The sequence below is a fragment of the Tetrao urogallus genome, assembly GCF_951394365.1.
Source record: "Tetrao urogallus genome assembly, chromosome: 4".
In the NCBI taxonomy this organism is placed as follows: Eukaryota; Metazoa; Chordata; class Aves; order Galliformes; family Phasianidae; genus Tetrao; species Tetrao urogallus.
The window spans coordinates 56,236,576-56,517,677 of NC_136817.1; the positions used below are offsets into that span (position 1 = coordinate 56,236,576).

General features: G+C 39.7%; 1 protein-coding gene across 3 annotated transcripts; it reads left to right on the forward strand.

Moving 5' to 3' along the window:
- Positions 1-28,181: 28,181 nt before the first annotated feature.
- Positions 28,182-235,652, forward strand: LDB2 (LIM domain binding 2; the record flags this gene model as incomplete). Of its 3 annotated transcripts, none has more annotated exons than XM_079534665.1 (8): positions 28,182-28,313; positions 100,316-100,418; positions 184,430-184,602; positions 189,179-189,301; positions 190,940-191,023; positions 224,928-225,051; positions 226,133-226,284; positions 235,422-235,652. In XM_079534665.1, 8 exons carry the CDS (start codon positions 28,182-28,184, stop codon positions 235,650-235,652), a joined length of 1,122 nt encoding a protein of 373 aa, XP_079390791.1. The 3 variants fall into 3 exon arrangements, with proteins under 3 accessions (XP_079390791.1, XP_079390792.1, XP_079390793.1); XM_079534666.1 differs by having other exon boundaries at positions 226,133-226,278; XM_079534667.1 differs by lacking the exon at positions 235,422-235,652 and adding an exon at positions 232,570-232,674.
- Positions 235,653-281,102: the final 45,450 nt, after the last annotated feature.

Sequence of the window (281,102 nt, forward strand, 5' to 3'; positions counted from 1 at the left end):
AAACAGACACTACACACCCTTTAATATGGAGGGAAGGGGAGAAAAATAATAAAAGGGATTAGGCTGCCTTACCTGTGAGCACCCAGAAGCAGATCATAGGATGACCAGAGGGCAGTTCCAGCATCACCTGCAATAGCCTGGCATGTCTTCAGCACGTGCTGTTCCTGAGCAGCCTCCTGTCACATGGCTCCCACACCCACTCACTGTCACAGCTTCTCTTTTAAATAAAAAGAAAGTGACAGCAAAAAGGAATTAAAATGTCTCTTCTGGAAGAAAGAAATGCAGGCTACTGTCTTGGATTGGAGGGCTTTTCTGTCCCTTCTTATGTTCATCAGCTTGGGGTAGGGAGAGAAGGAAAGTACCGTGTGTTTGTGTGTTGGATTTCTCAAAGCTTGAACTTCTGTTTCTTTTTCCGTAAACATAGAACAGTAGAGCTGCTTGGCTTAAAGTGCATGTTTTTTGTTCCTAGCTGTGTTTCCTTTCATCACAGATGCTCCAGCATCTCTTGCAGCCTTGCCTGCAGATTCCTGAAGAGGAGGTTTGCAGTGAGCTCCTTTCTAGGCTTTGCTCTTCATTTGGGAATACTGAAACTGCCCATTACCAGAGAAATCCGCATATGGATCCCTGCTATCTTTCTTTATGGGACTCTGTTAGAAGGTGTTCTGGACAATCTACCGCACTGGCAGTCCTACTTCAGTACTAAGTGTTCAAGTTCCTATTACCACATTTTGCAGTGTCTTGTAGAAGCTTGTTTAGCAATATTGTGGTTCTGATTACTTTCTAGAAGCATGTTATTTAGGGGAAAGTGGGATAGACTATGCCCAACTAACTATGGCCTCATTCATTTTAAAGTAGGAAGGCAGGTCCTGCATCATTGTGCAGCCTTTTTTTTTTTTTTTTTTTCCATTACTGATCTATTTGGAAGGAAAAAAAATGAAATAATAAATACTTAATTCCATCCAATGGAATTTGCTCTGAATTTCAGGCACATAACCCACTGGCAATTGTACTTGCATTACCTGAAGGCATTTAGATTGCTTCATCAGATTCCTTTTCCTTTAGCCAAATACATAATACTTCTCCTCTGAGATAGAACTGTTTTATTTAGTAATTAAGGTACTTTGTACAACATCTTAAAGATGCAAAGGGCAAATACATCAGTTCAAAATCCAAAGACTAACTCAACGGCTCTTAAACTTTTAGTATTAGTGAATTTGCTGAAGACAGAGAATTCTCTTGAAGGCATACAGCTCTACATTTGTATTTGGCCCATTTTAAACCAGTATCAGAGATGTAAGGAAAATGAACACTCCTAAATCTAATGGACATTTAATAACATCCTTTCATTGTGTAGTTTTATTACTTTCTTTTTCATTTCCTTCACATATTTTAGAGCTGACTCTCTCATGTTACTCATAGCTCTTTGGTCACTGCAGTTTTGATTTTGCCCTACAGAAGATGTGTAGCAACATGTGTACAAATTTGAAAAGTAGTTAACTCTGTGTCAGGGCTTGAAAAAGAGAATCCAAAGAGAAGCACAGCATAACTTTTGACAAATTCAGAGATTTTGGAAATCTTACAAGAATTCTGAGCTGTCATGTCTTGAAGATGATATTTTCATCAAAATGGCAAACGTGAATTTCCCCAAACACAATTGGACAGGTGAGCTAGAGCAGGAGAAGTAGAAATTCAAGTTCATACTTCTTGCATTTAATATGATTTTTGCCGTAGGTTCTACGATATCAGTGAAAATAGCCTGATCTATCTGCACAGATAGAGTAGAGCTAGACAGCAAATTAAGAATGACATGTTGGCAATTTGCTAGTGGATGAGTGTCACTTGTTTTACAACATGATATATTCCTCATTTTGCTGTCTTTCTTCAAATCTCCCTATTCATATCTCTGAATGTTCAGTTTTGGCTGGGCTTGTGCTCCCAAAATGAATGTGGTGTGTGTTTCTTTGCAAAGACACTGTGATCCATGCTCTTGGCTCTTTCTGCTCTTTGTTTTCTCATTTTGTGTTTGATGACGCAGTCTGATGGCAATACAGAGCACTGGGAGACCATGTATTTATTTATCCACATCCTCTGGTGGAGACTAGTTATAGATTTTCCCTGAACTCTTAGTTGTGTTTCTGGGTTTCTTCTCCCTGGAAATGTCTGTAAGAGTAACTGGGTGAGACAGCTAACTGATTTCTGAGGTCTGTTATGGAATTCAAACAAAAAATTGTATGCTTTTAGTAAAACAAATAATTACAGCTGATACACAAACCTGAGATAAAACATTTCATTTCATTTTTGAATTATCTCCCTTTAAATGATAAGATGCATCTCAAAGTATAAAAGCTATTTTGAAAATGAAAAAGAACAGTATTTTTAGATGCACAACTTTCTTTCTGATCTTTGTAGTCAAACTTGTTTCCCCACTGAAGTGAGTCTTGCAGAGAGGTTTCCATTCACTAAAAGCATATTTTTTTTCCAACACTTTACCTGGCCAACAGCAATCTCAGCAGAGACAAGATCTAGCTAAGATGTGGAGATCCAAGTAAAAGTTTGCTTTGTAATGAATTTTCTCATAATTTAGATAAAGTAAGAGCACTAAAGGAGAAAAGCAAGGCGTAATGTCTTGTCACAGTCATTCTTTTTCTGGGTCTGTCAAATGCAAACCAGAAGCAACAGCTTTGCTGTTGTGCCCGGGGCAAACTGACTACTCTTCTGATATTTGGGTTCTTGGTCTAAGTTTCCAAGAGTTTACACTGATTATGCACACGCACAGTATTTTTATTCATCTTTGTAGGAGACAGAACACTGAGAATGGCAAAATTTTTGTGTGATGACCAAAAAAGTCTGTATTCCAGAGGCTTAAACCAATTCCAGTTCTGGTGTTAACTCTCACAGGTTGCCTGCTCTTATCTAGTTGTGGGACAGAATCTTGCTTTAAAGTCTCCAAATGTGGTTCAGTTTTAAAATTTTGCCTGTAAACCACAGCAGCTTGGTAATTCTGTGTTCCCAAGGTTTGGGACAGCAGCTTCTGAGCCAGGTGGGACACTAGCAGGGCAGCAATCCTCTTCACCTTTCCAATCCAGACCACTTCCACATATGAGGCTGCACCCATAAGTTTTTGTTGTTCTGGAGAAGTGGGCCCCTAAGTGCTTTAAGGTACACTTATGGCACTGGCAGTGATATACATATACATGTTGCTCAGCAGCCAGTGTTTGTAGCAGTGTGTTTGTGGCTTGTGGAAGAGGCCACTTCCTGCCTCCCAGTCTATGTTCCCTCTTCCACAGCCTCTGAACCTATGAAAAAAAAGGATATTTGGATTGTTTCTAATTAGTTTAAACTTTCTTGCAACTTTTTGTTAAAAAGTAACATTGCATTGGCTCTATTTCCTAGGATAGAAGAGTTTTCTGATTATTTATGGGAGTGCCTTAACAGTGGGTATTTAATTGGAGCTTGCAGAGTAGACAAATAAAAGAAGTCTGCCTCTTTCCAGCTGTCACAGTTGTTTAAACCTATTTGGTACCATCTCAAAAGCACTTAAATTTTAACTGTACTGAACAATAGTGGAACTGTTAAGTAAACCCTGTCTGCAAGATTGTTAGGAAATACCTCTTCCCTAATTAGCCAATGATACATTATTCGAATCTGCTAAAATAAATAGGCAGTGGCTGTTACTGTCGTAAAATTTATTTCTGAAACTCATAGAAAAAGAGGGCAGCTGCTCAGAGCTCATTTGTTTGGGCTCCTCATGGTGGTAGTTTGAGCTGAAACACTCTCCAGCAGCAGCAATGTGTGCCATTTCTGTACACAGAGTACATGTGAAACCTATATCAACTCTGCTTAAAACAATTTATGCTCCGTCCCTCCTGACCGAAATATAACTGAGTATATTTGCCCTAATAAGGAGATAAGAACTCAATAGCTTATGTGTAACTGTTTTGTAGCACAATTCTGTGCATCACAAATGAACTATTTTTTTGTTTAACTGTCAGCTAAAACTCTACTGAAGAAACGTTCTGGAAAGTCTTAAAATTCTCTGGGCACTGTGCAAAAGAGAATGAAATGTTTTATCTGTAAATTCTAAGATATATGGATATACTGTAAAACGTATTATGTGGAATTTGTTTTTTAGACTTACAGCACTACAAAAAGTGGCTCATATTGTGTGGTGTGAGTATAAAAATCAGATGTGTATTTTAAAATGGATGAAATTTAAAAGGAACAAACTTTGGTCTTTTTTTCTTCAAGAAATAACCATGGATTATTAATGAATTAATTTCTTCTTGCAAGTTTTGAACAGATAATAACACAACTACAGATAACAATCTATGAGATATTAAGTCTTTGAGCTAAAATGAACCAGGCTTGGAATGTGAACTTGAAGGAAATCTGAAAACTGAAGCATGAAAAAAATATTTGATCGGTTTCAGAAAATGCTGTATTTATTTTCATAGAATTTGAGCGCCCTTGCCCGGACTTTATTTACTTGATGAGAAACTAGTCTGGGGGATAATTACACGGGAAAGGATAAAAGCAGAGCATTGAAAGTGTTTCATTTGTAAGAAGAGAAGGGGCCTGCTGGACTGTGCTGAGTTATCAGGAATAACGTTGTCTTGAAGGCGTCTATTCCACAACATCAAACCCATAATTTTGAAAGAAAATGCAGTGCATTCAGGTCTGAATTTGGGATGTGATACGGTCCCAAGGCACTCCATTGTAATGCCTTCCCGAAGTGTCAAAAACAACCAGATCCACCAATGCACCAGGTAGGATCCCATATCCAGTATGCCAGGTGGTCACACATCATCCAGTGCTGCCCCTTCTCTGACTTGTGTGCATCACAGTGCACACAGAGGAACCCGTCAGTTCAGGCTGCAGGTGGACACTGCTGCTGAATCCCTTGCTGATGCTGAATCTTTCAAGACGCGACCTCTGAATGCAGTACTTGCTGTCATCTCCAGCAGAGCATCTGAGCTCAGATACTTGTACATTTGTTATTATTATATGATCTCTGAACATATATTGTACCTGTTGTGATATCTTCAGCATGTAAAAGCCTCCAAGAACAGAGGCTTTTTAAAACGTGCATTCTCAGCAATGCAACCTACTGTGAGAGCATCAGATCTGTCCTCTGATGTTTTCGCTGACTTCCTCATAGATTTTAAATCAGATTCAGGGAGACACTGCTTATCTCCAGCATGCTTCATTGCCTTGTCTGGGATATGTAAAAGATACAGAAGGCATTTGTTGATCACTACATTTCTCTGAAAAATGGAACACTTTGTGCTAGGAGGAAAACTTATCCCTGTGGAGAGTATAGCTTTCTCCAGGGCTGATCTCACACTGGAATGAACTCTGGAAATTAAAAATAATCCCCACAGACTCACTGCCTTATGCTCCCATTTCAAGGAAAGATTCCCTGACCCTGTCCTGTCTAACAAATATTTAACAATACGCATATGTCAAAAGCAGCAGAGACCATAACCCTGAATCTCCACCAAGCAAAGCAGGTTTTTCCTATGGGGAAAGGGTGAAAAGGACAGGCAATGGTAGTGATGGTGCTTCCAATGTGACTGCAGGTGTTTCTCCAGACAGAAATGAGCAGAAATGAGCATTAAAAAGTTCTGCAGAATAAGACAGAGACAGCCTAAGCCCTTTGCAGTATCTTGGATCTCTTACAAGATTACCATGTGTATATCAGCTCTTTCCTTGAGGTAGTAAGACTTGTGCTCTAGCTTGTGCACCATGCCACTTCATGCTAGCTGTAGAATTTCAGGTATCAGTGCAGTATTTGGGGGATATGACTTTTTTTTCTGTTGCTGTGTCATCAGAGGATCAATCAGTCCCATTGATAGCCTGATCCAGGCTTTATGAGCTGTATTTCAAGACTGAGATGAAAAAGTGTAAGTATTTGCCCAAATAAATAAGTGAAAGTATTAAATCTTGGTAATAAGAATTTGACAACAAAGGCTTTTTATTTCTGCCTTGGAATACACCATTACTTCTCTCTCCCCTTCCCACTCCTTCAATTTTCCAGGTACCACTCAAATTGCCCATAAATCTTGGACTCTTAATTTAGAAAACAATCTCTCAATCTCTGCCACCTCCTAAAAATTACTCCTGAAAAATGGTAACTATTTTAAACATCACATTATGGGTTTGCTCAGCTTTCAGTGCATGTGCTACTGAAAAAACATTGAGAAAGGGAAAAATTAAGGTAATAAAAATAAAAATCCTGTGTTTAGATTTCTCATAATGGCATTACATAGAAAACAGGCATCGTGTTACACCAGTGGACGAACTGCAGTCCTCTAGTTCCACTAAAGTGTTACCACCTACATTTTGTCCAGTGTTTGTGAAAGGTTCTACCTAGCAATAAAAATGTAAGGTATTTTTGGAATAGCACACAGACGTACACACATCTGAGGTGTGTGTCCTAACTCAGTGACCATGCTTTCAGTTGTAATACAGGAACATAAGGACATTTTCATAGAATCATAGAATCACAAGGTTGGAAATGACCTCTAAGATCATTCAGTCCAACCATCTTCTCATTACCATTGCTACCACAAGCACTAAACCATATCTTGCAGCTCCTCATCCAGGCGCCTCTTGAACACTGCCAGGGACGGCGACTCCACCACCTCCCTGGGCAGGACATTTCAGTGCCTGACCACTCTCTAAGAGAAAAAATTTTTCCTCATGTCTAACCTAAACCTCCTCTGGGACAACTTGCAGCCATTTCCCCGGGTTCTGTTCGTTGCCTGGGAGAAGAGGCCAAACCCCTCTTCACCACAACCTCCCTTCAGGAGGTTGTAGAGTGCAATGAGGTTTCCCCTGAGCCTCCTCTTCTCCAGACGGAACAATCCCAGCTCCCTCAGCTGCTCTTCGTAAGACTTGTGCTCCAGACCCCTCACCAGTTTCGTTGCCCTTCTCTGGACACGCTCCAGGGCCTCAATTGTAGTGAGGAGCCCAAAACTGAACACAGTACTCGAGGTGCAGCCCCTCCAGTGCTGAGTAGAGGGGGACAATTACCTCCCTGCTCCTGCTGGCCACACTATTTCTAATGCAGGCCAGGATGCCATTGGCCCACTTGGCCACCTGGGCACACTGTCGGCTCATGTTCAGCTGAGCATCAACCAACACCCCCAGGTCCCTTTCCTTTTCACAGTCATCCAGCCACTCGTCCCCAGTCCTATAACGCTGCATGGGATTATTGTGCCCAAAGTGCAGGACCCAACACTTGGCTTTGTTGAACCTCTTCCCATTCACCTCAGCCCAGTGATACAGCTTATCTAAATGCCTCTGAAGGGCCTCCCCGCCCTCAGGCAGATCAACACCACCTCCCAACTTGGTGTCATCTGCAGATTTACTGAGGGTGCACTCAATCCCTTCATCTAGGTCATCAATAAAGATATTAAACAACATGGGCCCCAGTACAGACCCCTGGGGGACACCACTTGTAACGAGTCACCAACTGGACTTAACTCCATTGACTACAACCTGTTGGGCACAGCCCTGTAGCCAGTTCCTTACCCAAAGAAGGGTAGACCTGTCCAGGTCATGGGCAGTCAGTTTCCCCAGGAGAATACTGTGAGAGATTGTGTCAAAGGCTTTTCTGAAATCTAAATAGACTACATCAACAGCCCTTCCATTGTCTACCAGTCTGGCCACCCAGTCGTAGGAGAAGAGATTGGTCAAGCGCGACCTGCCTTTCATGAACCCATGCTGGCTGAGCCTGATCTCCTGGACACCATGCATGTGCCATGTGATCTCACCCAAGATGATCTGCTCCATGACTTTCCCCGGTTCAAGGTCAGGCTGACAGGTCTGTAGTCCCCCGGATCCTCCTTAGGGCCCTTCTTGTAGATGGGAGTCACATCAGCAAGTAAGTAGTGATGCAGCTTCTAACAGCACCCCTTGTATTCAAAAGTTTACATACTCATAACCAAGACAGCCATAATGCCTAAGAGGTTATTAAAGCAATGTGTAGCTTGTGTCCCATGTTTGTGGTAGATACTTCTAAAAAACTTGTCCTGTCTCTTCTATCTTTCACTTCCAAACTGTCTCCCTATCATTATGGGCAGTTTTTGGAGGCAGATCACTCTGTTTCCATCTGTGAATCGTCTCCCTAATCGCAAGGCAATGCGTTCATGCCTGGATCCCAACAGGCTGATGAGGAGTTGCCTGGGAAAGCTGCAGCCCACCCAGAGGCTGCTTTGTGCAGCACCTCCCAGCCCCAGTGGTCACACAGAGAGGAGCTCACCTCTGCTGCACTGCAAGTGGAGCACAGAACTCTGCTTTTCTTGTGCTAGTTACGTTCCTCTCAAGGTGCAATTCTTTCAAGTGTGATGTTTTATTTTTGTGTTGTTTTTCTTTTCCTTTTTGTAAGAATTTGAGACAGAAATTGGGTGAACTAAGCCACTGACAACTTGATGGGCATAGTTTTAAGAATGACCAGGCTACCTGTGCTCAGTGTGCCTGATGGGAACAGCTGGCACTATGGTTGTATTGTTAAGCTTTAAAAAGTCAAAGGAAGACTCCACTAGAAACACTACTCTTTATTCACTTGTGCTCCCTAATGGTAACTTTAAATTCTATATTCTTTATTGTCTTTCCTAAAGACACCTGACTTTGTGGCTTTGCTGTGAAAGCAGCTTGTATTGTGTTAGTGAAATGCAGTCAGTGCCTAATGTGCATTTACAGAACTTTCAAAGACTGTTATGTATACATTTCTCTCTCTTTTTTTTTTTTTTTGGTGGGTATGTGATTTCTTCTATCAGTGCAGCAGCTTGTGGTGTGACAGCACAATGAAACACGAGGCCAGAGCAGCTAGATACTTTTTTCTTCATGTTGTGTTAAGGGTATGAGCCCTCTTTGATGTTGGTAAAATTAATAATGTTTAGAGATATAAAAATAGAGTCAGTGCTCACTAAGAAAGTCGTACCAGATTCCCTTGCTAGCTGTGGTTTTACCAACTTTTTTATTTCTATAAAAAAGAAAGCTTTTAGAAAGTGAAACATACGTCCTTTGTTTGTACAAATTCTTAGACAATATGTGGAAAAGAAGACCATATGTTCACTACAAACTTACACCATCTTTTGGTCATTTTATAGCACACATAAAGGTGCCTTGCAGGAAAAATTGCTACAGCAGGAATCTCTCTGATCTCTCCCATAGAACTCACAGCAAATCCAAATTGAAAATTAATTGAGATTTGGAGAGAAAAGTTAACATCTTCTCCTTTCCTGGTAGACGTCATTTTTACTTTGGTATTTGTCTGAATTTCTTCAGTCATAAGTACACAAGAAAAATTGTCAGGAAAAAAAGAGTGCTCACAACATTAGCAGTAAGCTCAACATATATTCTAGGGAACAAATTATGGTGTCGTTTTGGTTGGTGATTTTGGTGATTTTGGTTTTTTTGCATCCCTTCATGAACTATTTCAAACATGATTTTAGTATCTCAGCTATACACCCTGCTCAAAATCTGGTGACACAATAGATTTATGGCTGTTGGTTTAGCCATTTCACAACAGAAGTGTTGCGGTTTGTTCTGATTATAGGTAGATTGCATAGTAAATTTCTTTCAGTTCTTCTATTTTAGGACTAACTCTTAGAATAAATTGACACAAACTTTCAAAATTGGTGTGCACAGAATATTTGCTAGTATTTTCTTGTTATGTTCTATATTATTTTGAGTCGTGATGATGACTGCTATTATGGATCATACAATTTATAATGCATCATACAATCTATTTGCTGCATTACTTGCAGAGATTGAAAACAGTCCAGCACAAAAATGCTTCGCTGCCAATGTAGCTCATCATACTGAGTAACTAAATACATTTTCTATATCCTGAATAAAATATGATTCCAAAGTGGCCTAATATGAAACAAGCTACTCAAAAAATAGAAATAATAAATAAAATAACATAAGTGTCAAAGAGGTTTTTGAGTAATTTAAGGTTCCTCTTTATATTCTGAGGATGGGCATGATCCTTGAGACCAAGTTTCTTTCCTATCCATACCTTGTAAATGGAGACTTCTGCTCAGAAACTTGTGACCTGAACTTGCCTCTGTATTCATAGTCCTCCAATAACAGGAGCATAAATGTTAATATAATGCTCTAGTTTATGGATGGTATTTAATGAGTTAATAAATTCAATGTCTGAAATGAAACTGCAAGCACAACATACAGCAACTTTCAACTTGTGTTCATGTGAATGGCTGAGGATTTAAAACACAGGAAAAAGGTAAATAAGGCTACTTCATAACATGTGCCAGCATAGCCAAGTGAGAACTCACATACTGTGTGCCTATTTGTACTAAATAATAGTGGCCCTTGAAAAGTCAGCATTGGCATGTATTTCTCCATCTTTTATCCAGAGGGCAACATAACTCTCTGTAACTGGGAAATGCTAAGCTTTTAAAATACCTAAGAATGAGAAGACATTCCACCGTGATATTACATGATGAATGGAAGATTTGACACATCTCTCTTCCTGAGTCTTCCTGTCAATATTATAGATTTACATATATTAACAAATTAGATGACAATCTTAAAGGATGGCATTCTGAATGCAGCATTTGTATCCTAGGCATTTTTACTAAGCATATCTCATTTATAAATAGCACTTTCTTCTGACAAATACAACAGTAAACAAACAGCTACAGAAACTGTAATTTGCATGGTTATTTTGGCTAAGTTTCTGAGAAATAAGGCAATTCAGATTAGTTTTCTTGCAACCTCTATTTTAAAATCTGTACCTCTTTTCTGAAGGACATCTCTGCTCATGTAAATGTACCATAATCTGAATTGTATGCAGTATTCTGGAGGGAAAAATATGTATTTGGCAGAATTTTCAGTGATCAGGATACTTTACTTGACATTCTTGTTTAAATGGCATGAAAATCAGAACTAAATGCTGTGTAAATGAGGGCAGAACTGAGCCCTTTGTATTACAGTTTCAAACTGCCCTGGGATCATCTGGAGGCATAACCACATAAACTCTCTGAGGATGCACCTCCAACTCTCACCCTTAGCATGCTGTTCCCCGATCACGTTGGAAATCCACTCAATTTAGATTTAATCTGAGCAAAATCTACCCATGACTGACTTTCTAAATTTGCAATGCTATCTTTTCTGGCATTTTTTTGGCCTATGATGTTATGTTTAGGTGTATTTCTGATAGACATCCTGAAGCCTGCTTCTCTGCGGGTACGCATGTGCATGCCAGGAGAGCAGGGGTCTCTAAAACAAGAGTCAAAACTGTTGGCTGTGAGTCTAGCAAGGGAGCATACTGATTCCTCCATCACTGACTGCTGCATGGTGCTATAGTTGTACCCCCTCCCTGCCTTTGTTTACTTATCTGAAATATGGGGATAATATTTTATAAACATTTTTACTTAAGAATCTTTGAGAATTAGGACATTTCATTGCAAGGATCATAAGTACAACCATTACCCCCATCCAAAAAGATTGTAATGAATGGGTACATCAACATTAGGAGTAAAAGAGAAATGGCAAATTGCATTTGGGAAAAAAAAAAAAAAAAAAAAAAAAAAAAAAAGGAGAAAATATGGAGACAGATGGATTTATATAAATTCAGATTGTAAAGTGTTTTTTCTTTTTTCTTTTTTTTTTTTCTTTTAAAATTAAATGTAAGCAGTAACCAGCTGTAGTATTATTCTTCACTGTGTAATCTGCACAGTGAAATGTAAACAGGGGGTCAGGCTCTCCTGTGGCCATCTGACCCTCTCAGCAGGAAAAGGGGGCACTGAGAGAGGCTGTGCACAGAGGAGCAAGGATATTCATGAGCTGGGAACTTTTGCAGCAAAAAATAGCTTTCCTGCGTAGTCAATGGTGCATAGCGTTCGGTTTAAAAACCCTTATTAAATTAAGAGAAGCTTTCTGCATCCAGCAGCCTTTGCTGCTGCTGCTGTGTGTACTTCCATAATGTTGTTGAGAATACTGGAGCTTAATATCAACTTGAAGCTTTAGAAAAATGCAATAACATTCTGATACAACTTGATTACTGACGGAACAGAGATGCAGAACATGAAAACTGATATATCTGGGGAATCTGGCTCTTCCGAATCTCTTTGTTCCTCAGAAAAATTCTTTCCTAAAATAAATGTATATCTCTATGTATATATGCATTCCTCTGTCAACACAGGAAGATGGAGGGATTGGCAGCCATGCATTCCTCAGTATGTTAATTGCCTAATGTTGTATCTTCTTTAAAATTCTTTTTCTTATGTTTTTCAGTAGGATTCTTGGGTTGTTGGTTTTTTTTTTCAGATTAAAAAGCTGAGCCCATCTCTTACATTCTGATCAGAGTTCTCATGCTGTGTATTCAATACAAATATTTTTTAATTAACACAATCATAATCTTTTCTATCGTTGCTACAGTCATTCTAGCTTTGACTACTTTTTGTTGTTGTTGCAGCAAACATCTCTTCCCTGCTGAATTTTAAGACATAACAAACCTTTATTTATTTCTTCATTTATTATTTTAAAAATGAACATACTTTTCACCTGAAATGCTAGCTTTTACATAACCTTGAGATGCCTATTCATTCCTTCTCCGGAGGAGTTCAGGGGAAAGGTGCAGTGCCCCTCTAAATCACAAATGAAATGAGTTTGTTGGCTTGAATAGTATTTCTCCTTTCAACCCTCCGCACATTTCAGTGCATTCCATTAGTCATTGTTCAAATGAGGCTGTTCTCCGACCCCAGAGGCAGGGGAGGAGGGAGTTTGGGGTTTAAATGAGTTTGCTGATCAGTACATAGAGGCACATTGTTTCTCATCTTATATTTTGCATGTTCTGTTTACAGAAAATAACCCTGGTTCCCAGTACCAAAATGTTTCAGTTTTTGAGTATACTGTATGTTTGATGCAGCTAATTTAAATAAATGACTTTCACATTTAAGCAATTAAACCTATAATTAGCACTGTTTGAATGAACTAATCAGCTAATACCCTATGACACGCAGTTCTTTTTTTCCTCTAAATATTTTAAAGGCAAAGGACAGATATTTATGAAAAATTATAGGTGGAGCAGTACAAAAAATATGTTTTGATTTGTGGAAATTAGAAAACACCACCACAAACTGTTTGGACCAATGTTCCCTCCTTGCCTTCCTGGGAATGTGGAATTATGCACACTCATTTCCTCTGAATTCAGGAGAAACGACTGTAATAAATGAAGTATCGGATCCGTTTTAGAACGGGGCAAACTTGTAACACTGCTGTGTGTTTTTAAAAATAACCAACTGCACTTTTATAGGCACTGCGTACTCACTGTATTTTAAAACGTGTGCACACATCTAATCCAGTGGTAGGAGCGCTGTTCAGGCTGTGCCCCTGGGAGATTCCCCCTGACTGGCAGAATGCTAACCGCCCTCAATCAGATGGAAATTTATTAGGAGAAAATTATCCCGGTGTCCTCTGAAAAACAGCATTTCTGATAAAAATCTTGCTCTCTGACAGCAGTCTAACAAGATACATTTGTTAGCTCTTTTTGTTCCTTGGACTCATCTGTTAATTTGTTGCACTGCTGTGTATTTACGTTCGGAGATAGGCATGATCTATGTGTGCTCACTGGAGATGGAGATGTTGGGGGTGAGAGGGCAGAGAAGTTTAGGAGAGAGCTTGCCTTTTTTTTCCTCTTCTAGTTGAAATAGAGAGCAAAAAATATCTTTAAGTTTTTATTAAGTCTTGTTATTTGTTAATAGATGTTGTGTCTCTTCAAATCTATGCTACTATAGATTTCTATTACTACAGAAATATGTATAATTTATCATATGATTCTTCATTTCTTTGGCTCCATTATCCCAAAATGTTGGTTACACACACGGGGACATGCAAGTCTAACTATGTACTAGCATTTTACTTCTGTCTTTTGTTTCTTTTTTAATCTTATTTTTTCCTAGAAGTCTTTTAAAATAAATCTCCAGAATGCTAAAAACATCTCAAACACCCTTAAGTTGTTCAACTCACATTGCTTTTCCTGTCCTCTCTCCATATCCACTGAGGATGGCATTTAGGACCCTTCTCTCCAGCTTAGTTTTTCCTTGAGTATTTGCCTCACGGGGTCTTAAGCTGGAAGGTTTTCAAAGAAGGAATGTGGATTTTTAATGAATGAAGCTGACACTGGGAACCCTTCCCCCAGCAGCAGGACTTGCCAAAGTTAGGAGGTGTATAGAGCTGTGCTCCTGCACAGCAGAAAGGGCTGCAGGAAGATAGCAGATGGTCTTTTGTGGTTATATAGCTCACCAAAACTGAGGAGAACTTGTTTCTATTCCTGTGTCATAGCTGGCCTCTGGAAGTGCTTTTTCATCTGCCAAGTTTAAGATAAGAGCTAATTTAGATTTAGATTATTTTTGTGAAACATTTTGGCAAGGGTAGGAAAGAAGAAAAGGGTTACAAGGCAGTGCTGCCTTATCAAAACTTTTTTAATAGAATTGGAGTCACCCTCGCTTTTGATGGAAAGTCTCAGGTTCATATGGAATTTCTCTTTCAAATATGAGAAAGAGATAGCACTGCTCAATGACAACCAACACTGTAGTGCAGGGAACATACAAAGAAGTTGTGGGTTTGAACTGTCAGATTCAGAACAGAAACTTGAAACTAAGGCTCTTACTCTCTTAGGCAAAGGAACTGAGTGCCCTGCCCCCTCCCCCCGCAGTTTTTGGCTAATGTTTCAAATAATTTTCTCCACATGGACTGGGGAAAAACATTATTTTGATGAAGTTTCAATAGATAGGAAGATCATTTCTTATTTGACTTCACTTCTGAAAATCAGGACATAGGTGTCAGAAGAACTGAAAGTTCTCAATGTAGAAAAATCTGAATGAGTGGCAGATAATCAGTAGCCCAGGGAAAGCAAACTCCACATGTTTGAAGTTGGGCATCTCATCACTGAAGGCCTGATGCACCCCAGAGTATGGTTGGCTTCCTGTGTGCCTTTTGGCTTCCATATTGGCTCATATTCAACTGCTGGCTTATATTTAAATGCAAATATTTATGCCCTATTACCAAACAGGGGAACCCATCAGTACACCAGTAAGTCCTTTGAGATGTGTGTGATACTGATAAAATCCCTAGAAGAGCTCAGGAGAAAATAGATGATTTCTTATTCAGTGCAGGTTTTGAGTAAAGTGCATTGAATATTGTATGACAGGGCTGGCAGGGTTCACAAATGGGCCAAAAGATACCCAGTTATGATTAGGCTCTCTTGAGAACCTTCCCTTTCAGCCACAAACCCTTGAGTACTGAGAAATCCCTAAGTACTAATAAATCAATGAGTACTGATATTCACTGGCAGTGGAAACAGCAGATCATAGGCCACCTTCTGGGGGCACGATCACAGGTTGCTGAGGAAATTCCAACTATGACCACCTCATGTTCATGATCTGCATCTCCCAGGATGCAGATCACCTGGACCTTTTCTTAGCACACATCCACCACACCTTTCAGCATCTGCTGAGGAAATACTGTCAAGTTTCCCTAGCCATAGTTTCACAGATTTAGCTTGGAACCAAGTGTTTTCACCTTCAGGAAGCTCACTATTTCTAGAGCAGAGTGAAAATGCAAAATCTGTCAAACTACTTTTAACATACTTTGTCTATGTAATAATCTCTGCATGATATAAAATGGTGGCTGTTCTGATTAAGGATTGCCAGCAATTACTCCTGGAAACCACCAGCTAAAGCAGCTCCTTTGCCCTCCATCAGTTCTACACAGCACACCAACCTCTCTCATTGTTAGGGTCTGCGTCTCTACAGTGCTGGTAGTGCAGCCAACCTGGTGCTGTAAATGTTATATCTGACAAAACCTCCCAAATACTGTCTTGTTTGGTTCACAGTTTAAAATTCTACTTTAGAAAGTAACCGTTTTTAAAACTATTCTGCTTGTTGTTTCTATTCATTGTTTCCATGGTAGAGCTGAAAAACTACTGCAGCTGTGTTTTGGGTGGTCTATTGTATACCACTGTTGGTTTTGATTATTACGTTCAACACTCTTGGTATGTGTTTCTCTGTCCCATGGTCTCCGCACAAATAAGGAGTGGTGCTGCCTCCACCCGTTGTTTATACAATTGCTCCATAGTTATGAAGCTGAGAAATTAATTTTTCTGCCCTTCTCTCCTTCTCTGCTTAGGGAGCTGACATAGCCATACACCAGCTCCTAGGAGCGTTGCCTAAGCACTACAGCATAACTTAGTACTTACAAGGGCATCACCCTGCTCTTCCTTCGGGAAATGTCTGGGTGCCTAATAATGTAGATGAAGGAGCACAGTTCAAAGTTCAAGTGCTAAGAACACCTGGCAGAGATGAGGTTTCTGCCTCTTTGACTATGTGGTTTGTGTTGGAACATCATCAGATTAAAAAAAAAAAAAAAAAAGCAAAAAACCAAAATGCTCAATAGAAACCCAAGAAGTATAGATAGATACAGGCTAAGCTGTTTCTGACCTGATTTTAAACTTGCTTTTATAAAGTTGATCTTTTCTGCTAAAGTCAATCAGACAATACATGCTGCATTTGCAAGGAATACACTTTCAGTATAATGGAGACTGACTTTCAAATATATGTTTAAAGGTCTGCATTTGAGCATTGCTTCAGAAGATGTGATTTATTAAAGGTTCAAAACCCCCAGAACTGAATCATGATTAGTTAAAATACACACTGCTGTCTGTGAGATACCTCATTTGTTGCAGAATACAGGAAAAAAGTATGCTTCCTGGGACCCAAAATTGTGAAAATGAGTGACTGTGGGCATAAAATGAGAGATTACCTCTAAAAAACGGCACTTGTAAGTACAGCATGTCTGAGGTGACCAGCAGAGCACATGCTGTCCTGTAGAACAGCTAGCAAGGATCAGAGTAAACAAAACCTGCATTGTGGCTTGTCTTTTCCCTCCTTGCAATTACACAACATTTGACCTTCTGCAGCTGAAGCAGGATCTTGTAGCACAGCCATAAAAAACATCCTTTAGAAACTTGCACCTTGAAGTAGATTTAGGACAGTTGATACACATGTACCTGGAATCAAAAGTAAGTGATGCCTTAAAAATAGGCAACGGAAACCTTCCTTATGCCACAGATTTTCATTTTAAAACGGTTCAGTCTCATGTGTTTTCAATTACTTGATGAAAATTCTCCCATTTTATTTTGGTTTACACTGTCCAGTTTTACACCAAGAATAAGAAATCTTTAAAGGCAGCGTTTTTAATTCAGATCATTATTCAAAGATGTTTGTCTGAAATGCGTAACTTTCTGCACGTGTGTCTGTAGGTTAGTTGTGACAATATTGAAAAATGATCTTTTTTTGTCTGTAAGATCTGCAGTCTGTCATTTAAGATGCAGTCAAAGTAAAAGTAAAAAAATCCGCGCCGTTATTTGCAAATTCTGTAGGGGGAACTAAAATTAAGATCAGTTCTCAGTTTGGAAAATTGAATAGGATACAATCTCTCATACCCAGAAAATATTTACTAAGCTTCTGTATTCATCAGAAACACAAGTCCATATCCTACTTGTCTTAACAGTTCAACAAGTGGTTGAGTACTCAAATGGACATAACTCTGGGCAGAATAGGGATGACTACAAGCCACACAGATCATGTTGTCAGCTCCATTACCTCCTCTGTTTCCTCTGACTATATCTAAGTCTTGAATACATATTTCAAGGAATCGTGGTCTGAATACTGATAACTGATAACAGTAGCAGGAGAATGAACTTTTAGTATATTTTCACGTAGACAGCGAACCTGATGTCAAATTTTAACCTGAAGCATTTTGCTTTTCTATGAAAGAAAAATGCTTTGTCATAAATTACTGCTTTTTCTAAACACATAAACAAAACCAAAAAAAAGCCAACTCCTATTGACTAGTGTACCGATTTCCATGCAATTCCAGGTTTCCTATGTCTCTGATTTCCCATGCTCTCCCTCTTACCTTTGCTGATCTCCCATGAAACCCTGGCAGAATCTCAGCAGATCTGATAGTTTGTTCCAGGCTGTCTGCCATTACCATATTTTATGTACTTCAGGGTTTTTGTGGGATTGATGATGCACAATACATCATAGGACCGCCGTGACCAAACAAGGTTTGTGCAATGGAGCTTACCTTAGCATTTTGCCAGAAGTGCTGTGACCTATCAAGGGGCTGAAGAAAGATGAGTAAATGTTGTTGAAGGATGGAGGAACAGTGTTGAAACAGTGCAGAGCTTGGGTAGGAGGAAAGGTCTAAAAACAGTGGCAAGGGAAGAATCAGTAGGTGTTTCAGAAATACTTGAAACTCAAGGGAAAATACAAATATCCTGGTCCAGGGAAAGATGTAAGGAATAGGCTATTAGGTGGAATGAAAATTCAGAATGGAGCATAAAAAAGAAAAGAAAAAGGCATGGGAAAAACGATACCTATAAGAAAGATTGATGGTGGGGAGGCAGTTTCATTAGGTTTTATTAAAATAAGCATCTTTGTGTCCATGCCTTTATCTGAATTGAACTATACTTTCCAGCCACTGTGAGATAGCCTGTCCTGAACTGCAGTCCTTCACTGTTGGTAATGTTGATATGTTAAGCAATGCATTATGAGGACCAGTGCTTATGCCTGTACTTCAGGACAGGTGCATTTCAGCATCCCATGGGTGACCCTTGCAGTGCTATCCTTGTGTTGGGAATACAACTGGGCACACTTTCTGTCTCTTTAGCTTACTCCCAGTGGAAGATCTGGCTCCTCCGCTTGCTGCCTATGGCCACAGAGACAGCAGTTTGGACAGCTGGGGTATCAGAGCTACAGGGCACACCAGACTTGATAGGCTCCTGACTTGATAGGCACAGACAGATTCCACTGAGCTGATGCTCTTCTGATATATGTCAGAATACCAGAAGATAATTTGAGTGCAAGAAGCCTGTGAAAGTGTCATTCTGAAATTAGCAATAAATGATGTCAAGCTGCATGCATGATCTTATAGGAAACATCATTAATTTACATTGTACGTTGCTAAACCACATTCATACCACCATCATACACTGTGAAAATCAAGGAAATAGCTCATATAGTCACTTAGCTCACTAGACAAGTCTCCCACCACTTTCCCACCTCTTGCTTCTTCATGTCGATGCGCGCTCCCCTGGAAGAATGGTTCTGGGAGATGCATGGAGATCAATACATGGAAGTGGAATTTTTGGAAAAGGTGGCAGAGAGGTCTCTGCTTTTTGTATTATCACCTCTCCACACTCTTGGAGACTACAAGGGCAAGTGTAATTACGCCTTTTTAAATAAAAGCTTGCATTTTCCCTAGCCTGGCAAGTACCTACTTTAGGCAAAAAAAGCTGTCAGATTTTCCCATAGTGACTCAATTCAATTTTATAAATCAAGGAAATTAATGTGAATTCAAATTTTAGAGTGTCCAAAGTGGTAAAAACTTACAACTGTGCCACAGTGAATGTATTTATAATTAAAATATTCCAGGGAATGTGAAAGATGTAACAGTAGCAAACATACAGAAATTAGCCTGGGCAAGTTTTCTACAGGGGAACATTATTTTCCAGTGCTTCCTCTGTACTTGTAAATAAAAACAAAGCTTAAATGTGGAATTCTTCAAAAAGACTAATTGGCTTTGACTTGCTTGTAATCGGATGTGCTCTCAGAAACTACTTAGGAAAAGCATGACCTGCAAAGTGAAGGAGTGACTGCAGACCAAATACACACTAGCTGCCATCTACCTTGAAAAGAGAATGGCATCTGCTAAGAGACAACCCCTGCATAATATGGCCTCTGCATAAACACATATAGTCCAGTACACCCATTCCACTGTGTTTTTAATGGTTTTATAGCTCCATAGAAAACTGTAAGTGAACCTGGATTTATCTGACAACCAACAATGCCAGACAGCTCTGAAAATCTAAACTCAGTTCATCAGAATGTGAAATGATTGGATTTTAATGTTCTTTTAATAACAAATTTCAGTGTAGACTTAACTGAACGCATGTGAACACCGCCTTTGTTTTGATCTCTACATAACACACATCACTAACTGGGATGTAAACTGTGTGTGTGTGTATGTATGTCATACAAAGGTTGTATGAAGACAAGAATTTTTTCAGTGCTCATGCTGTTAATGTGAAACAGCCTTGTGACTGCCCTTATTAACAAGTTAGCTGAATAAATGTCCCTTCTCACACACTTTCACTTGCCTTTCCCCTAAAATCCTAAGATTTTAATTTAAAAAATGCTTAACCTAGAGTGTTCTGTTAGAATTGTAATGCCTGAACTCAGACTGAATATTGGTATCTTATATCACACTAGGGATTAGGTGGTATGACAGCAACTGGCATTGTTGTGCTGCTTTTTTACATAAGGAACAGGAAAGTTTGCGGGTCCTCCTCTGGTAACTTTAGTTGCTTTTTGTTTTTGTAAATTAACATGAGCATCTTGCAGGTTAATTTGAAGTCTTTTATGTCTTCTCCAAAATTTCTATCTTTATTGGATTCACATCTGTAGTTTTATTTAATATGAGCCAGATGGTGAAATCAAGGCGATATTCATTTAGGATGCTTGCTCTGGTGAAGGCTCGCTGAAGACATTGTGCTGTGCCAGTTTTCTGGTCATAGTGTCAGGCAGAATGAAATATGCTGGATGCCTTTTCTGTTCGTCTAATTAGAAACAGAGCTTTCTGATCAATAGCCTTCAAATTTTGAACTTCAAAAGCAAAGAGATACAGACAAAAGTACATAACATTCCACAAGCTGTCCACAAAATGTTGCTGTGTTGCTCAAGCTGCAGGTAGTTAATACAGCAGTGTAAATAGGCATTTGTGGCCGCAGAATCTGTGTGATGGGAGGATGCTGAGCAGACAACAGAGAGCAGAAAGTGAAGGTGCCATCCTGTCTCTGTGAATGCAGCAGCTCTTGATCTGGGCTGAGCCGTGAGTCTGAGGGAGCTCAGGTCTGCTGCTCCCCTGGAGGAGTCATCATCTTTCTATGCCTCCTGTGCATGTCAGACATGGATAAGATGTGTTTGGTCTGGATTAAATAATTAGATACGTGGTCACTTTTTTGGCCACTGGATATGGGTTACTGAGTATCATTCCTGGAAGGTACGAGTTGTAGAAGGAACAGAAGCTATCACATAGATGAGATAAAGATTTATTCAGTATATGTTTTGCTTAGGCTCTTATTCTGTGCAAAATCATTATTCACAAAAAGCAGAGGCAGAGCCACACTTTTGCCCTCATAAGCTGGAACATTTTGCTCTTGCAGCATAATCAGATTTTCCAAGCAAAACTCTCGGTTATTTCAGACACATTTATGCAGCTGTACAAGGCCTTGGCAAAAATCAAGTACTGCAGAGCATGTTAACATTTCAAAGTATAAAATTTAGATCAATATCGTATAGTTAAATTTTAAAAGCCAAATTAAAGAATGTATCTGTTGTGCCCACAAAATATGCATACAGGTTTGATTGCATTTTCCATGCACTGAGTGTACAATCTACAATACTGTAGGGAGAACCTGCAACAGTGATATCCAGAATTGAAATGGATCTATTTGGCATGCCTTCATTTCCTGGCAGGTTTTGGCTTGTGTTTTGGACGTGCAAAGGTTTTAGATCAAATCTTTATAAAGAAGGGAGAATAATTTAGAAACAGGAAACAAAAGACTCCAGAAAAATTTGTACCAGAGATGTTATTTTCCAACACACATTTTTTTCCAATATTGTTTGGGACTTGATGTTAAAATAATTGATTAAATGAAGTAGTGGAACTGCATATGTTGTTGTGAAGTGTAACTGCAGTCTCAGAGCATAAGGGTGAATGCAGTATAGACCCTGGGAGCCTGGCTCAGTTAAAGGATAAAGGCCTAATTATATGAACTGAACGTCAAATTCATGCCACCTTGGTACCACGTTCAGAATCTCCATGCATCTTTACCTTTCACACCAGCTTTCCTGCCTGTCCATTGCTTGTTCTGCTTTATGGGCTGGAACAGCGTGTGCCTGCGCTGTGCAGGATCTGAGTAAAAACCTGAGGTATAATCACGTTTCTGCCACTCATTTCCTCAGACATTTAACTCCTTACCATCCCCACCTGTAAAATGGGGAGAGATGTCCATATGCATGGTTGTGTCTTTCCTAGGGCGAATCACAACAGCATCTCCATGAATGTTTGTAAAACACTCTGAAGATGAAAATCGCCAAAGAAGTGCTAGGGATGATTATTATAAGTTAATGAACAAATTTCAACTTATATTTGATTGCCAGGTAATTCAAATGGGAACCACCAGCCCTTCCCTCTCTTCGAAGAAAAGTTGACAGTCAGCTAGTTGCTAATTAGCACTCAACTGCAATGCCTCCAAAGCTGAGTGCTCCCAGTTGAGTCCTTTAAAAAGTAAGCTTCCAACTAATTGAAATATGCTGAAAGTTGAACAGTGGGTGAGGTGGGTAACAGGTAAATCAGGACTGTGGAATTAGGGGCATTTAAAGAATATTCAGCTTTTCCAGTAGGGACTGTTAGGGAAACGCTGGCCAGAATGAGCAGCATGCTCATGTTCACACATCTGTTCCCTTTCTCAGGCCTAATTTGAAATCTGCAAGACGTGTTATCCTGCCATGTGGTTGTGAGAGCAAGTTAGGGTGGCTTAAAAATGGTGCTGAAGTATGTTGCTGCTTATCTATTAGAATATATGAAGGGGTAGTTATAGTGATTCTTGCTTGGGGCTGGAGCAGACTTAGGAAATTGTGAAAAACACATTGCTTAATATGCTAGAGCTGAGTCCAACATGCCACTGGGAGGTGGCTGCAAGAAGCAAACGACAGGAGTTTCATCCTTTTCTTTTTCCTTCCTGACTGCTCTGATTCACCATCCTCAACACCAGCTCCTCAACCTTTCCTCAGGGAAAACACACACACTTTGGACGAAGAGCCCCAGTTGCTTCAAATAGCTCCTGGTAGTATCAGCCAGTGTTATCCAACACCAATTTTCAGTAGTAGATAGGAGGGGCAAGAGTGAAAGATGAGATGGAGTGAGAAACTGAAGGCAGTTATTTAGACATTCAGAGAAAAGGAACTCTGGAAAGGGGCTCTGTGGAGGCATGAAGGAAGGAAAATGAGAGAAATGGAGTTAACATTGAAACAAAGAGCAAGTGGAACAAAACAAGACAGAAGTGTTGTTGAAGCTGCTGGCTTCTAGAGAGCTTTGTGGTATGCTCAGAGATGCAGTATGCCAAGGTGTACAAAGTCTCTTTGGCGTTTCACCAGTCTGGAAGATGAGATGGTTCTGTCAAGTGGCAGAAGTTCTGTGGTACCCTGGATGTCAGGGACTGAATCGTAGAATCGCAGAATGCTCTCAGTTGGAAGGGACACATAATGATTATCGAGCCCAACTCTTGGCTCCACACCGGAGCACCCAAAACCCTGTGTCTGAGAGCACTGCCTGAACACTCCATTAACTCTGGCAGCTCGGGTCCATGCCCACTGCCCTGGGCAGCCCGTTCCATGCCTACCGCCCTCTGGTGCAGACTCATTCCCTCTCCCCCAGCTGCCCCTCCCCTGACACAGCTCCATGCTGTTCCCTCGGGTCCTGTGGCTGTCACAGAGAGCAGAGTTCAGCTCCTCCAACCCCTGTGAGGAACCTGAGAGATGGGCAGACTCCTCAAAGACTGTTCGATTAAGCATTCAGAAAATCCAAAGACAAAATTGAAAATCTTCTTTGATTAGAGACAAAGACCTTGTGTGTACTGCAGAACTGAGAAGTATTTAAAATCTCTTCTGTGTTCTCATCTGTTCAGAGGTACTTCCAGCATCATTGGTACATGCTGCAGCTATAACTTAAAATCGTATTTACCAGCATTAAGCAGATGAAGAGAATCCTTAGAAATGTCATATGTAAAGAATTATCATTATATGTAATTTATGCAAGTTATATTTGAGTTTGTGAACAGCCTGAAGCATTTAAAAGAACCCTTCATGCTGCACTGTAAACTCTGAAACATGGTGGTTTTGGTGGGCCCTACTAAGGGAATTATGAAAGATATTTATGAAAAAAAGCATTGTGCCATTTATTAATGACAGGAAAGGACATTAGCCATGGCCAGAAGAAAAAAAAAAACAGCCTACATAGAAAAAGACGGGAAGCGCCTATGGAGCCTGGCAAGTATTTTCAGTGATAGATTCAATAAATGTATTTATTTTCCTGTCCACAAATTGTCTGTGAAGGGACAGTATTTTCCCATATATGTTTTTTATTTCAATATATTAATATTTAATGCAAACAAATTACAGCTTCTAGATTTCTTTTAAATTGCAAGCATCTGCTATATTATGTCCTATGGCTGTAGAAATTAAAGGCAGCACATAGCTCTGAAACTTGCCAAAATTCTGTGTTTGAGCTTGGCGATAGTGTGCCGCATGTGATGGGCTGTTGTTGGTGTTTCTCTCTCGAACATCCCAACTTTTGATGAGCACGTTTCATTTGAGTCATTCATGAGCACTCCAAGGGAAAACAGCTTTGTTCTCTTACCTAAGGTCTCTCTGCAAATAAAGCCTTTACTGCCATCTGTATAAGCAAAGGACAATCTGAAATTTGGTCAGTTTTTTCATGAAATTCATATTTATTTCAGTGTTCTCAAGAAACCTCATTTCAAATACCTCTTGTAATTAGTTCTTCACTTTCTGTGTATCTCTAACTGAGATCATTCTCTCCTTTTCCAGTCTTCTCAGCAGCTACAAAGCATCTTAAATGTATCCTCATAAACCTGATTACTGACAGAGGCCAACAACCAATGCATACCAGGGATAAATACAGCAATTACACCTATTTACAGCTGTATCTCTTTTCTGCATTATTATTACTAAGTGGTTATTAAAAATAGTGCAGCCTCCAGTGCTGCTTGTCAGCCCTGCAAGGCAGGCGCTGTGCATTGGTTGCGCGGTGTGGGACCATGGGTGTTGTCTTGTGCCAAAAGGATCCTTGGGCTCCAGCCATGGTCACAGTCAGAAGGCAACACTCAGCCCTGTGAGGGCACAAGCAGAGGGACAGATGAAGAAGCTGTCCCACTTTACCAATTCTTGCTCTCTGTTTGCATCCTGGGAAAAGGTTCCACCATTGCTTTTTTTGGCTGCTTGAACAGTCCTGCTGTTGTAGCACATCATGGCTATGTGGAGGCACTGAGGGTTACATGTTGGCGGGTACAGATGAAGAAAAAATCTCAAATCAGCCACACTTCTACCTTTAATTAAGGGAAATTGTTCTCAAAAGCTGACAGAGTGGAGTCCTTGACTCCTGTAGGTCCTTCTGCTTCTGCCCAGGAGAGGGCAATATGGCACCCAGACATCAGCCAGCATCCAGCTCCACCTCTGGGAGCCTCTCGGTGTGACTGGGGCCCACACAGTAGAATTCTGGGCAGAGGGACACTAAACATGGCTGCATCTTCACTTCAGTGGGCTAATGGTCCATTCTCCCACCCACCTCCGTGTCCTGGGTGGGAATGGCTCACATGTTAGGTGCCATGAGAGTGTTTGCTGTATGAAGCTTTGAGGATGGGGAGACCAAAGTGCTGTAGCCCTCCCTTCTAGTAAGGATCTCTGCTTGGAGGTGCAGAGGTATCCACATATGTATACACTCATGTAAATGCAACGTGCACACACACTTGTTCTCCATGCATAGACAGGCACATGCATGCACTCATTTTCTGGTTTGGGAAGACCAAGAAATTGCTTCCTCTTACTTTCTTCCACCTCCTTTTCACTAAACTCATTTTCCAAACTAAGCAGCCCAATTTAGGTTGTCCTAAATCCCAGGCCAGGTGTCCGTCTTGGATCCCAGCTCCACTTGCAGAGCAGCTCCTTCCCCAGCCCAGGCAGCACTGAGCTGCACTCCTGCAGAGCTGCTGGACTTAAAAGGCAGCAGATCCAAGCGGGAACCAAGCTGACACTGCCAGGGTCCCTGTAACTTTATTTCCCTTTGATTTCACCTTCTGTTTTACTGTCCATGCATCATGCTGGTCTAGATGATAACTGGCAACTGGAAGTGCTGCTGGAGCCTGTAATTAGCCAGTCCCTACCCTGGGACTTGGTTCTTGCCGGTGAGCTTTAGGTGTACAATAATTTGCCAGTTAATCAATGGGAATTATTAAAATATCACTGCATATTTTTTTTGGCTTTGCAGAAGAGCTGTACACATAGGCTTCTGTGTGGGGGACTATCCGGGGTTGCAAATCATGAAAGTGAATCGTCCTTATCCAATATTTGGAGTTTGTTGTGTTTTTTTTATCTTTCTTAAAGCAAGCTCTTCCTGTTCCGCTCCCCCCCCACTATGCCAAAAGGAAACTGTATTAATTTCATTGCCAGTTTAACTTCTTGAGACAGTGAATTTCAGCATGGTCAAAAAGTCCTTTAAGCAGACACCGTTCTGCAACTGTGCAAAATTTCACCATCTTAATTACCAAAAAAAAGCAACAACACAGTGCATCCTGTCTTTGGAAAATATATTTAACTTCAAGCTTGCTTTGCAAACAAAGTAGAATTTTGTAGAATCCACAGTTTGGTAGGTTTTTGTTTCTATAGTAAGTAGGTGATATTCAAAATATTTTTTAAAATGGGCTTATTGGTTCTGTAATTCTGTAATTTCCCCATCATTTTGGTTTCAGACTCAAAGGTAGCTGGGCGGGGTTTGTAGGAACACAGGCGGGAAGCCCCAGGGCAGCCCTCTCGCAAGGCATGCAGCCACGTTGCAGGCTGCTGAGCTGCCAGCAAACACTGGCAGGACATTGGCACTGGCACTGCAGCACCACGGGGCTGGGTGTGCTGTTAGGCTCCGCTCTGGCTGGGATGGGCCTGGAGCAACCATACAGCATTGCTGCATAGCTAGGGCATGTAGAATCTGCTGGCTCTGTGTTCAGTGGCAGAGGCTGTGGGAAGGCTGTGAAGCAGCTCAGTACGTCACTTCTTCTGGAAGCTGTTGCTCCACAAGAGCGTACAGAAAGAGTTTTGCTAAGCAGCAATGGGTACTCCGAAGATAAATTGTGACTGTGATCAGCGGTCAGTGGAAGAAAGTGATTTAGCTCACTATGGAAATGGAGAAAGCCAATGGAAATTGGGGTTTTTCAAATCTGTCTCTAAATATTCCTACTTTCGGTTGGATTCAGTTAAGTTTCTTGGCAGTGGGTGAAGCCATACAAGGCTGCTGTATGTCTGGGGTTCAGTCAATGTGTAGAGCATAATACATATGGGCTGCCGTGGTTCCCCACCCATGGGACGGGCTGCACGCAGCCCCATAGCCATTCCGTTTGTCATTACAGCTAACGGAATCCATTCCTAGAGTGGTTCCATTTGCTTGAATGAATGTACTTAAGAGATGAATTCAGCGCTGTTTATGGTCTACACACCACTTCGGTGGTTGCTCCCCCTCGGAGCCCTCACACTGAGCAGCCCCGTGCCGCACCCTCACACCCTCAGCGCTATGAGGAGCCCCGTGCTGTCCGGGGCTTTTCGTGCACGTGACAAGCCAACCGATAAAGTTCCCCCCGCACCTCCGTGGGCCCCGTGCAGTTCTGGGTCCCGTGTTATTTCACCCCAACAGAGGCAGGACGGGCGCACGGGGTGCTGCTGATGGCCGCGGCCGGCCCCTCGCTCTGAGCCGCGGGGGCTCCGCGCCAGTCCCGCCGGGGCTCCGTGCCGGGGAGGCCCCGCGCTCCCCTCGGCGCCCCACGCGCGGAGAGGCCCCGCGCCCTCCGGCCCCGGCCCCGCGCGGGCTCAGGCAGCGTTAAAACCAGCTATATGCTAACGAGCCCCGCCGCCGGGCTCCTCAGGGGTCCTGGCGGGGAGACGCCGAGCGGAGCCCCGCACCTCCGCGGGGCCGCCAGAGGAAAATGCCGCCGGCGAGGCGCTCCCACGGCGCGAACAGGAAATGACCCCCTCGGCAGCCGCCGCTTTAAAGCGGAGCGGCGCTGCCCGCGGCCCCCCGCTCCCCGCGCCCACTGCCGCCCGCCCCGGCGCGCCCCGCGCCCCCCCCGCCGCCGCCCGCGCTGAGGGCTCGCAGGCAGCTCCCCGGCAGCTCCCCGCCCGCATGTGTGCGTGTGCGCCTGCCGCTACTTTGTGCCGCGGAGAGCGCGCAGCCCATGTGCTCTGCATGGAGGTTGGCGGTACTCTGTGTCGCTTGAACCTCCGCGAGCAGGCAAGATGTCCAGCGCACCACATGACCCTTTCTATTCTTCTCCTTTTGGCCCGTTCTACAGGAGGCACACGCCGTACATGGTGCAGCCGGAGTACCGAATCTACGAAATGAACAAGCGGCTGCAGGCGCGGAGCGAGGTGAGTCCGCGCGGCTCCGTCCCGCTCGGCGGCGCGGGTGTGCGGCGAAGCCCTCGTTAACCGGGCACTTTAATTGGGCGATCCCTCGTTATATCTCCGCGCGGAGCAACTCTCGGGGTCGGCGCCCGCTCGGTCTGAGCGGCGGCGTTGCGGCGCGGCACTTCGGGAGGCACTGCGGGGCTCTCCAGCCCCAGCCGAGCGCTGGGGGTCCGTCCGGCTGCTACGGGGCGAAGCGCCGCCGCGGAAACCGCGGGGAAAGGTGCGGGGGGGAGCTGAGCCTCGATCCGCTCCGCACCTGGAAACTCCTTACAAAGGGAAAGGAATGGCAGCAGCAAACAGGAGCGGAGTTTTGCAAACTTGCGCCCCGGCTGCGCTCGCGGAACGCGTGTCCGGGGGACGGGCAGCCGCGCTCACGCCGGGTGCCGCGGGCGGGCGATGCCTCCCCGCCCCGCCGCGCACTGTCAAAGTGCCGCGGGACGGGAACTCCGCGGGTGCTGCCCGCGCTGGGCGCAGTGTGGGCGCCGTGCGGCCGGCCCGGCGCGGGGCAGCTGCCACAGAGCGGAGTGCAGCTCGGAAAGGGGACGTTCGGCCGCTCAGGGGGAAGAGCCGGGGAGGCTGCAGCCTGTTCGCGTGGTTAACACGGCGCACTTCTGCCTGCCGGAGTATAGCGTGGCCGGGATCGGGCTGCAGTGCTGCCATGTGGCTGTGTTTGGGCAGCAGACCTTCCTGGCGCTGGGATTTTTGCGGTACTTTGCCGGCGGTGCCCTGCAAACACTTTGTAAAAGTACCCATCTTGTGTTATTAAGAGCTTCGTACAGCCCCGCTTCGTACCCGTGTCTGCTGAATCTGTGTCACCAGGCGTGGCGAAGGATTTTGGACCGACCCGTTTGTTATGCTGTAGTTCCTGGAAAGAACCAGAGGTCACAACAAAATAAAGCACGCATGCATGCCCGACTGTCAGCCGAGCCATGGAGGCAGTGCCGCTCAGTGTACACAGTGCACACACGAGCGGTGACCTGCTTTCTGATTGGCCGCCGCTCCCGGCGCTGGGCTCTGCCACTGCTGCTCCCGCTCGCTGCTGTGGGGTTCAGTGCCTCTCGGTGCTGGCGGGGAGCTTACAGCAGCCCCCAGAACCACGGGGACCGCTCTGCACTTGTGCCCCAATTGTTGGTGCCCCTTGGTCTCGGCCGTTTGGGTGTCGGTGGGGTGGTTCTGTGTGTTTTTTCTATTCTGCAACTGTTTTGTCAGTGTCTCGCAACTCTGTTCTTACATTCCTGCACATACTGGCATTGTAGTTTCTAGACTTTGTCAAGCAGCAGAAATCTGTATTGTTCAGAGATTCCTTTAGGGTTCTATTATTGAAGCCACTCCGACATGCAGTCAGTGTTCATTTCGCTATTTTACATATTACTTCAGCAACGCTTTGGACCACAGCTTCCAATTGCAACTCCCTTACAAACATTCCACTCAAAAAGTTTTGGAGGGACTCATAAAGCAGCCCCTCCTGCACTGTGCTGAGAGCCTGCTGTGTTGGAGGGCTCCTACTATGAGATGGTGCGTGGGGGACAAGCAGGAGCCGTGGGTTCCAGCAGGATCTGACTGACAGATAGTGCTCTGTTAATGAAGGCCTTATGCTCAAGCATTTATTATTATTATTATTTTTAATTTGCTCAGAGCAAAAAGAGTTTTGCATTGTGGTTGTTCAGGGTTTCCATTCTGGTTGTCTGTTTTTAAATTTCTCTGCTCTGTGCTGTAAGTACTGTTGTTTGTTGACATGCATTTTCTAGCTAGCTTCATGCCATCTCTTTTATCCCCCTTCCTTTAACCCCTTCCTTAATAAAGATTCCTTCTTTAAACCCCTTCCTTAATAAAGAAAATAATGATACTAAAAAAACCAGATGAGTTTCCTGGGCCACTCACAGTGCCTGGATGCAGACACCCTGCGAGGAATCCTGCTGCCTCCTCAGGCAGGTGGGGAGCAGAAGTTTCGCATTAACGTCCCCCTCTTTCAAGTGTGTTTGTGCTCAGGAGCTGAAAGCTTCTGGAGCGTATGTGAGTGGCTCTGAATTTCTCTAGACCAGCCCCATTGAGGCCCATATGCCATGGGAGGTGCTTGTGCTTTGGGTGATGCTGGTGTGCCATGTGAGCATTTCTCTTTGGGCAGCTTTTGGGATAACTTAGGCATTGCTCTCTGGTGGAGCCCCAGGGGGTAAATGAATGCAAGGAAAGCAGCTTAAGGGGAAAGGAGTTGGAAAGAAACTGTCCAAAGGCTGGGGGTAGCACGATGTCAGATTCTGCTCATACCCAACTTCTGGACAGCTAGTGAGCATTTGTTCTAAAAAAAAAGAAGAATCCTACAGCTCTTATTCCTTGTCCCATCCCAAATGTGTGCCTGGAAGCCTCAGGGATTGTGTTGCTTTCTTAAAAAATTAAGGTGCTCCTAGTAATCTTCTAGAGTTGGGTTCTCTGCCATCTCTCACAGCAGTGGAAGTTCTAAGGCAGAGTGTGTGTGTAATGAATGAAGTTGTGCACAGGATGGACAGAAAGCCGTGGAAGGAGTGTCTGTATGCTGTGTTTGTCCCTTTCCTCCCTTCCATCTGCAGAACCCCCCTTTGCAGTGAACTCCTGTGACTTCTGAATGAAGCTTGCAGGTGGGTGAAAGTGATTTTAACGAAGCTCGGGGCTGGTAGGGCTGCCATTGGGGCAGGTGCATGCCACATCTGCTGCTATCAGGGTGAGTGCAGGGTGAGTGGTGCACAGGGGCAGCGCTGCCCTCAGAGCTGCTCTGCTTTCAGGGACCCTCCCTGAGAGCTGTGCCAGCATTGGGTGGGAAGGGGTACATAGGCCTTGTAAGGGCTGCGCTGATCAGACAGAGTACCAGTAGTAAATAAAGGTTATTTAGATGCAGTGTGGATGTCTTCGTCACTCCTGTTTTCTTTAGGAATAAAAGGTAGTGAGGAAAGTAAGGAATTAGCAGCCGCAGCCTGTGCTGGGTGTGCAAACTTGCACTCTCCAAACTTGTTACAACTTTCTGGGCAGAACCTACAGCTCCTGTTTGAATCCAGGGTCAGTCCTGGGCGAGGAATTCCAATCACACCCAGGCAGGGGGTGGCTGTGTGATGTAAGGGCTGGCAGGAGGCCAGCACCCAGCTAATTCCTGTGTCATCTGAAGTAACAAGGGGAGCCTGCCTTGTGAGCTGGCTGACAGGAACACCTCAGCTTCCTTACAACTGGTTCGAAGAAACCTTATCTTGTAATATTTTTCTCCAATGGAAATAAATACATGATTTCTTAATAATTCTTGGGCTTGCCTGGTGCCAGTTTGTAATGTATCAACAGTTTGGACTTAAAGAAGTAAAAGCGTATTGAAATGTTTAATAATCTTCGGCAGATATAAAAATAAACCTTATGCACTTCTCTCACAGTTAGCTAACTTTCTGGGTAACTGCAATACAGATGTTCCCTTGCTGTGTTTGTGGTTTAAGGATTTCATGACTGCTTACTCAAACTCAGTTTATCTTAATATTTTTGTATCTCCATTGTTTGAACATTTCAGGAGAGCAGGGCTGTTATTGTGTGGTATTCAGCAGCTTCTCGAGTCCTGGGTAGTATGCACTGTAGGCAAATTAGCTTCAGTATTTTCTCTGTTCTTAAACTCTATGTTTAAAAAAAAAAAAAAAAAAAAACAAAAAAAAAACACAAAAAAAACACAAAAAAAACACCTCTTTTCCTCTTTGATGTTTTGATGTTGCAAATCCTTTCCATTGTAATATTCAATCATTTGAAATTGCTCACTCTTAAAAGAAAACAAAAGGTGATTATATCTTGTAGATAATTATTTTTCAGTGGCAGTGCACTGTGGATGGAGCACTTAAAGTTGCTGACAGTTTAAAGTTTGAGGCGTTGCTTTATTGCCAATAATCAGAGCATCGTATCGAGCCTCTCACGGGTTTGTTTAGTTCCTTGTATTTGCAAAACTTCTGTCTGTTACAGTGTATGGAATTTGCCTGTGTCTCTCTGCTGCAGGAGAGCAGTGCCCTTCCTTGCTGGGAGGGCAGTGTTGTAGGGTGACTACAGAACTTGATTAGTGGCGTGTTTGTTTTAATGACAGTTAGCTTAATCAAACCATATTAAACCCCTTTGAAACAGCATAGTGAATTTTCAAAAGCAGAGATTTCACGATGGACGAAAATTTAAAGAAAACTAAAAGGAAAAATAAAGGAGGATGTTATGATCATTTAGAAGGTACCAAATGAGCTGGAAGCTCACACAGATGTTGGGATCCAAGCAGATATTTAAAGTGAAGCAAATCACAGCAGAGCAAAAAATTCTGCAGTTAAATGAAAGTCTCTTATTTTACTTCCCCGCATTGCTATCTGATGAAATAAGCTTTTCCTCTTCTTCTAAAAGCGTTTTTAATAGATTAGTCACAAAAATATCTGTTGTGACATCACGTTTGTTCACATAGCAACTTCGTATCGCAAACAGATCTCTGATGTTGTATACGTAGATTTGAGTTTGTCTGAGTTTGTTTTGTTGGGGGAAAACATAAACTTATGTCTCAGAGTAGTTTTGAGGAAATAGCTATTCGTCCACAACCACACCAATAGTACGCAGCAATTCTGGGAACATCAGTAAAGGATTTTCAATAACTACTTCTAAAATCCTCCTTTGCTGAAGCTGAGGTCAGTTTTAAAAGAGCCCCTTGAACTCCTTTCGGCAGACACGGTCTTCAGGATGAATTCAGGTCTCATTTTCCTGATTGTCTTTTATTTCATAGAATCTTTTTCATCTCTTAAAAAAAAAAAAAAAAAGCACACAAAACTGTTGCAGCTGTTTTCAATTAAAATTTTTACAAACTAACAATACTTATGAGGCTGGGAAAGAAATAAAAGACAGCTTCCTTTCTGTGCTGATCCATAGCTTACAGTCTGCGATGTCTTACTGCATTTCTTTTTTCTTCTCCTGTAGTTATAATATAAACTGCGTGCTTAAGGGACAGGGAGCTTTTGGGGCAGGAGCTGGTGAGTGGGGAAGGGGAGAGTCAATAAGAAATACGGAGGCTGGATCCCCTTGTAAGTTATTGTGATGCTTGCTAGATCATTTTCTATAAATAAATCTTCTCAACCCTTTTTTTTTTTCTTTTTTTGTTCTTTATTTTTTAAACCACAAATCCACTTTAAAAAAAAATCCCTTAAACTCAGTCTTTCTCTGATATAAACAAGATTTACTGTGCGGATCCAGTCTAACAAATAGCAGCCTCTGGATGGTGAGAGGGAGCAAAGCAGGGATCTTGACAAGGTCCCAGCCCTGTGCTCTCACTTTGGCTGGAGTTCTGCCTGCTGTTGGATTGCAAGACCAGATTTAAAAAATAATTTGGTTTTGGTGTATATACTTCCTTTGTTTATAGAAGAAGTATATGGATGGATTGCTAAACACATTGCAGTATTTTTTAGCTGGACTTTTTGCTTCAAATTATATTTGTTCATATCTTTTTGCCAAAAGTTGCATATCTGCTGTAAACAGGCATTCCGACCGAGCTGATACTTTGTGTGTTTGCTTCCTCCTGAGCAAGGCTTGCTTTCCTGGCTGTACTTTGTAAACAAGCTGGCGTATATCCTCAGTCTGCTGGGTGCTCTTTTCCAGAAGTGGCTCCTGGTCTGCTCAGGGCCTCGGGGTGACCCTGGTGGGACCCAGTGGCAGATGGTTTGTGGCTTCCAGAAATGGCTGGGGTGCCTGTTGGCTTTACATATTAGCCAGAAATAATGGAAGAAACCTCTCTGAGACCCTGGCTGAAATCTCCTTAGGACTGTGTGTTTCTTTTCCCAGTATGTTCTTGCTGGCCTTGGTTGTCGTCTTAGTTCAGGGCAGACAGAAAATGCTTCATTGCCAGAACACTATTTCCATTTCTGTTACATTCTGAAGGACAGCCGTGTCCTCCTACACTCAAACCCAGTTATTCATCTGAATCAAAGAGAGTACTTTTGTACTCTTGGTGCTTCTGGGATAAGCGGGGATCAGCTAGAGCCACCTGAGGGCAACAAACATTGGGGTGGGATCAGCTGATGCTCCTGAGCCGACTCTGTCACTTCTGTGCCTTATGGGGCTAGTGAAAAATCACTGACCTGGAAATACAAGACCTTTGCAGGAATAAAATGTTTTGGTGGCCGAAGTCTGTTGGTGGTGTAGAGTCCTTTCAGCAGCCATAAATTTTACAGGGGCAGGCTGTCCTGTCCACGAGACACGGGCTCCCTGGGCACTGCCTTGCTGCCCCTTCGACAAGAAGCCACATGATGAGCCTGCTGGCCGGGCTGCTGTTCCTCTCTGCAGCCTGCAGCACTGAAGCACAAGGTTGAGAGTAGCTGCTTTATTTTTTCTGAATAAGTCATCAGTATTTTTCATAACTCTACAGCCTGTGTAGGTATCAGATGAGACCTGCTCCTTAAGGTCTTTCTGATGTCAGTACTCGTATCCAAGTACTCATCCAGGGCAGTCACAAACTCACAACTGACACAACAAAGCCAGAACTTTACATGGGTTTCTAACTGCGCTTCAACTCTGCTGCCGGAGTATCTGCAAACTGAATGGAGAGATTGCTGTATCCTTCCGAGTATTTGATAAATTAGAACATTGTTGCAGTAACTCTCAGGGTGATCTGCAGTACCTGCTGGTTGCCTTTGTGCCACAGTCAGCTTGCCAAGCCTGGTTACACGGACAGAAAGAAGTTAAAATCTATCTGTGCTATTTGTGTGTGGTTCAAAAGGGAAGATGGAAATGTGATCTCTGAGTACGTTTTTGTGATCAGGTTGGTCAGGTACAGCAGATTTAATACCTGTCCAGATCCTACCCATGATAGGGCACCCTTCATGCACTTGAGGCACTTGAGCACCCTTCATGACTTCATGACTGTGCAAGAGGGTTGCACAGATTAGTTGCATGACCTTGTCTGTTGCATTCGTAGAAACATTGAATGTGTAGAACAACGATCACATTTGGACACCCCTGCTTAATAAAGGCCCAAGGATGGGCTGAGTCATAAACCCACTGTGCTCAGTCTTCAGAAACTTAATAAATGAATGAACCAAATCTCCTTGTTGGAGTGTTACCACGTGTTGCTTTCCAACATACTTTTTTTCTTCGGACTTTCAAATGCTTGTCTTTTCTAATTGATTTTTTTATTAGGTTATTTGGTGAAGTAGTAAATTGATTGGGAGAGTTAAGGCTTAATACATTGCATATTTGCATTATTTCATATATCTTATTGTGATTTGTGTTCTAGTTGTGTAGTTTTGCTTCAGCCATTAGCAGAACATTGTATCAGAGAAAGACTTACCATCTGTTCTAGAGCAGGGTACAAAGAGATTTCTAAAATATTAATAACCACGTTATACAAAAAGAAACATTCTAAATCTTTAACTACAGCAGTCACACGGAGAGAGGAAAAAGCTCAGAAAACAGAAAAGAGTGAAACTTTCTTGTGTTATTATTTAAGCTCACTTTGTCCTTCAGGAAGACAACCAACAACACTGGTGTTCCTGACCATCTCCTTTTCTAAGGAGTAAAGGACCTTCAAGGCAAGTGTGAAAACTATTTTGCCCTTAGGTTTGCAGGCTGGATATATATATGTGTATATGTATATTTACAGCTGATGAAGGGGAATACAAAGTGCTGCGTACTCAGTTTCGCATGTTCTAACAGTAACTTGCCACTGTTACCGTCTTCAGTAATTCTTGTTTCAACTTTAAGCACTGAAAATCTTTTTGTGTTATTCTATTTCACATCACAACACTGTTATTGTGGCTGCTAACCATCATGAAGTAAAGGCACAGTAGTTCCTTTGCAGCAAATGAAAATTCTTCCTTTTGAAGTCACCCAGCATCTTGCAAGACCCTATTTCCTTTGGTACTTGGCTGACATTTATTCACCGTTCTTCTTTGCCATACCACAATGATAAAAACATCCACAGCTTACAGATTCCATGGGTGCCTTTGCAACTATATTGCTTGTTTCAGTTGTTGAAGGCAACACAATAGCTCGCTCACTTCTACCTAGACTTATCACTGGAGTATCAGTTAACCCTTAGGGTAATTGGGTAATAATGTTGTTGATGTGATCTGAAGTATCATTTTAAGCAATTAGAAGTTCATATATAATGTGCTGCAATTATGCATTATATAGCGCATCTATCTGTTTTACAGAGCAAAAATTACCATATGTTTTGTGGGAAGCTTGGCATTTTGCACCGACCGGCGTTCTGCTTGTATTTACGAACAGCATGCCTGTAAACTGTGGTAATAACTCTTTGAAGGCCACACCTATGCACGCTGTCGATTATGTTAAAAAGCAAAAGCTCATTTTAATGAATGTGTTGGCATGAATAATGGGACATGAAAAGCCAGCACACTGGGTAAAGGTTCATTACCTGAGCGCAACAAATGCTTCATGCAGAATTTCCATGACTATGCACTGCTGTTTCACAGTGAATTTTCTTTGGCTGTGCTTGTGCTCTTTATGTGTTTGTGTGAATGTTTGATCACCGATGTTTTATTCTCACGAATAATTGCGGAATGCAAATTTCAAGTCGTTAAGCATTCCAGATAAAAGTTGTTTGTTTTATATGGGCTAAGCTGAAAAGCACTTTCCTGTTTTTAGTTTCCAGAGCCTTCAAGATAGAGCCATGATCTTTAGCAATTCGATACGCCAGAGACAAATCTCCCATTGCTTTGCAGTGATGACTGACTGGTGTATGCATATAAAGCAAATTAATGTCAGGGAGTGGTGGCAATGGGAAAATTGCCACCAGATCAGGAAATAAGATGTACTTGCAGATTTTCTTTTCTTAGGGCAAGGTACAATTTACATTTTAAAGTAACTGCATGGTAATAAGGAAAAATAGGTGAAAAAATGAAAAGCTTCCCAACATTTTCAGCTCCATCTCTGCTCCTCTAGTCAAGGATGAGAAATAGAAACTCGTGATATACTCTGAAAGTGGACGTATATACTTAATATAATATTAAGTGCATACAGCAGACAATCTTATGAAAGGTAGGCAAATATATGTCTTGAATTTGAATAATTAATGCATTAAAGTAAGTTGTCATTAATTCCTAGCAACTCTGAGTAAAAAGAAGAGTAGAATTCACAAAAAATATTATTTGATATGAATGATTAGCTCAGCTCTTTTCAGTACTTCTTAACATTGTGACAGGGTTAATAATGCAAAGTGAAAAGATCGGTCGAGACCCCAGAACACCAAGTACATCTCTCCTGTGGCAGTGCCACAGGATTATTTAACACCCGCATCAAGAGCATCCAAGTTACCCCGTGACTGATTGTTTCATCCAGAGGATGGTTTTCATCAAAATATTCAGTGTCACTGACTTCCTCGTGCAGGCAGTGTGAGCTCTGGTCTGTAACCTGAAGCCACAACTTGTTTGTCTAGATGGACAAGAGCCCCTCCACTGAGCCACTGTGACACCTGGTGGCTTAGGAAGTTACACAGACAGCACCAAACTAACAGGTAGAGTCCAGAGGTTAGTGGTTATCGATAGATGCCCTCTCTGATGAGTATCAGCAGAAGTCTCTTGGCTGGATTACTCTACTCCGTTTCCTTGATATAGTTAAATTAATCATTACTGGGCTCATTTCTCGTCATGGTCTTCATAACACATATTTGAAGTGTTGTAACATGGGACATCACAAAGTCTATCTGCTTTTATCTCCAGTGCTCTGATGTTTGTATGTCATTCAGATTGCACAGAGAAGCACAGTTATGGCTGCAGTACAGAGCTAATATTTTTTGTTTGCAGCCATTAATTTGGTTAACCAGGAGAATGCTTGGAAGGGAGTAAGGTACATTTTGGTGCTGGGTACTTTTGTATATTGGAGTTGAATGGAAAATGTAGCGAGCATTTGGCAGTGGGCACAGAGCTCTGTAATACCCTGAATTGGGGTGTTTCATCTGTGGATAATTCAATAACAATAAAGTTATATTTTTATGAGTTATTCTTGATAAACTTAAAATTGGACCAATACAGAGGTGGAGCTCTGTAGCTGTAAAAGCTCAGGACCTCACACTACCTCACTACCTGACTGTGCTCTCTGTTGGTCACTTCTTGCATCTTCAAACAGCAAACATACATCCATGGTTGTTTGAGATCATCTATGATGATCCCAAATGTTTGAGAGGAGTTTCCAAAAACTCACACATTAAGTCCCACGGTACTTTCCTTTACCCCAGTACTTGTACAAAACTTGTCAGCAATTGGGCTGAAATGGCAGGGGGACTCCATCCTTCTGTTCCCCATTACCTTCTGGTATGTCCACAATGCTGTCATTTGGACAGTGCAGTTAGACAACACATGCCCAAAGTTGTATTGAACTATCTGCAGTGGGAAGTGAGCAGCTCAGTGCTCAGTGCATGCTATCTATCTTATTTCACATGGAGATATTTGGATTCTTTGCCAAGCACTTGAAGTTGAGGGTGGCTACTGATGTTCATCCACACTCCTGTCTTCACTATATTTATTATAATATGTATTTATATTATAAATATGTCTATTATAATATTTAATTATAAGATTTTTGGGGCTGGTACCATCTTCTCAGTTCAGTTACAGTGCTAGCAAGCACAGTGGAGTTGTGGCTGTATTCTCCATTTGTCTTTGGTATTGTGTTGTATATTGTAACTAACCGAAGGCTGAAAGTAGGTAGTAGTATTTAAAATTCTTTCAACCCAAATTTAAATATAGCACATTCATTTTGATTTTATAAATCAAATGCTTTAATTGATATTACGTGTATTTATGCAGCACAAAGAATTATCTGACTAGAAATGCCATTATACAGCAAGTTCTTGGAAAGTGACTGTTTAATGTTACTGACACATTTCATTACTTCTCAAGTAATTCAGCATGCTTGTGCAAACCTACTGGCTTTGCCAAGAAAGTACAAATGTATTTTAGGGTAGTGTTCGGATGGTTGATTTGTACATCTGATACTGTTATTAAATCTACTCCTTTTAAAGCGTGATTCTTCAGTAGTTTTGTGTCAATCAGAGAAGCACATTCCAAGCCCATTTTTTTGTAACAGTGGAAGAACAACTTAAATTCCTCAGGAAAGGCATATTCCTCTCGATGAGGACTGGTGTTGGGTTGTATGTATGTTATTTGAAAAGGATTTGGGGTGGAAATATTATAATGTCTTGTTAGAACCAGAGAGGTTGTTCCAGGAAAGAAAGACAACAATTATTTTTTTCTTTTATTGTTTGCACTCTACTGATTTAATTAGCCAGTGAGAACAAACCCACTTTGAATATTAAAAAGACAAAATTAACTTTCCCCTCCCCCTTCCCCACATCTGTTGCCTTTTGGAGGCAGCTCACAGTACCAAAACTATCCAGTGCCTAATGGATTTTGCTGTCTAACAGACATTACCTGTATTTGCTTGCAAATAAGGGAGCTGGTTGTAAATTTTTTATTCCACTTGTGAGGAAAAGAGGCTGTTTAAGTTGTCTCTTGGAAAAAGTGGGCTATCTTAAGCAGAACTGGTACTGTCTTGGTGTGTTAGACAAATGAAGGTAGTTACAGTTACAGATGCATGTCTGAGTGGTGATCTAATAGCAATCTGAATGATCACCACCCTATAGAAACATAAGTTGTTCCTGAGGCTGCTTCGGGTTGAGAAAAGTCCTGTGAGGGGTTATGTGTTGGTCACGAGCAGGACAGCAGGGGTGGGTAAATACTGCTGAAATGATCTCTGCCGGTTTTCATTATGCTCCTGTTTTCTGCAGTGTGAATTAGGAGGTCTGAATTTCAATAAGGAAGGGAAGCAGTGAGCTGCACTTCTGCAAGGCAAGGCCCAACCTGTGCACAGGAGCCCTCCTGCTATCCAGCCTGGGGTGTGAATGTTAATGTCTCATCCTGGGTTGTGGTCCTACAGAGCCAAAGGATGCTACTCCTGCTCAGCCCCCATCCTGGTTTGGGCTCTTTTATCCTCTGCAGACCTGAGAACTCTTTTAGTTTTGTTAACATCTTAAGACAGCACCGAAAAGAGTGTAATTTTTAATAGTTTTCTTCTCACCGTTTTTTAATGGCAGTATTTTTAATGGCACTGTTTTATTAAAACATTTCTTCCTGTGGAGAGGAAAGAGCCCTCCAGATTTTGCTGAAGGTGGCCTTTTACAGACACAATTACCTATATAATTTTCAAGATTATTATTAGGAAGTATATGACACTATTAGGACCATGGAAACTTGGACAAACCCACCTGGTGTGCAAATTTTGTTAGCAGAATAGGTAGGCTAAGCTTGAGAACGCCGAGTGTGATTAGAAGAGTCAACTGAGAAATATAAATTGAGCGCTCAGCCCAGCAGCCTTTCCCTTCCTTGGTGGCACACGGATGCGCGATTGCAGATAACGTCCTGTTTGTGGGCCAGTGGTACTGGTTTTTTATTTTTTTTTTTGTTTTGCTTTATGTTTTTTTTGTTTTTGTTTGTTTTCTTTCCTAATCTGATTTTCTCTCTCGCAAGCTTCCTAGGTTTGTTTCAGGCACGTCTTCCTGCTTTGTAACTGTAGTGTCCTATCCCAGGCAAAGTTTTCCTGTTTACAGCAGTGGAACTAGCATTCAGCCCAGCATCTGGATGTGCCAGATTCATCACTGCCAGTTTTCTGCAGGAGCTGATTCAGTAAAAATTTGGGTTTGAGACCTACATGTTCTAATAGTTAACAATTCCAGGTGACTCAGAGATGAGTTTGACGCATCTTAAATGATGAGGAAGGCATATGCAGCTTTTAAGCGTGGTCCGTAGTTGTCTGTGTGATAATGTTGTGTGTTCAGGGGCTTAGATTATGTTTGCACTTATCATTTCACAAATGCCAAAGGTATAACAGAAGGCATTGTTAAAAACAGCAGCATTATCAGGGAATATTGAGAAGCAAAGCAAATAACAAGAAAGGGGGGAAGTCTTCAATGAGAAGTTTAACTGGAGAGAGAAATGAATGGCACAGCAGAATAATAGTTAGATCTGGCAAGCTGTATAAAATAAATTATTTAGCTGAGCTTATCCACATTCTTTGAAAGTGGACTCCGAAGTCTGCATTGTTAGATGTATTAATAAATAACCAATTTTAAAAGATTTGTTATTAGCCTTCTTCTTCATTTGTTTGGTTTCAGTGGCAATCAAAAGTAAATCCTGGACATCCATAGTTAATGTTTCTCAGTGTTTTTCTCGAACAGCTGCTTTACTGAGAAGGGGAAAGAAGGCAATTGAATGAAATTCATGACCTTTTAGGGTCTGATCAGCCTGAAATGGGCAGCATGTGTGGTTTGTGGCTGATGAACTGGCAGATTTGCAGCTCTGGTGTGACGTCAAGTGCACACATCACAGATTTGTGTGAGCTAAATGTGGGCTTTCAGAACCCATCCCCCTCCTGGTTGCCATTATTTGGGGGCTGCAGACTTCTCCCTGTAAAAATCAGACTGAAAGAATCCAGCCCCTCATTACTATTTGGAATTTGTGTGCTTGGCAGCGTGGCCTTAGTAACTCAATTCAGTAGCTTTTTTTTTGTAGATGCATTTTCTGTACAGTTTTGATTTGTCTGGTACAGTAAACAGTAACTTATTGCTTTAATAAGTGACAAATGGATGCAGCTAGCAAATGTTAGTTCTGCTGAAGTAAACAGCAAATTCTTCATTAGTTTCAACAGTGCCAGCACATTATATTTACCTTAAAATATGTGTTCCTTCAGTTTGTTGTTTGTATGAGCCTCTGGAGTTCTTTTGCTGAAAAAAAAAAAACCAAACAACAGAGATTGAAATAATTACCTCTGTAGGATTTTCTATATGCTGACAAATTGTTACTGCTATCTTATAGTTGCATTTAGAACCTGTGGATGCATTTCAGGTAATAAAGTAAGTTTGCAGAAGTGCAGCCACTTACATTCATGCTTGTCTCCCTTTCATCTACTTCATGATTTATTAATTTGTAGAAATTGCATTTGAAATTTCCAGACATCTGAACCTTTTTCAGCATCAAACTGACCACTGATCTTAAAAAAAAATCATCTACATCAGCACCAACTCAATCATTGACAAGGGCTGGAGGAAATTAAACATCTGGGATCTGTTAAGATTTTTATTTATGCTTTTAAATATTGAAGTGTGTATTGCTGCCTGCCTTTTACACTTTGAGCATGAATCCATTAAAGAATGCTCTCAAAACACAAGCAGTTGTATAGTAAAGTGATTTGGGCTAGAAAGCTGGACACAGCTATGTAAGTGTGGAGGAATCGCAAGAAAGTCAATGACGGTGGTGAGCACTGATTGATTTATTTATTGCTGGCATTGAAAACATTGCCAGATTCTTCCCAAATATAGCAGACTTAAATTCCTAAGTGGCTTCTTGCCAAAAAGACTTTGCACTTGCATTTATCTGTTTTCCACGCTCTACACCTTTGAAGTGCAAACCTGTTGGAGTTCCCAGTCTTCCATGGAAGAATGATGGCCTCAAACTTTCTCACTATCGCGGTTTCAGATAATCCCCTCCTTACACCCTCACCATGAGGCCTCTTGGGACAGTTTCCTTACCTCTGCCAATTTTCATGCCTAACTGCCCGCACTTGATGCAAACTCCACTAAATCCCTTCAGCTCCTCTGTGAAGGCACAGGTTTAGCAAGTTAGGGCCTCTGAGGTGTTCTGTCACCACAGGAACAGGGAGATAGTAAATATATTGCTGAACACCAACAGGAAATGCTGCTATTGGGCTTTTGGGAAGCTGAGTTGAGGAAAGGTCTGGAGTATTGTTAGATTTTCAGCAGTAAAGCCTTGCATATGAACTGGAACTTCCAACAGTAGCATTGCTCAGATGTGTTCTTTTGTTTTGGCCTCAATTTTCCAGATTACAGGCTGTTTGTGTTTTCTACATCAGCTTCTCCGCCTCACTCTTCTTTAAATTGATACTTTCTGAAGAGCTATGTTGGCTGTGGCTTTGCTAATCAAGTACTTGCAGATGCCACTGACGTAAAGAGGAGACCCTGGCTAGATAGGTGGATCTGGGAACCCATTGGCAGCTTCCTTTAGGGTGTTTGGACTGAGCCAAAGCTGTCTATGGGCAGGCACCTTAACCAACAGCATGCTCAACATTGGGATCATCAGCATCAAAAGCTTAAGAAATGGCTCATGTTAACTCTTACTGAGTTATTGTAGTTTATTCTCACTGGAAACAGTCACTAGAGGGGAGGGAGATCTTGTGTGTTAACCTGGAGTGCTACATGTGTTTTCGAGGGAGATTATATATCCTGTTTGTAGTGACCGATGGAAGGAGGAGCTCATTATCAGGTAGCAGTCCTTCTGGAGTGTCTGAGTCTCTTCCAACCAATGGAACAGCCCTTGTAAAATGTACTCAGAATTTAGCAGATGGCTTGCTGGTTATACTGGAAGCTTTGAACATACTATCTGCAAGGGATTAATTGGAAACTGTCTCCTTTTGTGGGAAGTGGAAGGAAAAAGGATGCATACATGTACATAATTGATGCATTCAATGTATGCTTCCCATAATAGGTTTTATGAGAATTTTCTGTTCTTCACATTTGTATTCAGGGAAATAGGAGAATACAGTAAATGCTGAAAGTTAGCTTTAGGAGGGGAAGGGAAAGTTTTTAGACATGGCTTGCCAGCAAATGTGCCAGGCTTGACTGCCTCTGAGCAAAATGATTGCTTAAATAATTTGGAGGGTACACCAAAAGGGCTTGCTGATGCAAGTTCCTTTAAAAGAACATCTTGAATTTTTTTGGGACCTGACGTGAAAGTTCAAGATTTTATAAATTCCTGAGAGAAGATGATTTTCTTAGTTAACCTCTACACCCTTAATGAACTTTGTCTAAAACTTGCATAGGATGTATCTAAAAGCATATAACGAAGAAATAACTCCTTAAAAAGCTAATATATTATTTATCTACAAATATTCACTGGCTTACAAAGATTTTAATATCGTTCAGGATTCCCCTTTGGTTGTTGGCACAACCTACACATACAAGTGTTAGCCATGTCAGCATAAAAACTTAAAGAAAAGTGAAATTAGTTGAAGTTTCACCCACAGCCTCCATCACTTATGTAGAGAATTACAGTGAATACAAATAATTCCACTATTGATAATCATTCAAAATCTCAGTGTTGTGGGTTGTTTTTTTTTTAAAGTGACATTGTGAGATTTTTTTGACAATTGAAATTGGCATTTCTCATTCATGTAGACACTTGCAGTGTTCTGATAGCTGACAACCTTAACGTATGCTGTGAATGAAAATGACCTTTTAAAAAATCTTGGAGCCAGATCACAGCACAGAAATTTGCAAAAGCAGACTTTGCTGAGCAGTTAGTTGCAGCACTCTTACTAAATGTGTTTCAATTCACTTTTTGTCACAGAGAAATAGAGAAATAGGTACCTTATTAAAGGAGACTACATCCTTTTATGCAAATTTAATGCACTTGGCAGGTTCATCATGATAAATGGTCAGGATGATATAGTTCATGATGTATCTCTAATCTCTTCTGTGAAGATGTTCATGTCTTGCAGGAAGCAGCCTCTTGAGGTATGAAATCTTTAGAAGTATGTGGCAGATGGTGATGTCTGCAGAGCCTCATAGATTGCTTTGAAGTCCCTCCAAATGTTGCCCACAGTTAGTGTGTCTGAGCTTTTGCAAGTTCTTTTGCTTCATCTCTCCTTCACTGTCACCTCTCCTCCTTCCTAAACTTGTGTTCTCAAGTTGTTGTATTGGGAACACACACCACATTCTTACAGTGTATCTCTTCTCACTCCCCAGTCCTGTCATATCATTGCCTGCAAAGTTGTTCTTCCATTAGGCATCTTGCATATTTTAAGTGCAGTGGTTTACAACAGGAAAACAATAAAACAGAACAAGTGTCTTAGAAAAGCCTATCTATCATTCATGCTTTGTGCTTAGTTTCTAAGTGAATCTTTGGAACCAGCACCAGCATCATGTTAACTTAATCAATTATAATCATTTATGTATATTAAGAGGGCTAACTTGTCTTTAAATCAACAAAAAGAAATGGTTAAGGTTTAGTGCTGCTGCAGTGAATCTGAGGAAATTGACCAATAAAATAAAATAAAATAAAAAATGCTGCAAAGCTTTGGAAGGTGAAAACTTAATTTAATAGGATACAGCCAATGAAATAGTCACAGTGTAGAAGTATAAAAATACAGGTTGTAGATCTGAACAGTTGCATATTTTCTGAATATTACTGTTTTATTCAGTGAGTCTTTGCTGATCTGAATTTTGCTGGGCACTCGCTTTTTCTGTGAAATCCAGTACCAAATTTTGTGTAAAATTTTATACTTGTCTTGCTCTCTTGTTAAGTTCACATTTCAGAATCAGTCTCCTTAAGTATTTTTGTTACTTTCTTCACTGTACATAGTTTCTGTGTATGAGATTGTACCATTTTTGTATCTAGAACTTTCTTGGCATTACTTCTCCCTCAAATGCAATTGCCGCAACTTGGTCCCTCTAAAATATCTGCATATTTAATGCTTTTTCCGCCAAGGCCTAAAGATTTGTGCTAAAAACATCTAAAAATCATGTTTTAATATTTCAAGTAATAATTTCAAGTTACTGTGCTATTCCTCAGTCTACTATTTTTTAATGAAAAAGAAGCCTTTAGAACTCTACCAGAGGCATGACTCAGATGCTGATGATCTAGAAAGGAGTTTTATGGACTTGAAATATTCCTTGCTAAAATTCTGTTAGTGACTTAAGGAAAAGATTGTGGTGACTTTTCTGTTTCTGTAACGTTCCGTTTGTTTCTGGCTATTGCTATATCATTTCATCCCACAGGGATTTATGGAATCACTTAGAATGATTCCAGACTTACAAGAATTCATTTGTAGAGCTAAGCGCTTTCTGCCTTTAGAATGGAAAAAGAAGGTAACAATGATAATTACAATTTTTAATTTTTATATTCTCATGCTTAATTGGTACTTTACAACATGGTCTATCAAAATACTTCTCACCCCTCCACAAATCATTCTTGCTGTTCTCATCCAGTCCCAACAAACACTTTAATAGTGATGTATTCTTGTACTGTATTTTAATAAATTGTGGGGTTGAATACAAAGTTAGATTAACCTGAACTCAGAGTGCTTGGCTGAAATGCTGCCCTTAAGTTTCTTCCCCCTCCCACTGAACTGGCAAACCACTGGTACACATAAATGAAATCATAAATATTTCCCTGCATCCTGCCTTTTTTGTGAGCACAGATTTTTCTGGACAAATATGAGACAGATCTGGCAGTTGATTCCATCTGTATTGAAACCTTTGGCACATGTCAAAGAGACTGTCAGTACCTAAAAATTGCTGTGCTATACCACAGGTAATATTAAAGCTTAATTGACAAGACCACAGGAGGCAGTCAGGCTATTATCAGAAGGATCAGTTGTTAAAATTTAACCTGTTTTCCTAATCAGCTGTTAAAAATTTGTCTGGTTCTCCATGTCTTAGGCTTTCTGGAAGAGCACCTCAAAGACCAATTTGACCAGTCTGAATTTGCAATTACCTGTGCAACCTGGTCTAGGGAGCCTGCTTTGGCAGGGGGGTTGAACTAGGCAGTCTCTAGAGGTCCCTTCCATCATCAACAATTCTGTGGTTCTGTGAATTGTCCAACTTTGATGTTAATTTTATCATAGATTTTTTTTTAAATCATAGCAAAATAAGAAACTTAATTCAGTATTAAGCTGATAATCATCATCATGTAACCATGCCGCAAACACATACTTAGTAGAGTGGTATCAATCAAGAAACCTGTGTGAGCAGAATGTCCTGAATAGTACATCCAGTGCAAACACCTTTTATCTAGGCATATTTTAACTTTGCCCATGCATGGATTGCTCTCTGTTGAACTAGCAATCTTTAGAGGAGAAAAGCTGCTTTACAGGGGGAAAAAAAGTAGGAAGATGTGTGTATCTCTCACTCTTTTTAAAAAAAAGATCATGACATCACACTGAATGCTTCACCAGTAGCTAATTGCTGTGTCCACACAACAGCTGTGTCCACCCAAGGGAGCAGCAAGAAGCCACAACATGGGGGATTCAGGTTGGATATCAGGAAAAGGTTCTTCACCAAGAGATGGTTTGGTGCTTGGAACTGCCTCCCCTGAGCAGTGGTCATGGCACCAAGCTGCCAGAATTCAGAGTATCTGGATAATGGTCTGATTTTCAGATGGTGCTGCGTGGAGCCAGGAGTTGAGTATATGATCCTTATGGGTCCCTTTCAATTCAAGATGTTCTATGATTCTATTATACTATTTTTTAATCAGTGATGTGTACAGATAAGAAGGCGGCTATGTGTTCCACTGTTGAAAACTCAAAATATTTACTCAGATGTCTGTTTTCTTTCATAGTAGCAACCAATCTGGACCTTTATTTGCAAACTGCGAACAAAAACGAAGCACTAAATCAGCTGTGAAATTTCCTTTTTAAAAACAATTTATTTCTTTTTGGGATATCCTTCCCAAAACTGTTGGTTCAGTAAAGGAACACGTTTTTAAACTTTAAGCATCACACATGGTAGCTGTATGTACTATCTAGAGTCATTTTACTTGCAAGAATGCCAAGAAATCTCTGAGGGATAAAGCAGACCTTAAAGCAAGCTTTAGCTGTTCTGGCTGCTTGGTCACAGACATGGAGATCCGGTGCCATCAGTTGGCCCGCTTGCCTGGGAAGAGAGATCAGCAAAGGGGCAGACTGGCATAGACCCTCATGCTCTGTTCCTGGGAACACTGGAAAACAAACAAACAAACAAACAAACAACAAAAAAAAAACCCAAAAAACAGATTAAAACCCAATGATACTGTGGACCAGCTAGAAGAATAAGGAAAATATTGGCAAAATAACGACCTTGGTTTTAGAACAAGCCAGAGACTTTTCCCCACTTCCATTAGGCAGTAATATATGCAGTTTGGAATAGTCAGCTTTAATGCTCTCCTTCAAATGCTGTGGATCCCTTCAAGTAAATCTCAGTTTCTTATTCATAGAGGAATCTTCTCCAGGACTTAACAGATGGGTTAAGAAGGATCACTTAAGAAGGATCCTCCTCTTAAGCAAAAGAGTAACTTTTGGTTTTTCAGGAACATCGTTTAATCATGAGTGTGTACAATTGGCCTTTGTGACCGTCGCGCTTATAAAGAGCCCAGAACAGATAAATGACTCAAAATATGTAACTTGACCATTTTCTGTGAGCTCTAATACAGGGAGGAGAAGGTGAAGGACCGAATCTATAGATATATCTGTAAAAGGAGAGATTCTGTCTCCCCTCCCTCTGTGTAAGAATATAGCATATAGATGAAAGAAAGCAAAAGGTCAAAAGCTTCTGGGTTGGTCTGCAGCCAAAAAGTGGCAATTCTAGTTACTGAAATAGAATAGGCAGTGTGTTCTTAAGCGCAGAATTTCTCCAAAAGGAGCAAATGAATACATATTCTATAAAAAGTATGCTTTTGAGGTCCTGTGAATTTCTTGCAGTTGAATCTCATATCGCTTTAGGAGAGCTTATGCAAAACCAACATCCAGAAAATTCTCGTCACTTTTCCATCCGCACTCTCCATCTGATTTTGTCTAAGACTCTTATTTGAAATTTTAGTTAAAAATAATACTGTCAGCTACACAAAAATAAAAAGTGAGAAACCAGAAATGCTTGTCAGTAGTGCCATAACTAAAATATAGATATATCTTTAATGATCTGATTTACTTAGCACCATTTATTATGTAACATTCAATTTGCATAGTGTTTTCTACCTGATATTGAAAATGTTATTAATTCAGTTTTGTTTTTTTTGGCCTGTGATTGACAGACTTTTGGGAGGGATTTTACAAGGAGAACTTGTAAGGGTTTCAGGAAAGGTAACCAGCTAGCAAGAGCGAACTCCCTGTTGGCAGCCTTTTATTTGCCTTACAGGGGTTGTATGTTATGTTTAAAATTTGTCAGTGTCTGCACATCAAAAAAGATTGAAAAAATGTTTCGTTTCTTTGTCGTATTTTAAACATGAGCTCCATTGTGTAGTGTCTGGATTACAAACAAACTCATCATAGTCCTCCCCTTCTGTCTTAATGCATGGACTCAGAGGTCTTGACAACGATCCATTGAAGTTCATTAGCTCTGACTGCAAGTTCAGTAGTCTTTTTGCTAATTGATTAAAAAAATGCTAATCAAAGCCTTGAAAGATCATCCTTCCCCTCACTAGCAAATAAATAAATAAATGAAAGAGGTAGAAAGAACAGACCTGGATGCCTGAGCCAAACTGCTAGACATTATCTGCTTAAATTCTCAAAGATACAGAGTGAGATGTACAAAGAAACTCAGAAAGAGCATCCATAGACTGAGAATGTTCTCACATGCCAGTGCTCTCACAGGCTGGCATGTCACAAGAGGTGTTGCAGTTTTGATTTTTAGGGTGTCACGAGCTAACACAAGCATGCAAGACTTCAGCATTGCATGAGATTTGAAGAAAATCTTATATTCTCAGATAAGAACATGAAGGAACCAGGGATTTTCTGCTGTTTCCCCTCCATCTGTCCTGCGTGTTGCTCTTGCTCAAAGAGCAACATTTAGATGGAAAGTTCACACCTCAAACATTCTCTCACATATAAAATGTTTTGAAAGATTCATTTGGGGTGGGGTTGTGTGCTGTGTTCTTACAGACCTTCACCTCTAACACGATCTACCCTTGAGAAGCTCTGCATGCACACACAGTCTTTGGGTAGGCTGCCTGACTGTTGCAAGAGGTATTATCAGCACAGATTGACACAGTGAAGATAATTTTTGCTGTTTTTTTATTGTGCTTGAGATTTTAGAAGCCTTTCCCTTATCTGTACCTCTGCATTCACCCAACTTCATTGTTTCAGCTGAGATCAGCTAAAATAAGGATGAAGTTCCATGCTTCTTCCTTCCACCTTTTCTCTTTTTAATGCCCCCAAGCAGAGCTCATCAATGGGCTGGCATATCTGCTTCATAGTGAAACACTTTCTGAGAGACTCTCCTAGTGTGAATGTCACAAGCCTGGTATGAACACTACTTGCCATTGCAACCAAGCACTTCCCAGGTGTCAAAAGAACAATGCTATCTCTCTTCCTTCCCCGCTGCCGATGGAAACAGTTAGTTTGTCCTTTTCTAGTACAGGAATGTCAGTGGGGTCAGAGAGCCAGGATGGTTTACAATAAGGTTTTGTACCTCAGCTGACTGGGTGGACTTTGTACCCATTGTTGTTTTCTTCCTGCTTGGTGGTGGCTCCTTGCTTGCCAGTTTCCCTTCGCGGTCACTGGCACCGCTCAGAAAGGAAAAAGGAAAGGAAGGCCACAAGTGGCTGGCTACAGGCATGGGGTTGGGGTGAGGTGAGAAGTTGCATGAAGCAGACTGATAAGAGGCTTGATGACACAGTCTGATAGAGGAGCTGAAAAAAGTAGTAAGCAGATCTGTTGAGAATTATTTATCACCTCACTAAGAGGTCATGAAGTTTTCTCTATGTGAAAAGCCTAAAAGCAAGGAAGGACAGTTGGTGCTGAGCCGCAGACCATCAGAGACAATCATATATGGAGCTATGCAGGCAAACATACATGCTGGGTGTTATAGTTGGGAGTAGGCTGCAGTTTTTGCTGCAACTGGGGGCTGTCTAGGAACAAAGGCAGCAAACTTAGCAGGGTCCTTTTAACAGACAGGTCATGCTGCCAGCAAGCAACTCCAAAAACATTGCTGAAAATAAATAAATAGACCCACTGATGATAATTTGTTCCTGGCTGAAGGTTTCATTTATTTATTTAGCTCCAAAACATTTAGCATTGAACTATACCTATGCCTTTACATGGCAGATCTGAGGGATTTCATCCCTGACTCCTCTGGATGGGCTTGATGGCAGAAGGGAATCAACAGCAGGAGAGAATGGTGCTGGCAGTGTGTGAAATGAATGCTGATATTCCCATGTGGCATATGCCCACACCAGCCCTCTATACAGGAAGCTACAGTGGCATGAATTGGTGTAACATCCCAGCATCAGGCATGATGTTTCCACATTGTTCACCTATGGGCAGAAATTCTGCTAGATTCTGGACAGACAGAGCATTTACAGTGCAAATAGCAGCCAGCACCATGCTGTTGCTGGAACAGTAAGCAGCAGAGAACTGACACTACCAAGGGTCAAAGTGTGCTACTGGGTTAAATGTGAGAACTGTGTTAGGGTTGCTCCATCATTTATGACCAGTTTACCAAGATATCTATCTGTGAGCACTTTGTCTTCTCAGTTTTTGGTAGTACAGGATTCCCTTAGATCTACCTTATTTCTTTTTGGAATGGAAGTTGCGTAGCTTCTGAGATCTCTTTCTTTCCCTCTCATTTCTTCATTTATTTTCAATCTTTCCTTGTTTTTTCTCACCTTTGGTTTGCAGAAGCTGGTGTCCTTTGTAGCTGCCAGTGCACAGGATGCCCGGCGATAGCTGGTGATTGATTGGACCTTTGCTGACCCCATGTTGTCTTTCTACGTCCCCTTCCCTTTCCGTGTTTCATTTCTGTTTCCTCTCCACTACGCACTAGCTTCCAAACTGGATGTATTTGGAACTGCTTTGTTTTTAAAAATACTTCAAATTTACATGTGTAGGGAGTTTTGGAAAGGAAAAGATGGTGGTTGGTGACTTTTGTGCACCTCTTATTTTCTGCTGGAGTTTAAACTTTCTTGAATTCCCATAGGAAAGAGAGCAACTTTCACAAGGAATAGCTTTGCCAGATGAACTGGGAGTTGGATTTGGGGGATTTGCACACCTGCTCACCTGTGATGTACATCCAGCAGTCAGAGTATCTCCTATAATCTTTGTCTTGCAATTCAGAGGCACTCATTCAGACTGCAAAAAACTGTTTAGTCCAGCATCACTGAAGTATCACAGGAGCTACCCACCTCTTAATGGGCTTTTAAAATTGCCATGCAATGAAAACCTTTCCTTCCTGTAGCTGCTGCTGCAGTGCTGTTGTCTCTTGCCTTTGCTGTGAACTGTGCTGTTAGGAGGAGCTCTGCACAGCATACATTAGGGATATTTTTCAGTAGGCATTTTAAGTGTCAGATTTGTTTGCTAGACTTTACTCTCTTCTCCCATTTTCTTTTCGACTTTGGATTTGGATCCTCGTTCTTCCATAAAGTGTAGCCAGAATATCCAATGCAATTCTTTCCGTATCCCTCCCTGTGACTCTAACTGGTTGGCTGGCGAAATCCTTCATCTGACAGTCATTTGCGATTGTTTCGTTTATGCTACACAAATCTCTATAAACAATTTCCACAAACCCAAGGTTTGGATGTTTGCTACATTTTCTGTTGAACTCTGCACTGCTCAAACTTGAAACTCTCATGTGCTGGTGAGATGCCCCGGGAATGCAGAGGTTTTAAGCCAACCCATCTCTGCCTCCATACTTTTTAGTGGTATCTTAAAAGGAATGGCAAGCTGATTTATACAGCTGGAGAAAGACTTATGTTTGTGTAGAAATCTATGTGTGGCTGTGGTAGTAGAGAATTGGTGCAGGAGCATGCTCAGCTGTAATGGCCACCTAAGCTGTGTTCTGGGGAAAACTGTAAAAGGCAGGAAAGAGAACTGTCTCCTGTCCACTGTTCTCATGTGGCAGAAAGCCACGTTGCCTGTGACTTGTTGACTAAGGTGCTGTCCTGATTCTTTTGGCCTTGGAAAGCAAGAATAGAAGTACCAAGAATTTATCATAGATCCATTAGAAGCAGTTACTTGCAGTCCTCAGTACCACAATCTAGACAGCTTTTTCTCTGTTTCTTCATATTAGCTTTGGCTTAATAGTTCAGGAGGATGTTCCAGAAAATAGCTCTCATGCTGTAATAATTTCAGCAAATGTTTATTTATGTTCCAGGAATTGAGTGCAGACTGAAGCTCACTCAAATAATAAATATCATTCCCTCACACATGCGCTTATATTTTCTAGAATCTATGATATTTATTAGCAAGTGTATTTAAAATAACACTACACAGAAATGCTATTCCAGGCTTTTTGTCTTGGGCACAGTCCAGCTTAACCCTTCTCTCCCACGCCATTCCCACAGGACTTCCTCTCTTGAGAGCTATCATAACCTCTACAAGCATCGTGGTAAGCTAACCAGCTCCCCAACAGTTCCTAGAATCCTCAAACTATAGACTATCCTGAATTGGAAGGAATCCACAAGGATCGTCAAGCCCAACTCCTGGCTTCACACAGGACCACCCAAAACCCAAATCCTGTGTCTGGGGGCGTTGTCCAAACACTCCTTGAACTCTGGCAGCCCAGGGCCATGACCATTCAGCATTTTCCATGTGGAACAACACCTGTTAATGTAGGTGTGGGAATAGGAAGCAAAACCACTCCTGCTGGCCTGTGATGATAAATGATGTTTTGTTAGATTTAAGATTAGTCTCCTATGACATACAACGAACAGAGGAAAAGTCTGGGTATATGGCTACTAAACATGCTTGTCTTAGTCTGCATCAACAGAGCAGATAAATGATGATGTTATACTTGTATTATTAAATAGAGAATGTGTATGACCTCTTAAGAAAAGTAAAGGACTTGCCACTCAGGAGCATTCAAAATTCAGCTTCCACTTCCAGGACTTAATTTCACTTTTAGGAGACGGAGAGCTTAGCTAAGGTGAGGGCTGACCCTCTGTACTCCAGATCTGCATGACATGGGATAGAATACAACAGCAAAGATTTTTCAGTCTAGTTAGCATTTTCTGTAATGTGCCTTACCTTGAATTTGTGTTGGGCTAACAGTAAGCAGGGTGAATGGCAGCAACTCTTTTGGTCTGAGCCTCAGATCATGCAGCAGGAGTGGTCTGTGTTTAGGGTCTGGGTTGAAAACAGGGTTTCCTAAGGGCATTTCTTACAATTATTCTGCTGTAAGACCTCTCTGAGAAAGATTCCTCAATACTATGGTGAATGGGGGTTAGTTTAAAACAGAAAATAAAAAACATATGTATGAAAAAGTAACATTAGATAAAAAGCACTGCTTTGGAGCCTGAGGGAAGAATAAACACGTCTGGCCCTTGTTGCTCTTATGGCCCTATTTTCAATCTTAAGATTCATTCTGAAATTTCCAGTCCATAATTGATTTTTACAAGTCTAAATAGTATCTCCCCAAATATGTTTTTATTGCATTATTCATATAGTGAAAGCAGAGTTTATTCTTTCTTCGTCTGTCTTTGTTGTTTTCTTCCTTCACATGAGAAAAAATGGAGAAAACATTGCATTGCCCACGTGATCCTGCCATGACCCTGTGCGTGTTAAGCAATCCAGCGAAGAAGCAAGAGGCTGTGTTTTGTATAACATCTTCTCCCAGGCATTCCTGCTTAAGTCTCGTGCCTGTTGATCGAGGCAGGGAGATGCCAGGACTGGAGATCTGTTCCACTCCACACCAGTTTGCTTTCAGCTTCCTCTGCCTCTGGATCATGCCAGTTGATTTTGTTAGTGTACTCTGTTGTTTTGTTTTGTTTTGAAACAGGCCACTTTCATTTAAAGTGTGTAATACAGATTTAGCAACGTAAGAATCGACAGTCAGATTCAAATATCTTGGCCATAATGTTCATACTGCACTGAAATATTGAATGTGTTCTCACTAACGAGGCAGATTTTCACACATTGAAGGAATATGTCTAATGTTGGATCTGTTATATTCTTGAGGAGTGTTGGATCTCTCTCCTCTCCAAGCAGCAGTCCTCATCGTTGCAATTCAACAGTAAAATCTTGAAACAGTATTGAATCAAATGGCTTCTTTCCATGCTTTAGTCTCATAAAATGCTGGAAACAAAGCTCAATTGGTCCCTTGAGCCTGAAATGATAATTCATCAATGCTGCTAAAAGAGAATGTATCTTAAAGTGCTAGCATACTTTTTTAGCATTCTATGACCACTGCAAATATTATTGGGAGCATTCTGTGAGCACTGCAAATATTATTGGGAGGAAAAAAAAAAACAACAGCCCAAAATAAATGTATATAATATGCACTGCCAAATTCTTCCCTTTATCTTTTCAGGTTTACTGTATGGCACTGTCCTTGTCTCTGCAGAGAGTTTGTTTAAAACCAACATGCCTATTAGGTTTCCTTAAACCCTATTTATACACCCTCCTGGAGCTCTGCAGAAGGAATTGAATTCAGTGATAAATACTTCAGCTTTTCCTAGCTAAATGGTGGAATTCTGTCCTTCAGTAAAACTGAGGTAACACAAATCTTGACTAAAAAGTGGGGTAGTTGGTACTTGAAGATACTTGAAGATACCAGGTGGAGAAAATAAGACTATGTAAAGTAGGATTTCTGGTGGGAAAGCAGACAGTGCTGTACCAGAAATGTTTAAAGTGCAACATTACTGAGTGATGAGCATTTTCCTTTTTGTATAGTTAACAGCAGTGTATTGCAATGTATGTTGATGCAGTTTTCACAGTCAGTAAACAGTACATTGCCTCCTGTATGGAAAGAGGATGTTGCAGAAATAATTATGACACGATGCGATAACCCCTTCTTAAAAATAATTTTTAAAAAGAAGGAAAGAAAGCACAGCAGAACAATACTGCAGTGTTCTGGCCATCAGGAAACAACGACAATGCTCCCACCTTTTTCCTGTGACTTACCCAGAGTTCCTTCCAGGCGACACAGATAACTGATAATGCTGTGGACTGAGTCCTGTGCCAAATGAAAATGGAGTAATTTTTTTTTTTTTTTTGTTAAATTTATATCTGATTAAAAATGGATCTAAGCAACACCCTTTCCATGCAGCTTTACAGCTCCTCTGGATAAAATACTTCTTTGTGACTTGAAGCACTGCATCATTTCCTAGTGTGCTATTTCAGCAGTGGGCAAGCATGAAAAATTATTTTACTTGGTAAATTCATATCACAGAAGTTAACTGTGTTTGAATAAGAAGGTTGTTCGTCCCTTTGGAGTAACATTTTCTGGATCTCAGGGACTTGAGTATTGCTGAAGTGGCTGGATTTACCAGTGATGCTTGTCAAAGTGCATGTGGCATAGGGAAGGACTCTCACCTCGCAGTAGTTCGAATGCAGATGCAAACTGGTTGTTCGTGTGTCTTTTTGGGTACCCTACACCATGTGCAGCCAGGCTGGGTGCTTTGCTGTCTCCCCCTGCACCTTGCAGGTTCATTTTTTGTCAACTAAAGCAGGGCTGCTTCTCTGTCTACTCAGGTTTGGGGTTTAGGTGAAACCACCAGCTCTGCACCCCCAGGAGGGAAGAGGACTTGCTGTGTTGTCTTGGGGTCCATGGGACTCACACTGGTTCCCATCAGCATATACCTATGTGTCTCTCATTCTCTCCATTCTGGTAGGGAACTTTAATCCCTCATTTTGAGCTCTGTTCACTCAGTTAATTTCCTCAGGCAGTTTGCAGGGTTATTCATCCTTCACCCTGTGCGTAGCAGCCAAATTTTCTTCTGGCTGCTTACTAATGAAGAGTAAGTCAATTTATCCTCATCAGTTAAATTACAAATACAGTGAAAACAAAGTAAAAATGTCACCACATGGAGATGGCTTCTCTTTTTTTCCATTCCCTAAATCCTAGCTTATATAAACTGAGATAAATATTTATAAAAAATGCTGGGCACAGTAACCCTCATTTTCAAACTATTTGGATTAGCATGTGAGATGGAGCAATTGATAACACAGTTTGGTACCTCTGTAAATAGATTCCTTTTGTACAGTTAGGTCTTCCACCAGGAAGTTTCAAGCAAGTGCAGTGTTCTACTTGAGCTGTGTAAAAAAGAAGCTTATGAACACCTAAAGATAAAGACATCAAAAGAAGTTTAGTTTTCATAGTATATGTCGTGCTTTAAAAAAATAAAAATAAAAATGCTTACAGGGCAAAACTTCTTCTCAGACCAAATGTAATTAAAGGGGACAGATAGAGGAGACTTCCATGCATGGGTCTTATGTGCACCCAGAACACATGCAGGATGCTATAGGTGGCTCAAAGGTGCCTTTCTCAGAGAGGCTGATCCTGCTCCTGCTGAAATCTCTGCCAGACCTTCCCCATACTTCAAAGAAATGTGCCCTGGAAGCTGTCCTGTAGTTTGATCTCTTTGTTCCATCCCACGTTGCAATTATTGCTTCTGCTGCAGTGAGTGTGCAAACCAGAGGAGTTTGTATGTTATTCTTCTTTTTTAAAAAATATAGTGAAGGATTTCAGCATTTTTTGAAGTTTTTAATAATTAATTGTCAGAAAAGACAACAAAAATAGATGGAACATTAAAGCAAATTTGCAAGTCATTGAAGTAAAGAGCTGCAAATAGAAGCAATGCCTGTATTCTACCTTCAGCTATCAGTATGAAACTCATCAAAGTAAACCAGTTTTATTTAGACATCTGGAAAATGTACTTTGACAAACATTCACTTGATGACTGTCAGTGTCTTATAAGGAGACTTTGATATCAAAGATCCTCTGAAACTGTCAGAATAAATCATATATTTTTTTATGACAGAAGAATGTTTCCTAGCTGTGATTTCTATTGTCTGGTTGATATGTTTTAGTATCTTAATACAAAGGATTATTTTTACAAATGTTTTTGTACCTATTTGTGCAAAATAACATTATATTAAGAAGACGTCTTCAGAAGTTAAGCAAAGTAGAAAAGCAGGCTCTGTATTCGTGCTCCTCCCAGCACTCTTAATTGTTTTGTTCCTGAGGTTAATGGATAGCAACTTTAAGACTTTGTAGTTGCAGTAGACCCATAGATAGGTAATCTGTCAGAAAACATTTTCAAACAGATGAAGAGAATGAATCATGCACTTTGCATTTTACTGTTTTCTTGCATTTATGCTGCTGAAATATATAGGAACAGGGCAAAATACTGTTAGTTGATTCTGTTACAAATTCTACCCTTTCTAGGAATGGCTTTTCATCAGACGTATGTAGCATACCTCATCTTAGATACAAAGAAGATAATTAGTCACTGAACAGTCTAAGGCCGTAGGCATGACTGCAGATACCTTTTTTTTTTTTTTCCCTCCAAATAATTATATATATTTTTATTCCAGAAAGGAGGTGTTGCCTCACAGTAGTGCTGGAGGTACTGAATACATTAGAAGGGAAGATGAGAGGAATGCCTTGTGGGGTCTTCTTGTAAACATGCAGCATGACTGCTTTTTGTTGGGGAAGGCATTTTTGCGACATTCTGTGCAGGGCTGTAGTGCCGTATTAAATTGAAAATGCTATGAAAGCCTTAACTATTTAATTCTCATAATCCATCTGCAAGCACTAAGTGATTAGTTGCAGTTTATCCCAGTGTGGAACATGCATAAGGCCCTGCAAGGTCCTGCTGGGGAATGGCTGTGGCACAGGTTCTGCCCATGCTCTCTGTCATTGGCAAAACTGTGAGAGCAGGATTTGGGCAACCTGGTGAACAGGAAGCTTTGTAAGAATTCAGCAATAGAATCTGCTTGGAGAATTAATTGATGGTAGTGGCTTGATGGCTACAAGCATGCTCTCACTGCTTCATTTTAAGCACCAAACTCAGTTCGAATTCCCTACTGTTTTATCAGTAGGGACAGGAGGCTCCTCACATAGGTGAATTGGAGCAAGAGGCAAACTGAAGTTTAGATTAATAGGCACATCTCTAGAGTCTGCTTTTCAGCCTCCCTTGGATAGTCTGACTCCTGCAGGACCCTACTTGGGAAGTATTGATAAAATGTAGATTTCTGCACATGCCCTTTTCTGGTACCAAAAAGACGTGGTGGCATATCTCAGCGTTCCTGCCTTGGGAGAATTCTTTGTTTCCAGAGGAGCATTTTAGCAGACAAAAGGAATCCAAGAATCTTGAAACAGTTTGTTTTAGGAAGGCAGGCTCCCTTGGGGTGGATATCCTGTATGGAGTCAGGAAGGTATAGGAGGGGACAGGAGATGCTGTGCTTGCAGTGGCTTTAGATCTAGAAATGGATAACGGGGAGGGAAAGGGGGAGCTAATCGTTCCATCTCACACTTAGGCTATTTTTCTCTAAGAAATAGCATTCAATCAGTATTGTGAAATGGTTCTCCTGAGAAAATGGGGTGTTTTTGAGTTTGTTTTGTTTGCTGCAGAGCTCCAGAAAGTTGGGGCAGCTTTATCACAAAATGAAGTGTCCATATTATTTTATTACTTACCTGCTAGATGCCTAAACAAGGATTCAGTTCATTTCTGAAACACTGAGCTATTTCAGAATGATTGCTCATGATACAATTACATGTTACAGCTCCTTTGTAGAAGAATGGCTGTTGAGGGAATCACAGATACCAGCCTTCTGGAACACAGCATTGATGCCACCTGCACATGTTCAGATGTAACCAGTAACAGCTATGGCATTGCAAGTTAGAAGGGATTATTTCTGGTTTTCTTAGATAGCTTTTTGAGTATCCTTCTATGTTTTGGATCAACCTCAGTGTTCCATTGCAACCAACTTCTGCTTGGCTTCTGAACTGAAGGATACCTTCCCAGGATCCCCGCTGTTATTTACTATGTATGGATTCTAGATGTGCAGGGTGCTTAGAGTTGCTTGAGGAAATGGAAAGAGGTCATCATAACCTTAGATTTTACTGTAATGTGGCAAAGCATATTTAGCAAGGAGCCATGGAATCACTGCAAATAAGCGTAAGGAGCTAAAGTTTATCCTGCAAGGCAGTATCACTGACTGTTTCGACTAGAGGGAAAAGTTTCTAAAGGTGAGGTTCCACAGAAATACCTTGTGCCCTTGTGATAGTTGGGTCCTGATATGTATTCACTGGTGTGTTTCCATGACTATTTGTGCTTGAGCTCAGTCCTTGTGTTCAAACAAGGAGTTCCTCTTGACTTTGGCTCAGTCACTTCCTTGACCAAGGGGTGATGGTCTTCCTCCCTACCTGCATGTACCTGCCTGGACTTTTCTAGTCATTTTTTTTCTCTGAACGTGGGAGACAGAGAGAGCTGGTTTCCTTTCTTATTTGTGTTATTTGTTCTTTCCTCCAGAAATGATCCTCAGTTGTTTGTTTTGGCAAATGATTTCTGAGAAGGGATCCGTGAGAGAGATTGCTCGTATTATATTAGCTTCCTCTAACTTCTATCTTCACCCTCCGTCTCCCCCCAATAAAGTCACCTCCTCTCCCTGCTTTTCCTCTTCTTGAATATTCCCCCTTTTATTTCCTTTGTGCGTGCTGTTTCGTTGTTGCTGCCTGAATATTTCTTTTTGTGGTCCTTTCAATTACAATTTTTTTCTGCCATCAACTTGGGGCTATTCTAAACCAGGCCAAGAAAGTGAAATAGGTTGCACCTATGCCTGTTTAGCCATGCAGAGACTTAAAATGATCATGTTTCTGTCTGTGGTTTGTCAGCCTGTTATCAGCTCTCTTTCCATACTAATAGCCTTTCCAAATTCCAATTTTGGGAGACTTGTTTTCCCTCCTTTAGGTTTGATTCCTTGGAGATAGGCTGAATTAGGCAGAATAAAATCTTGGCTTCACTGCATGCTCTTTGCTACAGAGAAGTGCCCACACTTTTCATCCATGACTCATATTGTACAAAATTAGTGCCTGCAGAGCTCTAAGATCAGGGAGAAGCTGCAGTTCCCGTAAACATTCTTAGCAGGCGTAAGCCACTGCTGTCACTGAAGATGGTGACTCTCTTTTTTGGGCTTGTTCCTGTTGCACATTGCCTTTCTTATGCCAGAAGCAGCGTTTGTGTAACTTTCCAAATGGTAGAAAGATCTCAAGTAAAACAAATGGGGAATAGAGAAAGCCAGGTTTGATATTTTTGTATATGACTTTTTTATTATTATTTGATTTGCTCCTTCTTTTAAGGAACTTCCATTAATATTTTTTTTTTCATCTTTTCATAAATGCTGTGATGATGGAGAATGCTTAAATTCTCTGTTGCACCATTGCAAAATGTCAGAGAAATTGTGCAGCATTTTGCATTACAGATTTCTCCTATGGTAGCCAGAGACCTTAAATAGTTTTTCTTCAGAAAACACAGATTCCCTGGGAATTTCCCCAGCCTTCCATAGACACACAAACTCACACCAGCTGCAAATGTCTTCAAAAAAAAAAAAAAAAGTTTGTGTTCTGATCTGTTTGTTTTTTAGCTTTTACCACAACGTTGTGGAGACAAAAGTTACTATCTGTCTTACAAGAATTCTTTGTTGAAAACTGTTTCGATCTCAAGTGGAAAATGAGAAGCTTGACATGCCCAAAGCATTATGTCAGCAGCTATTCCTAAATATTTATAAAAATATTTTAAAAAGAGAATAGAAGTTAACATAGATTTTTACATCTAAGCCCAAACTGGTCTCCTTATTTGAGTGAACTTTCAAAACTGTTACAGTTTCTAATAACTGTACATCTGATCTGAGTTCTTGTACTAAGTGACTGTCATCCAGAAAGTGGAAACTTTACAGTTAGTATAACTAAAAATATTTAGGAGTCCAAGGAGGTACATTTTCAGTTTTTGATTGAGCAATATATATACATATGTATACGTATACAGATGTGTAACCCTTTCCTGGACATAGTTGATTTTTTCCTGAACATTATGATCTAATGCTATGTTAAAAAGCAAAACAACCCAGTAGAACAAAGATTGTAATCAGGCTGTACTAATCTAAAAGAAATCATCTGAGAAAGCTGAGGTGACCATGTTTCATTCAAATGTGCATAATTCTGCCTATTTTAGAATTATGACATAAGAGAAATTTACATTTATCACCACAGTGTTTTGAATTCAGTCATGTTTTTAACACTAGAATCAATGTGTAGCATTCTCCTTTGTTTAGTGATGTTTTCCTGAAGACTTAAGCATGCTCCTAAATGCTAATGCAAGAGCTTGTAATACTTGAGTTGAATGTTAACAAGTGTTTGATGGCGAATATTTATGAAATAAAATTCAGAGTAACTTTCCCGTGTACTTGCTTTGCCAAGTTGTATCTGAAGTACCTTTTACAGGGTCTAGGGGTAGAGAAGAGCAAGCCAAAATTAGTCAGGCTGGGCGGTGTTGTTTGAAGTTCAGTACTACATAGGATTGAAGATCTCCACCACTCCTCCTTTCCAACGGGGACAAACTAGGGCTAGACACATGGGGATGCCCAGGTTAGCTCTGTCCCACCTCGAAGCAGCCCCACCTGCAGCTGATCCAGAATAAATGGGTCACGCTTGAGCTCCTCCAAGAGGGCCTGTTCATCTCTGCTTGCTCTTTAACTTTTCTCTGAAATGAGGATGGCTTCTGGTGTTGGGGGAATCAGTTCAGAGAAGTGTGTGACAAGCAGTTCTTCTGGTTGTAAGAATTCACTTTAGTCTACAGAGAAGCACTTATCTATGTTTAGGGCTGTTGGCCCAACCCCTTATCTTCTTTACTCACTCATCTTTGAACACCATGCTGCTGCTGGTGGTGAGGAAGTTCCTTGGTTCTTTTGCTACCTATGGGCAAAGGTACCAGACAGCTGTATCCATGCTTACCAAGCAGGACAGAGTTGCACAAGGATTTGAGGCCACAGGCTAGGCTATAGGGTGCTTTTGCCTAGAAGAGGAAAATCTGGATTCCAGCCTGGCTGCCAGCACAGCAACCACCTGGTTGTGTCAGGCTTCTGCAAAAATGAGGGATGGAATTCACCAAATGTATATATGTGGCTTGGCTACCTCAAAGTTACACTTCAAGTCTCTGTTTATAATAACAAAAGCAAAACATGTCCTCATAGCAAACAATTTATCTCCTTCTAATATAGACATTTAAAACAGATCAGGTGAATTGCAACCTCAGAGTATCTCTGTCCCTCCGCTGACTGCAAGGAATTTATAGAAGAATAGAATATGTGTAGATGGATGGCTACACTGGAGGAGTCTGGTTAGTTGAGATAAATCTTAAGGAATTCAATGGATATGTTGAAAACAGCACTTTATAATTCTATTGCCTGAATTTTCCTTTTGGCCTCTAAGTCATTTAGTGGATCTGAGTCATGTCACCCTACAGGATGGGACCTTTGTTTCCTGGATTGTTTTTCATATCCAAAAGTGCACTACATGTTGCAGAGTCTGGTAGAATTTACAGCAAAAAACAACAACAACAACAACAAAAAAAAAAAAAACAAAACCAAACCAAAACAACAACAACAAAACCAACAAAACAGAAAGAGACATAAAATGGCAGAGAATAATTGTCTGCTGACTTAAACAGCGAGCAGATTTTGTTTTGTGCAAGTCTTTGTCAACCTTTTCATATCGTTAAGATGCGTATGTTATTTAGATTGGGAAAAAAAATGCTCACAGATCAGTAGTCTCATAGCCACAAAGCTGGGGAAATGTTTGCAGTGTCTATCAAGTCATTACTTCCTTTGAAATACTGCAGCCTGATCTTGTGAATTACAAAAACAATTTTGTTTCCAGACTGGGAAAATAATGGCCAATCAGAGTGCACACGCCTTCCCACCAGCAGAAATGTGGCTGTAGCACACCAGGAGCAAGTTCTTCCCTTACAAGCTGCTGAGCTGCTGCACACTGGGTCATAAAGAGGCGTACTTAGAGAAAAAGGGGAGAAAATAAAGAAAGAGGAAGAATAACTGCCTGCTATCCAAACAGCTTGGCTGTAACTCTGAAACTAGAGGTGTGGTGAAGTTATTGTGCCGTTTTCTTAAATAATATCTGAATTTACTTCTGGCTTTATTTGCATGTTATAGACCTCTTATGGAAATTATGTTTCTGCTCTAGAAGAAAAGGGAGAATTAAAATGCTGAAAAAGTGAGCTTGGAACAATATTTTTATGTTGCTGATTGTAGCTCAGTTCTCTTTCCCTGATACAGCTGTGCCATGTCTTTCAAAATTCCTGTACAGAATTTCAAGCCATAGAATTTCTCCTATTTCAAATCATAAAATTAGTATTAGGATACTCATTTTTCTAAAATTTGTAAAGTGATGTGAGTCTTGAAGGTCTATCGAGGTTTGTTTTCACTAGAGCAGATCTAATAGATGCTAATTTGGCTGCAGAAAGGAAAACATAAAACATTTCACTGTGGAAAAAATTCCCATATCCATGTAACAGGTGTGATCATGGATTGGTCCTCTGCAATGGTGTGTCAATGACTTGCATATCAGTAAGCATTACACAGGGCCAAATAGGACTGGTGATTAGAGACCTCTCTCTTCTCCATAGATTATCAAAAGGCTTTGTTGAAGAGAAGATTGTCACTTCTTTGTGATATGTGATGGCATTGTTGTGATACGTTATCATCGGCGTCATTCGCAAATTCAGAAGTTAGATCTAAAATCAGCATCTTTATTTTTCATTGAAACAGTAATAGCTCAGTAAAAATGGGCTTGCAGTTTTAAGGAAGACAGATAGCCATTACTACAACCATCTGAATCAAACGGATTTACAATCAATTAATCATATTTCAGTATTCTGTATATGTTTGTTACGGAGTCAAGGACTGCAGTCCCCTTGAATCCAAGGAGAGTCCCTTTATTAGGGCTGTAGTACTCATCATATTGAATCAACAGGTGAAAATATGGTCATTTAATTAATTAAACCCAAAGAATTAATTCTCCCTGTGCTTGAGTAAGTGTTCTGGGTAAGAATAACAGAAAAGTTCTTTTTGTTATTGGAAGTTGGTCCTGTGTAGTGGCTTTGTTTTGTTTTATCTTTTTTTTTTTTTTTTTAATTATTATTTTCTAAGCTTCACACAGCGATTTGATTCTGATTTTGTTAATGCTCAGCCTATTCAGAAGGGTAAAATTACCGGGGTGAGCTTTATTGCTGTAATGGAGGTCTTGAGAAATTGAAATTGAGAAGCATTCTAATGCATCTCTGTAGAATATTATCTGCCTCGCTGCCGAATGCTTTGCTACCTTGTGCAGAACATGGCACTTAAGTGGCTTTTGGGGCTTGATGCATTTATGCAAGTGTTTTTCCTTTCTGTCTCCTAACACAACAAAAAGACACTTGAAGCCTCTTCTTGGGACTTATTTTTATTGTTAGCTTAAATGCGGAGAGGCTAACGTCCACCACAGTGCGCCTGGAGGTGTTTTTTTCTGATGTAGACCTTTTGATGATTTTCAGTGAGAAATTCTCTTGCTGAATAATTGTTGAAATGAAGGTTTGTAAAAATCTATTGTTGTAGATGGAGTCAAGATTAAATTAAACAAAATTAATTTTGCAACTTGTTGTAGATGGAAATTGTGTGTAAGCTTATATTAGTCAGTCAGGGAACATAAATTTTATCATGTGCTTTAGCCAGCTGGTCCTAAGTGCAAATGTTGAACTGCATCTAATGGATAATCTAAGGAATATATTCTGAACAAGTTGCAAACTTTGTATGCTGAGATCTGTTCCATGAACTGTTTGTTGAGCAACTCTGAAGAGTAATGGCAATAGTAATTATAGGAGCCTGTTTGCAGGTGGTTTCTCAAGCAGGAAAATGGCTAAATGCTCCTGTTAAATTATTCCTTATTTGCCTTGTCATACTGTGTGGTAACAATTAATAATATAATGCATTTTAGTAATGGGTTGGGTCGGGGGCTTTTGCTGTATTACTTCCTCTGGCCAGACCATTCTCTTCCATTAGCCCATTCTCAGTGGTTTCTTTGTTTGTGAATTCCATCCAGTGATTGTAGGCTGAATTCAAACTCGGCTTTCCTACTACATCCAAGTGATTAAATAATGTCTTTTTGAGGACACTTTTCCAGTAGATCTACTAGTGGAGGGTTTTGTTGCTATTTTGTTGAGTCTTGGCCCAGAAGTTTGGTATAAAGCTATGCTGAAACTCAAAACTGGAGATGGCTGTGGATATCCATTACATGTTTTTCAGAGAATTTCTGAGCTCCTTTTCTGACCTTTCGACGCTATAAAACACTTCAACAAATACTATGATTGAGCTATTCAAATAATCAGATTTAGGATAGTATTAAGACAGTTTAAAAATACATCAGTTTTGTAGTTCAAATATGAGACTTTACACCTCACTAAGCTTTCCTATTTGTATTTAACTCATCTATTACTTTCTGCTGAAGAAAATATTTAAGGGAGTTGTAGAAAATTGTATCTTCTCTTAGTTGTTTATTACAAGCTGATTGATGTAACATATTACAAATAATGAGATACTCAGGGTTTTTTAAACTAATACCGTCAGTTTCTGTCAGACTTTATAAAAATGTTTAAGACAGAAAGAGTATTCAGATATGTCCATCTGAAAGCAGAGAAACAACGTGCATTAGAGTGAAGCAAGAGGAATTTTAGTGTATGCAGTGGATACTGCTGCTTGCATAACAATTCCCTTCCCTCCCTTGCTAGTGAATATTCATATTCCTGTAGTAGGGTTCTTTGTATTTACCGTTCTGTGTGAGATGGCATCCAAGCCCTCTAGCGTTTTAACAGAGTAGACATGTCATTTGAAATGTTTTTCTGAGCCTTCTTAAACAGAACAAGCCGAGATGAGCAATATTCTTGTGTACCTCTCCTAAAACTCCTTAAAATGAAAGTGTAACACTATTGACTCATATACAGCTTCCTTAATCTGTAAAATCAATTACACGAGCTGGACTTTGCATAGGAGCGAAGGTGAGGAGGATGGGGAGTGTGGTTCTCAGGACGTATTTGTAATCCAGCAAGTGAACTCCAAGAATGATCTATATTAAAAGAATGGTTTTCAGTATAATAGCATGCAGGAGAGGAATGTTACACAGAAAGCAAATTATATATTTTAAAGGAAATTCCATTTAAGGGTCCTAGTTATAGTGTAGCTGGAGCTCAAACTTTGAAGTAGCCATCGCTCTCTGCCTGTAGAAGAACAGCCTGTAGCTTTGAGTTATAACTGCTTATTAAATAGGTAATCAGTGTGATTCCTGGTAGTCTGTCCTGCTCAGCTCCTGCACCCTTGCCTTTAGGGCACTTTCCTTGCTCCATATGCCTTCTTCCTTCCCACCTCCGCTCCTACCTGAACCTTCTTTCCCTCCTGTTACTGCATGCTAGCAACTCCTCACCTTGGCAGGTGAAACAACACCCAGGAATTATATGCAAATTTTGGCACACTTTATAGACAGCTGAATTTGCTACATTCCTCTAAGGCAGATTCACGCAAGCGATCTGGACCCAAACCAGAGAAGTGCTGGGCTACTCCCTGGCTTTGCAGGGACACTGGCCACTGGGATGGCGAGGCTGCAGTTCTGCAGGCAGAAGTCTGGTCCCTCCTGAACCCAGACCCAGGCTTGAAGCATGCATACAGCATCCCCGAGTGCTGTGTCTCAGAACAGATGCAAAAACCTCCTTCTGCACTGAAAGGGAGGCAGACCCACCTGCATAGCCCTTATCAGCTGGCTCCTTCTTAAGCAGTTAGCTGCAACAATGTTTGTGTGCAAACAGTGCTTTGAAGTGATCAGGCAGCATAATTAAGCAAAAATGTGTTTTCGAAGCACAAAGTGAGTTTCCTCTTTATCCTGGTGGGAAAGGAGGAAGCAGCCATCAGGCATCACACTTGAGCACGTCAGAGGCTCATATCTTCTGAAGCTATTCTACATCAGCCATCTAATCAAGGCATTTCTTTCCATCTCGCAGTTGGTGCAAACTCTTGACAGGCCCCAGTGCACTGCAGGAACAGGGACAGCAAATGGGGAAGTTACAGGCTGTTCTGATAGGTTTTGTGTGCTTCTGCTAGTGGTGCAACCACCATGTGAACGTGTAGGGTCAGAGATGGGCACTGGGAAGTCAATTTTTAACAATATGGGAGCTTTCAGGGAGTTTTGAGCACAAAACAATTATCCCATGCCATGGGGGAAAGCTTTGGAGCTGAGGCAGAGCTGAACCATACAGGACCTTATGATGAGGTCTTCACCAGGATTCAGAGCTTACAGTGGACCCTGCTAGATACTAGGCCACTTTTCTGTGCTGCCCATGTATATTAATGTGCTTTGGTACAGAAAAGCAGAGTTTTTGTTCTCAGTTTAGAATCCCACAGGTGACTTTTGGTCGCTGCTTGCCCTTCCAGCAGTATGCAGTCAGTGTGCTCGGGCTGCAGCATGCCACGTGTTTCCTAGGTCATCATCCAGGGTCCATTTCCTAATAAAACCCCATTGCTATGTGTTTCAGTCAGGGGATATTCAGAGCAACAAATGGGACCTGACCGTCTCATCGTTGTTGGATTTCCTTGATGTTCGAGTATCAGGAACATGGGCATCCTTTTTCCTGGTGTAGTTGACATACAGGGTTGAAAGGATTGACTTTGCTGTGAGTGTTGTCAATAAAGGTAATTTTAACCATTATCTTTCTATAACCTTATCTTAGCTGTTCACTGTGGCAGGATTCCATTTGCTATTTGATTTTATTGCCGTCTCTGTTAATTCAAATCTGATTTTTGACGCTTTATTGCAGTATTCAGCAGCCATTGTATTTTACAAACATAAATGACTGACGATTTGAAACACTTGAATGGGACGTTATAACTTGTTGTTCTGTATTTTAAAAATCACATTTTCATTATTTTGTCAGGCAAACAAACAAGAATTGCCTCTACTGGCAAATGAACAGAATGATTTACCTGGCTGGCAGCTCAGAGGTTATTGAATGAGCGAGCTGAAATGCCTGCTTTGAGCATTTACACAGGCAGTGCTCCTATCAGAAGTAATCACTCTTAGAAGCACCCTGTCATGGTGCTGTGTTTTTTTTTTCCCCCTCAACACATCAGCAGATACAAGAACTTATTTTAGAGATGTATGAGTAGAGGTGGTATAAGGATAGGGTATGTTTCAGATGGCACCAGCTGCCTCTGATGCAAGAGGAGGGGAATGCAATTACTTCTGTGGAAGTCTGTACATATTTGCCAGAATTTATAAATGTTTACAAGTAACTGGTCTTCACATAAGCAGGGCCCTCAGGGAGTGCTAGGCCCCCATCTGCTGGAGAGTTTTATGTCAATTCTAGTGATTTTTAGGTTATTTTCCTTGCATTTTTCTCTAAGAATTATCATCACTTGGCTTTCTTATTTAAATTTTGATAGTGCCTGAAGAGGCAAAGGCCTGATTGTTCAAAGTACTCTGCGTACATATGGTGAGAGACAGTTACTCTCCCAACAAGTTTTCTATCTAAACAAACAAGGTTAATGGAGCTGGGGAGAAGCAGTAACTAACTCCTCGTTTCACAGAGGAAGCACTAGGAAGTGAGAGGAGCTGAGCACTGAGTCCCAGTCCTGACAGACTTCAAAATGCTCCTAGCTAGGGCAGAGGTTTGTGGAAAACATTTTCAAGTTGAAAACAGTTGAAAACGTACTTCAAGAAAAACAAACATTACAATCTGCTTGGGTAGCTAAGGGGGAGAGGCACAGAGCTTGGCATCCCAGAGGTTGTAAGGACTTGCAACTACTTTTGTACATTTTGGGGGCTATTCTGTGGCTTCCTCAGTAAGTTTTGTCATTTGGGAGCTTAATTTACAGCATTTCCACGTTGTGGTGCTGCATAGAGCCATGCTATTGACTGGAGTCTCACACTGGAACTCAGAGCAAATCCTTGCTGTGACGAGGCTATGACCATGAGGTGCTTCATTCCTCAGTGGCTGTGAGAACCCTGAGATGTCTGCTTCCCTGTTACTGGGGCAGCTGGGGCAGGCTCTGTCAAGGAGGTTTCCACATGGCTGCAGTAGAACAGGTGGGAACTCCTAGGATGTGGCTTTTCTTCTAGGCACTGTTAGCTGGAATGGAGGAGAATGGTGTAGGAGGAGGTAACTGGGACACGCAGAGCAGTCAGGCTGATATAGAATTTTCCTCCTCTGGCCTCTCTTTTTCTGAGTGTCAACACTGCAAAAAACAGCAGTGGAAGTTTTCCTGAGACTTCCTTTGCAGCTTCCATGAGCCACCTCACTGCAGTGTGTTGCAGCGGTAGGAACAAGATTAACTGTACACTTGAATTTTGCACACATCTTCAAGGGCATCTTTAATTATGAATGTGTAACAGGTTACAGTTAAAAATCGGTATAAAACTGGGAAAAAATGAAACTTGAAATCGTAAACAGGTATTTGTCATTAATAGGAAGCTGTTTAAGGAGATGAATCTTACTCTTATCATTTTCCTTCTCTGTCATGTAAGAATAAAAGGAAGGGTCCCTCATAGCCTGTGCATTCCAAGTTCACAGACCTGAGCTTCCCAAGTTCACGCAACAGATTGAACCGGACAAAACATCCAGATTTTTGAATTCTTTGTAAAATCTGCTGTTTCTCCATAGCACTGACATGAATCCAGTCTCAAATTTCTGATCTAGTACTGTGAAAAGTAGTTAAAGTTCATCACAAAGTAAAGTAAATGAATCATATGTGGGTAGAATCCCACTTACTGCTGCAAATCACAGTCACTTTGAAAGTGTCTGGATTCGCCTGGTTCTTCTGAAGTCCTGCTTTTATTTTGTGACCCAGTGTGGTATAGAAAGGATCAAACAATCTCTGTATATTTTGGGGAGGAAAAAAGGAGAGAAACTGTACTCAAACCATGAAAGGGTTTTGGTTTCTTCAAAAGAAGAAAGACAGTCTTGCTGTAAGTTTGGTAAACTGCATTTTTGATGCTTATGCCCACTGGCTTATCTTGTAACAGGGAAATGTGCTGTGTTTAAATAAATACCCAGGAGTCTGGAAGACAGATTTGTCCTGATAGCTTGTCACTTACCCAAATGGATAGTGATAATTGGACATAGGAGGCACTGTCAGACTGGCCTTTAGTGACAGTGCTGATGATTACTGAAAACATCAAACATCTCATGGTGGAACTTCATTGCCTTTTCCTCTGATCAGCCTGGATGATATCCCTAGCAAATGCCTTATGCACAATTCCTAACTACATTTTATGAAGATATTTTCAGATTAATCAGTTTCCCATTTTTTAATGTATTGCACAACTGTGTGCATATTAAAATGTACAAAATATTAATGAAATTGAAGAGGTATGAGATAGGGATGGATAAACCCATCCTTCAGAGGTTGCCTCTAGCTCTGATGTCTCTGGCCATTGGTGCAGCAAGCATATTAATTACATCCCTGGTTTAAACCTGTTTTTTCAAATCTCGCTGCCCTTGATCAGCATTATACCACTAATGTGTAGCTTTTAGCTGCCCCTTTGGTATTCTGCACCATAGGACTGCTCTGGTGGAGTGGAATGAGATGAAGAAGAGAATAACTTCCTCAAAAAGCAAAACGTCACAACAGAGCATTCAGCTCCAGAAAGCCTCCCAGTCTTTCTTAATTATAATATTTTCATTTGTCTTGCTTCTGGGTGCTACTTGCTGTGACTTTCTTTTTATTTACTTAATGCTTTTAAAAAAAAATGTTTACTACAAGGGCTGCTCTGAAAGTAATGCCTCCCGTTATATTATGTCAGTCCATGATGTCTGAGGCCAATGTTCGTGTTAGGGCAGTGGAGGTTGTAGCTTTCCACCAATATTCTGTTAGGTGTCATTGCTGTGTGACAGATGGTAGCAGAGGGGCAGTCTGACAAAATCATCTCTGACATAGAAGTGACTATAGAGCAAAGGTGTGTCACTTCATGTGGAAAAAATGGCACCCAATGACATTCGTTGATGCTTGGTGAACATTTATGGAAACCAAATAGTGGATGCCAGCACTGGGAAGTGGTGGGTGCTATATTTCAGCAGTGGCAACAGCAGCATGAAAGACAAGCCATGTTCCAGACAGCCACGCACAGCTGTCACACCGTGAAATGGAGAGCATCTTGATCAGCTCAAGATTCACATGAATTGCCTGATTATTAGAGATCAAAGAACTGTATGGAACCAAATGTCAGCCTCAGTGCACTGGAAGTGATAGTGGCAACGTTGAAATACTGCAAAGTTTGTGCCAGGTGAGTTCCAAGAATGCTTACACAAGGACAGAAAGAACACCGTGTTAAATTTTGCCAGGACCAATATGAAGCTGAAGGTGACAGTTTCCTGGATCACATCATTACTAGTGACAAGACACGGAGTCAACACTACAAGCCAGAGTCAAAACAGTAGTAGAGTGGCAATACATGAATTCCCATCAAAGATAAAGCTCCAGACACAGTCCTCGGTGAGTAAAGTGATATGCACGGTCTTTTGGGATAGGAAAGGGGTGACCCTCTGGATTTCCTAGAACCCAAACAAACCTTCAACTCTGGGCACTGTATTGTGATGCTGATTAAGCTGAAATCTTGAACGTTTCAAATCAGGCTAGAGAAGATGGGAGCATTTCTTTTGGCAGCACAATAGCACCAGGCCCCGTATCAGTTGAAGATCATGGAACACATTGCCAGTCTTGGCTGGACTGTCCTTCCATATTCAGCGTATAGTCTGGATTCAGCACATTCGGACTTCCATCTTTTTGAGCCAATGAAAGTTGGACTGTGTGGATAACATATTCCAAGCAATGATGCCATCGTTGAAGCTGTGAAACGGTGGGTCACCTCCACTGCTGCAGGCTTTTAATAGTGCGGCCTGCAGGCTCTTCTTCATCGTTTGCAAAAGCGCATAGCTAATGGTGGTGACTATGTTGAAAAGTAGTGTTTTGCAGCTGAGAATTTTTGTGTTCTTTGTTGTATTTTCCATACAAATAAATAGGAAGCATTATTTTTGGAGTGACCTACATATTGCTGTAGGGTACTGCACACAACTACAATAAAGCAATAGAAATCTCAGGGGAAAAAAAGTCTTACTTCATTCTGTCAAGTAACTTATGAGAACTCTTTTTTTTTCTTCTTCTTTTACAGTTTGTGACATGGTTGAGTGCCACATCATAGATGCAAAGTACCTATCTCACCTGCAGTGTCTTTTCTACTATGTGACCTAGTCTTTTCCCTGCTTCTATCACAGGATACACAAATCTCTGCAATGGCTGCCCGGTTGCTTATTTGTAAAACTTGGAAGTCTAAAGAGCTGCTGAAAGTGATATTCAGATGAAGCTAAATTGCTACTAAATATTGAATTGAGCAGTACATGATGAAGTCCCATGTGGTATTTTATTATTAATCACATCAGGAGGTTGTAAAGAACAATACAGATAATTAGTCAGCCTTCTAACCTCACAAAACAGAGCCTATTCGTTATGCTACTCTTCATAGTGTGTTTTGTTAAGAATATCCTGTTGCCTTCATAATATTTTATGTATTTGATGTATGGAGTCTGGATCTTAATAGAAATATGAATTAATTTATACAATTTGATCAAACAGTACCATGAAGTTTGTAGCAATTAAAAATATTGAGGTCTAAACCAGTATTCAGTAGGTTAGTGTGTGTAATGTGAATGGTAAATTTTTTTTCAGAAATGAGATCTCGGATTAATGGATGATAGAAAGATTTAAGAACTTAGCTGCACTTTTGCTTATGTGGTTACCCTAGATATAAGATAATCAGGCTGCATGTTATATTCATATCCACTGCTTCTAAGACAGGTGACCTGAATGTAGCAAAAAGGTAATTCTAAAATATAATGGTAAGAATTTGTGAGACCATTAGCAAGCCTACAGTGAAGGCTTCTCTTGGGGAAAGAATCCTTATACAAAAGAGCTATTAAGATCTGCTGAAGTAAACAGAATTTAGTCATATACATAATATTAAACACATTATTAATCATGATCAGAAAGTTTATCAGAAAGGATCAGGAAGTTAGTAAGTTGAGTCAAAAGAACATGCATGAATAAGTTCCCCTTGACCTGCCATGGCTTCAGTACTTGGTACGTTGCAATTGCATCATTTACCCAAAACTATCCGGGAGTAAAAGAGGCAGGGAAGTTCAGTAATGGAGACTGGCTCAAGTTCTCAAAGCTTAATTTTGCCATCTTTTTTTCAAACTCTTGAAGGGAGAGGTGATTTTGTTTTCATTATGGTTTTAGTTTGTTTCTGAGGACATTTTTTTCCACATCTGCAATGTTGAGCTGTAGTAGAGAGTCTCTTAGGTGTCTGATAGGCATTCAGAAGTATTGCAAACTATAGTTATTATTTGTGTAAGATGCAAAGATAATGGAATTAGTCGATAATGTTCTGTATACACATATTGCATTTCCCTAGTTCTACACAAGTATAAATGGAAATTTTGCTTACTCTTTAACTAATATTTATCCCACTGTATTTGTTCTGTGTATTGATTTTCTACCAGAAGTAAATTCAGTCAATCTTTGTAACTGGTTTTCTTTTTTTTTTTTTTTTTTGTTGGTAGATAATAAAATTACAAGTCATGGCAGAGCCATTTAGCTGCCAGAAATGAGCACACACCAATACAAACATTATGAGAATTCTTTTCCCCCCCAAATTCCTTGCAGACATTGGATGAGAGTCTAATCTGCATACCTACATGAATATAATGGTTGAATCCTGTACAAGCTGAAAATAAGAATCTTCTGACAGCACAGTCAGGTGTCTGAATGAGGAGTAAGATGCCCACTGAAAGGTCCCAATGAGGAATCATTCAGGAGGACAGTGCAACCACCATTAACTGCCCTGTGACTTAAATTGAGTTAGAGATGTGTAAAGACACATGAAAGCACTGTAGGGTAAAGGACCTGGATGGGAACCTATGCAAGCTCCAAATGAAGTTACTAAGTCACAGAGCTGACATTTTCTTCTGTGAGTGAGCATTGTTCCTGGGGCAGAGGGGCAGGAAATGGTAAAGAAAAGCATGCTTGGAGCAGTGCTGGTTAGGAATGATGTCCCGCTGCTCATTTAGATCATTAACTGTTTGTCAATACAACAATTAGTGGGCTAAAGATTCCATTGACCACATGACAAGAATCAATATACACTGTGCTTGTTAGTTATTTACCACAGAGTGTATTAAAGCCTATGGATTCACCATAAATCCTTTAAAGCTATCCTGCTATGATCCTTGCCACAACATGCATTGACACATCAATAAATCCTTTTGACAAGGGCGATATGTGAAAATCAATACCAGTTTATCAGCTATTTCCATGTAGTCTTTTCTACAAAGGTTTAAAGATCTTTTCCCAAAGCTGTGTAACTGACAAGGTGTAGGGACAGATCTTGTACCCAACAGTGACCTTGATTAATGCTGTTCACTGAAGGAATTTTATAAATCCCATACAAAGGATATAAAACTGTTGTGATGAGGTTCACGGATTGGAAAGTGCTTTTCAAAGCTATTTCTAAAACTATTTTTGTTGTAAAAGTGATTGAACTTTCTGTATGCACACAGAATGAATTTGGCTTTTTCTCTTGAAGATTCTTCTGCTGATACATTTTTTCCCAAGTATTTCCTTTTCACTAAGCCATTTTCTACACGTGGAGGCCATCAGCAAAGGCTGTGCTGTATACTTATTCTGCTATACGAACCCTGTTGAATTACAAAAATAAATTTGAGACATATATGAGTAATGTAAAAGCATACAGTTGAGGCAGAGTAGACCTTTTCAGCTGTTTCTTCTTCAGCACTTGAGGAACTTGAGCTGATCCATCAGATTTCAGGTGTCAAGCAATCTTTTAAAAATGAGGTTCCATAGTGGTTAGCTTTCTTGTCTAAGTAGCACATTATTTAGATGTGTGCAGTGCTTGTGCCCATGCATGCTTTCCTTCAAACTTATTCAGTTGGTTTATCCTGGAGATGCGCGCATGAATTGTTTTGCTACCAGGTTCTAATCGTCCCAGAGAACATACTGACACTGGATTACTGGAAAAAAGGAATCTCCCTTTAAACAGAGAACAGAACCTACCTTAATAACATTGTAATTCATTTTCAAACTTTCTTTTCTCTCCGTTTCTTGCACAAGGAATGAACAGTTTGTATTCCGAAGCAGGAAAAATATTTAATTAGTTCTGTATCTTGCATTCAGGGGCATATAAGTCATGCAGCAGCTTAAAAAGCATCTCAAACCACACAGAGAGGAAAGGATAAGGAAGCCTATTACATGGCTCTTTGGGAGTACCTCTGCCAAAGTCAGCTTTGATATAAGCAAATCCAACTCCCACTTCAGTCAATGGGAGCTGGCGTTGCTAATGGTAGGGTTCAATTCTGCCCCTGTCGTATAATTTTTGCAATGAAAGCTGAATGTATTGTGCGTTACAACCGGGCACAAATGTTTCCTGAAAAGTGCTCTGCAGAGATACTGGCCCTGAAGGAAGGAGTGATAATGCCTTGACATACCTTGTGATGGTTTTAAATGAACTGTTGCAAAAGAGTTGTAACACTTGTGATGGAAGATGGTGCTCTGTCAGTCTCTGCACCCCATGCTATGCAGCATTTTCTGTAAAAATCTTACCTAAAGCCTCTGCTCTAAAATCTCCATTATTCTGCTACACATATCATATAATCTTATACATTGCATTATCTGCCTTTTTTCTCCCTTTGTTTTCCTGACCTCCTCTTTATTCTTTCTTCATGTTGTTCCCTCTGATGAATCTCTAAGTACTGATGAATGTCTCGTATTAAATAGCAGTAAAGTACAGGGAAAGCTGTGCGTTGTTTAACTGCCTTGTTTATTGTGATAAAGCTATTTGAATGGCATCCCCCTCCTGGATTGAATACACGACCTACCCTTAAAAATTACTGCAGAAATTTTTAACTTTTTATGAAGGGTTTGTTAAAACCTTCTCTCCTTCTTTCTGTCTTTTAGAGAGGAAAACTGCATTTTAATTCAGGGCTGCTCTTTCTCATTAGGGTAGTCAGGATTCCTCAGCACACAGCCAGGATGGGCTTCTGGTATGTGCTGTAGGGACTGTGAGCTGGAAAGGGAGCAAAGAATGAAGAAATGGGTGGAATAAAATCCACATAAACAACCGAAGAACAATGATCCCTGAATGAAAAACAAGGTAGAGTAGCCTCAGGCAACAGATAACCTGAGCTGGAGCTGACCTTGGCAGCGTGACAGGGTCTTTACATAAGGACAGAATCCTCCAGCAATTTCATCAAGTTTGCCCCAGTGTAAACCTTGCACGTATTGTTATTTTACATCTTCTTTTCTTTTTTCCTGCTCAAGTGTATTTATTCCTCAAGTGTGTTTATTACGGCTAATGCAAGAAACTTGCTAAGTATGCTTGAGCTCTCACAAGTCTCTCAAACTCCAGAGTACTGATGAAATTCAGGATTGTTTTTTGTTGTTGTTGTTTCAAAACTCTTGAGCCAGGGAAAATTAGCTACAAGTTCTGCACCAGCAGGGTTGAATTTTGGGCATGGGAGTGGTCTTGCTTTTCATTTTGGCATAGGAAGGGAGTATATCTTTCGCCCTTTCTGCTGTAAAGTTGCAGTGAAACTAACAGCAGAGGGTGGAAAGGCAGCCGTCTCAAGCATGTCAGTTGGCAGCAGCAAGACCTTAAGCATGAACAGATTTGTTGAGGCAGCTTTCCCAGCCTATTCAGTAAAGGCAACCAATTCTGAGCCTTGTGTACTGGGAGCTGATGGAGTCTATTAAATACCCTTGCATGAAACATGCCGTGGCCAGTGTAAGGGAAAGAAAGAAGTATTCATTCACAGACCCATGATCAAAACTGTCAACAGTTGAATCACAACAAGGCTACTTGTTTGACTATTCATTTGCAAAGGGTGCATCTTACTTTGGAATTGTTGAGGCTGCATGAGATTTTTATGTTACAATAACTTTGCTGTTTCTTTGCTTATAAGAAATGATTATGCTGCTTCATCCATGGCTGATTAGCAGAGATGAAATTCTGCCCAGCTAAGAGACAAAGATGGCTCGGTGCTGGCTTTCTACAGAATTCTTCCAGATATCCTACATACCTGTGTACTTGTTACATTAGAAGGAATTTTAAAAGTGACAGTATATCAGCAGAGCCAAATGCTGGTGAACTAAGCTGTGGAGGATAAAAACATGTTACTGCAGTAGAATATCATGTGATGTTTTAGCAGTTTTAAATGTTAATATCACTGGATGGAGTGAGTTGTAAATTAATTGTTGACTGTAGAAACAGAATTTCTAGCATTTGAAGCATATTGTGTACATCATTATTTAAGACAGATACATCATTATTTAAGACAGATCAACCAATTTCCAATATGTTTGTTTCTGAAAGAATGAGTCCTATAGCTTTAAAAGGCAAGCTGGTGAAAATAGTATTAATTTGCAATGCTGCTGAAAATAGAGGTCTTTTGGTTGCATCGTTAGAAGGACTGTTGTCATATACTAGACTGATGAGTTATTGCATGGAGTGCTGTTTGCTGTTTTCAAGAGCAGAGAGAAATGTTGTCAGTGTTCTGCTGATTGCACCCATCTTGATCAGATGTGTTCCAGATTCTGCAGCACAGGAGGTACAGCGGCAGAAATCTGTGTGAAAAATACCTGTAGGAAATATTGCTGCATGAATTCAGGCAGAGAACCACCAGGCCCCTTCAGAAAATGGTGGTTCCTGTGGCTGACAATTTTGGTTTGAAGTTTGAATAAACAAATAGCAAAGAGTGAGAAAGAGGATTTCAGAGGCAGGATTTGTTTGGTAGTGAGGAGGATAGTTTTATTCCTGCCATCCAATCTGACCTACTTTCTTTGCTTTAGTTGTTTCACTCCTTTTGCATGAACAGTGATCTCGCATGTGTGTTAAATAAGTAGCAGTTGTGGCAAGAAGAGGTTATGTTTCAGTAGAAAGACTTGAGAGAGTTTGCAAATCCACTAATAAACATACCTGAAGTTTGAAGTCTGACGAAGCTGCATGGATATTTAACTGGTTTAATGAAAAGGTGTAAAAGCACACCAGTCATGACGTGGGAGGCAAAGTGAGTGTTTTGTTTTCAGCGTAACTTCAGTTGTTGCACAACAAAAGCAAACCACCATTTTTCAATTTGTGTTGGCACAGTGGGATGATGGAATATTTTGCTTCTTTCCAAATATATGAAGGTAGAGTTCTAAAAAAAAAAAAAAAAAAAGGAAAAAGGCTTTTTCCTTTAGAAGTAATATTTCCTCGGCTTCTAGGATCGTAAAAAAAAAAAAAAACAACAGATGTGAAAAAAAAACAACAACCCAGCAAAAATCTTGATGTTGTCTAGGCTCTGTACGCAGTCTGCCCATCACTTGTGTTTGTTCAGTGTATGGGACTGACATATTCCCAGCATCTTGACATCCCTTCCATGCTCTGAGACACAGCAGGTAGGTTGGAGAGGGGAAGGGCTGGCTTTCAAAGCAAGGTCTGAGGTCCTCTCAGGCATCTAAAGGACTTTGGCAGGTGCCATTCAGCAGTGTTGGTAAAGCTGTATTCTTGTGTTTAAGCTGCTCGGATGCTGGTGCAGAGGAGGGACAGCTGTCAATCACTCCTAAACTCTTCCCTGCCCTTTCTGGAAGAAACTGATGTCACAATTCATCCTTGCATGAGGCAGTGCTCATGTTTTCCTGCTGTTTTATGCCTCGACGCGGGAGGAATTTCTTTGTTTTCTCTCCCCTCATGCTCTCTCCTTGCAGTCCCATGCAGGGCTCAATGCAATCTGGCCCTTGGTGGAGATTTGGAAACCATTTGCTTGCTCTTGTACAGCTTTCAAGGCTTGCCAGCAATACTGTGGGACGCCTGGAAAAAATTAAAGCGTTACTCTATCCTGAAACTTGTCTCTACAGAAATGCTATTCTGGGCTCCCATGTTTATTGTTTCTCCATAATACTCTGTGTGAAATTCGATGAGTTTGAAAAGAGGGGACCAAAAAAAGAAAAGGAATAAAAAAGGAAAAAGAAGAGGCAGAATCTCTAATTACCTGTCCAGCAGCCTCTGTCAATGTGCCTTGATAACTGAGCTACAACAGGCTTCAGCGTATTCTTTGATAGCTATTTCAACCACACCACTAAATGAAAATACCTCTAGCAAACACTGGTAGTATGCACTGCTGGTACAAGGAGTCAAAAACAGCTGAGAAGGTCTCTACTGTACTTGAGTTTAAAACTTTTTTCAGCTGAAAAACCTGAAGCTACTTGACAGCACATTCCCAGAGCAAGCCTATTTGTAAAGGTCAGTATATTGACTGGTTCATAGTGGAAAGCTGAGGTCTGTGAAGTGTGGGGCAAGGGGAGCGATCTCCTCTGAGCGGTACTTTCTTCAACTGTATATTAGCATCATTATCCAGCCTGCAGTAACTTCTCCTGTGCAAACTGCAGAGCAGTTCTACACTGAGCCCCCTCATGGCAGCCCATGTCACCCCCATGTTTAGTTCATTTGTAGTGAGGCCCTGGAGATGTCAGTGTTTTGTCTCTTTAAAATTCAGTTAAGTTCATCATGAACTTTCCTTTAGAAGCTCTATATATACTCAGAGAAAAAAAATGCATGGCACATAGCTTGGCTTTATGTTTCGATGCATGGCAGAGAAGTTGCACCCTGCTGAAGGAGTCCCTGTGCAATTAATGCAGACAGGTACATCCCAGCTCCTGATGTGAGGGACGTGTGCAAGAATTCTTCATGAAGCTCAGCAGATTCATTAATGGTCAGACCCTGCAATATATTGAGGAGCCTTTGAATCTCTAGAAAAATGCTGTGATTCTGTTTACAAGCAGAAGTCAAGCAAGTGAACTTAATCACCTCTCCTTGATCTGTGGAAAAAAAGAATTTCCGACCTACAGAACAGTGGAGACCTTTGAGGTACTTCCCAGGGAGCTAAGAGTTAGATAGCTTGGGAGTGTACTTATCTCCTTAAATATAATTCATAAAAGAGATCAAATTCAGTGCACTTAATATTTGTTTTGAGCATGGAAAAGTCAGCAAACTCTGAAGTCACAGAGGAGAGGCACTGGAACAGGTTACCCAATGATGTGGTTGATGCCCCATCCCTTGAGACTTTCAAGGTGAGGCTGGATAAGACCCTAGGCAATCTGATCTTGCAGTGATGCCCCTGCTCATTGAAGGGGAGTTGCACTAGATGGCCTTCGCAGGTCCCTTCCAGCTACAAGGATTCTACGATCTTTTATTCTTCTGATTCCTATTGCTCCTGTACAACGTGTCATGGTAGGCTTCAGGGACAGGACATTTTGTTCCCAGGACCTGGCCTCGTGTCTTGGTCTCGGAGCACGGCAGGGGCTGAGTTGTGGGCATGGAGCGTCGGGCAGCCCTGCTACAGCCCTGAAGCTGGAGCTCGCTGTGAGGATGAGGTGTGTGGCTTTGCTCCATGCAGCAGGGAGCCCACTGCCCCAGGCCCTGCTCAGTCTGAGCTGTGAGCCCCTTTGCCCATCTTGCTGTTAGCAAGGCGCCACTGAAATGTGGATGCTTTCCCATTTTTGAACATCGGTTGCAATATAGTCACTGAATTTGTGGCTACTTGCAAATAAAGAGAATTACAGGGCATAATTTGTTGCAGTCATTGGTAGTGCTGATATGCTCATTACTTCTAGTTTTAAAAGTTCTCTTGGCCCATGTCAAAAGGATTTTTTCAATTTGATAACATACTGCAAATAAAATAATGCACTCTTAAAATACTGTGCAGTGAGAAGACTGAGTCTATCACAGAAGCCTATGCTTTCACTGTATCAGAAGCATTGGGAATCATGTTTTGCATCATGTTTGTGCTCTTTGGTGGTGTAATAGAAGAGATTTTACTAAGATTTCTTGACGTTCTCCATCGTAGCTCTGTTTGCAGCTGCTGATAACTTTGCCAGACTTTAACCATTTGGCATCCTCATGAGCTGGAGCTTTCCATGTTAGACTTCTCCTTGGTTAAATCTGTTTTGGAAAATCTCAGCAAAAGCAATTCAAACATTTCCAGGCATTAGGCAAGGGGAAAATATATTTGTTTTGACCACACTGAAAAGCTCTGGCAAACCTTGCTCTGAATAGCTGTAGCTTTCCCCCCTCCCTTTGTCCTCATCCTATTGTTTTGGAACAAAGATCTGAAATTTGGCAGGGGAGTAACCTTCGTCTTTTAACATTTTTATGAAAGGCATTACATTGGACAAAGTTATAAATCTTTGAGAAAGTTTAATGAAGGTAGGTGGGAGAGTAGAGTTAGTTGAGAAAAGAAATAGTGCTATCTATGTTTGCTGCCATTAAGAAACAAAGGGAAAACGGATATGAAGAGAGAAACAGTTGATGAGGAATGAGACATTGGTATTAAGCTAGAAAACAGAGGGAATGATAGGATTTGGTATTTCCTAAGCAGAAGACTGGGACTTGGAGTCTTCATTTGTAGAATAAAAGATCCGGGAAGGAGATGTCTGCTGTCCTGTCATCAGCAACAGATGTTTTGGGGAGAGACAATGGGACAAACAAGGAAACAATGAACCACTTTTTACTGATGCATCAGCTCATCCTGAGCTAGAGGTTGCACCTGCAGCACTGTGTTTAGGCAGAACCAAGGCACTCTGCCTCCTCTGAGATAAGTTTTAAAATTTGTTTATGCTTGTGACTTCTACAAAGCTCAGCAGCAGTTCTGCAGTTTGGCATTAAATGAAAAATTACTTCTTACTGAGTTTAAAACTGAGTGCTAATTTTATTAGGTGTCCTCCTCAGATTTTTTTAAAACTTTTTTTTTTTTTTTTTTTGCCATTTATTCGTTACAGTGATGATTATTATACTGAAAAAGAATTCACAACCATAGTCGAGAAAGTTCAGAACTTCTATGTCTTGTAAACCTCAGTTGTACCATCTCCAGTTGCCTCTTTTCCAAGCTGAAAGCATGTGGTTGGCCTTTTTATAACTGCATATCATTAAGCCAGTATTTCCATGGAATTATCCATAATGGCTCCAAGATTTTTGTGCTGAGTGATAATACCCAGGGTCCGTTGTGGTTTAGATCTAATTACGATTGTTTTCCCTCATATGCATTACTTTGCATTCATTAATACCCTCTGTTGTTTTATTGTTTTGTATTTCAAGGCTCTCACAACTTCTTGCATTAATGTTGACTATCCAGAATGGCTCTCTATGCCTGGCAAACTTTTTCATGCTATTATCCGTCTTCTCTTCAAAGTTCTGAAAGAATACATCTATCATCTCAGGTCTCTGGGAGATCAGTAGATTTCTCTTTTTGTGAAGGTGGGCAGTTATTTCTACTCTTCGTTTTTTTTACTCTTTCGTTTTTTACTCTTCGCAATCTTTTAATGATCTATTAACCAAGTCTTCAGTTTTCCTTTATTAAAACTTAACAGCCTTTCAGAAAGAGCTTCAACATTGCCAGTTAGAAACTTGGAGATGCAGTAATTCAATTGGTCTGCGAAACTTCAATGGGCACCTTTTAGCTTCTATTAAATTCTTTAGTGAATTATCACACAATATCTTTTAATTCCTGCTCGCTTCAGTACCTGGCTTGACTCTCTATTAGGAACAAGTCAGGGTAAGAGTGGAAGAGCTTGTTGTCTGGATAACTCAATAACCTTATTGTGAATAAAATTAAGAAAAAATGTCCCCCAGTTAAGATGGTTAAACACTAAGTTGAACCACTGGTTCCACTCCTAACTGAACGGTACTGGCATGTGCTGATACCACGCAGGTTTTCATAGTGTCCAAGATCTTTGCTGGGTTACTGGCTATAAACTACAACAATGTTACAAGATTCAAGTATTGAATGTTGCGTTGTTCTCCAAGAAGTTCCAAGTGAAAGTAGACTCACGTAGGTAAATGGACAGATAAATATATGCATGTGAGATCCTTCTTCTGAGTATTATTGAATTGTACTATTATTACTATTATTGGAAAATTGCTTCTTTTCCAGGTGGCAGCAGAACCACTGTCCACTCTACTACAGAACAATTGCTAGCAAATGATGAGGCTTAAATGTTGTCAAAATAATATCTAAACTCTCAAGACAACCCTGGTGTTTATAAATCAACACCAGCTGTTCCTGTTTATGCAATGCTTTGTAAAAATAAAAGAATAAAATAGAATCCAGTATGACAGCTCATTTACCAAGACTCAGCTTTCTGCAAAAACCAACCAGGCCATTAAAAATGTGGGGTTTATTTTGGATTCTAACAGAGCCAAGTGGTCTCAGGGTAATAAACGTAACTATGTTTCACTAATGCCTTTAGGCATATGATGACTACTTGGCAAAGAGATTTCTGAAGTTCAGCCATTAGAGATGTTCTCTTCCTGTCCCTCTGGAAGAGCAAGGAGGAGACCCTCTCATACACAGCACCTGTCAAGCATCTCTTAGTCATATCAGGTTCAAAATCGTCCAAAAAAGCCAAATTCTGATTTCTGTCATGCATGTTCTGTCACAAAATGTGACAAGATTGTGTGAAGTTGCTGAAATTGCTTTAGTGGAATTGCCCTCAGGACTTAGCCCTCAAATCTCTCTCATGAGCTGGGTGTGCAATTCTGTTAAAATATTACTCCTTGCATAATTGGAAGCTCTTGGGTTACTTATTTTGGTGATTATTTCTCATGTGTGGAGTGACCCAGCTGACACAGTTAGCTGGAACCAGTTAAGTGGGAAAAAGTGTTAAGATTTAGTCCTCCCACAGTTGGAGGTGCCTGGCCTGCAGAACACAACAAACAAGCTGGGAGGTTCCATATAGAGTGTATGTGGAAGCTAGGTCTCTCAGAGCATACTTTCTAACAACAACTTTGCTAAGCTCACTGTTAAGCTCAGTGTTAAGCTGTGGGATGGTCTTTAGCGGAGGGAGAGGGGAGAACTATTTGCTATTTTGTTGCGAAAGCTCAACACTTCTCTAGAGCTGGGCCTCAACCAGGCGCAGCTTTCCACCCGAGCCCCTGAGGATGGGAATCTGAAATTCCCTTCTCAGAAATTGAGCACAGAAGTGAGTGCTAATTTTCCCTTTAAACTTCTGGAAAGGATAATAGAGACTGTGTCATTCCCTCTGCTAGCAGTTTGCACTGGATTGCCACTGGTAAAGCAAAATACCTGGATGTCTCCACTTAAAGGCATGTTGGGCCGCATTGCAAAGCAGTCATGGCACTTGTGAGCTGGATTCGTGTCCAGATGAAGGAAGTACTCCAGGAGAACATCCAAAAATATCCTACTGCTCTTTAGCATTCAGTCAGTAAGGTTGTTGAAAATAAACCCTTCTCTTCTACCCTTTCACTCCCAGAGATCTCTGTATTGTGGCAATGGATCATCAGCATCAGCTGATTTGCTCCTACTGGAACTTGCTAATGTGGATGTGCCTACAGAGCTTCTACATTAAAAGCTCTTGGTTAGTGTGGATGAGGGTGTATTTTATTTGACCCAACCTTGTTTAAGTGATAAAGGCATTCTTTGGATCTGGCTTCTTACTCTTTTTGGACAGCATACCTGTAAGTTTTACATTCATGAGTTGTTCAAAAGCAGATCTTAAATTTTGTGGCTGCTTTTGGAAATTGTTCATGTAAGTGTTGTATCTTACCATTTATTGTTCGTCACAAATTTCCTGTCTCTGTTCAGCATTGCTGCCCTGGCTTTATGGTTGGTCACCTCTATTCTTAATTTCCTAGGTTTTTTTAAAGCAAAGAGAAATCCTAGCAGAACTTCCATAATGTGGCAGACTAAGTGGTAGCAGTAGTAGGCTATCATGCTGTTTTTCCTAATCCTTAATTCTGCAGTGTCTTTCTTTATAAGCTACCTCTGTCTCTGCTGGAAATAAATTTAACTTAATCAGAAAATGATTTTTTCTTTTGATGATTGCATTCATCTTGGCAAAATGCCCCTAAATTCATTGTTCACAAACATTTGCATGAACTAAACTTTGGTTGCAGAAATATACAGAAACAAATGAAATTGAGACCAGATTTGTAACCTCAGTAATTTCCTACAATAAAATTTTTACATTATTCAGTCACTACTCCTATTGACTATTATACTACAGAAAACTACCTGTAGATCTGTCATCGGTAAAACAAGGCATTAAGCTGAATAGTTGATAAGCAGGATATGCTTTCTCTGCCTGAATTTTATGGACCTTGATTTGATTGAACTGTTCTCATATTATTTACTGTTCAAATGCCACTTTTATTTCTAAAGTGTATAGCAGTAATTGTATACAAAAGAGTACCATAATTTTTGGAGGGAAGGGTTTGCTTGATGTTTGTTGAGTGAGTTCAAGTGAATCAAAAGGGCTGGATAAAATAAAAAGTACTGTTTTGTTAGCAGAAGCTTGGTCCCAGAGCGGAACAGAAGAGCTCACCTATGATGACCCTCCTGCTGAGTGAAATATCTGGAGGGCAGGGACAAAAAAATTGTGAGATCTCAACTTTGGTGTTTGGAGATTTTGTAGGGCATGATTTTATAGACTAAACAAAACAGATTATTTTGAAACTATTTTTAGCTTATTTATTTACTACTTGGCAGACTCCTAGTCAAGAGGGGATAACTCTGGCCCTAGTGATAAGTTTTAACAACTGCATGTTTATGCACCAGTAGGTATCAGGAAGTCAGTCATAAAAACCTGTCAGTTTGTATTACTTCTCTGACTTCCTATCAAAACATGAAGGAAGGAGAGCTGCCATCTTTCTTTTACTGGGATTGGGTGGTTGGCGTGAATTAGATAAAATAAACCATTTTTTCTCATGCTAATGTAAAATGTTCTACCTTTGAGAACTGTAGAAAAGAAATTCTCTGTGCTTTGCAGTGAAACAGAGATACAGTTTTTCGTTTCCAGTGTGAAAGCACTGGAAATAATGTAAGAGACTTAATTCTTCTGGTGCTTTTTAGAAACACATTGAAGTGCCCTGAAATGCTTGTGATGTTTAGCACTGAATTCTGATCAGGTCTCTCTAAAGAAGATCTGTTTGGATATTAATTAGCTGTTAATTTTTAAGTCATATGCAAGAGGGAATACTGGAAATTGCATTGTCTTCAATATGTTCAGGTCACTTTCTTTTGATACCAATGCTGAAGTCAAAGAAGCTGTATGAGAAAAAGTGATATCAAAGATGATCACAATTTCTTCTGTTCCAGATGAAAAATCTGCACTCTTTAACACCCTGCCTCCAAGTAAGCTTCCATTTTCCTAATACTGATGTCCATGAGAATGAACATCTGCAATTACAACAGGAGAGTCACTCAGTCATTCTACCCAAAGCAAAGCCAAGCTCTGAAGGATCACGTGATTGGCTTAAGTGTCATCCTGTTAACAAAGAAAAATAGTCTGGAATTCCCTTTTTTCCTTTGCTTACATTTAAATGCATAGCTATCATTAAGCTAGGCTACAGCTCTCAGGAAAAATAACCTGATATCTACCGACAGGACTTAAGATCTTAGATTTCAAATTATCTTTTAGATAGGAGAAGCTGCAGAGTGCAGATCTACAGAAGAAGAATAGAAGACCTAGTTACTCTGGTCTTGTAGCAAGAGAGTGGATCCTGAAGACTGTTTAAAATGTTAAGCTACAGTGTCTAACCAGTTACTCCTACCATTGTGCCATGCAGAATGGACGCTGCTGCATCTCATGTGGCACCTGTTGATGTGTAGTAATTTCTTTGGAGATATTTACAGTAGCATTAGTCAAAGTGAATAACTTGTATAAGTGCTTCTCTTTAGTTCATTTTGGGGGATGTTACTTTGGGGTTTTTCTCTCTCAAACTGACAAAATAGAGGCCCTAAGTTTTGACTTAGGAGTAGAAGTACTTTGATTAAATCGAAGGTCAGCTAGCAAGAGGACAGTTTCTGGGAATGAGAGTCTTTCAAGTAGGAAACATCAATTCTGAGAGAGTGGTTACTTCGTCCAGTACCACCTTTTCACCTTACATTTCTTAGGAGACGTTTTGTATGCCCAGCTGCTATGCTTATTATCACAGGAACATTGTGGAACATCATGTTCCCATTTATGTTTGCAGGGCACTGCTGCTGGTGGTGTGATAGGTTACATATTTCCATATATGTGAGGTTCATGCTGTGTGACTGAAAAAATGCTTCTTCCTTCATATCCCATCCTGAGTACTGGAAACAACTGGTGTATATCGTCTGACAACCCACAGCACTGCATGTCTGAAGCTCACTGTAGCAGTGCAGTAGAGCATCTTTGCAGTTTTGATGCCACTCAGTGGGCAGTTTGGTATCACCTCCTTGGTTACTACTGATGAGTGTTTGGAGAGTCGGAGGAGGAATGAAGAAAATGCTGACAGACTAATCTTGCCTGTGGTCTCTTCAGATCAAGGGCCATGAGCATATTCAGTGAAAGTTGAAGCTCCTTTGATTGTGTGCTGGTTCTGTGAGTCCATTGAGGGTTAGGCCTCAAAAGTCCAGTCAGAAGACAGCCAGCCTGGATCTGACCCCTGCCAAATGCTGAGCCTTACTGAGCTAGAACACTTTGGGGAGTCTGAACAAGGAGTTTCTTGCTTAATACAAAGCACATTTGGTCTTCTTTACAGTCTTCTGTCCCTGTTGATGTGTGCTAGATGCATAGTGGGCTCTGCTTTGACCCAGCTGGGCCTCTTGCAGCTCTCAGACATCACACGCTGAGGAGGTTATAAGAAGATCATGTTTGTTCTAGACTGCTTCAGTCCTCAAATGTGATTTTAAGAGGCAAATAACCTGGTCCAGCAGACACTACTGGAAGAGCTAAGAGTATCAACAGAAATGTGAATGCACAGATGTGTGTATCAGTGTATCTGCTTGTAGAAAAAAACTGTTCCAAATCAGAAAGTGGAAAGAGAAAGAAAAAGGAATTTCTTCTGGAGCAGACAGGTGATTCTTTGGTGTGTCTCACAGAAATCAGCTGTGAACATCAAACTGATTGTGGAGAAACTATGTGGAAAAGGAGAATGCTAAGATTTTTGAACACTGAGCATACAAACCCAGCACCCTCAGAGGGGTCATATGAAATTTTGATAAAGTCTTTTATTGGAGAACCTAGATAGAGCTGTAATTGATTTTATAGGCTCTCAATAAAAAGCACACAGAGACATTAGAACACCTCACAGTGGTTGTCACTGCAATGGTAGAAAGCAAGTCTGGATCTGTATGAGATCCCTTTCAACTTTAACCGTGCTGTGTTTCTGTGATATACTATGGGTTGGGCTCCTCTAGTTAAGAAGACATTAGCACTGAATCTTTTCTCTTTTTTTTTCTCACTTTCATATGACAGCTCCTCTGGCAGTTACACATTCCCAGGAATGGGACAGTGCAGTTTCTTGGCTTTGTCAAGGGTACTGCTGTTTTTTCAGGCTGTTTAGCAGTCTGAACACAAATCTTCCCAGAAAAGCTCTGAAATGATAAATGCTCTGGGTTTACAGCACTCTTGAGAACCACGTAATACCTGAAAAAAAAAAAACAAACATAAAATTAGTGTTCTGAACACAATTATTACTTATTTTAGCTAGAAATACAGAGCTTTAGCAAACCAGACCAAAACACAGTTAAAAAATATCCTAAAACCAAGCCCCACGCTATATGCTTTTGTTAAGAAGTTAGGATTTAGATCTTTGAAAGTAGGTCTGAGCTGCCTGAGAAGTTCATTCTTATACATAGCTGCTTTAAATTATTTCACTCTCCTCTGCAGCAATTCTGTGCATGATTCACCATGTTATGCAGAAACGTTTTCTATCTTAAAATAGTTCTCTGTGTGTTTCAGCTTACTCCCAGGTTTCATATTCTTTATGGTTTTAAAATATCAACACTGATATTTTTATGTGGACTAAGATATGCACCATGTCTCTAGATCCTGTTCATTGAAGAAACTGGAGAGGAAGGGAATTGCTGTTCCCAAAGCTCTGCTTTCTCCTGTCAGAAGATGCTTTCACCTGGAAGGCAACAAGGGTAAAAATCCACATCAACAATTGTATATGTCACTCACTCAGCTCTCAGATTAATGTGAAAGTTATAAAAAAGAAAGACACGTTAGTTTTTGCAATCACTTAGTTTATTGGCTGACATAAGCACACCAAGAGAGTTCATATTCTCAAAGAAATTCAGAAGCTTTCCATAATCAAGGCTTCCAAATTGTCACATACTTTCATCCTTTTTTATTCTGCTTGATGACCTATGATTCTATTCAAATAAATTTAAAAAGAATTAGAAAAATAGAGAATGCCGAACACTGTCTATCAAAAGCTGAGAAATCTCAACTGAATCAGTGTTACTGCTAATCTAACAGGTCCACGAAGTCCGAAGTGAAAAGTTGTAGTTCATACGAGGCTGCTGCTGTGATGAAAAGACGTTTAAAATTTCATTTCATTTCAAATTTCAGATGTATATAGACCCAAAGGTGAGGATCCATTGTACTGCAATAAACAGCACAAACAATTTTATTTTCTTTTTAATAAAGGATTAAACTCTGACCTGTTGTGATCTTTTGACTAAACCATATCAGGTCTCAGCTACAAGAATAACCTTAGGGGGTGATTTCCCTGACATACATAGTTCACACTTGGCATTGCTTACTTAGTTTAAATTTAGATTTATACATTTTTCATGTTAAAGAAGTACAGTAGCTAGTAACTCAACATTCTCAGTAAATAACTGCTTGTGTTGCTACTAGTTGACTGACAGCAAATGAAAATGTACAAGGTTTTTTATACATTTTGGTGGTAGTGATACAGCTAAGTGGCCTCTTGGTAGGTGAGAGCTTTGTTTGTCTAGGGTTTTAGCATAATCATTAAATCACAGCTTTCTCTAATTGCTTCAGCAACAGCCAAACTCAGTTGGATGGGATTCTACAGCAAATGGAATTCTGTCACATTCAATATTGGTGTTTGCTTTATTAAATAGCATTTCTCTAGGGACTCACATAGTCTTTTCAGAGTTTTTAATTTGTTACAATATGTAGTAGCTGGCTTCTGTGAAGGAATTGTTCACAAACTGCGTTCTCATTATTACTACTGATGCCTTTTTACTTTAAATGAGCTTGACAAGGTAAGATACGCCGTTTAGAAAAAAGCTGTACTTACTTTGCTCAGTGCAGTTTTGAAGGAGAGCACTTCTTGGTGTGCATAAATTTTGTTATTTCTTTGAAGTGAAAATTTAAAGTTAATAATTCAAACAAACATACAAAACCACTCTGTTATCTCAGCTCTGAGTTTCCCAATGTGTGCTTCATTCTCTCTCTTTTTCTAAACTAAATATCCAGTAATTCAGCCACCATAACACTGTGGTCAGTTATTGGTTACACTACTCTACAGTATTACAACAGCAATAACAGTAAAAGTTTTCATTCTAAGTATTATTTTTATTGTAAGCAGGTGAATCAGACATCCCCTTAGTGTGTAAACGCAAATGCCAATTTAAAGTTCACTGCCCTGTACTAATGCTTCTCAGAACTGAAACTTTTGAACATGCTGGGAATCTGTGACTGCACGGCACTCCCATCTTTATCTGTGCAACCTGCACTCCTGATTTTTGTTTCTTCATTAACCAGCTGTGACTGTCACGTGCCTGTTGGTCTAATGTGCTTCAGAAGGGTAGTGCTACACAACTGAAGCAAGGAGTGACCAAGTGATTCAGTGGTAGCAGAAAAGTACATGAGAGATGGCATTATTTGATTTTTGTTGTCTTGTCTAAAGATTTCCTTTTATTTCAGGTTTCCAAGACTGTAGAAGGATATATCTGAACAATTCTTCCTCTAGCTTAACTGCATTTCATGTAGGAATTTCTAATCCAAAGGCAGGGTAAGATAAAATGCAGGACCTGGGGGCCTTTATTGGCAACTGTGGCTAGCTGGGGAGTGAACTTAGGAAGCTAGGCAAATAATCACATCTTCTTCATTTGAAACATTTCATACTGGCAGAAATCTTTAACCAGTGCTCCAACTTCTGTCTGCCACTCGGAGCTTTTTATATGAAACAGCGGGAGCCTGGCAGCCTGGAGAGCTTTGAGCGCTACGAGCTAAAAAAACTTGAACATCCTTTATAGGTTTTCCTGCCAAGACTCTGAAAACCTAAACAACGTAGATACGGATGTTTCACCCAGCTTTCCACTTACGTTTTGCCTTTGCTATGTCAGCTCCCAAAACCTCAACTAGTTTTCTTCCTGAATTTCAAATTCTTGGTAGTACACAGAATAGGATTTGTCTTACCTACCTTTATCCCTGTAAAAGTTACATGGCTAGACTGAACTATTCTCTACTCCCTCTACAGCTGGTGAAGAGACAGATATCTCCAGGAGGCTTTTTGTCTCGTATGAATTTAGACAACCATTTTGGGGTGAAATGAATCCCAGCCCTGTTGTCATCCTCCGGCTTTGATTTAGCTAACAGTAACAAGTTCAATTTCCATGCTGGGATTTTGTGCTGCACAGAATGTTCCAACATCTGATTGTCCAATGGAAAATGGGTGCATAAGTCTGAAAATCTCATCTTAATGTTTGAATAAGTTTGAATTCATATACATTTGTACATTTCTCTTTCATATTTTTTATGTTTCTCTTTCAAACTTTTTTAGTAATTCCCACAGATTCCAGCAGTGGTTTTTGCTCAAAGAATATGTACTATTTATGCAGCAAAGATATTATACATTATTAATATGTAACAACACAATTTTTGTTCTTTACAAGAGATATTTCTTAAGTATGTCTTCAGTGTTCTTATTTTTTCTGACTACTTATTGCTAAATTAGGCTTCTGTGCATGAGCTTACGTATCTTGGGACATATGATACGCTGGGTCTTTGCTATTTCGTTTCTGTTCCAAAGAAATAACAGTTCTTTGGTTAGACAGACCTGTCCAACATAGTGATGTGTTCCTAACTAGTTTGCAAAGCTTAATAGAAGGTAATAATCTTTAATTAATTTGACTTACCGGCTAACAAACACAGCATTTGTGTTCACTAAATTTTAGTGCCTTGGATTTGGTTTAGTTGAGTAGGTAGACCCAGAGAGACTCTTTCACTAATGTTGCTGAGAATGTGACTTTTTCATCTGCCCTCCTGACATATGATGTTTGATGTTCTGTATTCACTGATGGCAATACTAGCTATTGCCTTTTCATTGGGATATATGGCATAGTAGCTTCCATTTACTCACACAGATGGAAGTAAACAAGGTAAAAAAGAAACCAGGTCAAAATGTCAGCGTAAAATAAGAACATTCATATGACTAACAGTAGTACAATAGATAATAGACACACTTAATATTCCATCTCTAAACCATTCTCAAAGGCTGAGGCTGTGGAGCATTCTTCTGCAGAACAGAGAAGTGTAACTGCAGCTCATTTTTGATAAACAGAAAACTCAAGCTTGTGATTTGTCTGCAGTGATTGTGGATGGAGAATACTACTAAAGAACTAAATTTCTGTTCTTGGCCAGCTAGAGACATTCACATGTCTATTGAAAAGAGGTCTCAAATTTAAAATGGCTTTGGGAATGGATTTAACATGATATATATACCAAGGCCGAACAGTACTGCACTGGGGGTAGAAGTGTCTATTTCTGTTAACAACTGCACTACAATCATAATTTGTAATGCCTAGGTTTTTTGTTCGTGCAACCAGAATATAGGTCTTGCCTTTAGGGACCAAGTGCAATCTTATCCCATATACTTAAAAAGGATGAAAGGGCGTCCCCTGCTAATTATTGATAATCTTGCTGTGAAATATCAAGGATGATGCCATGGCAGTAGAATATGTCTTCTTGAGCCTAGCTTCATTTGTTTTTCCTTTTCTCCCCCCCCCCTTTTTTTTTCCTTTTTCTTTTTTCTTTTCTATCCATTCTTATGTGCCGGTTTCAGGAGTAAAAATAATGAATTCAAATTAAAGAAGCAGTGAAATGACACGTAGCATAAATTAACCCTCCTGCTTTGTCCTGCTTACAGTGTATTATTAAACTCTGCAATCTGTGTATTTGCTGTAGTTGAACAGTGAAACATGCACAGAGTGAATATTTAGGGATTCATTTCTCTTTTATCCACAAGCTGCAGTAAAACTGAAACAATGATAAATAATAGGTTTGAGACCTGACATTCTTTTTTGATTCTGTTATTAGACTGAAGCAGATAGTTTGCTATCTTATCCTTTCCTGATAACTTAAGTTAGAAAATCTCTAATTTTAAGGACTCTAATTTTAAGAGGATATTCAACTTGAAATACATGTAGTATCTTGTAGATGGAAAAATTGAGTGGCTTAAATGTAATGGGATAATTATACTTTTATAGCTGTGTGTAGACTGGACTTGCTATTTGCAGCCTAGCAAGCAGTTGCCACAGCCACTCTAACAAAAATTGCTACTTCAGGCATATGTTAATAGCCAAATAAAAAGGAAGAGGACAATCATCCTTCAGAACATAAGGAAAATATTTATTTTCTTCGGATCAATGTCATCGTATTTTGGTTAGTCTGAACCTCTGGTGTCCTTATCCAATGTGGACTTGCCATTTTAGAATCTAAGTGAAACTGTCTCAGAGTGGTGTATCTGCAAAGCTGAATTGTATAGCCAGAATCAGTGCAGTGTATTTGTTTTGCTGTAGTGATGCTAATTCCCAGATTCCCTGGTTCAGAAGAAAAGTGCACGAATCACTTTGCATATTTTGCAAAGCCTCCTTGCTCCCTTTTTTGTGTGTGTTTCTCTCGTTTTCATCTGGAATCAAATAATTAATGTTTGATTTTCACAGTTCTCCAATAAGCACATAAGCTGTTAGTGCTTTCTTTATTTCCTGTGCTTTGTTGCCTCAAAGAGTAGTGATATTGCGAGCATTCTAGGCAGCAAAAAGAGAATCTTAGATGTAGCATGAATTTCCAGTGAATCTGTAAGAATAGCTTTCTGTTACAAGGTTGTTGTTGGTTTTGTTTTGTTTTGTTTTTTTCCCCTGCAATTCTGCTGGATTCTTTAAGTTATTTCGGATTTACATGGGAAGCAGAGACCTTGCCCCCATTTTGCACAGGAGCTAGTCTCTCTGCAGCAGTGCTGCTGTCTGCTTTTGTTGCAGGACTGTATTCTGTCTTTTCAATAGAACAGAAACTTGGTCTTGTTACTGTAAAAACCAAGATAAGTTCCAAAGTGGAATGTAAACAATAATTTAATTAATTAATAAGTAATCTGAAGAAACTGATATGTGTTGAGCACTGAGTAGAGTTTTGGCAAAAGCTGCAAATATGTAATGGAACAGAAAAGTACTTATGACCAAAGCCAAGTCTTAAAATCTTTCTGCCAGTTTTACTACACATTGTTTGAGAGATGGCATCCAGCCACACTAGTAACTGAAATAAAAGCAAGCAACACCATTAAAACTGTGAGTATGTGTGAAATAACAAATGGAAGTAATAGAGTCAGGCATTTCTGGCTGGGGGAAGGGATCTGGAGATTCTGTAAGAAAGATCTGGTTAGTTGCAAGATTAATTTAATGCTATTTAAAATCACAGAATCATAGAATTGATGAGGTTGGAAAAGACCTTAAAGATCATCGAGTCCAACCATAACCTAACCATACTACCCTAACTAACAGCCCTTCACAAAATCACATCCCTGAGCACCACATCCAAATGGTTTTTAAACTCATCCAGGGGTGGTGACTCAACCACCTCCCTGGGGAGCCTCCAGTGCTTCACAACCCTTTCTGTAAAGAAGTTTTTCCTGATATCCAACCTAAACTCACCCTGGCACAACTTGAGGCCATTTCCCCTCTTCCTGTCACCTGTCACCAGTGAGAAGAGACTAACTCTGCTCTCTCTGTAAGCACCTGTCAGGGACTGGAAGAGAGCAATAAGTTCTCCCCTCAACCTCCTTTTCCCCAGACTGAGCAGCCCCAGTTCCTCCAGTCGCTCCTCATAGGGAATTAAAACATGTTTTATGTTTGAAATAAGAAAAAAAATAAGTTGCAAAAGCAACAGGAGTAGTCCTTATAAACTGGTTTTGGGCAAGTAGATCAGACCTCTTTTCTCAGGTGCTATACAAGGTACTGCATACTGCTAAGAAGAATGCCCCAGCTGTAAGATAGGCGTGAATCTTCTTGTATCTGCATAATGATAGATGGCCATGTGACAGTATAGGTTTATCACCTATGTACTGTACATGACTAATGCACTTTCAGTCCGTTCATACTTTTCCCTAGAAAATAATTCAAGGCTCAAAATATCAATATTTCACACAGAATTTATATGAATAGCAAAAAATCAAAATAAAAAAATCAAAAAACCCACCCAAACAAACCTATGCCAAATCATAAAAACATTGTGCATCACAGGGATAGACCTACAGCTCTGTTCTCAGATGGCAAAATCTATAAAATTAAGATACACAGATCCCTGTTAATTTGTTACTCCTGTGAAATTTATATCAGAACCATGAATATGCTGGATAGACTCAAGGCGAGTCTAATTTAAAGCTAACAGGGAAAGTTACTGGTTTCTTGTATTCTGGCATTCTGTTTTTAATGGTCTGTCAGCGTGCTCTGAGCATAAACATTGGTGTCAGAATTTTTATGATACTTTATCTTGTGAGTTTCATAATTTGTAATAGCTGTGCAGCTTTTACAGGTGTATTTAATGGCTGAATTTTATCTTGAACTGCATTTTAAAAGCTCAAGTGTAGTTTGATTTGCTGGGAATGGGGGGAAGGGTGGAATAATATTCTTTCCTTGGAGAGACAGCAGTTTCCTTGTGCAGCATTAACTTGAAAGAATATGAGAAGTGTGCACGTTGCCAACAGGCGTGTGGATGTATAGAGTTCTGAAAATAGTAAGTGTCAATAGGGAAGGGTTGCAGGTGCCAGCAGAAAAATGTAAGCTCCCAGGGGAACTATCTCCTTTTATTTTTGCCTTGTCCAATGCCAAGCCACAGAGGTTGGTGTTTAAAATTCAGTTCTTCCCTGAAAAGTGATTACATAGAAAAAGTCCCACTTCAGAACAGATGTGCTTCCTAGGTGTATTCAGAATCACATTTATTTGTTTTCATGATCATCTTTTCATATACTCTTTGCCCTTGCTGTATGTTGAGCAACCAAAAGCAATTTGAGGGAGAAAGCATAACTCTGCCTGAGACCAGCAGGCAGTGCAGCTCTCCTGGACCTCGATATCCACTTTCCTATAAAATTAAGATACACAGATCCCTGTTAATTTGTTACTCCTGTGAAATTCATATCAGAACCATGAATATGCTGGGTAGACTCAAGGCGAGTCTAATTTAAAGCTAACAGTAACAGGAAAGTTACTGGTTTCTTGTATTCTGGCATTCTGTTTTTAATGGTCTGTCAGTGTGCTCTGGGTATAAACATTAGTGTCAAAATTTTTATGATATGGCAGCACTCTGGGGATGGACCTGAAACGAGATTATGTTGCCTAACCCACAGTGGCAGCACACCAAGCCGTATTACTTCTTCCACCCTTGTTAGCCATAGAGGAGTGATTACACTCTTTACACTAGTCTTTTCACATAGTTAAACACTGCCATCATATTCCCCGTGAGCTTCTTTGTGACACCAAATGCAACCACATCCTTCTGACTTGCTTGATGTGAGTCTCTTAGGTTGTATTTGATGGTGTCTTCAAACTCTGTGATTCCTCTTGTTCTCAGTTAAATTCCTAAAACTAGTCCACAGCAAGTAATTGGCCCAGACATGGAAGAGTATTCCAGAAGTGGGTGGACTATTCCAGCTGAAGTCTTTCCAGAGATGTGCTTGTTAGAGTAGAAGAGAATTATGTCTTAGACATTTATCTCATGTGCAGGAGCAGTGGATTGCTGACGTATTTCCTTTATGATCGGAACCTTTTTCTACTGTTCTGCTTAGCCTTTTATCCCCTATTTTGTATTTGTGCTTTTGTCACTTTGCATTATTGAATGTCATCTTCATTTCACATCATTTCTGCAATTTATCAAAATAATTTTGAATTCCAGTTGTGTTCTGCAAAGTATCTGCATCCTATCCTGAGCATGGTTTCACATTTTGACTTTTTACACAAACTCTGCCTTCTAAGTCATTAAATGAAAATGAAAGAATTTGGAAAAAATAGGCTCCACTTGCCGTATTTTCCAGTTACAAGACCTATTTTGGTTCAGCAATCACCATCACAAGCAAGGAGAAAAGGCTCATTTGGCTTTCAGACTCTTAATCATGTAAGACTGTAAGGTGTAAAGAAGAACCCAGCTTGACTCTCACATCACACAGTGAATATGTGGGACTACTAAATGGAAGGGGGAAAAGAGCATCATTGTACTTCAAATGTGATTACTTTTGCCAAAGAAATCAGAGTCAGGAAAAAATATTGAAACCCTAGGACTCCATTTACTTGGAGATCCTATTCAGAGTTGAGCCATGCTTCAAATTACAAATAATTCCGAGGGTGGAATTGGGAGGAACAATGACAGTTGTGGCAGAAGGCATTCGCTGCTTGGGTAGCTGGATACATCACTGTGCCTCTTCACTCCTGACTCAACTCTCAGGCTGCCTCTGTCCTTTTCTCTCCTTTGCCCCATCCCTTAAGCTTATTTTAATACAAAATATTTTAAAAGTATTAATTTTTTTTTTTTTTTTTTGTTATGTTTAGGCCATTATTTCAGTGTTTGAGCGTGTGAGTGCACTACGTGAAAGGAGGTTGCCATGGTAATTTCTCATTATTGTTGAATAGAAAAATAATTACTCTGGCAAAATCCCCCGTAACCTGTCAGAGCATAAGTTAAAGATGCCTGGGGGCAGCCTTGCCTTCACCATACCCTTTTTGCAAAAAAAAAAAAAAAAAAAAAAAAAAAAAAAAGAGGGTGATTTTATTCCTTTTTTTTTTTTTTTTCTTTTTTTTCTTTTTAGAGTAACTGGATCCTTTTCCAGTTTGGCTAGGGGAGACCTCATTTGTTTTTGTTCACCATTTGGCTGTGAGAGTAGTTGGGCCCACCTGTGACGAGGTGGAGCAGAGAATTAATCAGCAGAGCATATCCAAGCCCAACAGAGGATTTATATATTTTAAGATGATTTTTTTCTTAATGGTGGAAAGAAGGTTGGTAGTGTATTTTCTGTTTTTTCTTCTTCTTGACATAAACTATGCAAAAACATGAGATAAAGACCTTGGACTGTGTTCAAACTGTGACAGAGTCTGGATATTTCATTTATCGGGGGAGAGAATCCACAGTAATTCAGTCTCCACATTTTTCTAGCTCTCAGACTTCTTGGAAGCAAACAAGAGTGCAAATATGTGTGGTTTTGAGGTGAGGCACCGCAGTTTTCCTGTTCTACTCTTGTTTCCTGTGTGCATTTGCATCATAAGGATGCTTTGGTTTTCACCCTCACATTGCTGGGTATTGTACCCGTAGCTCAGGTAATGCCAAGCTACCAAGATACCAACAGCATTTCAACAGCAGAGCTGGAACTGTTCTGTGCGCTATTCTGTAAAGCTTTTCCTCCCCTCTTGTTTTGCTGATACAAGAAGTATGCCCCAAAGATCCTGGTGAAACACTGCTGCAGCCTCTCTTTTGGCGAGTGGCAGAGTGCAGTAGGTAGTGATTATTGCTTGGGCAAGACGTTTGAAAGGTGTTGTTAATCACCCAAATGCCTCGTTCAACCGCTGAAGGCAACAACACCATTGTGATGTATTGGGTGCTTTAAGTGGAATAGTGTATTAATATTTGCTATTAATTATTATGTTCCATAACTATTATGTTTTGACTATGTGTATTAATGCATGTCTAAGTATACACAGGCCATTTAAAATATTGTTTTCACTTCATGTATCACACTGGTAAGTAAAGATTTCTCACAACAGTTACATTTAAGTAACTAGCTGGTATTTAATTAACCTGCAGTAGCATTGTATTTTATATTAAATGCATTGGAGGGGAATGGCTATTACATTTAGTTTCTAAATAACTTTCTTGTCAACTCATGCTGATAATCGGGTTATGTAGCATTACAGAATTAAGTACTGAAGTTTTCTCATGATTAGAACCAAGAATTTGAGATACGCAGCCCACAGACAGAATTGGGGGGCAGGGGGTGGACTCATAATTGATATATTTGCAGCTGATTTATGAAAGTATTTAAGGTTTACAGAAGAGCATGTGTTTATGAGAATGAAAGTTGTCACGTTTTGTATGCTGGACAAAATGGAAGACAGTTTATTGTGTAATAAACTAAATGTTTCAGCTCTTTCCTTAAATTAACACTCAAACCTTATCTAAGAAAAATAGTTTGAAATATCTCATAGACATCTAAACCCACAAATTAGGGAAAGACATGCAAACTGTGTGTGATCCTTTGGAATTTCTATTTTAAAAAGATGAAAATATTTTCATTTTGCCTCCTCTTAAGTGAACGATCTGTTACTTCCTAGGATAGTGACAACCTCTGGTGGGATGCCTTTGCAACTGAATTTTTTGAAGATGATGCAACCTTAACCCTTTCCTTTTGTTTGGAAGATGGACCAAAGCGATACAGTAAGAGATACATTTTTTGTTATCAATTTAAGCCTGACTTTCTATACATGTTTTATCTGTAGAAGACAGATATAAACCGGCATTGAAAAAGCCACTTCTCTGTATTCAGTGACCATCAAGTTCATACAATATAATCTTTTTATTTTTGTAAATTAATTTACTTCAGCTGTGCTTGCATGCTTTGTTAATTTAGTTTCCACAAACATTCAAGTGTTGAATGTTGTGGATAAAACCGTTCACAGAAAGGGAACTTTGCAGCAGTTGTCAGCACTTTCACTGGAAGGGCTTCTGGATTTAAACAGGGACCAGAAAAATTACCCAAATAAGTGTCTGTGGAAGTGTTCCATCAGCTGCGTGGGTCTATACTGTTTGCACACACTAAGGACCTGCTGTTGTTAGTGTCTGACCAGTCCGAGTTAACCAGAAGAAGTCTAGAATACTCTCAATCAAGCACTAAATGCAAGCTTGAATAAAATGAAGCTGTGAATAAATCCGATGGCATTGGTGTCCAGTGCCCACATACTCTGAGCAGGAGAAAAGAGGTAGAATTCATCGAATAAATTATTTGAAGTGAATAATTCACTCAGCTTTAGCACTAAGCAACAGAGAGATAAGTAAACACTGAGAAACGGCGTTGCCAATTGTTTCACTCCATTCAGAATGACCCCTGCTTCACGGTGACAGCTTGTGCTCTGTGCTTAATGCGCTGAATCTTGTGAGGTTCTTATTTTTCTTGAGAGTGAGTGATTGTCAGTGTATCACTTGCATACTCCTAATTCCTTTTATCAATTATCTCAGGTATTTATTTGACAAGTGAAGAAAAAATAACAGCCACTCTGAATGCATGTTCTGGGGTTACTGCTGACAGAATTACAGTTTCTTGTCTTTCAGAGCAAGTGATAAGTCTGTAAAGGTCCTCAAATTACAGCCTATAGCAACATTGGTAACAGCTGATCTGTCCTGATTAGGTTGAGTCAACGTGTCAGATATCAGATTTGCTAGTTGTGTTATCAGTCCAGAAGGCACAGATACATCAGCAAAAAAGCAATTAATGTCCAGTTAGATCAGAGGGAGTTCTGTTACTGGAAAACAGTGGTACTTATGAAAGAATTTGTCAAAGAGTAAAATATCCCAGTTATCACAAATGCTTGATAATGGTTGTGCTATCTGGAAGCGGGGCAGTTTGGTACAGGGCGGTACTGCGATTCTTTTCACAGATTCAGCAGTACTGCTGCTGATAAACACAACTGAAAGATTGCATTACTGTGAACACATTCTTTAATGTGACTGGTACACGTTACTTTCCCCCGGTTTTAATTTCTGTCCTCTGCAAAAACGGTTGTAGCGTTTGGTGTTGATACTCTCAGTATCTGCAATTAAAGCTTTGCATATAGTGCTCTTTCCATTCATTCACACTTCCTTCGTTAGTAATAATTTATGTAGTTCTGAACCACAAGTATTACTGATTCCGACAGAAGCAGCATTCCAGTTTCTTCACAGTATGAAGAATATGCTTGTGTGTTCTTGTTTGGGACTTTCCTGTGCCATAAGAGCAGGCCATGGTGAAGGCTGCTGAGTGCCAGGCCAGCCAAGGTCCTGCTCGCACCTCCAGGGCTAAAGAGGGTGCAGAGTGAATGCTGTGTTTGAGGGTTTCCTAGCACCAGGGAAATTTCATGTCCTGAAATGTGTCTGGGAGCTGAGACCAGAGCTGTACCTCTTTAGGCACAAATATGGGCTGATGATAGCTTCCACCTGCAGCAAGCCCTTGCTTAGCACCGCAGCCTGGTAGTCTCAATTTACCCACCCAAATCGTGCACAGGCTACATTGTGAGCATGGAGGGTCTCAGCTCCTCCCCACATCAGTAATGCCAACTGTCAACTTCACTCCATGAAGAGCGAAATTGCTGTCCAGTAAGCTGTGACTCATGTTAGATTTGGTGGGACGTACTGAGCTGCTGCTCCATACATGGGGTTTTGAGTGGGATGAAAGAAGTGCCTGGTCTGCTGGCCCTCCATCCTCAGTGAGACTCCTGCCTCCTTATGCCAGCACACACTCCCTTTTGTATTTAGAGGGTATTAAAAGCATCGGAGCTGGCTGTGGGGGAAGAGAGAAGACAAATTGTTGATTCATACTCTTGAAGGCACAAAAAGTAATGGAAGGAACCAAGATTAGGCCCCAGGAAAGAGAAATAGGCATCCTTTGAGAAGTCATTTATAGAGTTGAAATTGATGAAAGATACTGACCCCTTGCCTTTGCTCCAGGATTCAGATCAAAATTGCCTTCCTTTGTCTTGCTTCAATCTGCGAGGTATTTGCTTACGTCTCTGACATCAGCTGTGGCTGACACCTCATTTTCTTTCCAAATGGGCGATGGTTTCCTGCTTTTGGGAACTTAGTTTCTCCTAGAGTGAAAAAATTCCAACAAAATAAAAAGTTTTTTGGGGAAAGAGGAAATATATGAGGGAAGGACAAATAGTTGTTCATTGTCCATAGCCACAGTTGTTTTTTTTTTTATAGGTCATGGCAATTCCCAGTCCTATTATCCTTGTTGTAAGGTAATGTCCTGATACTGCCTGAGGCAGACAGAGGAGGAGGAGCATGAGGTGCACTCCCTCTGCCCCCGCTTCTATCTCCAAAGCTCCCAAAGGATGTTGTGGGAGACTGAGAAGCTGCACAGTCCCTTCTGCTTGTCTCCTGTCTCCCCTGCTATCCCCTTGCCCCTCCAGAGTCTTCTTTTTACCTGCTTGTGTTAAATGTTTCTTTTACACATATTCTATGGGTTTCCTATCACAGCTGCTCTGGGCCAGGGTTGAATCTCTCTGCAGTCTGCTCATGCCTGGACTGCTTGATCCTAAAGCGATCTTCTGAGCATGCAAATCGTGACTGTAAATCACTGTATAATGTTACAAGATTTTAAAACAACACTACTTTTCCTTGCCTCCATTTTATTGTTGAACATATGCTTTTGTCCAGGAAACCCCAACTTGTAAACACTTCTTTTCTTTGTTCTTTTTTTTTCTTTTTTTTTTTTTTGTATCAGGAAAATAAGCTACTTTTTAAATTTCATGGCCCCAGACTGAGGCTTTATGAAAATCATGATGTATTTTTAGGCTTGCCTTTCAATTACCATGTTCTATAGCGCCCTTCTCTCTGCTGAGAAGAGCAATTGTCTGCCCTTTTCTAGTTCTGCTTTGGGGTCTGCAAGATTTCTCCTCAAGTATCAGCCTATAGTTCTTCAGTTTGTAAAGGAAAATGGATTTGGGTCAAAGTAGGGATTTTAAGTCACTGGGTTACGTTTACTTTACTTTGCACCAGAGAGCACTATGTACTGATAACTCAAGATAGCTTTAAATATGCCTGTGTATCTGTATGGCGCAGCATGTAAGGAGTCTTCCTTATGCCCTGGAAAGAGTAGAAGTCTGTTAGTTCAGTGATCCACCAGTGCTAATTAATTTGATTGCCAGGTTTGGTAGACCTAGCAGTTATCTTTACAGAACGTAATCCTGCCTTGTATAGGTGTGCACTTGAAAGCCCAGCTCAAGTTTTCATGCAAAACTTCTGTGTCAGACTTGAAATCCCCACTGTGCCCATCTTTGCAGTTCCTTTTGTCTTTCTTCAGAATTTTATTTCTGAACGACTTTGCCCTCTCTGATTCCTCCTCCGCTATACAGCATTCCAGAAAGAAGATACCATCTTCTTTCAAACAGCCGCTGAAAATGTCTATTTTTCTCCTGCTTCCATGAGCTGTTCTATGAACTCTACTGATATGTTATTAAATTCTATCTTGAAATTGAGTTTTAATGGGAAACTCTTCTGAAAATAAAGATATGTTTTACTGTGAAAAAGGTGCAACTGATACGCGTTTCCCTCAGTCTAGCTTTTTGGCTACAGTGAAGCAAAAAGATCACACATTCCGGTGCCTAAAGACAGGAAAAGATTCCAAAGAGATCTGTTTTAAGCTGAATTGAATTATATTCAACAGAAACTTAAGTAGCAAACCTGTGAAATTCATTTCAGGGAGAGCAAAAAGAAATTTGCATTGATTTATTTTGCTCTGGTTTACTGGGTCAAGACTTAAATAGAATTTAAACAAACAAACAAAAAAAAGAAAACAGGAAAAGGGGGGAAAAAAAAAAAAAAGAGAATATGCCTAATGTAGCAGATTTTTTTTTCCTGGTTGTGGATAAAACATATTCGTTTCCCGTTAAGAGCCTCCTATCCCTGAGCCAGAGTAAATACTAGACTCTGATCCATTGTTGCCCAGGTTCTTTGTTTCTTAGAGACAAAATATTTCCAGAACAGATAAGAGAAACAAGTTTGATTGACAGCTCTTAGCAGAGTCTCATCAGCTGCTGTGCTGACAGCCTGGTGATGCGCACTGTGCTGATGTGGTTGGGACTGACAGCTGATTGACAGCCCAAGACTGTGGAGACAGAAAAGATGAAGCATGCTCAGTAAGAATAATGTGCAGTGTTGATGCAGCACTGCAGAGAATAGAAGCTAGGAAGTTAACTCTTTCACAGCAGAGTGACACTGTAACACATAATACACATAGCTGCCACTGTACAGAAAATTAGAGCTTGTTCCTGCTCTATTCACTGCAGGCTGTTTGTGGAGAAGCTGTGTGCTGCAAAGAAGCAAAAGCACAAGTTATCATTTTTGTAGCTGAAAAAAAATTCATGTATGGTAGCTATGATGGAGTCTTCCAAAGGATTTACTTAAGCCTATAGGTACAGAATGTATTGTGCATTTCAGGCAGTTTTTGTGGGTTTCCGTCACCAAATTTTGTATTCCATTGCAAAATGTTACACAGCAGAAATTTCAGAAGGAATGATCTGAGTTCTTTTGCTCCGTGTATTCCTAGAAAAACAGTATTTTCAGTTGTAATGTCATTCAGGATCTGTAGATGAGAATTGAATATGTGTTTTGTGTTATAATTGCTACTGCAGTTTGGATTTGGAATGTACAATAACATGCTTATCATATTGTGCCCTAAGTGCTCATTTTTCCTATTTGATGCACGTGCCCTTGATTTTACTTCATTTCTTGACTATTCATAACTGGAAAGCTAGAAGTGGAGTTTTGTAGCACAACAAACTTGGGGCCAAATGGTGACATCTTTGGCTTTAAGGTGCTCACCTGGGTTTCCCACTGTGTCTGAGGAGTATATCACATAGGCGCACCTTAGACTTTACTACAGATTACTGAACACTCAGCAAGTGGGCTGCAACGAATCCATTCTACATTTGTCACTGCCTGTAACGCGTGATATATGGGCAGCTTGAAGACTGTTGCTGGATAACTTCTGGTGATGTAACTGCAGAAAGCTACGTCTCGTGGGCTTTTCTTACACACAGGGAATAGTTTGGGAATAAGTAGTGAAAGTTCACCGCACATTACGCACTTGCTTAGCTTTTGTCAAAAAGATTGTTTGGAGAAGCTATCATGGCACATTATCACCCTGGGTTTCTATAAACTTGTCGCCTGGCTTCTCTCTCATAACTCTTACAGAGAAAATTAAAGTTGCCGAGAGAAACAGGTTGTAGTTTTTCCAGGTACATGCTCCTTCTTTTACTTTTTTTTTTTCCAGAGAAATCCCAGTCATTAAACATGATTTGAGCATTCAGGTACAACACAGTAAATTGACCTAGCTTAGTAAGCGAGACAGATTATTCTGTGTGACTGCCTTGGCTCGATCTGTGTGTCCCAGCCTTCTCTTCTTTTAGTTTTATCTTCAGTTTGTTTGCAGCACTTTTGAGATTCATTTCAGGATGCAGATGAAGAAATTGTTAAAATTGAGTCTAGCATATCCACAAGTGCCGGTGGATCACAACTAATACACTCACCTTCCCAATTAATGATCTCTAATTGATAACTGCTTCTTAAAATTAAAAAATTCTTAAAATGTTTAAGCATTTCTCAATCCGATCTACATGTGCTCTGCATATTATTTATTTTTGTTTATGATGTAATGTAATGCTCTAATAAGTCAAATACATCACAAGTGTTAAAGTATATTAGCCCTGTGTACTTGTCACCTAAACTTCTGTGAGCTCATCAAAGAAAAAAATCGTATCTGTTTTACAAGACCTATTTTACATAAAACCATGTTGACTGGCATTAATTATATTCCTTTCACTTCAATCTTTGTTAGTGCAGTCATGTACAATTTTTTATCTATTTTGTCTGGATTGATATCAAGGTAGTAACTGCATTACACTACACCATTACCTTGCTGTCTAGTGTTTCTTCTTCAATATCAGCACAACAGTAGTATTTTTTTTTTAATTACCTCAGTAATTCTTTTCTTTTTGAAAATAGCATCAGATAAAAACATGCAAAAGAATCTCTTAGAACTGCTAATCATAAAATATTTTCTCCAAAGAGATGCTGTTTAAGATTCTACTTAGTTGCTGATGGACTAGGAGGCACTTGTCATCTCAAGATCAATGTTCTTTCAAAAAGCAGTACAAAAAGGCTTTTTATTTGCCATTAACACAATTCCTGTTTCCAAATGAAGTAATTTTTTTAGTATAATTTTAAAAAGCTATTTTTTAATCATTCATGCAGTCATCGTTTTTTCATTGCCATCTCCAGCATCCCATTGTAATATTTTATGTTTTAGAGTACATTGTGTTTTTTTCTGTTTGCTTTTTCTTTCTGTACTCATTCTAATTATTGGGCTTTTTTTTCTCCTAATTATTGTCTTCATTTTTTCAACTTCTTATTTAGCCAAAGTTGTTGTCTCTCTCACAGTACAGTTACAGCTTTGGGGTATCTTATCAAATATGTTTAACAGACTCTTAAGCTCATGCATACTTTTTCTCCATAATCTGTCCCAGCCAGTTGAGCTTTGGAAAATACTGCATTTTGAAACTCCAACTGTATCTCTCCAACTGGGTATGTCTCTTCTTTGTCTTTCTTGAATGCATGTTTTGGATGGCATTCATACAGAAACATGTTGTCTGATTGGAGAGTGTCAAGAGAAAAATAGAAGTCTTGAAAATGAAATTTACTAAGCAAAGTGAAAGACTTCTGCAAAAGAGAAGACATGGGGAAAAGAGTGAGGGGAAAATGAGACATAGTGACAGCACCTGTAAAAGAAACCCAAGCAGCCTGTTTCCATATCCAGGATGAGCAGGAGAAGATATTCTGACTTTAATTTGCATGAAGAGGTGCATGGAGATGTTAGTTCCTACTGATGAGGAGCAGAAGAGATGCCCCAGGGGGGCTGCAGAGCCTTCAGCTGCCCAGGGGCTGAGCTGGGCTCTGCATCACCCCATGGGCACTGCTCTGTAAGTCGGCACCAGCCCCCAGCCTGCTCTTCAGCTGCATCCCAGCCCTCATAACAAGCTCTGAAATTATTTTCTCATCTTGGGTGCTAAACTTTTTGTCATTAACAACACCCTGCTGTTCCTCATTTGTAGCAATATGAATAATGTTTTTCTAATACTGCTAGCTATGCAAGACTTCCCACATGAATCTTCCACTGATTTCTTTCGTAACAGGCATTTTTCTTTTTCTACATATTGCTGACAGGCGCTGAAGGAACAATTCTTTCCATTTGCTGATTTGCGACAAGCAGGTCTGAAACAGACCTTCACCTCTACCCACTGCAGCCTCATTAGTTATCACAATGTTTCTGTGCTCTGAGTTATCAATACCTTTAAAGTCCAAAAGCACTTATTTGCAGTGACAGTACAGCTGTGTGTGCACAGGCACTGTGTGTACAGGCACAACCTCATGTCAGTACTCTGGGGAAACCGGAGTACTTTCCCCTTTCATGGGGAAAGGTTTGTCATGAAAACTCTCCTATCAACCACTGATGACAACTCTGGTTTCACATACCGTACAGTGGGTGTCCTGAACCTCTTTTGCTTGTTGCTAGGCATGTTATACAAACCAGTGGTCCAGACCTGGTGGAAGGGAAATGCTGAACTCCTGATGTGAATATTTCACAATTGTATATAGCCTCCAATTGCAATGACATATGAAAATTCCAGTCAGTCAGATTGATTATGTTGTTGTATAAACAGATTAAGTTATCAGGCTTCTTTGGGAGAAATCATAACATAATCTGACACCATGCGTTATAGGAAACTAGGGTCCATTCAGAGAGCAGAAGGAGTAAAGGCAAAATTGTCATGAGAAAATCACAGTGATTACTGAGTTTTTTTCTTGCCCAATACAAATAAACCCTTTGTTGTGCTTAGCTTTTGTTCACCCGTTTGGTCCAAACTATGTAGCGTTCAGGTCGTTCTCTCTGCTGGAGGCAATGCTTATAAAAGGCTGGAAATCCATACAAAATGTTGGAAATTGGTATATTTTACATCAAAATACTGAATAACTTTTCTATTTGCATAGTGAGAGAGGCAGTTGTGAAGAATTGGTCAGTACTTTTTGGGTTTTGCTGAATAACTGGCAGGCAGCTTGGTGTATACCTTCAAATGGCATTGGTGCATTAAATATAGGTTAACTTTTTCTAAAAATTGCAAAAACAGGCATGTTTTTAAAATGTTTTTATATGAAATTGACAAGGTTCATTTGTTATTACTTTAGTTTTTAAAAATAGTTGGTGACTTTTTAGTTAGTTAGTTAATAGGTACTTACAGGAGAATATTCTAACGTACCTACAGAGTTCCTGTAAGAAACAAGACTGTCTAAATATTTATCCTCCTTTAGAACTGTGCTTTTTCCCTTAGCAGTACAAACTTTTTCTCCTCTGTTTTTTGTTTTATCTGATAGCATTGCATACTTTCATATTTTTATTTTCTTTCTGGACCACGGAGACCATTTAACTAAGCACAGTAGCTTTAGCTGTAGCTGCTATTCACTGTAATACATTGGAGCATGCCCATTGCCTGAAGGTGTTAGAAGTGATTTTTTTTTTTTTTTTTTTTTTTTTGCAGAGCATTGAATAACTGAAAAGAGGTTCATGAGGCCTTTTTTTCCCCCATTTTGAATCCTCAGGTGCAGATGAATCACAGTATCAGTTCTACTGATACTAAAGTTCTACCCTAAAGCTCTGGGAGCTTTATGCATGTTATGGTAACTGTAATATTTAGAAACTCCTACGTTGTGCTCATACACGTAACACTGTGGGTAGTGCAGTTGCATGGCTGTAGGGCATTAGCAGGGCAAGGCTTTTAGGCACTGATGATCTTTCTTTAAGCTCAGATAATTAAAAGTTCACCACAAAGTTTGAATGCTACTCATAAATTTAATCCTGCAGAAATGTGTACACACAAACCGATCACAGTCAAATATCCAAACATGCATCCTAGTGCAGCACTGGGTTTCTCATTACAAACGTGCATGTGTTTGTGTTTACCACATAAATGAAACTTCTAGTCAATCTTTTACGTTGTATTTCAGTGATGCAGTAGTGCTGTTCCACTTGAGGCACCTTATTTTTAGGAAGTAGGTATTTACTGTAGTGCTGTATTTTTTAATGGTTTAGGAGAATACAATATGCAACATCACCAAAAATTATGGGATCTTTATAGAAATGCATTTAAACTGGGTCAGCTGCAGCGCCACGATTAGTAGAAATAGAGCCAAAAGCTGATTCTGGACACTGAGATACTGTTCCCAATTCCAAATTGGAAGTTTTCTTGAATTAATGTAGTCATGAATTTTTGTTAAAGTCTGCTGTGTATGAGAAGTCTGAGATATTATACAGTGGCTATCGTTCTTTATCATATTGAATTCTGCATTCCAAATTATATTACCTTTAAAATGTTGCTGACATTTTGCTATTCCACTATACTAATCCATACAAGTTTTATACCATAGTATTTAAGTCCATTCTGGTCATATAGCAGTGCAAGCAGTGCCTTCCATTTCTTGTTTCTTCTCCCCTTGCTTTCTCAGAAAAGTAGATTCTGTTGACAGATTTGTTAGAATTTTTTTAGACAAATTCAGCTGGTAGATAGAGACTGTTAAAAGTTTGCATCACTTTGTAGGAATATCTATTGGATTTGAATAGAATGTTCGAGATGTGTGATATTGCTTAGTTTTCGTGGGGTTCAAACTATTCTCCTACTGACCTAAGAATGTCCCATCTCCTGAAGGACAGTTTGGTATCCAGCTCTTGCGCAGAAAAAGGTGCTAATCCAGGCCTAGTATTCTGGAGCTGCTCTTTTTGAGGAATCTTGGCTCCATGTCATTGAAAGTGAAGGTCGTTACCGTGATGTATTGTGTACGGTAAAGCCCGTAAAAGAAGTAAAGGCTAGCTCTTATGCACCAGAGATGTCTTGGCTATTGAGGAGATAACTCTATAGCACATAGAGAGAAGCATGAATAGGTGGCTATACAGCACCAGCTCCAGTATCAACATCAGCCATTCAATTCCCAGGGTGCCTGGAAGTAGGTGTTGACTATTTTGTTGTATCTTTTAAAGATCCATTACTGCTTCCATCTCCATTTGGCTACGGAAAAAAAGAAAGAAAAAAAAAAAGAAAAAAAAAAAAAGGCTTTTACATATAATTTTATCTAGTCCAGAAATATTAGAATACTGTGTAATTCAATTTTATTTTTTTCTTTAATGTCTGGACCTGAATTAATAGGGCATTACTTTTCATCCTGATATCAATCTTGTTCCTTTCATTCAGATCCAAATTCCTTTGTAGTACATGATTTAATTCACTAAAATGAGGTAAAATGAAACCCTGGTCGAAGGAGCATTAAATAGCACATATTTGGTGGCACATGTGATTACACAGCCTGCTGTGTAGCTGGTTCTGTTTCCTCCCTCTTTGAGTTGCTCACAGACTGGTAAACTTTTTTCACACCCAGAAGCTGTTGCTGTCTATGGTTTGTTCCTCTCTTGCCATAAGGAAAATCAGTTCATCCACTATTAAATGAGATTACAGAGATTAAAAATACACTTCTCTAAAATGTCCTTAGATTTTTTTTTTAAACAATCCTCATCTCAGACTGGCTTGGTAAGCCCTAACCGAGGATCAGTGCCGCCTTCTGTGGGAAATTAGCTTCGATTTGACAGCTATTTTTGTTTCAAGATCGTATGCACACCAGTTTTTCTGCTAAGGCCTGGCTCTCAGGGGCGGTTGCACATGCATGGCTGGCTGTGCATCAAATGCTGTAATCCAAAGGGATGCTCTAGATCATGATTATTTAATTAAAAAAAAAAAAAAAAAAAAAAAAAAGGGAAGGAGAGGAGAGGAAAAAGAGAAATTTCAGTCCAAAGATGCTGTACCAAAATGTGGCCTTGCACCAAACAAATATTTATCAAGTTGGAAAATGAAGGAGCATCTGTCCTTTCGAGACTGCTTCTATTCATTATTCTGCTTTTCTTCATCATGCACGTACAACTAAATTAGTTGAATGGGTTAGGTTTAGACTGAAAATGAAACTAGAGGATATACTATACTGACGGAAGGGTTTGAGTCAGCTCATTAAAACATGCTCAGCCCCTGATGTGAACTTGTGTACAACTTGAAAGCTGCATTATGTTGGAGGAAAGGTATTTGAGCAAGCGGAAGGGAAAATTCTGGACCAGGCATTCCAACCCAGTGATTCAGCACCTCCAACCACTCGAGCAAGGCAGAGGCCATGCTGTCAGCACACGGAGGAGCAGCTTGTTGATTCAAGGCTGCAATCTGTGTGCTAGTAGCTGGAGGCTGTATCTGCATTAATAAGTAGTGCCGCGCAGTAGGTGAAGATCTGTAGAGCAAAACAGCTGGTGTTGACAACATGATGTCCACGCCGAACATGTTTTGCAGAGGTTCCCTTTGGACTAGATCCAGTCCAGCTGAGTGAACTAAATGCCTGTTAATGGCTGGTGTGCATTAGGTGCACTTGTGGAGACCATCTGATTCCTCCCTTGTGCAAGCATTCAGTTAGTGAGCTCAGAGATCGCTCTGCAGAGCAGAGCAAGACATGGAAAATGGGATGATTTGGATAGTGCCTTCAGAACAGCCCTTCTCAACTGAGCCAAAACATGAGTGTGAATTTGGCCTTATGAGGACTACTCCTTTTGTGATAATATGTTCATTAGGCGTCCTGCCAGACGCCGTGTCTGGCTCTGTAGGTAATAAAGGTGGCTTTGGGTATGTGGTTTTTTTTTTTGTTTATTTTTAACTTTTGCTGTAATTTGTAGTCAGTAACCCTTCTCTCTTCTCCTGTGCTTTTAAAAGAAGCATGCTAGTTATGGGAGGTGTCTGTTCTACATTTCCAGTTCTGTGCTTCTTGCTGAAGTAATGCTCTTCTCTGCTCTGCTGGCAATTCCTCTTCCCCAAACACCTGTTTAATTTTCTTCTTTTAGAGCTGTGAAGGTAGACTAATGATCAAGTTGCCTCCAGCCCTCTTTGTGAAGTCACTTGTAGCCTTGGTCAGGTCTGCAGCCTTGCTCTTCAGCTATGTCTGCTTCTCTGGTGCTGCTGGTGCTCCCTGGTGCACGTGAGGATCCAGGCTCTGCTTTTCTGCTTCAAAGCTACTTCTCCATGCTAGGTCAAGCAGTTGGCCACAACTGACAGACCTGGGGTGCCATGGGGAAACCCCATCACTCAGCGAATGGGATCATGCTTGAAGCCCTAAATGCCACCTTCTGAAGTTTCTTTTCCCCCATCAATTTTGTTCAAAAATAACAAAGACACAAATCATATTTAGAATCTGATGTTGTGATTCTACAGTGTAGAACTCAGCTATAAGAGATACAAATTTAACTACTTTTGGCATTAACTTTTTCAAAATAATGTAACCGAAATGCCAGAAAAATATTATGGACTGCTGTGACTTCAAGTTAGTATTAATATACCTGTACATGCCTCTCGAGCGTAGAAATGCACACATAAATCTAAATTGTGGTAAATTCCTGTATTACTAAATTCATTTCTGCAAATATGTGTGATCATGTAGTTACAGTCTGCATTACTGCAAAACAGATGCACAAGGAAGCAGGATTGAGATTGTGCTGTCAGCTTCCATTTGCACATCCCCTGGCACCTGAGCACACTGCAGTACAACGTTAGCTCTCAGTGAAGTTTTGGCTGCAACTACAGGAATTAGGATCAATGCCTGCCACTCTTTGGCAAGTCACTGCTATCCTGAACTGAGGAGTGCTGACCTGGTCATCTTGCTCTGTATATTTGTCAGCTCAGCTCCACTGCAGTAGTGGAAGTATTTAGAATGAAAGCAATGTCCACGGGGACCACATTTACTAGTGCAGCATCAATTCTGAGTGGAAGTGCTCAGTGAAAGCTGTGACACAAGCACATGGAATAGAGCATGCTCTGTATCTTGCCATCTCTAGTGCATCTTGCTTCTGTCACTACACAACTGCCACTGACCCAGCCTTATCTAGAAAGGAAGACAATGCCAGTACTTGACTTTGCTTATATATACAGTGGAGCATGAGGTAGACATTCAGTTCTGTTTAAGTTGTAACACTGTTTACAGACGTTAGAGTCTACTGAAACTGCTAGTTAGTACACAGAGACAATAAAATATTTGTAGTTTTTATTTATAGGAGCATGCTAAAGCCATTTTTAAGCAAGGCTGTAATGAGGTAATATTGACAATTGAGAGTTTTATGGCTTTTGTGTTTTGCTAATTAAGTATTCCACTTCCATCACTTTTTTGAATCAGGGTTATTGCAATTTAACAGCTTTTATAACTTGTCCCTCTGAAACTGATACATTGACTCAACAGAACGTGGCACATTTCTTTAGACCTGTTGATAGGATATAAAGTGTATTTCTTCTGCTTGCTTTGAATTTGGAGTGAAAGCAGGATTGAAAGGAACAACCATGAGTCCTTTGCCATGAAATTCTAAAATGGTTTAGATCTTAGGAAAAAAAATACAGCTGGAATTCTGAATCAGACCATTATGATAGCACACGTAGCATATTCAGCTTTTTGTGTGCACATCATCTGATTTTCATTCTCACGGTTGCCAGCTCTTCAGCTCTTGTCTTTCTTTTTTTTCTTTGTACAATCATAGTTATGTCTAATTTTTATTACTATTTTACTTTATATTTTAGTTTTTGAAATATCCACCGTGTGATACTTCGAGTCAGTTTAGTTATGAATGATGCAATGAGAAAATAACATCCCAGTAAACTAATTAGAAAAATTTCAAGTCCACAGTGCTTGGGAAAAGCCGCTTTTGATTTATACTCATGTGTCTCAACCTGTGCAGCGATGATACAAAGGGGGAAAGAGGAGATTTTTCAGATACAGAGAGTGCTTACTGTCACTTCTACTGGCGTTCATGTAATCTTCTCAAGCCCATATACATGGGGTTGCCGTTGTCTACAGCCATTTGAGAGAAAGAATTATCTTTAAAACAGCACTGTGCTGTGTATTCAGTCTCACCATTTATGAAACTTATTCATGAAGCGTTAACTTTTTCTTTTCATAACATAATTATTAATGTTCCAGTGTTACATGTACAATAGACTTGGTGAAATGTCATGCATATATAGCCTTCCTATTCAAAAAGCAGCCTAGGAAAGATAGTATTTGATTGATTACATATGAGTAAATCTACTATTTCGGGCATCATTGCTGAACATACTTTATGCAAAAATATTGAAATACGTGGTTCTTTTAAAACAAAGATAGGCCACAACAACAGTAATTATAGGAGTCGTTGTGCAGGTTCACAGCAGTACAACGGTTCTCTTTCATTTGATAATTACCTTGTTAAACTAGTGTCCAGCCAGCTCTGTATCTTTTTAAGAAAAACAATCTGCTCATTAATTCATGGCAGAGCCACAGTGCTCACCTTCACAATATTGACTTGTAAATTCAACACAGTTTTGTACTTTCTGGACTGAAGTAAGCAGCTCTATCTCAGATTCCCTTTGGACAAACTGTCGCTCTCTTTTTCCATTTTCTTATCTCTATTATTGTATTTTAATTTATGCCATACTTAGTTGCCTGTATTTGGATGAGTTTTGCCCATTGCTACATAAATGGCAAGAACTGCCTGCTTCAATACAAATTGAGAGCATGGGACATTTTCTTCCCTCCTAACTTTGTTAAAATTGTAAGGTAGAACAACAGATACCAACTTTTTAATTCCTCACATATTTTCCAAACTTGGCAGAGATGTAGTTCATGTTGCAGAGATGGCAGATAACACAAGAATCTTTTAATGAAACATGCAAAAGTTTCCTTGGATGATGTGAGACAAAGTATAGTAGTTTCCTTGAATGATAGGAGAACGGTTACACATCCTGAAAGGAAAGTTTCTTCCTTTCCTTGATATTTCAAATGTAGCTCAGACTTGTTTTGCGGCACTGCTAAAAGCTGTTGACAGACTTAGATCAGTGGAAACCTTTTTTAAAAGTTGCATTTTCTTCTTTCTCTTCCTCCAGATGAAATCTAACTTTCTGTTTGAGATCGTAGATGCCTGGTGCTTACTGAGAATAGCAACAGTCAGTTTTATCCTATTTCTGAACAAGCTTAAATATAGACATCTACAAAGATAGTAATAATGAATCTCAGCTAATATCCTGTTTATTCTTACAGTGCTTTTGTATAGATTCCTTTGCTGTCACTGAAGATGCTTTTATGATTTCTGTAATGTATTTCTCTTTCAAAACAGCACGGAAGCTTTCATCTGTCTGCCATCATTACTATTTACAATTGCAGTGGCACTAAAGACGATCTTTCTCAAGTTTCCAATCCACAGTATTTTCTCAGGCGCTTCAGAACTGCCAGAAGTTAAGTCAGGGATAATACATTTAATATAGACTATTAAATCTGATGCCTTGAATTCCTCAAGACATGTCAGGAGTGACTCAAGCTCTTATTTGTTTTCCCACAGACCACATGAGAGCATCCTTTTATTTGAAATGAACCCAATATTATCCATTGCCAAGAGTGCAATGAAAATTAGGATGGCTGAAAGGTCATAAGACACTTTGCTGAAGGTATTGCTCAGCAGAGTCCTCCACCCAGTGCTCTAGACATGCTGCCAAGGAGGAAAGTCCAATTTTCTGCCTAAAGCAAAAGATGGATTGGGGGAGGTAGTGGTTTTGCAAAGTCCTTCTTTGCTGTTACTTATTGTGACATCTTAAATAGTCTGTTCTTCTTTGTCCTTAAGTGGTGGTTGAGTACCCAGCTTGCTCACATGCTTTCACATCCTGACCTTGTTCATAGTGTGAGAACATGAAAGTGGGAAAGGGCAGGAGAGGCTTGGCCTGCTGCATTACCCTGGGCAGCTCCAAAGATGTGTCACACAGACACCCCAGAGTGCCTCTGTGCAGCATCTGGGGCTGCCTAACTCCCATATAGAGGAGAAGCTGAGCTGTATGGAAGCACCCTGCAGGTTTTCCTATTCAGGAACTTCTTTGTGAATCTTTCTTCCTCTCCCCACCCGCTTTCACACTTACAGCTACAAGGATCCTTGAAATGCTTTGGAAGCACCACTTCACGATGTCATCCCACCCAGCAGAGCCATCTGTTAAAAGGTGACTGCATGTGTCTAGTTTTATGGAGGATGTTTTTGTTTGTTTGTTTTTCTAATTTTTGTCAAAGAAAGAAACCTCCTACATGATTCAGTTAAGCCCGTCCTTCTGTATCCAAACAGCAGTGCTTTCCTGTGCTGAACTTGAAGATCACTTGATTTCCTTTGAAATTTGGCGAAACTGCTATTGAAGTTCAAAGGGACACAGGCACTTATCTCTATTACGTTTCTGTAGGTAGGAAATCTTCATTTGGATTTAGAAAGATGCCACATTTTAGAGTCCAAGAAAATGTCTCAATTTACAAATATGACACAAAATTCAGTTGGGAGCAGCTTTATCAGAGAATCATGTGAGATGTAAGGGACCCTTAAAGGCTGTGTAGTCCAAGTCCCTTGCAGTGAACAGGGATACCCACAGCTGGATCAGCTGTTCAGAGCCCCGTCCAGCTTGACCTTTTATGTCTCTAGAGATGGGGCAGCCACTACCTCTCTGGGCAACCTGTGCCAGTGCTCCCAATACCCTTATCATAAAAACACTTTTTCCTTATATCCAATCTAAATGTCGCCTATTTTTACCTTGTCATGTCTGCAATGTTTGGACACCTGAGCTCCTCCAGTCTCTATTACCAGCTACTTGTGGCCCTCTTCCCATAGCCAGTGGGGTTCTTCTACAGGGCATGGGACACCAAGGAGCACTCACTGATACAGGAAGAGTGAGGGATTCTGATGGGTAGGCAATGTAGAAGGAGCTTAGAGAAGAACAAATCTCAAATAATTATTTTCTGTGTCATTTCTAGGATGTACTTGAGGCTGAATATTTGGCTTATAACAGATGTGCAAAGAACCTCAGCAAAACCTTGGTCCTCCGCAAGCCATTGTGTTTTAAGTAAACATCAAGATGGATTTTTTCTTCATGTCATTCTTGAGGGCTCTGAGGTATTAGCTCTGCTGAAAGGTGATGCAGTGAGCTGGATGAGTATTATTCTAAAAGCTCTGAAATAATGAGTCCAAGATGAATTTCTCACTCTAGTATGCACTAGTATGTAGATGCTAAGAAGAAAAAGGAAATCCTCTGAGTTTTAACTCCTGAATTTTCACTAAAAAATCAAAAGTTTTCTTTTGATCAACCTTTGTAAAGCTTTGGACAAGATGCTGCCTGGTTACAAAATGATTTCTGTAGCTCACTTCTTTTTTTACTAGTATTTACTTAAATTATTCCTATGCTGTTGTCACCTTGGCCACATTTTGCCTGATTTTGGAGTGAAAGCACTGAAACACCTTGGGAACGGCTGTTTTCTCAGGATCAGCAAAATTGCCAAATACCAAGCCAAGTTACTTATTATTCTAAGAGATCCAATCTGATTTTAAGATCAAAGTCAGTGAGGTCTCTGTAACCAAAAGCTGGAAAGCATCCATGATCTAAACGGGACCTCTTGGGAGTTATATATCACCATGCAACACAAAGCTGTTATTTTTCTTTTGCTGTAAGTGTTGCTTGAGTTGTAAGAAGAATTCATAGAACTTGCAGAGCCAGAAGTCTCTCTTCCACTTCGGCATCATTAATCCTGTGTTTTCTGCAGCAAAATACAAATTAATTTTATGTAGCGCAGAGCTAAAAATCAAAGGTAATAAAACCTTGCAAGTTAATTCTCATCTTCTACGGCACATCTGACTGCATCGCATTATCAGTGGTGAAAAGAGAGGTTCCTTTTCAGCACACAGTCTTTGTCAGCTTTTATCATATAAACTCTTGTTTTTATGAGGAAAATTACCATGCACTCATTTCTTTTGTCTCCGCCACTTTTATCATCTTGTAGGTGAACATTTCTGTACCCAGTGATTCCTGGCCAGTAGTTGTTCTGGGACTCTGTGCTCTAACATACTTTTTGGAGCAAGACTTTTCTTCTTTAATTCACAAACAAAGCACTGAAGGTAATACTGTGCAATGTATTGCACGCACTAAATAAAGATGCTCACTCTTATTTGTGACTGAAGATAAACTTCAACAAGCAGAAAAGGTCTAAAGGATGTAGCTGGAAAATAAATTATTGTCCACTCAGATGTGAATGTTAATTCAGGTAGGATTGGTTCCTTTACTGCCTGTCCTAAACAGGCAGTTTCCACAAGAGTCAGGGACAGATACTTGAGGTTACTGATGTGGTTGAGGGGAGGATTGCCGAAGGCACGCAGAGGAGGAAGATGCCACATGCACAGATGAGATGTGGTGAGGTTAGTGGCGGTGCCACTGCTGCATTTGAATGCAGACTTGAATATCAAAGCAGACTGAGAACAAACCTGTGGTGCTGAACAAGCTTGTTGTGCACATGGCCAGTACTTTCACTAGGCATATTTTTAGCATGCAGGATAACTTTGGTCTGTATTTCCAAAGTTCTTACAGGTAAGAAAACCTCTCAGAGGCAGAGAGTAATTAAACATTGAATAAAAAAGGGCAGTGCTTTTTCAACCACGTGGCAATTGTGCATTGGATTTGTGAGGTTAAACTGTTAGTGATCCATAGCTGTCTCATTTTGAAAAGGAGAGGTAACCTGCGAGGTCCTTCAAAAGACTGAAGAACTTCCGTATGCTCTTTCATTCATATCTTTTTAGGTAGTAGTGACAGTCTTTATAGACTGCATCATTTGTCTTCGTCTGTCATCTGTCTTGTAACTGGTAGGTATCCATATATATATGGCTAAGGAATGTATTTGAATAAATTATACAATAATTTTATTAGCTGGCACAAAGACGAACTTCTACACTTTTTCCCCTAGAGAAATACCATGGCATTTGTGTAGATGTGAATTAAAAATGCCATATAGATAGGGCCTGGACTTTGAACTCTGTTGAAAATAGAATATATCTAGCTGTCAAAAACAGTAACAAAAAACTAGACAATGAGGAGGAAGGTCTGTCATTCTGGCAGATTGAGCTTACATACATTCTCTGTTTTCTGTATCTTGCACTTTGCAGTACTTGGTTGTGGGGACGACTTTTATCAACCATTCAGCTGACAAAAGTCCATTGAAAATTGGCCTAACAGAGTGGGAATTGCCGTGCTGTGATTCCACAGGCACCAGAGGGCAGCTGGTAAAGGCTGGGTATCATTCCCCTCTGTGCTCATGTCAGGCTAAGCAGGTGTTACTTCTGTTTTTGTGATATCTGATTATTCACTTAACAGAAATTGTCAAATAGTAGAAAGAAACCGACAGCTTCTTTTAGCTAAAGAGAGCAGAATTGACTGGAATGCAGGGTTTACTCCTTCCCTAATGTCATGTTTGTTTCTGGTTGTTTAAAATACATATCTATTTTCAATTAAGCTGAGTTTTCTCAAAAAGCTAGCTGTGCTGCTTCAGAAGCAAACCAGGCCTGAGACTTTGCTTTATATCTTCTAATGTCCAAAAGTGGCAACAGGCTCAGAGAAAATGGAAACAGGGAACCCTGTTTCCAGGACAGTGTTCTACAGATACAAATGGCTTTGATTAATAAAGTAGATTTTATTTCAGTATTTCATCATTTCCAAACTTCTGTGGCTACTTCTGAAGGGCTGTTCTTGTTTACCAGCACTTACAGATTTGCAAAGACGAAATGCTTTTGTGGGCTCATCTCTGTTTTCTGTCCTTTGTTGTTCCCAAGATCAGCTGCTGACTGGCAGGGAAGGCACGGTGCCTTCCCACTACTAAACAGTATGTAGGCTGTGTGCTGCCTTTGTGTACCTAGAGGAGTTCTTAATACACGCTAAATTATTAGAAGCTGAATAGTAGGGTGCATTTTGCATGTAGCATGTACTGAAAATCATGCACAAAGTGAATTGCTCACATTCTTATGACCCAGGAGCCTCAGCTCTGAGTGCAGGACTGGTTGTGCCCACAGTAAAGAAACACTGTTTCCATGCAGCAGTCTGATATCTGTGTAGTATTTTAACTGCTGTACTTTTCTTTCTTACTCTTTGCATGTGTGTATGTGTATATTTTCAAGAGATTAAACTCATAATTTATTTGTATTTTTATTTTTAAATCCAAGGCCAAAATTTTAACACAGTGTGAAGAGGGACATTGAAACCTCCCTCTCGGCTCTACTAAGTTGTCAGTGTAACTTCCTAGTACTTGCCTCCAATGCGTAACAAATTGAGTTGAAATAAGGGAGTACTGATGATTTAAGCTTTTGAGAGAAGTTTCATTCAGGAGGGGGAGGGGGGAAGTACCCCTTTAAAAGACGGAATTGCAGTGGGTGCAGCCTGAATCTGATCTAACATTTATTTTCCGTTGCTCTTACTCATTGGTTCAGGTGAGTTGCAAGACTAGTTTTAGTATGAGTCTCTCATTGCTGAATCTAAGACTGGCAGCTGAGTGGCTGAGGAGAACTCATTTGGGTAGGTCTAAATTAGGTAATAAGAATGGGTTTGTTTGCAGGGAGCTGGAACTGGATAGAATCTCAGCCAAGCACTGAAATGCCACCCAGGTCCCACTGCCTGCTGGGACAGCACAGACACTCATCACCTGTGACCAGTTTTCTTGTTCTGGGTTACATATGGGGACCTGGGTTATATACAAAGAAATGACAGAAGCATCTCCGCTCTGTCACCCAGGCACCACAGTTCATTTCACAAGGTCTCTAAAATAGATTATGGGATTGCAAATATTTGTCAGAACCAGTCTTGGCCATTCACTGATTTTAAACAATTGCACGACTGTCACACTGGGTCCCCGGGTGCTAAAAATCAATGATAACGCTGGAGTACTTTGGTCATTGTTATTTTAGAAAATCCCTAATCAAAACAAGTGTAAGTGCTGGTGTGTGTTCAGTGGTGGAGTTTTGTGTGTTCCTTGGAAAGATGATATTCCCTGGACAGAGAGGAAAGGATTAGAAATGATAACCACTTTTTAAATACATCAGCTTGCTCATGTGCGCAGTGTTTTTTATCAGCTTTACAGCAAAAGCTTCATTTGATTTGTGCAGGGATGTGGATAATAAGGAGAGAGGCCAGCGAGCTGATTTTTATAGTCCGTTTGTAGCTTAAACAAAGATCTGGGATTTTGCGGATAAAGACCAACCGAAATACAGCAGATTATGCAGCTTTGGATTTTTTTTCAAAGATTTGTAAATTTTTCCCCCACACAGTCTGCTTTTCCTGTGTCCACTCACTCTGCATGAAAACAGGGAGCTGTAAAACAGTATTTCTTACAGAACTTCTTCAAATCCCGCTCTTTGACCACGGCTGATCCTTTGTGTTAGGGAATATCAGGGAATATACCACACTCAGGCACTGGTGCATTTGTGCATGGTCAGAACTCAGGCCACCATGATAAAAGCAGGCACCATCTCCACTGGGTGGATGTAAGGCAATGGCATGGTTCCAGGCTTCTGGGACACAGCTGTAAAGCTGGATGAGAGCTTCCCTGTTCAATCTTTACGGCAGTGGCACATCCCTCCCTGCCAGGAGGTTCCCCAGCATGGCAGCTGGATTTTCCCCCTCTTCATTTGATTTCTTGTGAGCACTGTATGTTTTATGCTTATATTGGGATCACCTGAATGCAAAGTGACTTCTGATTGCTACGTGCAGACTGCTGCCCAGGTCTTGTGCTGCAGCTCCTGCCTGTCTTTGCAGCTCTTGTGCCCTTGTGAAGCCAAGTGAGATGCCTTCTTGGCAAAGCTAAGCCTTAGCTGGAAATGCAAAGAACCAGGTAAATAAAGGCATCACAGAGGTGCTCTATGAAAGTGTTTGTTATTTCTAAATGCATGGCAGGAATGATGAGAGGTAATGGCTTTAAGTTGCACCAGGGAAGGTGCAGGTTGGGTATTAGGAAAAATTTCTCCTCAGGAAGAGTGGTGATGCATTGGCACAGGCTGCCCAGGTTGGTGGTGGAGTCACCGTCCCTGGAGGTGTTCAAGAAACGTGGAAATGTGGCACTGAAGGGCGTGTTCAGTGGGCATGGTGGGGGTGGGCTTATGGTTGGACCAGATGATCTTAGTGGTTTTTTCCAGCCTTAATGATTTTATGATTCTATGGTTCCATGAAGACAGACAAGGTGGAGAAGCAGTACTATTCTTTCGTTTATTCTGATGACGTTTTTTGTCCGGTGTTGGAGGAAGTGGATCTTTTAAATTCCTTTTCACCTTAGCGCAAAGTTTAGTTTAGCTTCATTCAGAACTTGAGAAGGAACTGTTGGTCAGATTTATTTCTAAATTCTGGAGGAAACAAATACAAGAACAAGTTCATTTTTCCATGCAGCACTTGGAAAGCAAGCACTATTTCATCCACTGCATACATGACCAGCTGGAGATTCAGTTGACTAAAAATCCCCCTAACCACAGCAGAATCTGCAGGGAATGTTCCCCTGGCAGAGGGAGATGTGTGGAGTAGCTCAGCAGTGCGATGCAGTGGGCAGAGCTCGGTGAAGCTCTGGGGGTATCAGGAAACAGGGGGGTCAACTGCAGTCACTTCTGAAACAAATAAGGGAATGCTTCTGACTTACACATTTCACTGATACACTTTTGATACACTTTGGATTTTCAGTGAACCATCCATTTTAATAATTATTATTTTTTTTTAAATCTGGATTTAGCAAATTGAAGGAGGTGATACAGACAAAACAGAGCCTTCTTAAATAAACTACAGCTTCTCATAGGAAGATTGAGGTGGCTGTCTGTGAGTTAGAACAGCGCAGGGACTTGAGCTCAGTTTGCTTTTAATAGCGAGACCCTAGTTTCAGAAGACTGCCACGTATTTTCAGTGGTGGTTGCAAATTTGCCTTCTTTGCCATAGCCTTGTCATGTATCATGTGCAGGTGACACCCTGATGTAAGATCCGTGAGGAAGGCTCAGACTGAGTGATCGGTCACTGCATATTCCATCTGTAAAGCAGTCTGGGTTCCTAGTGAGCTTGAGATGCTGGTTGGGTGTCTAAGAGTCAGGTTCCGCTGACCCTGTGCTCTCCTATTAGCTAGTGCCTAATCTTGCATCAACGTCAGTGGGATTATCTGTTGCCAAATGCAGTATGAGTTAGGATAGCTGATGTATTCCTCAGAAGAATACACAACAGTATGTAGTAGAAATTGTTTTGAAAATGTATTTTCTGAGCTCCTTGACTATACATAAAGAGAAAAATCTCAGGAAAAAAAAGTATTCTAAACTTTCATACTGTTAGGATATACAGTTCCAAATAATCAGTAAATGTGTTGTGTTTTGTGGTGAGCTTTTGAATGGTACCAAGCTGTGAGTTTAGATCACGTTTAGTCCTCCTGCAGATGCCTGAACACAACAAAGTTCTGAAAGAGCTGCCTTTTGTGTGGCTGACTTTGAAAGCACCAAGGTGGTAGCAGAGCTGCTGCTCAAGGGCTGATGGGGAACTGCCGTCCTCAGTAGGGTGAAATCACAGAATCACAGAATTCCCTTGGATAGCTGTTCTTGTTCTACAGCACGTCATGTTTAAGATATAGTGCATCCATCATGAACTCCTCAGCTGTAGGGTAAAAAATTAGGAATGGGAGTTAATTTTGATCCATGGGAGGCTGATAAAATAGGAAGCAAACTGGGACTCTCTGATATAGATGAAAGAATTAGTATTGAAAGGGTAATCACGGTTGTGTGAGTCAATCCTTGCATTGCTCTGGCTTTCATGCTGCTGGCCATTGAAATGCAGGGTCAGGTAATGCTGGATACATCTAGGGGATTTGATCCAAGGGGGAGAGCTCCCATTGAGATCAGACCAGCCTTAACAGCACAGGCTGCAGCCCTGGACTGGAGAGGGATTTGGAATGGTTTGGTGCTTACAGCATCAGATCAGGCAGAAGGTGTATGGCTCAGGCCAATATTTCCTTTCTTTATTTTCTTTTTATTTGGATGAGAATGGCTGACTGGGCCATTTAAAGTGTGCCAACCATACAGAGGTTGCCCAAAGCCGTGCAGTGGTGGCAATCTGTTTTCTCCAGTGCTGCTTCCAAGAGTGCCAGTCAGCAGTAAATCATTTCTGCTGTCCTCTCGTGTTGTGTCTTGCATTCCATTGATCTGCTCAGCACTTCAGAAATGGTAGAAACATGACCTTTCCCATGAATTTTTAACATGAGGGCCTTTATCTTGCAAACTCATCTGCCTCTGCAAACCCTAGAGGATGAAAGGCAGAGGAGTGTGATAGGGTTGCGAGGTTTGTTAGCAGAAAGCATCCTGAATCTGGCAGAGATAGAACCTAAGCACTTCTTTATTCTTTTAGAAATGTCTAACAGAGTTAGGATTTTTGTTTTAATTTATTCAATGGAATTGAGTTTTTAAGCCGTGCTTCAACTTTCAAACTATACAACAGTTATTTCAACCCGTCTTTCTTAGTATAATGTTAGTGTTCTATGTTTCAGTTTACAATTAGGAAAAAGATTTTATGATGTTCTGCTGCTGTGCATCAATTTGACAAGATTCTGCTATGAAAGTTAAATGTTTTAACCCAAACTTATAGCTGGAAACGAACTCTGTTATTGCAAGGTTGTTTTGCAATGAATAGAAGCTGAAATGAGTAAATTTTATCTGTTGTGGAAACAGTCTATCATTGTTAAACCGACCCTCTATTATACAAACATTATTTACTATTATTTTAAAGAACAATTTATTTACATTACAAACTGTAAATTTAATTTACTGTTAAACAGTTAAATTACAGCATTTCTGAAGCTAAGCTGCCAGTAATTGCATAAATATATGGATTTCTTCCCAAATGCTTTATACAATACATTATCAAAATGCATACATTACAAGAACCCAGAGAGGCAGTGCAATTCAACCTCTCCTAATTTTTATCTGAAAATCTAACCATTTTCAGCATTAGAAAGTAAGATGCAGTAATGTATTCAGAGTGGAAGAACAAGGAATTCTGATGGCTTTCAGTGTCTAACACCCTCCTTAATGCTTCTGGGTTTTGATCCTTTAAGATATCATCTTGAAAATCATTATGAAGAAAAGCTGCTATAATGCATGTGATACAATGCATCTGGTGTCTGCCTTTCTGCATTTTTCTTAACTGACCTTTTTTCAAGTGCTTTAAACTCATAAGTATTTTGATCTGGTTTCCATAGTCAACAGTTTACTGACAACAGTTTTCATATAATTCACCAAGGTTTGGTCCGACAAGGTCCCGACCACTTTGGTATCAATCTCAGAAAGGTTTTCTCAGTCTTAACAGGAGCACACCTCTCTGTTCCCACTACCATAGCAAGGAAAAGAGCTCGCACCCTGCTGCTGAATCCAGGCAGGGAGCAGCCCAAGGAGCACAGGATAAAAGCTCTGTCTGAGGCACAACATCCAGCATGTGTGAGCCCCAAAGTAGTGTGTCTGAACAGATGCTCAAACCTTTTCTCACTGTTTATTCTGACATTCCAACCAGGGGCCTTTGGCATATTCTTCTGGATGGCAAAAGGTACTTTTCAGGATTGCCTTCTACCATATGCCACGGCGGTGTACAGAAGAAAAAGACATGGTAAAACCATTCAGTCTGTTGGCAGGGCTCCTCAGCTGGCAAAATTGGTTTGCAGTGAGTTGTTAATAATTTGCAAGTTCTCAGTGGGACATTGCTGTTGGATGGGATCTTCATCTGTTTTCTTCTACTGTGGAATGTATAGAACATGCATTGATCTTCTACTGCTGTGACACTTCATGTAAGTGGGCTGGCTGATGCTGTGGAGACCTTAAAGTTATACCATGGCTGTCAGTTAATGTGGCAGAGATACAGAAACCTACTTGAAGTGATCAGTTTGCCCTCTCCCAAGCCTAAGTTCTCGCTATTTGCATTTACGTTTCTTACCCATGCATTCTGGGTCTGGCCTCGAGTTTTTCTGTTCCTGGTTGCACCTCTGTCTTTAGCTCTGTCCCTACATCAGACTGCGACTTTCCTTCAGCATCTGGATGGTGATACTCCTTTGTCCTTTGCATCTTCTTTGGATCAGAAGTAAGAATCTCAGTTCAACTTACATATAAATGGGCAATAGAATTTCACCCTCTTCTTCCATCAAAACTCGCCTACTGAAATCTCATCCTGACTTCCCATTTGCATTAAGGCCAGCTCCCATACCTGTCAGCTCTTACATTGCTCCACACTTTACAAACTGGATCCACACATGTCTGTTCTGTACTGTCATGTGCACGAAGCAAATTAAAGTGTTTGGTGAATCTTTCTGCTCATTTAGTTTTTACATGATGTGGTACAGTGTGTTTGCAGAAGCTGTGCTGACAGATAGGGTGGAGAACATATACCTGCCTTGAACAATTAGGGTCTTATCATACACTAGTTAGCTGCGGGTTGAGTCAGATCTTCTCCTGCAGAGAGAGATTCAGTCAGTGATAAACATGTTACACATGTTCTTGTAAGTAAACACACCTCTTCTGAGATTTCCATTCAGAGCAGCCTGGGTGCTGAGAGGCACCAGCCTGGCCAGATGGTAATGCCCATGGCTGTTATCCCACTTCCAGCCCCCGCTGCCCCATCCTGCAGCTGCCTGCTTCATTTGTTGTTAGCAGATTCACTGGGAAAGCCATGTGAGCACAGCACGGGCAGCTGGAATGATGCAGCTGTTCCAGATGTGCAAACTTCGTTTTAAAATCTGAGTAAAAAACATCACCTGGAGCATCAAGAAATGATTGTATCATTTTTAACACTACGAATGCCTCTCATCTGAGTCGTGCAGGCAGATTTGCCTGGTGCGTCTTGCTCTCTTGCTGTTTGCTACTGAGTTGTGCAGTACTGTGCCATGGGTACATCTGTGAAAGGTCAGTGTGTAATGAGAGAGCCGTTTCTACCTGATGACAGTTTTCAAACTGGAGTTTTTCTCTCTAAACATTTCTGAAAGAGAAAAGAAAAAGTCACCAAGTTTTTAAGCCCCTCCCCCCCAAGCTGAAGCTGCCAGTAGGAGTTGCCGTCACTCTGCTCACCCATCCCTAACCTTGAAATGTTTAAAAATAAATAAATAAATGGATTAGCATAAAATAATATAGTAACCCGCCGAATTTATTTAGTTTAATTTATGCTAATCGTGGCATATTGGTGCTCTGGCAGATAAAATAAAGCTGGTGGAGAAGATTGCATGGCGGAAGCTATGACAATTAACCCTAGAAATTATCACTCTGAAAGTGAGTTCAGCTTTGCCATTGAAAAGAACCAGTCCAGCAAATTCAAATGTTAGCTGTCAATAATGGGATATATATATAGTTATGTATTTTCTTAGGCATATCTATATTCCTGTTAGATATTCTAAGTTAAAATGTTTGAAAAGATTAAAATGCAACTTCAGTGAACTCAGGCTATCGTGTTTAGGCTTTTATTTCTGGTATAGAATTCTTGTTTTTTTCAGGTTATTTAATCCACATTTTTAATTATAACTGTAAATAATGCACAATTTAATATTAGTTTAGGATTTCAGTAACATCAGAAGTAACAGAAATGAAAAGCGGAGATGGTTGTAATTGTTTTTAGTGATGTTTGATCAGAGTAAGCTATATGGGCTGTATCAGGCTACATCTGTCATTGCTGTGCCTTGGCTCTGGCAAGGAGAGGAAGCATACAGCCCACAAAAATAAAGAAAATGATTATCATAAGCAAACAACTCTCTGAGGACTGCTCATGTTCTCCAGTTCCTGTGTGTGCCGATTTGCTTTTAGATGTAAATGAATTTGGTCTTTTTTTTTTTCTTTTTTTTGCTTAAAAAATTTGTATAGCATCGACTGGATACAGAATTTTAGCTCTAACTTACCGGGGGGAGAAGGGGGAAGGGAAATAGCACTCCCTTATCCACCTCAGACCACACTGTGTAAGATAAATGTCAGACAGGATTTAAGTGCAAGCAGTCTTCAAAACAGCAAGATATTTTTGCTGTTTGCTAGGTTGGGGTTAGGATTTTTATTGTTTTGATTTGCTTTTTAAGTAATAGAACCACAGATTTAGGGGTTATGGCCAGGATTTTCCAAAAGAAATGCCTCAATTAGATTTTAATTTTATATATAACATAAATAGATGGCCTGGTTGCAGCACAGGCAATGAAAATCCCAGGCCCATGAGGACAAAAGGATGTGTTTTTTAGAGTGAATCTATTTGTTTTGCTGCTTACTTTTGCAGGTTTAAATCATATTATCCCAAACCTTAAAACAGTTCTCTCCTGGATACTGCCTGTAATGCCAAAACAAATGGTGGGGGCTGAGCCGGGAAGTGCCTCTGCGCAGGGAAGATTATGTACAACTTCTGCCAAGTACACAAAACAGACATGAAAACAAAGCTCATTTTTTTCAGATGCCTTTTGTTTGCTGTTATTATTTGAAGTGAGGGTCACTAGCAAATTGTCAGGCACAATTGCAAACTCTTAAGGGCTGCATTCCATGTTGACCTTGCGCAGTTTACGTTTGAACTTCTTGCTTTCAGTCACTTATAAGTTGCCATAGCGTTCACTTGGTGGGGTTAAAAACACTCGTGCTATGTGCCTAGGACTCCTGCTTGTCAGTCTGAGCAAGGCTTAAGCCATTTTCTGACTTGGGCTAAGATACAACATACTTTTCCTCTTCTACAGAGAGCATTTGTGGACTGAAGAGAACTTTCTCAACTGTAGGTGGAAACTTGAAATTTGGCATGGAAATAGCTCTCATGAAGAAGTGTTGCTGCTTTTTCTTGAAAAAATTACTTTTGATTGGACTGATCTGTAAGGCTTTGAGCAAGTGGAGAATTGTTTTTTCTTCTCTGAGCTGGCAGGGTGTGCAGCAGAGGAAAGGCTCCCTGCGCATATGGTTAATTTAGTGCACGTGGAGAGGATAGTTCAGTATGCTTCTGAAAATAGGTAGAGGCACCTGAGGCTAGGGCTTTATAAACTATGAAGGACACACTGACAGAACTTTCAATTTGTGTGAAGTGCAGGCACTAAGCCAAAGGCGGCTTCTCCTCAGCTCCTAGAGATCTCCTGACTGACGCTCATAACACAAACAAGTGGGTTTTCCTGCAGACACATTCATGTTTCTCTGCCCCAGAGAAACAAAAGACAAAAAAGGCCTTGTACAAATGATTTTAACCTCTTACAGAGTTGAAATGTTGGTTGCACTGTGGAAAATCCAGCAGGCCTCTCATGCTATATACAGTATGATCTGGGTGGCAGGTTCTGTCAGATCTATCTCCTGCCACAGCTGTTGCCTCAGTTTTTTTCACTCTTAGCTAATAACAATCCCACTTCTAAATCTTTAAAAATCCATCTTTGGGTATCTTGCATTTCTATACTTTCTTCCAAATTTATTTTTTCCAGCCATCTTTCCAAGGACAACATTTCCTCCCCGGTCTTCTACCAAATGTTTTGGTTTTTTCCTGCAGACTTCCCATAGGAACTCTACAGTCCTCTCTTCCCTAAAGTTTAAACTGTTTCACTGTACTTGACTGCACAAAAGGGATCTGTGGTATGTTCTTCCTAGAGCAGCTTTTGCTACCTCTGCAGAAACCAGCTCTCCTGAGTCCTGGCAGCTTCTGCCCTGACTCCAGCTCCCTCTGCACCTCCCTGCCTTTCTTGCTGACTGAGCTCCAGGCTTCCTTATATGCAGCTGTGTCACCTAGCTGTCACTTTATAAGTAAATTTTTCAATTCCATCCCCCGTGAAGCGGCTAAAATTGTTGAACCCAACAAACTCTTAAAAGGCCAGCTCTGTGGCAGGCCCATACGCTTTACACTGTGCAATTTTACTACATAAGGCACTAATTATAATTCCTCTGACAGGTGCTGATTGAGCCCCCAAGAGGGGTCATTTCCAGGCTCACCATAACACTCCACCATCAACCCTGGCCCTACTCCCTGCCCATAGGCGAGAGGACTGACATGTTGGTGCTCCATGAGCAGAGCACCACCCCTTCTGTGTGCTGAGGTGAATAGGAGGATGACAGCAGAGCATTACTGGAAGAAGAAGGCAACTAGGAAGAAATAACAGGATGAACAGCCTCAAAAGACAAATTATAGTCATCTTTTCTGGTCCTTCTGCATGGGATATATAGACAGGGGCTTCCCTTTTGTAGCTATTCTTGAGCAGCAGGGGGTATTGCTCGTTTGCATCCTCCTGTAGCTGTACTCTTTGGGCTATGACTTGTTGCTACGAAGAGTATGTCCCTGTGCTGCTGAAGAAAAGGAGCACCGTTACTGATCCTGATGTTCTGTGGTTCATTCTTTGTCATGATGTATGTCACCCACTCTTCCTCGCTGGGTTCTCCATCAATCATTGGTACCCATGTTCTCCCCTGTCGGGGTGTTCTATTCAACTCAGTCTATTCAACCCAGCCAGCTGAGCTGTGTGCTCCACCATACATCCAGTGGTTTCTATTTTCATGTGCTACATCTCACAGTAGCTTCAAGCATTCTGCTGCTGTATCAGCTCTTGGCGCAACAGAAACCTTGCTTTGAGAGTGAATGGTAGATTTCCCTTTGTTTCGAAACACGTTCAAAACCTTCACTCACCAGAATTTCCTCACAGAAGGCTGCAGCTGAAGATCAAAACTCCATATCAAGGGTAAATCCAACATTGATCTATCTATTACAGGATACAATTACAATTTTCGTATTTCCTTTGTCTTTATTACAAAGCTGTTTTTTTCCAGAAATGCTGCCAAATAAACATAACCATTTCTGCTTGCTCAGACCTGTCCATTGGCCAGTCCCACGCAGATGCAGCTCTCCTTCCCTCTGTCAGAATTAGTCCCTGCTGAGGTTTCAGAGAAGGGTCGCCTTTCGTCCTGAGGCCTCTAACTGCCAGGCTTCCCCAGAACAGACTGACACAATATCAAAGCCAACTTACTCACCACTAAATTAATTATGTTGTTAATTGGTTAACCAAGACAGACCATATGGAAAAAGTGCTTAATAATTGTGTGTTGGCAAGAGTGGATGGAGCTGGGCAATAGATGCACAAATTATGACAGTGGGACATTTTCATTGTAAAACATTGAAAGATGATGTACCATTGTATATTGCAAAATGTTGCTAATACTATTTGAAACTACAGCATGCTTTGGAATTAAATCATAGACTCATAAGGACTGAACTTAGGTAATTTTGCTATTTCATCACTTTTTGTGATGAACTCTATGATTTTAAGCATTCTTCTAGCTGCCTGGTGCAGAGAGCTGCCGTGATCCTTGAAACTGGTTCTAGCAAAAGAACCTAATGCCACTGTGAGCGTTTAAAGAAAAAAAAAAGACAAAACTAGAAAATATTTCCAAAGGTGAAATTAGAAAGTATTTCCAAAGGTAAAACATCTCCAGCAATGGGCTGCAAGAGAAAAGGCCTAATTAAATTACCCAAATCATTTTAGCCCCAGAGCTTGAAGATGTCAGTAAATAAATAATTGGTTATGTGAAGATTACTCTTTCCTGCTAATAGAGCACAGAAGAGAAGAAGCAAATCCACTAGGGGTTCCTTCTTTGATCCATAGCAGGTAATAAAAACACAGACAATACCACCAAAATGAAAAAAGAAATCTCCTTTCTTAGCTGTCAGTCTTCTCCTTTCTTTGGATGGGGAGAAGGCAGGTTATCACCTGTGCATGCATGAAATTCAGCCTTGTTTGCAGTATGATTATAGAAATGGCACTTTATTAAAAGCCCGCTTTTATTCGCAGACTGTAAACTTAAAACACAGAAAAGTTCACAGATGGAGGTAAAATCAGTATAACTTCAAGTATCACAGACAACATTTTGAAAGGCCCTCGTTTAGAGTGCAGTGAGTGGTTTACTGATAAGGTTCTTCACCTGATACATTCGCTGCTGATTTGCTATACCTCGTCCATTAACATGACTGCAAAATGAGACAGAGAACTTGGTTTGATTCTGATGTAGGAGTCTTATTTCAGCCTCTGAAAAAGCTCATGAACAGTGTATTTGAGAGAAATTTATACAAGAGGACAGCCAGTACTTAATGTTAAGCCACTGTGCTTTTTCACAAGCAAAACATGCTGTGCATTTGAGATGATTCTGTAAAATTGTGAACTGTGCTAAAATTCTTGGTTTATTTTAGAACAATTGGCTGCATAGAAAGTAGTGTGTAAGCAAAGGCAATGAAATGCTGGGTTACTGATAATGTTAACTACTTCTTATTTTCATTATATGGATTCTGATCAAATTGTGTTTGACTTCCACAGTACTACTAATAATCATAGATTCATAGAATCACAGAGTCCTTAGAGTTGGAAGGGACCTCTGAAGGCCATCCAGTCCAGCTCCCCTGCAATGAACAGGAACACCACAGGTAGATCAGGTTGCTAGATCCAGCCTCACCTTGTAAGCCTCCAGAGACAGGACATCATCCACATCTCTGGGTAATCTGTTCCAGTGCCTCACCACCCTCATTGTACAAGATTTTTCCTTATTTTCTTTGCATTACACAGACTGTAATGAGTCCAGTGGCCACAAAACACAGTGTCAGCATTTCGTTGATGGCCCTCTGATTTCTTACTACTTCAAGTTTTCTAGCTTTCCTGGTTTCTGGCTAGTGTTCCTAGTGCTACCTAAAAGGCAACTGTCATTCTTCTCAGTGACATTAGTTTGATGTCACATGCGACTTAGGCTTTGAGGTTGATGGGATGATAAGTAGCCCGTCGTTTTCCCCTGTGGGAGATAGTGTCTATAGTGAAGCTGCCTTTTTACATTCAAAGGTCTTGTCCAGTTGAAGGAGCATCGTGTACAAATGGGAATTTGGGTACACAGTTACCTTTTGCCCCAGAAGATAACGAGAGTGATGGGGGACCTGTGACACAATATATACGTAGATTTTTATTCAATCATGCCTATTACTGTGTTTAAGCAATTTTTAAAATGCATACAGCTTTAGATTGGAATGCTTTTCTCCTTCATTAAATTCTTTTGCCACACAAATCAGAATAAAATCACTAGCATAAACTGGACAAGGGTCTTTATTTATACAGTCATGAAGAACTCCTGTGTGGTAGGATGACAACAGATGGAAGTTCTTTAGAAATTCATTTCTGAAGAGCTTTGTAAGTGTATTCAACAGTAATACAAATTTACCCAATTTCAATTCAGTATTTTAAGTCTCTCATTTTACTACCTACTCCAGAGAGCTGAAAAAGTGAACTAAAATATGAAAAGAGGACATATAAAAACATTCTGATATAGTGCTGAAAATGTGATGGGAAAGATTCTTAAGATTTTCTAGTCTGTATTGTGAAAATACGCTTTTTCAATTGTGCTGCTTGATGCATAAGCATCATGTTTGGGGCCAGCCTGAGTTTTAGCATCAGAGACACATTTTTCCCCAAGGAAATACTGAGTTTATCGTGGTATTGCTGCTAGACCTTTACTGCTGTTACCATTGCACTTCATGGTGACACTAGTGACCACCTCTGTTACGGATGTAAGATCTCCATGCACTAAGCTATTGTACAAAATTTGATGGGTGATGGAGAGAGGAGAGTAGGGCGACGAGGCTGTACAGTGCTTCATGATTGGCTTAAGGGATATTAAATCGACCTTAAATCCTTGCCAACCAGCTAGATGGATAGTGCACTGTTTCTGAAATTTGCAAGTCAAAGGGAGACAAGCCTAAATTCTTTCCACTATGAAACCCCCACAGTCCTCTGCCTTTCAGGCAGAAGCAAAAAGGAATGGAAAATTCCAAACTAACGAGCGCTTCATTTCTTTTCTGCAGCGCTGTGCTTAGAAAAATTGCACTCTTTTTTTTTTTTTTTTCTAAGGCAAAGAAGTAAAATTAAAGTTGTATGACTGTTATAAATATTACATGTTCAGGGTATCAAGAGTACCTGGAGTTCTCTGGTTTCTGAGGGTGTTTTTGAATTAACCCTTTTATAGATATCATGATTTTGGAGAAAGGATAACATTCAAGCTTAGTCAAATCTGATACTGTTTGCTAAGGAGAAAGTATCCTATCTTAAACATGCACTGATAAGAGTAATAATTGTTGACATTTCTAGTTACACTTGTTTGTGTAGATCATATTTGTCTTGTAGAAGTGGACGGTAGAGCACTGAGAGAAATAATGACTTGGCCAAGTTTACCTAACAAGTCAGAGGCAAAGGCAGTAACAGAAACCATTGTCTTTGGTCCAGACGCTTTGTAATGCCTTTTACTGAATGTTAGTGTCAGGCTATGCAGAAGCTGGTTCCATGTTAAATACATGTGTATTCAGCAGCAGAAGGATTCAGGATATGGTGAACTTTTACTGAGTTTCTCAATGGCTCAGACAAGCTTGCTGTCCTGTTTCACTGAAATGTTTAAGAAGAGCTTCTGACTCACCCTTTGGGAAAAGACATTAGGCGATAGCAGCCAAATTTCTTGGCTGAGACTTCGTGAATGTGAAGGACCCATACAAGCAGGAACAGAGGATGCTCAAGAGGAGGCTGTTCTGCTGATGCAGACACAAGCCTGTGAAACTCACTTCATTGTGAACTTCTCCTTGGCTGAGCACTGCTTTTGCAGGTGATGAGATGCTTCCAGATAGCTTTCTACATGGCTGAAGATGGTATCTGGCTTTCTGCTGAGTCCTGTATAAGTGGCAGAGAGACTATGCTCTCATTTCACATACAACATATTCCTACGTAAAATCTCTTTGCAATTTAACCAATACCATCTAGATTACAGTTGTAAAGGATAAATTCCATCATAAGCCAAAGTAAAAAAAGAATACTGCCCAATTCGCTGTATTCCTCTCATAATATTGTGGATAATTTTTAAAGCTGTGTTACTTCTCCACTGATTCCAGTGAATTTATTTGTTGGATCCAGCTGTTTTACCCGCTCATCATGATACTTATCACACACCTTAGCATCTCTCTGCCTTCCTCCAGTCTTCATTTTGCAGATTGCTTGCATCCATCAGTGACAATGTTCTTCCATTTTCTCCATAAGCTATCTTTGGGCTGGTTGATGTTTGCATAATTTAGGTAAATGCTGCTCTATTTAAATAAATAACCACATTAAATAGGTTGTCAGATAATAACAAAGACGATGGTTGATTATTGTTCTTTGTGTTATATTTCACGAGTGAATATTTTCTATGTACAGCATTATAAGACTACTTTATTGGAAACAAATGTCAACTCTTAAATTCACCATTCTATCTTCAATGCAGAAAGAATCAATGATCTCTGAGGAAATGTACCATTTTGGATAAGCATCAGTCACTTTACCAGTTGTCTACAGACAAGAACAACAATAAGGAAAGATTTTAGATTTTTTATTTAATGCCTGTGGCATTTTGTAAACATTCCCCAACATGTATATTGCTTTAAAGCTGCTTCCTTGAAAACTGTTTTTACCTCTGACCACTATCTGATGAGAAATTCACATGTGCTAAGTACACCCATGATAATAATCTTATTTTTAGTCCTCCAGTGAAGACACTTATGGCCTGAAAGGGATTTGTGTCCTCAGCACAGCTTCTCTGCCATTATTTTTCCAGTAGATTTCAGTAGAAAGAAATGGTTAGAATGTTATGCAACAAGTATTGCTACAGTTTTGTTTACCAACCAGTCAGTGTAACAATAATCTAGCAATAACAGTGGCAGAATGTGTAATAATGACAGTTTTTGACTGACAAAGGACTTTTAATAGATAGGTGACTAGAGAAAGAGGCTGGAAGAAATGAATTGATTGACCCTCCTATATATAATCAGTGCCAGGTATGAGCAGTATAAATTTACCTATGTGATAAATTTGGGTCAGAAAGGAATGTTGCAAAGTTGTGGAGCTGTTCAACCCAACATCATTTAGATTTTCAGGTTTCTGGGCTAGCTCTTGCTATACAGCCCATGGAAAACCTCTGATCTGTATGTGCACATAGTCACTAGCTTGAAGACTATTGCTAAAATAATATCAGGAAGAGCTGGAGTTGAATCCAGGTATCTGCTAGAATAGAATTAACTGCCACTTTCCACTCGTTATTTTGGCATGTGTAGGCCAAATGAGGTGTGCCTGTATGACTGCGTGTCACATTCTGGTGGCGAGACCACAGCTTGGTTAGAATTCATGTATCATTTCTGTGTTTGTCCTTCAGCCGAAGAAGTAAAATGTTTTAGTTCTTTCTTCTGATTTAGCTCAGGAAATGGCACACGGCATAGGTACAGCAGTGCTGATAGGTTCTGCTGAGCCCTCTGTTACAGTGCCCTGCAGGAAGAGGGGTCACCCTGCCCCATGGTGCTTTGTTGCCTTGCAAGTATTTATGTAGACTACCAGCAGCATTTTTTGCATTGTATCTGTCTCTACTTAAATTGGTCCATGTAGAAGACAGCATCCTTGGACCAAAAAAAAAAACCAAAAAAAACAACCAACCAACAAACAAGCAAACAAACAAAACCAACAAGATAGAGGAATCTGAACATAACTGATGAAAAAATGTTGGGGGAATCAATATGGATGCCACTCCAACAGGTGTTTTAATTCTGCATTCTTTCTGGTTAAGGCAGACTGGTAGAGTGGGAGTATTTTTGAGACTGAGAGAAATAGGAAGATCTGAGCCAGTGTCTAAAGAGAATGCAGGACACAGCCTTTGTGAGCTCCAAAAAATTAGCAATTACTTTTCAAGAAAATGGATTCACTGTCAGATTTTAACCAGCATGATCGGAACTAACTGCTTATAAATGATTGATCCATCTCCAAAACAGCACAAGCATTAAAGAAGACAATATTTTTCCTTTTGTCACTTCAATCCTAATGTTTTGGTTTCATTCTGTTTCAGTCATTAAGGTTTTCTTCAGTAACCACTAAGTCCATAGTGATTTTCTTCATGTCACACGAAAGCTGATTCCTTTCCCAGGACTTGGTATTTAAGAAAGTCATCAACTATCATTAGACATACAGTAAAATGATTTCTAATGTATTACGGGAGACCACAGTCTTCAGGGCACTGTAAATGGGGCACAGAGATGCTCTCAGCTGCAGGCCACCACTTCTGACTCCCAGGAAACAAAGGCTAATAACACAGAGCAGGAATTTTACTGGAGATCTGAAATGGCAAAACTGTACTTGCTGCATACAAATCAGAGATAAGTGGGGAAAATTAAAAAGCAAAACACTGATCAGGACCTTAACTCCTAATTTAATTTAATTTAATTTAATTTTAGTTTCGAGCTCAGACCTAAGTATTTGTAACTTTCAGACTGGCATATTTGCCATAGTATAATGCCTACAGGATCTTTTTCTCCATGATTACTTTTGAGGTCTGTGGGCAGTTCCCACATGTCTGAGGGTCTCCACATTTGCATGTTTATTCGTGGAAGCAGATGATGTATCAACTTCTCCTTGAAAATTTGAGTGAACTTTGGTTGGTATTTGCAGATTTCCATCCGTCAAAGCCATGCCACCAATAGTGGAAGTTACAGAATAAAGACCTTTATCTGAATATTTAGTGCTGAAGCTAAATAATAATTTCATTTATAAATAGAAAGCTATTTTATTTAATTACTGTGTCAGAAGATGCAGGTAGATTAGAAGAGTCTTTTTGATAACATTCTGAATAAATGCATAATGTTAGCAGGTGAACATTTTCTTTTTTCTACCACCAAACTGACAGAAAACTGCAATGCAAATGTATTCTCATAATTTGAAAACATATTCCTTCAACAAATATTGAACTTAAGGTGAAGAAGTGAGACAGATGTCATAGCTGTCTCTGGTATTTTATAATTAAGTGATGTTTAGCTACCAGGAAAATCTGGAAACATGGCAAAGAAGTACAATGAATTCTGCATTATAGAATGCAAGTGCAACTTGTTTAGAAAATCCTACTTTTCTCTAAGTTAGGTGAAAACAAAGACATTTTTATTTAACTTCTTTGTAGTACACTCCACTAGCTCACATGTAGGTTTCTCATGATTCAGCAGTAATAACAAATGTAGAAGTATGTATTATTTTAAGAAATTAATATGTAATCTAAACTAATGCCAAGTTTTCTTCATGTTGAAGTTTTAGTAACGTATAAGTGGAATTTAGTTATTTATATAAATAAATACAGATTTTTTTGTCTGACTTCTGGACATTAGAAGTTACTTCGCAGTGGCTCCTAGGGACTAACATAGCCTCCTAGTGTGGGGAGAACCTTCACTGAAGATGAGGTGGTACTACTCATCCAATAGCTCAGGGTGTGTTCTGGAGACAGAAATGGCTAAAGCACTTTGGATTCTGGGTTATTTCCAGCACGTGGAAGAAATGCTGAGGACTGTCATGCTCAGGTTGAGGAAAGTGTAAATAAACTTTAGTGCCCTCGTAAACAAAGTATCAGTCAAGTGCATCATAGGAATGTTTCAGTTGGTACGGTTGTTTGAAGGCCTTCTGGTCCTGTTTCAAAGCAGAACTGAAATCAAAGCAGAAGGTATTCTGAAAGGTACAAGTCTTGGACCTAGTCAAGGACAAAATAAATTTTCCATTATTAATTTAATTTTTAAAATATCTGTTTTAGTTTCTCTTTACAAAGAAAACAAGTGATAGTTCTTCCAGAAAATGAAATAGTGAGACTTGAGAGTAAGCACAGATTTCTGGATCCCAAGGCACACTCTGGATTACCTCAGTCTTTTCTCAGTGAATTCCCATCACTTTGTACATACAATTTGGTAGACTAGTGGTATGAGTAATATTTCAGCTTTCTATGCATTCTAAAAGACCTAGGAGGAAAACAAACCATTCCTTCTCATTTTATAGATATATAATCTGAAAGGCTGCATGATGTCTCTCCATGTAGAGACAGGAATCGAGTAGAGCCAGCTTACAAAACAAACTGCACTGTTTCTGCTCAGCTGTCCTGCCTATACACACATGCTTTTTCATTGCTACAAATACAGTCTCAGATTTTGGTTTCCTTTACTGCAGTCTAGAAATTGTAATATCAGATAGTTGGTCATTTTTCTAACCAGGTCTCTGTTGGCGTAGAAGTTCTGCAGCTTGTTGAGGCATTAGAAGTCCATAGGTAAGTATGGAAAGTCCCCATAACAAACACCTAGAGCAAGTTTTTAACAAGACAGCACTGGGTTGAAGGAGAAATAAAACTGAGTTTACTGATTTGACAGCATGAGCAAACCTTCTGCAGTGAACACTAGTGTTTCGCAGTGAAGATTTATCGTGAACTCTCAATGGTGTTATGTCATACAGCTGAATAAGAGTACTCAGTCTCTTCTACCAACGTGCTTCTGAGGAGTAGAGCTCCAGTTCATTTGGATTTATTGCTGTCAGCTCTGCCAAAACACTGGCGTGGACCTTCCCCTTCCCTAATATTGAAGGAGAATGGAAGCCTGATGTGGACAATGGGCTTGAACAGCTGAGGCCTTTTGCCGATGCATGTGAAAAGTCAAAAACATTTATATCAATCATTTGGAATGGTTTATTACTATTGATAGATACGATCCCCACTCTCTTCTCTCTCCACAAGAAAGAACTTCAGGCTTCATTGAACCCCTAGAGGATTCATCATAAAAAAAGTAGAAAAGCACAGAGAACAGAAAAAGAGCTTAAACAGAGGGGAAAAACGCAACTGGAAATGTTCCCACAGCAGAATATAAGCACCCCCAAAATGTCACTGAGTTATTCTCATAAAGAAGCTTAATGTAAGTTTTGCCACTCTTCATCCAGTGTTTATGTGAAAGAGGGGAAGAAAGAAATTCTGATTATACTGGTCATTTTGGTTTGCCTTTTTTAATTGATCATTCCCTCTGGAACATTCAGAATATTCAGTCCTTTTTCCACGCTTGCACAACATGATGGTTCCTTACTTCTATCTCCCATGAGACATGGGAATGGAATAGAGAGTGTTTTCCTCAGTGAACCTGATCTCATCTGGGATCTCCTTTTCTGTCTGTGTCTCTTTGCCTAACTTCTTGGCTGTGTATCTTCATGCATGGTTTTGAGGCCAGGAGGCTCAGCCAGCAGAAGGATATGTCTGCACAGTTTAAAGGAATTAAAGCATGGAATGATTTACAGATATTTTCTAAAAGCAGTATTTTGTGGCATGCACCATCTTTTTTTTTTTTATCTTTCAGAGAACAAGTGAAGAGCTGTAGTAATTACCTTCAGTCAGCATAACCCTCAGCATTCATTGCTGTCACAGAATAGAAAAATATTTCTTCTTTGTGTATCTGGATGCAATGTTTTCCACTTTTAACTACAGTATAAAAGGACAATGATTTCCTTCTCCACCCCCAGAAGAGTGAGAGATGAATGTTTAATTAGAGCCAGAATTTGTAATGTTCACAGAACAATTTTTTCCCCATAAGTGTCTGCACTGATGTGGATACTGTTTGTAGCTCTTCTCCATACATCCTTACTATCTGCTAACAACAGAGCCCTGCTGCAGTTGCTGCATAAGCAGTTTTTGCTTTTTTAATAAGGGGAAGGGAAGTCTTGTGGTTCATCCCAGTGGTGCAGTTTAAGAGAGAAAACAAGAAATGAGGCAAACAAGGGCAAAGACAAGATTCTTTTAACCCTATCACTGCTTTTGCCATGCTGCTGGATTTACATTGGTGATAGAAATTTTGGCAGAATGTACCTCACTCCTCACCACCCAAAGACATCAGCTGGATGCTGTCAAGTGACTTATACCCGGCCATTTTTTTTTCGCATTATTGGTCATTGCTTGTTATCTGTTTGAATGATTAGCTTTCTCAAGTTGCTGCAGGAAGGCAAAAAGGAGGAGGGGAGATTGCAAAATATGTCTGAATGGGATCAGCCCAGCATGGCAGCAGGGAGGGAAAACCCACTGTAGCAAAAAAATAAAACTGGTGTGAGGGGAAGTGAGGAGAGTGAAGAACGGGACGCCAAATGCCTCCTTCTTTAAATCATATGTAGAAATCAGCAATTGGTTTTTGTATCTTTTGCTCATATAAAGCAATTATAACTTAAATCATCCCATTGTTTTTGAAGGAGCTCTTTGCTGCTACTTGTGTGTGAAATGCTTTCTCTGGGTCTCCTGAAGCTTTCAGTACAGGGTGGGACTGCATAGGGTTGGGTTTTAAGGAAGACTCCTGAGGCAGATGCTGCACTGACCTGCACACTGTGCACCTTAATAGCCCATTTAATTGCTTTTCTCTGATTCCTTTGAAATGGCTTACGGAAAAGCAGTGCAATGTTGCTGGGCATAAAATCCAAAGCTCACATAAGGGTAGGATACAGGGAAGGTGTGATGTTCACGTTAATTCACTAATTCCAGTAAAAATGTAATACTTGGGAGGGAGGTTTATATGATCACAAGCATATTGCTGGAGTAGAGCTGCTGTAGTATCTCTCGTATTTATGGAGCAGTAAAATGTAGGAATGATAATATAAGCTTGAGCTTATATAGCACCTTTCATCGCAAAGGATCCAGAGGTGATTTACAAACTTAAGCTGTTGTATAGACAACACTTATAAAACAAAACAAAATTGCTGTTTTCTGAGCAATGGTGTGAAAAACTACACATTGCATTAGTGTTACTGAAATGATTCAGGCCATTATTGGAGAATAGGTAGGATTTTTTGTTTTCATATACTGAAAACTGGACCACAGTGTCCAGCTCAGGAATGAACTGTGAAAGCTTTTTCAGTGTACCAAGAAAAGCATCACAGCTGAGGAGCAAGAAGGCCCCTGTTGTCCCAGAACCTGTAGGAGTGGTTCAGTGAAAGCAATAGCATTGCCATCCCATGGAAAACACCAAGGATCAGGGCTTCTGGCCTACAGAGTAGCATGGGCTCTTCAAGATGCCTTTGACTTTTAAATTTCCCTCGAAAGTGCTGGTGGCCTAAAATGTTGTAGTGGGTAACAGGGCTGCAGTGTAGGTCCCTGGGGAAAAGCAGGCTCTGGGTGGTTTCCTGACACCTTTTGCTAGGTGTAAGAAAAAGGTTCTTCACCAGAGGTGTTTGAGCATGGAACAGGCTCTCCAGGGCAGTAGGCACTGCCCCAAGCTGCCAGAACACAAGTAGCATTTGGACAACACAGTCAAACTGCATTTGGGTTGTGGGCGGTCCTGTCTTGAGCCAGAACTTTGACTCAGTTATCCAATGGTCTCTTTCATCTTGGGATATTCTATGATTCTAGCATTCTATAATCTTTAACCTGTAGGAATTATTGTATTTTTTTGTCACTTGCTAGACCTCAGACTGCGATAGCTGAAGAGTTCTGTGCTGGTCCAGCTGGAGGAAGGTTCCTGCTAACTGGGAAGGCATGCAGGAGCCACAGCTGCACCAGCTTACCAGTATAGATATACACAGTGACTCATCTGCCCAGAAATGAAGGCAGAACACTAACATTTTTAGTGCAGATGGAAGCAAGTGGTGTGGATAAAGCTGAAAATCAGACATCTTAATTTGGTACAGACTGAAAGCAGATGCAGGTGAAGAGGGTCTCAGTTGGCTCCTAATCCTGGCCTACTGATGCCCAGGAGGACTGCTGACACTTTGTGCAGACTGTGCTTCTGCACTGTGCCTGCAAGAGAGTCTGCGGATTTCCTGCTCGGTTACCACCACATATTAAATGGAGGTTGCTCTCATCAGCACTTTCAGCAAGAATTGCATCTCACAGTCTGTAGAAATGTATAAAATACTCCACTGCAAACTGCTCGCACGAAGCGTGTGGTTTTAAGAGAAAGGCAGAGGAGCTGGTGCTTTTTGTTTCAACAGTAGATAACAGTTCACTTTTATTTGTGCTTTTCTGTTATCCTGACTCATTCCTCACCCACCTAATCCATGCAATTTGTTTTGATGTAAAAGAAACTTCCCAGGTTGCCCCAATGCAATGTGTTTTATGTATTTAAGATTGAAGGAATGCATTTAGCTGAGTTTATGAAGTACTAATAAAGTACTCCACAAAGTAGATACAGACAAATAAATACAAAAATAAAAAAACCCACAATTTTTTTAAAAAGTTATGTTGATGCTAAACAGAGTCCTGCTAGGTCTTTGTGTGGTTCTGCAGTGATGCGATTCCCATACAATGTACCTTAAAACTATATGTAGGAATCTGAAAGCATGTGTCTGTCCTGAGCTTATTCCAGTACAATATGAAGAGTAATTCTTAATGCAACTACAGTAATACAAACTGATCTGCATAATGGGATTTGTAGATTAAAGCCTAATTAGGGTAAGTAGCTCCTGAAAGCCTCCTCCAAAGTGCAGCTGCTCTCCCAAAAATGATCACAGAGTGACTTTTAACAGTCTTTTAACAAACAGTTCTGTATTTGGAACTGGGTAGAATAGGTATCAAAAACATCCTTGGTCTTGACATCATCGATATTTAAATCTTGGTTATTTTAAAAGCTATAGGACCACTGGAGGAGGTAAATGTGGGAGGGTTTTTTTGTGTTGGTTTTTTTGTTTGTTTGTTTGGTTGGTTTTGGTTGCTTGTTTATTTGTGTGAGATAGGGAATTTGCTCAAAAAGATAAAAAAAAAAAGTTAAAACAATCAACTGTATGTAATCCTTCTTTACACATGCCTGTACACTACTCAAAGTAGTCTTAATTCTCCCTCAGAAGATCAAATACTCTGCCCTGAACAGGTTGCTTTTTGAGCCAGGTAGAATAACAGAGGCTGTGCTTCTATTCTGTTTTACCTTAGCTTACAGTCTTCTCTTTTCTATTATGATTTTTAGTGTTTTACTGAGTTTGTTTCTTATAAATGGGATATGAACCAACAAGACATGATAGCTCTTTCCTATTGATATACTGCAATAGGACAACCAGCTAAAAACCAGCCTGCCTGCACTCTTAGCCAGCTCTGTGCCCTGTCTCTTATAAAGCCATGGTGAGTGGGGAAGCTGTGCCATGATGTTGCAGGAGCGGTTCAGGTTGGCTATCAGGAACATTTTCTTTCAGGAAGAGTGGTGAGGCACTGGAACAGGCTGCCCAGGGAGTGGTGGAGTTCGTATTCCTGCAGGTATTGAAGAAACGTGGAAATACAGTACTGAGGGACATAGTTAGTGGGCATGGAGGGGATAAGCTTGTGGTTGGACTACTTGATCTCAGTGATATTGTCCAGCCTTTATGATTTTATGATTCTCTGAATAGGACAATAATATATTTCTACATATTCACATTTTATCAGTTCATCAGATCAACAGAAGTATGCTGAATTTTAGGCATTTGGATAGTTACTTTGCTTAATTGGGATCTTGGTGTTTGGTTTTTATTCACTGTTTAGTAACACTATTGATGATATCAGTGGACATTCTGCCTCAGAAAATATTCACTACAGCAAAAATAAAATGTGAAGGTGTGACCCATCCTGTATAGACTTGAATTTGCTTGCCCCAAAAGGGCAGCTATGTGAAGCAGCTTTTGGACAACAGGTGGTAGTGGATGGCAGCTCTATGCAGCTGAAATTACAAGGCAAAGCTACAAAGATGTAATATGACAACCCAAATTAGATTTTGGCAAGCTGAGCAAAACTAGCACCTTACCCTCCTTTTTTTTTTAAACAAGATTCCCAACGTCCCCAAGTAACTATGGCCTTAGTTATTTCTTATAGGAAGACCTGCATGTCCAGGAGCAACAGCTGTGAATTAGAAGAGAACAGGGGGAATATAAGTAAAACAGAACAAGCAAACAAACGAAAAAATCTCGAAGCTTTTATATTTATATAAGTAGAGGACAAAGGTGTGTGCCTGGAAAACTAAACCAAATTCTGTAAGTAGATCTGAGAAATGTTGTGCTGTTTTATCAAAATTCAGTGCTGATCCAGGAGAGGGAAACAAGCACTTTGCTTCTTTGAATGAATGCTGTGAAGTGTTGTTTTAGAACAGTTTCTGATGATTTTCTGGACACTATCCCTCTCAGCTCAGCCTGCTGGGGGGGGGGGGACATCTCAGCAGAGGACCCAGAGTTGTGGTCCTAGCAGCAAGAGCTTATTTGGAGCAAAATGCTTTGTTGATGCCTGTTTCACTGACGGCCAGTTTTCGTGGGAAGGCAGGGCCCTTGGAGACTGCAGGCACTGCTGTGCTGTTACTGACTTAACGCTTAGTTAGCAACAGACCGAAGCAGAGCTGGGAGAAAACTCAGCCTTTGCCGGGAGTGGTGCTGGGGGAAGAGCATCAGCTTACCGAAGCAGAAAGTCTCTTCTCGTGTGCAGTCCCCACGGCTCATTCAGCCTTGTTTTCTAACTGACTGGAGGCTCTTTGGTGCTGTTTAGGTCACAGCCAAGTAGGATACTGTATGGTTCTGCATCACCTGGCTCATGGTGGGACACAGCCCTGAGGGACGCAGCTTCACTCAGTGTCCCCTCACTGGAGTTTGGCACACCATGCAGCACAGCCCTGCCACATTGCTACTAAAGCCTGTCCCTTTATGTGGATGCTCCCTGCCCTCTACACAGATAAGAGTAGGAGTGCATTTCTCCTGCCACCTCCCGCTGTGGTTGTACAGCACTCAGCTTCTGGGACGCACAGAGGCTGCCAAATTGCATCCTACATCTGTTCCTTCCCAAATGCCCTTTTGCTAGGTAAAAGTGAAGGCCTCATTATCGGCTGTAAGTAGGTAGTCACTTAGGAAAACAAGCCCATAAGTAAACATCTGAGTGAACAAATTGGTGATTTGCATCTACTTGTTCCCTGAATGTGTTCACAAGTGCTAAGAAGGAGAGCCAGTGTCTCCAAATACATCCACATGGCACTTCCCCACCGTGTACTTTTCCAAATGGGCTGTCTAGCTTTTGCAGCCAAGTGACAGGCAAAGGTACCTGGAGGGAAGAGCTGAATGTATTTGATTTAGTAGTATGGAGGACAAAGTAGTGAGAGCACAAAGATTGCTTTCCTTCTGCAGTACTTCCTCCCAAACACAAAGTTGGCCATATGAAGTACTTTTTATGTTGAAAAAAATTCAACTCACTAATTCAGGATTTGCAAAGAGAACTTCTATTTCTTATGACAGTTTATCTCTGAATTCTGCATTTGTACAGACTTTCCATTTTTCTGTTCAGTAGGTGGAAGTTTAGATTCAGGAACAGCATAGAATTAAAGGTGAATAAACTGTTAGAGAAACTCTTAAGGAATATTGACTTAAGTGGTGAATTCATGCCAAGGAAGTTAATACAAGCAGCACTAGGGGAATACTGATCAGCTGATTTATTCACCTCTTGTTTGTTCTAAGCAAAAACATATGTTTAAGAAGGGAGGCTTTCAAAGCAGGACAAGAAGGCTCAAACAACCAAGTTTCCTTAAAACCCTTGTCAAACTCATTTTCTTCACTTTAAGTTTTTCACATAGAGATAAAAGAGTTTGAAGATACAAACACACAGCATAAATGCATTTTAAAGTACGTGTTCAATTCTGCATTGATGTTTATTATGGAAATAACATTGGATTCCAGGTTCTGCACTCCCCCATCAATGGGGCAAAAACTTTCTAAAACGGAACTAATAAAAAATCCCAGACAAATATACATATGCATAGGCAGGTTAGGAACACTTAGGAAAACTTCTAGAATATAACCTTTGCCTAAAGTTATTAAATATACAACATCCACAACAAATCTGTCCTCTGGGCTGATTAAGTATGGACAGTCATACATGTAGTTGTATAACCAATGAGTATACAGATATATAGTTAACAAGTATACAGAGAAGTTAGGCTCATCTTCAGAGAGCACATGGAAAAGATTATCATGTTGGAAAGAGACAATTGAAAATGAACAAAAAAGCTTATGCATGTCCTGGGCTCACAGAAAAAGACTCCACAAGAAGCAATCTCCAGAGAGAGATCCTTCCTCAGTGGCAGTAAGCCCTTAAATGGGGTCTAGGAGAGGTGCAGCCAGGCTCCACCCCTTCTGGTCACACAGGAGAATTGCTTTCGCCTGAGCTCCCACAGCTGATTCACTGCTTGTCTGATCAATGAGGTTCAGGCCGTGATTCAGTAGTTCCCACACACTTCAGAACAAACTGTGAAATATTTACATCAAGGCATTGAACAAACTTTTAAGCATTGTATTCTCAATAATATTTAATAGTGACTTTAGTGGTGATTGACTGTCAAACAAATAATCTCAGACAAACCAATAGTTATGAGGGCTGCACTGTGTAAATTGAACTCCTTGTTATAACTGTGCCTTATGCGCATCTGTGAGGGAATGAGGTATTGCCACATCACCAGCTATAACCCCCACCCGTGGGGGAATTCACATCTCTGTTCACTCACTCTGTTCACTGGCTAGAGTTTGAGTCTCTTCTTGTATGAATCCTTTGCATAAATCTGTCTTTATTTGTAGTTTTGCCTGTTGTATGCCTTCACTTACATAAAGGGAAAAAATAAAGGCTATCTTGTCTTCTTTTTACATATAGAAACATTAAGAAACATATTTAGCCATAAGCACTGGGAAGCAGGCATGCATTTCTCTCCGAGATTACATTTTCTTCATGTTTCAGAGAGACATTGTGGTTTTGCCCCAGAATTCATTATTGTAACTCTTTGTCATAGTAGAACCATACAGAGATGCCTGGCAAAGTGGGAGCTGGCCTGTGGGAGATTTTCCAGTAATCTTGTAATGGAGTGCATATGGACCAAACACTGGTGTATGAAAGCATCAGTCCGAAACTGATGAGGGTGGTCAGGACAATAACTTCCGATTACAGTGAAAAGGTTTAAACTAAACATTATGGAGAATATCCACATGCTTTGCACAGTGCATCTCACTGTGAAGTCATTAAATAAAACTGTTAGCTTTCATTTAAAAGAAAAAGTAAATAATGAGTTGAGAAATATCACAGAAACGTACCTCAGGGACTGATTTTGCACTGTTTCAGGAAATGACCGAATGATATATTTATTCTTATTTCAGTCATTCATCTTAATATGAGCCAAACACTCTAAAACCTCTGATAAGGCACATGGCAACTCATTTTTCTGTATATATGGATGAACCCACCAGCATCATATTTTTATTTCTCTCTCTCCTTCCTCCCTCCCTACCTCCTTGCTTTCTCTCTCTGTTTCTCTCTCATTTTCCTCTTCTCTCCTTTCTCTCTTTCTCTTCCTTTCTTTCTCTTTCTCACTGTTAAACCTATATACTCCATAAGAAAAGTCTTTTTCTATTTAAAACAAAAATCCTAGTTGTAGCAGAAGTGTTATCACGGCCTGAACCAGTGATTGAGCACTGGTGAGAAGGCAGGGCCAACCCAGAAGAGCTCAGGTGTATGCAACACACCTGAGTGACCAGAAGGGGTGGAGCCAGGATGCACCCTTTCCCAGACCTCATTTAAGTGTTGGCAATGGAGGCAAGGGTATTTTGCTGAAGTTCTCTGAGGCTTTCTGAAGGTAAGCAGCTTCTTTCCTTTAGTTCTGTGTTTATGGTTGCTGCATTTGGGCTTGTCATAATTTGCTGGAGTCAGAGAATTTCCATCACCTTATAGCATTACACCCAGTGGACATTAAGATTCCCCTATTGGTGTGTTAAGGTTATCTGCATTAACTGGTTATCTGAAAGCTGTTTGTTGCATGTGCAGCTGCTGGTCGTGAACTGGTTAGATCTATGAATGGAAATCATGGCACCAGCCGATAATGTCTGCATTTGGTAACTCAAGGCAGCTTTTCAACAAAGCTTGGTTCTCTTCTGATGTAAATGATAGCAATATTATATTTAGAACTAGGAATATTAAACCCCTAGTATTATTGAAAGAGGCTGTTCTGGTTGATCAAAAGCCATGATTGTAAAAATGTGAGGAGAAAGTTCAAAAAAAGTCCTTGACAGAAGGCATGTAGAATCATTTTTAAAAAATAGAATCATTTAAAAAAAAAATAAATACAAGTAAATATAGAATAAATAGAAAATGTGAAACTAGAAGCAGTGAATTTAAAGTACGGGTTGAAAATGCATGTAGTGGGTAACAGAAGCTAAAGAAATTAATGAGATATAAGTAAAAATAGAATTAAAATAGTAAGAAAGGTTTTAGAGCATATTAAGAATAAAAAGTCTAGATCCATTGCGATATGAAGAATGTAAAATCAAGTAATATAGAAAAGTCAGGAATGTTCAATTAATAGTTCTGTTCAGTGTTTGAAGAGAAGATGATACGGTGGATGAAATGAGAAGTTTACCATCTGCAGTGAAAGTGAATGTGAAACAGTATCTTCTGTAATTAAATGCTGTAGGAAAAAAAAAATAGAAACCCAAAAAAAACAGAAAATACAGAATTAGAAGTCTTAAAGGAATTACCCAAGGAGCAGAAAGAGCTGAATCATTTGATTACTGAGTCGTAATGTTAAGACTGGACATGGAAAATGACCTGAGGAAGACAGCCATGATGAGAGTTTAGATGTCACAAACAAAAGCACATAAGTGTCCAGTGGGTAAAAGTTTAACTTAAACAAATTCAGCCCTGAATAGCAGTTTTTCCATGTATTAAGGTAATTTAGCCTTGGAACAGCTCAGTAGGGAAGGTGGCAGTCTCATCTCATCATTGGAGACTCTAAAATGAAATGAAAAAGCTCTGTTTCCACTTGGAAAAATTCCATCCAGTATAAAGTTAAGGTCAGGCTGGATGACCAGAGCAGTCCCTTATGACTACAGAGTGTATAAATTATGAATTAAACTCAAACTAATTTAGAAAATGTTTCAACCCAAACTAGAAACTAATTTACTGTCTCCTCCATTAGACTCTTCCCTCTTATGATGTCTGCAGCGTAACTGCCATTGATTTTTATTAATTAATGGTACATGTTTCTAATGTGGTCTGTTCTGCGCCCAGTGATTACTCAGGTTCCCTTTGTGTTTCTGCTGTATACACAAAAGTAATAAATAATACGTAAAAAAGGACTTGCAGTCAAAATACATCATGACAGACAACACGTGGGTGCAACAGACGAATAGAAGGGAGACAAAGGATGGTACAGTGGCAGGTAGGACTGGAATATTTATATTGAATATAATAAGGATACCATCTGTCCAAACGTGGCTGAGTATACTGTGGGGGCTTTTCAGCAAGACTGGCTGCTCTAGCAGAAGGCTTAGAAGTACAATTAGAAAGAACAAGAAGAAAATCTTATTTAGTTGTGAAAGAGCCAACTCAAAATAAGAGATGAGAAGAATTCTATGAATGCGAAGAGCATATGCACAGAATCCAGGCCTATATAAATATTTTCAACATCCTTATTGGAGAGGATATTGACTATAAGGATGTTGACACCCTTAGAGAAGCTGAACAGAGTCATTAGAGTTACTCCTCAAAAACCATGCTTAGAAATGGGTGCTTACATTCTGTAAATATATCTGAGCAATAATGAGTGTTTTATCATCAGCACCAAGGAAAGATGGAGTGCCTCCCCTACCATTTGAAGTAAGTTTAGAATAAATATGTAGTGAGAGTGGCTGCTTCTAGTAAGTGCACTTTTAGACTGAGGAGAGTCATATTCCTTCCTTTCTAGTCACTTGTAAAGGCAGAGTGTTTCTAAACCCAGTGAAAAATGCCTTGCTTTCAAATTCTTAATACCATGTGGACTTCACTGAGTACTTTTTGCATGTTCAGATGGTGTTTTTCAAGAATCTGGTTAATTTAAAAAAAGATAATGGCAGTAAATGACATTTTTTTTTTTTTTTTAAAAGAAAGAGGTAGTCAAAGACTAAATGATACAGATAACTATCATAAATATCCCTAAGAACAAGTTGTAGCACTTGGAATATAGGAGTATAGTGGTTTTTATACGTACTAGATACATACGTACTTTTGTACATACTATACATCTCTGTCAGTGACAACAGTATGTATAAAAATACATAGAATATGCATTATATATTTATAATTTATTTACTACTCTATAGAGCTATCTGAACTGACTATGATAGATAACTTAGTGAACTTGGTATTTCTGAGAAAGGGTCTCTGAGGGACTGAGGAGTATAATCTTAGACTATGTGTGATAGTTTGCAGTCTCAAACATGCATGTTGATGCCTCTAGCTTCATGCAGGACAAGTGTATGAAAGGTGATAGAATGTTTCAAACTTCTGTGCACCATCCCCATCTCACATGGGACTTACTGTGCACTGTATATGGTGCAGACTCTTTCTAGCAGTTGTTAAGCATGGGCAGAGTTTGCTTATATGCTCATATACAAAGTATTGTGTAGAAGTACGCATGCAAACTGCAGCATGGATCACTTGAAAAGCAGAACTTATCTGGTGAGTGCAGGGAGCAGCACGTGAGTCTGATACCATTCCACATCAGTCCTGTTAAAGGCCCAGTGGTTGTTGTAAGGGGATATTCAAATAGAAGAAGAAAAGCTTTGTATAGCCCAACAAATGGTTAAAAGTCTTTGAGTGAAGTAGTGTGTCTCTGAGGGAGAACAAAGGTCCTTCTGCTGCAGTAAGGCAAGACAGGCACCGACAGGAATTTTCCCCATGCTGAAAGCCCAAGCCTGGGCCAACAGCGTAGTTTTTTTCCAGAGGATGCATAAGTCAGTTTGTATTAACATCATGGCTTGTAGTCTTTGGCAAAGGACGAAGGATTAAAAAAAAGTCTTAATACGTTTCTCAGAGCCCATAGGTTTTTACATTATCATCTGTATACCCGCCTGCCTTTCTGTGTGCCTAGTTATCAGTCTTAGTGTGGCCTTCCTGTAATGCTCTGTATTTATAATTTGAGCTGCTTTTTTTGTCTGCTTTTTTTCCTGTAGAAATCTAATGAATGTATAATGCAAGCTGAGGTGTTTGTATCATCCCCACAATTTGGATGCATTAACATACATTGGTGATGCACTTTCTTGCATTGTCAGGTACTTATTTGGAGTTTTTTTATTTGTCCTAAAAAATTGGGTAGTTGCAATCCCAAAGCAAATGTTATGTGGTTTTAAATTGTAATTATTTACGTAAGCAAAAATATTGATTTGAAAACATAAGTGACTGCAGATTGCTTCCGTTGCTTCTGACTGTTTGTCCTCGCCATCTCGGTTCTTAGACTGAGGCTCTTTTTATTCCTCTCTGTGAGGCACATTTCATATTGTATTACTGAGATGTACAGCTGTGTTTGGTAGCTCCATTCTCACACATTTAAGAATAGCTGTGCCTGATTTTTTTGAGATGGTGCCAATATTCCAAATGGCTTCTCTTTTGTTTTTGAGAAGTTAAAGCTTAATTTTGGCATTTATCAGTTCTGAAGCTATGTTTGGTTTCAACAGCTTTTTTCTAAGATTCATCATCTCAAATAACCCGCCGTAATTACAGGAATTTGCCAGGCTGTGGCAGATCACCTCACACACATGGTAGCTGAAGGGCAGGCCATGAGGTGGTGGCTGGGCCCCTACGGGCTGCTGCCCCCAATACATCCCCTGGCTGCCCCACACTATTTGCGGTGTCAGTGCACCCCACCTCCAAGGCTGGCTGATCCTCTGTCAGTCATTTGGCCCCTCATTGCTTGCTGTTCAAGCTGTGTGTCACAGCCAGTCACAACAGTTACTTCAAGCAAATTTTCACACTCTTTGGCTCAAACTGCTGGCAGCATTCCTAAAGACTCTGAGGAAATAATTCCACAAAGTGGCATAAATTAATGTGACTAATTAACATGATGTTAATTATTTGTAAATTGTATGTTTGGATACACATTACTTGAGAGGCATATGTTACATTCAATGTTTACTGAAACAAGTGACTGCTAATCGCATCTCCTGAGTGTTCCTTTCACAACAGTCAGCAAATAGAGGCTTCTCTAAAAATAAAAATTGTGTCCTGAGGGAACTCACGAACTATAGCACACAAGGAAATGAGTAACTGTTGAAGGGTTACCTTCACAGTGGCCTAAGAAATATATTGGAGCCAGTTTTGTAGGTAGTAGCTACTTCCACCTCACATGTTATCAGTGTGTATGGACCTACGTAGCGTATTAGCGGAATGTTTTTAAAAGAAGAAAAAAAAAATATGGAGTTCATGTTATTAAAAGTTGTGGACAAGGACAAATAATAGATTTTTTTTTTTTCATTCTTGTTCTTTTCAAACTTGGGAGTTTTGGAAATACTGCTGGAAGGACCCTCTTGAATTATTAGCAGTAGATGCATGGCATTGGAATGGGAAGCTCCAGGAAGACAGAAATACAACTCACTCAGTGACTTAATGAAGTGTGGCTTTCTGTGTAAGAACTTTATATGGTGCGTTGCAAGCTGTGTGTATTCTGCAGCCATGCCTGGTAACGCATTCAGTCACACGTTATGGCAGATCCAAATGGGCACTTGTGTGCTGTGGGTGGCACTGATGGCTCACGCTTGCGTCTCTCTTTGCAAACGGGGAATTTGGTCTTGAGAAAGATGTGGACAGTGCTGAAAGAGCTTAACACAAAATCAGTAAGTCCAGTGTTGTGGTAGAACAGGCCACCATGTTGTATAATTCCTTTATTACATTGGTCAAGCTCCATTATTTATTATGCTCTTCTCATCAGTGCTGCTGGAAGGCTGTGTTAAAATACAAGGTGTGGTAGTGCTTAGAGACTTTTTTGTAATTCATAGATTATATTTCTTTGTGATTGCTTAGAGCTATTTTTTTGTCACATCAACATTCTTTTTAAATTAAATAGTTCTTTTACCTCTCCTGTGTTTTCCCCTGATTCCTTTTACATCATATGTTTGAGACTGTAGGTCCATAGAAGCTTATTTTAAATGCTGTGTTACTTCGTTGCCACAGCAGCTCCCAAAAGTCATGTGCTGTCAAACTGCACACGTGGCAGTGCAAAGGGAGGGACCATGTCAGTGCAGTAGAAAGAGAGACAAAGAAAGAAAGGACAAGCATAATGTATCTGTGAATTACATCAGCACGAGCTGCCATGGTGCAACAACTTCAGACTTCACTTTTCCATATCGAAAAATTTAGCTCTTATTTAATCTCTTCTCATGACATGAGCCCACCCAGTCAAGACCTTTTCTTCTGTGACAGTTTAAGTTCCAGTGTTATGTAGAGAGGCTGTGGCTTGCTGTACCCAAGAACAGTTGCCCATATGGCCTCCAGCTACTACTGTGAAAGAGTGCAGTGTCATTTTATTCCAGCCCTGTGGGAATGTCTCAGATACCATACAGCACCTCACATGGCAATAGACACTTGACATTTGTCCGCTTGATTCAAGACTTGCATAAGTAGTTGGTTTATGTGCACTGTTTCATCTCCTGCCATGAGAGGTATGTTGTTTCTGAGTAAGCAACCTTGATGCTACTGAAATAGGTCTCCATTTCTTGACCTATACAGTTGACAGCTACAGGAAGCTCCTTCTGTAAGATATGTATTTTAGCAGCCAGAACTAAAGGTTCATGGTCAATACAGGAGAACATGCAGTGACTGAGGTGACTGATCTAGCAACCTCTGATGTACTTTACTGTGTGAAAAATACAGATTTTGAGGAATGGATTCTCAGTCACAGTCACTGATATTCTAGATATCAGGAAACCTTTGTGTGTTACTTTTTTCTTCATTCTACCGTACTTCCTATTCTTCTTTCAATGCATCAAGACATTAGAGCTTCTTCACAAGTGAAAGGCTTTGACTTTTTAAGTAACACAAGTGAATAACATGTTTCCCCAGCTTTCTTTTATGGAAAGACAGGAATTGCTTTGAAAGTTAAAAAATTAAATCTCATTTGGGGCAAACATCTAGCCTAGAAAACTTAAGCAAAATAATTTCAGCTCGGCAAAGACATAAGCAACTGAAACTGAAGTATTATATTAAAAAAAACATTAAGCAAACTTAACTGGCGCTCTTGTCTATAATAAAAATGTACGCATGCATACATATGTATATACTCTATTTTCCTATATATGTAATGAATAATGCAGTTCATTATTTTTGGAACTGTGTCATTTGCAGTACTCTTTCAAGCCAGCTCCTGAATTCAATGGAACTCATTGTATATGTTAAGTTTAATACATGTGTAACTCTTTTGCAGGGTCATATTCTACAATATTAATGCAGTATTCACATTATGAACTTGCCTGCCTAAAAATCTAGAGTATTTTAAAATATGGCTGCATACGTTGTGGCAATTAAATTACAAACTCCAGCATTCTCCATTTTCATGCTTTTTTTTGTGTAAAATTGTTGCATTATACTGGAAAAAAAGACAAAATGTAATTTCTTTTTCTTTTCAACAATAAGTTGGTGTAGCTTTATAGTTTTTTTCTTTTTTCTTTTTTTTTTTTTTTTTTTGTTCTTGAAGAGAAAGGGAAGGGAAGATACATTCAAATATGAGTTTTGCATTTTGTTTGCTTAGAGTGTATTTTGACATTTGGGTGCATGAATCCTTTGCTGGCAAATCCAGGTTGGAAATCATACCTGCTGCTTTAGTTGGACACGTGTTCAGAAGGCTGCTTGGGGTCCTTTGTTGGCTTAGTTGTGCTTGAATAAAGAGCTTTTCACAAGCAGGTACCTTAAAAATCTCTTTTGTGACCAGAAGTCTCATCTGTTTGAACTCCTCTGACTGTTAAGTTACAGGGAAAACTGTACATGGGTGGGTAGCTGAGGCTGGGATTTGGTACTGAAGTTACACAGAGTATAACTAAAGAAGTTATTTTGGGGAAGTTGCAACTTCCAGACACATTTCAATAGCAACTAAGAGATTTATTATGCCAGAGTTTGCAGTGACTCAGAATTCTCCATACAGTGCATTTTTAGATAAATGGAAATGAGTAGGTGAGTACCGGGAAAAGTTTTTGTTCTGTAGAAACAAAAATGCAGCTTTTTAAGGTTTTTCAGTCATGCTGAAACATATTAAGGCTTTTGAAAAGAAACAAGCATGAAAGAGGGCTAAGAACTATATAGAAATAATGACTAACATCGGATCTTTAAGTTGTGAAGTCTATTTCAAATAGGAATGTTTATTTATCTCCTCGTTAGCTGAAATGTTTCTATTAACATTTGGGTATTTCCTACATGTTTCTAACATTAGTCAGACAATGACAGAAAACTATAATAACTCAATGATTTTGCAGGAAAAAAATAGTGTGTGTTTTTTTTTTGAAAATTAAAAAATAATGATCCTTCACTCACTTTCACCTCACTTTCAGGCTGGCAGTTGTTATTTGACTTAGATACCAATTGAATCAATTGAACTGACTAAGCCACCCTTTAAAAATTAAGAAGACATGAAGGTGGATCATGTGTTGTATGGCTGTGCTCTATCATGTGAAACAGAGCTCCTGCTCACAATAAAACAAAACCAAGTTAAGTTAAGGACAGGAGATAAATAACAAATGGCAGAGAAGAAATTGCAACCTGCAGGCAGAATTAATCATCAGAACTGGCATATGGAGATATCACGGAAATGCATCCAGAGAAGTCCTATAGACTTTTCATTGAGTGTGCATGCTGAGGGCTGTGTGCTTCTGAAGTATCTCCTCAGCTGTGTAGACCTTCACATCTAACACCTTGTCCAGGCAGTAGGTCAGCTGAAGGGGAAGATTGTGGTCATTTCATGGCTGCTCTGACAGTGCTTGAGTTTCAAAGAAGTTTCAGGCACAACTCGGCTGTGACTGGTCTGAGGAAAGGACAGGCTGAGACACTGAGCAGTCAGCCAAATGATGTACATGTAACTGTGAGAACCTGGCACGGACCCCAGAGATCTGTCAGGAAAAAAATACTTCCATACAACCACTTCTTTCTTGTAATTTTCTTTCTCCTGGTGTCTGTGTTGATTGTATTGAAGACCATAGATGAAGGACCTCTAGTAAGAAAAGACTGTGATGTAAGGCTAAAAGCCAGGATTTGGTAGTCACACAGATCACACTAGAGTTTGACTATTGCTCGGAACACCAAGACACAACAGGAAAACCACATTTCTTTCTGAATTCCTCCCAGATCCTCAGTGGTATTAACAGTTCGGTGTCTTTGGAATATCCCAAAAGAATCACAATTGAGGAGAAGGGCAAGAATCTTGTAAATTCTAAGTAATTTGTAACCAAAGGTAGTGCAATTGCAAACTGCGTTAAGGAGAGATTGTATCAAATGACACTACATAATTTGGCAGCATTGATATAATTGCAGACACAACTTCACCGTTTTCTAGAGAGTAATTTAAGTTTCAAAATGGTTGTTTTATTTCCTTTTGTTTTATATTATTTAAAACTTCTGTGTATTAACTTTTTGTACTTTTTAGCATTTGTTAGAAATTTTCAGCCTCTTAACAGCTGCAGCCACGAAGTCATTGTGTGTACAGTTGCACACATATGTACAGTTGCATAATGATGCAAATCATCCAAAGAATTCAAGTATTGAATTTCTAGGATAAAATAGGGTTACATAAGTAGGGCTACAATTCTATATCAAGTAAAGTCATCAAAACTGAAGAATAGTGATTAAAATATGTATTTTAATGTGTACCAAAAATCAGTCTGCTTTCTGGAAACACTGCTGCCATCTCAAGTCTAAGAGGTGTTTTCTGTGATGAAAAATGGTAGTACTAGATTTCCACAAGTCTCTCTAGAGTGTAAGCAGAAGGTTGCCTGCAGGTAAAGCTACTGAGAATAGACCCCATGGGAACATGAAGAAATGAGGACAAACAAGCTGCAGGGGCTGGTGGTTTTTCTTTCCTTCAAGGTTGATTTGTTTTGTGGAATAGTAGTGGAAGAATCTCCAATAGATTTCAGTGAATCTTTTTCACTGAAGGGTCAAATTAGGCCACTGATGTTATCAGATCCTCTCTGGCTGGGCAAAGTGAACCACTGGTAGGTTCAAGGCAGCACCTTGGGTTCTGTATTAATTTTCCACAGTCCACAATTTTGCCAGTATATCAGGATAATAAAAATCAACTAAGGTAAAGTGCAAGCATGTAACATTTTGACTATACGTTACCTTTCTTCTAGGAATGTTTCTGTTAATAGGTTGTTCTGGTTTCTACGTTATTTTTGGGAATATATGTGTCCCTTTGCACAGAAATAGAAAACCTTCACTTGTTGCATCCATAGGCTTGTTCATCCCTGCTCTGCCTGGTGTGTGACATATGTACACGTCAAAATATACTTCCCTAGCACAGCTGGTGTCATAGGGCAGAACGCTGCTGGTGGTTAAGAACATGTATTTGTGCTGTGCATAAAAATAAATAAATAAAAATTCATGCATGTAACCTTTTCACCATAGAATCATAGAATGGCCTGGGTTGAGAAGGACCTCAAACATCATCTAGTTTTAACCCCCCTGCCACAGGCAGTGTTGGCAACCACTGGACCAGGCCCAGAGCCACCAAGAACCACCCCATCTGTACATTGAAATAGGTTTGTTCAAAAAGTCACATGAATGTAAAGTTTAAATCCTAGCTGTTTTCTTATAAAAATACAATGACAATGGTCAGTGGTCTATTTTAAGGATTTTAGTATAATACTTGCACATTTTGCCTATCCATTTCTGAGATATCTGTAATTGAAAGATGCCATTTAACAGTGCTGCAGTGTTGCTACTTGCTTTATTTGTAGTCCATTTTTGTCCCTAGATTTTTGGCCTGCAGTGGTTTTTATTTTGTGGTCTATTGTTAAAAACCATCATAATGGATACCAAAGCTGCAGTGGACAGCTGTAATTTTTGCTGACTTCTGTCTTGCTGTTAGATTCAGCTGTGCAGTCAGGTATTCAGCCCATGTCTTGAAAATGATTGAATATATGGCATATATTATATATAAGCATATATTGTTTAATTAACAAAAGGCAGTGTTTGTTCTTTTGAACTTCACATTATTGAAATAGAAACACGATATATGTTTTGAATTTAACATTGGCACTCCTCATACACATAATGAGAGAACGTATGGGACAGCTGGTTTAAATGTATACAGAATGTAAACCCTCAGTGGACTGTTTAACTTTTTGAAACTGCACTTAATTTTTAAGTCTCTTGAAAGGTAAAATACTCACAAAATGCTGAATGAGTCAAGTGATCTTACTACAGAGATCATAGGAATATGGTATCTGTTAGCCAGGATCCTTAGTACCTTACACAACATTTTGGGGCTTGAACAAAAAAAATTATTTCTTCCTATCTTATACCAATGAACCCCATTTTTCTGTATATGAAAGCCTGTGAAAATACCTTCAGCATCCATGAGCTCAAATTCAATTGATAAACTACTTTTTCACTAGAATATCCCAAGATGTTTCATTTGTCATGTTGTATGTTGGAGCTTATCAAGGGAATGGCACCTGATACTTCATATGAATGAACGTGAACTGTGTGCTATTGTTGTGGTTTATACCACAGAATGGTTAACAAGGAAGGTGAAAACATCACCCAGCAGTTTGGCCTCTCTGCTTTGCCACTGATAGGCTGCCGAATGTACCGTGATCTCACAAAGCAAAGGTAGATTATTGAATTTTTGGACAGCACTTTGCAGGTTTAAAGCCCAGTGCTAACTACAGTTTAAATATTTAAAGACTAAGTTTTCCATTGCAGTAGATACAAATCTGTTTTCTGTCAACTTTCACTCACTCCTTCCTGGGATTTTAAAGAGAAATAGCTGTTAATCTTAAATCCATCTCCAGGCTGTGTGAGGCTCTCTGATGCATGAAGTCAGGAGAGTTGCCGCATACATGGCCATGTAGCACACATTCTGTCTCCATGCGATTCAGTGAAAGTATGGAGGAAATAAAACCTTCAGTCCTGCCAGGAGGGGGTGCAGTAGTGTACTGGGTGGCTATTTTTAATGATGGTAAATCTTGTAAAAGTATATCTATGTTGAGAATTAGTAGCCTGTTGGTTTTTTATGTCGTATCAGGAAGGCAAGCTCTTCCTCAGCTGGAAACTTTTTTGCTGGCACGTTTATAAAGAGAAGATAGTATAGGTATTTCCACGCTTTTATCTGATGACAGTATCTATTTTAAAAGATTCTTTATATCCTTATTGATAATTGTTAAATCAGGAAGGACGTTGACTATAATCTATTAATGAAAAATTGAAGGGCTTGGATTTCCTTGGAAAAACTTTGGTCTGCTGTCAAATGGATGTTGCTGGTTTACAGTAGATACTAACACTTAATGTTCAGCTTGTCTTACTGTATTTTTTTAAGAATGTTCTGAATAAAATTTTGGCTTAATTATGGTTTGCATGGCTAATATGATTAATATAGTAACATTAAGTAACACTTCTCACAAATGTCCCAGAAACTATATATTATTCATTTATTTGTGGTTTTGATATTTACCCTTAGCATATCTATGCTGTTGTCTTTTCCTATTAATAGATCATTTAGTACTCAGCTGTAGAATAAATTCTCATTCCAGGAAGTACTTGGTGTACAAGATCAAATATTGTGTTCCACTCACTAAAGAATCAGTAAGCACTTTTCTGTATTGTAAGTTGCTCATTCAAAATAGGAACTTGCAAAAATAATATTCATACACTTCCTATCTGTTTTGTGTTTTTTCCCTGTATATAAAAGGAGCAATTGGATAGAATCTGCCTGCCATATTAAATAGAATCCCAATAGAACATTCTTCTCTCCTAGAGAAATTCTAACGCTCACCAAGAAGTGCAAATTGTAGATTCTGCCTTAGTTTTTACCTTAAATCATTCTGTAATTTATGTTTAGGTGTGTGTGGCTGCTCTGCTTCATTTTCTGTGCACATGCTTTTGGGCACTTAAAATTTACTAAATGGAAGGAAACATCAGATTTTGTGAGGAAAAATGTAAAATGGAAGTCCTGAATTCTGAGTTTCAAACTCCCCTGAGAGGGATGAAAACTCTATAGAAACCCATCATTTTTTGTGATGATCACAATGTGTGTGTTAGCATAATACAAATTAAAGTAAAAATAGAGGTTTGGTTTTTTTTTGTTTTTTTTTTTTCCAGCATTTCTCCTGTTGAGTTTAGCTTTGCCTTCGTGCATGTTATAGTGTATCCCAGAAGGTCTTGTCTAATTTCAGTAACTAAATAATCTGGGAGCAGCAGCGTCTCATGGTGTTCTGTAATGATTCTGAGAAATCAGACAAAACTTAGTAGAATGGTGATGTAGGAGCCCTGTCACTGTTGTGAACAGATCATACTTAAATTGCTGAAACACTTCCATATTTTGTGTTTATATTAACAAATTCCAGAGTGAAAGATATAAATTAAAAATGTGAGCTTCAAACCTGGAAGCGTGTCTCAGACTTAGCAGGGGAGGGGAGGAAACCACTGCAGAAATGAACTTTATTCGTGTGATAGCTAGTGACATTGCACCAGAGGAAAAGGGTCATCACTCCTGAGCTTTAAACAGTCTTTTAAACATTCCACATCCAGATCCTTAAGTGATTGAAGCTAAGGCTGCAACACTGACCTTAATGTAATTTTCTTAAGGGAACTGGCATACCTAGTGGTGACAGGTTTGACATATTCTTGACAGTACTGCAAACCTTTTGACTAGAGTAGCATGTAGAGACCAGACTAGAGTTTGGTGGCTCTCCGTCCTGTTAACTGACTACACATGTGGTTGTCTCGTGGCCCAAGCAGCTACAGCATTTCATATATCACAGAATGTGTAGGGTTGGAAGGAACCAATAATGATCATTTAGTCCACCCCCACTGCTATGGACAGGGTCACCTCTCACTAGACCGAATTGCTCAAAGCCCCATCCAGCCTGGCCTTGAACAATTTCAGTGCCTCCTGGCTGAGTTCTCATGATGTGACCATGAGTAAATACCTAAAAAATGCCAGGAAGAACTGGGCCCAGTGATGCAGGATATCTTCCAAAACTCTCTCCTCAGTCATATGGTAGCTACTGAAATTAAGCTAAAAGCTACCAGCCTTCCAACTATGTTGACTTATTTTCTAGCAGTACAAAACTCAATAATCTTATTAGAGTGCAATGCTAATCAGTATCACATCAAGTCTCTAACTAGCCTGGAAAATGAATTGCCATCCATTTGAAGAATAGAAATACATAATTTTGTCAGTTGTTTTTTCTTTTCTTTCTAGCACTTAAAATAGGCTTTTGTTGTTATGCTCCATTTTCTACACGAAGCCTAACATATTGTCACTGATCTGTGCGTTTTTGACTCCTCTTCTTGTATTATGGAAGTGCACGAATGCTTAGTTTGTTAATAGATGTGGGAGGTTAGTTGTGTATAAAACACAAGTTTGTATAAGAATGATTATTTCTTACAACACAATATATTCTAAAGCTCTAAAACAAATCTACATGATAGCTTACACTTTTTCTTACTATCATTTTAGATCATTGTTAATAGCTGATTTTTTTAGTAGTTTAATTTGATTTCTTGCCTTTGAGTTGTTGCCTTTGTTTCATTGGTTGTTCTGAAATAAAATTTCTTTAATAACTATTTTTCTTAGGAGGTAATATACTATGATTTCATTTTTTCTGACCTTTAAGTCAGTTTTAAGTAACCACGATATTAGAACATTTGAACAAATGCAACAGATTTACCAAAGCTATTATCCAAAACTACACTGATTTCTAGAGGTGGAAAATGTGGTAGGTCTGATATTATTTGGAGTTCAGCATTTTATGGGAAATTACTTATCTAATTCAACAAGGTGGATGTTAGTAATGGTTTTGCAGAACGGAATAAAACTGAATAAAAAGGAGATGGCAACAGGCTGCGTTAAATGGAGAACTGTCACATTGGAAGGAAGATGCCATTAGAATTTTTCAAGGATCAATCTCGAAGACTTGACTTACTTAACATTTTAATTAATGATGTTGGCAGAAAATGTGGAAGTAGAGGAATGGAATTTGATGATGGCAAAATATTGTGAGGCATCATTAATATAAAGGGTGATCAGAATGTTATACAGGAAAAAATGTTCTGACCTTGAGGACTCAAGTAATAGAAAAGAGATGATATGTAAGAGTACAGATAGCACTTAAGGGCTGATAAAAAGAATTTCTGCTAGAGGCTTATCAGTTGAAAATGACAGAGGAGGCAAAAGACCTGTGTGTAACAATCAGCCACAAAATAACTATGGGTCACCAATGTGATGCAGCTGTGAAGAAAGCGATCTGATCCTAGAAAGTATCAAATGAGATATTTCCTGTGGAGATAGGGAAATGTTAATGTTGTAGCAGTGCTGGAGAGATCTTATTTGAAAAAAGCCACCCGTTTTTAAGAAAGATGAAATCCAATGGGAACAGCGTTAGAAAGGGCCATAGGGATGATTAAAATGATGTAGGAGCTTATATTGTGCAAAGAAGGTGAAAGACTGTGGTTATTTAGTCCATTAATGTAAAGGTTGAGAGGAGAATGGCTCGCTCTTCAGGGGACGAAACAGCAGCATGGGAGAAAGCAGCACTTGACACTAATAAAACAAATGGATATGAGCAAATGTAGGCTGAAAATTAGAAGAGCGTTTCTAGTTGCCAGATCAATGGTGTCTGAGTCAGTAATAACCGTGAAGGAAGAAATGGACCAGTTTTAAGGCAGGGCTCAGTAAACTTGTGGAAGAAATGATATGGTGTGATTTGCTAAGTAGGGGACTAAAACTGTAGATTTATGAGATCTTATGTTCTATGTTGCATTTAATCACCTGTTTGCACTTTGTATGCGACGCAGCTTGCCTAGAGCTTGCTAGTGTGTTTACCCTGAAATTGATATTGAACAGCAAGATGCAGCCTTCCTTTGAGAGATTCTCATTCATATCTAAAACTTTGCTCGGAAGTACAGAGACTTACAAAATTTTTGTATTTAGTAGATACAGATTTTCCAAAAGCTGGTTTTCATTGTATGTAAAATTATGAGATTATTTATGTTAAGAATATCACAATTTTGGCAAACTAAACAGCTTGGAAAGAGCTTCTAGGGGGACATAAAATGCCTTTAATATCACTAAAAATCTAGTCTGTGCTGACACAAGTGCAAATCTTTTAAAAAAAAAAAAAAAAAAAGTGCTCTATCCATCATGTGTTCACTTCCACAAGTAATTTTCTGGAAAAGAGTGATAGTAAGTTTTAGCAAAGTAACAGGTGGAGTTTGTGTCAGAATACAGAAGGACCTTCATAGGGTATCCTGCGATATGAATTTCACCAGTAGAAGTTCCAGTGTGAGTGTGCAACCCTTCTAGTAGGGTAATCAACGCAGAGTTTCTATGAAGCTAAAAATAGATGGTATATGAATAGTTGATCTCCTTGTGCTTCTCAGTAGCAATTAACTATATAGGAGAGTTTCCCTATTAAAAATATTTCTAATGAGCTAAATTATTTTTAGTTTTGAAATAAAAATAATGAAAAAACATATATAAGGAAAGAAATGGGCTCCAGGGAACAAAGCAAGTCGGGGTGATGTAATTTCGTCTGTGCAGTGGTTCTTCACATTACTCCCCTATAGTAATAGATTCTGTGGACTATGTCTTAATAGAGCTCTTTAAATGACAAACATTATTACTGGACTGAATTAAAAGAAAATTCTGATGGGGAACATTTTAGGTTTGCCTGGCACATGCTGTTGGAGAATACTTGCTTGAAAAGGATTACGATTACAGAACCATCTGGGCTCTCTTCAGCCCAAACTGTCACTGCCTTAACATTGTCATGTTGCAGAAGGTTGTGCATAGGGTTCTGTAAAAATTCTGTTCTTCCAATATAAACATACTTTCCACAGAAAGTTGGAACGAAAAGAATGTAGTACACTGGCCTGTTGCTAAGCAGCAAAAAGAGGGGTATAAATCAAGGATCATATATATATATATATTAATATTATATATATATATATTATATAATATAATATATATAATTATATTATATATATATATATTATATATTATATATATATATTATGTTACCACGATATGTCCTAACTTCATTTCTTAATCACGCAACTTGTTGTGGTTCTTATGTACCCATAGTATGGAGAGAAAAATGACATGAAGGCTAATTTTTTCCTTCATTTCTTCCTTTCCCTTTCTTTCTTTCTTTTTTAAGATCTAGTGCTAAAGAGAGATCCCTGGTGGATCTAAGCAGGTTGAGATATTACCGGTTTCAGTGCAGTCCAGGGCTTTAGGCATTTCTGGTGTAGCTAATTAGTTCATTAGTTTTTGGGCATCATGTTGAAGTCTTCTGGGCCTGGGTTACTCTCAGAAATGGAAGGAAAATCTCACTGACAAGAGAGAATATTAACCTTAGAAATAAAACTGGCCTCTCTAGGGCATGAGGAGGTCAGCAGTATTATGCCGGTTTGCAATGGCTGGGTTAGTTGAGCCCTGCAAAATAGGGGCTGCCAGGAAAAAAAAAAAAAAAGGTCATTTGAAAACATTACCAAGTAAGAATTTTGAGATGGTTTGCAATGACCATTAATTTACAGTGCTGACCGTGTAGCTTATTCATTGAAGAAAGCATAGTTGTTTCACTGCAAAAGTATTCAGGTCTCCCTCTTGCTCTCCTGCAAACGCTGATTTGTGTGAGTAGTTTCAGTGACATGTATTTGTAAACTGTCATGTATTAACGACCTTTTGCTAATTGATTATGTTTTTGCAAGGATGTAATTTATGGTAATAATGTTCCCTGCATTTAAAAGCATATATTTACTGCAAAACTATCACAGAGTATTTTCAGGATACGCAGTCTTCCTGATAACAAATGCCTCCTGAAATGAAGAAGAGCTTTTCTTAATTTAAAATTTCAATATTGAGATTATTTAATATTATTACATCTATTTAATAACCTCTTCTGAGTAGTTTCATATTTTCAAGGTCAAGGTTTTTTAAAAGGACTCATGGGACCCAAATTTCTTTTCACTTTTTGTCAGAGCAACTGTGATGAAGCAATGCTGTTCTGCAAGTTGGCATTAGAACAACAAATTATGCAGCAGCCTGAATTCATCAGCCAGGGCACGTGTCTTTTTCCCTGTGTGCCCTATCACTATATGACTAATAAAATGCTTATTTTTATTGTGTGTGGTCTAGCTTCAGAATAATAATCATTCTTGAAGATTGAATTAATGAAAAATCAATTTAGCGATCAAATATTTCAGCCATAGTGGGTGGCTGAGTTAAGAAAGTATTATAAGCAGAATATAATTTGTTCAGTCATACAGGCAGCTGTTGAATTTCTTATTCAGACATCAATTACTACAAAATGGTTAGCTGAAATTAGAATTAAATAATGGTTGCAGATTACACTGTTGGAGCATGGTCACTCTTGGAAACAGCTCTCATCATTTAAAAGTCACCCACCCTGCTGCATTGGTCACCTGCCTCTTTGCCAGGTCTTCCTTTGGAGCAGGAACCATGACAGGGTTGCACTGTCTCTCTGTGGGCTTACACTTCCAGCAGGCTGGCAACAAGCAGCTATGGCTGGCAACGCTTTGCCTTGCTCCTGCTCCATCACGTGTCTTGGTCTGTGAGCATGAGCCTTTGTTGGCGACAAAAGTCATCCTTTTGCTGCATGCTTGTACCCCTTTTGTGTCAATACATTTGTAGGGGCATGTCTCTTCCCTGCATACAAAGCATAACTTTCAGCTGAATAATACTCTTTTACCCACCACTGTTGTGCCTATTTCTGGAATGGCACTGCTGTTAAGTAGTTCAGCAATCATGGAATCGTGAAGGTTGGAAGAAACCTCAAAGGCTATCAAGCCATCCTCACCATGCCCACTGAGCCACATTCCTCCTCAGAGGTTTCTGTTCTAGGCAGGGAACAGAAAACATTTTTGAGTGCAGCAGACCTGATTCAGGAATTAAGATAATGCTGGGGCTTAATCCCTAGGTAATGACATATCTTAGTGCATATGCTGTAGAATACAGTAATATTTGTAGGTCCTACAGTTACACTTCTTCCAAACTGTGTAGGTTAGGAACTAGACTGTAAGAACAGGATTTCCTGTAAGTGTTTGCAGTAATTTCCCATTTGTTAAGTACCCATCTAAACAAGTGAAAATAATAATTTCTTGATTGATAATTACCTCTAGTTTACTGTGCACCATAGGGCATTACAGAAGACATAGGAGAGGCTTTGGGGCCCATCATAAGTGTGTTATTCCATTTTAGAGCTCAACTTATCAGAAAAAAAACAGGGACACAGTGACACAGGCCAAGTTTTTCCTTTTCGTTCATGGTGCAAAGGTTTTTCAATACTTACCATCTTACAGTGAATTACCAGTTCACTTAGATATTCAGGGGTATAGGTCATTTGTTCTCAGCAGGCTTATCTGTTGCAATATTTCCTGCTATCCTGTTTTGAAACGTTTGCTAGTAGCATACAAGTGCAGTGCACCATGAGCAAATACCAGAAGAGATCTCATAATAACTCATTTGGCATTTTGAAAGAGGATGTGGGTTCAGGTGTGCTCCAACATTGCACTACTTCTGTTTTTTTAGTAGTTTTACATGTAGGCGTTTGCTATTAGGTGTTTGCTATTGTTAAAAGTGACAGCTACATCCTCCTTCTTAGGTAAGTCTTTTAGAAATAACTGTGATTTGTGTGTTATTTGCATATTTTAATCCATAATTTGCATATGTTAATTCACAGTGCATCACAGCACCAAATTGTGTGGAATGGAGTCAGCCTAAAGTATAAGAAGTTATAGGAAAGTTTGCTCAAGTGCAGGGTCTGTTTTGTATCTCAGCAAAGATTCAACTGCTGTTGACTCTGCCCAGGGGTCCTGATGGGGAGTTTCTGTACTGAAAAATTAGAAAGCAGAAGTAAATTTTAAAAATTTCAATATATATCCTTCAACTCTGGAAGAAAATCATCCCTTTTATTAATGTCTTTCATGACAGTAACTCTGTGGTACTGGATTTGCTCTTAATATTGGGGTTTGCTCTTAAAATCAGTCCTTATTTCCAAATCCTTCTCAAGAAGTGAGGTCCTACTCTAGCAGCAAACCAGTATATGAAGTAAATGTACTTTGTAACCATTGAGGAGGAGTCAGGAAGTAGAACTGCAGTGTAGCAGAAACCAGATGACACACCACTTTGTAGCATGGACTGTTGTGCTGTGGCAAGCAGCGATGCTACATGATACTTGTTTGTTAGGGTGTTTTTTAAGGGCTGTCAGAATCACAGGACACTCAGAAATATGCATTGGAAGTAACATCCATTTTTTGTTTCAAAAAAGTGTTAGGTGTGAAAGAACACAGTAGGGAGTATCTCCTCTCATGATATTTCAGTTGCTGAATATTGCAACAGATGACCCATACTGGAATAAGGTTCTAAAGGGAACCTGCTGGTATCCTTCTCTTCTGCAACAGGCACACGGGCATCAGCCTCTATATTTCTAACAGGAGCAGATTCGTGTTACTACTGTCAGTGATACATTGAGGAAAAAATAGAAAGGCAAAAAGAAAACTCATATAATTTTCCATTACATGGGTACCAGTTTGATTTCAATAGTATGGATCATCCGTCCCGCAGTAGCATACCTCAGAGGTTAGCAGATATGCAAGAAGCCAATGATTCTTTCCTCCAACATAGCTGATGCTGCTGGCAGTCCAGTTTTTATTTGGTGTTTCAGCAAAATTCCTGCTCAGGATCGCGCTTAATAAAGATAAGGCAGTAATTCCTGGTAAATTGAAGAGATAAATGAATAGGTGTTGGAAGAGCTCTCATGATTGTCATCTCAGTATGCCCATTCATAAACATCTGCTGGCAACCACCAAGGCGATGTTTGCTAAAGGCATGTCACCTCAGTGTACCATAGGCACTGTAGTTAATTTGGCTTAGGGTGCTACCTTTCAAATAAAATCCTATAGAATACATGAAAATATTAATAACTTCTGGAATGCCCTGAGAGACAAAAAGGAACATCTCTCTGAAAAAAAAAAAGAATTAATTTCTGATCACATATGAGTTAAAATTTACGAAAGTAAACACTTTTTTTTTTTTTTTTTTTTTACACTGCTAAGAATGTCCTTCTTCAAGTGTATTTTGTAGCTCTTGCTGCAGTAAACAAGAATGTTGTTTTGTTAGTACTGCCCCTTGCTCTGAAGTCTTATCACAGTTACATGAAAACCTGTGTTCTGAAATTCAACCATTCTTAAGATTCTGCAATTTTGGGTGCATTTATCACTATCCAGAACATACAGATCACTGTTAGTGTAACAAACATACAAGTGGCAAACACAAATTTTTTAGTGGGAAGGTTTTGGGTGACTTCCATGTGAGTGACTTCCATTTGTGCCCTCATTTGAAGGACACTGAATGGAGCAGACAGCTTATGAAATAGGAGAGTAAAATGTGAATGGGATGATATACAAGTGATGAAACTTGGGAAATAAAGCAGGCAGAAATACCAGAGGAAGAGCGAAAGTTCAGCTGTGCTCTACAGCATCCCCACGCAGAGCAAAGGCTTCCTGTGAAGTTGTCTCTTGGGGGTGTATCCTGCCATCTGCCTTGGAAATGGCAGCTTTTTAGGAGAAATGAAGGGTGAGAAATGTCATTTAGAGCCCTTACTTGTGAGTATACTGTACATCACCTCACTGGAACAGCTCCAGGAAATGAAGCACTACTTTGCTGGCACAGCGTGGGTATGGGAATTCCATCCCAGTAGGATATTGCATGAATGTGTACGCAAAGAGGATCAGCTAAAGAAATTCAGGATGACTTTGATAAATGTTGATTCTACTGGGAATGGGCATGTACTCAGGCATGAAGGACACACTGTAAAATAGGTTGCTACCTTCCACTACCTAAAGGGGGCCTACAGAGACTCTATCAGGAAGTATAGTGATAGGTAATGACTTTAAACTAAAAAAGGGAGATTTAGGTTAGGCATTAGGAAGAAATTCTTCATGTGAGGGATGGTGAGGCACTGGAACAGGCTGCCTAGAGAAGGTGTGGGTGCCCTGTCACTGGAAGTATTCGAGGCCAGGCTGGATGGGCCCCTGGGCAGTTGATCTGGTGGGAGGTGTCCCTGCCCATGGTAGGTTTTGGAACTGAATGGTCTTTAAGATCCCTTCCTACCCAAACAATTTCATGATTCCCTGATTTTCTTTCATGCATATAAGTCCCTGTATACAGATACTACTGTTTCAGCTGCAGTACTGGGTGAGAGTCAATTGTAAAATGTGGCAAAATCAAAGCCTGCAATTGTGTTGTATCACACATTCAGTGCGGCACTTATTGGCCACCAAGCCCAAGGGAGAAGAGTCTTTAGTATTGCACTGTTGCTGTGAATTGTTTTCTACATTCATACAATTGTTTTCTACCTCCTTCTCTGGAGGTATTCAAGACATGCCTGGACCCCTTCCTGTGTAACCCACTCTGGAGAATCTGCTTTAGCAGGGTGATCGCCCTGGATGATCTCTGGAGGTCCCTTCCAACCCCTTCAGTTGAGTGATTTATGCACTCCAAGCTGCAGCTCAGATCATCAGTGGCAAGCAATTGCTATCCATTTGAAGCCTCTGAGGTTCTTAGAAAGGCAGGAAACAGCTAGAATTTTAGATTCAAAAACCTGAGAGAATAAACACTCCTGATTTTTAGCACTTCCTAACTCTATCCAGATGTGAGGTATGCAAGAATAACTTTTTCATTTATATGCTAGCTGTGCTGATTTTAGGAAGAGAGGGATGGGAAGGCTGTAGATAAAGCATTGTACATGCAGGAGTGCCAATCCAAAACAATTACAAATATTATGTTCAGTCTGAGGTTTGTGCAGAGATCTGGGAGCAGCTCTTATTCATGTCTGTTGCTTTCCTTATGCCTCACTTTGGGCAAATCTTCTTCCCTCTTCTTCCTTCCCTCTTCTTCCCTCTTCTCTTGTAGCGAAATGACAGATTTGAATTAATCCAAAATGTTACTGGAGAAAATATGCAGAAATTGTTATGTACCAGTGAGCAGTTGCAGAGGAAAGCCCATTTTTTTCCAAGGTATATAAGCTGTATGTAGTATGCTTTATTGACATGATCCGGATGAACAGGGAGGGTTTCTGATGTAACCTCCTGTTCTGCATCGGTGCCACGCTCCTGCTTTGCTCTCAGCTCTGTAATCATACAACTTTACAGAAATGAAGATAGTTTTCTTCCATTCTTCTTATTATTATGCATGCCAAATTCCAACTGTGGAAATGGAGATCCAGGAGGAAGCATGATTTGTCCTTCAATCACTTCTGAAGTTAGATCAGAATTAAGAGGGGAAAAAGTAATTTGAAAATATTCACGTGTGAGTAGTGAAAGGGAACTGAGCTTAGAAAGACATTTTTCTGTGGTGGTGGAGAAAATGTGACTTAAGTATTAATTTCAATTAAACTTCTGTGTATTAGATGCCCACCACATAAAAATTTTCAACTGGCATTTTCTGATATTCATTCCAGCTCGTTTTTCATTTGTCTTGTAAAAAAGGTATGAATTGATTCTTTCCAAGTTTACTATTACATAGTGCTAGGCTTTGTAAACAAATAAGTCAGCTTGTTATTCACTACAGTAATTAGCACACGCATTTGATTTCATGACAAGTTTGCAATGCTCCTGTTAAAGGAAACCTTACCTGTGAAGCATGAAGAAATGATTTGAAAGCCAGGGAAATATTTCAGATTTGTACATGTAGAGCACCACTTTTGTATGCTTACATTGCAGAGTGGAGTATCGCTGTTTATTTAATTCCAAGAGTCATGTTTGACTATAACAGTTATAAAGAGATAGCAAATTAAATTTGTTTTCCCACTTTTGGTAGGAGATTTTGGAGGAAAAAAAAAAAAAAAATTAACTCATCTAAGGAATATTTAGAATCAGATAGCTATTTTCATGCTAAGATATCAGAACATTGAATTACCAGTCTGGACTTCTCTCATTGATGCCAAGAGGAATGCTTATTGCCAGCACTGTAACCTTATCTGCATATCCTATTGCAGAAAATTAAATGTTTCCCCAAAACCTTTGGAGAAGAACTTTCTACCTTTGATTATTTTAGTTCTATATGAACTGAAATGTTCCAGGAAACATTTTTGGATGAGTTTCCAGTCTGAGATCACAAAATTTGCATAGCTTTTTCTGTAATTAAATAAGAGTTGTTAGGCTGATGATCTCGGGGATCCAAACAAGTTGTATGGAGATATAGTTAGGTATTGGTAGCTATGACTTCCACACCTAACTGAATTTTAGAATAATTGAATCCTTAGAATTGGAAGGGATCACATCTCTGAGCAAGCTGTTCCAGTGTTTCACCACCCTTTTTCCTTATATGCGCCCTAAATCTATCCTCCTTAAGCATGAAGCCATTTCGCCTTGTTCTATCACCACAGACCCTGCTCAAGAATCTCTCTCCTTCTTTCCGTAGCTCCCCTTAAGGTACTGAAAGGTCGCTATCAGGTCACCTAGCAGCCTTCTTTCAGCCTGTCCTTGAATGCAGCCATCTCTTTTGTTGCTTTCCACCTGCAATTTTTTGGAGCAGGTATGGTGGACCAGGGCAAGGATCATGTCCCTCTTGTCGTCCTTTTTTTTGTTGTTTCTTCTTTGTTTTATTTATTCGGTTGTTACCAGGCAGAGATTTTGGGATGACCCTATTGGTGGCCACATTTTATGCTCAGAAGGTCCCTGAAGCTGTCCTTACAGTGGCAGATCAGGTTTGTCACAATGCCTGTACATGCAGTGGTTCTAGAAATCATAGTCAGTCATTGCAACAACAGTATATCAAGAAGATGGTACAATGGCACTCTGTGAAATGTGGAAAAAATGTGTCATATAGCGAAAATGACACAAAACATAGAAAGAGGTTATTGCAGTTTCAGTACAGGTTTGTTGCAGCACTTATTACAGATGTTGCCTTTTTCCAGTTAAGAGCATTCCACATTACTTACTGCGTAAAACTTTATTTAAAACCACATATAATGTGTGCTCTAACTGAGGATTATAAGCCTGTTACATTGCTTGCCCTTTTCTGAAAGTGGTTATTTATTATTTGACATTATTTTGTCAGACAACTGATTTGTATAGCTGAACACAGGGCGCTTGCCTTCTTTTTTAAGGATAATAAACAAGCAGTATTTTTAAAACCAACAAAACACTTTTAAATGGTAGAATATTTTCCTAATGATTGTGTCTAACACGTTGAATACCTTTTTACTTTCTCTGCAGTTAGCTTCCATTAGCTTTAAAGTGAAAGAGAGTGGGAAAGCAAGCTTTACTGCAGAAAAAAAGGAAATCAAAGCTAGCCACCGACGGCTTTTTGAGAAAGAGTGTTCTGGTTGTTATAAAACATGTATATAACCGACAACTGATATTATCCACTGGTGAGATATTGTTCATACGTCTGCAGCATAAAATTACGAGAAAAATCATGCTGGCTATCAATCCACACGTGCTCATTGCAGTTTCAGGGTTTTGAGAATGCCTCGTGTATCTCTTATCATATTACTGTAACCCCTCACCCCCCGCCAGTTGTTCACACATTCTCCCACCATGCTGTGTCCCCTTTGATGGACAGGTAAACACATTTCACCTCTAGTATTTTTAACTTGAATGTGAGCCATGCTGCGATGCTTGACCGATTGCAATGAGCATGAAGTCCTACATGCAGGAGAGGAACAATTGTTCTTCACATCACCTGCCTGTGGGCTTGCATCTTGCCATGAAGAGTCTTCCAGTGCTGAGGAGCCCAGCTCTGCTTACATGCAAAGGCCTATATGAGCCTGTCCACTTCACACACTGAGCTGACCAGAAACCATGTGGCCATCCACACCTGGCTCAGAGTCCGAAATAATATGTCCAGCTTCTTCACAGGGTTAGCTTGTGTCGATGTCGTGGCACATCATGAAGGCATGTAGCTTTTGGGTTCCCTGTAGCATTAGCAACGGAAGTTGCTATCTGCTTACAACATGTTTAACAAGCACACTCATGGCTAACTAACCTTAAACTAGCTGCTGAAGTGCTGCAAGTAGCCTTCTCTCATGAATAGGAGGCTTGCAGGGAGACGCAAATTGCATCCAAGAAGAAAGTAAATCCTGCCTGAGCCGAGCCATGTTTGTCCTTAGGCCTTTCCTCAGGACATCAGTGCTGGGCCTGCAGGGGTGGTGGCACCTGCAGCCTGGACTAACCCCTAAACCATGATCTATCAACTCATGTAAGATGTATGTTGCTGCTGATTTCACCTGAGCATATATCAGGAATTTTAGAAGTGAAAAGGCAACATACGATGTGCTGGCTTAGTCACTCGCAACTCTTTTAATGCTTCTGTGGGTTAAAGGGGGATATACATTATTCAGATCAGTACTTTGTCAGTTGTTTATTCTTCATGCAAGCTGTAAATGTTTCATACTATTTTTAGAGCACACGTAAGACTGTTTTTCTTGCTGCTTCAGCTTCCCATCTCAGCTTGATTCAGAGAAAACACTAGAGATCAGGAGCTGTTGGGATTACGTTTGCAGACATCTGCCTTCAGAACAACTTTGTGCCAGTATGCATAATACAATAGATGTTGTTGCACACTTGCATGCGATTTTTAGCAAAAGATCCCCAGTAAAATAGCCAGAATCTTTGTAGGTGGTAGTTGGGGTGGTTCCAGTGACTTGCTTAATTTTTGCAGAATGATTTGGGTTGAAATCAACAAGAGATTGAGTAGAACTGGGCAATATGTGCAACCAACAGAGACATGCCATGGACAGACAAAAACCCATTTTCTGTGGCAGCTACGCTTGGATGTTGAGCTCTAGGTTCTGCCCCAGAGAAGCGTGGTTATCTGTATGAAAGAATTATGGCAATATGTGAGAGTATGGCCAATATCATTTTATATTAATATCATTTTTCCTCTGCTTTTATGTGATTTTTTTTGTTTAATGCCATGTTTAGTATTCTAGTGGGTCATGTGAAGTCAGGGATCAGAAGTGTGCTTGATTTAATACAACTGGATGTTTTGCCTGCTTTTTGTCTCTTCCTTTTGGTGTTCTGTCATTTGAATTTTATGTTTTTGCCTTTACTTCTTCAGACGACTTTCCTGGGTATCATTTTCTGTGTTGTGCTGGTCCTTTATGCTGGTACAGATTGCATTTGTTCATCTAAAATGCCTGTCCTGCACAATTTCCATCATTTTTATGGTCTTACATTTTGTCATTTTCTGCTTGAGTTTGGTTGTGGTTTGTTATATTTTGACAGTGGTTTGTCATACAGCTGTGAATAACCTCTGCTCTGCCTTTAAAACTTTCTTCATTGCAGTTGTTGAACAAAGTTAACTGAAATGCTCTTTCTTCAAACAATGATTAGCATAGGCTGTATATAGCAACCAGACGAACTACTTGTTCTGGCTTATTAGCATTCTAAGTGCAGATTTTTTTATGCAAATATAAATATTCTCTTCACTGAAGTATCTGTGTATGGACTTTTGCTGGAGAATTATGATTCTGATTTATATAATATGTGGACATTTTATAGTTAGAAGTAGAGCTTCCTCATCTAAGATAGATCTTTTGTCTGTGAAATAAGAATGTGGGTAACCCCCTCAAACCACTTGCACTTCAGCCTAAGAAATCAGCATATACTGTGGCTGCTTAAGAAATTGTGAATTTTTCAGTGTCAGGTAAGGGTCTGCTCTTTATTGCTAGAAACCCAGTTCAGATTTCTAATTTAAACCTAAATTAAGCAACAAACTAAATGAGCTCTGAATTTTTATTTTATGATTGGACTGTATGAAAGAGAATAGCCTAAACTCCATAGGTTATTAGAGTACTATCCCTGGACGTGGAGCAAAGATTTCAAGCCTGAAGCTGGTCCAGAGTCATGCAACAGTAGTACTCTGCTGTTTGTGCTGGAGTTCAAGGTGCTGGCTATGATACATCTGCCTTCTGTAGTCAGTCTGCTCAGCAGACGCTTTCTGTGCGTCCTCTTGCAGTCAGCCTTGATTCTCAAGCTGGAGATCCTAAGTTCAAGTTAACCACGAGCTGGTAGTGTGCCTGTGTGGTCCAGGTCTGCAGTAAGAATGATGCCAGCAGTATAAGGGAGGTGGCCCTTCCTTTGCTGCTGAGGAGACATGTCTGGAGCAGGGTTTGCAGGCGGGGCTCCTTGGTAGAATAAAGGCATATCTATACTGGAGTGAGGCCAGCAAAGGCACAATAGTGATTACAAGTTGGTGGCATGGACTGGACAAGGAGAAGCTGAGAGAGTTGGGACCATGCAGCCTGGAGAGGGTGGATCTTGTCAATCTAAATGAGAATATGATGGGGGTAGATAAAGAAGGCAGAGACAGAATCTTCTTTGTGTCACTCAGCAAAATTCATGAAGTTCCATTTAAACGTAAGAAAAAGCATGTTCCTTGAAAAGTGACGAAACACTGGCATATGCTGCCCGGAGAGGTCATGAAGGCTCCATCCTTAGAGATGTTTAAAACCCAACTGGACAGTGTTCTGGGCAACCCCTGTGAGTGATCTGCTCTGAGGGGGCTGGACCAAATAATACCTGAGAAGCCCTTCAAGCCCAGCCGTGGGCTGTACTCTGCTGGAAGGGATTTTGGGCTCTGCCATTTACTCTCCACATTCCCTAGTCCCCAGGTTTCTCACTCTTGGGCTGAAATACTCTACAGATCTGAAGGCTCTGAATTTTAAAGCATGCAATTCCTTAAAAACTTTGCTAGGGTGCTGATAGTATAGTACAGAAAAGATTGGGAGGCTGTAAAAGGTAGGTTGGCTGAGTTCCTTAATGAAAAACTAATCCGTTGCTTTCTTGAGACATAGAGCTTTTTATAGTTGTTTTCTGGCTACTTTCACAAAAATGAATTATAGTAAAATATTATCTCTTTTCAGAGAGACGGATTTAAGTCTGAGTTGCAGATTATGGATCTCTGAGAGTAAGGGTCATAAAGTCTGGAGAATTAAGCTGAGGTCTCATTGACACGAAGTTTCTGTTACCTGTTCTTGACTCAAGTGTGTTTTAGAGGATTGAAGTGTTAGTTACAGACTACAAGAAAAGGAAATACACTGTCAACTGAATCAAAATTATATAGGCAAATACCAGGATAAAATGGTGTTAGAAAATACTTATTGGAAGAAAAGGAACAGTCTAATCTAACAACACTTGAATTACACAGGAACTGTAGAAGAAAAAAATGGACATGTATAATTGCATATGTTTTAGTACTATTGGTTAAAATTTAGTCTGTATGCAGTAGTTTTGACATAAGAATAAATAAGATAATGCAGATATCATGGATCAGAAAAAAAACTAAACATGGGGTTTGAGTGTGGGAAGGATTCAAGGCACTCAGTCACAGCACTGAATCCATGTTACTCATCTTTGCAGTTTTGTTAAAAAATGAGAACAAAGGCAAAATCATCAGAAACATTTATTTTTTCCTAATTGCCACAGAATACTAGGGAGATCAGTAATGATAAAAACAAATCTGTATTGACATGGGAGGAATGAATAAGCAGCTGATTTTACTTCTCAAAAATTTGTACTTTATTAGCAATATGGAGGTAACACTTGTGAACGACCCTCCAAACTTTATGGAGTTTCTAAACTATTCCATCTGCAGATTACACAGATATTTTCTGAATGTAAAATACCTCTATTACTATTAGTAGTATACTGCTCTTAATAGTATACAATAGTGTATTTACCATTACTTGTAATAGTTGTAATAGTTTTAAAATCATACATTTTATTTTATTTAATACTTTATTTGTATAAAATACTGGAATTTTCCCATAAGATCAGTACAGATCAAGCGTACATTATAACAGTTATTCTATAAGTAGTCTAAGTGATAGGAGCCCAATCTTAGCCACTAGACAGGGAATAAAAAGGATGGGTCTGTGTGTGCCAGATTCTGCCTTGGACACATGTGGGTGGTTTAATCAACATGGCCCACACATCTCTGAAACAGAATTTGGACTTTAATTAGACTGTCTTTTCACTGCCCTTCAGCTTTTCCTGGGAATTGACAGATTCATTTTGTTTGGGTTTGAATCCACTCACCAGAAAAGGTTTTGTAAATGTGGATGGTTGTTCACATGTACAACTTTGGGACTCTTCCCAGCTTCAGTTCTCTCCCTTCCCTCCTCCCCAGTTTTAGCAGAGCTGCTGAGCAAAGTCTAGAGAAAGCATGCATCTCAACCCCCTCTGCATCCCAACCAGGTGGGCTGCATCTGGGAGGGAACACCTGATGTGATATTTCACTGAGACAAATCTGGGCAAATTCAAACAAAAATAGGGACAGAAGGAGAGCAATGACATCACTCTATAATTCCATAATGTTTTGCTTTTTGTGCATTCATTTATTTTGGTTACAAATGCATGCCTAAATGATTGCGCCAGCCTCTGGTCCACACAGATGTCAATTAGCCAAGGCCAGAGATGTCAATTAACAAATAACAGTAAGCTCAAGCTTTCTTCTGTGGTGCTCAGGAAAGCTCATTTGCAATCAGTGAGAAGTCATCTCCAGACTTCCCTAGCCCTTAGATCTGGCTGAGGGAAAGTTGGTCTTAGAATCTCCATTTAATTACTGAACCCCAGCTGTGATAATCTCCCAAGCAAGAGGCTTCCATAACCTGCCTGGAGCTGTACAGGGCATCTCAACTTTTTGGTTTGGAAGCCAAAAAACCTGCAGTCCCAACCAGTGCTGTTCACCAATCCCATCTTTGTAATGTGTTGATGAAATAATCAGCTGCAGTCAGTACCACAGCTTCCAGACAGAGCTCATTTAAGCAACAGACACAGTGTCATTTTTTTCATTCTGTTGCTGATTCTTTGGAACTTTAGAAGGCTTTTTATATTTTATGCTTTTATATTTGTGTCTGTTTTACTGCTTATTTTATATCATAGCTCTAATTGAAGACACAGGACTTGACAGGCTGCAAAAAACAGTCTGGAAGCAATCAAACCAGTATTTTTATTTCTCTGGTTAACACTCCTATTGTTTGACTTCTATACCAATTTGGCAGTTATCCTACATGCTGTGTACATATATGCTAAATCGAAGTCTCTGCTGCTGAGAGCTTGTACTGTAAAGGCAACCTTTGACAAGTGCACTGAGCAAAGAGGGTTTTGCTGTCGAGCCCTACTTCTGCAACAGAGGCCACGAACTTGCATTCTATAGAGAAGGCATTGAGAATTTGACAGCATATCTTTCACAAAGGGAGGAAGTATTCTTCTATTTCTGGCCCACAAATAATACCCGTTTCCTATGAACTAGAAAAACATGTTTACTTTCGATTTTACTTGAATCTTCCTTAGGAAAAACAAAACAACAGTACCACCACCACATGGCATGTGGTGGTACCACAATTAGGTGGATTGGATTAATTGATTTCTGGACCACTCATATCCAGGGAAGTGTCAACATATCTACCCGTTAAATTTCAATTCTAAAATTGTAGTTAGGTCTCTTATCCTCTGGAAATGTAAATAGAGCCATGCGTCGCCAGGCTGTCACATGAGTGAGCAAGCTGAAGGTATGGCATCCCAGCGAGTAACAGCCCTGTAGTTTGTGCAAAATAATCACTTCAGATACACCTTTCTTACAGACACCTTCATATAAATAACCATCATCACCCATTGATAAATCCAGCTGATCTTTGCCGGTTTGCTTTGTTGTCTAGGGATTTGCTAGCACAAATGAAGCAAGCATTAAGAGGCATCGTCTGCCTCTCTGGGGAAACAGTATGTCCTCAGATACTCAGTTAAGGATGAAGGATGCTGCTCAGGACAAAATGCAAAGTAGCATTATGGGGATCTGGCATTAATGCCTGAGTGCTGAGGGAGGGGTAGGTGAATTTTCTTTCTAGCTCACAGTGTGTCCATTTTCTTATAGTGCAGGATGTTGCATTTCACTCAGTGAAACAGCCTGTACTGGATAATGGCACTGTAAGATTCTGCTAGTGTTCTTGCAGATGCAGGTGTGAATCTGTGTCTGCTTTCCTAACCCTGAGTGCTGGGCTCAGAGCTTCAACATCTGCAGTCATGGCTTCTCTAATCTGTTCTTGCAGGCAGATGATATAGCATCTATTATTAATACTGTTTAATAAATCCTATTAAAATAACTTCTTTCAAGTTACTTATAATTTTGCCAAACTTAAGCCAATAAAACTGAAATTGTGGTTTATTTTGCTTGTAGCTAGTTCTCTCTTATCTAAGTCAAAAATGATTTCTGTTTTTGAAAATGAAAAAAAAAAAAAAAACCCAAGAACTGTTTTGTCCATTTTACAAAATTATTGCAACTTTTTATTTTCTCATCCATTTATTTTATTTTCTCATCCATATGATGTTGTGGAGCAGGATTGCTTACTTTTGTGGCAGGGGTTGCCTTTTGTCCTCCTTGTGTAAACCTGACTGAATTTAGCAAATTTATTAAATTTATGGATCTTTGTGGAAAAAGACACCATTCCGATGTACTCATCTGAAGCCTCACTAGAGTTTGACAGCTGAAATTTTCAAGACTTTCCTACTCAGGGAGCCCAGTGGGCTATCTCCACATCTACTACAAAGAGTAGCTGGACTCAAGGCTCTGTGGACTCCTGGATTTTTCCACTGCAAACCCCGTTTCCAGACCCTGATGTATGGTCAGCCAGTGCTGCATGTGAAAGCAGGAAGCCCTTCCTTCTCCAGAGCTCCCGGTCAAGCAAGCGGCTTGACTATGGAACTGTCACTGGAAAATCCAGGAAGAAAACTCTCTCACTCCAATGAGGCATTAGAAGCATAGAGGAAAGAGGGAAAAGAAGGCAAAAGAAGAGAGGGACTAAACCAGAAAAGAAATCTGATGGCACCGAAGTGTGAGAGCGGACAGAAGTATTAACTAGAAGGTGAAAGGAAGAAGAGGGAAGCTGATTATGGGAGGGTTAGAAGTCAGTAAGAAAAACACGGACAGTGAATAGGGAGCTGCTTAGCTGCATGGAGGGCAGAAAGAGATGCTCTTACCTTGTCCCTGGCTGGATAGAATGATGAGCAAAGGGAGGAGGGATGGAGTCGGATAAAGCAGAGTGCAGAAAAGTAGGAGACAGAAGATCCTGGGGAAAAGTACACAAAATTCAGAAGCAGAAGAAAGATTTACACTGTAGAGGCAAGGAGCTTTGTGCAGCATGGGTAGCTGGGAAGGGCACTGAGAAAGTGTGCATGAAGCTGGCATTTGGGGGACAGAGGAGGAGAACAGGGAGACTGCAAATAGATAGTGTGGCCCCCTTTAGGTAAGGAGAATGAGGGATTTGGGGAGCTACAGGGGGATTAGTGAGCCTGCCTGAGCAAGGAGAACAGACTATGTGAGGAGGGGGAGAAGGGACAGGGCAGCACTGAGAGCTGAACCGTGAACATGGAAGATAACCTGTGTGTATAAACTGACCATAAGATGGGAAAGAGAAAGACCGTGAGGGTAGGGAACAGGGAGACTTAGGGGGGGAGGAAGGGTAATAAAGAGCGGAGCTGAGAGTGCTTGGATATTCATACACACAGTTATGTTCTGGAGGAGAAAACATCAAGGAAAGCCTTTTGCACTTAAAACACAGAAAGTTTGTGGTTACAAGGGCTTGTTGCACAGCCCTTTGTTGTTCTTGGAAATGTCTTCTGCATAAATAAGCTGTTACCACTGTACAGAGTCATGTTTATACTAGAAAATAAGTTATCTTTTTAAGCCATGAAACGCTTCAGGAAGAGAGCCCAAGCCTTGGATTTGCTTCAGTCTTCTGTAGCAAAAGCAGCTCAGTGAGCTGAGGACCAGCCTACTTGTTAGTAGGGTTTTGTGTCTGTTTCTCCTGGAGTTTATGGTAGTGTATGCTAGACACTCACTTGAGAAGCTGTTCCTTTTACAGACAGAATCTGCATGGGCATCTGTAGATGAAAATGAGGTTCTGTGGGGCACCACCTTATGTGCACCTCTGTTCCTCCTCATCCTTTTGGCTCCTCATTTCGTTATTCACAGTAGCAGATCCCGGTGGCAAGAACAGACAGTGCTTAGTAGGAAAAATAATGAGATATTTAATGTAGTTCTAGCCTTCTTTAATGTGTTGTAGCTGCGGTTACAAGGCTAAAACCAGCACCATATGACTATGCTACTTCAGGAATGGTCTATAAATGCAGTTAAAGAAGTTTCAAGATTTTTATGTGATGCCTAAGTCACGTGAATAGAGGTTTATCACAATCAGTAGGAATGCTGGATTTTCATATCACACATTTGCTGCCTAGGATGATTAGCAGGAAATTTAATTTGCACTAATTAGCCTTAGGGGAGCAAAAAATTAACATGATGGAAAAGTTTCAAGTTTTGCTATATACCATACCAAGACGGAAAAATTTGAGTTAAAGCTCGAGTCTTATGCTGATACACTGGACTTCATTTTCTCTAAATTGAATTAAAAGACTGCAGAAAATTAATGCATGCATGGCCATAGTGAGTGGGTGGGTTTTTTAGGAGCTTGAGTTGTAGAATAGTTGTTCAAAGTATTCATTGAACTGTCAGCCATATCCAGCGAACACAGTATATTTTAATCCTTAAAATTATGTTGATATCTAATATTGCAGTAAAAGCTTTAAGTCCTTATTTTCTATATTCGTATATTTTCCTTACATAATGTGCATTGTAACTGCACATTGAAATACTCCACATTGTAACACACAGAGCAGAAACAGCTTTCACAGAAACCACTTCTGTGAAAACACCATAGTTTTTAATTTACAACACCCACTTGCAAATACATTTTTAGGGTCAAGTGCCCTTGTTTGTATGCTGGCAAAATTCCTATGAAAATAAGTTCTTCAGAAATTACTCTGAAAGGTATAAGAGAGACATGAGTCACCGCATAGTCCTGGTAGATAAGTAAGAATTAGGAGCTAATCAACTCTAATTTTGCCTGTTGGTGGTGACTTTTCTGTCTCATTGTTCCAGAACATTTAGTTTAGATCTCTCAGTTTTTCCCTCTGAAGATGGAGGTAATTTTCATGTATCCACCACTCAGAATTACTGTGGATTGATTAATGCATGCAAGGCAATGACTCGTTCAGTATGGAAGTATTGGTCTATTATAAACTAAAGTGTTCTTTCATACAAGCTTGTGGTTGCATCCAAATTTATCTGTAAAAAAACAGGTGGAAAGCATCGGTTGCATATGAGATAATTGCCTTTGATACCGGTTTTCTGCTAGTCTGTGCATCCAAAATGCATGCCATGCTCACTATTACTATTACTTGGAGAACTCAGTACTTGAAGTCCATGCTCCTGAGGACTAAGAGTGGATATAAGCTACCACAAACCTCCCAGCCTGTGCCACAAATACACTTAGTCTAAAGAGAGATTTCAGGTAGACTCTTTGTTGGCAATCGTATGTTGTATAAATACACTGTATTGCGTTCGCAGGTTTTTCTTCACTCTCCAGATTGATAGCCATAGCTGTCCTATGCAGTCAACGCAGTCAACAGTGTGTGTGCGGCTGTATATACATACACATGTGCACACATGCAAACATATTTGTGTCCACAACTACTCTATATAAATGCACTTTGCCTTTTTGAATGTAAAAATGCATTTCTGTAAGTGCTCAGCACTTGTCTTTATACATTTATGAGTAATATCCAACTTTCAGTCATAATTGGCACCATGTGGCTCTCTGTATGATAATTACTGGGACAAAAAACTTGCAGATGGTTTCAAAAGTGACTCTAACTCACCATCAGTGTAAAGAGATTGAATAAGATGAGATCACTCTCTCTGAATATCAGAATAAGCTGTGCTCATTGATTTCACTGGGAGCAGGCACAACTCCATTTCTACAGCAGACAGAAAACGTATTATATTACTTAAATGAAAGTTTGATTTCATTGCACTTAAATTTATTCATGTTCTGTTAGCAAATAGTTGAAGATTTTATAACCTAGAGCATTTGCTGAATTCTGCTTTGTATTTTCCTCACAGCAATTGGAAGGACCCTCATTCCTCGTTATTTTAGCACTGTCTTTGAAGGAGGTGTAACAGACCTGTATTACATTCTCAAGCACTCAAAAGAGTCATACCACAACTCATCCATCACAGTGGACTGTGATCAATGCACCATGGTCACTCAGCATGGAAAACCCATGTTTACCAAGGTAACAGGGAAGACTCAAAAAAGCATGTTGTTTGTTTTTGTTTTGTTTTCTTTCTTTCTGGTGTGTATAAGAGTGAAAAATATTGGCTGTTGCATTTTTCTGGTAGACTGAGATTATTTCTAATACTGAAAACTCTTGAATCTCTTTAATTACTATTTTCTGTATTCATTACATGACTGGAAAATTTTGTGGGCATCTTCTGCAGTTCTCCCAGAAAGATTGCAAGAGAAGCACATAATGCCAGGTTTCTGGAACTACCAGATGTACATGAATTAAAAGCAACCTGCCCATCTCCTTTTCTCTTGGCTCAATTTTAAAGCAACAGTGAGATTTTATATTGCTTGGTGCCTACCATTTTGGGTGGCTCACTTTGCACTTGATACTCAGTCTAAGGACTGTAAATCTCTGGGGAAAAAGGTGATTTAGTACAGTAGGATGCTGGTCCAAAGGGCAGGGAAGTCAGTGGAAGGTCTCAATTGATTTGAGCATGGTCTGCGTCAGGCAGTTAGTACATATTGAATTTATTTGCAACTGATAGTGAACTGTGGAATATAGTGAATTATATTATCTTCATGCATTGGCTACTTCAATTCTTTAATTAAAGTGAGTGTTGTATATTTATAAAAACAGTACTAAAAAGATGGGAAGTCCAAGTCAAAATGAAAATCCTACCTTAAAAACCAGTAAACTGATTCTGAAAATGGAAAGGCACACTTCATAATTTGACAGAAAATGTTTCTTTTGCATCTTGTCCTGTTCATTTCTGTGAACATCAATTTTCACATGGAAAAAAAGTATAAAAGAAAAGGTGCATCAGGAGATAATCCATCCATATTGCCCATATCCTACAAAACTGGGGAGGTTTTTGAGTTTAACAAGGCACTGATGTTGACAACATCATGCGTAGGGGCTGCGTGGCACATGTTGTTTTAGCATTTTGTGTCTTCTCTGACAATTTAATTCCTCCTGGTGTGGGACTTAAAGGATAGGGAGAAGAAGCCACCAATGTGCAGAGTGCTGGTGAGCTGGGAGGTGTGTATTTTATGGCATATTTGTTCCAGCTGTCCCATTCCAGCCCCCTGTGGTTTACACAGACGCAAACATGGAGATACTCCTGGATGGCACCTCTTTCTTCCTGAGCACTGAGGTAGTAGTTGTCATGGTTGCCACATGTAGAAAACATGGGGAGGTGCAGGGAGGCTGCTTTTTTTGTGGAGCTGCTTTTAAAGAATGGGTGTTTTTTTTTTTTGTAATGGCTGTATGTTAAAATGGCTGGATAAGTAATACTGTTGAAATAGAAGACAGCATATAGTGGAATAGAGGAGAAAAGAATACATTGCTCTCAGAAATAAGTTAGAGCCAAATGCTGTCTCAGCTGTGTATGTGTAACTTCTAGCAGAGATAGTGAGGTCATGGATCTTGAACGTAAAGGTAGGCTCTTAACTCCCACAGCATTGCTGGAAGAACAGAACTCTCATAAGCAGCGCTCCAGCTGACTGAGTAGCTCCTCACATCATGTCTGAATTTGACCAAGTGAAAGGGTTTTTTTAGTGCAAAAATACAAATAAGCTATTCTTGTTAATAGCTATTTCAGTTTCACGAACAAATTGTAAGCTACAAATTCACTAGCATTTAATATAATGGGCTGGAACAGTTCTCATCACATATTGAATCAGGAATCCACAGCTGCATTTTATTCATTTCAACATTTTCTCAGTTAGAGCTACTCACTGCATATTGCAATATTGGATGAATATATAATACGGCATTTCCAATTTTTTTCAAACAAATGTGGCTAGAACATGCCTACCAGTGAGGATACAAATAGTTCAGCTTGTCTTTAGAAGGCTGTTGTCTACGTTAAGTAAGGCACACGCTTAAGAACAGACTTTGTCAAGTTATAAATGAATACAATTCATGGCATGAATTAGAGTGGCAAAGAAGAGGCCAAAGCCCTGACTACCATGTTCATTGTTTCTCCAAGCAAAGGAAAGAATTATGACTATTTCCAATACTCTGGTTTTGAGTGTTTTCCCAATTTCATGTATAGCCACACTGGTTTTCTGCAGTTTGTGGTTTTTATAGTTCCTGATAGCTGTCGCCAAGGTTGAGCTTTGCTTCCACCCTGAGCACCCACTCAGGAGCACCCACTGGTGGGACAGGCCTTCTCTTGTGCTCCATCAAACTGATTTATAAGCATGGAATCAAACACTCCCAGTGATTTTGGCCCTCCAGCACATTCCAGATTTGTAAAAGCATCAGATTTCTTTTAAAGCCAGGTTTGAGAGATGGCCATTAACAGAAGGGGGAAGAGTTTTAAAAGATGCGCTGTGTCACTACTGCAAGAATCCAAGTGTTATGGAACAGGAATGAATTTATTTCTTATAGATGCAGGCAGTTGAATTTCCTACAGTTAATAAGTGCAGCGAAGGGGTTAAAAAGCTATTGGTTAGTTTGAGAAACGTTCTTTTTTAGTTTTTTCTTGGCCTAGTCTAGAGCAACCACGTGATATGCTGAATGCCTGCCAGCCTCTTTCTTGTTGATCCTCCGGAGACCATCTGTGCTGGGGGCATTGATTAGAGTGTGTCTGCTGGGATTACATCTTTTCTGTTGCCATGCCAACTAATCAGCTGATTTTGGTTACCACAGAAACAAAATGTCAGAGCTCACAGTACGGTAACATGAATTCAGCACAACAGAAAATGTTTTCTTAATTGGAGACCCTTTTGATTTTTTGGATTCTATGTAAAAGGTAGCATTTAAAAAAAAAAAAAAAAAAAAAAAAGCCCATTTAAAATAAGAACTGCACCAATTTTATTGATTAAAAGCAGTGTGTAAAATTCTGCTCCACAAAAGGAAATTAAATTCCTTTATAAGATGTATAAATTTTTACCACGGTGATATGAGGTATGTGTTTCAGTTTTTCTATTAGAATTTGTTAATGCTAGTGCATAAAACAAGTCTGTTAAGAGCTGTGGGTTTTTGAGCCGCAGAAGAAACATTTGAGAAGCCACAGGTATTATTATTAAGAAATATTTTAAACCTGAAGTATTTTCATTTAACCGGTCGGTAATCAGGAACTTTGGCCTCAGCACAGTAATGTTAATATAACAGAATGCTTTTCTTCTTGTTTTGAACCTTATCTGCACACATGTGTTATATCTCTGGGTAATTCCTTATCATAGTACAAGTGATGTGAAAACCAAGATCAGGGTCAAACAACAGCGTAAGTTACATTAAGAATTTGAAGGCTTCACTGAGCTATGCTAAAAGGGGCAGAGGAGAACCTGTTGCAGCATTCTTCTTCATAGGTCTAGAGTAGTTTATCTGTATAACATGCCTGTTAAAGTTACTTGTGTATTTCTGTAGAAACAACCATGAGAAAAAGTCATGATAACATTCATGAACTGCTAACTGGAAAAGCCACACATTGCCAAGGCAGGAACTAGTCTGATGTGAGCGAGGGTTGTAAAAAGGCCAATGGCCTCAACCAAATCTAGGATGGCTAGTTGCTCAATTAACTATTATTTGTTTTAAAATTAAATTTGCAAGAACCTTTTCTTTTAAAAAGAATTGTTACAGTATGTCTCCACAGTATCTCTGCATCCTTACTTTGAAATTCTGCTTGGAATAGGAGTTGTAAGTCTAAGCGTTCAATTAAAAGAAAACAATAGAGGTAGCTAAATTTTGGATCAGGCCTCGTTCATGTTTTCCGGGGTGCCCCAAGGCAGGCATGTATTTTGCACCCACTTCTTTTAAAGAAGTCCACAACTATAGCTTTTTTTTTTTTTTTTTTTCCCAAATACAGTTGCTTAAAAATCTTCAGTAATTTATTTTATTCATCATTTCCAGGTAGTATCTCCTTGCTGCCTCCCATATGTATCTGCTCCTTAGATAAGAGCTCTCACAGTGCTGCAGGAGCCACTGGCCATAGATGCAGCTCCACTGTACCCTCTGGCTCTTTATTGCTGTCCCACCATTCCATGAAAGGGCAGCATTAATAAAAGTAGGTAAGAAATAAAAGAAAAGTGAGATAAAAAGATAAAAATACTTGGAAAATACTTGGAAAAGAATGAGAAGAAAGGAGAAAAAAAAAAAAAAAAAAAAAAAGGATTAACATCAACCACGTCCATTCAGGGCACCCTGTTCTCCAAGCAGATAGGAGGGGAAAATTTATGTGCCCATCCAATGTGAGGCAAGATCAACCTAAGAAAAACTGGGAACAGTGGTCAGCAACTTTGCATCAAGTGTGCACACTTGGACCTCAGTCACCTCCATTGCAAGGCTGGGTCGTTAATTAGCAGTCCTGAACCAAGAGAGAAAGAGAACTGATGCAATACATAAGATTTAGTGAAATGCTATGAAATATTTAGTATTATAAGGTACTATCTGCTCTGCAGTAAGGCCATTTTCTCACATTTATTTTTTCCCCCGGTGAGAAAGAAAAATAATTAGTCCAGCTCAGGTGAACAATAGAATACTGCTCTGATATTTTTGAATGTTGTTTGGTCGATGATACAGTACTACTGCAAGCAAAATTCCTGGGAATTTATGTCATGCATTTTATGTATTCTAGGTATGCACAGAAGGACGTCTTATCTTGGAGTTTACTTTTGATGATCTTATGAGAATAAAAACATGGCACTTTACTATTAGACAATACAGAGAATTAGTCCCACGCAGCATTCTAGCCATGCATGTAAGTAATCCTTTTTTCACTTGACCTAATGCAAAGAGATGAGATTAGGTTTATGAAGAACTCCAGCAAATTTCACACCCAAGGCAACTAACTGTAAATATTTTCTTTTGCCTGCAACTGCATTCATTATAAGTTTCATCATTGCTCCTTCCTGTCTCAGTGCTTCATTGTTGCCACTGTTGCTATATTTCCATTTTGGTTTAGCACAGTTTTGTTTTTAATCCCATTTGGTGGTCTGTATGGTTTGGGCTTAAAATCTGTTCATATTGATATCACATAAACTAACATCAGTGAATTTCCATCCTTTTAGATACAAATTTTCTTGGTCTTTAAATTAAGCTAACTAATTTTACCCTTATATCAGGCAGAAAATAAATAAATATCACATCTTTACTCAGAATACTTCAGAGTTGTAACTCAGGTCTTCCCTTCCTAATATTTCAAGACTTTTTTTTATTTGTAATTGAATGAAAGCATACACAATAGAACATTAAAACTTTGTATATTCTACAGGATAAAGTCAAACTATAATAAAGTAAATCACTGAGGGGAATCACAGAACGGAGTATTATTGCTACTTTCAGTTCTGCATTGCAGAAGCATTCAGATTAGTAGCGCTCCATATGCAAAATTAATTACAGGGCTAAAGTGTTGTAGAGGGTAAGAATACAACCCAAATATACGTCCTTATTTTGACATCAAGTTACTTGGATATCCAAAGTTAAAGATATATATTTTAGAGAAGACTTTTAAATAACTTAAGCAGCCCAGACATGGAAATACTGTTGGAAATATTTTCCTCTATTTCTATCCCTTTCTTCTCTAGTTTTTTGTTTGTTTGTTTGCTTGTTGGTTTTTTTGGGGTTTTTTTGTTTTTTTTTGTTTTTTTTTTTAAGAGGGTTCAACTTCTGAACTATTCAACAATATCCCATTAAATAATATGGCTGTGGGCACAATTTTATATTTAGGGAGGTTGCGATTCAAAGAGACTAGAACCAGACTAGCGAACAACCAGCAGGTACTGTAGTAATGAGATCAATCTCATTCTAAAGCAGAGGCTGGTTTCACGGTAAAGCTCCTGGCTTGGGTCATAGAAGGACTGTGCTCATGCTTTTCCAGTTTCATCTGAAGTAAAATAACCTAAACCAAAAAGGTTCTCCAGCCTGTGCTTAGCGCCTCTCACATGATTAGGTCTGTTAGAAAGTGCTTTGATGAGTTCTCTGCTTCAATTTCTCATACACAAAAAGAAAGCAATACCTTCTTTACTTCTGCCTTTATCTGCTTACTTTCCTTGTTTTCCAGCGAACAAATGAAAGGCTCAAGGTCTTACAGGAAGCTCTTTGTGAAGTGGGTGGGAGGGGTGCTCTACTTGTCTGTGCCCTATGCATGACCAGACCTCCAAGGTATATTACTTGAATGGTTATGGACAGGAGGAAGTACTGGAAAACATTCTGGTTCAGTTCTTTAAGGTTTTGCATTTTCCTGTGCAAACAGAGCTCTGTAGCTTATGGCATAAATTCATTATCAATAGGAATGACATCTCTCTTCAAAGAACCTTCTCCACATTCCACCAAGTGGATAAAGAAAAGCAAATAGATGAAAAGCAAAGTGAAAATTCTTTTTCTCTCTGTTGTTTAGGCACAAGACCCTCAGGTGCTGGAGCAGCTGTCCAAAAACATCACTCGAATGGGTCTGACAAACTTCACCCTCAACTACCTCAGGGTAAGCATACCATAGCCAACATTTATTGTGAGCATTTTTTACAAGTTACTGTTAGCTTTGAGTCAACGTAATGAGAGCAGAGCCTGTGTCAGACAGGTAAGAGGTGGACCTAACTCTTAGCAGGAGTGCAGGAGACTGCAATAAAGATGTAGTTGCTAATAATGCAGCATTAAAAAGGATAAGAAATTTGTCATGGAATTGAAGGAATGTGTGCACAATGCTATATTTTTGATGGTATTACTTCTCGTCTTTGACAAAAGGATTGATTTTTTTCAAGCAAAACTGTTTCACTGTTCCTGAGAAAATGGCAGCTTGTTCTCATTAACAACTGCCTGTCTTCTCCACCTCTCCACCTCTGAGCAAACACTCAGCTCCAGTCTGGCTACTGCAGTTCCTCAAACCAGTTCTTGTTTCACGTGCTTCTGGGAGCCTGAGCTCCCTCCTCAGCCTTGCATTGAATTGAGTGTGTTCTTTTTATGATTAAATAATGCATTTGTTCCCATTGCTTTTTGACCCTTGAAGTGCATTCAAAGTTTGTAAGTTTATTTTTATTTTTCAGAGTATTCCCTGGTGTGGGCTTACAGTGCATACACTGAAATATGGGTTCGTAGAGTTCATTTTTCAAGATTAAAATTAAGATTTTTCTTTTTCCTAAACATGCCATTAATAGATAAAATAAGGCAGATAACTCAATAATATACCAAGCTAACTTGCCCAAGAAATCTGCTTTTATTCCTTCTAACTGTGTAATAATTCAAGATGTTTCTTGAAGATGACAAGAACACACTAGAAAATGCAGGGTTTTTTTTTCAGCTGAAGGTAGAGCTGAGAGCCTGTACTGCAGCATTTTAGCTGTGCATTTTTCAGGGCTGTGATCCTTGTAAAATATTTCCTATGATGAAGTCCTATCCCAGAGTGTTTTGGACTCCAAGGAGGAACCGTGTCAGGATGGAGACATGGTGAGATTTCTCTCACTGTGTATGCCTATAGCTTATAGACAGGCTGTAGTTTTCCTTGCTCTTCCAGAATAATAAGCCTTTGTTGGGTAGCTGGTAGTTTATGTGGTGCTGGCTTAGAAATTACTGTTCAAATTATAGTCTGAGTTACACAGGGCGGATTGGCTGTAACTGAAAGAAGAATTTGTCATAAAACCTCGGAGGAATAAGGCTCTGCATTAGAATTTCCCCTGTAAAGTCGAGGACAGTGCGTCTATGTTGTGTATATTGCATTCTCTCCAACATCTCTTATCTAACTTTGAGAGCTATGGATTTGAAGAGTTGGCTATTTGCACGTGCCGATAGAGACAGGGCAAAGGGGAGCGGTTTTAAATTAAAAGAGAGGAGATTTAGATTAGATGGTAGGAAGAAATTTTCCACTCAGAGGGTGGTGAGGGCCTGGGCAGCCTGAGCTGGTGGGTGGGAACCCTGCCCATGACACAAGGCATTGGAATTAGATGATGTTTAAGGTTCTTTCCAACCCAAGCGCTTCTGTGATTCTATGATCTCACAGCTTGGTATACTGGAGCTGTCCTCCAGAAATGGCCACCAGGGCTCCCTCATAAATCACACCACATTTTGCATTATGGCAAACAGCAGCAAGCAGCTATCTTCAGTAGACTATTTCCATGTTTTCTTTCAGTGTTTTCCTACGCCACAAGATATTGCCTGACTTTTGAGGTCTTTGATTCCCTTAGCATGGCTGGACACACCTGTGAGCGCTTGGGCTGGTTCAGCATATGCTCTCTGCAGGGCTCAGAGGGCCAGGCCAAATTTGCAGCATATCCCTGTCCCCATTCCCTTCCCAGTCCTTTGTGACATGTTCTGCAACTGCCGCTCGTGATGATGTGCACAAGAAAGGCAGGGGCCCCACTAGGATGCAGCCATGCCTCACACCCACACTGCTCCCATCAGCATCAAAAAAATGGAAAGGAAGAAAGCGGGGGAGGGAGGAAAAAAAATCCTCAGGAAAAGAAAACTGGGATCAAGCTAAGCACTGAGGAGATGAGCACTGAAGTGAAAGGGGATGAAAAGATGAAATCTTACTTTTTTTTCTCCTTCCTTACTAGTTTAGTTAGCTTAACAGACAACATTAGGTCTCTGGGTGCAAAGCTTCCTCTGGCTCCTGCTGTGGAGATTCCAAAAGGGTTGGTTTTTTTTTTCTTTTTTACAAGCCAATCTTTGTACCTCTCTTTCTTGCCGGGAGGAATTGATCATTCTGCTTTTTTTTTTTTTTTTTTTTTTCCCCAGATGTTCAGCTCGAGCTCATATCAGATGAAATATTTCCATTTGATTTACTTCTTTTCCAATCACTTTCTTCTGTTAATTTTAAAATGAAAATCCTTTCTCAACTCAGAATTGTAAAATTGTGAGCTGGAAGTATCTGGTAAATGCACAGAGGTTTAAGGTGTTTTCTCCTTTGTTTAAGCCAGCATTAAAGGATATTTTATCCAGTCTTCCCAGTATTTAGTAATTAGTACTGTTACATGTTTCTGAATAAGGTTTTCAGACTAAGCATAAAAATGATTTCCTTTTTTTTTTTTTTTTTTTCTGCTGCACACAGCAAAGGCTTGCAATACTCATAAGCAAAAACTTCACTGATGGGCAGAATTAATCATTTTTATTCTCCAGTGTGCACACAGCAGCAAGCTGCACTGCAGTCGCTTTAAAGGCAGAATTTAAACTTGGATTTCAGATGGTTGTGATATAAAGGCATAGCCTGTATTTTTTGCACTCTCAACATCACAGAATGCTAAATCATTGCTATTTGGAATAATTGCAGTTGCTGGCATGTTAACCTCCATTCCAGAGTGCCACATGCCTGTGGAGCCACAGCTTTGGATGTGTGCCCTGTTTTGTCTTCATTTATTCAGAATAAAGGTGCTCCACACAGAAAAACATTGATTATTTTTTTTTAATCACATTTAATGCAAACTGTAAGTATTTTTTCTGGAATGTATTCCAGAACCTGGAAATGAATTATTTTGTCCTGTGTCATTTGCCAAATGCTTTTTCTCTTTGTTTTCTCTGGCACTGTAAAAAACCATAGGTTTCCTTCCCTTCCAGTTACTAGTTTGTTTTGTTCCAGCATAATTGATTACCTCATCAATGGGGTCAGCCGACTTTGCTGTAACTGCTGAATAGGAGCTGAACAGGCTGTCTCAGAAATAATGAGCAAAACCTTGTAGGTTTTAAATTAATATCAAGCTTTTTAAAAGGTAATTTTTCATCAAGTCATCAAGTATTACAAGATATTACAAACCATCAGATAATAAGCCCAAGACCTATATCCTAGTCTCAGTCAGTACAACTTCAGGAACAAACAGGGATCCTGTACAGAGTTGAAAGATGGAGATAACATGCAGAAGACCAGTTTCCACCAAGCTACGATGAATTAGTCCACACACATTACCTTCTTATTTTTTGTCTGCACAGTTTTCTTGTTGCTCTGCTATTTTGTTCTTCAGCATGTAATGTGTTTGAATGTACTCTCAATAGCAGATATATGCCAGCAGCACTATTCAGTTTGGAGCTCAGAGAATTCATGCTGCCTTCTATAAAATGATTTATTCTCTCAAAATTTCTCACATGATAGAAATGCCAGCCCCTAATGCCAATTAGGCAGGACTACCTGGCCTGAGCCTTGACATACAGCTGTATATTGCCCAGCAGGTTTCCAAAATTTGTTTCTCCTTTCTTGTATTGAGTGAGTTGGAGTGATTTCTTAGAGCTGTTACCAGGGTGCAGATCCAGCACCCTCCCCATGCCGCGGGTCTGCTCCAGCAACTGCTTTTTTGAGTCAGTGGAGCCCAACCTGCTTCTGTCCTTTCCAAAGGTAGAGCTGGTGCAGCACTTCCCCTTAATCCCACACGGTGCATTTACCAGGGTTTATCAGAGCTACAAATTATCCAGTTTGTTTTCTGTGCAAGCAGTAATGAAGCATTACTATTGCAACATAGAACAGTATTTTCTGAATCCTCCTTTTCACTAATTTAGCTTCTCACTAGACACTCAGATTTCTTCTGCTAGGAGAATAACATGAATTATTTAATGGGACGCAATTTTCTGAAGACAACCCTCACATTGCAATCAATCCATTTGTAACTATGTCCAAAGTGCATGCAAAATTTTTGTTTGCGTGTCCAAAATGGACACACATGCCAGTTTTAATGCACTGGGAAATTTGTTTCTCTAAATATGGTTTCATGCATGGAAAGGAAATGAATCCAGATCATTTGAGTGTTAGTTTCCTCCTAATATGTTTGTGGCAGCTAACTGGTCAATACTTAACAGGAGTTTGTGTATTTTCAGTGAAGAAGGAGAAAGATTATGTGCAAGCATTGTTAAGGATGCAAAGTCAGGTGCTCTGGGTAAAGAAATGCTATATTTATAGTCACCCATGCAGCACTAAGCCATTTCCCTGTGTGAGTAACGTGATGTTGCCATCTTTTGACTACAGTGTCACACACGGTGGTTTCCTTAGAGCCCCTGGCTCAGGCAGAGCACAGGAATGCTAGCACCCATTCTGTACCAGGCACTCCAGTGCTACTCATTTCATAGAATCATAGAATGGTTTAGGTTAGAAAGAACCTTAAAGCTCATCTAGTTCCAACGCCCTGCCATGGGCAGGGTTGCAACCCACCAGTACAGGCTGCCCAGGGCCATCCAACCTGGCCTTGAACACCTGCAGAGATGGGGCACCCACAGCTTCTCTGGGTAGCCTATGCCAGTACCTCACCTCTTCCTGAGAATTTCCTTCTACCATCTAATCTAAATATCCTCTCTTTTAATTTAAAACTATTCCAATTTTTCCTCTGTCTACCCATGTAAAAGGTCTCCATCTTTTTTTTTTTTTTTTTTTTTTTTTTTTTTTTTTTTTAAAATAAGCCCCCTTTAATTACTGAAAGGATTCCGTATGGGATTTTTGCAGTGTCCTTGTAGCATCTCTTCTGCAGATGTTAATGGCTGTGTAGCACCTACACATGGAAGTGCACTGTCACCCCTGCTTGCACGTATGACATTGATGTCACTTGGGATCAGCTAACTGGAGGTAGCCATTCAGAAAGAGCGAGGGCCTGACTCTGTAAGACACTTGCTGTAACAAAACTGTCAGCATTGATCAGTCTGCTGTCTCATGCTAGCTCTGTAGTTGAAAGGGGAACAGATGAGTGTTTCTGGGAACACACTGATAAGAGTGCTTTTCCCATGACTTAGTACCACTGTAGAGCTGGGCGTCAGGAATTTTCTTAGAGCAGCATTTGGTTACTCTAAAATCTAAGCTCATACTTTCTTCTTCTGTTGCTTCCCACTTCGTTCTTCTGCCACATTTTGATGGCTTCAGCAGATAAGCATGAAGCCCTGCACATAGAAACTGCACTGGCTTTGTTCTGTGCGCATTTGAGGTGTCAGAGAAGCAGAATGTCTGAGTGTGTAGCGTGATGCTGTACCTTAATGAATAGGAGTAACAAGTTCTGTTAAGGATTCACAAGCACTCAGAAGGACAGGTTTGGGATCATTTAATCATTCTGGGGATTTTCCTAATGAAAGCTGTCAAAATTTTGAAGAATCCTTAGAACGAGAAACACAACATTTTGTATACTTCCTACAGATGGTAGAATTTTTTCAATATGAGACAGCTGAGCTTGGGGCAGATCTCCGTGGGAAAACATGGTCAAAATCAGAGGGTCTCACAGAAGGATTCAAATTCCTCTAACTGACTATCCATTTTCTATCTGTGCCAACTATAATTAGCAGATTCTGCCAAGGCTCTCTGGTAATGTAATTTCTTGTGTTTATTTCAGTAATGATCACAGTGGTTTCTTTTCCTCTATTTCATGCATTTAATATTTTTAAGACAATGTTATATGTTACTTTCAGAATAAAAAATGAGAAGAAATGTGTTCTTTGCAACAGCTCATACAATCAAATATCAGCTTTTCTCTTTTTTTAATAAAGATATGACATCACAGAATATTTATAAAATAAATTATTGTGTCTAAACAGAAGAGAATAAAGTGATAGAACAGATTGTTTTAGAAAAGAAGTGACCAGGATGGAGTGAGTGGAATGAGGCAGCAAGGATGGCAAAGGTACAGGAAAGTGGAGAAAGGGGCACCAACATGGAAATATTGTGAAGGGAAGATGGAGTCTGAAGTTGCAGAGTTAGGGCATGACAGATAATGTAATACTGATATCGGTGACAGTAGTAGTGTTGTGCCTTTCATCTGCTGATCCCTAAGCATTCTATGGAAACAAATGAAGTGTGTTATAAATGAGAGAGTTGTGACTCATCAAAAGCAAAGTAAGATCTAGCAAATCCAATTGCTTTTAAAAAGATCAGATAACAATTTTAAGCCAGACTTTGGACCAGAGAGCAATGAGCCAGTGCGGTAGTGACTAACCCAGCTTCCTGTGGCTCAGAAACAGGTTTTAGTGTCTGTGGATAGCAGAAATTTTGGATGCAAGTTAAAATCAGGGAATGGAAGCAGAGCTTAAGTGATTAGAGAAGATATTGGGACTTAAGCAGAAACAGCAAATTTTACCCATATTCTAGAGGTGGTAATGGCCAATCTTCACACAAAGGGCGCTAACAGAATCATGAGTTTCAGTTCAGAAAGATGTATTGTGTATGAACACAAGCTAGCTACCATGCCCACTGGATATATAGACCATATGACCTTTGAAATTAAATTAAGCTCTGCAGTAATGAGAAGGAAGGATGATAGCCAGCCATGTGAGTCCTCGAAGCATCCATGAGTGAGAAATCAGAATGAAGTTAGGTTGGAGCATTTTAAAAGTAAAATGTTAGAAGGGTAAAAGGGAGAGAAAAAGACAAATCATCAGCCATATAAAAACAAGCCACAGGATTTCAACTAATAATGTTATTTCAGAAAGGAAAAAAGATGAGGGGAAAAAAGTCCAGGAACACAGCTGCAGGCTCTGTTTTTGGAAGACCAAATTAAAGCCTGGACTAATATGCAGTGCAGTCATAAATAATAATAACTATTAATTAAGTTTAGGAATGAGAGCTGCAGAGGTATGATTTGTATGAAGACCTGAAAACACCAAAACCAGCTTCTTGTTCAAAGCAATGAACACAGCAAAAAATTTTAATTAGTTGTTGAATATTGAACATCCAATGGTGTTCAGTGCAAATTGTTATGCAGGGAGGGGTGAGTGGTTGCAGAGGTCAAGAAATAGGCTTTAACACAAAGCCTGGGGTTCAAATCTTTGTTCTTGGAAGCGGTTGTCTTAGGGTCTGAAATACTGATTTCAGAAAACTTACGGCAGCACTATGGTCTGCTCTCTATTTGGAAAGTGAATCCAATGTCTCCCCCATGTTTTTAAGCTTCAAAAGGTTCATTTTACAAGTCTGTTTATTCTGATATCACAAGCAACCATGTTACATGATCTTTTCAGTAATTTTCTCCAGATAGTTAACCTTACTGGTAAGCTTGTTCCTTCCCCTTCCTCTGACAATTTCTGCATCGGTAAAATGGTATGATACATTGCCTGTTTCCTTTGACATGTCTCAAGGTCAAATTTGACTTTTCCACGTTTACATGGAGGTTTGCTTTGGGCACTTGAATTTGATCCTATTTCTAGGATGCTCCTATAAAACTCTTATGTTTTCTGTGTGATACCCTGATCCTTGTCTGTACAGATGATGCCTCCCTACAGTCTGAGTCTGCCATTCGGAGTCTGTCCATATCACCACTCTTTTTCTTCTATAAACTCACCATATTTTTATTCATAACTGAAACACTAAAAAAACAACAACTGACTCTAAGAAGTAAAATACAAGCACAATGAAAGAGAACAGTAGTCCAGCACTCCTGTGATTTTTACAGGTTGACTTACACAATGCTAAATTTTTCTTCCAGTCCCTTCCTGTGCACTTCGCAGATGCTCAGAGCTGCAGAGTTAGTTGGGTCAAGAGACTGACCTGATGGAGAAACTCATCCAGCCCTTCCACCCAAGTGATGATCATCTTCAGTAGCGCTCTGAGTGCTACTCATGCAGGGCAGGGATGATTTGTATCATCTGGCTTCTGTCTGGAAGTTAGACCTCATCTGCAAATTTGTTGCCACTGAAGGGTTGTGTGTGTGTGTGTGTGTGTGTGTGTGTGTGTGTGTGTATATAAGTGGAATGCAGTTTTACCATAGGAATCATACTGTAATTTACCAATTAATTGCACTGATTGAAAATACTTTCTGTTTGTGCTCACCTTTTAGAAAATTTTGGTAAACTGTTTAGCTGTTCAATACTGCATGTACACATACATGAATATTAGTGTTTATCTGGTGGTCATAAGTGTGCAAGTCTGTGCACTGCCTTTGATTTGTAAGCCTACCTTCTGTTCGTATTAATGGATATATCAGCAGGGATACCTAATTAATAAACAGGAGGCCGTGATTTTGCAATTACCTCAACTATGTTAGACCTGTAGGATGTAATCTACAGGCAGTACTGAGAGGAAGTACTGAACCACCAGGTCTGTACTGCTGCATACATGAGGCTTGTGAGCAGTGTAAGCAGAAGTGGTTTCCATCTGTTTTGCTTAACTTCTAGCATTGTGTTCTGCACAGCTAGAAAATGGTGCTATACTAAATATTTCTCCCTGTCCCAAATGGCTTCTTTAATTCTCTGCATTGTTACCTTTTTCCCGTCAGTGTTTCTACCTCACCACTGCTTCATAATAAAGCAGTTTGTTAATCAAAGAACCAGTCTTAACATCCATTGAAGTCAGTGGGTATCTGTCCTTTGATCCAAATGTCATCTCATAGTTTTTCATTTATTCAGAGGTCTTTTATACCCATAAAATCCAATTTATCAAAATTAATTTCTCCATTCCCTTGGGCAATTTTAGCCATGAAAATGCCATGCTGCATGAACAACAACAACAAATGGTTATTTTTATTGCGTTTTTGTTGTTGTTTTGTTTTGGAGTTTTGTGACAAAAGAAAATTAACTTGATTTAGTCGCAGATTATAGTTCTTAGGTGAGCCCCAAGGAACAAATATCAACTTAGGGATCTGACTTGAAGAAAAGGTTTAGGAATATAAAAGAATGAAGGAAGACAAAAGAATAGTGCTTTCATAGCAAGAGAGAGAGTTTTCTCATTTTATTAATCATTCAGGCAAAACTTAGAGCTAGTTTAATTAAAAGGCTATGCACCATTTCTACACAAGATAAGACGATTTTACATAAAGTAAGTATGAAGCACACACAAAAAAAGCCCGCAGCATATTCCCTAGCCTGATTGCATAGCATCTCATTTATGAAGCAGGATTGGACCCAGCCAGGTCTGGAGCAAAAGCTCCAAGGAAAACACAAGCACTATCTAAAGAAAATGGTGTTGCAATTAAGCAGAGATCACCGCACTCTGTGGAGCAGATCTAGTCTCATGCTTCATGGCACCAGCCTCAATACAGGTACAGTTACTCCATCTTCCAGAGTGTGTAATAGATCCCAGATCCAGAGGAAGGTGAAGGTCTAGAGACTTCCCATGCAAACTAATGAAATTATAAAATGGAATAATCTTCTGATTGTGATATGCAAATAAAGGAGGTAAAGTTTCAATCTGCCACAGCAGAGCTTTCCTTTTTTTAGCTTTTGACAAGATGTGTTAGAGCTATGGTGTGCTGTAAAATATTATAGTCTATTTTAATAGCAAGTATCTTTCTTTTATAACTCTCCGTATCCTGGTGGTATTCCAGTGTATCCTTGGGTGTATCATTCCTGTTTTTCTTTTCTAGAGTGTGAGGTTCAGCCATATAAGGGGGAGAGTATCATATATTCTATTGCTATGACTTTGAACAACGTAATTTTAAAAATGAATTAATTTTATGAAAATAAATACAATAAGAAACATTAAATACATGAAATGTGAAATACAGCTAGCTCATTATTATAGCTAATATTATAAGGAGAACAAAAAATTACTCAACAAAAATATATATTCTTGGAGTCAATATTATCACCAAAATCATATTCGTACCACTTATTGTTTCTTCTGTGTACCTTCTTGGTGGCTAAATGTATCCTGAAGACCATCTGGTCTTTTTATTTGTCAGCTGCTTCAAATTCTTCCTGGGTCATTATCAGGGTAGCTTTGTTCCTATAATCTTACGTTAATATTTTGATTCCTACTGTGGACCACTTTGCAGCCTAGAATAAGCTTCCTGTTGCTGTAATAGATGGTAAGGAAAACCCCTGCTTCCAGTGATACGGCCACACAATAATTTTGTGGATTTCACAGCAGCAAAGGACTTATGGATGCTGCCCTTGTCTAACCTCCAAGGCTTGTTCCAAGCTGCTGCAGGTCAGCCCAAATCTGTTGAGATGATGGCAGGAAGCAGTGCACTGCTCAAGGCTCCTCTGAGTCCAAACCTAGAGGGAAAAGGCTACCTCTCTTTTAGACCACAGAAACAACCACAAAACACAAAAGCCTCACGAGCTTTTCAGTTTTTCATTTTTTAAGTGACTACTGCAGCGGCGACTAGGAACATGAAGCAAGAGGAAAAGTAGCAGAAACAAAGCCTACCCACATGTGCCAGTGAACTGTGGCCCCCCAGAGCAGGCAGAAGTATGCTGTCTATGAAGATGCTCTCAATTCTCTGCTTATGCTCCCCTCCCACGTTTCTTGCACCAAATACTTTTAATGACCGTTTCCTTCAAGAGGAAGGAAAACCAGAGAGATCATAGGAAGGGTCAAAATATAAAACAAAATACTTTTTTAACACTAATTGGTTTGGAGTGATACTTCAGGCTCTTTTCTTTCTATTTCCTTTAAGTGAAATTAAAGAAGAAAGCAGCCTTTTTTTTCACCTGCCATGAAGGCAGTTACTGGTCCTTGATAGCTCCTCCATTTAAATGGATGTTGTGGCTGCTTAGTACTTCTTGAGATGGATGTGTCACACCACCTTTTAACCCTAATTTATATTCTCAAACAAGCCTAAAGGGATCTTACATTTTTTAACTTACAGTGTTTGATTTCATTGTTCAAAGTTTTGTTCTTTTATAGCTTCTTTCTGGACAAGAATTAGATGAGAAAGATCTTCAGAGGATATCAAGTACAATATCGTTGTTGGTTTTCGGGAAAATCAGGGCAAAACAGGGAAAAAAAAGTCTTAAAGAAAAGTACATGCATTTAATATTCTTAGAGCTTGCTTTGACAAAGCTTTTAAAAGGTGACCTGCATAAAAATTTCCTTAAACTGCTTTCTTTTAGACATGTAAACATATACTTTCCTAAAGCAATTAATACATTTTGTCTTTGCTCAGCTTCTTACTTCTAAGGTTGGAACCAAGTTCTTAAAGCTTCATATGGATACACACCAAAAAGCTATTTGTCAGTATGTGTAATCGTGGAAGGTGATGTATACAAAGGTGAAAACACCATTTGTCATCACAGTCTAGCTTAAGGATGATTTGTACCTTGGGAATAAGGCAATACGGGCAATTTTTCTTCTCATTAGCTACTTTATTCATATCTGCAGGGGCTGTCAGAAACATGCATTTAATAACACTCAGCAATCTGTGCGTTAATAAATAAGTCTTCTTGAATCTATAGAATATCTTAAAAGTCATAGTTGTGAAGAAAATGCCTTTGGCGATGAACAATTTGACCTCTCAATTGGCACTCAAAAAATAAAAAAATAAAAAATAAGAAAACCAGAATTAATCTATGATGACTTCACTGGTTTTTACTTATCACATAGGTATTTTTGCGTGAATAGAAAATTAAGTGTTTTCCCCAGTTTTAGTTAGAAAACAAATGAACAGCAGCAACAACAACATCCACAACTATAAGTTGTCCAGTTTAGACAGTGTGTTACTGAAGCAGTGGGAAAGTCCAGGGAGGTGCATACGTGGTTGGTTATCAGTATTAAACACCTTGAATGAATCATCAGAAAAACTGGATGACTTCAGCTACCCAAGTACAAGAACATGCATTGCCTGTAGGCTATTGCAGCTGTTATAAAACAGAAATAATTATCTTGAGAGGAAAAAAAAATCATCCACATATATTTACTAATATATATGTTCATGACATCATTGAAAACATACTTAAAAGTTTTAGGATAGTAAAGCCATTTCCTATTGTAAATTGTGTCATGCCTGCTCATACTTTCTGTAGCCTCAGAAAATCTAGGTCCGTGTGCACTCTCACTGTCACAGTAATCTTTTAAAAGAATTTTATTTTTTATTCTAACTACACTGTTGTAAGAGCTATCATCTCTATTGCACATGTGAGGAGCTGTAAGATCCTCAGAAGCACATAAAACCCATCAGAATGAGGGTATTCACTGCAGCCTTCAATTAAAACTTTCAATCATCAGCTGGAGTTCATGACTTGGGATGCCACAGGCACCTGTGCCATCTTGATTCAAATGTTTTGTTCTGTTTTGTTTAAGGAACGTGCTTTAAAGGTTTGCTAACTTGATCATAATTTAATAATTGTGGTATAAGCAAGAGAAAGACATCTAGATGAAGATTTAAATACAGTGGGTATCAGTAATAGATATAAAACACCATTAAACCTTTTGCTCATATTGATGGATGGATTTGATGTTCTTGAAGGTCTTTTGCAAACTATTCTACAATTCTATGAATCAGGCAGCTGTTCTTTTGTTTATTTTTGCAGCAGTGTTGGCAGTGACCAGTGTGCCTGGCTTCATCTAGCATACAAAACCCTCGCCCAGAAATCTTTGATGTCCTCCTTAGCCTAAGGAAGTTCAAACTTTCATGTGCTGAGGCACCACATCCAGGTTCAAAAAATAGCCCTTTGAAGGCAAACAATGTGTGGGAGCCAGAAGAGGGTATGAAGAGGAGGCAGACTGTCTCAGCTGATAAGGGAGCATCTCTGACTAAGAATAAGGATTTCTTTTCCAGTTTTGGCTCCCAGGATCTATTTTTTTCTTTTTATTGAAGAGCCATTGAGTGTCATGTTGGAGTAAAAGTACCAGTAGCTGCTCTTTTCTGTGCTCAGCTTGTATTTCTGTGTACTAAAGCCATCCAAATCTGTTAGGCAGACTTAAGATTCCATTTGTTTATTCAAGACCCTCAGGTTATGTCCGTTCTCATATATTAAACAGCATCCAGGAATATTATTAAGCCCCTGAACGCAATGTCTGTTCTCCCTTAGAGCAGTCCTTGGCCTGCTTTTTACCCATGCTGACTCTCAAATAACGCAGGGGAACAGTTCAGGAGTTAGAGTGACATAGAGCCCATCACTGGAGCGCCATTTGTAGGTAGTGTCTCTTGTTGCATGAGGTTTAATATCATGAATACAGGGCATTCCCTGCCAATTGGCCTCGTTGCCAGTGCTGGCACATTTCATTTATTAGCATTGATGCAGCTTCAAGGAGTTTAAGCACAGAGGGTGTCTATACTGAATTTTGAACATGTATGAATACATGCTGGGTTCACCTCATCTGCAGCAGGTGAAATGCAGGTGCCTCAGAAGGACTTTATGGATCACATTCTTGAGTTGAAGACTTGAAAGTGCTTTTGGGTCTTTCTTCCTTCCATCCTTCTGTCCTGTTTCGTTTAGTGGTATGACCAAGATTACAGACCAAGTATGAGCTTGAAGACCATATCTCCTAATTTTTTTGCCTCGTATCTTTACCATTGTTTCATTCCTAAATTCTGTATTAAAAAAAACATGATGTGTGTGTTTGTTATTTCTCTGTGTAGGAAAATGCTACTGTTCTCCTGTGAGCTGAGATCTCAGCTGTAATAACATTAGCTCTAGAAATGGCAGTCTCTTTTTACTCCCATCCCATATACACTGCTAGTAGTGAGAGAAATAGCTTTGCTTGTCCCTCTGGAGGAGACCAGCAGCCTTGGCTGGAAACAGGCATGTAGTGGCCAAGCTTCAATGCACCCAAATGGTGCATTACACATGTTCCAAGATAGGACAAGTGTGCCCAAGTGCTGCAGAAAACCCCAACTCTTGGAAACTTATATCTGAATCTACAAAACAAATCTAAAATCTGAAAAAATGCCAACTTGACTTCCTCTGGTTTTTAGATGCATATTTGAATAAAGTAAGAATTTATTCTGATTTCTTTTGTTAGTTTAGCAAACTCAGCTTGCTAAGTTTAGCAGGTTTCCTCCTTTCTGAGGTGGAAGTAGTACTATACTACAGAATTGTTAAGTGTAATGTTTTATTGTGGTGATGTATCCAGACACAGAACACAGCTTGACTTTCAAACTTCAAGCAGGAGTTTGCTGTGCTAGTAAGTAGGAAAAGGATATTTGTACATGCAAGCTGCAAGTCTTATCTGGGCATCGCTGAGAGATAGTAATCTTGGGACCTTATGACGTTATGTTGCAGAGATAGAAATGAAGGGTAACAGCAGTTGTGTGAAACTTTGCACAAATCTAGTAGAAGATCAGATGGCTTGTTTTTAAAAGGAGGGAAGGAAGACTATTTATTTCCTCCCAGAGGAACTTCTACAAAGCTATTGTCCTTATCAGAAGAACACCTTTTTCCTGAATGTTATCTCTCTGACATTTGTTCTGTATAACCTAATGAGGGCAGGTGGAACACCATGGAAATGAGTTATTGTTGATTTAATACAATTATAACTTTTGTTTCAAAGTTGGTATTTTGAGTTTTCATTTTGCCTGTTGGTGACCTTGGGCTATTTCATAGTCAACAGCAAGAAACAAAAAAATGGCACTACTTCTCATTTGTAGACTGCTAAGTGATTCAGTTATCTGGAAACTGTAGCAGAGTTTCATACATACACACATAGCTTTTCTTCTCTGAGGAGCAGAGTGTTGCTTGATCTCCCCTCCAACTGCCTTTTCTGCATAAGGAAGGGATCCAGGAATCCCCCTATGTATAATCAATGAATATAAAGATGTTATTATGTTAGTATTTGTTATTATGAAATAAACAAGAGATTTGGCAAAGCAGATTATAATAACAAAAAGAGAATAGATAGAATACTTACCTGCATCCTGGGCTTACTGCAAAACTCCAGAGAGGGGATCTCCAGAAGAGATCCTTTCCTACTGGTAGTCAGCTCTTAAATGGGTCTAGGAGAGGTGCAGCCAGGCTCCACCCCTTCTGGCAGCACAGGAAAATTGCCTTCACCTTTGCTCCTGTGGCTGACTCATTGCTCGCCTCTGGTGATGAATCGGAGGTTCAGGCCATGATTCAGCAGTTTCCATACGCCCTACAGCATGATTGGCGAGAAGACAGCAACAAGATGGGATATGCTGACGTGAAGCAGGAAGGGGCTTCCTTCTACCAAATGTTTAGAGAATGTTGCAAACCAGGTTGTTCATTAGTCTTAGCAGTATTGGCATAAGAGTGTGGTCCTTCCAGAACAAAGAGGCTTGCAGTGACGGCCAGGGACTGGGAATGAGCTCAGCTATGCCTCTGCTCCTCCTCCCATGACCAACCTGTCTTTGCATTTCCAGCACTAAACAACTAAGTGCAAGGGGACTTGAGGCTTGCAAACATTCACTATAAGCAGTGAAGCCTGGAATTTAACCTTGTTTGTATGTAGGGATAGCCTCTTCCCATCTTGGCATTGGAACAGAGGTATGTTAAATTCCAGGTCACGGAATGTGAGATTTTTGAATACCAAGGCTCAGGGAATACTTGACACGATCTCTTGAATCCTAAATGGCTGAACATCCATGGTCTGCTTTCATGACGCTAAAAGTTTTGCCACTGCTGATGTTTTTTCTGTTCCTGTTTGCTCAGTAACTTGGGGAAAAGCATTCTCTAAACTCCTAAGAAGTGCTTTGAAGCAAAGATTTGTTTTAAAATACAGTATAAAAAAGAAAACGGAAAATAAGAAAAAAAAAAAGCAAACTATATCCACAGAGCCACTCCTTGATACTTTACATGTACGTTTGCTTTAATAGCAAACCCTGAAGGAAGGCAAATTCCCAATGCTGCTGTTCTGCCAGAATCAGGGGACAGCTTCTATCCCATTAGGAAGAAAAATTGCTTCAGCTCTGCCTATCAGATAAATGATCATTCTGAGGAATTCCATCAGGAAACTGCTTCTTCTAAACCACCTTCTCCTCTTCACCATACTTGGCTACCGGGAAAACTAGGAGAGTCATCCACAGAGAGAAAGAAATCTAAGTGTAGTATAGGAAGAAATTTATTTTTCTCTGTTGTCATCTATCCTGGCTTTCAGCCAAGCAGATTTGGTCCCCAGCTGTTAGATAAGCTTAGTTATTAATCCCCATGCAGTCCAGCCACAGTGTGCTTCTGGAGACAGGGTGGTCCCCAAGAGCTCCTCTGAGTCTGGACCTGAAAGCCACAAGCCTCCACACGATTATCAGGCAGCCAGTCTCTGCTCTAGAGTGACCATTCTGGGGAGCTGAGATGATCAGCTGTAATTGCAGCTAAAGATAGCTTGTCTTTAACAAGCCAACACAGTTCTGGCTCAGAGAAAAGCTCCAGTTCTTTTCAGAAGCCAGCACATGGTCTGACAGTCTGTATCAGTGTCTTAAGCAGCATTTGTCCCACATCACCAGTTTCAGCCACGTTTCTGCCCACGTACTGCCTATTCCTTTGATAATTTTTCAGACAGACAAATTCCTTTGGTTATTTTGTTCTACCACCACACAAACAGCTGAGCTTACGCAGCACAGGGATCAGCACAGTGCTGACACTGTCACCTAGGAGAGAGCAGTCTTATAGTGTAACATCCTTTGGATTTTGTCCTTACATGGAGCTTCCATGTGATTTCTTCTAGACCTTGCTTTCTGGAGGGAGAGAAGGGAGAGAAGACAGTCAGAATATGTTAGTGTCTTTGAAACCAGATGTTCCTAAGTAGCAGTTTTTTCAGTATTTGATGAGCCATTCAGTCATAGGTTATACAGCTGGGGACAAATTCTTGCAGTCTTCTGCTTCTCAACAAGAATTCAACTCATTTCTCCACTTAGTCAGGTTGGGGAAAAAGGGCATATCTAGGGAATATAAAAACTTGCCATTTCTCATGTTCTCCATTCTGTAAACGTTTGCTTACTTCGTGGTGCAAATACCATATTACTTCCCAGAAGCCAAGGCTAGAGTTCTTTTGTTTTCTACGGTACTAAGAATAAGCTTAAATACAAGGGCCATTAAAAAGCATACTCCTGCCACTTTGCAGGTCAGTTGTGCCTGCAGAGCAACTGATCCTTATGTCTCGATCAGCTGGCTCATGCCATAAGTCTCTCATACTTTTCCCATTCAATCTCAAAACATTTTTAATGTTTGGAAATCTCTGGCTTCAGGAAATTTCTTAGCAAGAGTTTCCACCTTTCAGCAAAGCTGGTTCTTAAAGCTGTGAAGTTCTTCATCATCAGCTCCCAGAGTGAACCCGTGTGGAACAACAAGATCAAACAACATATCCAAGGACATACTGCAGACAATTCACAATAATAAACTGGTTGCATTAGTCTCAGAACAGCAATTCAAAGGATCCTAGGATTAAGCAAATACTGTATATGCCAGTTCATTTGCACCATCTGCTGAAACGAGTATCAGAAGGAGGAAGGATAGTAGGCACATGGGACTGTGTGTTGAAATACATTTGGAAAAAGAAAATTGTTTCAGAAAGCTATGAAAACAAAAATCTGGGTGCTTACAAGTTGGCAGCCAGGAGAGGTAAGGAAGAATGATGTCATTTCATTGACCTCAGAGACTTGGTTTTTTCATTTACCAGTTTTTAAGAGTGGGAAGGTTGTGGAACTTAATATTGTTTACTCTGGAGTCTATTTCAGACTCATTAGGAATTTCTGTTTAACTATGAAAAACACAATTACAGAAATTATTATACACAAAATAGGAAGTAAAGATTTTTCAAATGTTTTTGGATTCTGTGAGTATACACAATGGCTTAGATGATTGGTTTAGAGGATGCAGTTGCTTACTGAAAATGTGTTGCATCGATCAGAATGAGTGACAGGCATTTAGATCCTTTAAGCTGATCTTTGGATCAGTAATGTTACTGAGGATGTTTTCATGTAAAATGAGATCAAAAGCTAAGAAACTTGGTTTTTCAGGCACTATTGTAAAATGTGTGTTAATCAAAAGATGATATTGGGTTTATATGATGTCAAACATGAAAACAGTAATATAAGGGAAAAAAGATCCCAGTATTCCAGTAGTCTGGGAAATGCAGGTGCATCTCTCTGGTATGTCATATGGCATACTAGCATATACCAACCCATTTCAGCCACTGAAAATATGTATTTATTTCTTCTCATTGATATTGCTTAAGTATTGGATGTTACATTTTTTTTCCCTTATAATATAAATTGCTATAAGAAATGTAATTTAACAATCTGTGCAAAAGATAATGGCTGTGCAAGTCAAAAGACAATTGCACAAAAAAAACAAAAAGACAAAAGAAGTTTAGCTTGGTGATGAACATCTTTCTCTGTGAGATGATGCATAAGAGCTGCAAACACAGCCCACTGTTAGATACTTTTCTGATTTAGACTCTGAATTAGGTGCAAGAAAAAAAATTCTGTGCTCTTTCCTTTAGAGTTGAATTAGGGCTGCATTTTGGAGCATGATTATAGAAGAGTTCCTTAAACAAATGCAGCCAAAAGTAGTAATTGTTTAGACAGTTTCATTTGCAGTTCTCATAGTATCAGAACACCTCAAAATTACTGGTAAGTATCACTAATTCATGGCTAGGTGGTGTTAAAGAACCTAATGCATCAGCAGAGAATAAAGTCTGGCTTTGTGTATATCATAGGCCATTATGTGTTACTGAATTACTGCCAAGCTGAGCCCAGTGGTTTCCATTTCGCAGGGACGTAACTGGTGTTTGGCAAGAGCAGAAAGTATCCTCACAGTACACATTTTGAATTATGGAATTTTTAGTTTCCTTATTATATTGGTGGGACACAGAGTAGTTCAGGGAACCATTAGAAGGCCTTTCTGCATTCTCTACCATGAGGTTATTTTCTGTGAAACAAACAACATGAACACCACAGGAATCTTAAGGTCCCAGTAACTCCTTCCTCGTAAAACTGACTTCTCCTAACACTAGTGGTGATAATGAGAATTTGATTATTGTTCTGTGGCTTGTGTGATATTTTCAGTCCTGGATGAAACACACTAAAAAGTTGTTCTGAAGACAGAGGATACATGACTGTGATCACACTAGCAGAAAAGTTCAAAATCCACCCTTGTTCTCTAAAACCACTGAACTGCCTGAAGAAAATTGATGTGTTGGTGTAGGCAAAATTACCCAAGCCGTGTACTAGAGGTAAAATTTACATTGCCTTGCTCACATGAGAAGATGTCGATGGTAAATGTTTCTATAAATAAATTATTAAAAGCCAAATGTAGTTAGAGTTTCCAGGGACATTGTGAGTGCTCTGGAAATTGCAGCTGTGCTGCCCCCAGTGGTGCCAGCAGCACTGCACCCTGCCTATGTGCGTCAGTAATGAATGGATAGTGCTGTCTGCATGCAGTCAAATTTTGGCTTCCCAATCCAGAAACATAGGCTTGCCCCTTAGTCAAGCTCCTCTTCACCTCAGAAAACAAACAAGACTTCCCAATCACTGTGGCTCTACACACTCAGCAGTACTCTGTCATGCATCCTGTGGGCTGCTGGATGGGCCTTGCCCACCTCACCTGAGTGGTAGATGCACCCATAATAGGGCTGCAGGTTCATTCTCATCAGTACTGACCCTTTGTGCACAATATCACCAAACAATATAAATGCAGCCTGGATCAGATTTGAGCAAAATCACATTTCTGTCAAATTAGCAGAGTGTTTGTCGTGCACTTAGGACTGATTTTGGTGGTAGCTGATCTTGTGCAGGAGTGGAAGTGGCAGGTGATACCTCGTAAAGCAGGAAGCATAGCAATACAAAAGTAATCTGTTGGATAGTTTTGAGAAAAACTTGAACTGGTCAAGTTAATTTCTGCAAGAAGAGCTCTCTGCTTCATGGTGTCCAGGAGCCTTCCTGCTAGCGTTGGTGTATTGGTGAGCACAGCTTAGATGCACAGATATCAGCACTGGGAGCAGTGCTGCAGTGCAGTCGGTAGCACTGATACACACACTGAAGACCTTTTCCAATATTACTTCTCCAGAGAACTTCAAATAAACTGATGAATCTGAAAGACTTCCCAGAAAACACATTTCCTTTTCAGCTAGCAGCTCAGTTCTTCGTCTAAGTAGTCTGTGGATTAAGTAATTTGATAACCACTGAAAGGTTTCTTTTTGTGAAACAGTTGTGTGCTATTGCTCTCTGATTTTTCCATCTCACCTCTACAAGTAGCCCAGAAATTCAGAGCAGGTATATCAGGCACAGATCAGACCTGCCATCAGCTGCACCAAAAGCTGGCAGCTGCCTGGGAGGTGCACCTCAAGAACTGCAGCATGGCATGTGTGTGAAAGACCAGGGAGTGAAAACAAAAACAGGGAGATGGTTAACAAGACTAGTTCTTTTCCCATTTGCTTTGCAGCTCACTTCTTTACATATGTGTTGGAAAGACGGAGCATGGATCTTTGTCATTGAACATCACAGAAAATTAATGTAGGAGAGGCTACAAGGAGGTACAACACCACGTGCTCTAAGGCCATTGAACAACCCAGTATCTAATTTATTTAGCTAACAGACAGGCTGGGACATCTGATTTTTCTAAGCGAATGGTAGTGGCTGTCACTTCAGTGCTTCTCCACCTTTCCATCTCAGAAGGGGCTGACAGGATGCTTGCTTGTCCCCATCCGCCTGCAGACACCAGCACTGGTGGCCGGCTCCCCCCCCAGACAGGCACTGGATGCCCCTCCCTAGGGCCTGCATCCCCCTCCCTGCCCAGGGTCAGCAGGGCTGCCAGACAGTGCCAGCACCACCTGTGATGGCCCCGTGGGCTGATGAGATGCAAACATTCAGGAACACAGGGCAGCGTGTGCCAGCTTACACCTCCCTGTCACATCCAGCCACCTTAAATCCCATCCCTGTTTTTGTACAGACCCTGACAGAACAGCTCCATTACAGTGTGTACAGGCAGAGAAACAGTATTGATTTTGCTGTGCCTGAATGGAATTCTTAACAGGAAAACAAACCTAATGCTGATTTTTTTTTTTCCCTTTGACTTTTGTGTGTGGGTTTCTGTACTCACCGTGTAGGATTTGATCCGTGGGAAGTACAGAGATAGAGCTTGATTTTTAAGATGAACACAACCAAGGCTCCAATCAGAGCAGACACAATTTCAGTATCACTAAATAATTTTGCACATGTATTTAAATGAGGTGTAAAATTAATACTCTCCTTCCTACCTACAAATTGGAGAATCAGATGGGCAGCTTTTCTGCATTTTTCTAGGGCAGTTATCAGGAACCATACCCTCCTCTTTCAGCATTACTAAAAACATCAAAAATGTACCTGATATGCAATTCACTGGGCTAAGCAACAGCTAGTCTTATTTGAAGCATATCATGATTTTTTTGAGGATGTTGCTGTGCCTGAAGTTTACTAAAATATGATTGTGAATGCAAAGCTTTAGGTTCAGTATATGCTGGTTGTGTTACAAATTATATTCTTACAAAGACAATTTTTAAAGCATCATTAACACAAACGGTATCAATACTTAAAAGCATCAGTGGCTGATTGTGATAATACAGCTTCGCTATAGTGGATGATCTATGAATGTAAGCATTAAATGCTCTCTACTTTAAAGTCATTAATCCCTACTTTCTTTGAACATGTTTAATTAAAAAGTTCAATTTTCCAGTAATTGCTGTGTTTATATAACCCTGAAACGGAATTTTATAGAGGCACAAGGTCTTTTATGTAAACATCCATCTGTCCACCATGTAACTGTGCTGGGGCAAGTTTTGTAGATTGGGTGAGAAGTGGAGGGATTATGGATGACTGTGTCCCTGTAAGAACTGTGAACTTTTGTCCTCTGTGTGAAGGCTGTGCAGGATTTTTGCTTTCATAATTTTGGTACCAAACAAGGCAACTGCAGAGTCAATAGGAGAGAAAATCATGAGACAATGGATTTAGCATCTAGCGGAGTTGCTTATTAGTTTAAAAAGAAAAGCTCCTTCCTTAGTCTTTTTTTCCTATGTCAAGCCTTACCCTGCAAAGTACTGTTTGCTTCCTTCATTGTTCCTTTCCATTTGAATGCAGAATAAAGGAAACCTCAACTGCATGTATAAAATACATATACATGTACGCATATATGTATGTTTCAGGCTGAGAGATATTGCTAATAAAATAGAAAATATGTTGGCATTAATAAGGTAGGCATTCAGATAGTATGAAAGAAACACATGGAAGTTTGTCAGCTTATTAATCATTCCATTATAAGTGGTGTTTTTACTTTCGTTGCTCTAACATCTAACCACAGTTCATTGGCTAATGGCCAAGCTAGCTTTTGCACTGGCACATTACCATGCGGTGCAGTTCTGTACTTCTCTTCCATTTATTAATGCTGCAGACTTCCTACAATTCAGGCTAAAAATAGAACTGGTTATGTGAAAAACACTGCATTTGTGCTTGAGCTGCAGAATAGAAACAAGAGGATTTTATGTGGACGGGGAACAGATTCATGACACAGAAGAGCTAGCTGCTTATACTCTGGAAAAAGCCTCGTTTCTGCATGGTTGTAAATAAGATTAGAGTTGCTACATACACGTTAGTCGGAAGGATGAATCATATTTGTGGTATTGCCTCAGTATGTATGAATCTTCATGTGTATCTACTGTATGAAGGAAAGCTGATTTCTTGTACAAGAAAACCTGAAACTAGTGCAATGTAAAAAAGCGAATTTGTAAAATGAAAGGCATGTTTTGTTTTGTAGTATAAAAGGTGTCCTCATGTGTGACACACATTTTGAAGTGTCCTCAAAAAATTACATACTAAACTCAAACTTCAGCTGCACTCCTGCATTTTCAGAATTGCATTTTGGCCAGGCGTAACCTCTGCTATTGTTCTGCTGTCAGTATCTTGAAGGCAACATTTGCCGTCTGCAGGCCATTTCACCACAAAAACATTTCTAAACTTATTTGCAAGTTGTAGTATAGCTGCCTACTAAAAACTGTGAGCATTCAAATGCAGTCCCCATGCTTTTGATCTTTTTTATAATGCTATGATTTGTTTCGGATCAGCAGCAGTTTGAGCAAGACAAACAGCGTACTGGTTTCCATCTGAACCTAAGGGAGCTGCCGGGGACATAGGTGAGGAGTGATAGTGGATGCATTTCATAGTCAAAATGAAAAGCAGCAAAACTGATAAGGTCTCATTGTTGCACAAACAGAAAAAGCTAACAGTTTGCATATCAGAAATATCAGGTGTTAGGATTTGACTCAGAACTGCTTAATACTGCTTGTTTGCCTTTGGAGAAATAGAGAGGAAGGAAATGTCAGGCAGCAACATCACACATGATAGCGATGGGAGATGGCAAGTGGGGAAATAGACTTTTCCTATGCTGTTTCCTAAAGATACTGTTTGGGCTGACAGTGATGGTGGATTATTAAGGAATTCAGATTATTAAATATCTGCACTTGGCAAATTATGAGAGGAGCATCTCTTGAAGAGTACAACAGTCTCAAAATTCACTCTTGTTTTGTCCTTAACTCAGTACTGTGTAAGAAATAAAACTGTTGATTGTTTTAGGAGAAGAGGCAATAGTAATGAAATGAGAATAAATTACAAGCTATATCATTTTTGAACTATCTAGAGAAAATGAAATTAAGAAAGCTTTCAAATGTCACATGCTTTACACCAGGCCACTGAATCAGTGAGGTAGAGCAACAACTATTGGGTAGCTGTGTCAATTCATGAGCTACAATTGGATGCAGAAAAAAAAAAAAAAAGAGATTAGTTCCCAGAACATGGCTCAGGTAAAAAGAGTTTGATCCAAAGTACTCAGCTCGACCCCTTCATTACTATAGACCAACCTTAACCCTCATACAATGGTGGAACACTGTCCGAATACTACATAGGCTGAAAGCAATGAATCTGTTCCTATTTACAATAAAAATTATTTTTGTCCTGACAAGCGTTCTGAGATTGATACTCACTGCTGTACCAAGTGCAATATAAAGGATCCTGTGATGAAGTCAACATGATGACTTTTGCAATACGATTTAACACTAATGTTAAATCAAATTATGAAGATAAATTTTATGGACTCTCTTAAAACATTTCAGAACTCAGATTTGATGGGGGATACATATACTGCCTATTGATATTTTAATATACAAATAGCTGGGAGAGAGGAATCACACAGTATGATAGCCTGTACAAGACTTCTTGTTACAGTGCAGATTTGTGATGTGATGTATTGATCCCTTCCTGCAGTTGGGATCTCTGCTCAAGAAGGCTCAGCAGGTTGACCTCACTGTGAAATACACAAACTAATTTATATAATTTGGGTGAGGCCAGATTCCACCAGGAGGTCCGTAGCAAAGAGGTAATGAATTATTCAAATTCTGGGTTTTCACAGCCTTCAGACTAAGCCTGTCAAGTAGAAGGTGAGACTTCTGCAAGTTCTGTTGTTTTCATTAGCAGGACTACAGCAGCTGGATGCAGTTTGTCTCTGCCCTTGGGATTCTGGTAGTACATACTCATGGTATGGAAACCATCCACCCTTACTCAACCTCATTTGCCAGCTAGGAGAAAACAAACTAGATAGCCTCCATTGTTCACTTTGGTGAACAGTGAAGTAAAAAGAGGCATGAGTTCATCTGGCACAAACAGTATTAAAAACTCACAGGACTTCCACTGAAGGAAAGGTTTTTGAGAACATCTCATTGTATAGAGGGTGATAAGAAAAAAAAAGACATTTACTGAAAGGACATTATTTTGATAGCTGCGTAATGAGAGAAAGGGGGGTAGTTTAAAGTTGCAAAAGTTAGTTGCAAAATATTTAAAAAAAAAAACAAAACAGTGTTATTAAAATCAGTATTAAAACTTAAAAGAAGGTAGCATAAATATGAATAATAAAGCCCCCACTAAACCCATAAACTAAAGATCCACAAATCATAGATCAAAATGGAAAAATTAAACAAAATATCAAATAAAGCAGTAACAGCTACGTTTACCAGTAGCTTGAAGGGAAAAAGCAATGACTGCTAGGCCTTAAACACTTATTTTAGAGCTTAGGAGTATTGCAGAACAGAATTCATTCCAGCACATACTAATAAGGTGATCGTGCTGCCAAAGAGGTAACTAAATAAGGCAGATGTCAAGCTCGTCTCCACAAATGCAGCTTTAGCTGCCGCCACACGGAAGGACAGAATTAATGGCCAGGAGGGCTAGCAGTTACCATAGTCACCTGCACTGCTGTGGGGTGCTTGGAGGAGAGGGCCCTGATGGAAGCTGCTAGCTGATGGATATGTTAAAAAAGAAAGGAAAGGAGAGAGAGAGAAATGAAATTGGGATCCAGCACACTGATGAGAATTAGCTGCAGCGCTGGGCGTAGCTGTGTGCTGTTGCTGTGTGCCACTCGCACACAGTATTTGCCTGGAAAAATACATTTTTGTAAGCTTAGCCTTACCTGAAATGAATGCTGCTTCTTTCTGTTCTCGCTGTTGCTGGGAATTGAAATGGCTGCAGATAAAGAGCAGTGTAAAAACATGATGAGCTATGTAGCTTGGGAGCAATTGAGCAGCTGAACACTGCATTATTGAGAAATCATTCGCTACCTCTGGGTGTTAGTGAGAAACTGGAGAGTCCTAGACTGGCATTCAGGGCAGAGCATAGGATGAATAAACATTACTGATGCTGAGTATTTACTAGCGAATGCAGCACGGGGCTTCTGGAGTTGCGTGTCATCCGACTGCATCTTGCAGAGTTAGCAGGACACAGAGACACCGCAAATTCCAGAAGCTTTGTGGCAAAATTGATCTTTTATTGTTTCCTAAATAACTAAATTATCAGTGAAATGAATGACATTTTGCTTAATGTGCAGCAGGTGATCTGCATAGCAAAACAGCCATATTTCCAAGTGACAACACGTGAGAACCATTTAAATACATATCAGATATATCAGTAGTCCACAAGGGACTTGTAGATCACTACGTTAAATTGTTATTTTCATGTGCATACCTTACTGTTGCCAAATTAGTCCTGGTTTAGTATTTTCTTTCTTATCTACTTGAGATAGGAATCTCTTTAGAGCGAGAGCCTCAGTAGTTTGTAAAATAGCCCTGTATATCTCTGGGTTTTTATAAATAATAAATAATAAGCCCTAGATGCTAATGATCATTAATATTGCAAGCGTTAAGCTGGAAATTCTAACTCCTAGTTTCTTTGGTAATTGCAAGTATAAATATTTCTTGACTCAGCATGGTGAGCAGTCACAAAATATGGAACCTTACCCTCTGTGGAGTGATGGCTATTAAGTATATCCCAGACCAGTAAATCTCAGGCTATGGAACTTGTCCCAGAATCTGCTCTTGCTACAGAACTATGCTGCAGAAACTCGTCCCACATTTTTTAAAACTAACACAAAATATCCACTCCATATGGTTTTGGAGACATACTTAAAATGTGAGCCAAGTTCAAGCTGATGCAGTTCTGTCTTGCCGAGCTCTGAACTAGTATACAACAATTTCTTTGAGAGGTGCAGTCGCATTTATCTTTATGAGTTTTTAACTCAAAGCCTAAAGAAAGAAATTTTAGAGACAAACCTTTTCATTGCTATCAGTTTAAAGTAAGCATATTTAATTTAGGAGTAAATACAGTGTATGTACAGTGTAAACCATATTTACAAGCATTTTTTCACTGCATGAAAAAAATCATATTATTCTTTACCTATATAGCAAAACCAAGAACTTCCATCTGCTTACACATTGCCAATTTAAAAGTCTTTGGAACAGAAGGATTTGGAAAAATTGAGGGAACAGTAGTCACAATAAACAAGTCAGGGAATAGCCTACAGTATGGGACTGTTTAAGCTATTGGAATTGAGAGCTGCCTTTTTATTCGGGCCCAAGGATCGTCTGAGGCATCATCACTAAAATAAATGAATTTTGACTGGATTTTAAGTAGCCAGGTTCAATGAACTACTTTTATAATTTAAATCAAAGTGGCTACTGAATTTGATGTTTGCTACATTAAGTTCTGCAACATCTAAGAATCAGTAATTTATTTAGCAAAGCTTGACATATACTACATGGTTAGGTTCCACATCTTAGCAGGAGTGTATCTGGCCTCTTGAAAAAGTGAAAGCAGGTAGCAAGATAGATGGGAATCTCAGAAACAATTATTTTGGCTTAAGATGTATCATGCAGGGAAAGAGCATGCGTGTAGTTGATCCACTGAAATGCTCTGATGGAAGAGACTTAAATTTGTCTTGACATTCTGGGCAGGAGCTTAGAACAAAGCAGAAACAATCCCCTCCAGAAAAACAAGTATGTTAAAAAAGAAAAGAAAAGAAAAGAAAAGAAAAGAAAAGAAAAGAAAAGAAAAGAAAAGAAAAGAAAAGAAAAGAAAAGAAAAGAAAAGAAAAGAAAAGAAAAGAAAAGAAAAGAAAAGAGAAGAGAAGAGAAGAGAAGAGAAGAGAAGAGAAGAGAAGAGAAGAGAAGAGAAGAGAAGAGAAGAGAAGAGAAGAGAAGAGAAGAGAAGAGAAGAGAAGAGAAGAAAAGAAAAGAAAAGAAAAGAAAAGAAAAGAAAAGAAAAGAAAAGAAAAGAAAAGAAAAGAAAAGAAAAGAAAAGAGCTCTTTTGGTTCATAAAAAAAAAAAATCCAAACATTTCTTTTTTACATCTCCATGTTGTTAATGGAAAACAAAGATAGTTTTTAAGATGAAAATGTTCTGTATTCACATGTGATTCTTAAAAAACACAAGCTATTTTTGGCAGTGTGTTGCAAGTCGGCCAGTGAAAGAAGCAGCAATATGTTCCTAGGAAATTTTCATTCCTCCCTCTGTTCTGCAGGAGAATGATGCTTCCATTAATTCTGAAAAGTGAGCATGAGCAGAGAAATTTAAACTCTGCTATAAACCTCCCCTGTTTCTAACTCCAGAGAATGAACTGTATTCAGGACTGCAGCAAAGCATTATTGTTTCATTGCCATAATGCCAGGAGTGCAGAGCACAGTGCCTTGGCATTGCTCTTGCAAGTTAGACCTTCAGGTACTGCTCTTCTACAGTGGCTGAAAAAATACCTATTCTGCGTCCCTTCCTCACTGCAGCTGTATCAGTAATATGCCATGGGCTTCCAAAAATCTGTATGTGTAGTAATCCATAAAACAGCACGCAAAGATGTTTCAGTTCTTTTCCAAAGTTCTGTTCCGCTGAAGTCAATGAGACCTTTCCCAGGGAAATACACTGGGGCCAGAATGTCATTGGCAACGTTAACTGGAGCTATTGTCTTTAGCATATGTATAGGGTATGCAGAGGAAAGGCTGAATCTCAGCATAGAAATAAAATACCATTGTGCTCAGTCTTGTTAGTTAATAATTCTGAATCTCGTGGAAGAGAAAAAACTGAGCTCTGAAAGAAAACACTGGGCCCGTTCAAGGCTGCAGCATCTGTTCCAGGGGTAGTTTCACCATCAACATCCTACCTGAACATTAGACAGTGACTAACACTCCTATTGAAATGTTGTCACTTTTATGAAGGGTTGTAAATCTCTGTGAGCTCTGGCTATTCAACAGTTTCCATAGTTTTCAAATGATTAATGCAGACATTAAACCAGGAAAAGTTTCAAGCATCAAAGAGTTAAGACTAGATTTCATAAAACTTCGGCGAAGGCTCTCATTGCCATTAGGTTCCTCTCTGGTTTGATTCAAAAATGCTGAAATTACTTCATCGTTCATTAGTGTTTTTAAGTGTCATCAACATGAATTTTTAGATAATTCTGTTATTTGCTTGTTGCTAGTGAAACTTTTGCTTTATATGGGCAAAACTGCTAATGTTGGGAAGATACAGTTCTCAAAAATGGCTTCTTTTGGTAGATTGGGACTCATTGGCTGTACTATGCCAAATGTGTTTCCTTCTTTAAAGAAACTGGCGTGGTGATTATGTCAGTCTCACCACGTAAGTATTGCAACACTCAAGTCTGAATTCTATTTAAAATGCAAAAGGCATTGAACGACTGAAACGATGCAGTTCTTTTGTGTTCCGTAGCTTGTGTGGAGGGGGAGAGCTTGTTAGCTGGGTCAGCTCTGCCACCTGCAGCTCAGAGCTGGCAAAACTGCAGCATCCTCACCAGGAGTGTGTCAGACCCTCACTATAACAATTGGGAAAATTCTGGTGGAGACGAGAGGCTTCCCTGAGAGTGCACACAGAAATTAAATTAGTGATAGGATATGTAAGCTTACGTATGCCATGCTAAAGTAAGGTAGAAGAGAACTTCCATGTGGGTCTTTCTGCTAATCCTTACTGCTATCTGAACAGAAATCTCTTCTCAGAATAGAACAGAAAGCCAACATCAGAACAAAATTCACAAAGCTGAATGCATTCTTGGTGTGGCTAGAGTGATCTCTGAGCTGAATCTGACCCCTTACTTACACAGGCAGATTTTGGCTCTGCTGATAACTGAAGCACTACAGGAAATTACATGTGGATCCATATTCTCAGAACCCTCTGACTCCTGTCTGCAATGCCTCTGGTATCTCCTCATATAACTCCCTTCCTAAAACACACTGCTTTCTGAAACCTATAAATTCTAGTCTTCTCCTCTAAAAAGAAAAGTCATTACAAAAATAAAATAAATCAAATCCTTCCAGATGTGTGCTTTACTAATGCAAAAAGCCATGTGCTTTATTATGTTCCCTACTTTCACTTCCCTGAGCCCCAAGGGTATAACATTACCATTTTCTCAAGCTGGATCTGAGCCCTGTAATTGATGAATTGTCCGTAGGATCCATGTGGAACTCTACCAAATTCACTGATACTCCATACAACACCAAAATGTATGCATATACAGTGCCCAGTGTATGCTGGGCACCCAAGAACATAAACTTCCCATGCCAGCGACTTCTTGCACTGTAAAGTGCTGTAATCCTCTCTAGGACCAAATCCTGCCCACAGCTCTTCACAGTGAAACTGCAGCAATGGTCAGGTATCACAGTGATGAGTTCAAATAGCAGAACATGCCTGGAAACTAACTCTAATCATTTTGGGTTATTAGGAGCCATGTTATTTCAGTATCTTCTAGCACTGCAGAGGGAAAGTGTATTCTCTACTATGATCTTTGTTCTTACAAAGATATTTCAAAAGCTATTAAGGAGCATATCTTCTCCTTTAACCTTAGACTTAGTTCCATTGCCCAGGCACTAAAGACAGCTTCTAGAGCCTTAAACATCCACAGAGAGCCTTGTGTCTTGGGCAGCAGGAGAGATCAGCTGAATCAAATCCAGCATCACCTATGGCATTTTAGCTGGCACTAGACCCTGTTTGCAGCCAAATGAGCCCCACCTCTTGTGTTGTCTAGGTGTGGAGCATGGAAATGTCTAACTTCGTCTTGCCAAGCACTGCTATTAAAAGTTCTGGGTCCCTAGAAATTAGAAATTATTCCCATGATCATACACTGTCACTGCACTGAAGTCTTCTAAGTCTGTAGGGTATTTTTCTGGGTGACTGGTTCTGAGCTGTGCAGAAAATGCTTGCAAAAGGGATTGGTTTTGTTGGTGTTCGAAATATTATTATTATAGTGTTACAGTAAAAGATTGTACATTTTAATATTATCCAGTCCTTGAAAAATGTTGAAATAGATATTTTGAAAAGGAATCTTAGAGTGAGACAGGGCGATCTGTGGGGAATAGGCAGTCAAAGCCTCGGGCTTCTTCTGTATGCAAATGAATGTAGGAGTATGTAAAACATTTTGTTAGCTTTGTTTTAAGAAGTCGCTTTGTAAAACGATACAGTCAGAGCTGTCTGCCAGCTGCCCTGCTCATCAGCAGCTGGAGGTAGTAGGCACCAGAGCTCAGTCATGGGCAAGTGTCCCTGCTGGAGCAGAGCTTGGGCCCAGTGACCTCTCAAGATCCCTTCCAGCCTTAGCTGTTCGATGGGGTGGTTTTGGCCAACCCATATATTAAATGCATCTTCTCCCTGCATTTTTTGTCTATATCTTTGCAAAAAAACAAGACACAGATTATCATTGGCAGGTACCTCAGGCTTAGGATCGGACCAAGATCTTTTCCTCTTTCAGGGATTTAGTGAGTCACATTACCTTTTGGGCAGGTCTCAAAGGGCACAGAAAAAGACTGTGAGATTTAGTATCAATCACCGTTAATCTAGTTCCCTTTACATTTGTGTCCAATTCACATGAGCTAGATGCATTTAAAATGGACTTGTCACTGTAGAGAGCATTACCCTTCTATTATTCAAGCATCCAAAGCTGACCTTAGAATTTGTTTCTCCCTCTTCAGAGGGAGAAACTGGTTGAGAATTCCCCAGCCCCAGAACCAGAAGAGGAATTCATGCAAGTCTGAATACCTGGTGTAGGGAACCTGCTTTGGCAGGGGGCTGGACTCGATGATCTCTGGAGGTCCCTTCCAACCCCTACAATTCTGTGATTCTGTGATTCTGTGATCCAGAAATTGATAAAGTGTCCATGTCCCAGTGCAGGGGCCCCAGTGCTCAACATTTTGAATCCATGTGTGTGACGTCAGTCAGGTCTTGCTATGTTTTGGGTTTGTATCCAATTTTAATCTTGTGTTTGAAATGAAAGCAATTGTAGGCAGGCTCCGCCTGCTTTTTTAGCCTAGAGATCCACAGACAGCAGTGACTGCGAAGCTCTTCTCAGTGCACATTAGTTTGTACACAATAGGAAACATCATTGCCAGATGATAAAGAAGAAACGTTCTCTTTGTTGCCAACAATAAATATATATAGAAAAGTAAATGTGTCATGTATAAAGTGTCCCTAAGGAAATCTTGGAAGTCCCTACATGTGTATTTACTTTTAGTCCTAGCAGCGTTAGAGCTCTGTGAGTGAGTGTTCTGCCCAGGCTGACTAGTTTGTTAAGAATTATCACAGCTATCTTTTCCATGCTAGTTAGTATCTGTGCATAATGAGACAATTTAGACAACCCTGCCAGAAACCCAGATTTTTAAAAACCAAAGCAATAGTGTCAATTACAATCACAAATGCCTCTCTTACACACACCCAAAACTTCAGGTAGTGCCTGCAGGTTACAGAATAAATTGAATAAGAACTCAAAATATATCATTTCTTTCACTGCATAAACTGGGTCCCATGTGCATTTTAGAACCTGATACTCTTAATTTTTGGTAGACTGTTGTACCAGAGGAAAGTCTGAGCCCAGTGTGCACAATCTGATAGCAGCTCTCTGTCTATTACCTTGCAGATGCTTGTGTACAAAAATATATGTAAAAAGCCCATGTAAGAAAAAAAAGTCAATGAAGCAATTGCAGATTCAATTTCTGCAGTTGGAAAATAAGTAATTCCTCATTCTGGAGCTCTTCATTCTGCCTGCTGCTTTATGTTATCTGTTTTAACTGCTGTTAATGAAAGGCTCATCAGGTGATAGCGCCAATACCTAACAATATTTAGATGCTGAATTCATCTCTTTGTCCTCATGGCAGCTCCTTTTCAGCTATTTTTCCTGCATGCTTGGAATCTCCATCTATACAAATGAGAGTGAGTATGCATGGGAGAATGGGACAAATTTTGATCAGCTATGCATCCCAGAGAAAGGAATTTGCTTCATATCTTACATGTTTGTAAAAGCACAGAAGAAAACCTCGCCTGCTGAAATAAGTCCAAGGTGCACCTTCAGCAAGACCTACTAAAATTCAGAAAGGAACTGCTGCACAAAACAAGAGTCAAATTACATTATCCTTTTTTTTGCAGTGGCCATTTTAACCTCTGCTAATTTGACCAACTTGTTGCCCTACTCCTATTGGTAAAAAGCCAAACCTTCCCCTGCTCTTAAATGCAGTTTTGCTTCGAAAATACCTCTGAAAATGACATGTGGGATCCATGTTTATTCTCTGTCAGCTATTTCTTTATCAAATGTGCTCAGTTAACAAGGAAGGAACCTTTTCTTCCTATGTGTCAGCCTTGCAAATTTCAAGTAGAAGCTAGGGGCCAATACAGATTTTTTTGCACATGTAGGATAACCAAAAACCAAGGATTTTGCATATGAGAGTAAGCCCTTGGTTACATATGTGCAGTTCTGTTCTCTTCTGGGGCTTTGCATAAGGTTTAACTGACTGAAAATGATTCTGTGGTGATAAACAGGAGGGAATAGAAACCAGCCCACTGTCCTTTATGCTAGATCTACTGTGCTAACAGAAGCAAAAAGCAGTGAACAGTGATTTTAATTATTAAGTGAGCAGATAGAAAATATATAAGAAGCAACTGTTTTTGGAGAGAGGGTTTGCTTCAGGAAATTTTCAGCTTCAACATAATAGAGCATTCAAGCTGACAAGGAAAATAAGATGCTTTTTTTTTTTGGAAATGTCATTAATGTGATGGGAAGAGAATGTACAGTCCTCATAACAAGAAGAGAGCAAAATTATTTGAATTATTTTGCGTGGAACTGAAAGATAAAAGATTGCCTTTACAGCCCTCATTCCTGAGAAAACCTTGTTGTGGGGTGCAGGAGGTCAGAATATCACTGTGTGTACGTTTGCTATACTGGAATGATAACTTGCTGTGGGCATTTTATGATTTATTAATTCATCTTTGTAACTTTGCCAATCAAGCATGAAAATCTGTGTAGTCTGGAAGACCAAAGTTGAAGTTTATCTGTTTTTATTTGGTTTTAATACTTGAGATGTCAAATAGTGAGCAAAAGTTTTCTCAGTTCAGAATTTTGATCCTGCAATTGCAGTGCAGATTGAACTGAGCCATATGAGGCATGCTGTGTTACAAAGGGCAAAACAAACAAACAAACAAAAAAGCCAAGGATGTACCTTCCAGCTATGTAAATACTAATCCACTGAATCTCTCGTCAGATGAAATCATTCAATTTTGATTTTTTTCTTCCAGTTGTGTGTAATACTGGAGCCAATGCAGGAACTGATGTCAAGACATAAAACTTACAATCTGAGTCCTCGAGACTGCTTGAAGACTTGCTTGTTTCAAAAATGGCAGAGAATGGTGGCCCCACCAGGTATGTTTGATTTCCAGTATTTTATTTATTTTATAATTAAGAGAATATAAGAACACTGAGAAATTTTGCTGCAAATCTACTTGCAAAGGGAAGTAATAGCAATTAGCATTGCTCCAGAATTATTCTTAAAAATGATTCTGATTGTCCATGATTTCAGTGTGATGCAACATAATATGAGGCAAGAACAATAGATGTGAACATTCAAATGCACAGGATATAAATTAGTACCAAAAAAGTGTAGATAGAATGCAAAGTGCTTACTGACTCCATTAGAATTCATAGTTTGTGTAATTTAGCTTCCTGCTGTGAGTCTGAAATTATAGCAACAATTCATAACTAATTGTCTTTGAGACCCATATAATGCTGTTTACAGGCCTGGACCTAGTCTCTTTTCTCTTAAACCTCAAAAAGTAGTTCTCCCTTTTCTCAGATTATTAAAGTTCTGTGTATTTAAGACCATTCACATAGATGCCAAATGCAAATTTTGAAAAGTGCAGCTGCCACCTTGATAGAAGTTATGTAATTGTCCCGATTCGGTCTAAGTTTGGAAGATTCACAAAGAAATGGCATTCAGCACTCTTTAACATGTTGTTTGCAAGTGTCAGTTGTAAAGATTAAGCCCATATCAGAATTAGAAGGAAATTACATGCTACTTGCTCATAGACTGTATCAATAGCAGCCAGCAGGGCAGAAGGCTGCCTTGTCCCTTTGTCTCTGGCTGGGGCAGCTGAAACTGTGACTATATTAGAACAGGACCTGGATTTTTGGTTAGCAAAACTCTTAGCAAGCTGCACAGCACCTTTGAATTTCCTGATTGTTACCATGATGCTCCCACTAGTAAAATACTTTCAAATATCTTTATAGGTAATCTGGAAAAATGAACTTTGTCTATTACACAAAATTGAAAGCAGAAACCACTGGCTTTGGTTCAAGTGTTATTCTAAGGTTCATATCTACTACTACTACTATTACTACTGGTAGTAAACTTGTGAATTTAAAACAAGGTAAAAAAATATTTCAGCGCTTCTGAAACACTTTACAATATCTACCGTTGGGTTTGCTTCTTACCCTTCTATTGCAGCAGAACCCACAAGACAACCGACAACCAAACGGAGAAAAAGGAAAAACTCTACCAGCAGCACTTCAAACAGCAGTGCTGGGAACAACGCAAATAGTACCAACAGCAAGAAAAAGTCAGCTGCTGCAAACCTGAGTCTATCAAGTCAGGTACCTGTAAGTCTCACTTTCCTTTTAGGCCTGAATCACTTACAGTGCTTAAATTCTCTCTTTGTAAAGAAGGTGCATTCTTGAGCAAAACTGTAACAGGCAAAAAGTAACCTTGCATAGTATGCCATGGAAGCTGGAGAATTAGTGAGGAGGTGTGAAGAAGCCATTCTTCAATGCATCTTTAATGACCAACCCTCACACAGGGCTATCCTGAGCAGTAGAATCGAGTTTTCAGCGCTGGGGCCAACTCACCCGTAGGAGTTTTTCCAGTGGTGGCAGGACTCAACTGGGCTTTGTGTTTTCAATTGTAGTCTGAGCATTGAGAATGTCTTGAAGATGTCCACCCACCCACTGCTAAGTGAGAATGAGCCCCTGTGCAGCAGGGTTACCATACCTGAGCAGCTTGCTCATCTTTCTCCATTAGTACCTCATCTCTAATTGGTGATGAGTTCAGTTGCTGAAGTAGAACAAGTTTTGAGTAAATTTGCCTGCAGATGTTATCTCTATATCAAACCACTCCATTTACAGAAGGTAGATCCCTTTGAACATGGGTCTGTTTATTCACCCTGCTAGCTGCAACTGTTGGCATCCTAATTAAGTAGGGAAACACCAAGTCATTTCCTGTTGTTTTAATGATATCACATTTATTGCCTTAGTCACAATATAGGGGTAATCTGACCCTGAATTGTGACAAAATGTGGCTTAATCAATAAGAAGATAGCTCATGCATTTTAAAACTAGGGAGATTAATTTGGTAGTATAGGAACTATAAAGTGGTATCTCGGGGATAACATGCAGGGATTTTTATTGGATTTCTGATCAGCAGATAGGAAAGAGCGAGGTCTCTTCTGAAGCTTGACAAAGAATACAGCCTTTTGTCAGCGTGAAGCAGGCACTTCCTAGAAAACCTGAATACCCAGATGAAAAAGAGGACTAGACTAACACTAGTGAAATGAGATGAAGGTTTTTGTTTAGCAACCAATTCAGCAATCCACTAGCTTTCAACAGCTTTGAGTTTCAGTACATTAAACTCATAATTTCTCCTTGTCGTATTAAAATTTTCACATGGCTCCTATGTCTAGAGTCAGATTTTTTCCCTAACATAGGCAACTCCGGGCTTTTCTGGCAGCACGAAGCAGTCAGAATGTCAGCTACCTCATCTGCTTATGGCACAGGCGACTGTCTCACTGTTTGTCTGCCAGAAATCCCTTTGGATCAATGATCAACCATATTTACAAGAAAACAGCAATTAGGCGTAAAACTGAGCAACCTCCTGGTTCCCTGCCGTCTCCAAGTTTGAATGTCAGGAAGATCACTTTATCTTGGCTATTCTCTGCCCTGAGCTTCATTCAGCACAAGCAGAGTCTGACCCCTGCTTCTCTGAGGCCTGCTCTCCCGGGAGAGGTGTTGTTGACTTTTGTTGGCCTCAGTGGCAGCCATGTGTACTCATACATTTGAGTGTAATTGGGCCCTCTGATAGCTGTCTGTCCCTCCCATTGATACTCAAGCTGATTCAGGTATTCAGAAGCTATTCCTGACAGATGTAGCAGTCAAGGCTGCTCTTCCTGATGTTAGTTATGTTAGTTAGTTAGGATGTTAGTTGAGCATCTGAGACATCATGATGAAGTTCATCATGACATGAGGTATGGATTTTCAGTCGTCTCTGATTTTTAGGAAGCTGAGTAGCTTTGTTTTTTTCAGTATTGTTTGCTTCCCATAGCAGAATAGTGAGATGGTCCAAACTCTGCTTTTTATGGAGGATCAGGTTCCATTTTTAGGACTCTTCTGCTTAGCACAGTGGAAAATACTTAGCTGTTTGATTTGACATACCAGCAGTTCTTCCCATCTTCCCCAAGGCAAAGATAGCAAACCAGATGGAAATGATTTTTGGGCAAATCTGTAGGATAGACAGAACTCAAAATAATTTTAGTGGTATGATATTTTGGTGTAAAACTATTCAACACTTTTCAGTTAAACAGGGAGATGTTACTGTGTTTCTTCAAAATTATGCACTCTTTCAAGTGAGCCTTCTTACAGCAGACATGCTATTGCTGCTAAGTTAGCAGCAGACAGCATTAACTTGCTTTCTGTTTTATAGAATCACAGAATGGCTTAGGCTGGAAGGGTTAAAGATCATCTACTTCTAACCCCCTCCCATGGGCAGAGTTGCTACTCACCAGCTCAGGCTGCCAAGGGCCCCATCCACCCTGGCTTTGAATTTCTCCAGGAGCATCCATGGCTTCTCTGGGCAGCCTGCTGCAGTGCCCCACCACTCCCTGAATAAGGAATTCTTCCTAACATCTAACCTAAATCCCCTCTTTTAGTTTTCTTCTTGTCCAGTCAGTATCAGATGTTGTTCAACCTATCTTCATAAGAGAGATACTCTGTTTCATTCTCTTAACTTTGCCTCAGTGAATCAGTTAGTACTTAGTGCTTTATTTTCCTTATATGCAATTGAAGATATCTTGAAACATGGGAAAGCTTTCAATTTCTGAAATAATTTGCTTTCCACATTAAAAGTGTTATTAGGGAAAAGGAATGAAATCACTGCTTCTGTCCACATGGCTCACATGAACTTAGCTAGTTCCAGTTCCATTTTTCCCATCATCATTTCTGGAGAACCCCAGAAATGAGCTCATGTTTGTGCCACATCTGCATTAATATGAAATCATGTAGTCCAGATGTAAGCTTTCTCTTTTTCTCCAGTGGTTTCTTTCCAGCAAGCAAAGATAGCCTTTCCACCATAGTGGAATCTAATTTCCTGTCCATTTTATGCTTCTATGTTGTTTTCTCTTTGATAGTAAATTAAGCATGGTTAGAGAATGTTTCCTTGACCTCTACTCTATGTAATGTTTCTTGATTTAGAACATTAATAATTATTCAGTTTTGCTTCTACAGTAATGCTGTGTACACTCTACGAAGTAGGTGAACATACCATAATATTCTCTCATCCAGTCTTCTCACTCACACCATTAGCTTGTGTTTCTGTAATAAGGTTTTCACTTCTGGAAAGGCAAATTGTAAATTTTCAGGATAGTGACTTGGAAGCTGCTGCTGAAGTACTGTTGCCGTGACAAAGTTTGAATCTTCAGACATTTCTCGTTTTCTCCATAGCACCTTGCAGATCTTCAGATAAATACATAGTGCTAAGCCATTCCCTCTACCTATGTATTTTCTGATCTGTTCTTCAAGCAGGGACAGTAATGACAATACAAGTCCAAGCCCAGAAAGAGAAATCATTGCATTGTATTTCCATGCGTAGGTGAGTTTAGTGCTGCACCTTGAAGTTCAGCTGCTGAAACCTAATCAGTCAGTATCATTTGTCCCCTTTTTTTGCCTTAAATTTTTTAGCACTTTGACTGTGCTGACATGTTCTGATACATCTTTAATGACACAGTCCTCAAAATTATCTTAAGGGTCTCTGACAGTGGGTAGATATGCATGTTCCCTCTCATCAGTAATTTCAACAGGGTCAGTCTCATGCTGTCCTCATATCTCTAGCTTTTTTATACTTCCTCAGCTCTGCTAAATAAAATGCAGTGTTTTGCCCTTCTGACAGTCACTTGCACTCTATTGTACTTATTTTTCTTTATAATACGGCTTCTGTGATTATGTTAGATCTCATGCTATTGGTTGCAGACCTTCAGCATCTTCTCTTTTCAATGGGACTGTTTCTTCCCAAATCCCTCGTTTCACACTTTTCCTCCATATTGGGAGCTTTCTTCAGACAAATGTAGTTAGCCAGTGTGCTACATGATTACACTGCAGAACTCGTGTAGGTTGGCCTTTCAGTTGTTCAGTAATTCTTTTGACTTGAATCCATAGATGCTGAGCCAATATGCTGCAGCGCATTGGAATGAGAGCCAAATGCCACTGAAGTCCATCCAGGAGCATAAATACTGAGATATTTCTCTCACCAGCAGTTTGCTTCTCTCAGGCTCCCATTGGTGTGGGTTGGGTACTTCCAGTGTTTCCACAGATGTCCTGCTTTTTGTTTAGAGTGTAGAGAGAGTCGACAAAACAAGGATCTGGAAATTGTCCACTCATCTGTCTTAGTCTCAGTAAATTCCATTTATTAGAACTGTTCTCAGGTTTGTTCCTGATCTTGATCATATCTAATTTTTGGAAAAATGTCAACCCATTGTTACTGGGATTACCTTTTTCCTCCAAACAGAGAGCAAAGATAGGCAAGACTCCTCCTGCAAGGGTCATGCAAAGCTTGTCTTTCTAATGTTATCTTTCTTGTAATTTCAAAGAAAGCTAGTTATCTAATTTGGATGAGTCATCATTTATCATTTACACTTTATGTATTTCCTCTAATATTTGAAGCTAGCTGCAATGTTCTTCCATGTCTTTGCTCTGTTTTCTTGCCTCTTCACAGGTTGAGATCTGATTTCCTTTTCCTTTTTTTTGTATTCTTCTGTTTCATATAAAACTGTCTTTTAAGACCAGACTCTTGTATGCAGACAAGTGTCATGTACACTGTGATTTGTGGATTACAGGTATTTGATGTCCATACAGAGATACACATTAAAAATCACTTTCAATTAAATTTAATAAAAACAGTTCATATTGATCCATTTTAATCTACTTGAATTTGGAAATTTGACAACAGTCCACAACTCTTGCAAATTGTAAGAACCATTGCTCTAGAATACTATAGAACTAAGAGGTGGCTTTTGCTTTCCTTTACTAATGAAGATCCTGTTGCGTGTAATACTGTAATCAAGAACCCAATATCATTTCTGTTGAAAAGAATAAAGCATCACTACATGCCACTAAGTAAATCAAATGTTCTTTGTTACATCCAGAGTCTTAATTAGAGCCCCCTTGCTCTCTTTAAATGAGTTACATACATCTATAATCTCTGTTTCTCTTTGTAGCTCTTTGTAAGCTCCTCAGAAAGCCAAATCCATAAACAAACTGATAACGTGAAAGGCAGCAATACAATCTCTTACATGTTTCAGAAAAAGGGGGTAGGTTCAGGTGCTTTGTAATGGATGTTGTACTATAGAAGCTGCAGTTCTAGGGCTAGAAGATTAGTGTCAGAAATTATACTGTGTCTCAGAACAGTGCAATTCAGAATCTAAGATTTTGCCTTAAGCAGACGAGAGTGAGCAAATTGGTTTCCAGTTGTTGCACTTTGAGAAAAATGTACCAAACAAGACCAGAATGTCAAGTTAACAGAGAGGACTGTGATGAGATGTGAAAGATAACCATTTTCCTCTAGAAAGTGTTTACTCTGAAACCTAATTAAAATGTCAGTTCTGTTTCTACAGATCATTTCAACACAAATGGCAGTCTGATGTTTTTATCTTGGAGATAGTGACCATTACTATGGAGGGCAACAGTGGGGCTCTAAGTAATTAATATTTTTTGTGGCAAGAAGTTACAAAGTCAATTATTAAAATAATCACCACTAAAACTAAAAAAAAAATAAGGAAGAGATACCTTTCTTCTTTTAACTTTGCACTTACAGATGTTCTGGCTGCTAAAACTTGTACAACTCTCAGTCCATGTAGTGTGAGGCTTGTTTAAAACTTCTACTTAATAGTTTCAGGTGTTTTTAGTTATCTCAGGCTTGTGAAGCACTGTTTGTGTACTTCTGAGGACTGTGACACCTGAGCTGGGTTACATATTAACAAAGCAAATTAACAGCAAAGCAAAATAAAATAGCAAAGTAAAGATTGGCATTTTACATCGTTCACTGTAATATTTTTTTTTAACCTCCATATACAAGTAAGGCATTGATCAGTTACAGGATTATCTTTAAAATCCCAAGTTAAAAAGTCCAGTTATGTAACTGGGTATCGCGGAGCTAAATGTTGAGGCTAGGTACAAAAAGGTGGAAGCCTGAGAAATGACGGGTCTGTTAAATAGTAGTGCTTGCATTTGAGTTGTGTCTGAAGTGATCTGTGTGTAGTTTATGTGCATCAATTTAAGTTTGGATAGCAATTAGGGATATTGCAGGATGAAAGGTGTGATATAAATGAAAGCTGCTTTGTGGTTATAATATAAAATAATACATTTATATTGGATACTGTAAGACAGCCACTGCATTATTTACAGTGCTTCACTGTACTTCACTTTACTATCGTGAGACATTCCTTGACCAAAAATGTTGTTTCTAATCACAGAGTAAATTAATAAGATTGAGTGACTACAGTCTAAATCTTTTTTTAAACTAATCTAGTCAAATATGTGCTACCATAACTAGGCCATAGCAGTGTTTGCTGCCGTGCAAGAGACTAGGGTTTAATTCTTGGATTCTGCTTCTCACTCCATGAGCAGGAGCTAGGAGCACTCCAGAGCTGCAGCCTCAACCCTGGGAGGGATGGAGCCTTGTGTCATTCAACAGCAGTGACCCCCACTGGCCAATTTAAGGAGAAGCATTGAGGGGCTCTAAAAGGAGTCACTTCCAGTCCTCCTCAGAGGTTGGTGGTCATTGCACGGGAATTAGTGAGTGGAGGTTCAATGGGGTACACTCGGTGGGGTCTTCAGCTTTTCAGTCTGAGGAGCAGAATCCTCTCTGGGGAGGAACCAGCATGTGCGCTTCCTGAGAAAGTATTTTTGCCTGACATAGTATAAGCAGCAGGATTGTCAAGAATATACATATATAGAGATATATATATACTTTTAATGTCCTGTAACTAATGCTGTGATATCTGTTTCTTAAATAGAATGAGGGAAAACTCAGCTAACTTCAATATAATTGTAGTTTAATTCCCAGAGAGAGAGAGAGAGAGAGAGAGAGAGAGAAAGACTCAGAGGCATGGAGAGAAATATAAGTGCAAACTGTCCTCTCAGTGGGTGTCATTAAATTAAGGAATAATGTTTGCAAAGAGCCTGAGAAATTAGAGATGGAAATACTTACAAGGTCACTGACTATCTCCCCACTGATGCACAGACGTTCCCTACTGCAGATTGAGGTTTTTCCCAGTCCACTGTGAGGAGACCCAAGCAGTGAAGCTAGCACTATTCTACTGGGGTCATTAATCCTCAGTCTGCAGTTCTCAGCAACAGGAATATTGTCTTATCAGTGGGGGTTACATTTTCATTTACTTAATGTCATCTTAGTGCCCTAGTACTTCAGATTGGCCTAAACTGATGATACTCTTCCTTTCAGCAGTAGCAGCTATTAAGGATATTTACCCCTCCCAGTCATTTGGTCAATGCAGTATACAGTTAATTCTTCTCCACGGCCTCCCCAGCCAGCTTTTCTAGCCCCCAGTTATTTTTGATGCACTTCTCCAAGTCTCATCCAAGTTGCTGACCTCTTCCTGGTATGGCAACACAGAGAACTTGAGGCAGCATCAGGGTCCATGCTCACGAGCATTGAAGTAAAAGGAGATGTTGCCACCTCGGTCTGTGATTCTGTATCTCAGTCACTGCGGTCCTTTTTGCCTGACGTATCACTGCACGCTCCGATCCAATTTGCTCTCTGCCAGGTCTCTTGTTGTTAATGCTCTCACAATGCATTGAGGTCAGGTCTGCTTCAGCAGTGCACGTTATACATTCTCTGTTGTTTAGGGGGATGAAATGAATTAGAAGAGACTTTTGGTTATAAACACCTTTGTTTTTTAAACTTCTGTGTTGCAAAGCTATGTGTGTTTGATTTAACAAAGGATTTTATGGATAGGTGGAGTAACAAAATGTAGAGAATGTAAAAAGATATCATGCAGCAGCATCCATCTACTCACAAATTTGTCATGTAGCACAGGCTGAAGATGTGATATAAACATTCTTCTGTAGCATGTCAGCCTTTGCTAAGGGATATCAAGAAGCAGCATAAATAGAGGCAGTGATTTGTATTGTTTTGTGGGGAATTAAGTATATAGAAGATTTTAACAAAAAGCATTGTATGTAAGCATTTGTCTTCTGTTTCCTTTTCACAAATGCTTCTACATTCATAAGAAGGAACAGATCCTTTAAAATATGAATCTGTTGTTCTCTAGGATTCTGTGAAGGGCTTTTTAAATCAGCAGGTACAAAGCTAGACATCTGGAATGACTGCACTTTAGCCAAATGTTACCTGATGCCCTGCCACTTGAGCTGCATGAAAATATGCATCCCACATACTTCTTGTAGTGGCTAGCACAGCAGCCTAATTTTCAGAGAGAACAAGAGAGCTCTCTGGCTTTGCACCTTTGCTTTCCAATCTCAAGTTTGCACCTTTCTATCCCATGCTGGTTAGGTTTACTGCAGCAAATCTGCGATGCACTGGAGTGCAGTAGGCGGTTTACTTGTTTTCATGAAAGGACAATTTGTACCTAAAGCAGTGATTAGATGAATCCTTTCTTTCTTGCATGCTTCAGTTTTTGATGACTACTAGCTTCATCAGTGTAATTATAATTAGCCCTCTTCATCTTCCTTTTACGGTACCAGCTGGACAGATTGGTCCTCTTACTGCACAGATTGGCGGCAGGGTTGCCTACATGGAGTTAGGTGACAGGCACCATGAAATAACAGATGGTAAATTCAGGGCTTGTTGGCAATCAGCAGGTTTTTGCTAATGACTTAATTAGCTATGCAAATTGTCAAATCAGTGTGAACATTGTTTTTATCGAAAACTTTACCTAAATTAATTACCATAATTAAGTAGCAGAATGTCAAGTATATTGGATGCGTAAAAGGGCTTGGCTGGCTAAGGATAAGAGAGTTACCATCTTTATTAGAATGCCGTGCTCCACATTTGAAAAATCTAAGGATAAGAAATGTGATTTCTTTAAAACTAGTTTTAAAATATGCGTAGCAACTGAGAAGCACCCTGGTGCCTTTCCATATGAAATGGCTCAGAAAAGAGAGGCTGAATAAAGCCTAAATTCCTCAAGCAGGACGTTAAGGCAGTTTCATAGCCTGCTTGTTTTCCTAAAAAAAATTGAGTCTATCTGCTTTTCTGTTCTGGAGCTCCTGAGATCCTGAGCCACGAGCACATAGCTAGAGAGATGTTGTGTTAATGGTATTTCACTTAAACTAGAAAGAAAATGTAAGCCTGTCTCCTGGTTCCTACTGTGCAGGCACTTTTAACTCTGTTGTTCAAATATCACAAAATTAAGAGATGCAAATTCTCTAACACAATTTTTTTAAGTTGATTTTTTCTCTCTCAAGGTTTCCATATAACAAATATTGGGTGCTGTTCACAGGATGTGATGGTGGTGGGAGAACCAACTCTGATGGGAGGCGAATTTGGAGATGAAGACGAAAGGCTTATCACTAGATTAGAGAATACACAGTATGATGCAGCAAATGGCATGGATGATGAAGAAGATTTCAACAATTCACCTGCACTGGGAAATAACAGCCCGTGGAACAGCAAACCTCCTGCTAACCAGGAGACTAAATCTGAAAACCCCACACCACAAGCTTCCCAATAGGTTATTCTGCAGCAGTACCCACTGCCACCTATGTCAGTGGGTTATTAATTACTGTTTCACAGCATCCTTCAAAACAATTTAAAGAAACCTTTCAATGGATACAGTATCTATTTCTAACCTAAATCTATCTGATTTTTTTTTTAATTGGAGAAAAATCTTGTATAAGCTTCCATATACGTTTCCTGGAAGCCTTCACATACAACATGATACTGGCACTGACCTCAATTAAAATAATTGAAAATTAAATAGCGTCTCGTGGCAAATTTCTGACAATGCATTCTATTTTAGGGGTTGTTTTTTTCCTCATCAAACAATGGCCATATTTTACCAAATCATCAGTGCTCAGGATCTCATTAACGTAACTATGTAAAACTTTTTACAATTGTAATATATTTTCTGCTTTTCAACTTGCACCTGAAATTTCTTGTTTCAGAAAAAAAAAAAAACAGCTTTTAAGGAAAAGTAATTTAAAGTAACTTTTGTTCTTTCTTTGACTTTTCTTTCATTGGTTAATCATTTAAAGGATCCAGCATTTTTAATTCACATGTAGCTGATGGCAGTAGATACTCTTTCCATCATTTAATGAAAATACTGAAACAAGAAATGTCTTTTTTTCATCAAAGACATGAGAAATATTTTTATGTGGAAAAACACACCCAGTCCTATGAGAGTTTATGCTTTGTAAAATTGCTGTTGATCCAGATATTTTAAAGCCATGTAATCCATTAACTTTGTGGGCAGCTTAATAAATCTAAAACTTTTGTGTTTTTATTATTGTATCTGAGTTGGCTTTGTTGTTATTTCTTTTCATAGTATATTTCTTGTATAATATTTTTGTAAAGCCCTCAAACCTTTTTTTTTTCGTTTTGTTTTGTTTTACTTTTTTTGGATTCCAGTGTATTTATGTGAAACTTTATAAAAGAAACTAATTTTTTCATTTACATATTAATATGTTCAACTCATCATGTAAAGACACAGTGAGTCAGTGTGTTATATAATACAACTGTATTTTATGTATGCTTTGCCAATAAGTGTGCCAATAAACTGTGTTAACAAATGTGCTCTTCTATACTGCATTTACAGTTCCTTGCGTGCCAAAGTCATACACCCGTGTGCATGATCATGCACCAGGAATGTCTGGAATTAGTTTTTCACCAAATTACAATTTTTTCCAGCAAAAAGGACGGGGTGTAGTTCAGGTGTGAACCGCTTGCAGCTCCATTTCGTTAGCTGCTCTTTTTTTAACATTAATGATGTGTAACAGCACAGGTCAGTCAGAAACAGCAGAGAGAGTCAGGCACGAGGGAGTGCGGGGCATCCAGCAGGAGCACCTCCGCCCTGAACTTGGCCTCCCTCGCCTTCCGTGGCTGGGGCTTATCAGAGCAGGGATTTCCACTCTGCTGAATTCTGTCTGATGGTTTTATGATGAGTCCCTTGACTGGGGCTGGGAGGATTTTAAAAATGCTTTCTTTCCTTTGCTATCAAATCAATTGTTCGTTGGGAGCAAGGCTCTACAGCAAGATCTCCAGGCAGGGGCAGCCTGCTCTGAGATAGCCTGGTGTGCACGAACCCTTCGGCTGGGGCTGGCAGCAGAGGGGCACACACCATCATCCCCAAGCAGTTGTGACCTGCGAGTTGCTCCCTGCAGGTGGCCGTACTCACAGGGAGAGGAATTCCTGGCACACATCACTGAATATACAAGGTCCTGCCTTTTATGCAGGATAGAAACGTTTTGCTTTTAATCTTATTATGCTTTTTATACTACAGACATTACAAAAGCACCTGAACAACTCCTGGTCTTTTTTGTGACTGTTTTATTTTTCTGACTTTACATACATTCTCCAGAAATGTGTCCCAAATGTACATGCCTATGTTTGTAAGCATGCTGTTGAGGATGAGACTCATGGAATCATTGAGGTTGGAAAGGCCACTTGGTCTAGTGCAGCCATCGATGCCTCACCACCATACCACTAAACCATGTCCCTCAGTGCCACATCTCCCTTTTTCTTGAACACCTCCCAGGGATGGTGACTCCACTACTTCTCTGGACAGCCTGTGCCAGTACATCACCAACTAAGAGACATTCCTGGTTTCCCTAGGATCTAAACTCTCAGCACATAGCTACCTTTAGGGTAGAATTTGTAACTGAATAAATAATAACCATGGGCTGGGTATACCAGCATAGATAGCAATGTTCTTCCTGCACAACTCTTGCAGGGTATAGGAAAATGCAGGTCTATCATTCAGGGACTGTATCAGCAGTGATTTTTTCCATGTAAATAATTAAAGTCACACTGTATTCCATTAAGGGATCACTGGCTCCTATATAGCTGCTATAACATTACAATTATACACTGTAATTCTAATGTTCAGAAACACTAATCATTCATATTACATTTCCATGAGCGCACTCTAAAAGGCATTCCTTATTATTAATCTTTCAAGGCTGGCACTACTATTTCAATTTTTAGAAGATTTATGATGTCATATTACTCCTGTTGTTTCAGTAAATAAACATAAGAACGTTTGAAAAATGGGTAACAGACTCCTTAGAGTGCTGTCCTTGAATTAATCTGGAAGGGCACTTTTTCCATATCTCCTCAAAAACCCACTCTATAAGCTATCAATCCACCCCATTGTGGTTAGAGTGAATAACAGATGGAGCTGGCTGATTTTATTTATTCACTTATTCATAAAACTGCCTTAATGGAGTGCTTGGCTATGCACAGCAGATGACCACGCGGTTTCTTCATTGCTGCTTCCTCCAGCCCCACGTGTTGGACGCTGCGTGGGCTTTTCTTACCATGTTCCAATGGTAAACTCTTCAAGAAAGACCCTCTGGTCCCATGTCCTCCCATCTGGTTGTACCCTCTTCTGGGGAACGTTCCCTGTGGGCAAAGGGTTAAGCTATAGCATTTATATTAAGTATTGGACTTTATGCCTTTTGGTTGTTGGTTTTTTTTTTCAGTGACACTGTGGTTGTTGTGGCTGCTGTGTGTTTCTTTACTATTTCATGCAGAGAAGGGGGAAAGGTGACTAAAGATCATAGTGAGCTGAAGTACCACGTCCATGAGAGCTGAGGCTGAGCTCAAAACTGAAAGCTTGACACCAACAATTAATTGTGCTGTAATCTAATCTCACCACCCACAAGAACATTGTATCTCTTTCAGAATTTGGAAGGAAATAATGTTGTTGGCACTTTCCTCTGGGGAGCCTTGCAATTATTGAAAGGAGGAAGGAAACTTATCTCGTGATGCTGAAATACTTTCAAAGAGAAAGCTCTTGTTTGCTTTACCTAAATGGAGGGAAATGCTGGCTTTGAGAAGTGCCCTCTCAAATCACAGGGAGGAAATTCTGCAAGTTTACTTAGAAAAGCAAGATCATATAATTAGTAAAGTGAGCGAGTGAGAACTGATAGCTAAGCTGGATGCTATTACAAAAAACTTGGACTGTGTTAGAATCACAAGCACTGGTACATCCTGGTTGTTCTTTGAATTGCTTTGTTCTGCATGTTCTTTTCCTCGGGTCAGCAAAGCCAGCTTCTCAGGGAGCTCCCAAACCACCAGTCACCAGCCAGTCTCACCAGCCACCCCTCATAAGGACATTTAAGTTCTTAAGGCTTCTTTCTCTCTTTTTGCAATGAGGATAAAGAAGCAGTATTTGCAGCTCTGTGGTATATTTCAGGAAGAAGGCATCTTTACCATTTTTGCATCGGTATATGTGAATGTAAAATCTTCATAGGTAATTCAGTTTGGAAGGGAGCTCGAAAGGTATAATAGTCTTGAAGTACGCAGAAAAGGAAGGGGGAAGGAAACTACTGAATGAAAAGGCAAAATATGGGGCACTGCAGAGTGTTCTCTAGTACTAGGAGGGACAGAGGTTCCTTACCTTTTGCTGCAGAACACCATTAAGGGAGTATAAATGATGGAACCAGCTGTAAGAACAGACTAAATTTTGCAATTTCATGGCCTCCGTGAAAAATCCCATTTTAGCAAAGACAGGATGAAAGAGAAAGCATGAATGACTGATATTCAAGGAAGCCCAGTTTTTGCCTAATATATCCTGGAGAAATTGCTAATGGAAATTGAATAGTTCTGAAAATATTTCCTGAGACTGCAACTCTGATCGAGTCCTATGGTGATATATTGCATGTCCAAATTAAAGCTGCCCTGGGGCACCAGTAACCCCAGTGGCTGGTTTTACTGTGTAGGGCTGCATGATATGTACGTTTTTGCTTTTTGACAGCATATTTCTGTACAAGGCTAAGGCCCAAATCTTCTCCTATGTAAGAGGAGCTACTGAATATTTAAAATCCAGAGGATCTGATGTTACTCCAGCATGTCGTTGTGCTTCTGGTAGGAGTCTGATGGTACCCTAGCATTACAGATTGGCAGATGGTAACTTTAGCTTGAGTCACTTTTGGTAGTCTCCAAATTTATGGTCCATGCTGCTATGTTTCATTAGGAGATATTAATTACCACTGAATAGTCACAGCACTAAAATCTGTTCTAATTTAGTATGTTATTATGACAGCAACTAGTACCAGTGCTTTCAAAGGGAGAGGCTTTATTAGGAACAGAGATAGAGCAATCTAACTGCAGGAGCACTTCTTCTTTGACCCTATGATTCACTTTTGAAATAAAAGAATTACACATACATCAAGAAATAATTGTAATGGGTCTATGGGTAGTCTTAATCTATAAGCACATTTTAAAACACCATTATGTACTAAGGATGACATCAGAGGAGAATACACTTGTGCATACAGAGTCAAAAACTTGATAAAAGCACTCAGACATAACAGAGCACAAACACTTCAGTTCCCCCAAGAAATTGCACTTCCATCAACTTTACAGAGAGCTGGATGAAAACAATGAGCTTTGGTTCGGGTAAGTAACTAAATGTATTCCTGATAACTCAGGTGCAGAATGCAATCACTGCCCATTAGCAGGGGAATGTGCTTCAGCTGAACCAAATAGATGCCCACCTGGTGCAACTCCCTTTCTCTTTGGAACCCAAATTTAGGACCTTTAACCCCATGCTCGTAGCTAAGGTCTGTATTTCTTCAGATTTATTTTCTTTCTGAGTTGAGGTTTGGTTTGTTTGGTGAAAATTTGTACTGAAATCGAGGATATAAATATTTTTCAAGTGTCTGGAATCTTGCTAGTTAAAAGGTGGCATGCAAAGCAGTCATTAGATTGTATGGGGGAGCAATATTTTATATTATGCTAAAAGGAATTCTGTCTCTTGAGAGTTTCAAGTTGTGTGTTGCCCTAGTTTAGTTAATAGTTCTGTCTCAACAACTCTGAATTAATCTGAAATAGTATGTACAATTCTGTATTGAACAGTTATAATGTATAAGGCTAGTGTCTCCTTTGTAAGTACATTAGGAGACATTTTGGCAAGTGCTTGATATGAAACAGGCATTTAACACTTCTAATCACATTTGACTGCAATTCTCATTTCATCACATAAAGTTTCATCTTCCCTCAGTGATCTCCTGGGGGGTTGGGGAGGGTCTGAGTACTGGAAAAGCTTTTAAGAACTGTGTTTGGTGCTTTCAAATGCTGGTTTGGCTTTTTATTTTTTATTTTTTCCACCAATTCAATTTTCTTTCATCTCTCTTTGATAGCTTATGAAAATTTGTTTGCCCAGAGTTTTTAACCTTCCACCTTCTTCTGGCTATGTGTAAAGGAAAATGCACACAAACCCATCAAAACTAAGGTGGGTTGTTCCTGGACTGCCAAGAGAAATCAAACTCAGTAGACAGTAGGTGTGAAATTTAGGAACTGTGGTGGATAATGGGGCTTGTGTCTGTCTTCAATAGCAAACTCCATTTTGAAAGGGAATTTTCAGCTGTTTTCATTGAAATCTCCTCTCGAGTTTTGCTAACCTTCCAAAGGGTGGTAATAAAATGCAACTGACTGGGACAGATGTCTTTTCATAGAGGTTTTTCACCAGCTCTATGATGATCTCTGCTCTTAAATCATGCGCACCTGCAATGTGCATTGGGTGCAGTGTGACAGAAGCTCAGTCAGATTCTAGGAGTGGGGCTTGTAGCCACTTGTCCCTGGATTGAAATCCAAAAACTATGCTGTGGTTTCCCAGCCTTGTATCACCGGCATAGAGCCACTGCTGTATCTTACAACTGCTTCCTCCACTCACCTTTCTGTCAACAGGGACAGGGATGTCAGCTTGGCTTTGTTCAGCACATTTCTAAGGTTTGCTGTTATTTCAGCCTTAGTGCAAAGAGAAATGTAACCTATTTAGGTTATCCTAAATCCTTTTTTCTCTCAGAAAAATCATAATTTTTAAGTATGTCTCTATTTGTCAAGCCAGAATTGCTTTGAGAACAGCCTAACTCACAGATTTCAAACAGTAGTGTTTGGTTTTACTGTAGATGTCAGCAGACAACAGATGACTGGTCAACAGATGACTGGTTTCTCATGAGTTATGGAACAGTGGCACTCTGCAGGGAGTCAACATTTGCAAGCTCAGGATCACACAACAGAGAGATGTGGACTTTTAAAATGGATACAGTTGTCAAAGCCTGTGATGTTCTTGTGAGCCATGCTGTGTGCTCAGTTCTCAGGTGCAGATAGGAGCTGTTGGGAAGGAAGGAGGGGCCTGTATGGCGATTGCCTTCAGGAAGTAGCAATCTGATCCATGGCCATTTCTAACAAAAACCCGTGTGAAGTGGAAAAAAATTGCAACCAGTAACAAAGGAAACATCTCAGAGATGGAGTCATGGAGGCCAAAACATGGACGTTTATAGGCAGGTCAAGACTCAAAAGGAAAACAGAGAATTGAGAGTTTTTAATCATCCATGATAAGGCAAGTCATCACCAAAACTGCAGAATTGTGACAACGTCCTTTAACTCAATCATGGCAGGATTAATTTGAAATAACCTTTGAGGTAAAACAAGCCCAAGCAAAGGCAAGGCCTGCATGGAAACCAGCAGAGCCACTGGGTTGCACAAAGCTTGGCTGGCTGCCTCACTCTGTGAAATACACAGATTGCTAACTCTACAGAAATGTGTGTACAGAAGTGGCAGAGATACACTTTGAAGGACATGTAACAATACAGGTCACACAAAGCATCAATTATTCCATCTTTCTCTTCTCCTCCCTTCTCCTCCTGTTCCCTTCAATATATAAAAATAGAGTAATCTGGGAGAGTGATAAAGAGTTGTAGAGCTCTCTCTCTCTGCTTAGAAGCATGCATCTCTGTGTGATCTGCTGGTAGATGTGATCAGGAGTAAACAGCTTTGGCTGGAGTGTGCCGTCTTGTGACCAGGTGGTTTTATTGTGTTTTCAGGTTATATGGCAAGTTAGACCAAGTCCTCCCTTTTTGTAATTCCTAATAATAGCCAGCTTCCTAGATTTCCTATCAAATATATGTTGTTGTCATGTTCTATGTAAAGAGAGAAAAGCTTTGGAGCTAAGACTCTTATCAAAAGCAGGAACAAAGCTGGTTTGACTTGTAACATCACAGCACTCCCTACCAAGTGGTGAGTTTCTCAGAAAGAGTGGTGAGGAAATGGGCTGCCCAGGGAAGTGGTAAAGTCACCATCTCTGGAGGTGTTCAAGAAAAGTGGAGATGTGACACTGAGAGCCATGGTCTAGTGGTAGGGTGGTGATGGGTTGACGGTTGGACTAGACAAGCTTAGTGATCTTTCTAACCTTAATGATTCTATGGAAGTGCAGCTTTTGTTTCTCAAAGCCTGTTTGTATTTCTCTCCCTCCTGTCCACTTTGCTGAGTGCTCAAACCCTCATGTTGCCATTTTGTCACCTGCTGCCACCGTGAGCATCTGCAGCTCTGTGCTGAAGCCCCTCTGCGCTTTACACAGCCCAAGGCATCACGAGTTAGTCTTGAGCAAAGCCATGTCAGTTTGTGTCCCTTTGTTAGTGGTATTCAGTGCTGCCATGCAGGTATTTCCACAGCTGTGAGTTATTCAACATAGACTCCTACTGAAGTAGAGAATAGGCTGCAAATAACCCACCAGGGAACAATTTCTTAAGTGCTAGTCATCCAGCAAATTCCTTTATTCTCAGTTTTTATAGCAGGATTATCCGATGTAGAGGATATGTCCAGGTTATAATGTATTTGATTATTTATTGCAGTATCTTGTGGAGCGAACTCCATTTTAAAGCAGACAGGGATTATTGGAACTAGACAGATGTGATGTTAATTTCCAAAACTAACCTCATTTTCTGTGCAGCCTGTGCTATTGCTTACACTCTTGAGAATATCACTTTTCTGGTAATTTTTCAAACCCCCAATTGTTTTCCTACTAAGCCTGCTTCAGCCTGTAATTTCTGTTTCCTGTATCTCTTCTTCATGAATATTCCTATTTCATAGTAAAACACTTCCCTCCCTGTAACACCAAATTAATTTCTTCTTATGGAGGAGGGAGGAAGCTCTTTTTTTCTCCCATTCTTCACTCTCCTTTGAGGTATGTTTTTAGTTCTAGAAAAATCCCTAAATCAAGTGTTACCTGGTTTAAATCTCTCATTAAAACACCTTGCACACCACTGAATGGGAAGTCCCTGTTCTTCCCTTCCTCCTGGAGTTTCATGCCGCGTTTCTGTGTGCGTGATGCATTTCTGAGCATGTCCTATGGCGGTCTGGAAAGTGGTAGATTGTCTATTTGATTGATTGATTGATTTTGGTACATGGAAATGCCTGGTATTTTGAGCTCCCGCAGTGGCTGCTTAATTTATTCCCAGAGCAAGCCCTTGCTAGGCATGTCAGAAGCACAGTTCTGCCTGTTCTTTCCAATCCAAGGGACTTGCTGTCTCTTTATTGGTATGGTTGTTACTCTCTCCCTCCTCACCCCCAGTGGCAGCAAACACCAGGAGTTCTCCTTTGGCCATTCAAAAGGCTTCAAACTGCCCAAGGATCTCTATCAAGGGGCCCTATTTCTCATAGCACATGGAGATGAGCAACATCTCTGCATTCAGCTTCCCACTTGCATGGAAACAACCTGTTTTCTGGGACTTCTGCCTGCACATTTTAGAGAAGTCCACTTGCATGAGGCTAGAGCCAGTGCCACCGTGCGACATGCTCAGCAGGACACACCAGTTAGTGAAACCTCAGCAGATGCTCTGTCCCCCCATCTGCAGCTCAGCCTGCTTCTTTCCTCTGTGTGATGGAGAGACATGTTTTGGATTGTATATTCATGAGGCTACTCCACACTAAGCTTATGCATTAAAGAGCATTGCCTATAACTAAGGTCTTTTTTTTTAATTAATCCCATGCATTTATGGAGGTGCATGGGTGCGGTTTCCAAATGCTGTGTGCAGTTTTTATTTGTATGACTTCCATCAATTTTTTTTTTCCCTCTATAGAAACTTCATAAATCTTCCAAGTGCCGCTTAACAGTGCTAGGATTTTATTCTTATCATCCCTCCTTTTTTTTTTTTTTTTTTTTTTTTTTTGCATACTATTCAACCAGCAATATTCAGGGCTTTTCTTAATGCCTTCCATCTCCTCTGCACTGCTGGGAAGAGGCCAGCCATCAGCAAGCAGCAAGTAAATAGACAGCATGCATTTAGTGCAGTGACGGGCACATATGTTTTTAGTGAAGAGTTTATTTGCCAGAAGAAAAGTAGTTTAAGAATTCAGGTCAACTTTTGGTGAATCACTTTGAACTAATAAATATAAGAGGTGAGGACAGAAAGATTTCACAAGTGCAGAAGTTCATATCAATTTTTATGAAACAAATCAGCTCTTTTTAGTAGAACTAGACTGCTCCTGTTGCCAACAGCAAACGAAAGTAGGAAGGGGATTCTCTCACCCCAAACCAATATCAAAGCCAGAGATATGAAATTCTTTCCCTTTAGCACCCATCTTCCCCACTGCTTACCCTATCTCTCTCGTGCCGTGTAGATGAGCCCATCCATTACAGACTTTCACAACACTCAGTCCTTCCTACCTTGTGCCCAGGATCTAGCAGAGCCATTATGCATTCAAGGCCAGGCTGGATGTGGCTCTGGGCAGCCTAGTCTAGTGGTTGGCAACCCCGCACGTAGCAAGGGGTTGAAAGTAGATGATCTTTGAGGTCCTTTTCAACCCAGACTATTCTATGATTCATCCCACACCTCTTTTTCTAAAACTCTGCCTGAAGTGCTCCTTATCCAAATCCACCTAGAGCTGCCCAATCTCAGGCACCTCCACAGAAATTCCTAACCCCTCCTCATTTCAGATGCCAACCTCAGAGCAGGTAATTGGCTCTTCCCTGTTGGCTGCTTGTGGTGGTTTCCCACAGATTGGCTGCGGAATTCCACAACACTGCTCTCTCATTCCCCCTGATCAGAAGGAGAGGAGGAAAAATGTGATGAAAAAGGCTTATGGGCTGAGATATGGTCAGATGGACTCGCCAATTTTATCATCACAGGCAAACATGAGAGTGATTAATTCATAGCCAACCACTAAAAGTCTAGAACAGTGAGAACTAAAAGCAAACTAAAAGCTCCTTCTACCATCCTTTCCATCCATTTTCTTCTGCCTTCTCCCCCTGAGCAGCACAGGAGCACAGGCAATGGGCACTGCAGTCAGTCCATGAAACATCTCTGCCACTCCTCTATGCTCACAGAATCATGGAATGTCTTGTGTTGGAAGGGACCACAAAGATCATCTAGTTCCAAGCTCCCTGTGATGAGCAGGGTTGCCAGCCACTATATCAGACCACCCAGGAACCCACAGAGCCATACAGCCTGGCCTTGAATGCCACCACTCCATCCCTATTCTATATGGGGTCCTTTTTGGAGCAGCTGAACTGGCTTTCTCTGACACAGGCAGCTTCTGGGCCCTGCTTGCAGAGGCCACCCCTGAAGTACCCTGGATGCCAATGCTTTTCCATGCAAACTCAATAAACTGCTGCAGCCTACCATACCCATCCACTGCCTTCCAAAAAAAGCATCTGACTTTGCTCCAGTAGTGAGTGAAATACCCCAGGGAGCTGCTGCTACAAACACCAAAGGTAGAGTTCAATCCGGACAGGACTCCGAGTGCAGGGAAAGAGAAATGGCATGAGGGAAAACCTCATGTCCATAAACTGTGTTTCAGGTTTGATTCACAATAAGTTGAAATATATTTTATATTTTGGAGAAAAAAAAAAAGAAAAAAAAAAAACGCTCTTAACACTGAAGTTGTAAAAGAGCTGGATTCAGTCCTTAGTCTGTATATAATGCAAGGGTTGCTCTGGAGGGAGAGTGATCTCATCTTCTCCTGTTCTGAGGTAAAGATGATTCCAATTCCACTAGGGCCAAAAGAGAATGTATGGCTCCAGGAGATGTTGACATCCTCCACAGAAAATCAGTGCATGCCTCTGCCCCACATGAGTCACAGGGAGCATTCAAGATCCAGTTTCATACCACATAGAAAATACTATTATCCTCTTGCCTTTTCAGGTGTCATTGGGAGCACTCTCCCTTCATCTACTGTCTCCTGACAATCTTAAATTTGGCTTTTATTAAAATAAATAAAGAAGCAAGTCTCTGTGAATTGAATATGTTTCTTTCAAGCAGTCCCTGAAACTCTGGTCAAAAGTAAAACTCAAAAATCTATTACTAAATTTAATATATATATTTTTTTTTCATTTTAAAAATTGGAAAATGACATTACTGAGAGAGCTCAGTCTTGTGTTCTTGCCATGAAGGGCCGTGGTCATTTTAGTGCCAGCAAGTCTGAACCTGCCAGTGAAAGAAGAATGAGTTCAAGATGCCCTATAATAAAGCAGAAATTTCCCCCTGGTGTAGGCAATTTTGGTAAAATGAGAAGCTGTGGCCTATAGGTGTTAATGGCAACTTACTACTACAACACTCAAATGTATCTTTGGCTTTTCATGTTGTGCAGGCCATGGCAGCAGCCAGCAGTGCAGATATTACAGCGTCAGATATTTCAATATTTGCCCCTGTACTCGGCATTGGTGAGGTCTCACCTTGAGTACTGTGTTCGGTTTTGGGCACCTCGGAACAGGAAGGACATTGAGGTGCTGGAGCAGGTACAGAGAAGGGCAACAAGACTTGTGAGGGGCTTGGAGACTGTGCCCTCCAAAGAGACACTGAAGGAACTGGGGCTGTTCAGTTGGAGGAAAAGGATGTTGAGGGGAGACCTTACTGCTCGCTTCCAATATCTGAAAGGTGCTTACGGCAAGAGCGGGGTTGGTCTCTTCTCACTGATGACAGGTGACAGGATGAGGGAAAATGGCCTTAAGTTGAGCCAGGGTGAGTTTAGGTTGGATATCAGGAAACACTTCTTTACAGAAGGGGTGGTTAAGCACTGGAATAGGCTCCCCAGGGAGGTGGTTGAGTCACCATCCCTGCATTTGTTTAAAACCTGTTTGGATGTGGTGCTCAGGGACATGATTTAGAGGAGGATTGTTAATTAGGGTAGTATGGTTAGGTCACACTTGGACTTGATGATCTTTAAGGTCTTTTCCAACCTGAGTAATTCTATGATTCTATGATTCTCTTGATAGGCACCACAGAGCTCCTGCCACAGATTTGAAGAGACTTATTGATGAATATATTGAATAGCATTACGTATTTGAAGACAGTAATGACAAATATTGATGTGATGGACACAGCCTGGTGTTGATAACATCAGTTAGGATGTGTCAGAGCAGTTTTTATCCCCTGCAATGCCTCCCAGTTAACTTTGCAGGTCCCTGGCCAATTACAAAGCTCCCCACACCCACTGAAACACCCCAACTTTTGCATATCCCCCCCCTTGTTTAAATCTCATCTCCAACTCACCAAATGAACACACCTGTAGTCTAACTGCTGGTCATTTAGCAAGCGACCTCATTTAGAAACTAACCCCCTCTGTCCAATTATCCCTTTTCTTCAGTCACATGTCCTTATGTAGCAGCATTGCTCATTTATATGCTAATTTTGCTAAGTCTACTTCAAAGGGGAGAATTGTTTGTTAAAAATCTTACACTCCAGCCTCAGTTCAGACCATCTCATTATTTACCTGCAAATTTAGGGAGATATGGGTAAAAGCTCTGTTCTTTTATGATCTATTGTCAAGGTGATCAAAGGAAACCATTCAATACGAAGATCAAAAAGAGTCTGGCTCCCAGCAGCCCAGCAGCTGGCTCTGCCAACTCCAGAAGTCCACAACCTCTGTTACAAATGAAGACTGATTTTACTATTAAATAACTTTTGATTACAAATTGGAGGGAAAAAAATACCCTTCACGATCATAGTCTCTGTACTAAGGTGTTAATGAAACTGGGTTTCAAATCGATATTATCTCAATTATTAGTCAAGGAATAATCACTATGTATGTAGTGTCTCTACTAATAATCCCCAGATAATGAAAAATATCCCACAGACATAACTAATACTGCTTGATAAATTGCTGGTGGCCCACAGCTAACCCAGATTTTCTTTTTTATATAGATACACTGCTCAAAGGATTTTTAAAACAGGAGCTCACACACAAAACTGTTTACTATTTAGAGAAGCCAAAAGCACTGACTGTAAGTTGAAGAATCAAACTGGGACACCTCATGTCCCACTCTGTTAAGGAATTATGTCAGCAGTGTAACACAATGTGAATAACGAACCCATGCTTTTCAGGGCTGACATAATTCCTCAGCCTAAGGAATTTCAAGAACCTCAATTTGTAGAAATCCTATTCTTGCAGAAAAGATAACCCACAGAAATTTTTAGCTTTGCCACAAATATATGTTAAATAGTATACAGTTTTCCTTACAAGAATAATGCGAGAACTAAAAATGTATAAACTTTCAGGCTTTTATCTTCCCTTTAAAGTCAAAATGCTGTTATTCAGTATAATGTGACTCTTTTCTAGGCTACCAATGGCAACAAGCAAGAGGCTGTGAACTGCAGTGTATTGGGGGCTCCACATGGGGACATAAGTATGTTTTGTGTTCTGAGATATTAAATGTGCTCTTTTTTTTTTAATGAAGTAATTTGGTGCATTTCTAAAAATACACTGAATTCTTCTAAAAATATTGAGCTATATCTAGAGAAGAGCAGCCTCCAATGCTGTTAGGAAAGGTATTTGTCATGTTGTTCTACAGCTGTTCTGTGTGATTTGGTGGTGGTATGTTGTACCCTGTCCTGTCAGTCAATAGTAAATGAATACCTCAGCAGGTCGTAGATGACTTTTAGTGCTGTACTCATTTGGAGCAGATCTAAAGCTGATGTTTTGACCACTTGTTAGTATTAAAGGTCTGATGACACTTTACAGCAGAGTTGGAGTGCAGGTTTTGGTGTCCTGGCCAAGTTCCAGTACAGGTAATTAAATTCTGTCTATCTAAACTTCCCCCTGTGGCTTTCCTTGGCTCAGGTATTCTTAATTTCCTGTCTTAAAATGTTCCATAGTGTTGCAGTGGTGCTGTTAAATACTTGTCAGGTTTCACCTCGGCAATGTGTGAGATGATTCATACCTTACAGATTTGCAGATATCTGCACGTCACTACAGCCTATGAGACCTGGAGGAAAGGTAGAGTAGAAATGACAAGATGTCATAATGACTATTTCCTCGATTAATTTTCTAATTTCATGATACTTCAGAAAAAAAGCCCTCTCTCCCTTTGTTAATGAAATAAATTCCTCTCTCCGTCGAACCTTTCATTTCTTCCATGCCCAGGAGAGAAGATAGCAGCTGAACAGAAGCGTGCAGGGCTAAACGAAAACCCAGATCCCTGATTATGCCAGCACATGAAGAAAACCAAGGCCCATATTTGAACTGCTGCCTCACCAGCAGAACAGTCAGAAACACATTTTTAACTTTACATAGTCAGAGGCTTTGAGAAATTTCAGTTCCAAATCGATCCTTATGCCCTGAAATCATGCTTAGGCTATTTTGTTCTTTTATTTTTTTCTTAAAATGTAACAGCAAAGCACTGAAATAGTGCTGAAGGTGAGACCAAGTGATTGTGGGCTTTAATTTGCTCCCTGTTTTGCCATTTCACTGACAGCTTAAAAGCTAAATGAATTCTAAATCACACACACATCATAAAAATGAAATACAGCTTCCTCTAAACCCTTGTTCAGCGTGGTCTGTGCAAGTCTGTGTTATTTGACACTCCTTCGTTATCTGCCATGTTTCCTCCTTCTGATAGTTTGGTTCAGCACTGCAAAACTTCTCAAACTTCTGGAGCCAGTCTGTGTGCTTCAGATATTCAGTCTCTCACCAAAAAGAAGTCAGGAGGCAAAGAAGTCTTCATTAGGGAAGAGAGGAAGGTTTTTCTACTGGTGGATTCAACCCACCCGAAGTCCACAGAACACCCTAGAGATGTCTACCTACCTGAATCTGTTGCTCAGATAAGAAGAAATGCCAAGTGAGGCTTTTAACTTCAGCACTGCTGTTCTGTTGCCTATGGTGAAGGAATCACCCCTCTATTTTAATACAAACAGCATGTCTGTCTACCTTATGGTATGCTTCATGTATTTATCACGAGGTGGCAAAAACAGAAGAGTAATAAGATGGAGAGATTTCATTCTAATACAAATTTCTCTGTACTCCTGCTGTCATGGCTTTGTCCTGCAGGCCTTGCTCCAGAACTGTATGCCATCATGGCTCGCAATGAAAGCTTTGTCTATCTTGTCTGCTCCTGTGTTACTGGCTGTCCTTTCTGCAGCTGTGTACTGATGAGGGGTAAAGAACATTTTAACTGTTTTTAAAGAGAAAGCAATGCCAGGTGTTGCTAATGACAAATACAGATCAGAAAAAGTGGGAAACAATGCCATATTGATTTGAGATAGCAGTATTTTGAGGAGATACCTGATCTCTACTTGATCAGATCTAAACGACAAAACGTACATGTCTCATGTCTTTGCAGAAAGCAAATTTTTCAAGTCTCAAGATTTCCTGAAATGTGCTCAATTAGGCCCTAATCTGGAAACCTAGAAGGGATTGTGGTCCCAGGAACCGCTGGGCTGTACACTTGGTGAAAAAGAAATTCTCTACACTCCTGAGCTAAAGCAAAGTCAAGGACAATCAGTGTTTCTAAAAAGCCAAAAAGTGATGGAAGGTATGGCGTAGGAAGTTCCAGTAAGTCGAGGTCAGTTTGAAAGTCAAGAATTTTCACTTTCTCCTCAGTGGATGCAGGCTGAGATCCTTTTTTTCAATTGCACTGATCCTGCTGCCCTTAAGCATAGAAAATTCCCATTTCAATCAATGAGAGCTGTGCATACTTAAGAGCCACTGGGTCGGAGTCATGAATATCTGTCTCTGATTGTACAACACATCAGCATTCTTATCGCTGATCAAAGGAACAGACATCAACAGCAGATGAGACCTTTGCACAAACCAGATAATAACACCATGTCAATATTTTCCTAAAATGTGAATAAGTGCATTAAGGAACAGGGCACACAATAGTCAAGAAAGTGAAGTGAGGGAGATGACTGGGAAATTGTACTGAATTCTTATTTAAACACAAAAATGAAATATTAAATATTAAATCAAATCATTAATACTAGAATAAAACATGTTAATTTGACACTTCGCCTTCGCTAAAGCAGCCTGTTACCACTTGCCTTGATATATAATCTTACACTAAATGTGATTTTTTGTTAACACTTTTTGATGTGCAATAGCAGGGATGGAAAGGTTTCCTTACTGTCAGAGAGGCAAGTTTCCAGCCAGGGATGCATGATGTGGTCTCTGAAGGTAGCCAGCAAAGGAGGTACAGCAGGGGTGACTATGTGGTTGCTCACCAGTGAAAAGTGTCCTCCCCCACTGACTTCACTCCCACACTCTTTTAAGCAGTTATGAGATCCCTCTCAGCCTTATCTTCCCCATACTGAAGAGTTCCAGGGCTCTTACCTTTTCCTTGTACAGGAGATGCTCCAAGCCAAGATTAATAAAATCTTTGCCACCCTCCACTGAATTCTTTTTAGGAAACCTTTGTTATTTTGGAAGTTTGGAGCCCAGAACTAGACTCCAGATGTGATGTCACCAGGGCAGAGTGGAGGGCGAGGAGGGCGAGGATCACCTCCTTCGACCTTCTGACCACACTCTTTTTAATGCATCTAAGGGTCCCATTGGCCTTTTTGGCCACAAGGGTGCACCACTGGCTCACGGCCAGCTGAACTCCCAGGTCCCTCTCTGCAAAGCTTCTCCCGAGCAGGTCAGTCCCTGACCTATACCTATGCATGCTCATTATTCTCCTCAGGTGTAGGACTTGCCCTTGTTGAATCTCGTAATGCTCCTCTCCAACCAAGTATCCAGCCTGTCCAGGTCTCACTGAATGGCAGCTTATTTTCTGGAGAAATTATCCGTTTTTCTACAATTTAATACAGCAAGAGCAGCCTTTGCTTACATAATTCTTCCTCCTAGCTTGGGATGGATATGTGATGAAGGAACATGAAATCATCACCAACTCTGTGTTCTCATTTTTCATTCCTCTGTAGCAGCCATCGGTACGGACACTCTTTATTTTCTGATGAACATTTTGTAACTACAGATTCTCTAAAGACAGAACTAGGTAACAGTGGCAGAGAGCTGAGTTATCTGCTCTCTTGTTTCTAACCATGACATATACTAATCCATTTTCTGTCCAGTAAATTGACAATTCAGGAAGTCTTTTTTATAAAAATTATGTTAGCGACAAGAAAATGAAAACTGATAAAATGGACAAAACCAGTATTTGAGCCAGATTCATGGAGAAATGATGGGGAGGACTCATTGGTTCTGCTTGGACCCACTCTGAGCAGAGGACTGTCAAAGGTCCCTTCCAGTCTATTGCAGTCTGTAAGTGAAGAAAGTGGGATGGGGAGAAAATGTACAGACATACTTTTGCAATGGATAGGCCTGCCCCAGATGTTCATGAGAGACTCTAGATCTCCCAGAAGACTAGATAGAGCTCAGCAGGGTTAGATGAGTTGCATTAGTTCCAGGTTATAAATATGTAGTATCAATCACAGAATCACAGAATAGCCAGGGTTGGAAGGGACCTCAAGGATCATAAATCTCCAACCCCCCTGCCACATGCAGGGCCACCAGCCTCCACGTTTAATGCTAAACCAGGCTGCCCAGGGCCCCATCCAACCTGGCCTTGAACACCTCCAAGGACGGGGCATCCACAACCTTTCAATCCATCAACAATTAAGTAAAAATGCAGAAGGGCTTTGAAGTTCTTCAGATGAGCACCTGATGTCTTAAAATGATAGCCAGGTAGCTCCAGAGAACTTGAAGGTGCCCAGCAACAATGCAAGGATAGCCCAGTCCTTCCCATTCCATTACCAATGATTTCTGAGAATTCCTTAGTCCTATCAGAAAAATGGTTATGTATCAGCATTGTCTGTAGGAAAGGGAGTCTCACATCTGTGTTTTTATAGTAGAATTTATAATTCTGTAAAGCACTTCACTGCTTGTGGAACACATTGTATAAAATAATAAATAAAAAGAGCTTGGAAACTGCAAGACAATCTGCTTCAAACCTAAGAAGACTCTAATCTTTTCATGCCATGAGGACGTCTTTTCTATATTCCCTTCCTTGGGATGTCAATGATATATTTTTCCAAAGCATTTCAACAATTTGACTGAGACCCAAGGGGAAATTCTGGACGCTTTGTGGTAGAGTAATGAGTCAGAAAGTTTTCCTGCCAGGGATTGAGAAATGCCTGACCTCATTTCTGAGAACACTGCATGCAAGGAAAAAATTTTGCCCTTAGTGGAATTCTAAATGTTTAGTGTAGAGTTCTGAACAGAGGGCAATAGCATCCCTTTTCAAAAATCAAGAATTTGTGATTATCTTTGTATTTACTTATAGAAACATATGTTTTATGTTAAATTTAAAACTTGAATGGCAGAATTAAAGTTGTTGGTTTGCATTATTTTAAATGAATGTATTAAAATGAAATAATATCAAAGAGTTTTCGATAATTCTTTATCAAATCCATAGCTTTGACCTAGCTGCATCTTTGTGTACATATTCTAGTCATCAGTCATAAATCTGGGAAAGCTGCTGGAGGTTCTTAAGGACCTCCAGTGTTGAAGATGCCCCAAGCAATCTATTCCCAGTGCCTAATCTGAGTTGTACTTGCTCCAAATGTAAACAGAGCATTTCTCATCTGATGTGCTATAGAGGACAATAAGCACATATTAGCCCTGTGGATATGTGGAGCAAGTTTTACGGAACTGTTGGCTATTAAAATTTCATCCTTTTTTGCTTTGCTTGGTTTGCTTATGATTTTATTGTGCGTGCCTATCTCTGTAACCAACAAAGGAAGTATTACTACTGTGCCTAAGTAAAATTCCATACATAGCTTTCAATTTTGTATTGTTTGTTTCTTCTGCAAAAGATCCCTAATTATTTAGGCACACAGGAAACCTCCGTGGCAACTCTTCTTTGGGTGACTGACTAAATGAAATCCCAAGTGCAGGCAGCAGGCTGCCTTGCTTTGTTGGTTTGCTTTAAGATTTAGTTCAGCAACTCCATAAAAAATATTATTCACTTAAACTCCATTTATTTGCCACAGAACTGGTTTAATTGGCTCCATCAAGGTTTGACTGCCATGTAATCTTGGTATCTGGTCATCAGACAAATATACACAAGTGTGCATAAGAATCTACAGGAAACTTACCAAAGCTGGTAGCTTACTGACATTTTCTTTTTGGTAACTGTATATGACATTGTACAAATGAAGCTCCCAAATCCTGTATATATTATATATATATATATATATATAAAATTTATATAATTTTATATATATTTTTAAGGCAGTGAGCGCCGTCACTACCTATAATGAAAGTCAGCCGTTTTATCCTGGAGACTAATATAACTCCTGGCCCTGGAGTTTGAACCCTGTCTCTCTCGACTGCCAGAGCATTCTCATTTTTCAACCCTGCTGAGAACACAGCTACAGCACATTTCCTAATTTTTATCATATGTCAGTGTGTTTTGCAAAAAGCAATTCCTTTTTTTTTTTTTTAAATAAAAATAATCAAATAAACCACACAGCAATGAATATATATTTTCCACTTTTTTACCTTACTTGATCAACTCATTTGAGAAGCCAGTGCTTATTTTCACAAGAGTTAGAATTTGTAAGACCTCAGTCAAAAATTTGACTTTTTTATATCTTATTAAATTTCATGTGGGTTATGCAGAAAATAAATTACATGCAACTGTACTACATAAGTACCATTGCTGTATTTTTTTTTCTCTGAGCAATTTCTGAAGGCTGTATAAATCATCGGCTAAATTCTGCCTCCCTACCTCCAACCTCGCTGAGCCAAAATCCCATTAAAGTTAACTTTAAGATTTGGCCCCATGACTGGATCAGTATGGGAAAGCCTGTAATTTATAAGGCCATATCCAGTCTATTATACTTCTGGAAAATGTGCAGAAATATATTTTTAAGAGACATTTCTCTCCAAGTTCCTAAAAAAGCCTGTGTAATTTCAGGAAGGCAATCTGATGGACAGATTTGTATGAATATTTATACAACTAATAACAGAGCCAACGCTTCTAAATATTTTCTAAGAATATTCACTCGAGTAAACCAGTGAATGTGTTTTGGCTGTTTGTCCTTTTTCTATTTACTTCCTTTGAATTTTCCCTTAGATGAGTTCACAGGCAGGAGTGTTGAAAATTCCTGTGAATAATGACACTGCTCGCATATTGGTTTTAAACTTGTAGCTCTGAATATTTTCATTAGAAATCTCTTCATTTGTGAATAGAAATAATGATGCATGGCAAGTGATACTTGGAAAAATCTTACGTTTTAGTTTTATTTAGTTGAGTATTTAGAAGATGAACTATTACAGGTGATCTGAGAGAACCTATTGAAACAGTAATTTCCACTAATTCAAGAAAATTATAAAGTGTCTTCAGAAAATATGCAAACAGAGAAAGGTTAAATCAATTAAGTAGGTTATTTACTGCAGAATACTCATTCAGGCATAGAAACTAACCCTGAACAGATGTACACAATTCTGATGCGTTCTTGTGGTCTATTTGAAGATAAATGAAAATGCTTAATGCTTAGTATCAAATAAATGCTCTTCAAAATGCTCTTTCAGATCTTCAATCGTTACCAAGAAGAACATGTGCAGTGAAGAATTAAACACTACAAATATATGTGTTTTAAAGGTCAATACCTGAATGAAGAAGTCTGTATTTCCAGCATGGGAATTAATAAAATCCCACGTATGCCTAAGCTCAAGTTCTCCATTAGTTTGAATTTTGATCTCTGGAATAAAAACAGTCCAGTATAATTTTGAGAACTATCCTTGAGGCCATTCCAATTGCAGCTAGGTCCCTTCAGCCCAGCTCTTTTCCAGGGGGTCATCTTAAGCCTGGCAGAGTTCCCACCAGTGGGCAGACAGCAGGCAGATGAGGGCCCCTAGCTTACCTCTGCTCTACGGTTTTGAATAAGGAATGAAAACAGATTGTGAAAAATGTATCAGTAAGGTCTGTTTCTCTTGCTACTGCCTTCCAGTGCAATGGGCATGAGACTAAAGTTTTTCTGATGAATGGGAGACAAGGACTCATTTATGGGTCTGGCAGAAAAGCTGGCATTGATTGCAAGAGTCTATTGGATCCATTAACCATAAAGCATGCTATAGATTTTAGAAGTCATGGGCTGTTCAAGCAATGGACATTTACTACAAAGTAACTACTTTACTCATGAAAGTTTTACATTCTTATGCTTAAACCGCTTGCATATGTAGGTGTAAATCATCCGCTTAAGTGTTCACATAGTCTGCAATTGTTTCAATGCCCATCACTTGTCAGATGTAGCTGGTTATTGCATTTTACAAGCACTAATATCTATGATTGATGTTTATATGTTCTAATTAAATTTACTGCTGATTAGTTGATCATTACTTTGAACAACAAGAAATTATATTTTATTACACCTATTTTATTACACTGATTGGCATTCAGTTTACAAACTATGACACCAATGGGAATAATCAGAGCTAATTGATTTCTAAAGAGGATATATTAATTACATAGATGTAAGGAAATGCAATGACTATTATTCTGTTTTAAAACAAACAAATATGAGACTATGAAGAAACATCCAGACCCTACAGTAATCCTTAATTTCTACACAAGTGCATTGGCCTTATATTTTTGATTGATCTGCCTCTGTAATGGATCTTTACTTCTGAGAGCTTCTCTTCTGATTCTGACTGAAGATCTGAAGAACTATGTCTTTTTTGATTTTAAGTTTAACACACTGCTTTTTTCATCAAAAAAAAAAAAAGTCTCCTAATGGGAGAAGTAATTGTTTTGGTTTTATGTTTGTAAAGCTTCATATCTTCTGGATTAAGAAAAAAACAATTTCAAATAACACTGTTATTAGTTTTAAATACATGAGTAAAAATGAATCAAGGACATAAAACACAAAAGTAGTAGAAAAAAAACCAAAAACTTAAAGCAATTAAAAACCTCTTCAGAGTCCTTACTAAAAATCTCATATATCTGGCTTCCCCTGCCTGTGGGTGCCAAGATGAAACATTCAACTAATTTTGCAGCTTTTAATACTAGCTTACTGGTTTTTGGTTCACGATTCTATTACATCCCTACTATCTGGTTCTCACATGTTGATATAATCAGTGCCATTGGCCCTAATTCAACAAAGCACTTGTGTCTGTGCGTAAATCCCTCTGACATCCATATATGGTTGCACTCTGTAGAATGGGGTCTGCTGTCATCACAAAATTAAACACGGAAAATAACTAGACTCAAGACTTTCATATGTGTCCTGGAAACTAGCAGCCGTCTGTGTAGAGTTCTGCATCCATTTTATGCAGGACTCTCACTGTGATCCTGCGGGTCTCTGCTGCATGCTCAAGCTGCTCTGAGGTGTTGGGATGCAGCATCTTCTCATAGATGCAAACTTTCCTGCCTTTGCTTCACACATTCACCCTCTCTCTCATGTTTTCTCTTTCTTTGAATTTGATGTTTTGCAAGCCACAGACTCAATCCTGCCTTAATGCTTTCTGGAAGCCACCTGTTGCAAGCTCAGGATCATATCTAGCTGATACATCAATACTTTCTTTAATGCTTTCGCTCACGTTTAGGTTTGCCAGTGAAGGCTGAAGTGTTTCTACTTAATATACACAGAAGGACCTTTTAAAACACACTCCAGTTAGAGTGTAGCTGAGAGTTTCTTATGAGCACATGCTCCAAGAGGAAAGCTGTAGGCTCCATCCTTAGAGAACTGCTGGCTGTCTTAATGCCTCTTCAACATGATTCATACAAAAGCACTTAGGAATATCAGTCTGTCCATGTGTTGTTCACCAACTTTCCCAGTTCATGCACGACCAGCAGCAACAGCCCATTGGTGTGAATAATTTATGTCTGGGGGAAAAGCATTTTTACGTCTTCATATGTTCACCCATTAAGCGCAACTCAAAACCCACAGGAATGCACAGAACGTCCTGGACTTCACTGAGCTCTGATATCCTTAAAGGAATAGAAACTTATTATCATACTCCAGTGCTGCAAGTAAAAATAGCTCAGGAAAATACTGTTTCTAACAGAGGATCTTAATGAACTTAATACTTTTTAATTATTTTAGCACTGTAGTACTGACCATAAGATAGATGCCAACCTGTCAGTACAGTCATTACCTGGAGCTATACTTTAGCTTTGCAGAAAGCTATGCTTTAGCTTTGCAGCAGTGCGTGCAGCATGCATTCATTAAAACATGCAATTCCAAAGATATTTTATTTTAGATTCTTCTCTTCATACTAGTGCAATACTCACTGTGAATAAAATTAGCTCATTATACATTGATAAGAAGCTTCTGAAGTAAGGATAATGTTTGTTTGTATGAATCCTTACCTCAACTCACAAAAGTTTCTTTGTCTTTACAGTGAAATTGGAACCTGGCTGGCCTCCCTCCAGTGTTTATTAAAACTCTCAAATTCCATATTTCAATAAACTCTTGCTTTTTTGTGGTTGAAATTCAAGTAATGGTGTTTATCCATCAGCAAATACTGCATAAGTGATGGCAAAAGATAAAAATACTCTCTCAGTACGTCTACAGGGAGTGTGATTTGTCTCCAGATGGACTGTGTTGTTCCACTGTATGGGGAAGGTTAGGCACTCAGGCATAGCTTGGGTATTTTAAGAGTGATTACTCAGAGATAAAGCGTCAAGTAAACAAATCTAAAGTAATCATTACATTGAAGAGGAAAACTCACTGTTGACAGTCCTTGTCAGACTACTGTAATATGCACAATCTCATAGCTCTTTCAAAAGTGGCTTGCTTGGTCCTTTGGAAGATCTCTTGGTCGGCTTGTATTCTAGTTGAACAACTGCTTTCAACAAAGTTGCGGTATTTCTGGAAAGTCTGAGCAGCCCTCAGCTAGCATTCAGTGGTTGTCAAGCTGGGAGATGGCTTGTGCGCAGAATGGGCGGACAAGGAGCCGCGAGAAGATGCAGCCTTCCCAGCTGGATGAAATCTGACTACAAATTAGCTACAAAATCCTTACGTGTCTCAACAGGGCACACAGAGAATTCATACAAGTGAATTTTCATAAGCTTAGAAAAAAGGAACAGTATCAACATCAAACCAACCACACAGGTCGGATTTCAACTTCTACTATAGCTACAGGTATGGTAGAGGCCTTTTTTTTTGAATTAAGTAGTTTTAACCTTAGAAATAAAATCTTTCCCAGTCTTAACTCTGACAAAGCCTGAAATACTGATTCTCAAGCACTCAGAAAATATCAGTCGGAGGCAGAAGAACAGAGAATTTCAGTCTGGCTGAAGTAATAAGATCACTTAATGGGCTGAGTACTCTGCTAAAGGTGATGGTTATGGGCCTGAAGAACTCACAGTTGCAAAGCCAAACACTGAGCAGTAAAAAAAAACTAGAATTGATGTTAGATGCCAAACTTCAATTTGCATCCCTCTGTGCCATATGCAGGCTTTAAACATATGCTGACTTTTTTCTTTTTTTCCTTCCAATAAAACTGCCATCTTGTCCAGTGCCCAGCATGAGCAGGGCTCGTGAGAATGTGGTGGGGGTCTGAAGCGAGATGTTGTCTGTCCTTGGAAATGGCTAACTTCTGCTTATTGAAATAAAAAGTTTTTAAAGCAACCTTCTGAGGCAGACATCCATGATAACAAGGTACAGCAACCTGAAAGGCATCTCTAGATCTTAAAGCAGGTCTTAAAACAGGAAAGTCAGAGGAAACATAACAGCAGGGAAGTCAGCAGTAAAAAAAGAAAACACTTCTTAAAATCATCTCAAAAACAAAAACCTACTGTATAGGAGTACACATGCACTTTCTAACTAGCAGGTTTGTTGGTAAAGAAAATTTTATACTGTCTTTATAGTCACACTGAACATGTTTTTTTAGCCAGAAATAACATTTTCTGAACAGTTTCTATTTAAATAAATAAAAAAAATGTTTTTCGTAAAACCAAAATGTGTTCAACAATGTCAGCTTTTTTTTTTTTTTTTTTTAACAGATAATATTTTGGGTGTAGAAAGAAAGAAAATATTTGGTTCATGATTATTCCACAAACATCTGAAACCCAATGGCTTAGGCTGCTGTTCTCTAAAGGAAATGTACAAGAAAAATCACAGATTTGGAGAGGTATATGTTAGAAATTAAATGTGGCACTTTGGTAGGCTAAGGTACTACATCAATAGAATGGCTTCTACTATGCTATTTTCTGTCTTTATTGAAACAAATAGACTGGAGAATGTTCTTGAAAGTAGGCTGTCCTACTGAAAGGGGAATGCATGTCTTGGAAAAGATACTTTGCATCAAACCAGCTTTATGAACAAAAGCTGTTTCCCTGCAGAGGTATTTGTAATTCTTGTTACTTTATTATGAGTGTTTTTTTCCTCTGTCATGACACAGAAATGGTTAACAGCAAACTTTTGAAATCAGATTTGAAAAGCTTGATGAAAGAGCCTGATGTTTTGCCAGATTTTTCTTTTCCTCTGCGGACAAAGGCCTTGAATGCTGAAGGCTGAAAAGCCTATTATCACTAGAAAGAAATGTAAGTAAACAAGGCATTACAATAATGAATTCTACAATACATGACAGGAAGGCAAGAACCAGCTCTGTGCAGCAAGCAGTGAAAGATTTGGCTGTATCTTGGCAATTTTTCAAAAATGATAACAATAAGAGGTTTTGTCGCTTCAGACATGTAAATCAAAAGGATATTTCAGCACTAAAAATGATATGGAGAGTTTCTAACCACTGACCCCAAACCAGCATTCAAAAATAGATATTAAAACTAAGAAGCTATAATCCTACAGGCCATGCACAGTCAAACCTGAAGAGCTAAAAAGATTGGATTTTTAAAGGCCATTTGAAATTAGGTTGGCAATAACTACCCTTATCCACAGGAGAAAGATTTTTGGTATTCACAGTTAAGATGTGATAAAAAGGAATAATCCAAAAATTATACCAGGAGTATATTTCAAAACCAGCATTCAAAATGGCCTGAAATTCCCCAATCCTGTTCCGAAATAAACAGCAAATACAGTGGCCATGCACACGCATAGTTTGGACTGTAAGGACTCTATGAATTGTATTTGTAGGAAGTGAAAGTGAGTAGAAGTGAGATGTGAAGATGGAGAAATTTGATATTTAGTCTTGCTACAGTGCATTAACAAACTGTGCACATGTGACTGGTGCCACAGTAATTTGGCAGATTAGAAGGAATCTATTCAAAACTTCATCTAGTGATAAAAATTTGCATGTTTAAACTCCCGAAGCAGAATAGAGTGCCTGTATATGTGAACATAGAAATAAAGATATAGTACAACAACCTCTTGATGGTGACTTGTGGCTTTTGCCCTCTCCACATGATCTGTGAGCAAGAAGAGCCCTCACTGCCTCCATGCAGTATAGTTCTTAATGCCACTGACAGCAGAGTACTGCTGACTTATCTGGGGCATCCTATGGGGATGAATATTGTCACTTCAAGAGACATATCAAAGAGCAGACAGGATTGGACTGAGCGCTTGTTCTTTCTAGGCCCTAACTACAAATTCATACCAAACAAAAAAAAAAAAAAGCAGGAAATGGGGCCTTAAGCAAGACAAATAATGCACTCAGGTGAAGTGAAATCTTACTGCATATAGGATGTAGGTATTGCCACCATGCTGAGGTTAGCACTGTGCTTAACAGCCCACAGTACAGCAAAACAGACAGACCCTTTGCTCCCACATTAAACTGAGCAACTGTGACAGACTTTTAGCTACTCTGTGACCTCCCCTGTGGGATGTGCTCCTCTGAGAAGTTTGTCAGAGCCACATTCGGAGAGCTAGAGTACAGTAAGGTCAAGCAGCAAAAACACCACAGATCTCAGTTCCTGACTTCGTGTTCTTCTGCATCAAACTGCCCCACAGAGATGAGCCCCAGAGATTCTTCTTGACAAGCCCTATGCCTGAAAGAGCAGTATGGAAAAGTCAGCAGGTTTAGGTATGACCAAGTCTGTGAAGAGTAGTTAAGATGATTTATCTTCAGTGAAGAAGACCTGCAGGAGAAAGAGTGATGCATTGTGATACACACTTCTCTAATGAGGAGTGGAAAGCAGTAACATTCCAAGAAGAGGCTGAAAACCCATCTTGTAAAAATTTCCACAGGATTCAGCAACCAGGCTGTACTATGAAGTAAGCAATGTTAAAGAAAGTATCTGGGGCATGGGAAAAAGCTTTCCCTCTTGACAGGATCAGATCAGGCTCTGATCCAGGCTTGGATGGATCCCAACCTGGAAGCATTTATGAGCAGCTCAGCCCAATCCCCAAAGCAGAAGCAGCCCAAGCCTGCTCCTGGACCAGCAGTGATGACACATTACGACTACGATTATTAGTCCCACCACAAGCTCAGAAATTTCTGTGAGTTCTTGTGTGACATAGCATGGCATGCTTTTATGCAGCTACAGCTAGTTTCAAGCAGAGTAGAAAAGTCTGAACATGTTCTGGATTAGTGCTTCCCACTGTTCCCTAAAAAGCCAAGACCATTCAGCAATAAGATCACCTACAGACCAAAAATAAGAGGAAAACTTCATTCACTTCTTCAAGATCACGTAACTTTATAAGAACTGTAACACTAGTAACATGAGACTTTGTCAAGGTCTTTGCCATGAATACCCTTTAAGTAATTGATGCCATTGAAACTCTTTAGCCATCTAGATGGTGAACCCAGTGTTTTTATTCAATTACTGTATTTGAGTTAAAATATGGGTGGTGAACTACAGTTCCCAGACACATTCCACGGTGTTCATGCTTAGTAGGTCACAAAATCATTTAAGTGTTATTGTAAAACTCAAGAAGGTTGCGGGGTGGGGAGTGGCAGGGAATGGGACGAACGAGTGAGAACAACCAGACCATCTTGGACAAATTGCACAACGTTCCACTTGCCATTCAAGATTTACTAAATGACATTTATCCAGAGAATACAATGTTATACAGGAATGACAAATAGCACAGTATGTTATGGAAAGGAATTCCTCAGCCAGTTAATTTATTTTTCCAGAAAGGGAAGGAGGCTGCAAAAAATCGCCATTGGACAGCTTAGTCCTAACGTTAAGAATGTAGCTCTTAGGCACAGTGTTATATGCATCAGGTTGCTTACCTGCAGAAGCTACCAAGTATGTTGCAGAGTGGAAAGCATGAAATATGTGTTACTTTTATATTTTGGTGGCTATAATTGAACCATTTTATTTCCAGCCTGGCAACATGAACGTGAAACATGGCAGCTTTGTTGAACATTATGCCCAAGACAACAAATTATAAAGTTGGTTGTTTTTTTTTCACTATAAACCTTTTCCTAGAGATATTTTCCTATTGTATGAAAGCCCTTTGGCTCACAGTAAAAATTCCCTTTCTGACAGAAGCTTCATCTGATGCCTCCTCAGGTATGACCCAGTGCGCTAAGTTTCTTGGCACACTTGTGATATATTTCATGCCTAATATGAACACATTTGATAGGTATGCTCCCTGTTTACCACAGGTCTGGTGCCTGGTCTAATAGCTAATTCTGACTACCTCAAATTACAGTGTTTTTTAAACTTTTGCTCAGCTTCTCTTTTCATTTTTAATTGTCATGGGCTTAAATTACACCTCTCTGTTTCATATATCCTATTGAGTTACACTCCATGCAGCTGAACTGAGAGACCAAAACCATATTAGACTAGATGCTGTGCAAACATCAACAAAGGGGAAAAAAAAAAAAAAAAAAAAAGATACATATAGAATAAAACAGAAATGGAGAAAGAGGATGCCTGAAGAAATGTAATGCCAACAGGCTTTTGTACATGAGGCCTTCTCTTGGAATGTTTTAGAAGGTAAGTCTGTCTGACAGAGTTAGTCTAGAAGAGATGAAAATAAAAGAAAAATCAAGACAAAAAGAAGTGAACCAATGCAGCTAGGAGTGACCACAGAATGAGATGTGGTTGGCTAATCACAGGAAATGCCCTCATGCACCTACATGCACTGCCTGAGAAGCTGTGACAAAACAATACACGTACTTGCAATATTTGTAACAGCGCAGCCTACATTAGATGTTTAGATAAGGTACTAGTGATTCAATGGTGAAGATCTACATGCCCCACAGCAACAACCTTTGGCTGCTGAACACAGGAGATTGTGGAGGCCCCCACCTGAGGGCAGAGAGCTCTTTCTCATACCTCAGTGGGCAAGATGGGATACATGAACTTCTCCCTAAACAGAATACTACTGCCAGCTTTGTGGATGCCAGAAAACTCAAACTTCAAAGGATCTTCAGTTCTATATTCCAATAGGGTAATAAGTATTCCTTTTTTCCCCCTACTATTCCTTAGACATTTTCAGAAGTTCTCTGTGGATATCCATACTTACATAATCAATTCATAGCTAAAATTCATCAAGGAATAAAGAATAGGTGTCCCATCAACAATTCACTATTGCAGAAAATTGTATTTGTTAAAATTAGAAAAGTTGTTGAATATTGATGCTAATTACTAAAGTTGAGTATTTGTGGTAAAGTGATACAGACTCAGTCATTAGAAAAGAAAAATTAAGCATTTGAAACATACTGGTTTCCAATGACTGTTGAAATTCAATATGCTATCACTGGAATTATTTATTGATCTGCTTAACAGTTTTACAGACCATTGCCGTATACTTGTTAACATCTGAAAAGCAAAACCAAACCAGCCATCTTTTATGTTCACTCCATCTTACACTGTGACACATTTCTTGGATGAACTATAAGCAATAAATTCCGTGCTTGCTGCATGTTTTTGAAAAACTATACAATCTATGGAAGCATCAAAAATAAAATCTTATAACACAGATGATGCCTTTCCCATTGAAATTCCTATGGTTTGACTTGCAGAGGAATCTTGATGTGCATTTCCTCTGATTTTAGTAAATAGTATGAATAAATTCTCAAACTGACTTAGTCACTGAAATACCTTACTCATAGATGACTGCCTTCCAACACCTCTCTCTGCCTGATTTAGGAGCTTTTGGGAGAACACTTTTGGAAGAAGAAAGAGAAGCTTTATCAGATACAATTGCATTTTAGAGGAAAAAATGAGACTCAGAAGCCAAAGCAGTTGATTCGCAGGTGCTGCTGCTGCTGTTCCACTTCATGTAGTCACCACCGTAAGAACCAGAAAAGGTAGAACATACAGAACACAGCTAATTAGCACAGACAAAACCAAACTTTTTAAATCTCTGTCCCAAGGGATATTTTTATATATTAATCATAGAATGTCTCTAAGAAGAAAGATCACAGAGATTTGAAAAGGATGGAATAACCAAGTAATCTGACTATTTTCAAAATGTGATAAGCTTGAGTTCAAGTCAGTTCTTCAGATCATGTAGAAAAAGAATTTGAGTCGTGGTCTTTCATGTTCCTAGTGTTTACTCTGACCGCTTAACTCCTCTGGACATGCACACACAATCTCTCACTCATCCACTCCCTTCTTTTCCTAAAATGTTTTTGTTTCATACTTCAGGTCTACTGACAGGCTGTCCTTCTGTTTCTATGCATAGTTTGAGTTGTTAGCTTTGGCTGTGGGCAGCAGTAATAGCAAACTTTTAGAAGTTTCTAAATGAAAAAATAAATAAATAAATGGAAATATTTTGTTGTTAGTGTAGCTGACTTAAGATGGGTTGAAATCAAAACGAATTGAATGTCAGTCTATGAAACAATTTGCATTCTAAAACTATTAATACTTGAGTCTAGTCCTAAAACTGTAGAGCTCCTGTTATCTCTAGAATAATTGCTAGAATTTCCCCATAATATTTTTTCAAATTTTAATAGAGACATCAAACAAAAGTTGAAAGATGTAGATTAATTAAGGTTTATAGTCCAGTATCTAAGTTCCTTTAAGACACATGTTGACTGTCAATTAAATTGCCACGCTTTCTTTGACTTCATGAAAGATATTCCTTGAGATAAAAACTAGGATAGCTGAAAATAGAAAGCTTCATGTTCAGAACTATAAATTTGGGAACAAAGGAAAACAAATTCTTTGTTTAGCTTTCCATACTTACTCAACTGAACATTTTATCTGAGGTGTGACACCACTTAATAGCTATTTATGTATAATATCTGCTTTGTAATATTACATGCATTAGAATTAGAAAAAAAACAGCTTGTATGTGAAAAAAGATTCTATTATCCAAGTTAGCTAATGATGGATAACATACCATCTGTATTAGATTTGCTAGAAATTGAAGAACATGAACTTCAGGTGTGTATAAATCAGAGGTTAAGTATTTCACCTTTAAATCTAGTATTAAAGTTAAGGAGAAAATCCTGTGAAAGAAAACGAGAGATGAGTCACTGTAATCCATGTGGGCAGGATTTCACCATCATCTGTTTCTCAGTGCTGGTGCTCAGTCTGTACCAGAAGGCAAGACCTCCCTATTCAGCAAACACCTTGTAGTGGCTTTTACTGGAGCTTTGCACCAGAGCTGTGCTCTGTAGCTGTGTTGGGAAAAACGGTCAGTTGAACTGCAGCCAAAGAAGTTTACTCTGGGATCTGGAGAAAGAATAGCTAGTAGGTATACACCAAGTTGGCCTCTAAATCTGAAAGCATGTGACTGTTTGTCATAGTCTCCAGGAAATGATTGATGTAAGTAGCTCTGCATCATCTTTTACTTGCAGGATTTGACAATCTTCTGGTAACCTTACAGGTGTGCAGGTCCCTTACTGTTTTTCTGTTACAGTGCCTATCCACAAATTGACCAGAACTGAGTTCTCTGAATTTCAGGACACTACAGTTGACAGAAAATATTTTCCAATAATGAGAAAAACTATTTCCATTCTCTCATCAGCAAACATTTTCAAGTGCTGCAAAAGCTACATAGGAATGCTCTGAAGGTTTAGGAAGACTAAGCCCTGATTGATTAGCATTAATGATTTATAATGAAGGAAGCAATTGCTTCATTTGTGTCTCGCAGTCATGCAGGATTTCATGAGGGAGGCGGGTTTGGAACTAAATGATATTTTAAAATGTAAAATTCAACAAAGCGGTTGCAGATAAGTCTGAAGTAGCCATGTAGGCTCTTTGCTCTCCGTCAATTTATTTTGAAAAGCTGCATACTTCCCTTGGTGGATCAAGTTTTGTGTCAATGCATTTGAATATTGTGGGGCGTTACAAATATTGTGAGATTGGGCTGAGCTGCTGGAATACAAGTGTTGATTTCATGCCGTGCTTTGCAATAGATGTGCCTTTGTGTAAAGCAGTAAAAATTGGTAGAGATGGGATACAAGTAGCAGTAAAAAGAAAAATGTTGAGACTCTTTCTTTTAAAATACATCCTGCAGTTTAGCTATAAAGCTCCTTATTTTTAGAAAACCAGTAGAATTGTTCAGGCTCTGCCCCTGCAGTTTCAATAGCAGTCTAGTGCTTTAAAACCACGACCTTGAAAAGAAAGCGTTTACATTGTAAATGTACTGGCAGTATGTGGACTATTCTATGAGTGAGTATCCAACTGCGGCAAAAAGTTCAGAAGCAGATTTTCTTTATTCTGAAAGGCCTAATCCGTGGGGCTTTTTTAGTGGTAAAAGCACTTGGTTCTAATTGTGACTTCTAGCAGTGAACCTGTGTAATTCTTAGCTTTCACACAGACAATTAATTCTCCTGAATACGAGAACCATGAATTCTGATAGGTGTTGATACAGAGCATTTCTGATGGTACAATATTCTACAAACATAGGGGACCTCTCAAAGCTGGTTCTTCTGCCTAAAACGCAGCATCATCTCATAGGTTGTGAACGTATGAGGATTAAGGATGACTGGAATACTTGAAGGTTAAGCAGAAAATAACACGTATGGTAACACGAGAATGAAGTGTGACTTTTGAGGGACTTCCTGCTTCCAGGGAAGCCTGTTGGAGGACATGTGGCAGAGAAGAGGTTAAGCACAACTGTAAGCACGCTGCATCAGGGCCAATTCACAGTAAAAAAATTCTGTACAACTGTTTTCCCCATAGACAAACTCCCTGGAAAGTATAGCTTTCTTTCACCTAGCCGCAGTGTTACTGGGTTCTCTATTCTTTTATGGAGTCTCAGTCACAGCTCTACAGTTTTGGAAGATTTCTGTTTTTAGCTGAAGATCTGGAATTTTTATTATGTATGGAAAAATAAGTACAGCTTTCCTAAATTTACACTTCTCATCCTTTAAAGACAAGATGAATGTTCTGAGCAATAATAAATAAATCTGTTAATCTGTGCTAAAATTAAATTGGTCATTTAAAGAAATTTAGCATCTGTTCTTTGTCGCAAATAATCTTAAAACAACAGATTATCTCCTCTCTCAATTTAGTCAAAATTAATTGAAATCTTTTGCACAGGCTGTACTTGATGAAAATAGTCTATAATTAAGATAAGTTAATAATTATTGTTTTATCTAATTGTTGTAATTATATGGGAGCCAAAGAGGATAAGGTCAATAGTTCAGTTAATTGAAGTGGAACCACATCAGAGATCAGACAGTCACCATCCTCCTTTACTGTTGGTTTTCACCAACCAAGGGCATTGATGATTCAGTGGGAAGAGGTAGATTAGGCATGTCAACAGTTACCAGCATATTTTTGGTACAAGTCTCACTGGTTGAATCTGGCATAAATGACTGAAATATTATCCCCTTGACTCTCATGTCGTCACCCAACTTTCATATTGAAATATCTCTATCAGGGAAACCAAAGCACCTGCAGAAGATCCCTTCATTTACAGTGATACTAAAACTGTGCTAGAAAAATCTAAAGAAGGTGTTTTGTGGTCAAGATCTAGATATTTCTTAGTTGGTCCTCTCCTACTATGTAGAATGGAGTAGCTGATGAAACAATTAAGAATAAAAACATTCTTAATTATGGGCATGTTTCGTTACTTTGCATGAAAGGCTTCTAAATATGAAGTTCTAGAGCAGTCTTGTGAAAATTTGAGATTGGGCCACCATCAGGATAGCAGCAGAGAAAGTCGTTACCGCTGCACAAGCGCTCATGTCTTTCAAACACAGCAGCAATACATCTTATGCTTCTGAAGTATATGATTGCTGCAGCCTCCATCTCACAGCTGGATAGTTCAATATAAAGCTGATTATACTCTAACGTCAATGGCAGCTTGATAGTTATGTCCAGGGACTCCATTTGACAAGATAAATAATCAGGTCAGTGTATACTGCTCATTATGCACTCAGCTGAACGTCACCTGCAAGAATTCATCAAGTAGAGCCAACAAGACACTGTCTTCCTAGCATTTGATATCCTGGAGTAAAACTGTGTCAACTCAAAGGTGATGGTTCTTCTTCAGCACAGCCATCAAACAGTCAGCATAGACATCAAACAAATGATCATAGAAGGTCATGATCTTGCCAAGTGTAACTGCCTTGCTTACAGGGAAAGCACAAATAGCTATAAATTATTAGGATTTGATGAAAAAATTAGGACAGCCAGTTCTGGAGTTAACAGTAATTAATTTTTTTAAAATGAAAGCATCATTCTGTTCCTGTGATTACAAGATCTTAGTAAAAACAGGTGATTCTTTCTGCTTTTCAAGTGCTTAAAATTATGAAAGTCCTTGTGTCTTGCATTTGAAAATAGTTTTGTTGGATTAATGATTGCTTCCACGCTGTCATTATTTTGAAAGTACTTCTACAGAAATATTCATAAGGAGTATGGAAAGCTCACTTTTGAAATATTTGCTTTCTGCTTGGTAGAACTGAAGTTCCAACAATGACGCTGCACCTATACCTTTGTATGTGGGTATATGAATAGGATACAGCACAGTATACTCCCTGATCTCCTGTCTTCTCTGAGAGCATATATATGGGAACAAGATGGCTACAGATAAGTTCCAAATGTCCAAAGCATGCAAACATCAGTCCCAGCTACCCTTGTAACATACAGGATGAGTGTCCTTTTAGAAAGTTCACCAAGAAATCTTGTCTGCAGGCTGTTGGCTAGACCATGGCACTGTACTGGCTAAAGCAAAGCAGCACCCCAGATATCGTGCCATCCAACCTGTGGACACCAACAGGGCATAACTTGAGCCAGGTCATGGGGGTACCCAGAAATCCAGTCTGACCCTGCTTTTCCTTGCCTTTTGTGAGGCTTACAGTGCTGGTATGAAGAGCCCTTATGATGAAAAAGCAGAGTAGAAGTAGCCTATATCCACAGGGGTATTTTGAGAAGAGCAGCATGTTTCCATTGTTCTTCCTGCAGCTGAGATCACAGGCTTCTCCTAACGAAAGTAGCTGCTGGCTGTATTCATAATGGGGATGCTATGAAGGCATAAATATAAAAGAAGAGAAGAAAAAAGTCGTTTTTATTTTTAAGCAATCAGTGAATCTGGAACTAGAAACATAAAAATACCCTTCATTACAATAATTTAATTATTTGGTAATGTCATTCTACAACATAGCAAGGCTTCCTTGGATGCCTTTTCTGCTTCTAGTAGTATCTTCTATACTTTTCATAGAATTTTACCTTCCTTCTGAGTATTAGATATTTGTGGTTGGTTGTTTCTCTTTAAACATGGCTTCAACAAATTTCTTATTTCTCTTCAGGGTGAGTTAAACTTCATTTCAGTGCAGTTGGTCTTCTCCTTTATTTTGTCAAAGTTTATTTTCTGCACTGAAGCATATACAGCTAGTCTTGCACAACTAGTCAAAAACAACAAACAGGTCATATCATCTATGTTTCTGTCCCAAAGAAAAATCCATTACACTTATGTCATTCCTGCAGTGTTTCCAATTTATTCTAAACAACTCTAATGATCAAATTACCACATTCTCATTAAGTTATTTATTCCAGTAAAATGGAAAAAATGAGATTGTATTAAAACAAACAAAAAAAAACCTATCACCATATTTTTGCAGTGGACTCCTTTATATTAATGCAAAAATTCTTTAATCTGAAAATAAACAACTCTGTCTAGCAGCTTGTTCAGGGTTGGTGCCTTCCCACTCGCAGAATAAATGAAAAACAATCACAACTTTTGAGCTGTACAAGCAATTGGAAATCCCTTCCCCTCATTTCAGTTCTTCTAATTCTAGGAGCAGACACTGCATATCTGAGTACCTTCACAGTTTCAGGGTGCTTCAGAAGGTCTTTATGGGAAAGATGTTAGGTATTTATGTGGGAGACAGTTTGGAGGTATGATTATAATGACACTATGTACAGCATCATTGTGTATTTTGAATTAAGGTCTTCCAATTTCATATACTTGATGTTTTAGTCATGTTCTTTAACTGAGCTATATTTGAGATCTTGGCAGTAATCTTTTGAATCTGGGATGCACTCTGCTGTTGCATGCAGTATTGCTTATGGCAGAATAGCTTATTTACATAGATGGATTTTGCTGCATACTGCCATCTTCTAGATGCTCAGCTCATCCTTTTCTGTATGGTCACTGGCTGTGACCTCTGAGAGGTAATGCTGTCTTCTCTATGCATTGGTACAGCCGTAGAACAACGTCTCGTTCCTTTCACAGTAAGAGATACTAACAAAGCATAACTAAGGCAAAAGCAATGACAGTGTAACATCAAACACTGTTTTGTTGATAACAGTAGCAAACAGCGGTGGGTGCGTCAGGTAAACAGGCAATCTCATAAACAAATTTCAGTTTCAAGAAACATACTGAATTTCCTTTGAGATTCACAATACAGTGTTTCCATATATTATGTTTCATAATAAAAAGGTTTCTGCAAAAATCTTGATGCAGATATATAAAAATTTATTTGTTGGTGGAGTTGTTGGTGGTAGATTTTGGGGGTGGGGGGGGGGATATTTTTGGTGATTAGTTGGTTGGTTTGTTTGTTTTCATGATAGCTGGCACAGTCCCTTCATTCACTCGCCTGCCAGCTGCTTTATTAGTCATTTTAACTGTCGCTAAGCAGGACTAACAAGCCACCAGAGAGACTGGCTGAAAGGGAAGTTAAGCAGCTGAATGGAATGCAGTTGGAGGAAGAGGGGACCATAAAACAAATACTCACAAAAGTTACTTTAAAAAAAATCTTGCTCTACTTTTTTTAAAAAATAAGAAACACCATGGGAATCACTGGGGTGCTTGTTCTTAGCCCTGAAGTGCAGAGATTTTATTTTCTGAAAGCCTGCACACTGACGAAATTGCCTGTACTGGAGGTCTGAGCAAGTAGTGCCCATATTCTAGGAATATCTTTCTCTGCAAGTTTTAGCAACCAAAGCCTGTATAAGTTGCTGTTATTGTGCAGAGCCAAAGCAGGTGAAATTAGGGGGAAAAATCCTGCTCCTGTTATTTCTGGATTACCCTCAACAACTGCCCGCAAAGCACCCCCAGATATCACAGCATCTCTGCACCGCTAAAATGTGTGTGATCTTTGCTTCCAGAGTGCAGTCAGAAGTCCAAAGGCACTTCTGGTGCTGCAGAGAGAGGGTCCTGATCTTTTTCATGGTGCAGTGTGCCAAGTGTCTTAACTGCTCATTAAACCCACTTTATTGAGAGGCTTGAGAAAAACAAGTTCAGCACTGTGAAGGACAAGTTCTCCTAAATCTCCAAGGCAGAAAGGTACCTCCCAGTCCCAGCAGAAGGGTTCAGATGCAGATTATCCTGCTGCTACACTCACACAGCCGATCACGGCTCCAACATATGTTCTTTGCTTTTTTGGCTGGAGTTACAGTTGTCTTTCCCTTCCTCTCTTTCTCCCCCCACCCCCTCCACCCTCGCTCTGACTCTCACAGGAGCAATAAATGCCAGTAGTAAATATTCTCAGCCTTGCAAGGATTTCACTAAATTAACGTTCACATCCAAGCTTTGGGCAACTTCCTGCGTTCTAAATGGGATCCAAATGAAGGTTTTTCAAAGTCTATGCAGTATAATAATAATAAAAAACATATCTAAATCATTAAAATGAATGACAGCATTCCCTATACCAGTTCTGGCCTCCATAAATTATGTATAAAAGTAATCTGCATTATATTAGCAAAAGATAAAAATTAGAAAAGGGTGAGAGTAAAAATGTCTCATTTTTCGATAGCACAAAGAAAAGGTTCTGTGCTCCTGAGCTCAGAGCTCCATCTCGTGGGTGACAGTGGGTGTGAAGCCATTTCCTGCTTACCACAATATGTTTTCTTCACTTCCACTCGTTAGGAAAGAAAACCATTACGAGAATAAAAGCTTTTTACTGAACAATGACAGCAAACCAAAAGTGGTAAATCAATGCGATACCAGCACTGACTGTACGTCTTTACCCAAACTCCTTCTCATTAGAATCAAAGGATGATTAAATCTCAGAATGTCCTGCATTGGAAGGGACCCACAAGGATCCTTGACTCCAACTCCTGGTTTGTTTTTTTTGTTGTTTGTTTGACAGTGCGAAGAGGAGCCTTGTGCTGCTCTTGAGCTCAGCTTCACTCACATGCAAGGATGCTGCTCAGCATCCTCTGCCCTTTATGTCCTAGCAAGCCTTACCTGACTGACAGGCAACATTTTTTTTGTAATTTCTTAACATCTGCGGTGTGCTTACAGGATTCCAGTCTACATATCTGGTTAGTATTATAGTCTAATTCATTGCATTGTGCACCTTTCAATACTAATGGTTCCCATGGGGCAGCACTATCTCTCCAAGACACCCTTTGAGTATTTATGAATACAACCCTCTTCTCTTAATAAAAGAAGAGAGATAAAGCAATATAAAAACTAGCTTTCCTAGCAGTTGTGGGTTGGTTGTTTTTTTTTGGTTTTTTGTTTTTTTTTTTTCCGGAACACATTCCTTAGAATCTGAGATGCTTTAAATTTAACTGTTGTTTTGTGGACGCTATTAACTAACAAAGAATGCTTTGTTACAGGCAGCAGTACAGTTTATGAAGCAGTATCCTCCCATCCACTGCAGAATGCAGCGATCTACTGCACTGTTGCACACTTGTGTTACAGCAGCCTTGGCTATGTGGACATAGCCTTGGCTTTTAGAAGCTGTAGACTGGAGCGTAGAGGAATGAGACAACACTGAGAAAGAGAGGACAACAGTATTTCATCAAAAAGAAGCTCATTTCCTTCCAGGAGCAGACCACACAGAAAGCAGACACAGAATGAGCATATCTGTGAGGTTTTTTGGGTCGGCACAGCCACGTCACCCTGGGTACGTACCAGCAAGGTCTGCACTGCTTCTCCCAGCACGCAGGTGAGACCGCAGCCCGAGGCCTGCGCCTGGTGTTTGTGAAACCAGCCCAAAGAGAGGCCAAAGTGAAGAAGCTTACAAAATTAATCTTGTATATATGAGATGGGATATAACGTTAGTGTTCTGTAACATTTACACTTGAGGCAGAAGGAAGTACAAAACACTGTTTGGTGGATTGCTGTAGTTCAATGGCCATCAGCTGTTCATAAATCAAGTGCACAGACAGTCTGCAAACTGCCTTGCTGCCATGACAAAGACACAGTGATTAATGTTTCCGTTATGGATTAGGGAGGCACCGAGGTAATATTACACGTAACTGTGAGATGCTACCTTTTTTTCACTTCTCAGCTGAAGGCCAAGCAAACTTTAGTCAATGTTACTAAAAATTAAGCTGCTAGGAGGCTGCGTATGCTTTATAATGTACACATGCATTCCCTTGCTATAGTGTTTTTTTTTAATTTTGGAAATTCTGCAACTATTATTCATTAAGTTTATCAGTTCTTTCTTGCACATATTTCCTTATCCTGTGCTGTTACATAGGATTCTGTACTGGCTGTATTTTACAGTATGTGTCTATGTAATTCTTTCCTCCTCTGAGGTGCTTTTCCAGACTTTGCAGTGTGCATCAATCCAGCATCTACAAATCATCCAGTCTCAGATTGGAGGAAAAAAAAAGGAATGGATAGAAATTCCCCAAATTCCTCGGAAAAAGAATAGAAAGAGAGAACTGAAGGGCTCTCAGCAGGAAGATGGCAGTGCCCTTTCTGAGTGGGGCATATTGGCACTGCCAGAGAGATGAGGGGGGGACATGGTGAGGAATGCACATCTGGATGCCTTGAGTTCAGTGGCACTGAACTCTGGTTTGCAGAGGTTCTGCGCCTCTCTGCAAAAGCCCAGAGGATTCATTAACAGGATTTGCTAATCTCTTTAATTGACTAAGTCTGGAGAAAAGGTCGCTGATGCTGCTAAAGCTAATATTTGACTTGGGATTCCCACATTCGAAATCAGACTTATGATTTTAGTGTTCTTATGCAGTGTAGTATTTGCAAATCTGTTGTTACCCATAGCACCTGACACCATGTGGTGTCACTGCAATAGCTTTAGCTCATCTGCTGTCTGATGGACAATCACATTCCAACAGAAACTGAACAATATTTGTTGGATTCACTGTTTAAAAAGAAAATAAATAACTGAATCTGAAGACAGGACAAGGGGAAACGGACATAAGCTGCAGCATAGGAAGTTTCGCACGAATATGCGTAAGAACTTCTTTACAGTGAGGGTGATGGAGCACTGGAACAGGCTGCCCAGGGGGGTTGTGGAGTCTCCTCTGGATATATTCAGGTCTTGCCTGGATGCCTACCTGTGCAACCTGGTGTAGGGAACCTGCTTTGGCAGGGGGTTGGTCTCAATGATCTCTAGAGGTCCCTTCCAACCCCTACAATTCTGTGATTCTGTGAAAATTTAAAAATCCAATCTATGGATTTTATAGATTTTAAAAAACAATCTATGGTTCCATTTGCCATGGAAAGAAATAAATGAAATGGAATGAGCCAAACTGCAAGATACACCCTTATGTTAATGGGAAAAGCCATTTACTGCTATTTTAGCAAATTGCTCAAGAGCAGAATCTATGTAACACATTTCCACACTTTCTTGTAACTATAGGGCAATTGTTCCTTGTTTATCAAAAGGAACATAATGTTCATTTCTGACAAGAGACTAATGTTAGTGGATGAACTCTTTACCTGATTTTATTTGGCTTCACAAAGCAGGTAGCTGTTGTATTTTCATTAACCAGTGATACCCGTCAGGTTTTCAATGCACTGTGGTACATGCATCTCACTGCCTGCTTAATTCTGCCAGCAGATATTTTATGATGGCTAGAGAGTAGTGCAAAGGACATGTCACCAAGTGCTTTGAAATTTATTCTTATACCTCTCCTAACTATTCATTAAGAATACATGGACTGATCTGCCATGTATTTTACTAGACTTCAATGGTTCCAATTTCATGAAGCACATGAAGTTCCATGACAAAGGTTCATCAAAGCGATTCACATTCTGTCTTTATTTGCCTTGGTCAGTCATCAATTGGCTTTTTAGATATGTGAGACTCTTCTTCATGTTGCACTGTTATTATTTATCCATCATCCCTTTTTCTCATACAACAGAGTACTCTTTCTTTTTAACCTTCTAAGGCTAAAAAATCAGAAAGAAAATCAAGACTGTTCATAATCTTACTGGGATTCAAAATTAAAAATAACATTAACAATTCTGATTTTACCTCTGGTAAAATATTAAAAGAGAATTTTAATTCACATTGATATTTCTTTGATATGTTTTTCTGGTTCAGTAGGTTTCAGCTATTTCCTTTATAAGTCTACATCAAGATTTTCAGTACAAATATTTCTTTCGGACTATTCAGATTTTTACCATGATGAACAAGCAATGCGATTTGCCTGAATCTCTATATGGATAAACAGTTCTTTACTCCATAAAAATTACAGAAAGTGTTGTGACAAATATTTTATTTTTTTATACAGTTCTAGCTCCTTCAGACACTCAGAAAAAGGATTTACACTAAGTATGTTACAGTTAACTCATAGTAGGGGTTCTTTACAAGGCACGATTCTCATTTCAGATGTCTCTCATTTGAGAATATCTCTCTATCTTCTTACACAGGATTACTTTATCAAGTCCTGCTGTCACCCAAAGGCTCATCACTGCAAAGCTGAGGGGTCTCAATTCATGGCTCTGCTTTAAATAGACTCTCAGCTTTCCTAGGGTATGGTATCCTCTCCTTAAGCAGTAACTTACTGAAATATCCACGGCAAGCACCAAATGGGTTGGAAGGATGTTGAGTGTACCTTTGCCATTCTTCTCACTGCTGAATTTATTAGTGGTTTACTGTAAGGAGAATGTACAGCAGATAAAGAGAAGTCTTTAAAAATGTTGGCAATGAAACAGAGAGAATGAAAGATAACTTTTCTCAGAGAAAGAGGACCTTGCCCTCAGAAGTTTGTTTTCCTGAGTTAAATACCATGCTCTGCTGGGTGGAGCCCTATTGGCCCCTGCCTTTTGCACCTTCCATAGAATTATAGAATATCCCAAGTTGCAAGGGACCCAGAAGGATCACCAAGTCCAAGCTTTTCCTACTCTTCCTTCCCCTTTGGCAAAGATGTGCCTTTGACTCCGTGGGTACTGATGTGACGGGCTTGGACTATAGATTTTCAGCCTTATTTGAGAGGTGAAACTACCAGTGTGATTCAAAACTATAAGTGCCAAAATCTGATGAGAAAATTTCATCAGATATATGTTCTGATTGTTGTGACTCAGTCTGAAAGATCTCAGGTGATATCCTACATCAAAGAATACAGAAGCAATTACAAAGCCCCAGGTCTTTAGGGTAACAATCAACGAATGATCAATAAATACAGAAGCAAGTTTCCTGTGATGTGAAACAATGGCCCACAGCATAAGGATATCTTAGTGACATATATTGCAGCTTTTCTCATTAGAGCTCTTGGTAAGGCGTGCCCCATGATTAATGACAGATCATTTATACAGCATTACCAGCAGGCAAATAATTCTAATTACCAATAACATTAAATCACAATCACTATGCAAATAATTTACATAATGTAATGGAATATCTGGTCATTACAGGGCAAACAAATCACAGTGTTAACTGAGGTTAGTCAGTTATCGCAGAGTAAATAACGTTAGAAATTAAACAAAGCCAAGCTAATACCAGGTTTTATCCAGTTAATAACCAGTGAGTTTATCCCTTGCAAAACACATCAGACCACGTACAGTTACTAAGTACTTTTGGTGTCTAATACAATAGGGACTGGAGATATCACTTAGAAACATCCAATCAAACAGCATGCAATTGACTAACTAAGTGGCTGGGGGGATTGGCAGGGAATCTTACTGCTTTCTGTTAATTCATAGGGTTACGTCCTGAGATAGGGACCAAGGGATCCTGCTTACCGTTTGCAGGATAAAGCACTGTGGCAGTGAAAACCAGTTCAGATGAAGCTGGTTTGTGCTCATATATTTGAAAGACAGCTGTACAAGTAGCTTTATTAAAAACCTGGCATTAATCTACATCTATTAGCAGAGTTATTTATGACCATGGAATCAGATAATGTTCTAATCCTGCACACGGGGCATGTAATATGCCAGAAATGTGGTAGGGTACAGAACAAGGAAGAGAGCAGAATATACAGGAGGTAATAATATATCTTGAAACAGAGAGCAAAAGGCAGCCCAGAGAATGCTGGATTACAGCAACTGGGAAAATACAGATGGGAAGACAGAACTATATACTTGACTAAGGAGAAGAAAATATTAGATGCTGGGGAGAGGTAAAGGGTACGGTTGTTTTTCAGCTTTTCACTTTCCTGTTGAGAGGAAAGCAGAAGAAGCAGACATGGCTGTGAATAATGCCTGAAAGCTAACAGATGTATCTGTGAACTATAATACAGACATTTGTTTTTTTTTTTTTTCTGAAGAGAGATTGCATGTTATTTGCTCATTCTCATGTTCTTTTGTCTTCTGAAATCATAAAGCAAAAGAGGTATGTGGCTTATACAGCTGCAGACCCAGCTACAATTTGTAATTTTAGGAGCATTAAAGACTTTTTCATTGGAGAAGGTTCTCCTCATGCTATATGACACATTGATGTAACCAATGAATTCCAGTTAAAACTTCCATCCATGGTAAACAGTGGAATCAGAGATACATCTTTGGTTTGGATCAGTCTATATCCAGTGCTGCTCTTGCAACTTGTTTTTGTTTTCTCAGTGTCTCGGATAAGTCCATGCTAGGCCATGGGCAGATGTCCTCCTCAAGATTCCAAAGTGCCTTTACCACCATTACTACGTCCAGCTGTTTGCACAGCCAGCAGCTGGAAGCTGTCTCCATCATTCTGTTCCTGGAAGGGACCTTGGGTGGTTTTGTTAAAATGCTTCAGGCAAACTTCACCCTGCTAGCACAAACCACTTTCCTCATCTGTTTAAATTAACCCAATTGTGGTTGACTGAAGCAGATTAGCAAATGCTGACAAGATTCCTCATGGGGACAGTAATCTCTAGTATAAGCAAATAGCATACAGCTTGGGGGGAAGGGAGAATGTTTCTAATGGGTACAGAAATGTGCTAATGTCTGTCCCTGGTCTTACAGAGCTTTCTTGAATAGCTGTAAAGTAAGTGAGTGTACCAAAAGCAGGCTAGACAAATTTAGGTCCATAAAAGGGACAAGATGTATGGTGCACAGGCTTGGGTTTTGGTATGTTCAAGTACCTACATAAATAGCTTAGTTTTCAAATGTGCTGCCTAGTTTCTTCCCTTGCAGAAGTTAATGTTAGTGGCTCAGCTCCTGTGGGACCACCAATTTATTCAGGAACCTCAATCTTTATTAAAGTGCCAGTTTTAATCTCAGCTTTGGAAGTTTTCCTCCCGTTCACAGACCTTCTGGGGATTTAATAAATTCTCTTTAAAGGAATTTTAATCTCAGTTCCTTCAGTTCTATTATGATGAACAATATTTGAAGTATGAAGCAGGCTGGGAGAGAGATCAGCTAGACCTATAGCAGGTATCCAAGGAATTTTTGCAGTAATTCTCTAGGAAAGCATTGAACTTATCTCATGCTTTGTGACTAGGCAGTAGAGAATTGTGTTTGCCAGTCTGGACATAATAGCAAAAGCGTGCAAGGTGGGACTGAATGATCTAATTTGATAATAAGACAAAGTTGTGATAAAGGGCTTGAATTGGGTTGAACAGTCCTGTGCTAGCCTCAGAATATTTATGGTGTATCTCCTTTCTAATTATGCCACTATGAGCAATAAGTTAGTCTTAGAC